The 245,003-nt window shown below is 44.4% G+C and overlaps 3 protein-coding genes and 1 non-coding gene across 7 annotated transcripts; all 4 read right to left on the bottom strand.

Annotated features, from left to right (window-relative positions):
• Positions 1-5,429: 5,429 nt before the first annotated feature.
• On the bottom strand, positions 5,430-151,080 carry FBXW11 (F-box and WD repeat domain containing 11). 4 transcript variants are annotated; one of them, XM_048500028.1, is made up of 15 exons: positions 150,744-151,080; positions 126,525-126,604; positions 98,194-98,295; positions 55,463-55,525; positions 51,650-51,875; positions 36,998-37,184; positions 36,333-36,423; positions 24,666-24,803; positions 21,904-22,022; positions 16,266-16,515; positions 14,139-14,257; positions 12,140-12,250; positions 11,962-12,040; positions 10,743-10,930; positions 5,430-7,929 (listed from the first exon to the last, which is right to left on the bottom strand). In XM_048500028.1, exons 3-14 carry the CDS (start codon positions 98,242-98,244, stop codon positions 10,769-10,771), a joined length of 1,596 nt encoding a protein of 531 aa, XP_048355985.1. In that variant the 5' UTR covers positions 98,245-98,295; positions 126,525-126,604; positions 150,744-151,080; the 3' UTR covers positions 5,430-7,929; positions 10,743-10,768. The 4 variants fall into 4 exon arrangements, with proteins under 4 accessions (XP_048355985.1, XP_048356001.1, XP_048355977.1 ...); XM_048500044.1 differs by lacking the exon at positions 98,194-98,295; XM_048500020.1 differs by lacking the exon at positions 126,525-126,604.
• Positions 151,081-160,833: 9,753 nt separating this feature from the next.
• On the bottom strand, positions 160,834-196,677 carry ETF1 (eukaryotic translation termination factor 1). Its single transcript, XM_048500007.1, has 11 exons — positions 196,494-196,677; positions 196,167-196,294; positions 174,986-175,161; positions 174,762-174,901; positions 171,835-171,973; positions 170,474-170,664; positions 169,160-169,289; positions 167,701-167,856; positions 165,262-165,326; positions 163,614-163,761; positions 160,834-162,843 (listed from the first exon to the last, which is right to left on the bottom strand). Exons 2-11 carry the CDS (start codon positions 196,250-196,252, stop codon positions 162,761-162,763), a joined length of 1,314 nt encoding a protein of 437 aa, XP_048355964.1. The 5' UTR covers positions 196,253-196,294; positions 196,494-196,677; the 3' UTR covers positions 160,834-162,760.
• Positions 196,678-201,654: 4,977 nt separating this feature from the next.
• On the bottom strand, positions 201,655-228,239 carry HSPA9 (heat shock protein family A (Hsp70) member 9). The gene is made up of 17 exons (XM_048499994.1): positions 228,089-228,239; positions 222,553-222,611; positions 220,654-220,741; positions 220,384-220,565; positions 218,550-218,674; positions 216,349-216,422; positions 216,009-216,115; positions 214,929-215,091; positions 213,808-213,900; positions 211,986-212,195; positions 210,834-211,061; positions 209,744-209,848; positions 208,649-208,766; positions 207,480-207,574; positions 205,056-205,148; positions 203,725-203,865; positions 201,655-202,366 (listed from the first exon to the last, which is right to left on the bottom strand). Exons 1-17 carry the CDS (start codon positions 228,134-228,136, stop codon positions 202,298-202,300), a joined length of 1,998 nt encoding a protein of 665 aa, XP_048355951.1. The 5' UTR covers positions 228,137-228,239; the 3' UTR covers positions 201,655-202,297.
• On the bottom strand, positions 208,272-208,338 carry LOC125425651. Its single transcript, XR_007243414.1, has one exon. It is a non-coding gene; the product is annotated as a small nucleolar RNA SNORD63 (small nucleolar RNA).
• Positions 228,240-245,003: the final 16,764 nt, after the last annotated feature.

The raw sequence follows: 245,003 nt of genomic DNA, 5'->3' as shown, positions 1-245,003 counted from the left end.
GTCTCTTGCCTTGAAAACCCAAACCTATGGCACTCCAGATGTTCATGGACTACAATTCCCATCAGCCCCTGCCAGGATGGCCGAATGTTCTTGGAGTAGAATTTCCACCAGCCCCTAATTGGCCATGCTGGCAGGGGCTGATGGGAATTGTAGTCCATGAACATCTGGCCATGCTGGCAGGGGCTGATTGGCCATGCTGGCAGAGGCTGATGGGAATTGTAGTCCATGAAGATCTGGAGTGCCATAGGTTCGCCACCACTGCCCTATAGGGTTGCTATGTCAGATGTGACTTCATGGCACACACACTCACAAAAGTATTCACTATCTTAGCAACAGCTGGCACTCCTCACCCATTACAGGTGTCAACTTCCTTCAGCATAACTAGGGAATGGTCCCTGTATTTTTGTGATATAGACTGGAATTCTATATGGTTGCATGTATGTCCTGCATTTCCCATCCTCTTGACCCAGTCTTGATCATATATAAAATAAGCTAAGAGGTATTAGTTATGGATTCTTTCAATTGTAAAATGTATTTCTATTTTATAATCTGAAATCAGTCGTCAACCCATTAAACGGAACTGTTCCTTATATCAGAGCTGCACTTACTATCTCAAAACTTCTTCAGCCCTTTGGAAAGATCCTGGGGGAAAAAAACAAAACAAATTAAGAAATTAAGTTCCAAATTTATAGAACGAGAAAGGATTTTCAATACAATCCATTTTTCAATTAGTTCTAAAAATCTCCATCACTTCTGGAATTATGTCTTTGTTCATCTTTCTGTGGCGAATGTAAAAGCCTCAACCTAGTTGATGTGCACTTCAATGCATCTGATGAAGTGAGCTCTCACTCACAAAATCTTACGCTTGAATAAATATTGTTAGTCTTTCAAGGTGTTGCTGTATTTCATGTTCATTCTTTTCTACAGCTCTTCTGAGGTATTCCCTAGGCAAAAAACCCAAACACACATGACTGTCTGAAGAGGAGTGTGTTTGAAGCTCAGAATTTTGCATAAGGAGAGAATCTTACATTTTGAGAGAATATTGTTTAAATTGTTCAAAATAAGAAGTTTAAGAAATTGGGCTTATTTTTATTCAGTTCATTTATTCTTGGGCTTTCTCCCCAGTTGGGACCCAAAGTGGCGTACGTCATTCTCCTCTCCTCCATTTTGTCCTCACACCAACCCTGTGAGGTAGGTTAGGCTGAGAGGATGTAACTGACCTCAGGTCATCCAGAGAGCTTCCACAGCTTAAATGGGAATTGAACATGGGTGTTTAACCCTCATAACCACCACACCACACTAACCTTGTATCAGTTTCCTTTTTCTCACAAACTATCCCATTTGGTCACTTGGGTGATTTATTTGCAATTTTAAGGGGCAGAGTGTTGAGTAGTTTTGCATCTCCACAGCTGGTGATATTCAGCATGGCAGCCAGGTAGCCGTTGGTGGTACGTGCTGGGTACATCGGGAGCAGATCGTATCTCATTTTAAATCAGCAATATTATGTACCTTTGTGACCAGGTGCTTGGTAACACTCATCACATTGGAACATGCTCAGACCTTCCTGGATCAAACCATCATCCCCTTGCAGCAATGTGAGACTGTCCAACATAGGCGTGATCCAATTTAGAACACTCCGTTAATACAAACACATCTGGCTTTCGGTAAGCCTGGAAAACTAGAAAGACAAGCCACGCAGCTTTCCTTAACACTGCTATTCTAGCAGGCTCAAGACAATCGCCTCTCACTTGTAAAGTTAACCAGAATGGGTTGAGCAGATGTAGCCAGAGAAATGCAGTGGAAGAAAACTCACGCACAAAACCTGAAATGTCTCTTAGGCTCATTCCGCATATGCAGTATAATGCACTTTGAAACTGCTTTCAGTGCTCTTTGAAGCTGTGCGGAATAGCAAAATCCACTTGCAAACAGTTGTGAAAGTGGTTTGAAAATGCATTATTTTGCATGTGCGGAAGGGGCCTTAGTTGCAGCAAACACAGCAATCCTCAGACATGCTCATAGGACAGCAGTAGAGTTTAATGGAGAGAGAGAAGCCTAGAGACACGAAGTCTCTGAACATAGACAGAGAACAAGGACTACAAAAGAACAACCACCACCAGGCTTAATGAATATCAGGTATGCCAGGGGAACAATCCTATTTAAAGGAACATACATCACATTCCCCTTTTTACACACAGAAATTAAAAAAACAAAACAAATTAAAAACACAAACCCTTCACAATTTGGAACTATTCTAATTGATGGATCAAAAGTGAATACTTTTTCAAATAGTGGAGGGCATTTCTTGCAATTTACAATTAAATTGCAATCTGGAGGTCATTTCCCAACATCTGACCAAATACGCATTGACTTCAGAGTGAGTTCTACAAAGCTTACTCCCTAATAAGGAATAAGATTTCAGATTTCAGAAGTACACAGTGTTTTCATATACAAAATATATGTTCAAACACCATTTGTAAACCATTTGTAAGAGATTTTTTTTCAAGTGTTCATTGCCAAACAAAGATCCTCATGTGCCAGCTAGAACATAATTTCCTCAAGCTTAAAATTAATAAAAATGGAAAGATGTCTTCAAAGGCTAGGGCACAGACAGTTGTATATAAATATATATTTAAATCCTAGAGCTCTAAAGGCAGAGATACTTTGATCATATTTGTACACTAAAAAAAAATTCTTGCTATCCAAATTGTCCCAACCATAGTATGAGACCTAAAGTAGTCTTGCATTTGATAGTTGAAAAGTTCACTGTGGATGACGGACTAAAAGGAACTTCGTTTTGAGGAAACCCTTACACTTTTATGGGTAGCGTGAATCAAGTAGTGCTCAAAAACCTGGGTCTCAAACACTGTTTACATTGGCTTGAATCTTGCTGCCAAGGTCAGACAGATTTCCAACCACATGGCACAGAAATTGTGCCATTATTTTCAAGTTAGACAGCAACCAATGAGATGCCTAACTGGGAAGAAGACTTTAGAGCAGGAGTCCTAAACCCTTTTGTTCCCGGGAGCATCTTTACAATGCTGAGAGGGGTTAGTGACACCACAGAGCAAAGCATAAAATGGCTGCCACAGAAGGGAGAGCCGACTACAGAACCTTCCTCCTCCCTAATGAAAGAATCGCAAGGCAACCACGCTGAACATATTAACTGATTTGGGTAGCCTCTGTATGTTGACTGGAAGCATGACCCAATAACCCCGCGGGGGACAGGACTTCTACTCCTGAATATAACAGCCTTGAGCCCAGCTCCCTAGACAGGTGGAAAACTACTGCCTCTGCTTTGGAAAAGCAGCTCATGACAATATTGTCAGGTCTCAAAAGACACACTATCCCTCTACCTTCTCTGTCACACTTCATTCCACAACAGAGGGCCCTCTAAGACAATTGGTCTACCCAAATCAAAACTGGCTCTTCTTTGGCGCAGAAATGCGCCTGGTGACATTTATGTTATTCAAAGTTTTGACCTCCCACTATTTTTTTCGGGTGGGGGAGAGGGGAGGGTGCAACTGCTAGTTTTTTCAGTGAAGGGGAATAAAAACGAATGAAGGAAAGTCATGGAGGAGGAAAGATGGGCATCTAAAAGGAAGTGAAGGGAAGCTGGGTGGAGGTAGAAAAAGAAGGGGGGGGGATAAGAAAACAAAGGAAAGCTTGGGGGGGGGTGGGGAGAGATGGAAGACTGGAAACACACACTAAGGACACCCCAGGAGCTTTTTGGTTCTCTAGTCCTCTTGTTTCCACAGCTGCAACTGCACCTGTGGAAAATGCTTTCATTGGAACGGGCAGCCAATCACAAACCCTAATTCACAATGGTCTCTCCCACTGGGAGGAGTGGCAGGCACAATGGCAGGTTGGGAAAATGAGGTTGCGCTTGCCTGTTACTATTGTTCATTGAATGGTCATTTGTGTAGTTACCCTTGGGCGACTGCGGATATACTTCCTCGCTGTGGAGAGATTGCCAAACTTCAGTGCTCCAGAGGGCATTTCTTTCCCTTCCCCCCCTTGCTATTTTCCCGCCCTTTTTAGCATGAAGGGAAGGGGGAGGATCACCCATCCCTCAGTTACATGCTGCAGCTGCCAGAGACAGATAAGACTACATAGTGCAGGAAGACCTCCTGGCAAGGAGGGAGGTATATACAACTGCACACATAACTGCTTAAAGATCAATAAAGGTACATACAACCTTGTTTCCAGCTTCATGGTGAGGTGTCCCAAATGAGAGACCTGCAGGCAGACTCATCAAACCTTGGAAGGCAGGCATGAGCTGATGAACACACAACACTCTCCACCTGAAATGGACTCAGTTGAGAGTTTGCCACCCAGTTTCAAACCTCATTGTTTGGTGTACGTAGGAGAGCTATACGGACACTTTTAGGGTTGTAGCAGAGTTTGCTCTTCATCATTTGGCAGATGCAGGAAAGGTTGCAGGTTAATGTCTTGGGTCAAATCTTGGACATGATTGAATACAAAACTCGAGATGGTCTTAGAACTGTTTTGGTGAAAACATTGCTCAGGGGTTCACTGACCGTTCTGGCTAAGTTACAGCAACCAGAAATAGTTTTCCTGGTGAAAAGTTTATGCGGACAGATGGCCAGAGAGCTGGTGTGGTGAGGTGGTTAAGAGCACTTGATTCTAATCTGGAGAACCACAAATAAAAATGCATGTCCTTTTGCTCTCAAGCAGCCAGGATTCAAACTCCCTTGGGGATGCATTTCAGTTACCTTGGATCTAGTTCCTCATTACATTTTCCCTCCATTTCTGTTGACTCCATGGGATCTTCACAAGATGTCAGAGCACACGTCAGCAATTGATTGCTCTCTTCTGAACTTGGGCCTCTTCTGACCCATTCCTGCAGGCTTTATGTCAAGAACAAGGCTCCAAGAGCCAGCGTGGAGTAGTGATTGAAAGCAGGTGGACTCTAATCTGGAGAACAGGGTTTGATTCCCCACTCCTCCACATGAGCTCTGGAGTCTTATCTGGTGAAACAGATGTTTCCCCTCTCCTGCATTTCTGCTGGGTGACCTTGGGCTAGTCACAGTTCTTCAGAACTCTCTCAGCCCCACCTACCTCACAAGGTGTCAGTTGTGTGGAGAAGAAGGGAAAGGAGTTTGTAAGCCCCTTTAAGTCTTCTTACAAGAGAGAAGTGGGGTATGAATCTAAACTCCCTCTCCTCCAATTCTTTGATAAAATAAACATTATTTGGGGGAAAAAAAGAAAAGAACAAGGCTCCACTTTGCTGCAATTCATTTAAAGAACCTGTATGTATTTGAGCTGCTGTGAAAGGGGCGGGAATGTTCAAAACCACACAAGAAACACAAGGAGCATTTTATTCAAGGCATTCATTCAGAATCAGGACCACCCTATTCAGTTTGTACAATTTCATGACTGCTTCTATTCGGTTCGAGGCACTGAACAAATGAAGTTTAGATTTTTTTTATTAAGCACATTCCACAGTACAAAGCCTTATATTGTGAACAATATCTGTACAATTCAACAGTTGTCAAATAAGCTGTTCATACACAAACTTTCCAAACAGGTAACTGGCAAACATAATTACAAGTTAGAATAAGACTATCCCAGTGCTTTGAAACATTAATCTAGCAGGAACATACAGCTGCTCAGTTATGATTAGCGAAACAAATCCAGAGTACAGCCGGGATCACGATCATTAATCCCTGGAGCGAAGGTCCTTGGGTGCCAGTCACAAATTCCACAGCTATGTTACACCAAGCACAATCAAAAGTAGTTTCGGCTGCATCTTCAAATACCATTATTTCCCATGGAAAAACATGAATTTCATTTTACACATGCATTAAAAAGGACAGTTCTCCATAAATACCTTTGTCTTCAGGGCTGCAACAGAAAAATCTTTTCATATCACAGCTTGCATGGGGGGGGGGGGAAGGGAGGGAGGGAGGGGAAGCCATTTCCATAACTGTCCACTGTGTTAACATCTAAGGACGTGGGAAGGTGTCCTCTTGCGGATTCGATGGCGTTCAATCACACCCAGGTCGCTCGTCTTTGTTGTGACGTCCAAAATGGGAAATTTACAAACTCGATTCACAAACACCTAGGAAGGCAAAGAGTGGAATTCCAGAAGCAGCTAAAGTTGCACCTTTTAAACTTCTTGATGTGTGCTTTCATTGTTAAATCTGACTTGGCAAGCTGGCAGGTGTGAACGCGAAGTATCCAGCCACAGCTGTTCCGTTAAATAAGCAAAATTCATTCATTGGTCATTTTAAATTGGTTATCAACATTCCTTGACCCCCTCAACAAAAGGGGAGGTGGAGAGAGAGAGAAAGACAGAAATCAAGAGCGGCAGCAAAGGAAAAAAAATGCAGAACCACATGACTTAGGGAATGACAGCACCCACTCCAATCCCAAATATTGTTCTTACGTCAATCAGTGTCACATTTCATTAATCAGTAATCACCAAACAAGCATTAGAAGAAGCTGAGAAAATGCCGCTGCCCAGCAATAACTTAAAATACACAGAGAGCATTTTATAGAGTGTTTGTTTTGTGTACAGGCAAGCATACCCTTGACTTGCCCTGGTCAGTCCTACTTCCACAAGGGAGACGTCCCAGTCACGTGAGCCTTGCCGACTCAGTTTCTCTGCATCAGTGGCAAGGAACGTGGAACATTTCCCAGGAGATCACAGTGGAACAGCGATTCATCTCAAAAGTCCTTATAAGCACAGCGATCCAAGGGCTTATCTGAATGGACTTTAAAAGATATTGATAGAGGCAACTTTGGCCAAAAGGGTTTCTAACCCACCCACCCCCGATGGTTTGCAACTAGCGCTGTGTGGGAAAACAAAAATGTAATTTGTGATTTATTTATTTTTAGAAAAAATGGTTTTGAGAGATATTTCTTCTTTTTTTAAAAAAAAAGGGGGGAGAGGGGAAATTCTAATAAATACCCCCTTTTGCACAGAGAAATATTTCTAAAGTAATACATCCCAACCCCATACTGTGCCAGTAGCTAGAATGCCTTGATGCGTAAAAAGCGTATGCCTTGGCATTGATGTACAGTATCAGGAGACCCCGACTCCCAGCACTTGGAGGTTACAATGTTATGTACATCATATCTACATGCATATACAGTTATGGTATTGGAAATAATGACGCAAGCACGTAGGAAGGAAGGATCCAACTATACCAAACGTTAGATGGAGGAGGACGGTTGTAGTTCGGAGCACGATTAAAAGGGGTGGGGGTGGGGGGGAGAAAGACAGTGCTGTACACCTAGTTTAGATCATCTCACCCACTTTACAATCTTTTTAACTTAAAGCAAATTACTGGAGCGGACGTCAACTGTCATCCAAAATATTACTGAGCCATTCAGAAGTATTTCTAATCAGTCCAACTGATATTCCTAGGAGGAAAAAAAAACCACGCAGAAGAAAAGGGGGTGGGGGGTCTGAATCAGTTTTGGAGCATAACAGTCTTACAGGAGGACGATGACTTTGAAAGCAAAGCCCTGTACATTCTGGGTATGTGTTTGGCACCCACGTTTCACTGAGAATGTTTTTCTTCTTCAGAGTCAGATCAAAAGTGCAAAGCAAAATATAAATTAGGCCAAGTCCTTCTTTGACATCTGATTCACTCCTGGAAAAACAAGCCATCAGTTCAGTGTATATGGGCAATTTTTTTTTTAAACTCATGAAGCTTTGGATCTTGCGTCGCGGTGAAGGAGAGGCTGGGTTTCTTCTACCTGGACTCAGTGAATTCCTAGCCAGTTCCTCAGAGGAGATCAACTGAGTGACAAGAGACTGGAAAAAGAGACATGTCGAGATACAGAATTGTGCTGCTTCGCATCTACACAGCATCTAGAACCACTTCTGACTTTAGCTGTGGCTAAACGTCTTCAGGTGAGTATGAGCCAAATATCCAGCAGTTCAAAGACTGTGGAATCCTGCAAGAAGAAAACGACTCGCTTGAGTTACATACAGCCTGGCAGATATCAAGGATAATACAGGGTACAAACTCCAATGACTGACACTTGTGAGGCGGCATAAAAGTATAGTTTTGATATCTAGTTCCCCAGATAAGGCTCCACAGCTGCACACCCGGAGCCCCTTGGGGATAGGGCGGTATAGAAATCTAAATAATAAATAAAAAATAAAATAAAGTGTCAGAGTGGGGAATCAAACCGGGTTCTCCAGATCAGAGTGTACCTGCCCTTAACCACTACGACACTGCTGCTCTTAACCACTACTCCATTATTCTCCCCTCCCGCTGAAGAGATCAGGACAGAATACACAGCGTTCCACTCCCACTTTTTATCCTCCAAACAATTCTGTAAGGTAGGTCAGATGGGAGATTCCCAAAGGTGGGCTGAGTTTACAAAAATGACCCCACACATAATCTGTGTATCCCTTTAACTCCCTAACATACAAAATAATGTAGTTGAAATCCCCTCTACAGCTACTGAAATGACTCTGGGAACAGGCAATTTAAAACAAATGAACAAACCTAAAATGTCTCAAAAGCTTCTCCTTGTAGCTCTTTCTTGTTTGAAGCTAAATACCACATGCCACAACCAAGACAACATTTTAGGTTTGCTCAAATAAAAGTATGCTAGATTATCACAGGGTAATAATTTTTGATTGTTGCAATTAAAAAAAAAGAATTCAACAGAAGGCAATAATATTTTCTTATAGCGTAGACTGCCAGGGTTGTCAGAAAATGATAGACAAACTTGCTGGGGATGCTGTACAAAAGGATGCAGGTTTTGGTTAAATGGGAACATTAAATGAGAACACCCACAAAATAATTAGTATTTCAGCATTATGAGGCATGGCATACAGTGTAGCATACATGAAGACCAGCATAGGAATCTACCTTATGCACAGTTATAATGGTGTAGTGGTTAAGAGCAGAAGTGGCGTAATGGTTAAGGGCAGGTACACTCTGATCTGGAGAACCCGGTTTGATTCCCCACTCTGACACTTTATTTTATTTTTTATTTATTATTTAGATTTCTATACCGCCCTATCCCCAAGGGGCTCCGGGTGTGGAGCTGTGGAGCCTTATCTGGGGAACTAGATTAGCTTGTGCACTCCAATACATGCCAGCTGGGTGACTTTGGGCTAGTCACAGCTCTTCGGAGCTCTCTCAGCCCCACCCACTGTATGTGTGGCATGTGGCATGGCATACAGTGTAGCATACATGAAGACCAGCATAGGAATCTACCTTATGCACAGTTATAATGGTGTAGTGGTTAAGAGCAGCAGTGGCGTAGTGGTTAAGGGCAGGTACACTCTGATCTGGAGAACCCGGTTTGATTCCCCACTCTGACACTTTATTTTTTATTTATTATTTAAATTTCTATACCGCCCTGTCCCCAAGGGGCTCCTGGGGTGGAGCTGTGGAGCCTTATCTGGGGAACTAGATTAGCTTGTGCACTCCAATACATGCCAGCTGGGTGACTTTGGGCTAGTCACAGCTCTTCGGAGCTCTCTCAGCCCCACCCACCTCACAGGGTGTTGGGGGGGGGGAAGGAGATTGTAAGCCCCTCTGAGTCTCCTTACAGGAGAGAAAGGAGGGTATAAATCCAAACTCTTCTTCTTCTTCCTGCAAAATACTGCAGGACTGTCTATTCCGATTGGCAGTTCTCGTTAACATCTCAGGAATAACATGCTGCACTAATGGAAACTCCTTAAGGGCAGATGTCAGGGATGGAACCTGATATGTTAGGCGTGCAAGACGTATGCTCTACTACAGACCCAAGTTCCTTCTTTCCTAACCTATATAAGGAGTCACACCATCTAAGTATACCCTCCCAGATATCCCCTGCCCAATTACCCAATATCCTTTCACTAGAGATATCTGGAAGTTAATCTGGTATTTTAAGCTAGCAAAACAGCCATTCTACAACTGTAAGAGCTTGGCAGAGATTCACCTCCCAGATTATTGCTCAGTGACATAAGCAGTTTTCAAGAAATATGCATGTAAGCTGGGCTTGGAAAATGCCTCACTATAGCACCAAAAGACAGGGTCTCCCATTCAAGACCCCCTATTGTTGCAACTCATCCTCTCCTTGCCCTTCTGGGCAACTTCAGCCTTAAAAAGATTCTTGGCACAAAGGGGACCCTCAGAGCCAAACTAAACAGTAGATTCTAAAGAGCTGGGTCTGGGGTTCCCTGATGTAATTAATGCCTGTTCCTCACAGCCACATAGCAGCTGAAGGGAATGGCAACTTTTAAAAGAAAAGACCCAAATGGGCTCAGAATGGCGACATGTGGGGAGGAAGGACTTCTTCCCCCCACAACTATTTTCCCACGTGAAAACTGTGCTAGGTGGGACAGTTATTTTGTACACCTGCAGTAGATACGTTCCATCTGGGTGTGCAGACGTAAGGGGAGGGCTGGGAAGAACTCTGGTTTCACTGCTCCGTGTGGAATATTCGTGCACAGCAGCAAAACTGCGGAAATAGCTCCTACTCAGTTCACTTGCCTTCGGATACTGAATGAGCACCCGACTGCTTCCTTTAAATGGGATAAAATTACAGAGGAAAATCTGGGTGTTACCAACATGCTGATGACAATGCGGCCCAAGCCAGAATGAGAGAGACTGACCATGCTAGAAAACCTCAATAAAAGCCCCCAGGAGAGATACCCTTTTTACTGAACAGGTCAGTTCCCAATAACAGAAATGCCAATAACAGGACTGTTACTGATAACAGCCACTACAAAGAATATTATCTTTACATTAATAAAGGCTTACCTTGGAGAGCAGTAGATTGCAGAGTGTTATCTGGAGATGTAAGTGTATGTTCTGGATGGAGAGCGGGTTTCATTTTGTGCATTGGGGGTCACATTTAAAAAATCCCAAATCAAAATGGTATCGTCGTGGGAACTACTAATGATCTGAAATTCATCAAATTGGAGTCTAAAAACGCGTCCTGAGTGTTCCTGGAAAAAATGGCAAAGACTAGTGGTTACTGGGGCCAGAAGGCTCCTAGTATTAGGCTCCTAGTATTTACATTCACAGATGAAAAGCCAACAAAAGTTGGTGTGGCTTAACTACTACGACAACCACATTTGTTGCAGGCACACTCCCCACCCCTCCACCGCCACAGTTCACACGAAGAGCCGGAATCCCTAAATGTGAAGATGCATCAAGCAAGACCTGTGCTTGGATATAAAGGTCACAGGTCACCCCTTTCATGTTTGTACTTTTGGAAAACAGAATGAGGGATGTATAACTCAAGAGCCCTTCAGGGGTAGGGCGGTATACTTACTTACTTACTAACTAACTTACTAACTAACTAACTAACGTTATTCATCATCATCATCATAATTGAGGACAAGAAAGTGACCATCATCATCACAGCAGTCCCCGGTGACAGAAGGATCATTGAAAAAGAACACGAGAAGGTCACTAGATACCACGATTTGAAAATCGAGTGTCAGTGTCTATGGCACAAACCAGCTGAGGTCGTCCCAGTGGTAATCGGCACTCTGGGCGCCATCCCGAAAACACTAGGGCAGCACTTGAAACATCTTCAAAAGGACAAAATTAACATCTGTCAAATTCAGAAGGCAGCCCTGCTGGGATCCGCACAAATACTACACCGATACATTACAACTTCCTAGGCCTCTGGGTGAGGCTTGAATTGTAATGAAAGGCCAACAGCCAGCTAAATATCTGGCAGCTGTGAAATCTACAATAATAATGTGAGAACACATTTTCTTCTAACTGAAGCAAGCAACAAGATTTAAAGCAATCTACTGCTTTGATAACATTTCCATGCATTCTGAATCTAATCCTGAAGACTGCATGTTCACCCAGAAATCAGTCCACTAAATACTTCGCCTTCACTTTTATATTGAACCAATGGGCAAAGGATGTTGACCTTCCATTCATTTTCTAGGTATCAAAAATAAAGTCAATACCCAAATGTCAGCACATGCAAATTACAAACACGTTGCTGTCTACGTACCACCAATGTGCGTAAGCACAGCGTACTTGCTGGGGCACGAGGGTCAAGAGCAGCTTGCAAGTCCCAAACTTTGATTTTACTGTGAAGAGCAAAGGGTGAAAATTACAAAGAGATACAAATCCTAATGCATCACAGAAAGCGTCAGACACTGGAAAGAGAGACCAATTTCAACACGTACCCATCATATGCTCCGCTTACAATCCTCTTGTTATCGAATCTGATGCATCGAACCAGTTCTTCATGTCCTTCAAGTACTCTTAAACAGGCCCCACATTCTATGTCCCAAAGCCTTAAAGAAACATCACACATGGTTGTTTAAAGCCTTGCATCCAACATGTATCACTCTTGTATATATTTTACTAGAGTTTGGATTTATATTCCCCCTTTCTCTCCTGTAAGGAGACTCAAAGGGGCTTACAATCTCCTTTTCCTTCCCCGCTCACAACAAACACCCTGTGAGGTGGGTGGGGCTTAGAGAGCTCTGAAGAACTGTGACTAGTCCAAAGTCACCCAGCTGGCGCGTGTTGGGAGTGCACAAGCGAATCTGGTTCACCAGATAAGCCTCCACAGTTCAAGTGGCAGAGTGGGGAATCAAACCCGGTTCTCCAGATCAAAGTGTACCTGCTCTTAACCACTACACCATGCAGGCTCTCTTTCACCATTTCTCTTTGGGCATGAAAAAAGAGGCAGCAAAGTTATTTTTTTTTCAGAACTGTGCAGCTGCAGAAACAAAGAAGGAAGAAAACTGCACCTCACTGGTGGGCGTCCTTCTGCCTGCAAAAATGTCAAATCTGGATCCAAACCCGTGTCTATAACTAAACGAAAGAGATTAATACTGCTTCACCTTATGGTCAACCTGAGTCCATCATCACCTGGAAAAATCTGACCACCATCGCCACAAACTCAGAGTTCACTGACTAAATGAATCATTTGTTTGACTTCCGTTTGGAAAGTGCTGTCAAGCTGCAGCCAACTTATGGCGACCCCATGGGGTTTCCAAGGCAAGAGACGTTCAGTGGTGTTGATCGCTGCCTGCCACCACACAGCATCCCTGGACTTCCTTGGCGGTCATCCATCCAAGTACTAACTAGGGCTGATCATGCTGAGCTTCAAAGATCTGATGAGACCAGGCTGGCCCAGTCCACCCAGGTCATTAATTTAGCTCAAAATAATTAGAAAACATCTTTCGAACATTGCTAATTGAAGCCCCATGCAGCCTTGCAGGCAGTCATCTAGCAGGGACCCTTCAGCCCGCTCCCTTGCTTCTCTCTGAGAGCCAGAGTGGTGGAGTGGTTAAGAGAAGGTGGATTCTAATCTGGAGAACAGATCCCCCACTCCTCCGCCTGAGTGGCAGAGGCTTATCTGGTGAACCAGATGTGTTTCCCCACTCCTACATTCCTGCTGGGTGACCTTGGGCTAGTCACAGTTCTCACAGAACTCTCAGCCCCACCTGCTCCACAAGATGTCTGTTGCGGGAAGAGGAGGGGAAAGGAGCTTGTAAGCCACCCTGAGTCTCCTTACAGGAGAGAAAAGTGGAGTAGAAATCCAAACTCTTCTTCTTCTCTCCAACATCCACAGCTGAACCCGGTGCAACAGCATTTCAGCACCCTCATCCTCCCCACAATCACACACACGCACACTACTGAAGAATAGGCAACAGCCCAGCTCCTTCAAGCTGGGCTGACGAGGACTTTGATGCAGAGCTAAAATTCTACAAAAGAAGGCATGACTGTCTGGGATGAGTGCCATGAAAGCGTTCTACAGTTAAGAGGAATCTGGTCAGGGCTCTGCAATGACCAAGGGCAGGAGTCTTCCTTACGCAGAGCAGGAAGTTCGAACCGTCCCCTCCATCCAGGTGGTTTGGTTTATTACTGCCAGTCTTGGGCTTTTCTGGTGGTTGCCTGATCAGGGCGGAACTGTCTGTCAGATGTCAAGCAAATTCCTGCCTTTTGAGCTTTCAGCCAAGCAGAACTTGTGAATAATAGGTTGGGTCACTGACTGACCTTCAATGAGGTCCTTCTCTGCTGGAGGAACACTGAGTGGAATGGAATCACTGGATTGAACCAGCAATATCTTGGGAGGTCAACTCAGAGGACGGAATGACACTGACTGGATTGACAGAGAAATGGTCCTTGCATACACAGCTTTCCCCAATGACAAGTGAATCATCTACCTACCTAATAGTATTGTCTGATGATCCACTCACAACAAGTCGATCCCTGTACTGGAGGCAAGCAATGCCCCGCTTGTGCCCATTAAGAGTGCGAACAAATTCACATGTGCTGGTGCTCCAAACCTATGAGGGATACACACACATAAGAAAGTTCTGAAATTCTGCATAAGCCAGTTTAGAAGCATTAAATTCGGCCTATTTATTTATAGTCATCGATCAGCAATATTGCAAAGAAAGAAAACCAACAAGGAAGTAAATAAGGCAGAGTATTTGTATACTCTATCACGTCAGAGATTTCCACATTCTACTAGCAATGTAGAAGAACTTTGCCATAGTATAAGAGATAGTAGCATCTTCATCTGCAACCAAACATTTTACTAAGGCATCATCATCAAATCTAGAAGACTACACAACAGAGGGAAAATTTATCAGCTCCTTAGTTGCCTGACAGAATTCACAATGAAGCAAAATATGACCAATAATCTAAATCGCACTGGAATTACAAGGGCACAGTTGATCTTCCATAGGAAGGTGTGGAAATTTCTCACTAAGCAAGGTGGGTGGGAGAGTATTAATTTGGGCTCTTGAGAAAGTCCAATTAAATTTAAAGAATGTAATATGAATTAGATATGGAGCAGAGGAAAGTCCCATTCAAGTCAAAATCCCACGCAACTCAATATCTGTGAGTCATTGATGGCCAGATTTCGCATTTCCAGTAAATAATCAGGCACTAGGTCAATAGTGTGAAGTTCATAAATTACTTTTGTGGCTCCCAAGAAGACTGCAAATTGATTGACAGAAAGACAGGGACAAGGCCTGCAGATTGAAGATTGAATTTCGACCAATAATTGATGATAACCAATCAGATTTTTGCTTCTATGTTTGGTAACCCAGCCTGCTGCTGAAGCACCACAATTTGAAGTGATTTAGAAGCACTGCAAACGTATTAAAGTTTTCATGTCAGACATTTACCTCTAATTACATTGCGAACAGCTTAGTCATGTTTTCCAAATGCAATGCTGACATGTCTGGTATAGCCTGAAATACTTCAATGCAAATTAATACTGCCTCATAATATGTTTTTCTAAAGCTGTCATTGCCAGATATTCAATGGGTCAGTTTCCATAACAGAAAGCAGGACGCTGGGAATGCTGGGACACAGCTCTGAAGGAGCACGCCAAGAACAGATCTGCCAGAACTACGTCCCAGCCTTTCCAAAGTTCTGCCTTCCTGTCTTTGAGCAAGGCCATATGTGTGCCATTCTGTACCTGACCCACCTGCCCTCCAGAAAGAGGACCGTTTTGCCAAGCAGTTCTCTTGCTGGGGGACAAAGCTTTTGGACAAAGAAAATGTCTTTAAACGATTAACAACACTGATTTCATGAGCTTTCATGAGTCACCACTCATGCTGTAAGATATATCTGAGGAAGTGAACAATGGCTTACAAAAGCCCACAATGAAATACATTTTTGTCAGTCAAAAACACCACCGGCTTTCTGTTTTATTTTGCTCTAACTTTTAAACAAATACTACAATCAAAAATGAATATTGACATTGCAGATAGATCAATAGACAACTACAGGTTTGCTGCGTATCTACTTCCAACTGAATTGTTAAAGAAATCATTTGGAAAAAAACAAAATATAGAAAGCTGTCTTGTGCAAACCTTTAGCAGGCAACATCCACACACCTGCCCCAAATTGAGGAAATGTTTAGGCCGTTTTGAAAGAACTGCGGAACTTACTGCCACAGTGATGACTGCCAACTTGGACGACTTTAAAAGGGGAGTGGTCAAATTCAGAGAGGATGGGACTATCAATGGCTATTTCTCGTGATGGATACAGACTGCCTCCAGTACTGGAGGCAGCATGCTTCTTTCTATCAGTTGATGGGGAGCAAAGGCGAAAGGACGCTGTTGCAGTTCTGCTGCGTGTGAGCTTCCTAGAGGTAGCTGGTCGGTCACACGGTGAACATAACACTAGACAGGATGGGCCTTGGATCTGATTCACCACGGTTCTTCTTATGTTAGAATGCTAACAGCAAATTTATCATCCGCTCAGAAAATGTGCTTGACAGCTTATCCACCATTCCTTCAGAAACTTACAGTTTTGAGGAACTTATTGCTAACTTACTTTAATGGTCCTGTCACCGGAGGCAGATACAATATATTTGTCATCAAAATCTACAACATTAACGGCCGCCCGATGGCCCACCAACACGCGGCGCAGAGTGATATCAGTCGGCGAGGCCATGTCCCAAACAGCGATCGATCTGTCTTTTGAGCAGGTCACCATCAAACCATTACTGAAGCGCAAGTGAAGCACTGCCTCATTGTGATGGATCAGTGTGTTCAGGACTTCACCGGTATTCACATCCCACACCCTGCCAAAAAACAAACAAAGCAAAAACACATTGGATTCTGCATGAAGTGAAAAAGAAGAGTTGGTTTTTATACCCTGCTTTTATCTACCAGCGTGGTGAGGTGGTTAAGAGGAGGTGGACTCTAATCTGGAGAACTGGGTTTGATTCCCCACTCCTTCGTATGAAGGCTATTGGGCGACCTCGGGCAAGTCACAGTTCTTCAGAGTTCTCTTAGCCCCACCTACATCAAAAGGTGCTTGTTGTAGGGAAAGGAAGGGAAAGAACTGGTTGTGGTAGGTTTTCTGGGCTGTGTGGCCGTGGTCTGGTAGATCTTGTTCCTAACGTTTTGCCTGCATCTGTGGCTGGCATTTTCAGAGAAAAGTCTGTTTCACACTGTGTCTATTGAGAAGGGCAAGTTTAGTGGGGTATATTGTCCATGTCCCAAGGTGGGGAATCAATCAGTAAGTGTTTGGGTGGAACTTGCTATGCATAGGTGTGGTTGAGTGTATTGTATTGCGGGTGGGGTTATCAGTCCATTTTTTAAGTACTGGTAGCCAAGCTATGCTAATTTTCAGAGTCTCTTCTTTCTTGTTAAAAGTTGCAGGCGAAACGTTAGGAACAAGATCTACCAGACCATGGCCACACAGCCCAGAAAACCCACCACAACCAGTTGAATCCGGCCGTGAAAGTCTTCGACAATATGAAGGGAAAGAAGTTTGTAAGCCGCCTGGAATCTCCTTACAAGAGAGAAAAAGGGCTATAAATCCAAACTCCTCCTCCTCCTCCTCCTCTTTCTTTCTTTCTTTCTTTCTTTCTTTCTTTCTTTCTTTCTTTCTTTCTTTCTTTCTTTCTTTCTTTCTTTCTTTCTTTCTTTCTTTCTTTCTTTCTTTGCATTTCTATACCACCTTCCCCTGAAGGGCACAGGGCGGTGTCCAACATTAGCCATAAAACAGATACAATTAAAACAAGTAATAACAATAAAAATCAAATTAATAGAACCATATACAACTTTCAGATGGCTGCAGCTCCCCCCCCCCTCCTTTTCTCATACCCACAGGAGGCCAGATGATAATTACATGGCGAGAAGTCAATGTTACCCCGGCTGGCCAAATGCCTGGCAGAACAGGAGTCTCAAAAGCAGCTTTAAGGAGTCTCAAAGCTGCTTACAATCACCTTCCAATCTCCTTGGCACAAGAGACACCTTGTGAGGTAAGTGGGGCTGAGAGAGTTTTGAGAGAACTGTGACCGGCCCAAGATCAACCAGCAGGCTTCATGTGGAGGACTAGAAAATCAAACCTGATTCTCCAGATTAAGAGTCCACCACTATACCATGGTGAAATGAAACCAAGTGGGGGAAAAGGTTGTCTGCTCTTCAACGTAGCTCTCAATTTCAATGCCATACAACATTTCTAAGAACATATAAAAAAAATACGCCACAAAAAAAAATTAAACCAGCTCAAGGAAGTTCAGCTCATTCAGTCAGGCAAAGAAGCACATACAGTCACGATGACCCAAGCCACCACCTGTCATGGGACTGCAGATAAGGTCTCAAAGGTCTTGTGGCGAGTTTATCTATAACACCAGCCGAGATCGGTGGCGGGGGCGAGAGACTAGTTGATAACTAAAGGAAAAGGCCGACTGATTTTAGCTTCAAAGAGTGCACTCAATATCCTGCAATTGCAACATTCTCCTAACAACTTCTCCTGGAGAATGAGGAACAAGCTGTCCTTGGAAGATGGAATCTGCTGCCTTACCCAGACTCGAATGCTAAGAAATCTGAACACAGCCCATCTATACTGCAGCAACTACATTTGCTGCCCATCTGCCTCTGATCCGAGGTACTAGGGCTCACATTTTAAAAGCCTTCATCTCATCCTTCCTATAGCACAGTCTTCATTTCACAGAGGAGGCCCTGTTACACACGGCTTCGCTTCAGTCACAAGCAGGGCTCACTGCAACGCTGCCCGGAGGGAACGCAACGAGTTTCCACTGAGGTTGGGGCTGCTTTCCTATCCCTGTCTTTTGAAAAGGCTGCACAATTACCATGCAGTTGGTCAGTGCATATTTCAACTGACATTAGGCTATTCATCTGGATAAACTTTTTGATTTTGCTTTTCCTAGCTACAGCTAATACAGCTATTTTACACTGCAATGTTCTTTGTTTTGATTACAAAATATGATTTTAAAGACTTCTTCATCTTCTATGAAGGTAAACTATAAATGCCTGAAAATACTCCGCACTCCCCTCTGATCCCAGACTTGATACTGTTCTTTGCAGTTTGTGCCTACTCAGAGTAGCGCTTGTGAGTAAAGCTCTCCTGGGCTGCTTACTGGAATAGATGCATCAGTGTCTCGCGGACGGATGTGTGAAAAACAGCCCTCTCCCAGCCAGATCTGCACCTCTTCAACAGGAGCAGATCCAATGTCCTTCGCAACGCCCAAAACGCTGTATGGAACATCAGAGGGCAGGGAGTTTCTTTAATGGCAAAATTGCTTTCCTGAGCCAAAACCCACAAGGGTACAGCACAAATCAGCACATCGGCTCAGGATGTGGTAGGAAGAGTACCAGCAGTTCCCAAGAAACAGCCCAAGAACAAAGCTGGTGGATGCACACCGGGGGGAAAAAACACCTAATGAAGAGTTCTTAAAATCAATATGCCCAAGACTAGCCAGTCAGCCAGACGGGTTAGAGAAAATGCCAGCCTAGATCCAGAACTCTTTCTTCCTCCTTCCTCTTTTTTTAAATGAACACTGAAACCAGAAACAGTGGAGGCTGGACCATTAAAGCAATGGGGCAGTGCCCCACCAATTTAGCCCCGCCCCACTGCCACCCCCAGTCTGTGGTGGCCAAGAAAGCCAATGTGATTCTGGGCTTATCAATAGGAGTATAGTGTCTAGATCAAGGGATGTAAGTGTACCTCTCTATTCTGCACTGGTTTGACCTCACCTGGAATATTGTGTTCAGTTCTGGACACCGCAACTCAAGAAGGATATTGACAAGCTGGGTCCAGAGGAGGGCAACCAAACTGGTAAAAGGTCTGAAATCCATGCCCTACAAGATGAGACTTAAGGATCTAGGTATGTTTAGTTTGGGGAAGAGAAGGTTAAGACATGACACTGCAGCCATGTTTAGATATTGGACGGGATGTCATGATGGTGAGGGAGCAAGCTTGTTTTCTGTTGCTCCAGAGACTAGGACCAGGAGTAACGGGTTCAAGGTGAAGGAAAAGAGATTCCACCTAAACATCAAGAAAAACTTCCTGACAGTAAGGGCTGTTCCACAGTGGAGAGCACTACCTCCGAGTGTGGTGGAGTCTCCTTCTTTGGAGGTTTTTAAAGAGAGGCTGGATGGCCATCTGTCAGAGGAGTGCTTTGACTGTGTGTTCCTGCATTGCAGGGGGTTGGACTTGAATGCCCTTGTGGTCTCTTCCAACTCTATGATTCTCACTGTCCTTACCAGACATGGAGGCGGTGGCAAACTCCCAGAAATAGAGCCACTCTGCCTTGTTTAATATCACACCAAAGGCAAGCAAGTCCTGCCCTAGAGAGACAAAGGGCTTCTCCTTCTCTCTTTAACATGGCAGTACATGGAACTGTCCTTTTGGCTTCCTCTGAGCCCCTGATTGGTTACTGACAAGGCTGATCAATCTTTTCTTTCCCCCCATGGAAGAGAGAAGGGAAAAATAGTGACAAATCAGTGACACTCACCAAAGGAGAGATTTTATGGCTACCCAAGTGTAACTGGCCTGGTGCACTGTCGTGTCTGTCTCTTTAAAGCACACCCTCCCCCTTCAGAATCAGGCCTTAACAATAGAATGAATCCACGGCTATTTTTTAGCACATGCCCACTTCATCCTAAAGAACTGCTGCCTGCCCCCCCCCCCCCCCCGCACCCGAACATACTTTTTATTATGTAACACTATTTTGTTGTTCACCACCCAGAGCCCTTAGGGGATGGGGAGGTATATAAATACGATAATAAATAAATAAATAAATAAATAAATAGTTGTTGTTGTTGTTGTTAGAGGAAAGCCTGGAGAACAGGACTGTCACAATGCTCTCCTGATGCTGCAACAGTTCCTTCTCCCTTCAGATCTGGTTTCCTGCCTAAGAGAGCCAGCGTGGCGTAGTGGTTAAGAGCAGGTGCACTCTAATCTGAAGAACTGGGTTCGATTACCCACACCTCCACCTAAGTGGCACAGCCTTATCTGGTGAACTAGATGTGTTTCCGCACTTCTACTGGGTGACCTTGGGCTAGTCACAGTTCTTCAGAATTCTCTCAGCCCCACCTACCTCACAGGGTGTTTGTTGTGGGGGAGGGAAGGAAAGGAGTATGTAAGGCCCTTTGAGTCTCCTTACAGGAGAAAAAGGGGGGATATAAATCCAGCTCTTCGTCTTCTTTAGTATGGAGGGGGGAAATATTCTGCTTTAGCCTCTTCGTGGGCTCTACGAAGTTGAAGAGTAATGGAAAGTAACCCCTTCAGTAATTCAGTTGTTGAACTGAAAGCTGGAAACCTCCCCTCCCTCCCCCAAAAATTGTTTTCTTTGACCTGAGAACATCAAACTTTTTTCAGTCTACAATCATATACAAGTGTTCTTGTATATAAAATCCTGTTGAATATACAAGGACTCAACCTGGGTAGGATTACACCATCAGTGATAAATTAAAAGCATGCAATACAGTAAGTTTGTTACTAGTTTGTTACTAGTAACAATAAGTTTGTTACTAGAGCATCTGAAAATGTTTTAACTACTGAAAGCAAAGAGGATGAGACTCTGGAAAGCCTTATTTCCGAAACAAGAAACGCTTCATCTTGCTGGGGTTGGCTGGATGTACTTAGTTACCCAGTGGGGAGGGAATACCTTTGACTTCTCTGTGAGGCCAAAGACCTCCTTGGTGTATGCTACAACATGGAAATTGTCTTGAACTAGGGCTTTGGGAAGTTCTAGATCAAACTGAGACCTTCAGTGCTCATATTCTCCTTTGTCCTTCAAACTTCTCGGATTAGTGTGTTGAGCAGCAGATTTCAGAAAAAAGGAAGGGATGGCAAGATTTCCCTCCTGCATTGGACAGAGCTTCTGTTGTTGTGAACAGCCACAAGAAGAGAGGAGGCATTAGGCACTTTCACAAAGATCAGTTAAGAAACTGTACTGTGGTGCTTAAACGTTTCTAAGTATAGTTGCACAAAACTATACACAACTGGGCAAAACCAGAACTAGTTGGTTCCACCTGCCATCGTTTCTGGCTCCACTTACCGCCGACTGCCATGTTTTGTCTGTTTTTACACCTTGTAACTTTTGGAAAGAGAGGAAACCATCAGCCCAGTTGGGTCCCGGTTGCCCCTGCCAGGATAACCTTTGGCTGAGCGTCTCCATGATTTCAGTCCCGATCCCTATACGAATGCTTACCTCACAGTGGAATCCGAAGACCCAGTTACAATGACTCTTTCATCGTACTGCAGGCAGAGGACAGAGCCGGTATGTCCCGTTAAGACTTTCAAACACTCCAGTCCTGTTTTATCCCAAACCTGTCAAACACAAGAAGAAGTGACTGAGTTAAATGTGGGGTCAATTTCTTTCTGTCTGCCATAAAGCTATGAACCTCCAGTCCCTTTTCGCCAGGAGAGTTGGTTTGACTAGGTCGGTTCAGATGTGATGAAAGACCATGGCTTTGTTTCAGCTGACTTAACTGAAATCAGGAATTAGTCTGCAGAGGATCACCAAATCCTGGCTAATCTATGCACAGTCTGACTTCAGCACGGTCACTCAACGCCCCACTTCCCTCACCTGGCTGCTATCCCATCCTGCCGTGTGGCACCCAACTTATGGCAAAGCCTTTCATCACCGACTTGTTTATCACTAAAAAAAAAAGGGTGGGGAAGCTCCCACTGGGAAATTTTGGTGGCTCTCAAAAGGGTAGTTGGCTACTAAATGAGGAATCTCCCCTCACGCAGGCTAACAAAAGAATCCCCCCCCCCAAAAGAAATTCCTGCTGCTGAATTCCACGCATCACCTACAGACAAGTGCAACCAAACGCTCCCAACATACGTGTCACCTGCAGCAGGTATTTTGTCTGCCCCCTTCCCCCACCCCTTAAACGCCTTGGTGGGTTTTTCGCTCCGTGCAAAACTACCCACCAACCAAACACTTGACACATATTCGCACACACTGATTCTCAAACCCAGCCCTAAAAGGGTCCACGGGCCCCACCACCAGTTTCCGTTCTTAAAACCAACAGACAAACGAATTGCATTAAATGCACTTTACTGAACAGAAACACTGCCAAGCAGTAACAGAGGAGAATACTGCCAGAGACTGTGTGAACGGGGGGTGCTGTGGGAAATACTAGGGCAAAAACTTTGCTTTCTCCCCCACTCCCAAGTCTAGTCCAATAAATGTGAATTGTTCTTGGGTAGTCCCTGTGAGATGGGGCACAGGGAACTATTTTGTTTAATTTATACCCTGCCTTTCTCCCCATTGGGAACTCAAAGTGGCTTTACACCCTTCTCCTGTAAGGCAGGTCAGGCTGAAAGACTGCGATCGGCCCAAGGACACCCAGCAAGCTTCCATGGCATGAGTGAAGATTCGAACCTGGCCCTTCCAAATGCTAACAGTGAGACCTCTACTGTAGTTATTGTTTTCCTATCAGTGGAAGAAACTGAAACCACAGTTGAGACTAACCCTGTTTAAGAGAGCCAGTGTGGTGTAGTGGTTAAGAGCAGGTGAACTCTAATCTGGAGAACCGGGTTTGATTCCCTGCTCTGCCGTTTGAGCTGTGGAGGCTTATCTGGTGAACCAGATTCGCTTGTGCACTCCAACACATGTTAGCTGAGTGCCCTTGGGCTAGTCACAGTTCCTCGGAGCTCTCTCAGCCCCATCCACCTCACAGGGTGTTTGTTGTGGGTGGGGGGGGAGGAATAGGAGATTGTAAGCCCCTTTGAATCTCCTTACAGGCGGGGGCGGGGGTATAAATCCAAACTCTTCTCCTTCTTTTTCTTAACAAACTAGCACTGGATCACAAGATGAGCCCTCCTGGATCAGACTGTGGTCCACATGGTTCAGCATCCTGTGTTACACTGTGGCCTGCCAGCTGCACTGGGAGACCAACAAACAGGGCAGAAAAGTCAAGACCCTGATGTTCCCTGATATTGCCTCCTAGCCCTGGGTTTCAGAGGTCTCCTCCCTCTTGATAGGATTCTGGCTTCAGAACCTAGCTTGAGGTGCCCAAACCTTTTAGTCCACCCAGATTTCCATCAGTGTGGTGGCATAGGTTAGACTGAACAAACCAGAACATCTGTTGTTTTGTTTGTTTGTTTCTGCACCTTGCATCTTTTGAAAAGAGCAGGAACCATGTGTAGCTGTGGTGATGTGGGAAGAAGACAGCCCCACAACTTGAAATGCAGTGAGACTGGGAAACGGTAAGACTGATATGGGACAAAAAGACTATCTCGTGGCAATACGTGTGACATTTCCGCACTAGTGTCAAAGCTGAAAGAGTTTGTCAGTGACAAAAAGGTGACCCTTCAGGCTGCACAACTGCGTGTGTTTTTCAGCTACCTTTTCCAGACTTTTAAATGTCTAGTACAGGGATCTGCAACCTGCAGCTCTCCAGATGTTAATGGACTACAATTTCCATCAGCCCCTGCCAGAATGGCCAATTGGCAGGGGCTGATGGGATTTGTAGTCCATGAACATCTGGAGAGCTGCAGGTTGCAGACCCCTGGTTTAGTACTTGGTAATGTCTCCTGGGCCCAATCTTCTTCTTTTTCCTTCTTTGACATAGCCCCCCCCCCTTCCCATTAGAGGCGTAGCGATGAAATAAAGGAGGTGGGTTCTAAGCATCAAGTTTCAAACCTCTGGCATAATCTGACAGTTTTTAAATTATAGCAGTTCCTTTATCATCTGCTTTCAAAATTCTGATATAAGCGGAACACAACTGAGATAAGATAGCCAGGATTTTGTATTCCAGGTATCCTACAAGACCCCGAGAGTTTGTCTACTGCAAACAAGCAAATGTTCTGCTGTCACCCAGGAACAGATGAGAAATCTCACCACAGCAAAAACAAGACAGGAAAATCTCTTTGGAAAATGCAGCCAGCCATGCCAGAGTGCCTGAGTTCTGGGGATCTGCCTTCCAGGCAAAATGGAGAGATAAGAAAGCCCTTTGCTACCTTGATGGAGTTGTCTCGAAGGCCACTGATGATCTTCTCATCGTCGTACTGTAAGCAGTAAACCCCTTTACTGTTTTCAGATCGGCACTGGATTCTTTGCAAGTTGTGCCTTCCGCATCGCCAGTTAGACTCTATAGTCTGCAAGAGAACAAACCTGGTAAACGTGACGTAACAAGACAGTCCTTTTTTAAAAAACAGTTTAATGTCGTTTGATAAAACACCAGAAGGCAAATGCGTAACAGTAAAGAAAAAAAATCCAGTGAGGAAAAAATGTTTTACACAATCAACTTCTCAGTCACATAAAAAAGGGGGAGGGAACGAATTATCTTAGCTAAGAATACGTCATGCAATAATCTATGTTATCTATGTTATTCATGATACAAAAACGTTTCAATTTCTTGCCACCAAGAAGTTAAAAATGTTTTTAATCTGTCGTCTTAACGTCCAAGACTGTTCACTTATTACGCAGGAGTTACAAATGTTGCTGAGCATGTGGATACTTCTAAGACACAGGTGTCAAACTCCATATGTTATGGACTACAGTTCCCATCATCCCCTGCCAACATGATGCTGGCAGGGGGTGATGGGAACTGTAGTCCATAACATCTGGAAGGCCGCAAGTTTGACACCTATGTTCTAAGATTTGGAGGACACTGACTGTGCGTGTGTTAAGCGCCACCAGGTCGCTTCTGACTTATGGTCACCGGGTGAATTAACAACCTCCTGTACATCCTCTCTCAGGTCTTGTGAACTGAGGGGTCCAGCTTCCTTGATTTGAGTCTATCCGTCTCACGTTGGCTCTTCCTCTTATACTGCTTTCCTCAACTTTTCCAAGCAATAGTGAGTAGGTATCATGAAGTAGTGCCATGGTGGGGGCAATCACAAAATATTAGGAGGTTCTTACAATGCAGACAGCTTTTTCTGGGAAGGTACTCTGAGTGGACTGCTGTGCCCTTCTGGTGCACTGCCTGCTCCAACGTGATAGAATAAAACCAGGACTGACTTTTTGCTTTGAGGGAGGGATTTCCCTACGAAACAAGTGGGTGCCAGGGAAGACACCGGTTGGTCCCATGGCACCCACAAGCATCACATTGGGAATCACTTTGTGACCTTCTTCCTGAGTACAGCTGCATATCTGCATTATAGAACCTAATACTGTTTTTGAAACAGAACTCTCATTTGACAGAAGGCTGTCTGTTTACAAATGTTCTCATCCCAGCTATGGTTAAAACCACTATTTCCCCAATGAGCCAAGCATTGCCAGGATGAGGTGGGCTCAGGGAGTATCTAGAAGAGAAGAGAGTTTGGATTTATACCCCCCTTTCGCTCCTGTAAGGAGACTCAAAGGAGCTTACAATCTCCTTTCCCATCCCCACCCCCAACAACAAACACCCTGTGAGGTGGGTGGGGCTGAGATCTTTTTTGGGTCCCATAGAATTGAACCCCCTGAAGCAAAGTCCCCCAAACGTGGATGGTGTCATCCAGAGACTCTCCTGAAGATACCCTGAAAGTTTTGTAACTGTACCTTCAGAAATGTGCACCCCACAGCCCTCTACCAGAAATTCCCTATTGACAGCAATGCAGCTAAGTCACTGCAGAACAAAGAATCTTGGGCAAATTTCTGGGGGTGCCTGCATCTCCTTAGCTCCCATTGGAAAGAATGGGGGATAGGGGCACCCCTTTTGGGGGTCCATAACTTTGGCCCCCCTGAACCAAACTGCACCAAACTTGGGGGGTATCATCAGAACAGTCTCCTGATGATACCCTGAAATTTTGGTGGCGATACATCTACAAATGCCCCCCTGCAGGCCAAAATGTGAAAAAACACACAAAAAATAAAAATGTATCCGAATTTCTTGGACGTTCTCACAGATTCAGGGCAGTCCAAATCTGCAAGGTTTGGAATTCGGCCCATTGATCCGAATCTGGTCCGGATCCGAATTGGAACTACTCTGGCTGGTATCGACCAATTCTACTCCTCACTCCTGGAACTCCCTGGCTTCCCATTATATCCACTGTGTTGCACATTAAGGTTACATTCCTTTCTTTTTTAAGACTCCCCCAAAGAGACCTCTCTACACTTCTCCACAAAACAACATTATCAACACAGCATCTATCTTACAAGTAGCTTCTACAACGTTGTTCCTGTGTTAATAGTTACTTGAGTCAGGGAATTATATGCCGCCTCTAGACCCCTTCTCAAGAAGAGGAGTTGGTTTTATACCCTGCTTTTCTCTACCTTTAAAGGAGGCTCAAAGTGGCTTACAAATCACCTTCCCTTCCCACAAAAGACACCTTGTGAGGTAGGTGGGGCTGAGATTTTGGAGAGAACTGTCACTAGCTCAGGGTCATCCAGCAGGAATGTAGGAGTGAGGAAACAAACCCGGTTCATCAAATTAGAGTCTGCCGCTCATGTGGAGGAGTGGGGAATCAAACCTGGTTCTCCAGATTAGAGCCCACTGCTCTTAACCATTACACTAAATCAAGTCAGTTTACAAGGTTAACACAGTAAAATCACAAAAACAAAGTTATCAATATTGAAATCAGCAATAGAACAAGTAAAAAGTCCAAGGAGGGGGAACATAAAAATGGTATAAATCCTGTATGCAGCAGCCTAATATAGCATTCACTGAGCAGGTACTAGGCTAGAACCCCTCTCCCCCCCCAAAAAACAGCTAAAAATGCAGGAAAAGGAATTGTTTTCATCTGGTACCTACAATTCAGCAAAGCAGGGGTCAGAAAAGTCTCCCAAGGGAGGGCTTTCCAAGGATGAGGTGCCACCCCTGAAAAAGCCCCGTCTCTTGTTGTCACCTGCTTTACCACTGACTGCCTTTGCATCTTTACAGTGGGTAGAGAATAAGGGCTTGGGAGCAGGGCCTCGTCAAATGGCGCCACTTCCTCTTGCAGAAAACAAACTTCTTGGCAGAAGAGCATTCTGAAACCTGCTGCTTTCTCCATTCTAACCATAAAGCTTTAGAGCTCCGGCTGGAGTCAGCACAGGCTCATAAACAGATTTCTGTGCTAGCGGCGACCAATTATGCTCTTAGGTAGCATAAAACTTTTATTTAGTTGCCAACGACTACCTTTTAAGTCAATTAGTGCGCATTCCAGGAAAGGAACAGTCGACTAAACAGGAAGCTTTTCTTTTCTTACCTAGCGATGGACATCATCTTACACTTGAACCTCTGTGGGTTAATGGGTTGAAAATAGTCCTGAAAGATTCTGTTGTTCTCAATACATTTACTAATCTTTGTTTATGGGTACTGGGTTACGCTCCCCCTCCAAAGCAGTATTACTTGATTCTGTATACAAGTTTCCGACTGCCGCTAATTCTTGGAAGTACTGTACGCAGCAGCCTGTTTCACCAAATAAAATGCTAATCAAAACAATTCTACCTACACATTTAGGGGAGAAACTTGCTTCCCATTTGGTGCAATTTTCACATTTTAAGCTCCTTCTATAAAGTTACCAGAAGCAAATGTGGGCTCCAAATCAAAGCAAGCAGAGCTATTCATCACTAGGCCAGAGTGCTGCAAACCAGTACTGCCCGTGCAGGTGCGCAGTTTAATTCCGTGGGTAGATGCAATTTCAGAGAGACGTTATGTGGTATTGCTACTGTGGGAAAATATTTAATATTTTGGAGAATTTGTAAAATCCCTTCTTGTACGTCAACTGCCAGTACGCTGGGAAAATAGCCACAGTATACAAAAAAATATACAGCTGCACAGAAATTGGCAGGAATAAAAACAGATGGGAGTACAAAGAAACGAGGTTCTAAAGAACTAAATATAGCTGAGTGGGTAGGCACTTTGGAGGGCCAGCAGAAAAGGGGGTCTGTTGACTGCAGCCTTTGCAAACCCAGTCTAGTTATTTGCCATGTGAAATTTCCCATAATATCTGCAGACCCGATGCAGATATAACGCTGCCCGACTGCCAAACCGTAGGCCCAACTAGCTGGCTTGTTCGCTGTCCTCTAGTGAAGGTTTCTCCCACTGCGTTCAGTCTTGGAGATAACCATGGCGAATGTCACCTTTATACGTCTGCTAATCATGGTTAGCACCAAATCGCAGTTTGCAAACTCACTTCTGATCAAGTGTGGTGTGGCGAGCCAACAGGAAAGGGGGAAAATAAATATTTGAATAAATATTGATTTAAATAAATATTTATTTATAGGCCTCTGAAGATGCCAGCCACAGATGTGAGCAAAAACAGACAGACCATAGGCACACAGCCCAGAAAACCCACAACAGTCATTTGAATAAGTAAGGAAATAAATTATCTATGGCTAATGAACACACTGGCCGGACCTGGACTGCCCAGGTTAACCTGCTCTTGTCAGATCTTGGAAGCTAAGCAAGATTGACCTTGGATGGGAAATCACTGCAGAGGTAGGCAATGTTCTTCTCTTGCCTTGAAAACCTTACAGGGTCACCATAAATTGGCTACAACTCGATGGCACTTTCCATCCCTACCAATGAGTGAATCAGTGCAGACGCAACACTAACCACAGTAATCCGGAAAAAAATGAAGGTGGGTAAGAGACAGCAAAGCACAAATAATGAGGAAGAAGACGTACAACACAGTTTAGTTATTGGGACAAAATGAGTTGCCTTCAGCTCTAATTCTGCTGGGTTTTTTTTAAAGAGATGAGTGCAGATTATGATGCCACAGAGGTCATGTTATGCAAACTGCTTCATTCCACGTAAAGTTTTAAGGGATGGATGAGGGTTTTCAATGGGGTCAATTTGAACCCAGATAAGACAGTTGCTGACATATCACAGTGTGGGTGATCTAGGAGCAAGAGGCTCTCTCCTGGTCTGGTCTTGTGCCTGGTTACATACAGGATACCGCTTGACAGGAAACTTTTGGTTAATGATGTCTGAACCTTGCTACAAAGGGCATTCACACTCTTTCTGGATCCAGAGAATATTAAGAAACTTCTTGCTAAACCACACTGACTACCATGCCACTGATTTCAAATCTCATTTCAAGGTGCTGGTTATGACCCTGAAGATCAAAAATGGCTTGGGGCCTCAGGGCAAGCTTCATCTTCCATTAAGATATGGAGAAAGGTCTTTGGTACCTTACACAAAACTCCTTGCCTCTCTACCAGAATGACAGGCTGTGAGAAGTAAAAATGATAATGTAATGCAAACATGCATAATTTATCCTTGTCAGAGAACTCAGCTTTTCGTGGGACAGAATTTGGATTGCCTTGGTAAATTTTTTAGTGTGGGGTAAACTGTTCTGATTGTAGTGAACCGAAGTTACACTTCTATTTGAATGCTCTTTCCAGAGCTCAAGACAACCTCAGTATGATCATTTATATGTCTACAAAAACTTTACCACTTGGCTGAGACATTTACTCTTGTTCACTAGATATGGCTTTAACAAAGTTTAAAATATACTGTTGCTTTTCAGTTCACAACATAATTGTGAATTATTTCCTAATAATTAGGAAAGGAATTGATAATAAAACTGCAAAGATTGTCATGCCCTTATATAAAGCAGTGGTGCAACCGCACTTGGAGTACCGTGTTCAGTTCTGGTCGCCACATCTCAAAAAGGATATTGAAGAGATAGAAAAAGTGCAGAGAAGGGCAACGAGGATGATTGAGGGATTGGAGCACCTTCCCTATGAGGAGAGGCTGCAGCATTTGGGACTCTTTAGTTTGGAGAGGAGACGTCTGAGGGGGGATACGATTGAAGTCTATAAAATTATGCATGGGGTAGAAAATGTTGACAGAGAGAAATTTTTCTCTCTTTCTCACAATACTAGAACCAGGGGGCATTCATTGAAAATGCTGGGGGGAAGAATTAGGACTAATAAAAGGAAACACTTCTTCACGCAACGTGTGATTGGTGTTTGGAATATGCTGCCACAGGAGGTGGTGATGGCCACTAACCTGGATAGTTTTAAAAGGGGCTTGGACAGATTTATGGAGGAGATGTCAATCTATGGCTACCAATCTTGATCCTCCTTGATCTGAGATTGCAAATGCCTCGGGAGACCAGGTGCTCTGGAGCAACAGCCGCAGAAGGCCATTGCTTTCACATCCTGTATGTGAGATCCCAAAGGCACCTAGTGGGCCACTGCGAGAGAGCTGGACTAGATGGACTCTGGTCTGATCCAGCTGGCTTGTTCTTATGTTCACAGGCTTCGAGGCTGGGTAACGATTTTGCCTGCTATCATTGAGGGCCGTCCTGGAGAAACAGATTGTTTCTGAGGAGGTTCTCAACCCCGAATACAAGATTAGGCCCTTCACATTCAGGCATTCTAGCTACATCAGTCCACCCTCTCCCAAGACTCAGGCTAAATGATTATAGTGCTGCTCATCACCAGAAACAGACCCGCTAAAGGGTCACTTTGTCCTCTTCCTGAGGTACAGGTGATCTAGAGCAGTGGTTCTCAACCTTCCTAATGCCGTGACCCTTTAATACAGTTCCTCATGTTGTGGTGACCCCCACCCATAAAATTATTGATGTCTCGGTCGTCTAAGACCATCGGACACATATTTCCGATGGTCTTAGGCGACCCCTGTGAAAGGGTCATTCGACCCCCAAAGGGGTCGCGACCCACAGGTTGAGAACCGCTGATCTAGAGTTACCAGCTCCGGACTGGGAAATACCTGGATTTTGTGGGGGAGGAGGCTGGGGTAAGACTTCAGCCGAGTACAATGCCACAGTGTTCACCCTCCAAAGCAGCCATTTTCTCCAGGGGAACTGATCTTATATATCTAGGTCCGTGGTGGTGAACCTTTGGCACTCCAGATGTTATGGACTACAATTCCCATCAGCCCCTGCCAGCATGGCCAATTGGCATGCTGGCAGGGGCTGATGGGAATTGTAGTCCATAACATCTGGAGTGCCAAAGGTTCGCCACCATGGATCTAGGTCAGGAATCATGTTTTCCAGATAGCCTAGGGAATTAGCACCTCTATCAGCCTCTGTCAGCATGGCCAATTGGCCATGCTGGTAGGGGCTGATGGGAATTGTAGTTCCTGAACATCTGGAGAGCCGCAGGTTCCCTACCCCTGATCTAGGTGATACATGGAAGCCTGGAACCCTAAGCTGACCTCAACCCTGCATGTCTTCTGAGGCTGAGCTGCATTCTGTCCATCAGCTCTCCTGCTAATGCCAGAACGGCCAGTACTACACAGACACCACACCACACACCCCCCCCTCCCGCCCATTCAGTCAATGCTCTAAAAAGTGATTGGATGTTAGAGCAGCATTCAAATAGGCTCGGGCACTAACAGATGATTGGCTGTTTCATCTTCAGGCACCAAAGGGCCTCCTGTCCATCACAACACCCACTCAGCAATTTATGCACAAGGTGGCAAGTCTACTGTAGCTTCCATTTCTCTCACCATTCCAACAGTTGTACCTGTATGGAAAGTTTCCACTGTTTATCGTGTCTCCTTTCAAGTGAGGAAATCAGGACAAAACCTTTTGAAATCCTTCCTCCTACTTGGGAGTGAAAACACAAGAGTCCACTCGATGGTTCACAGCCTCAGTCCCTCCCGTCCCCGGCCAACAAAAGGAAACTTTTAGGGAGAAAAAAATATTAATTTAAAAGGAAACCAGAAAGCATTTCAATAGAAGGCAGCTTCCGTGGATTTTCAGATATGAAAGCAGAAAATATTCTTCCTAACGGCTCACGAGGAATAAATTACATCTGTACTAATTCGAAACGAATAGCTAAGCAGTTGGCCTGGCATCACAGATGATGTGGAAAAGGCCCAGGGATTTGGAGTTTGGGGTGGGAGGGGGGGATCGGCAGCCCACCTGGCAACCTGCCTGTTCACACAGTCTGCTAATAAGAGTCAAATTGTACTACCAATATTTTGGGACCGTGTCCAAGCACATGATTAACTGAACCAAAAATCAGATTTCCACAAAAACAAGTTTTGCAAACCTAAATAAAATTTCCTGGGACAAACCCAAAACTAGTCTTGCCTTTACGGGACGTTCCTAAGGCAGTTAAATCTGGTAGGACAGTACAATGGATCCAGGTGGTATCTGAAGTTAACTCGACCGCTTTGAGAACTTGTTGAAAAACGATGGATCTCGTTAACAATGCCAGGATTCAACGAAACAGGCCCGAGTCATAATTTATAAACTTCTTTCAGTTTCCTAAAGGAATGAAAAGGGTTGTTCTTGGTTTTTACTTTTGGGTTCTGTGATGGAGGTCCCAACCACATGCAGAGAGTTTTCCATCCTGACCCAGCCAAGGACCCAGATGCTTAAAAATCTAAACAAACACACACACACCCTTCTGCTACCATTTTTTCAGATAAAAAGTGGAAAGTGTCTTCACTACTTTGAGTATTAAAGGCCTCCAAAGACTCAGTGCTCTTATAAAAGAGTTGTGTGCATATGTATACACCCACTATAAAAGGAAAATCAGAAATGTATGTGGTATTTTAAAAGCTGGAAAGCAGAAAATTTGCCTTGCATCATTTTTACAAAACCGCCTTTGCCACATTGGCTTCTTCCAACTTGGAGAAAAAGCAGGATGTCCAGCCATATCGTCTGCATTCTCTAAAGAAAGAGTTGGATTTATATCCCCCCTTTCTCTCCTGTAAGGAGACTCAAAGGGACTTACAAACTCCTTTCTCTTCCCCCCTTACAGCAAACACCCTGTGGGGTGGGTGGGGCTGAGAGAGAGCTCAGAAGAACTGTGACTAGCCCAAGGTCACCCAGCTGGCATGTGGAGTGCACAAACTAATCTTGTTCACCAGATAAGCCTCCACAGCTCAAGTGGCAGAGCAGGGAATCAAACCCGGTTCTCCAGATTAGAGTGCACCTGCTCTTAACCACTATACCATGCTGGCTCCACATAGAAAACACAACAGCGCCCTCAATCTTCTTTCCAGAGCTTTCCAGAGGGCTAACATCTTTCTGGATTGGCCAGCAAGTGAATGAGAGGAAGGGAGTCCATGCCAATCTTAGTGAATAATACAGAGGAAGGTAATCTGATGTGATGACTTGACCCACAAGTGATGAACCACTGAAGGAAATTGGAGATTGACAATTTGCACCTCTCAAGAGCAGGCAGGAAGGATGCTATTTTGTTATTGCCCTAATATTGAACTGGAAGAGTGCCTTCTCAGAAGGTCAATCTTGAGGTTCTCATGGAGGTCCTGAGTGTTGGCATCCCTTGGTCTAAAGGAGTTCCCCAGCAAGAAAAGGCACCATTTCCCCTTTGATGTTTCAGCAGTTTGCAAAACATTTAGCAAAACCAGGCTGTGAGGTACTAGAGTCAGATAAAGAGAAGTTTTCACACTCGTTTGCCAGTGGATTTCTAACAAAGGCAAGAGACTTTGGCCTGGCTTCCAAGTGGATTCTGAAACAGTTTGCCCAAACTTAGAATATCAATTAAAGAAAATACAGTACAAATAATTTCGGTAAGCTGCAGTTCACTGTTTGAAGGGGCTGTAAATGCAGGCTATTGCAAATTGGGGTTTGCTTTAAGGCATGTTTATGCAAATTTGTAAATGTGCTCTGGACAGATATGAGAACTAAGCGTCTCAAGGAAGAAATCAGAGCAGCCAATTATGGCAAAAAGACTTTTGGAACTGCTTCCAGAACAACCAGTAGAAGGAGAGTTTACTGTTCTTCAAATTAACCCAGGGTAGCTGCTATAAAATATATCTTTTCCCCCCAAGTTATGTCATAACTGGGGTTTGACCCCTACATCTTTTTATAACACGAGGACTGAAGGATAAAAAAAAAATCTCACTGAAAGCATTCAAATTATTAGTATTAAATATATCCTCAAATGCATATACCTAAGATAATGAAGACACCTCAAGAATATGATTCACAAGCACATTATTTTAGGAAGGGGTCGCAGAAAAAAAGTTGTAAATATAAATGATAAGAGGTCTTTCAGAAAAGACCTGTGAACACAACATGACAGAATATTACTGGTTGCCGACCCCACCAATCAACATCCCCATGCCTTAAATCTGGCCTCATAGCCTGTGTGATAGTACTTAGTGTTGGACTAGGATTAAGAAGCCACATTAGTGCCCACGCTGCCACAAAATGTTTACTCATTCTTGCTCTCTCAGCCGAGCCTACACTTCACAAGAAGAGAAGTGTTTTAAAGTGTCGTCACATGTTCCCAATTTTTCGCAAAGCAGAACTTTTATTTAATTATCTTAAATGTTATATTCTTCAAGCCTATTGCACGACGCGACGCGACGCGACGCGACGCGACGCGACGACGCGACGCGACGCGACGACGACGCAAGACGACGCATCGCGACGCGACGCGACGACACCCCTATACACATATATAAACACATATACACATAGGTTTCAATTTCAAGTGTTTTAAACTGCTTTAGATCCCCTGGTACAGAGAAAAGCAGGGGACAAATGAAATCAAATAATCAAACATTCAAATGTGGCAAGTAACAGCAATCTCTGGGGCAGCAGCGAAAGACAGATGTTCCCTGAGCTGAGGACAGAAATGCCAAATCTATACCTCTTGCATATTTAATCCCGCCCCTCCTCTAAAGAGCTTACAGGGGGGTGCACATTGTTCTCCCTTCCCCTTTTTAATCATCACATCACTAAGTAGCTGTTCCCCTCAGGGCTTTTTATCACCAGAGAAGCATAGAACTGAACAGAAACACTCGTTTTGAATGATGAGTCCTGTGTACCCAGATCAACAATATATTCGCAATAGCAATATGATGTGAGTTGTTTTAATGATATTCTAATAAAACCCCAAAGAAGAGATCTGATGCTCTGACATCCTAATGTGATTTAAAAACATTTTAAACAGAAATGGCTACTTGGCTCTGGGCAGGTTCAAAGGACTGAACTAGTTCTCCTGTGTTCTACGTAAATAGTCATAACTAAGGAAGGGAGTTGCAAAAAGTCTAAGCTCTGGTTTGTTCTGTTCATAGTAGAGCTAAGTACCTGGAGTCAGAGACCTCTGCCAGATGTGGTCATGCTGGAAGACAAAGCAACAAAATAGACCCAAAGGTCTCAACTGGTTGCTGTGGGTTTTCCGGGCTGTGTGGCCGAGATCTGGTAGATCTTGTTCCTAATGTTTTGCCTGCATCTGTGGCTGGCATCTTCAGAGGTGTATCACTTCTCTCTGTGAAAAACCTCTGAAGATGCCAGCCATAGATGCAAGCAAAACGTTAGGAACAAGATTTACCAGACCACGGCCACACAGCCTGGAAAACCCACAACAACTAGTTGAATCCGGCCTTGAAAGTCTTAGACAATCCACAGGTCTCAGTTCCCTTGCAATAAATGGAACAGGTCCAAAGACAGTCCCATGTACTGACTCTGAACTGCAGCTAGCTTGTTCCCTACAATTTCATTGTGTATCTTGTTTTTTTATGATACAAGCCTTGATCTCTTTCCTATTCTCGCTCCTCTGCATTTTACAATACTGTCCGGTAATTTTACAATTTTACAATACAATCTGGTAATTGTTTGAGACTTAAATTCTGATTCCAAAGCAGATGATTCTCGGAATTCTGTTTAAATAATTCCACAGCAACCTTCCTGAATTGGGTGTCACTTCTTCATTTAAAGGTCAGTAGAAAACTTTACAAATGTACTGAAGTACTAAAATTTCATGAAAATGCAGCTTCAGGCACAACGCAACTTAAAAGGTGGCTGTCAAAAGCATACCTCTATATCTTGAATTATCTTTGGGTACAGTGACCTGTAAAATGAATTGGGAGGGCCATCTGTCGGTCTGTTTTTAAACAGGTACTGATCCCTTAAGAAAGAGAGAGAGAAGCAATTAAAAAGTTACATTTCGCATTCAGAGACACTGTAAACACCAAAGTTAAAACCAAATAGTAGCTGTTAAATTTTTCCTTCCAGTGTAGCCCACTCAGCCCAGTTCTCCTGAGGTAAGGGGACCTCCCATGAACGGTATGGGGCTGAGGGGCCTATAGGGGATGGGATCTGTAGAAATCACCTCCACCCTTCCTTTAGCTCAGCAGTTCTCAACCTGGGGTTCGTGACCCCTTTGGGGGTCGAATGACCCTTTCACAGGGGTCGCCTAAGACTCTTTGCATCAGTATTCTCCATCTGTAAAATGGATAAATGTTAGGGTTGGAGGTCACCACAACATGAGGAACTGTATTAAAGGGTCGCGGCATTAGGAAGGTTGAGAACCACTGCTCTAGCTGAATGGAACTTAGGTTGAAGAACAGCACCATTGGGTACAGTCCTAAGAGTTTAAGCTGCTAACCAGTACTGACAAATCTAAATGTTCCCGGTGTGTTTTTGGTTGACCGCCTAAGTCTTACGAAAGACTGCATGCAGGTTTTTATACAGATACATACCAGCCCCTTCTTTCGGAAAGCCCTTTCCAGAGCGGATCAGTTCGTACCATTCGCTCAATAAGCTTCTTCCATAGCATGCCTTCGGAAATAACTCGTTGCCACTCCTTACAAACCAGTTCTGCTGCACAGAGCGACCTGGCATCAAGGTAGGACAGGATATTTTCTGCTATGTGATCTAAGCCTTGCTCTTTGGAAAAAACAAAGAAAAAAGATAAATTACAAGGGGCTTTTTTTCACAGAAAACAATGCTTTAAGTTTCAAAACTATAAAAAGTTGTACTGCTTCTGAGAGGGGGAAAACCCACAGTCTTATCCTCTCCGGGTGTTTAGATTACTAACATACCATCATAGATAAGCACCACACAACACGGCACATGAAATTAACTGCACAGTACTATCATAGAATACTGATGCAGAGTTAGACATGTAAATTAAGAATTCCTTAGACTCTGAATGGAAAAAAAATCAGCAACCTTTAGATCCAAATGATACTACCTTAAATAAATACATGAGCCTGATCCAGAGAGCTACTTTACTAGTGCTTAGCATAGATAAAATTTGGAAAAGCAGAGACATCAGCATCAAAACCAAGCACAGGCTTGTCCAAGCCATCATCTTCCCCATAACCATGTATGGGTGTGAAAGCTGGACTATAAAGAAAGCTGACAGAAGAAGAACAGACACTTTTGAGTTGTGGTGTTGCCGAAAACTACTGTGCATACCGTGGACAGCTAGGGTGACAAACGCAGAAGTCTTGAGCCTCATAAAACCAGATACATCACAAGAAGGGAAAATAACCAGGCTCAGACTTACATACTTTGGTCATGTGATGTGATCAAATTTGCTAGAAAAATCTATGATGCTCAGACTTGTCAATGGCGGGAGAAGACCTGGATGCCAAAGAACACGATGGCTGGATACCATAAAAGCTGATACAGGCATGAGCATCAACCAGCTGAAGGAAGCAGCACTTAATAGAAAAATGTAGAAAGAGCTTGCATATCGGGTCGCCAAGGGTCGAGAATGACTGAATGGATAACATCAACAAAGGCTTACTTGATCCTTAAACCCGCTCCCTCTCCCGATCTAACAACAGGTCCACCTTCTCACTCAAATGTCATTCCATAAACTACTTTTGAAATCCCACTCCTTCCCAGAAGTGTTTTGTCAAGTATCCTAAGAGTCCGCTGCTTGGATCCAAAGCATTCCAGCGCATTTAGGACCAGCCACCCAATTCTTTAACCTCTGTTCTCGACACAAAATAAATTCATCAATAGGAAGTACTTTAGTAGAGGTTGGATCAGTTCAGGCTGCATATTCAACACCAAGTAAAAGAATGAAACAAACTCCATACTTGCCAGTTTTCTCTTACATGCCTAAGCTTCAGTTGAAACTTCAGCAGATGAATACCTCTAAGGAACTCCCAAGGAATTATCGGAGTTGAATTTCTATGCTCTGCATAGAAAGGTTATGGCCTTAATTTTTAAAATAAATTATCCAGGCTTTTAACTTAGTCTATCATAGCTTTCAGGCATATCTTTTATCTAACAATTGGCTATGGGTTCGAACGAAACAATGACAAACCCTTAGCTAATTACTGTGCAGGACACACACGGACCAAAGCCCTGTGTCCTGCACCCCCATTGGTTATTTGCTGGGCCCCTCAATTCCCCCTCCCCGAGTGCCTGGCTGAGCCTCCCCCCACCCCTGAGTAGCCAGCAGGGTGCCCAAGCACCTGGCAGAGAGTCCCTGCCTCCCCCTTCCAATTCCACCTTCCCCCCATCCACACCTTTCGACCCTCCCTCCATATTATTACTCACTTGCCCACCTGGCCCTTTCCCCAAGCCCATTGCGGGGGGAAATGCTTCCTCTTCGACCCTTTGCTAGGGCCCACTGCATCTCCCCTGCAATGGGCTTTGCTGCTAGCAACTTTATAATCTGTTGGGAGTCCTTAAGGGAAATTTAATTTGGAGTATGTATTTTTACTGCCCTGTCACCTTTAGCTTACTGTGCCTTTACTGTTATTTTGTTGTACTAGTATGTTACTTATTGTTGCTACGGCTATTCATTTTTTATAGTCCATTGCTAGTGTTTTTATTTGATTTGCTAACAACAATTTTGTAAGTTGCTTCAGTGCATCCAGAAGTTGCCTGACAGATAGAATTTGGCTGAATCATGATTTTCTGGACTACTCTGATCTCAAAACCACTAAAAACATTTTAAAAATTAGTCAGATCCATAAATTACTAGCTGAAACAGTATGCCAAAGTTATGAATACACAGATCCAAGTCTTTAAAAAGAGTTCTCAAATATCCTTTGCATTATAACTAGAATGAATCTTAGTGATAGCTCCCCAACATTTTTCCAAAGAGAATTGTCTATTATTACTGATTTACATGTATCCCCTCTTTTCCAATGTAAATGCCTACAAGGCAACATACAAATAACGAAAATTATAAGCACAATAGAGAAAAGGGACAAAAACAGCAGCAAACAGAAAAACATAATAAATTTATTAAAAACTGCACTTGTACATTTAGAAAACTCTTAAATGCCTAGTACAACTACCATAAAGCCAGGAGAAGCTTATTAAAAGAACTATAGGTTAATAGCAGGACAAATGGATAAAAGTTATAACAACACTTCCAAGGGGAAGAAAATCTAAAGGGCCTGGGGGAATACAAACTTCTTCACCTATAGCAGGGGTTCAAATCTTTTTTGAACCTACAGGCATCTTTGGAATCCTGATATGTTAGGGTGGACACAACTTCAAAATAGATTCCACAGTAGACAGAGACATCCACAAAATATCACGCAGCAAGGTATGTTTAATCACAATGCCCTATAAAATGAATATATCGTATTTTCTTGTATATGGAGAGCTCACCTTTAAACATGCAGTGAAGATCCCTATGCTGTGGCACCAACTGCTACTGAAGCAGCTTTTGAAAAATATGCATAGCTAATCATATCTCCAATAGCCAATAACAAGCCCTGCTGAGTAAAAGTTGAGTGAAGGCCCTCCTGGTCCTGCCCTCTTGCGAAAAACATTTGGTGGGCATGATGGTGCCAATGGGCATCACATCGGGGACCCAGGTCTTACAGCCTATAAGCATGTACCTTTGGCACAAGGTGAGCTCCTGTAGGGAGTGAGTTCCAGAGCTTGGGTGCCACTACAGAAAAGCCCTAGAATCTCATGTTCAGAAGCTTAGCCTGTGAAAAAGGGGGGCACAAAGAAAAGAGCTCTGGTGAACTTAGCTGGTGGGTAGGCTCACATATGATGAGATGTTCCATTGGGTACGCTAGTTTGGTTCTGAGAAGACCATCAAGGCCAGTATTTCGAACTGAGCTGGATGTGAACCAACACATAGTATACAGTGTTTAAAGCTGGTGAGATATGGCCCTTATAACTTATACAGGTGTATAGGCTAATAATTTCAGGTAAATACCTGAGGCCAAGAAGGAATTAGGAGGAAGAGACATAGGATCTCTGAAAGGACAGTTTGAATCAGGGGTGTCCCAACTCTGGTGCCCCATATGTTCATGGACTACGATTCCCATCAGTTCCTGCCAATATGAGGTGGTATGTTTAATTGGTGACACCCTAAGTGGCCTTAAGAACAACCTTCATCCCCTACTGACCAAACCACAACTTGATATCCAGGCAAGGGGAGCTTTCTGAAGCAAGTCTGGCTGGGACCCAAGAAAGGGCCTTTTCAGTTTCCACTCTACATTGTAGAAGATCTTCCATGTGCGCTGAGTGGGTCTTCATTTCTGACAGACTTTGTGGACTTGGCTGAAAGGTCCACCTGTTGCAGAATACCTTCCATTTGGACTTGGGCGATGCTATTGGTGCTGCTGGGGGAAAGTGATTCTCTCTTTTATCTATCATGAATTGTTTTAAAGGTGTCTGATTTTGTACTTCCAAACATATATTGTGAACCAACTTGGTGCCCATATATGATCAGAGTGACCAACCCCCTCCCTCCAAATTAAAAAGAAACTGTATTAAAGCAGACATTAGTTTCACAAATAAAAATGGATGGAAAGCCTCTATTGCAGCGGTTCTCAACCTGTGGGTCATGACCCCTTTGGGGGTTGAATGACCCTTTCACAGGGGTCGCCTAAGACTCTCTGCTTCAGTGTTCTCTATCTGTAAAATTGATAAATGTTAGGGTTGGGGGTCACCACAACATGAGGAATTGTATTAAAGGGTCGCGGCATTAGGAAGGTTGAGAACCACTGCTCTATTGAGACTAGGATCAGCCTGGAACGACATTTTCCAGATACAGGAGTGATTTGCTTGAGTGGATCTTGTGACAGGAAACCATAACCTAGGAAGTAGCCTATAGCTAACAGAAGCAAGACCTTGTTTTCTAAGTTCAAGACGTCAAGACATTGTGCAAGAGGACACTATATAGGTCAAAGCACCCCCCTCAACATCCATGGAAGCAGAATGTAAGAGTACCCATCACAAAAGCTATTCATGTCGTGCTGTTCCAGCAGCATATAACAAGTATAAGTTTCCATGGTGACTTTATTAGATGGAAAGACGGAAGTGGCAATAAGATTTTGAGAGATGAAGAAAAATTTTAAAAATGTTAACAGCTTGTGCATTTCAAAAAAACAGACTAATTTCCTTCAGACTTCACAAGCATCCCTTCTCTTGTGGTGAAGCAAAACTGGCACTGAACAGGCCAAAACAGTTCAATAATCCAAAGTTAATAGCTGAAACGAAGACTTTATAATGGAAGCTAGCAGAAGCCTGCTTTCCAACAGCAACACAAAAATGTTTGGACACTTGGTTGCTTACACAGGCTGAAAGTGCGGCTTATGAGTAAGCAGACCACAAATTAAAAACTTAAACATTTTAGTTTCTACGATAAATTATATTCACAGTAATTCAAAGTATCCCAATCCATCGACAACTAAGTTTGGCCAACAGTACTACATGACAAGAAGTTATTTCTCTGGCCAGTGGAAGGCACCCTGGGAGAGAATTTTGATAAACATGAAGTTTTCTTCATCTCCAGTGAATTCTCTGCATCTGGGAACGTAGAAGCGCTAGTGAACTTCCTCCTTGTCACCATTTTATCACGTTGGTGAACTCACTCCATTTGCCTTGCCTGTTTATTTTCATCATTTCCGTGTGCTTTTTTTTAATTTAATGGGGAGAGGGGGGAGTAAATCTTTGAAGCATCAGTTATACGAGCTACAAAGAACTACAACAAACACTGAAGCATCAATTCAACAAATAATATTTAAAAAAGCAAACAACACCTAATGGCAGCCATGAATCCTTTCAAGGGGGCGAGTGTGGACAAACATTGTGGGGGAGGGGGGAGGGGGGAGGGGGGGTTGAAAACATTTTACAAATATTTTGATTTCTGCAGAGGAGATGTGTGTGGGAGAGGAGAGTTGAACTGGAACCCTCTGGGTCAAAAGCCTTTTCTCTCAGCTCCCAATGCTACCTCAGCTTTTAGCCATTATTCCATTTTGTTTTGGATTGCGCTGGTGAAGCTATCACCAGCCGTAAAAATGTACAGAAAAAATGAAGACTGAGTGTTTCACATATCAACAAAACACTTTCATTCAGATTTTTCTTAGTGACTTTTTCTGGTGTCCTCCATGTTTCATTGTAACATGCATATATAACTGACTGATATCCACAGCACTGCAAAACGGATAACATAGACAGCCCTGGGTAGTGGTTAGAGTATCTCACCAGGATCTAGGAGATCCAGATTTATATCCCTGCTCCACCATGGAAGCCTGATGAGTGACCTTGGGCCAGTGGCACTCTCAGCCTAAACTACTTCCTGGGTATGTTTGAGAAAAACAATGTAAGCTGCTTTGGGTCAGTATGGGAGAGAAAGATGGGATGAGTATAAATGAAATAAATAAATGAAAAGGCTAGTAGTGATTAGCTCCCTCTCATATGAAATCTTTCACCATAAAAAATTCCATAGGCTGATCTACTGCAATGAGGAATCTTAGGAAATAGTGCAAAAGACTTTGTCTTACTGTGGCTATTGACTGTGGCTATTGTTCACCCCATGTTTGCATGCCTAATGTATGGCTGCGAAAAGCAACACTGATTTCTGCGGAGGATTTCTACAGACCAGGAGTCCCCAACCTTTCTGAGCCTGCGGGCACACTTGGAAATCGGGCACAGCATGGTGGATGCAGCCACAAAATGGCTGCCACAGCATAATTTCAGAAACACACACAGTTGGACTGTGGGGGCAGCTGCTGCCCAAGCAACATTTTTAAAAATCTGAACAGCCAATCCTATCTCCAATAACCAACCCAAAGTCTTGCTGGACAAACATGTTGGTGACCCCTGCTATAGAATATTGATTGCACTTTAAAGCCCAGCATATTGCAATGAATAGTCAATGCCTAAATGACTGTTACTTTTTAGATAAATCTGAGTTTTGTTTAATAATTCTACGTTTTGCTGTAAATGTTCAGAAGCTCTTGCGCAACCAAACACAGAAAAGTGACCTGGAACATGTTTCTTGATACAATATGAATGACAGATACAGCAGTTGGCAAGACATCAGGTCTCAAGTCAGTTCAGATCCCTTAGCATTGATTGCCCCCCAACCACAAAAAAAATACTGGTTTTCTATTTATAAGGATTTGGTGATGACAGAAGCCTCACATGTAGTTTCAGAAATATGTGAATGAAAAGAACCACTCAGAATTGTTCCACAGTAATAGCTGTACCATCCAGAGCAGGGGTCTGCAACCTGCGGCTTTCCAGATGTTCATGGACTACAATTCCCATAAACCCCTGCCAGCATGGCCAATTGGTCATGCTGGCAGAGGCTGATGGGAATTGTAGTCTGTGAACATCTGGAGAGCCGCAGGTTGCAGACCCCTGGTCCAGAGCAATCTCTAGATCAGGGGTAGGGAACCTTTAACACTCAAAAAGCCATTTGGACCCGTTTTCCACGGGAAAAGAAAACACTTGGAGCAGCAATAATTTTTGACATTTAAAATAAAGATAACACTACATATATTGGGTTTTTTTACCTTTTACTCCACTCATTCTGAGAAGCGCATGGATGCGCCCGCCCTGCTGCCTGTAGGGCGGGCAAGGATGAAGCCGAAGGGAAAGCGCCCACCCCGCTCCAACGGGGTGGGCGAGAGGGGAAGCCCGCGGCACGGCCCAGCCGACCGTGGGCAGTTGGTGCGCCCGCCCTGCTGCCTGCAGGGCGGGCAAGGATGGGGCCGGCGGCTCAGCTCGTGGAGCCACAGTGCAAGGGCTGAAGAGCCGCAGGTTCCCTACCCCTGCTCTAGATCCATGATACCCAACTCAAAAGCAGAAGTACCCCACTGATCCCCCAATAACTGTTTGGTTAATGGGAATAAGATTCAAATGGTCTGGAATGGTAGAGGGGGAAGACACAACAGGTTGCTCCCTGTTCAGCAAAACATCAAGCTCATTCCAAGCAAGCATGTCACAACTATGTATCCTCAGATCGGCTATAGACATAATTTTTATGCCTCTAGACTTAATAACTGCTTCCCATGTGCACACAGGTTGCAAACCCTCCCCAGTCTTTCAAAATGAAACATCTCTTTCATTAAACAATGAACCAATTCTACCTCCCCAAAGCAGCCATGTTGTGATTGACCCCTCCTGTCAAGACACCCATTCTCAAAATCTCAGCAATTCCTGGCTCAACAAGGTTTAAGAACCTCTCAGCTAACTAAACAATCTCTGCGTGGTTGATATCGCTGAATAAAATATTTCAGACTATGAGTGGATGACCCATAAATGACCACTGACAGAGAATTCTGCAGGTGGTAGAGAATGAATGTAAAAAAAAAGGTTTTGCCAAACCCTCCACTTTGTAACACAGTCTTTTTCTGATGTTCAACAACAAAGAACACTGGCATGTGATTTTAAAAAAAAAACTAACACAGCCCTAAATGAATTCAAGGCCATCTTAACCTAACACCTGCAGATCCAGACTCTACTTCAACAATATCTTATTAACATTACACTACATATTGTCTCAAATTCAAAGGCTACACCCTCTTCAGTACATGCTAACCACAAAACTAACTTGACAAGAACAGACTAGGCAGACTAAACATTCTGCTACCATTTTTTAAAAAGTTCCTATCATAATTATCACTTGTTCCACTAAAAGGAAGCCAGGGACCACAAATATTTTCCATTTTCTATGCACGCGGACAGGTGCAAAATTCAGATTATATGGCAGCAACCGGGAGCTGCTTCAGCACAGATACTGCTATCTTTTTCAGAACGTTATGTTTTTGTACAGCATTAACCTATTATGGGATTCATTCTGGGCAGCTGACAGAACAAACCGCCACGGCCACTTACGTGCCATAATCAGACTACACAAACATATCAATTTCTTTCTTGATTTACAAGATTTTAAGAGACTGCACAGGGACATAAATCTTTCTGTGTCAATTAGTACTCACTGTCAGAACTTGTAACCCTATATCCCCTTAAGATTGCAAAACTAACCAACCGTGTCACAGAAAGTGGAAACCGCACTTTTACACATAATGCACAATTTGTACGGCATCCCGAAGGAACAGGCAGCCATTTAATTGCTCGGTGAAAATAAGCCTAACAAAATCTTTGTACATTGCCATGAAAGAAGTCCACTGAGAGGTCTGTAGGACAGAAGTAAGGAAGTTTGATACCCTGTTTTCCCAAATGTAAGACATCCCCTGAAAATAAGATGTAGTAGAGGTTTTGCTGAAGTGCAAAATATAAGGCATCTCCCAAAAGTAAGGCATAGCAAAGTTTTTGTTTGGAACCATGCCCGACGAACAGAACACAGAAAAATAAGACATCCCCTGAAAATAAGACAGCGCATCTTTGGGAGCAAAAGTTAATATAAGACACTGTCTTATTTTCGGGGAAACAGGGTAGTTCTTTCCATCACAAACATGTGGCACAAGAATTTAATTAACCAGGAATATAACTGAAGATTCTAAATATTTTAATCGAGAGTTTAAAGTTTTTTTATGTTAATCAAGGCAGCAAAGGGTTAGAAAACAAAGAGGAAATACTCCTCATACTTACTTGGAAATTGACCATCAGGAGCCTAACAAATCTCTATCACTGTCTAACACTTTCCCCATCAAAAGGCCTTGGACAAGAGAAATGTAGAAAAAACAGAACAGCTCTTTCGGCTTTGGAAAAGGTGTCTGGTTTTAGCACTGCTGGACTGGTGAGGCTCATATATTCAAGCCCCACACAATTAGACTGCAGCCTAATTCCCCCCAAACACCAGTGTGATGCTATTCTAGTGTCTGATCAACTGAGGCCGTTTTTGCACAGCACAATTATACCGGGTTACAATCAGTATCTTACAACCTGAGTCTATTTTATCCTGGTTTCTCCCTTCGCATGACTGCCCGTTTCTGTGAAAGAATCGAGTGAAGACCGGGAGGAAATACTCCAGTTTGTTTCGCAAGAGCCTGCCATTGTATTTACACCGCAAGCGTATCCGTGCGCACGCAAACATCCCCAGTGTCCCGCATTCTGATTGGCTGTTGTTTTGGGGAGGGCAGCTTGAATGAACGTCTCCGCCCTGCCTTTTGAATTCCTGGCACCTGCCATTTCACTTCCTCTGCGGTTTTCAGGTAGGAGCACATTTTGTGAGCCGGGAGATCTGAACCTACTGAGCATGGATTTGGATCAAAAGGTGGCACAGCTGCTGGGTGTGTTTGTGGTGCTGGTGGCGCACCTCCTCAATCTCATGCACAGTGCCCTTTGCGGTGTGTGCCAGCTACCAGGAAGAGTTGGCCTGGGCATCTCTTCAGTCGCTGCACTGAGGAGACATTGCAGGTGGGCATGGTTTGCCCTGGCGACCGTCCCCGAGTGCCCTTGTTACTGGGTTTATCCACACAGGAGCAAGGACTGGTGGCAAAACTGTGTCATGGCTTGTTGGGATGATGAGGAATGGCTGAGAAACAAGACAAGGAAGACCTTCATGAGATAATGAACAGCCTTAACCCCATCTTCAGCGCCAGGACACCAACATGTGGACGGCATTCCCCGTGGAGATGATAGTCGGTTTGGATATCTGGTATCTGGCCAGCCCGAACAGTTTCCGCAAGGTGAAACAGCAGTTTGGTGTCAGCCTGGCAACTGTCGCAGAAACCGTGCATGAATTCTGCCTGGCCATGAGGGTCGTGATCTTCAGGAGGGTGGTCAGTTTCACGGATAATGTGAAACAGGTACGTGGATTCTGGTGTCCAGCTGGAGTGGCCCCTTTGTGCAGAGACTGTGTGTATCGAGCCACTTCTCGCTTTATGTTTTTGGTGTCAGTAAACTCGTGTATGAGTTCATGGCTGCCCCTCCTCAGTGTCCCTGTGCACACATGTCGAGCACTCCTATCCCGCGTGGCACTTTTTGTTCTGTGGAGTGATGCTTTCTAATGCTTTTCTCAACAGGTCATGGCAGGATTTGCCCAGCTGGGCTTCTCCCAGTATGTGGGAGGCATGGATGGATGCTATACTCCCATCAGGAATAGTTTTGATGTGCCGGGGCAGTATGTGAATCAGAAAAACTTTGTCTCCGCTGTCCTGATGGAAGTCTGCGACCACAAGGGATGGTTCTTCGAAGTTGAGGTTGGACACCCAGGCAGGAGCCATGATGCCCACATCTTCAGGGAATGCCACTTCACCCACACCATGGACAGGGGTGTGTTTATTTCAGGGAATCCGACACTAACCGTGGAGGGGGTCACTGTTCCACCGCTAGTTCTAGCTGATGGTGCATTTCCCATGAGGAGGTGGCTTGTGAAGACGTATGCTCCCCTACATGATGTGAGGGAGCATAACTTTAATTACAGACTTTCTCGGGCAAGAAATGTGGTGGAGCGGGCATTTGGGAGACTGAAGGTCAGGTGGCGTTGCCTTCTTATGAGGTTCCAGGTGAGGCCCCACAGTGTCAACCCGGTCGTGGAAGCATATGTTGTGCTGCACAAGATATGTGATAGTGAGGGTCATGATGCTCCAGAGAGCAAGGCCCGGGGTGGAGCACTGATGATGAAGTTGGAAGAACAGCGGGAGATTTTAGTGAGGGCACAGGAAAGGAGGCAATACAACCCCCATGATGAGACCAATCTTATGGAGCGCAGGGCTGTGCGAGACGCTCTGGCCACCTACCTACACATGAGCGAGGGCCAATGACACTTGCTCCTACTGTGGGAAATGGCTGTAAATTGGTGGGGTTGGAAACATGGCCATTGATCGCTTTACCCTAGCTTACTTCTTGCTCCTGCCTCTTAATGTTTTGGTTGTGGTCTCCTATCTGTGCAGGCACTTTTCATTCTCATATCCAGGGTCAGGTCAGTACATGGGGAAAAACTGTTCTTCAAAAAAGGGTTTTGAAACTACACAAATAAAAAATGAAGTGTGTTCTGGAACTATGGAAGCGTTCACTTTTCTTCCCTGAGGGTCCCTAGCTTGGTGGGTAGGGTGGTTCAGGCACGGGGGGGGGGGGGGGGGACTCCTGATTAACCCAGGTGAAATGGCACACAATCGATACCAAGAGCAGAAAACATGCTTGGGGGAATGTTTCGGGGAGGGAGGGCTGCAGTGGTCAGCAGCTCAGCAGTTGAAAACTGTCAAGACATCAGGTGCAGATATCAGAGGGCGGGCAGCTGGGCAGGGAGATCAGACGGCTGGGCGGAAAAAATAAACTGTTTCTGCTCCCATGGTGTTTGCACAGTAGCGGGTTTAATGTGGGATTTTTGCAAAGAATTGCCAAATTGGCAATTTTTGAAAATCCCAGAATGAGGGAAATATCATGGGACAAACCTGCTTTAGGACCGGGAACTGTGCGAACTTCTTGGCCAAACCAAGATATTTCCCTTGCTCAACCCAGGAAACGACCTGTGCAGAAACGACCTGATTGAGCCAACAGATGTTGAATACTGAAGGGGGACAATTATCAGTTGGTTGCTACTTGAGTTGTATATGTGAACATTTAGCAAGGAATGGTTTGTGAGGACAATTTACAACGAGCAGGACTATAAGCATTCTGGTGACAGTTATCACATTGGCAACAAAAATGCTCCCTCCTATCACAGTTGTTGCTACCAGCCCCTATATTTGCAGAACATACTTGGAACAGCTCTAATAGACCAAAACCATTGTATCTGAATCAGTCTGAAGTGTTTTCCTGTGTAAATATACTGTTTGTTTATTTTCCGCATTTCTATCCTACCCAATCCCAAAGGGCTCAGGGCGGGTAACAACAAATAAAACACAATAAAACAATAAATACAGTATTTAGAATTAAAACTATAAACACCTGAGTGTGTTTTATTTCAGTGATTGCGTATGGATTGTATTACTTGTGGGATTTTTTTTATATATGTGGTGGTATGGAAGAATAATGCAGATGGGTTAGATGTAAGAGACAGACATTGTTAAACTCATGAGTAATACAAGAACCCACTGCATCTCCCCATCCTATTCCATCTCAGAATACTTCCAAAATTGCAAGTAAATGATTACACAGTTATAAAAAGCCTATTGAATCCCACTAGGTCAGCAGTTCTCAACCTGTGGGTTGCGACCCCTTTGGGGGTCGAATTACCCTTTCACAGGGGTCGTCTAAGACTCTCTGCATCAGTGTTCTCCATCTGTAAAATGGATAAATGTTAGGGTTGGGGGTCACCACAACATGAGGAACTGTATTAAAGGGTCGCGGCATTAGGAAGGTTGAGAACTACTGTACTAGGCTGTCTTGTTGCAGCTGAACCTTGATGCTGGTAGTGATGAGAAGCCAGCACAAAACTAGCCACTTTACAAGTGGGGTGCCCCCCTAGCGTAGCATATTATCCCATTACTGCTCCCTCAGAATATGTTTTAGGAAGAAACACTTTAAAAAATCTCCGGTTGTTTTTAGAGCACTTTCTGAAAAACCAATGTAATACAAGTATATCTTTTCAAGAGCTTCTCTGAAGGTAGCAAGAGCTCCCATGAGTAACAGAAAGATAAAGCAAATCAACGTGCACAAGAAATAGATGTAATTCTTTACAAACTTAACTAAGGGCTGCCAGCTCACCATCATGTTCTGTTCTCCAAACCTGAGAATCCCTTTTCCTTTGATGTGGATCAAGGCTGTCAATATGTGCTAATGCACCCCAAATTCTGCTTACACATTTCCATGCAGGGATTACCAGCTACTTGGGATTTGTGTGCAAGCATCACAAAAATGCTTGCTCATGTGTCACTTAGATCTGATATCTGGGATGGGAAGAGTTCCTGGGCACTCCAAATATGCCACTCTGGGTCCAGTGGAGAAAAGGCAGGAAATAGGTTAACCACCAGAATGATAAATCCATGCTCTTTTCTGGCAATTACATAGTGGTGGAAAGTGCCAACAGGTCACAACTGATTTTTTGGCAACCCTGGAGGCCATAAAACAACCTCAAAAGTACTCATGGAGGCTAAGAGGTAAACAGCAGTAGTCTATTCTCCTCTCCTCCTACATACTGGTCATTAAGCACTTAAACGCTTCAGTAAGAAGCCCTTATTAGTTTTGAAATATTGAACAAGACACTTTCCTTGCATTTCCTAAGTAATATTTCTAGAATATGAACCCCAAGTGTGCATATATAATCCTAAAACTAAACAGGGGAAATTATACTTGAAATCCCCAACACATGGGGCTGGATCAAATCAAATTTCTAGTGAAAAAGAAAGGAAGGGTCCCTTTAACCACAAAAACGATTGCACGGAGGTTGGTGGGATCTGTGTGGACAAAAGCCAAGCGAGACTGGGTTTGAGGTAAGGAGAGGAACTGGACAAGACTGAGTGAAAAAGTTGGCTGGATCCAACAGCCCCATAAATCTCATGAGGTTTGGTGGTAGGGGAAAGTGCCGTCAACGAGGCACAACTGACTTACAGCAACCCTATAGGATTTTTCAACACACAAGATGTTCAGAGGTGGTTTGCCATTGCCTGCCTGTTTCATGACCCTGGTCATCCTCACTGGTCCTGCTTAGCTTCCAAGATCTGATGAGACTGAGCTGGCCTGGGCTACCAAGGGGCTCACGAGGTTTGCTTCCGGACAATCTGTCTAGAAACGAGGAATCAGCATATCTACAATTTTGTAGTCAAATCTCTTGTGTGTTTTGAAAACTTAGGAAGCGTTTCCTTTAAACAGCAATTCAGTTCTGAAGCAAGAAAGCCAGAAAGTGCCTAGACTAACTTATCATGAACCAAGCATGTGAAAACTGACACACTTCAAATAGCTGAAACAGCAAACAGATCAATTCACTTATGCTCTAGTCTTCAAAGGCAGCCAAGAGGCCAAGAACAGAACCCAGCCCAAAACATCAAATCTTTCAGCCTGGTTTCTATATGGGGACATAGCTAAGACACAACCTTTCTTTTTTTTTTAAGTTTCAATGGAACAATAATGCCATCCAGTGCAATCCAGTCAGACATAACTGACACCACATGGCACAGAAGGGCCAAAATACAAAATGCACTGACTATTAACAGTCAGTTTACAGTCAAGTTTTTTTTAATTTATCTGATTTATATCCCCGCCCTTTCCATGATAAGTTGGGCTGAGGGCGCTAACATGCATGTTGTGTTTACCTTGCTCCATAGGATGTGACATACCTGGTAAAGCAGTGATGAAGTCCCTTTGCAACATGGGCTTCAAGTAAGAATTAATATGTCCATGCTGATAGTGACACATTCGTGAAATAAGGTGTTCCACAAATTCAACCTGATCTGATTCAGACCACTGGTCAAAATATTTAATACATAAGTCTTTTTCCTTCTCGTAATTTCCTTCTGATGGTCGCTTTCTTGAGACTATCACAGATGAAGTTCCATTGCTTATCTGTTGTTGTTTTTTTAAAGAAGAACACAAAAATTAGGTAATATTAGAAATTCAGATTTAACTTGAACTTTCACAACATTTTAGAGAAATTTTAATGATATTATGCTAGGTATTCAACAAAAGGGCTCATTTCTCGGCCAAATTACTACTAAGTAGCCAGTGGTGTATTGTCTTCCATTCAGGACCAAAGTTCTCCTATCCAACATTCCTCTTTACTCCACATTGTACATTCTTTATACAGTTCCGTTCCAGTTGGGGACTCATGTTATTCAAAATGCCACTGCGATGGGAACAGGTGGGAGAGGAGAGCCCCTTACCTGATATCAGAAGGTGCCTCGAGGCCTATCTGGAAGCTAAAAGGCGGGCAAACAGCTCTGACATGCCTGCTCAGGAAAGGCCAGGCAAGCCCCAAGTGGAGGCGGTGAGGGCTAAGGATCATGGAGGCAGGCTGAGCCAACAGCAATTAGCAGCAGTTGGGAGTGGGTCAGTCAAACTAGGGGACCCCTTAGAGTAAGCCTTAAAGGTCTCAGCCAGTCCTGGGCGTGGCTGCTTGAGTGGCAAGGGGATCCTTGGTTGATTATTTTGACAATGAGTATTGTGGTAATTCATGTTCTGTATTTATGAGATTGCAGTAAGCAACATGTGTTTCCTGAAGCACCTTTTGAAAGTAGAACCTTTGGGAAAGATGGCACTTTGGGCCATAACAACGCTGTGCAGCCAAAGACTGAGAAAGGTTTCACTTCCTCATAAAATATTTCACTGTGCTGCTGAGGAAGGGGAAATTTGGTTTCCTCACAAAACAGGAGTAATTTATCTGGAAAACCTGTTCAACAACCAACAACTTATGAACTGGATATTTACTAGTTATGTCTTATCTTCTTATGCTGAATTTTTTCATTGTGGGATTCTTCCACTTTATAACATGATGTGCAGTCTTTCTTAGACACAGTAGTACTGAGGAGCGTGTTGCTATTATTATCATATGTTGATCCAGTTGTTCTCTTGTATTCTGTTACACTTTAAGCACATTGATTAATTTTTTCCTTACCTTGCTTGATGTAGCCTGAGTATAGTGCTTTTTTCTGTATTTGATTGGCTTGAAGGTCTGAATAAGCATCTGACAGAATAGAACCCTTGGTCTCTAGACCCTTATCCAGCTGGCTACAGGCCACAGAGCTACAGGTTGCTGGGGAGGTGCTCAGTCCTGCCACAGCCATAAACTGATTTTTCACCCTCAGTTCTAGAAGAAATGGCTGCCTTTAACATTTAAGATTAGGATTTCCTTTAAAAAGCCCATTGCTATTACATGCACTGTTAATATGTTAAGCAGTAAAATAAGTGGGCAGCGATTGATAATTACCACAAGAGCTAGGGACCCACTTTTTTGCAACCCTGGGTCTGATTTCAAGGGACCAAGCTGCTATGTAAGCTGAAGCTTTTTTACACAGTTCACGTGTTCGTGTAACCGCACCGACCACAAAACAATACCATCTAAACAGAAACTCCGCCAGAAAGATGTGAATTCCAGGCAGATTGTTCTAATACCTCTAAAAGATATCTAGAAAGCAAAATGTGTGATTCAGCCAAGAGCGCAGAGTGGTGAAGGTTAATTTCCCTGCTAAGATGTCAGTGATATTTGTAATCTCTAACAAGGAATTCAATCATTGTGCCCACAGCACCACCTAGTGACTGTACAGAACTGCAAGCGCCTGCCAGTGCGATATTCTCCATGGAGCAAAACAAACACACTGTTTCAAACGTGGGTTTACAGTGTTGAAATTAACCCACTGAAACTCAGCTGCACCATCATGCCTGGATTCGACTCCAGCAGACAGCCCCTTTCTCCTCAATTTCCAATTGGCATTGATGGGTTCATTGGAGGGAGGCAGGGAGCAGCCAGGCACTCTCTTCCCCGTGCCTGAAACTTTGTCATGTTTTCCTTTGAACTCATTTGGATCAAAAGTGTAACAGAAAGTAAATGATACAATAAAAGCACTAGACAGTAGTATCAGTCCATGAAAATCCATATATACTTTTGGTCTCTCCCAAAAGAGCCTCCTGAAACTTAATAAGAAGATTGCAGATTTATTCAATGGTTGGGTAGTAAGGGAAGTCAATGTGGGTGGAAAACAGGTGACACAGCAAGCATGCAAGTCTCACTGCCCTGGGGCGAGCAGCAGTGCCCGTCATCTACAGGTGCCTTACACGAAGGGAAACGAGCAAGCTGTACCCACCCACTTTCCTGTCTTAGCATAGCAGCAATATACTATATTGCCTGCCCAAAGCAATGGAGGCCACCAACCTGCAAACCTGTCTGCTGGCTTTCAGGCGTTAGAGGTGAAGTGCTCAAAGTGCTGCTGCCGTAAGAGTGCACTTTCAGTGCTGACCTGCCTTCCAGTCATGTCAGCTGCCCAGCACAAGGATCCCAAACCTTTGTGAGCCTGCAGGCACATGTGGAATCGGATGCAGCATGGTGGGCAGAGAAATAAAATGGATGCCAAAAATGGCTGCTGCAAGAAGCAGAGTCAGCCACATGACTGCGACAGCTGAAGAACCAGCGTAGTGTAGTGGCTAAGACCAGGTGCACTCTAATCTGGAGCAGCAAGTTTGATTCCCCGCTCTGCCACTTGAACTGTGGAGGCTTTATCTGGTGAATCAGATTAGCTTGTGCACTCCAACGCATACCAGGTGGGTGACCTTGGGCTAGTCGTAGTGGCTAGTTGTAGTTCTTTGGAGCTCTCTCAGCCTCGCCCACTTCACAGGGTGTTTGTTACGGAGAGGTGAAGATAAAGGAGATTGTAAGGCCCTTTGAGTCTCCTTACAGAAGAGAAAGCGGGGAGGGGATATAAATCCAAACTCCTCTTCTTAACTTCAGTAACACAGTGCAGGCCATTGTGCTGCAGTGGCAAGTGTTGTCAAAAGAATGTTTGAAACAAATCTGTACAGTCAATCAATCTCCAATAATCAACCAGAAGACTTTTGCTGGTCAAATGCCTTACCTAGTCCCGCCCACTTCCTCAAAAACACTGGGGAGATGCCAGAAAAGGAGTCAACGGACCCATGGCACCCAGGGGCACCCTGTCGGAGACAGCTGAGATAGCGCTTCACAGTGACAGACCTAGCATGCTGCTTCATCTGCCTACTGAATAATGGGAAATGGCAGCAACACAGTGGGCACACCTTCTCCCACAGGGGCAGAAGCTGCAGCTGGGCAAACACCACTGAAAGCTTGGGAACCAAAAGGGAATTGAAACCGGCATTTTTACCCTTCCCAGTAGTGATGTCTAAATTATCGAAAGCCGGAATCACAAACTCTTAAAAACTTCAGATGAAGATAAAATCACTCAACTGTCTGCTGTTCCCTAACCTCATCCTGTAGACTACTGAGAAAACTCAGCTTGGTTGGGACTCTTGTGCAAACTTTAATGATGCACTATTAAAATGTAGGGATAGTCCTCAATTTTGGGGAAGTTATCTGGGAGCTACTGCTTGGGGCAAATTCCAGAGTATACCAATGGCATCCAAAGACACTCAAGTTGGCCTAAAAGGAGTTTAAAAGAAAAAGAAGGGAAAGAAGAGGGGTTTACCTGCCACAGTGTGTTTTTCTTTGGAGACTCTTCTTCATTCTGATCCTCCATTACTGATGTGTTCTAGGGAAGGAAAAGGAAGTATTAGTTGAATTTTCTCTTGGATCCAGTTTTAAAGTTCAGGTAAACACCAGCTAGAAAAGCAGACCAAAACACTATATTTATGTTAAAGCTTTGGGCGGCATCTAAAAGGTAAAGTGCTTCATTACTGGCCCCTGACATTAATGGTTTCCTGTAACCAGAAAAAGCAAGCAGAAAACAGCCCAGAAATATAATTCTTTGTAACAGCAGAGTCCATTTTGGGCTTGATTTTCATGCAAGAAATACTGGGATTGCAAAATGATGAGAAACTTCTTGAGCAAAACGAAAGGTCTAAATAGTTGTACTGTCGAAGGTTTTCACGGCTGGACTCAACTGGTCTCTGTGGTCTGGTAGATCTTGTTCCTAAAGTTTCGCCTGCATCTGTGGCTGGCATCTACAGAGGTGTATCACAGACTTCTCTCTGTGATACACCTCTGAAGATGCCAGCCACAGATGCAGGTGAAACATTAGGAACAAGATCTACCAGACCACAGCCTGGAAAGCCCACAACAACCGGTCTAAATAGTTGTTTTGAAAGACAAACTTGTAGTAGCAGTTATTTAGTTCTAAACTGGTGTCCACGAAGGACTACCTTTGTTGAAGTCCTTCTCTTACACCACAGTAATCTATTCTGTGGCTGGTAAACTAGTTCAAAAGAATACATTTAAGACAATTAAGAGTTCATACAAACAAACAATAAACAACAACTCATCATAAATCTGGAAAAGGATCGTGCCTGGCTACACTACAGAACAGGAAAAACTGCCCCAGTGGCAAAATCTCTCTCCCTTACTCTTTTCCAGGTGTTACTTTGCCTCAGTGGGGCCTCATTTCAGAGTGGCTACTCAGCAGAAGCAGGCTAGTGTCAAACTATTCGACAATCACAAAAATCTAAAGGGGTTCTTGTGAAAAGGAGAGTCACAAACCCAACAGAAGATTGTCACTAGGGAATTGTTATGGCTAAGGCGTTGTGGGTTTTTTGGGTTGCATGGCCGTGCTCCAGTAGAATTTTATCCTAATGTTTCACCAGCATCTGTGGCTGGCATCTTCAGAGGATCTCAGCCACAGATGCAGGTGAAATGTCAGGGGAAAATGCTACTGGAACACGGCCATGCAACCCGGAAAACCCACAACACCCTAGTGATTCTGGCCGTGAAAGCCTTTGACAATACATTGTTATGGCTAAGCTTCTCTTGTAAATAGTTTGGACGGGTTTTTGGCAAGTTTAGAGACCTGCAGGGAATGAAGAAGTCTGGACTGAACAACTCAGCTTTGCCCAAGGTTATGAATATGCCCACATAAACACATGAAGCTGCCTTTTACTGAATCACACCATTGGTTCACCAAGATCAGAGCTGTCTATTCAGGAGATGCTCTCTAGAACTTTAAGAAGGTGTCTTTCAAACCACCTATTTCTTTTAACTGGAAAAGCCCAGGATTCAACTTGGAACCTTCTGCATGCAAAGCAAATGCTCTAGCACTGAGCCATCATGGCGCCTTCCCATGGCCCTAACATACAGCTTATGTGCAAGGTCATTTGGACTCAGTGATTAAAACAGTATTTAGCACCTAAGGTAAGCAAACCTTGCAACTTGTACAGCCACCAAATTACGCACATTAACTTTTCCTTGCTGTATGGCTCACTGCTCAGTCATCAGAACCCCAACCAAAACCATAGAGCAGGGGTCTGCAACCTGTGGCTCTCCGGATGTTCACGGACTACAAATCCCATCAGCCCCTGCCAATTGGCCATGCTGGCAGGGGCTGATGGGATTTGTAGTCCATGAACATCTGGAGAGCCGCAGGTTGCAGACCCCTGCACCAGACATTGTCCACACAGGTCTAACTTCACAGCGATAACAGATACCAACATGTGCTTCGAAAAGGCATCCCTGGGTAGGTAGGATACTATGATTGGAACACAGTAGCAAAGTCCATTCCTTCTACAGTTAATTAGTCATATACGACCTCTCTGCGTTCATACATCAAAGGGAGTTCACAGCACAGTAATACAATAGATAAAACAGTCCCCAAACCACTCTAAAACCAATTTCCAATGAATTAGCTACTGCAATGAAACAATGAAGTCAGGGGAAAATATATACACACTAGAACTGAGGGGAAGCTACGACACTTGTAAGCCTGCTGAAATAAACAAAGCTGCAGCCTGGCACCAGGTGGCAGCCAAAGCATCAGCTGAAGAAGTATATTCCATAGCCAAAGCTGCATCACAGAAAAAGGCCCTCTCCTTTTGTGGCCACCTACCTTACTGGAGATCAGGGACAGACCATGAAACAAGCCCTGTGAAGACTGGGATCTAGCCAGGTGTGTACAGGAGAAACTTAAAACCAGCATCTTGAACAGGCACTGGAAACAAACATGCAACCAACTAGAGAGAAACAGATAGACATCATCTATGTATTAAGGGCACCCAGTTCCACAACTCTAGATAATCGCTACCTAAAGTTGTAGGAGGAAGTTAAATAGCATACGGGAAGGAATTTGACCTCAAGAAACTCTGTGTCACGATTCCCATGGAGCTGAACAATACTTCCTCCAAACCAGCCTCTTGAATCAGCTGGCACAGTGCCCCTAATACCTATCCTAGCTTGCTGATCAAGGATACCAGAGTCTCCAATTCTTCTGGACTATTCAGCAACCTTAAATCCTAGGACAGAGGTCTGCAACCTGCGGCTCTCCAGATGGCCATGCTGGAAGGGGCTGATGGGAATTGTAGTCCATGAACAGCTGGAGAGCCACAGGTTGCAGACCACTGCTAGGAGGAATTCACTCCTCCTGTCACATTCCCGACAAAGGTCATCCACCAGAGTAACCAAGATTGCGTGTCCAAAACATCTGGCCCGAAACTCGACAGAAAGGTGTTCAGAGAATATCCTTGCAGTGACAAACAATGGTTTATTCTTTCACATGATCCAAGACACTGCTGAATGAAAAGTTGTCAGTGATTTAAGTAAGCCAGTTTCAGCTGTGGTAGTTAAATCTAGAAAGAGAGCAGGTAAAACCAAAACTTGGTTTGGAGAGTGACTTTTGTGCGCATTTTGGACTCTCACGTTTTGTATATTTACTATTCAATTTTGTATCATGTGGGAAGCTTACGGCTAGTTTCCCACTGGATGTCAGCCATTTGCTCTCCGCGATGGGCTAGTAAAAATTCCCTTTAAGCAAGCAGTTTGCTGTATCCTCTACTCAAGCTGCTTTAGAGTACATAAAGAAGATCTTCTTTTTCCTGTGATCATGTATTACCAGATTAATTCTAATGCTTGGATTCCCTCCCTGAACAGCTCATTAATTAAAGACTTTTGCAAGTCATCAGTTAGCCGTTACATCTCTTCCCCATGACCCCATGATGAAACTGGAGCCTGGAATCCTTGTTTGTAGGGAAGAGTACAAGTCATAATTTGTGGTTCAAACATGGCCACAAAACTATGGTTTCCCACGGAAGTTCTTCATTACAAAACTATGCACTGTGGAGAGGGGGGATTACGGGTCCAGGGATTCCCCACTGCATTTTCCTGGAACCATATTTTCTGCTATATATAAACCACACAATGTCATCAAAATAATTACTGGCCTTAAATTTTCAAAGACCAGAACTTTAGGATTACTCTAGAATCATAGTAAACTATTCCGATGCCTCTTCATAAAACAGTTCAAACATAATGATGAAAGGCTCATGGGAGACCACTAAGGTGCACTGTTTGGAAAGCAGTATTGAAGTGGATGAAGGTTTATAAACTGATGTCAATCCCAACAAGATGATAGTGCTACTGGTGAGCAGAAGCTCTGACCCAGAACTTATGGTGTCCACTGTTCTGGGCGTGGTTGCTCTCCCCTTGAAGGAACAGGTCTGCAGTACAGGAGTACTTGGGACACACGCCTACTGATGGATAAGAAGGTAGCAGTTGTGGCCAGAAACACTTTTTATTATACCCCTTAAAGATGACAGTGCAGTTGTCTGTTCTCAGTGCAGTTGCCTGTTCTCTATGCATTTATGGACAAATTATAAAGGTTTACATATACAGAAGCCATAACGCAGGTGTTACAAACATGCACAGCAAGACTTAGTAGATAATTATGATACAGTATAAATCCTGCTGCATTGTTTATTGGAGGTTTTTACTGCCTGGTTGAATTGCTTTTCATATTTTTATTTATTCTTTCAATTTATTAGTCGCCCTCCCCCAAAGGGCTTAGGGCAGTGATGGCGAACCTATGGCACGGGTGCCAGAGGTGGCACTCAGAGCCCTCTCTGTGGGCACTCACGCACAGAGTTCCCCCCCCCACAGAGTTCGCCCCCCCCCACATCTAGGCTGGCCTGGGCCACTGGGCTTGTTTATTAGAATTAAACCTAAGACCTAGTTTTGGGGAAGTAGTGTAGGTAACCCTGTTAAGCGCTGTTAAACCCCACTGATTTTCATGCAAAGAACTGAAGCACGATCCTTTACCTGGGAGTAAGCTCAGTTGCTGGCAATGGGGCTTGCTTCTGAGTAAATCCTCCTAGGGTCGTGACTCACCCGTTGGAAGAGTTGCACGGTTGCTTTAAAGCAAAGCCATCGACTACCATCAAGCTTACTCCTGAATAACGCACGCCTCGGAGCCAACCGTTCTTCTAAACGAAAACCTCTGTATTCAGGTTAAAGTGCCGTGTTGGCACTTTGCGATAAATCAGTGGGTTTTGGGTTGCAATTTGGGCACTCGGTCTCGAAAAGGTTCGCCATCGCTGGCTTAGGGCGACGTCCAACAGAAAATAAATATCACAACCTTAAAAACCTGCTTACGATATTTAAAACAAAGACACAGATGGTGATAAAAATCCTCAAAACCACCCCCCCCCCCCGAGCCCACTGGAGGCCGGGATGATGGAACACATTTTCAGCCCGGCTGGCCAAATGCCTGGCGGAACAGGTCTGTTTTACAGGCCCTGCAAAAACTCGACAAGTCTCGCAGGGCCCTGGTCTCTCTAGGGAGCCTGTTCTACCAGAGTGGGGCCAGGACTATAAAGGCCCTCGCCCTAGTGGAGGCCAGCTGGATGTATTTCGGGCCAGGGATTTCTAATAGGAACCCCTCCAAAGATCAGAGCGTCCTAGCAGGGCAATATGGGGAGATGCGGCATTTTGTATTTCAACGTGTTTCAGTAAAAAAGAAAGGCTACAAATGAAGATGGTAGTACAAACACTAAAGCAGGTCAACTAAGTTATGGTTCCCAACCTTTTCCCCCCCCACACACACACTCTTCAGCAACCCATTTTCCTAAAAATGTATCCCCATATTAGCAAGCCCATTACATAATTTTTATGTACCCCCAAATGCTCTGGCATGTCCCCCTGGGGGTACATGTACCCCAGGTTCGGAACCACTGAACTAGTTGCATCAGAGCTGCTGTCCTGCTCTTATGACCGAAGTCGTCATTGACCTTGATCTTAGTGCCTTGGCTTCTGATAGAAAGATGATGTTGCAGGAAGTGTCTTTTAACACTCCCAGAACTTTTAAGTATTATGATGGTATCAATGAGCTCTGAAGCCATTGCTCTGCAGGGATCTAACAATGTCTAAGTATCGGTGATTTCTCTATGGATGACGATCTTATGAAGAGGTAATCCAGATATGAGTGTATGTGGAGCCCCAGTTCTCAAAGTCTCATCAGGGACAGAAGGATCATGGAAAACACCTATGGCATAACTGAGAGCCAAAATGGGAGTGCTCTGAACTGGAAATGTGACATTTCTACTGAGAAACGAAGGAATCTCCTGTAGGCCACAAAAATGAGGACATGCCGATATGCTTCCATCTGGTTCGCAGAGGTCACGAAGACTCCTGGATGAAAACTGATGATTCTGTTAGGAGCTTGAGGCCTAATAAGTCTCTCCAGTCCCTGATCCTCTGGAGGACTGTAAAGGAAACGGAATAAGCTTTGGTGCTTTTAACCGTGGAAGGGACAAGTTTTAAGACACTATTGACCAAATGATGCTGAATGGTTGATTGTATGCTGAATATCTCCTTTTGATTTCTGCATGAAGGAGAAGAAGTGAACGAAGGCATCCTTACAAATCCCAAGAAATAACCTTTGGTGACAACCTCAAGCAACCATGGATCTGTCTGTTGTTAAAGCCATTTGCCCCCTAGAATGTAAGAGTCATCCTCCACTGCGATGCTGACATAGTAGGAACTTGGGAGCTTTATTGTCTTGACTGGTTTATCGGACTTTGAAGTGAAATGTTTGTAGTTTGGCGGTCATCAAAAGGATACCTAAAGGTATCCAATTGTATTGCCTGCCCAGGAGCTCTACAGAGAGATCCTGACAGGCATTTATCCAAGCAGACGTACCTAGCATTGCTTTTTTAAAAAAGTATCTATGAGGACTTCATCCAGTTTTTCAAACCTCTATATGAGGACTTTGTCTTGAACAGTATGTCCCCCCAAAAGGGGGGCTTTAATGTAATTATAATTTATAATTATAAAGTCACAATGGTTTTATAATGCCTCTTAGCCTGGCATACATGTAACCGGAGAATGCACCTGGCAGCGACGGAGCAGGCCATGGCTCTTGAGAAGAAAATAAAGATAATCTAAAGTTGTATTTGCTGCGCAAGAAGGAGCCTTCAGAATTTTGTTCTTCCCCTGGATTAGCCACCTGTTGACTGTTTTGGAAATGACAGAAGCCATAGCAGTTGTTCTAATGGCCATGGCAGTAGCTCCAAGTACTCTTTTTAGAGCACATTCTGACCTCCTATCTCACAGGTGTCAAACTTGCAGGGGATGATGGGAACTGTAGTCCGTAACACCTGGAGGGCTGCAAGTTTGACACCTATATAACTAGTGCATTCCAGGTAGAACTTTCATCATCCTCAAATAAAAACTGTTGGACTTTAGAGCAGACACTGGGGCATCCTCCAGTAGGGTCTTTGAAATGTAAACTGAGGCAAGGCATGCATTTTCTTAATGTAAGAGGGAAAATGTTTATTTGAGGAACGTTCATCCATTATCTCTTTAACTGTTTCTCAAAAAAATCTGGGGATGGACACAAGCTTTCTATGGAGCCAGTATGAAGGAAAGCTCCCCGTTGCTGATAGCTCAACCCTTAACAGCATCAGTGGGGAGAACTGCCTCCTCCTTGGGAGAAATGTTCAGAGCACCTAAGGCAGCCATTAATTTAAGGAGGAAATACTGGCAATCTGGCAATCCTCAGGATTGAAAAAAAACAACCTTACAGTTTATTTAGGAACCTCAGTCAGGAACTCCTCTACATCGGGTAGAATTCCTTCTCCTCTCTGTCATCATCCTCACTTTGAGGTGAAAAATGACTGCACTGCTGAAGGGAATCTTTGAAAGTTGAAGCGCTTTCTGTCTCCCCTCCCTGCATTTTCCTGGTTGCCTTGACTGATCATACCGCAGCACCCTCTGTACGATAGACACCAGTGTGCCTAGTAAGGGAGAGCTAGAGGAGGAGGGGGGTCTGGATCTAATGTCAGTGCCCCAACCGTGATGGAAGGAAGCAATCTCCTTTATCCATCCCAGTTTCCCCTAAAGAACTGTTATTGGAGGATCAGGCTCTGATTTCTCTACCCAGTTACTACTGGCAAAATTCAATTCCAAGCTTTCGTAGACCATGTTGCTGGGAACTGCACTGCTTGTTCCTAGCAGGAAGGTGGCATCCAGTTCCTCTGGTGTGTGGGAAGAGCACCCTCTCTTTGTTCACTTTGCCTGTGTGCCGCTCCAAGCCTCTGGGGAGACCACGAAATTGGTTCCTGGGTGAGTCTGATCAATAATGGAGGCATTTCACTGCTAGTGTGGCAGTTAAAGGTGCCTCCAACTCGATCCTTGCAGTTGCTTCCTGGCATAGTAGTTGACAATGTCCTTGAACGTCTGGTAGGAAGTTGAGAATCCTTTGTAAAGGCTGGTCGAAGGCACAATTTCTACCTCTTCTAAACCTAACTCTGCCTGAGCTCTGGAGATGGAAGAAAATGAGACAGAAAGGGATAAAGAGAAAGTGATAGTAAGGAAGAAAGTGTAGATTTTTAGAAAAAGAGGAAAGTTAGTGTAGGATTCAGAGCCTATGCCTGACACTGCTCTCCCTGTCTGAGAAAGGAAAAGAACTGGGAAAAGGTGACTCTCATGACAGGGGAGAGGAAATGGAAATAATTTGTTCCTGCTGCCTTGAAGGAAGTGGTGGGAATTGACCAAGTAAGATATCCTGTCTCAGAGAAAGAAGTGTCTACACAACCACATCACTCACTTGGTAAAAGGGCAAGATTTACCCAATGAAAAATATCCTCTAGTATAAGGGATATCTGTAATATTTTTTCATGCAGAACTTTTCATGCTGTCCGCATATTATTTTGGGAACCTGTACTATGTAATTTATTTTATATACAGTCATGTCTAAATGTGACATTCCATATACCGTAAATATTTCCTCCACATAATTCCCCAGGAATTTGGTATTTTGTTAAGATAAAGGATCTGAGGAGGAATGAAAATTCTCAAGTCCAAAGACAAGAGATAAGTAGGCCAAATCTATGTCAGGTTGATGAGTCAGGGAGTAAATACTGTCATATTTTCAGTGTCCACTATATCTACCCACCCGCACTACAAGGTACTTAAGTACCCAACATTGTTACTTCGGCACCAAATGATCACATCTGAGAGGAATACTACCTCATTCTCTCTTTATTTAAAGTATTTATGCTAGGCTCTCCATCTGTGAGGCGGCTTACAATAAGAATTGCAAAAACCATCCATTACAGTTAAAGCAAAGTTGTACATCTTATCAGTGCTACCAAACCTATGAATAATTTAAACAATATAATTCCTGCTTCTTTGAAGAGGCCTGCTGATTATAAACCCTGACTGATCAGCAATTTGCTAAAGCATTGCCTTAGAAACGTAAAGGAAAATAACAATTTATCTCTGATGACCAACAATCATGTGGAAGCTGGGACCCTCAGCCCAATTCTAGGGTAGGCATGAATTTTTAACATAGTGCAAATCAGACTCAAGCTCACAACCTCTATTCCCAACCGTAATGTACAGTCATAGGCACTGTTCAGATGTAATGACCAACCATGGTTTGGTACTAAGAGATAAAGTCCTGTGCTTCCCTGCTCCCTCTTGCTCTCTCCCTCATACACTGTAACTCCTACTCCCCATATTTTGGCTTGCAGAGCAAGCCACAGGTTACCATTACATCCAAACCAGCAAACTGTGATTTGAACTTGCCTTGTAAACCAGAATTACAAACCACGTTTGTGCTCTGCATTCCTAGCTTGGAGAAAAAGCCAGCTGAAGTCGGGGTAGGCCACCGCAGGGGGTTCGGTGCTGCTGTGGGGAGGCATTTTCTCTACGCCACTGTTTGGATGTAAGGAAAACTGGTGTAAATCCAGATCAGTGGTTCTCAACCTTCCTAATGCCACGACCCTTTAATACTGTTCCTCATGTTGTGGTGACCTCCAACCCTAACATTTATCCATTTTACAGATGGAGAGCACTGATGCAGAGAGTCTTAGGTGACCCCTGTGAAAGGGACGTTCGACCCCCAAAGGGGTCCCGACCCCCGGGTTGAGAACCACTGATCCAGACAGTGGCTGATGTACGCCAACCACATTACGAGAGGAAAGAAGGAGGGTGGAAACACCAGACTTGTTGACCATGCAATGGTTTGTTGTTAAGGCTGCCTTTGACCGATTTCCCAAAATTAGTAGACAAAACAGACCCAATTTAGGAAAAGGTCCAACTTCGTATTTATTGCTTTTCAAACACACGGTATGGTACTGAATTGTTATCCCTCACTGAGCTTGCTCTTTTTGTTTGTATTCTGCATTATTAGCCTTAGCTGTTCCACGGACATTCATACAGCTGCTTCTTATCTCTACTCACTTTTAGACTTCCTCTTGAACTAATCAAATACTGCTACCCAAACACTCACACAAGTTTAAATCTACACATTGCTGCATACAGATGTGAAACTGCCAGAATTTTGAAACCATGGGAAACGTCTCCCACTTCTTAAAAAATGGAAATTTTGGAATAAGTTTGCAATATCTCCAATATCTAATTTCCTATCAATACTAAATGTACTGTGGTGTTATACACATGGTGTATAATTTAGAATAAAAACTGTACCATAGCATATTTTATTTACCTCACCCATTTTTATCCATCTGTTCCACCAAGGTGCTCAAGACAGTGTACATTGTTTCCTTCTTCATTTATTGTCACCATAACCCAGTAAGCTTCATGCCAAAGTGAAGCTCTGGCAGATTCGTACATGGCAGATTTGTACATAGGTCTCTAAGACTTAAAAGACTTGCAGCTCCATCCAAAGGGGGGGATGCTGCTGAAACCACTGGTGGAAGTAACGCAGGCTTCTGCTGGCAGAAATGCCCTCCTTGGGGCGCTCACGTCGGCAGGAGGGCAATGCTGCCACCGTGTGGGTGCCCCCACCCTCTCCGGTTCTGGAGTTCTGCCACTCCCCCATATTGCTAGGTTAGTTCCATGCTAGAAACAGAACATGGAGTAATAAGAATACCAAAAATGAAGCTATCAGGCAAAGCAAATAGAGACAAAAATCTTTGCACTATTTTGTTCCTTTCAGTGGATGCACGAGATACTCCACGATAGCTTAGATCAGGGATGGTGAACCTTTTCAAGACCAAGTGCCCAAACTGCAACCCAAAACCCACTGATTTATCGCAAAGTGCCAATACAGTAATTTAACCTGAATACTGAGGTTTTAGTTTAGAAGAAATGGTTGGCTCCAAGGTGCGCATTACTCGGGAGTAAGCCTGGTGGTAGTCGGTGGCTTTGTTTTGAAGCAATCGAGCAATGCTTCGAATGGGTGAATCACGACCCTAGGAAGGTTTAGAACAGGGGTAGGGAACCTGCGGCTCTCCAGATGTTCAGGAACTACAATTCCCATCAGCCCCTGCCAGCATGGCCAATTGGCCATGCTGACAGGGGCTGATGGGAATTGTAGTTCCTGAACATCTGGAGAGCCGCAGGTTCCCTACCCCTGGTTTAGAAGCAAGCCCCATTGCCAGCAACCAAGGTAAAGGATTGCGCTTTAGTTCTTCCCATGAAAATCAGTGGGGTTTAACAGCACTTAACAGGGTTACCTACACGTCGTGCCTTGCGGCCCAGGTCAGCCTAGATGTGTGTGGGGCGATTTTTTTTTTTAAAAAAAACCTTTGACGAACTCTGTGCATGCGTGCTCACAGAGAGGGCTCTGAGTGCCACCTCTGGCACCTGTGCCATAGGTTCGCCACCACTGGCCTAGATGGTGGCTGGACAAAGCTTCAGCGGAACCAAGACCACACCTGGGAACGACACACAGTCTTTAAACAGATTACCTCCACGTTTTCCCTGACTTCCTCCCGAGATCGAGGTGTTGCTCTGTATCTCCTCTCACTTCTGAGCATCTTTACAAAACTAGACTGAGACATTCTAAATATCAGAACAGGAAACCACCAAGCATGAATCAACGGACACTTTGAGACAATGCTGACTAACATGAGTCAGCCTTTAAGAGCGAGATTAAGGGACTACAAGTAGATTGCACAATCACACACTCCCTGTTCTCTCCCCCCTTGCAGCTTTTTCCTGACGCTTGGCGTTTCAACTGCTTTTTAGCCACAGTTAATACACAACAGGATTAGCTCTGGATCCAGGATTTGAAGCTGTGTACAAACCCTAGGTTGGAAGCAATGGCTCCAATCACAAATGGCATCTAAGAATGCTTTAAAATTGCTTCTTGTGGAGAGTTTTAAGGTGCCCCCGTCCGCCCCTTTATAGCATAAGTGCATTCCTGTACTGCAGCTTGGAAACTGCAGGGGAGATGCGGGGGAAGGCAACATGTTTCCCAGGCAACTGTGTGGCACACAATGTGGGGCCTCCCATGTGTATCATGCTTCGCATTCGTCAGCATGGAGCCCCTTGTCGAGAGGCTGATAGCTGCTGTTTTGTAAGGCACACTCCCATGCACAAAAAAGTTCAAATAAATGGGTGCCTTTGGATGTCAGTTCTAAGTGATATTAAGCCAGGATGCACACGAGCCTGGCTAGTTGCTAGATTTGCACTCTCATTCCTCACTTCTTTGATTTCCAGCAGGTGAGGCCATTAGACTACACAGGTGTTGGAAAAGCTGGAAGGAAGGGGCATGCAAGAAAGAGCACCTCCTAGACACAAACCTGTAGCATTCTATAACCTATATTGCTCCTCTTCCCTAATCATTTTTAACGCTTGCCAATGTTACTGTGGCTAAGAATGGCGGGCTCTAATCTGGAGAACCCCATCCCTCCACATAAATCCTGCTGGGTGACCTTGGGCCAGTCACAAGTTTAACCTCAGTGCTTTGAGGAGTTCTTAGAAGATTCATATCTCAACAGATTTCACTCCAGGCTGTCAATTACATGTTCTCCCAGAACGCCCTCAACCCACATGGAGGCAGACAATGGCAAACCATCTCCAAATGTCTCATGTCTTGAAAACCCTATGGGGTTGCCGTAAGTCACATGTGACTTCACAACACACATCTACGCAATGTCATCGTTCTGCAGCCAATCCAATTTTGAAACTTTTCCAATCTGCTTGTCAAATACATTCCTATCTTTTCTCAGAATAACCTTTAGCACGAAAGTTTAACCTCAGTGCTTTGAGTAGTTCTGAGAAGATTCATATCTCAACAGCTTTCACTCCAGGCTATCAATGACACGTGACCTCCTCTACGTAGCCCTGCAGAGCAGCTTTTCTCTTTTCTTCTTCTTCCCTTCCTGCCAAAAGTCACTTGTGGGACTTTCAAGCACCCCTTGTCCTCCAGCATAAAAAGACTGCAGTTCACTGTTCACAATCCAGAACCCTTTTAGGAACTGGCACGGTGTGGTGGTTAATGTTGGACTAGGACCTGAAACATCAGTTTGAATCCTTGCTCTGCCACTGAAGCTCACAAGGTGATTGTGAGTCAATCACAACCTCTCAGGCAAACCTATGTCACATAGTTGTTGCTTATGACAATACCATGGAGGAGGGGAGAACAATGCGATAAGCCACTTTCAGGCCCCCATGAGGGAAAAAAGGAAGGATACAAATAAAAAATAATGTTGGTATGTGCAAGTCAGTAAATAAAGATGCTCCGCAGACAGTGGTTGTGATCCTTTCTAACAAGAACACAGAACAAACAACAAACAAAAACCCTGCCAGGAAGAAATTTCTACAGAAACCCCTCAGATTCCCTGGCGAGGTGGTATCATTCTATTTCCTCCCTCATGGCCTGTCTGAAGAACTCAGTTAGGGCTGAAGGTGGGGCATTAAACCAGATCTGTGTGTTACTTGTGGGTAAATCTGGAGCCGTTGAAGGGCCCACAGATTTTCCGCCTCCTCCTCCTCTTCCCCCTGAACCTCCCTGATCTTGCTGCCCTGGGAAGGCATTTGGCTCCTTTCCTTCTGGACGCGGTGCTTCTTGAGCAGAGCCACTGCGCTGTCTTCTTCTCAAGCTGCTGGGTCATTGCACGGCTGAGAATGCTCCTCCTGCTCGGGAGATGGCTGGGGCCCATTAGAATGGAGAGCTAATTATGAGAAGAGAGCCCTTAGCCCGATCTTGGTCCCTGTTCAGCAGGACTGCATTTGGCAAATGTGCTTGCCGGGGAGGTCTTAACACGCCATCTCTTTGAAGCCTCTCCTAAGAAGAAAAAAGGTGGGAAATAGTCTGCCCTATTTGGGAGGGCACAGAAAATAGCAGCAGATATCCAATTTCCAGCAGCTGAGACATTTAAAGGGACGGGATTTTGAAAGACAGACACAGATAAGACAAAGGACAGAAATAGATGAAGATGAACAGATCCTGTAGGAACTTGTTGAGAAGCCTGATCTCCCTGCTAAGGCAGGAAAAATACTGGAGATAAGATGGCTCCAGGCTCCTGCAGGAAGTGATGCAAAAAGAAGTTTCCTGCCTCCTAGTGAAGGGTAGAGAAACACCCACACAAGATGTCCTCCGCCTGCAGGAGAACTTTTCAAGGCAAATCAGATGAGATTTACTCCCCAAACCGATTTAAGCTAGCAAAAAGTTACAACTAAAAGCTTCAAAGCTACACTTGGAGGAATATTTTCAGTATGAGTCAAAAGCATTTTTATCTTGCCAATTAGGCCTTCTGGTGCATGACTAAGGTGGCTCTGTTCCTCAAGCCACCAAAGGCCTCTTATTGCTCCATGTTAGCGGCCAAGAATCGTCTGTCCTGCTAAAAAGCTGATTACAATTGTTCAAGGGACACACAGCTAGTTGTAATGCCAGAATTTTTTTTAAAGGCAATAATCAAGATTTGCAGCAGCCTGTAGGACTGCAAGCTAAAACGGACCAAGGAAGCTGTGAAAATGCCAGGGAAAACTGGTTACAGAATCAGAGTTCAAAGTTTGTTCCAAGGTTTGAGCACTTAATACTATTATGTATTCCCACATTTACCAAGATCTCACTCTGAAGATGCTTAGCTACAATACAGCACACTGATTAATGAATGAGTTTGAAGATAAATGGAAGTTTAATGAGAAACTTGCTCATATTCTGCTTCATCTGTAATCACTTATGTCATTGCCTGGACTGGTTAAGTACTTATGGACAACCTCCAGGGAACAAGAAAAGTTATATTACAATGAATGACACCGACACAACACTTTCCTTTAGCCGAGACTGATGACAAAATCATCAGGGCTTATTCAGTTATTAAGGCCCACTCTGCTGAACAAAATGAAAACAAACTGGCTTGGTTCAGATTTAACGCCAAATCATGAGTTTGGCATTTATGTGAATGAGCCTAGAAAGAGCAGTGGGCTCACAAGCTCCCTCTTCTACAGCTTGCAACAAACTGTAGGCTGCCATTACATTAGAACTGAACTGGGGACAATGGAACCTCCCTTAAGAGTCCCATCCATGTAGAAGCCAACATCCCTAAGGAAGGAGGACAAAAAGGGTTGGGAAGGCAGACCTGGCTCAAGCCTAAACATCCTTAGCAGTTGGCTATAGCCTGGATATAGAAAGGTCTTTCACTGTGACCTCAAAGGTCTTTCCACTGTGACCCCTAAATAGGTGTGCCGGGGGGGGTGTTGTAGCCTTGACTAGGATGGTCCAGGCTAGCCCAATTTCACTAGAACTCAGAGCTAAGCAGGATCAGTCCTGGTTAATATTTCGATGGGAACCACCGAGGAAGACAAGGGCAGGCAATAGCAAGTCACTTCTGCTCATCCTTTCGTTGAAAATTCTGCAGTTGCAACTTGGCAGCAATTCCCACCACCACCAGAAGGTTGCAACCTGTCATTCTGCTTTAGTCTTGTCTTCAAGTTTCACTTTACAGGCTGTAGTTATTTAACACACAATGAAAAGAACATCAATGTTTTGTGAACATATAGCATGGTATTGGAATTGTAGCAAAAAATAATGTATGGGACTGTGCTGTGACAAAGAAAACAAATTAAACCTAGTTGAACTGATACAGAAAACCACTTTCACCAGAGTAACATCCCACTGTTAACCAAACATATCTGTGGGCTCCAACCCCAGATCTCTAGCAGACTAGTTTGCAGGAAGCAAACACTCTTGTTTACAGCACCATCTTCATCCTCAAATATTTTAGCGGAATCTCCAAGATGGGTTTAAAGGGATGTTGTGTGAATGCAAATTAAGACCAGGTTTAGTTTCCAAGTAAGAAAACAGTGAAGCGGGGGCATATCCTGGACTAAGGCTCCTTTGAGGAACCTGCAGATGTAAGGATGTTTAAGGAGCAACCCAGTCCACTTGACATATGCCTTCCAAGTAGTTATCACAGATGCGGTTAGTAGATTTTCTTCTTGATGCTAGCAAAGTATCAATTACTGATGTACTCAGAAACAGTTCCCTCTAAGCTTCCAAGTGGTTAGCTGCCATCACTCTATTGCCCAATTGTCTGTTTTGGAAGGCATCTAGAACTTCTTGAACAGCTGTAGCCTTCCCCCAATTGAAATTGCTGAAGGCCACCTTTACTGCCCAACTGCCTGTTTTGGATGCTATCCAGAACATCTTGAATAGCTGTAACCTACCCCTTGCCAGAGCCTGAAGTGAATTAAGCCTTGGGGGCTTGCTTTCCTGGTCTGGTGTGTCAGACCTGAAACTGAAGTGATGATTGAAGGTGTCCCTCCTATTAGAAGTTCTGTACTGATTCCAGGAGCTTCTATGGGTTCTCTTGCCGAAACCTGAGCGTTGGGAGGAAAAGGCCCAATTTCCAGTTCACTTCCAGTCTGACCTGCATAGACTTCTAGGCATAGCCTTGGACTTGTCTGTTGCTTCCATGAGGATCTTGTCTAAGGAGTTGCTGAATAATTTGTCTCCTAGAAAAGGGTAGAAGGACACGATGGTCTTTGAATGAAAACCAGTGGGCCAAGCCAAGCTCCCACATGGTCCCGGCCGAGAAGGTTAACATGTTTAGAGTGGTGTCAGCTGTTAAAGAAGCCACCTTGAGAAACCAATTGATTCCTTCCTGCATCTGCTTGTTATTCTCTGGAACTAACTGCAACAGCTTACAGGACCAAACTCTGGTTGCCCTGGACGTGACTGAAGCTGTAGCTGATGCTTTGATAGCCATGGCCATTGCCTCATGAGCCCTTTTTGTGGCCTGATCAGCTCTTTGGTCAGTGTTGTCCTGCGATTGGCCCTCTCAGTCCCATTAAAGCAGTCCAGTTGACTGCAGTGCAGTTAGTGGAGCGCCTACGAGGGGAATATGCAGTAGCTCATTTGTATATGAAGGAATTTCATAAACTTTTAAATGAAATCTGGGACCTGCCTGTTGGCCACTCTGCCCTTAGGTGACATTTAAAGAATTGAGGGAGGGGAAAGATCTTACTCATGGAGATGAGGGGGAAAATCTTGTTTTCAGCATGCATAGATTTAGTTTCAGGCTTTGCTTGCTCATCTGCTTGCTGGCAATCTTTTAAATCCAGCACAGCTGAGGTCTTGGACAAAAGGAACAAAGCCTTAAAGCCTTAAAGAAGTGAGGAGCTGTTCTGGGACCTGGAACTCCTCCTTGGCTGACAGAAATTCTCCCTCCTCTCTGGGCTCAGTATCGCTGTCAGATAACTTGGGAGACTTCTCTGCATGAATTGCTTTGCCTTTTCTGAACAGCCTTGGAGGGCCGTTTCAAATCTGACCCCCATGGGGCCTTTCTCTGATGCTGGTGTCCCTGTAGTAGGCACGGGAGGAAGGGTAGTTGACATCCTGTACTGGGGAGGCGCTGACTTATTGTTGAAGCCAGAATCTTATGGGTTGCTACTGTTAGGCTGATGAGCCTCATCAGGTTTTCCAGGTTGTCTAGTTAACAGATGGGCTGAAGAAGATTCATCTTCGAAAACAAACTGCTATGAACTCTTGTTCCCGCTTTCATCTGACTCCTGGGTTTCTTTAAGACGCAGCTATTTGAAAAAGCTGGATTACTTTAAGCTCAAATTTTGGGACTAATCTTGCATAGGTAGAACTATTTCTGAGCCCCACTTGAGTCCTAATTTTATTTAGCTGCTTACACATTGTTAAACCTTACCGGTAAGAGTTTATGCTCTGAGATTAATTCTTTTGAGTAAACCCACACAACGTTTTGGACAAGAGTTTTTTACTCTGCTTTTTAAGTGAGTTGTAAAAGAAGGTGTCCCTTCAAAATACACACGACTGCTTGTTTTGTAACCTTGCATTTCTGATAATTTGTAGCATGAAGGTGTAAAATATAATCAAAGCGTTTCACGGCTGAGACGCTGTGTGAGCTCGGCTTTTTTGAGTTTAAAAAGACAGCAACACCATCACGTAGTACACACATCAATATCTTTGTTTAGACCGTAATAATTTGCACATACCTTACATATTACAGCAGCCATATTATTTGCATTACCCACTTAGCTGATTTGCGGTTTTGATTTATATGTGTATTTACACCATGAGGTGGGGTGTGTGTGTTTGTGTGTGTTCTGAAATGCCAAAATCTTGACATATCCTGTCTAAGAAGGGTGAGGAATTCTGGGGAGAGTGATAGGACTGGGCCGAAGGAGAGTTACCCAGCGGCTGGTCTGCTGCTGCCACTCCTATTACAAGCAGATCCTCAGTTCTGATGCTAACAGTTCCCTGATTTGCTTCCTTGTGAGTAAGGGCTTGCATATTGCAGCCACCATCAGCTGCGGGCGTGGGAAGAGGGGGCTGAATGGTGGTGGGCAATTTTATTTTGGGCCTCTTTTTGGCAAGTTTTTGAGAGTAGCAAGATGGCTGTGGCAATGAGGACGTTTTCAAGGCAGAGGCAGCTCGCACAGGGTCCAAGTCCACTTGGTCTGAGGCTTCTTCAGCTCCCATTGTGATTGAAGACTCCAGGTCATCTGTGGACAAGAAGCTTTCTTGCATAGCCCGACTGTCTTCCTTTTAGGTGTCCTAGGGAAGCGCCTGCAAAGCTCTCCTTCGGGGATCTGAGCTGGAGCTGGAGCGCAATCTTCTTTAAACAACCCTTCTCTCAACCCCAAATGTGAACAACAGAAATGGAGGAAGCCAGAGGGAGAGAGAAGAGGGAAAAGACCAGACTGTAGAAGAGGGAAGAAAGGTGTAGGAAGAGTGAGCAACTAGCACAGGCAACTGAACTAGCTGCAACTCCTGTGAGGTAAAAAAAGAACTAAGAGGAAAGGGAATGATCCCAAGCCAAACAGGAAGAATTTGGTTTCCTGCCTCTCTGACTGGTCCGTGAAAATCACACAGAAGATCCTCTTGAGCTTAGAGGGAGAACTGATCTCTCTCTAACTAGGAACCACAGAAGGAAGAAAGCATTTAGCAGAACCCAAACAAATGAGGGAAGCACAGTTCAAGGTTTCAGCCTTCCCTGTAAGCATTACATTTGTCAAGATTCAGTTTCAATTTGTTCACTCTTAGCCATTTAGACACATCCATCTGACAATGGCTCAGGCCCACAAGATATAAGCAAAATGGGGGGTGGGGGTTGTCCCTCAACTAGATATTGGTGTAGCAAATTTTTTATACATTCTATAGTCAATCAGTCTTCAAAGCCAATTTTTTAATCAGCAATACAGTGCAGGATCCAAACCATACTGAGAGGCTTTCTGCAGATGGATCCTTCAAGGGCTTTCATTCTCCTGTAACATTCATCACTACAGACACATACTAACTCAAACTCCCACATTTACATTCTCTTTTTCCAGTAATTTTTAATCATGTATCGATAAAGAGAAATGTGCCTAAAGTCATAATGAGAGGAAATTCCATGTCAATTAGGATGCAAAATTCTTCAGGAAAAAGTGTTTCCACCAAATGAAGGGACCCACACAGTGGTGGGATTCAGCAGGTTCGCACCACTTTGGCAGAACCAGTTGTTAAAATGGTGGTTGTAAACAACCAGTGTTAAATTATTTTAATCCCACCACCGGAACCGGTTGCTAAATTATTTGAATCCCACTACTGGACCCACACATTAAATCACATTTGATATACACTTATCTGACTTACAGAGAAAGGAGACTGAAGGGGAACCTCGCACCCTGCAAGGGAAGAAGTGAAAATACTTTCTTCTGTTCCTACAGAACTCAACTCAAAAGCTTCCCCACCCAGACTGAAGGATGCTGGCTCTGTAGACAGTTTTGAACCACGGGAGAAAACATAGGTGCTGTGGCGCAGGAAAAAAAGGCAGATTATTGTAAGAATACAAAATGCATCATATACAACTTAGTTAGGATGTCACACCACTCGATGTATCTATGAATTCTACAAGCATGAATACAAGGCTACTGCTATTCAAACAGTAGTTACAAAAGACTCAACATACGAAATAGAGCACTAAGTTGCCACACCCTAAAAAAAATAAAAAATAGATGCCATCAAGACCAAACAAAGGGAAGCTTTTTAGGACCCTTTCCGCACACGCAGAATAATGCGTTTTTCAAACCACTTTCACAACTGTTTGCAAGTGGATTTTGCTATTCCGCACATCTTCAAAGAGCATTGAAAGCAGTTTGAAAGTGCATTATTCTGCATGTGCGGAAGGAGCCTAGGTTTAGAACAGTCTCTTGCATACAGCCAGCACTATTCAGAAACAAAATAAAAACATGTAACATCTGTGCACTAGAGGCAGAAGCAGCATCAAAGTGAGAACCAGAAGCAATCCTGCCTCTTTCAGACTGTTTTCAACAAGCGTTTCCTTCTTCTCCTCTCCAATGAGGGGTAAAGATGGTATTGGATCCCTCTATAATCGATACATTATCTCAGACTAGCAAAATAATATAAACCTTCATATCTACAATGTGAAGCTTAAAAAACTAGAGGTTCTCTGGAAAACCAAGGGCTAGTTTTGGAAAGGGCTTCTGTCATTTTGTCGCCAGTTATGTTGCAACATCTTCATGCACTGTTCCCAGTAACCCTGTTGTAGGAGGTTGCGGAAATGTATGCCCATGGGATTTTTTAAAAAGAAGTCTTTGACTGTGGTGTTCATGGACAGCCAGAAAATGCAGAGAACCGGTCCCTTTTTAATCTTTTGAGTTCTGCTCCTTGAAATTCTGTCAGCTTTGATGGAAGTATATTGGGAAAACCCTGCTGTGTTCAAGATGGAACAAATCGCAATCCAGCCACATGTTCGCATTGATTAAAATGTTGGAAAACTTCCCAAGAACAAAACAGATTTCCAAACACATGAGAATAAAGTGCTTTAAGGCAACAGCTCCCATGCCAAGGCATTGTGTATTTTGCAAACTTCTAAATCTATTGGCATTCAATCTTCCCAGACCTGAGATTCACATCACATAAGCAGCATAGGACCCACTGAGCTGCAAGGAGGTGACAGGAAGAAGAGCAGCTGGAATTACTGTTAATAAATATACACAGAACAGAAAAAAAATAGAAGCATAACACACTGGGATCACTCACTCTCAACAATTAGACAACACAAGACACTACACAGGTTCCTGACTTATCAAATACAAGGAGCGGCTGGAGTTCCTTGCTCTCTCTTTTGAGGCAGGAAAAATACTGGCTCAAAATGGAGTCCAAGGACAAGACAGGAAGTTTAAAAAGTTCAGTTCCTGCCTCCTGGAGAAATCACCCACCAAGATGGCCTCCGCCTTCAGGAGAATGGTGCGTTCAATTCCAATTACATTTAAAAAATGGGGGGAAGTATACATATAATAAATGATGATACAATAAATAGTAAACAGTAAATTATAATTATGACAATTCTGGACAATAAATAGTGATATAACAATGAGCCCCAAATGGTGATCATCACAGTAATACATCTTAGTATAAATTTCCTACACAACACCTGATGAACATGGTAATAATGTTGGACCGTATTATAAGACGAATTGTAATGACACAGAATAGACAGAAAAAACTTAGTGGTAATTACCACTATAAATTTCTAAAACTATTTCTTGAGTATTAAAAATTACTTCACATATTATCATCTATCCATTATATATAGATGTTTTCCCCCTTTTAACACCTTTGTGACGAAAATGTTACAAGAGGATTATTAATAATTCATACATGTCAGTTTCAGCAACCTTATTCTATACTCCTGATTTTTGTAAAGAATAATATTAACAGTAGTTTCCATTTGTCTTGAAATTCTTTGGTTTATTGCACATGGGCAGCCCAATCCACAAAACTCAGGCTGCTGGGGACGGGCTGCTACTGCTCTGGCTCCAGAGGGCTTTCAGGCAGCACAGGGAGGCAGCAAAACCAACCAACCAACCAACCAACCCACCCACCCACGGCCTCCTGGAAAGCCCTCCATAGAGCTGAATGGAGTTAAGAAGAAGAAGAACAAGAAGAACAAGAAGAAGAAGAACAAGAAGAGGAGGAGGAGTAGGAGTTTGGATTTATATCACCCCTTTCTCTCCTGCAGGAGACTCAAAGGGGCTTACAATCTCCTTGCCCTTCCCCCCTCACAACAAACACCCTGTGAGGTAGGTGGGGCTGAGAGAGCTCCGAGAAGCTGTGACTAGCCCAAGGTCACCCAGCTGGCGTGTGTGGGAGTGTATAGGCTAATCTGAATTCCCCAGATAAGCCTCCACAGCTCAGGCAGCAGAGCTGGGAATCAAACCCGGTTCCTCCAGATTAGATACACAAGTTCTTAACCTTCTACGCCACTGCTGCTCGTTATGCCATCCTTTTGGGCGGTGTAGGTCCCAGGCCCTGCCTTGAAAGCCTGGGTGGAAGCTGCCTACAATCAGATCTGTCCCCGGAAATACCCTGACCCACCGCCCACCGCCATGTCAGCATCAGCTTGGAAGTCAGTACAGCTCTGCAGCAGTGCCCACTTCCGGGGTTTGCCATCGCAGAGCTGCGGGGCACCTGGACTCTGCTGTTTTTGTTCTCTCTACTGGTGGGGGGACCCCTGAAACTAGCAGAAGAGGCAAATGCGACATCACAGCCTTGCGCCACCTCCATTGGTCCATTCATACACACATCCATAGGATTGGGCTGATAGTTTGTTAATTTTGCCTTTACTGCGTATTCAGCTAGTTCAGTTTCCCAATCCTCCCAGCATGGACACTCTTCTGACTTTCATTTTGTTGCAAATGTAACTCTGACCACTGTTACTACATATATAAACCATTCTTCTGCATTTTTTGTATTTTTTGACAGAATGTCAAATAGCATACTCTTGCCCTTCATAACAGATTTAATTTTAAAACTTTTCTGGATTTCACAAGTATTTCTTTCCAATTTTTGTTTGTCTTTTTGCATGCTTTCCTTTACAGTTTTTGTCCATCTATGATATTCTTAGAAGTAACACACTACTAATTAAAAAAACCCTAATATCAATTTTTTTCTCAACATTTGCCTAGCTATAAACTTTATATCTTTGGTCCATAAGGTGTCTTACTGTTGGCAAGATATTTCTTCCTCAACATTTTGCATATATTTTAACAAGTTTTAACTAGTTCTGTTTCTTTATCTAATGGATGTAATATCTCATAAATCAGCGTAATAATTGTTCTTTTCCCTGCCTTATCACTCTTACAAATTCAGTCAGCTCCCTTATTATGCTGTGTGAATGTCCTCTTTAAATGTTGAAACTAGTTAACACTGTGGTAGCCATTGTATCTTTTTGCCATGATTCCTTCAACTTTTGTCAAAACTTGATTTCTTTTTGTGAGTTCAATATATTTCAATATATTATAAAATGATTTTTAAATAACATTCTTACAATTAAGAATGACATCATGCCTCTGTAAAGGACATTAATAGGGATATTGGAGGGCTAGCTTCTTTTGGTGGATTCTCGAATTCTGAGGAGTTCATCTCTAATTACATGGCTTCTATTTTGCATTGTATTTTTTTCCTGATTGTTATAGTTCATAGTCAACTATGTAAACCTTCTTCCAAATCTGTCATTTCTAATAAGACCCTTTGGTTTTTAATCTAATCCACATTTTTTAAAGAAAAAAAACACCACACCAGTTGCTTGATAATATAATTTAATATTGTGTACTGCTAGTCCTCTTCTCTTTTTTTAATCTTGGAAAACTTTTAATCTGATTCTTGGCTTTTTGCCATTCCATATGAACTTATTTATCTGCTTCTGCCATTCACTCAAGGTATTTTTGTGAATATTGACTGGTAACATTTGAAATAAAAAGCTTAATTTTGGCAAAACATTCATTTTTTATTGTAGAAGTTCTTCTTAACCATGAACTTTTTTGTTTAGGCCATATCTACAGATCCTCTTGCATCTTCACCCACACTGTTTTCTGATTGCGTTTATTAGTGTGTCATTTTGTCCAACCATGTTCATTCCAAAACTGGATTTGACATTACTGCACATCCAGAAGACCTTCTGATATCTTCTGGCATTGTTAATTTTTTTTTTTAGAGTTTTTGTCTTTTTCCAATTGATTTTATATCCTGGAAAAGATTCAATTTTTCAATATGTGGTGTTATACATTTCATCAACAGGTGGGGGTTTGAGATTGTCACAAACACATCATTAGCAGAACTTTTCATTTTAAACTCTTCTTCACCAACTTTCAATCCTTTAATTCTAGAGTGTTGTCAGATCGTGGCAGCCAACATTTCTACCTGTGGCAATAATGGATATCCTTGACTTGCTTTTAAAATTTTTTTGAAATCCATCAGTTAACCCTCCAGTTAATAAAATCTTTGCAAGCTGTTTTGTATAACTACTATGTCCAGTTTATGAATCCTAAACTACAATGTAAGCTTTCAAACATTTTCAATTTTTAAAAAAGGCCAAGATATATTGTCAAATGCTTTTTCAGCATCTAAGAACATAACTGCTGCTTTCTTCTGTTTTTTCATGAATTCTACAAAGAATACAATTGTCTTCCACAAATCTCTGGTACAAAGTCAGAATAATCAGCATTAATTAATTTTATTATGTATTTCCTTAGTCTCTCTGACATTGTTAAGGTAAAGACTTTATAGTCCACATACAATACCGAGATAGGTCTGTAAGACTGTGGTACTGTTGAATCACTGCCTTCTTTATGTATCAATCTTATCGGAGCTTCTTGCCATGATAAGGGCAATATTTTATCTTTATTTATTTCATTCATAACGTTAATGCAGTGGTGGTATGAAACATTCTTCCATACATTTACAATACATTGTCGTAAGACCATCTGGGCCTAGTACTTTTCAGTTTCTTTATAGCATGTGATATTTCTTGAATCAAAATAGTTTGATTCGGTATATGTGTTCCAAAGTGTACTTTTCAATATGTATTTCTTTTATATACTTCTCCATTCTTCCTTCTGTTGCTGAATCCTTTTAGGACAGTTCACTTGAGCGTTCCAACCCAGGAGTTGGACCACTGTTTTAATTGATTCTGGATATGCTGACATTGGGAGGGAGATAAGAACAGGCTAATATTCACTTTCCTGAATTTCATAAGGCTGTTTGGCTTCGGTTCTAAAAGCATTCATATGAATAAAATCCATTTATGCCATACAAGTCATACTGAAAGAGATGCTGCTGCCATAATTTAAGGAGTGTAAGTTTCAAGAATGAAAGAGGGGGTCTTTCGATGGAAAAAAACCCAGTACCAAGCTATTCTTTAAATGTTTCCAATATGCAAGGTAGGATGTGACAGGCTTTTCAAATCCAACTTTCCTGCTTTGTTAAAGTGATGTAAGAGCAGAATAATGTTACTTGCAAGCCTGCTGTTGTAAGGCTAAGAATGATGAGAAAACAGCTTACCTTGCAAGTTTCACACACAAACTACAAACAGCAAAGCCCTTTGCAGTAGTCATGAAAAAAAGGTCTCCTGAGAGTTATGACTATGGCCTCATTAAAAGCAACAAAAACCCCAAAAGCAGCAGTAACAATTTTGGGCTTCTGAGTTAAACAAAACAGATTCAGCTCAGAGCTCTAACACATATGAATGTCTGAACAAGTCTGAAATGCACAGAAGAATGCAACAACTCCAGGCCTGTAGTATTTACTAAGCACTATTTTCTTGCACAGAAAAGGGGGCTAATATATCAGGTTTCCAATCCAAGCTACACTGGAGTTTGAGCTTTCTGTAGGCAATGCATTTTTGGGGGGTAAACTTTCAGTAAAATCCTGCATTATCCCTCTTTCTCAACTACAAAGGCCAAGATCCTACTAAAATGCACAGCTACAAAGACTGAAAACTTCTTCAAAAGTTTAATGAACTGTTTTCAGCAAGGCGTTCTCTATCGCATTTAAATCACTCCCATTGCACCTTTCCTTCAAGGAGCCCAGAAGAGCTGGCCAGGGGCTCATTTCATTTTGTCCTAAGGTGGAAAAGGAATCTCCACCCCAACATTTCAGTCCACATTTCCCAGCCTACATCCTGTCAAGTACAGCACATTCTGGTTCAACTACAAGAAGGAAGTCAAAATGGTGTGACGATTAGAGAGCTTGACTTTTCTGGGAGGCCCAGGTTTGAATTTTTACTTTTTCATAGAAGCTTGTTGGGAATATCTGTATCCTTTTCACTTTTTCTTTTTCCTATTTATTTCTCTGTCTTTATTTGTAGGATGCCACCAGGAATAAAATTCCAAAAAAAACCACCCCACCTCTTTTATTTCCCTCTTGTCTTGGTAGTGTGTATGAAATGTAAGGCAAATGGGTGGCATGTGTGGTACTAAGGAAAATCAGGTGGGAGTTCTAATATTTCAATGAACTAGAATAAGATTTGATTTGTAACTGGTAGATAACTTCTAGGTGCAAATGAACTTATTTACAAAAATAAATTCTGAGGCACCACATACTTTAAATAACTTCCAATCAACCTAAAGTCATTCTGACCCTTTTCACATTTTCTCTCTCAATCCTTTATACTGTTCTCTTAGTTTGGAATTTCCTTCTCACTCTTACAAGGAAACTATGTCACCCTTCGTCACACCCATACAACTTCTGCCCTTTTCTGACATACTCTAATTCTTCCTCAGAGAGTTCTGACATTTTGGGTCTCTGTTTGGTAGAAAAGAAGAATAAATGAAGTAAATAAATAAATGCTTCAGTGTAAAAACCTCTCTTACCCCTAAATGAATTTGTTCAGATTTTCTAATCAGAAACTGTGTAGTTAAATTCGACAATTCTGCTTGCATTACCTGCTTCTTGAATTTATGCTGGAAGACAAGAGCCAAGGCAATACAAAAACTATCTTATACATAAAAGCATCCAGCTGTGGAAAGCCCCTCAGCCTTGACAACATTACCTTGCAAGTACAAATCACAGCAGGTCAGTTTTGCTCAGCATCAGAACCTTCCTTACCACCGTCTCTGCCGTATAGTTATCCAGGCTGTCAGCTAGGACATCTTCCCTATAATTTAAAGTGGGAGACTCCCCCCACCCCTGCCAGAAAACAACATGCCAGTCTAGCCCCTTTAAAAAGGAATCAATTTTATGATTTTAATTTCTGCAGGGTGCCATAAAAGGCACGGTTCCGTGTACATTCAATTAGAGCAAACGCCTGGCCTCAATCTCTGTGTGGAACACCCAACATCTGATCAGCAAAGGAATGTCATGTTTTCTGCTGGCAGTAACTGTATGGACTTAAATTACTCCACACACATAATGAAAACACAAACAAAAGAAAACTTTATCCTGGTTTATACAACCCTGCCCCTTGTTCACGCTATCGAACAAAACACAGTTAAGAACTGAAACAGCGACTGGCCTAGTTTTGTCATGCAATGGTAAATATAGGTCAGTAGAACACCAAACAACCCGATGTTCTACCTTACTGCTCACCACCACCACCTGTCACATATTTCAAAACCAAGGATAAGAGCAACTCCCTTCTCTGGATTAAGAGCTTTAACTTTCAAGGCACAGCTGCTTGCCATTTACAAGTTTGCTCTTTAAGGCACTCATTCAGAATTAAGGTGCACAAACAGTCGAACAAAAACTAACACGCACCCACAGAGAGAGACAAAATACCAGTACGGCTCCTGTTTCAAGGACCTACAATCTGAACAAGCAAGAGAGCGAAAGCGAAAATGAACACAGATTGATCAGAATATGGAGGGAGTGTGGGCTAAAGAAAAGAAAAGAAGAATGAAACTATGGCAAGCTAGGGGAAGGCTTTACAGCAAGAGAAGATTTCTAAGGCTGGAAGCTCACACATACATTAAAAGGCTACACTTCTCATATAACATATTTTTTTCAATATTTTTCTCTAAAAGGAGCTTACCACAGTAAAAATAAAATAAACACCCAACACAATAGAAGTAGTCATACAATTTCACTAAAACAACATTAAAAGTGACCAACTATATACTGAAACTTTTCCACTGCTTTGCAAATGCATATAACTACTGACCAGAAGCTGCATTTTGCCTGCTTTTGTATGTCACCACCATTCCTCCAGCCAGTGCAGGGTAGCAGACACTCCCAAATTGCCGAGCCCAAACTGCCGTGTGACTATGCTCTGACGAAATCAGACAGGAAACTTTCTGCTGTGCCCCGCCAACATTTCATTTGCTGCCCTCATTTCTGCTCTCTAGTGAAACCAACAAGATGAAAGGGCAAAACTGGTGTTGATTTCCCCCCCAAATACCGAGTGAATCATTGCTAGTGAACATACATACCCTTCTGAAAAGAAAAAGCTCTCTGTTCCTGGTGTTAGCCATGAAAGGAGTCGGATAGTGCTCTTCCCAGAATCAGTGAAACTGGCATAGCTTTATTAGTTTCACAAGAGAGAGTAAACGAAACTGGCTCTGGTAGAACTGACAAGGCTTTCCAGCCAAACCAACCTATGGTACCATGGGGTTACGAATGAGAAAAAGGAGTTGCAGAACCATATTCATCCATGGGGAAAAATGGAGGATAGAGGACTCAAGCTGGGCTGAAGGTTAAAATGCAACGGTAAATACTTCTTCCTGCATGCCACCAATCAATTAAAAACCCTTCCAAGCTCTATATAACCTGCATATCTCCTGGAGGCGGGGGACATCTCGCTTGGGTTTGTTCTCTTCCTTTATTCAGGAGGCAGGAACTTCAAAACTTCTGTCATTTCCCCTTTAAGGCTAGGACCTCCCCTCTCTTGCCAGTATTGTTCCTGCCTCTTTTAGGAGAGCTCGGCTTTTTTCCTCGCTCTTGGTGTTTTTTTCAGTCAGAATGAGTGTGTTCGTTCTGTCTTCATTTTCCCTCTCCCCTCAGCCTCCATTGTTCGTTTTCCTCTTGTTCCTCATCTGTGTGTGTGTGTGTGTGTGTGTGTGTGTGTGTGTGTGTGTGTGTGTGTGTGTGTGTGTGTGAAAGAGAGAGAGAGAGAGAGAGAGAGAGAGAGAGAGAGAGAGAGAGAGAGAGAGAGAGAGAGAGAGAGAGGTGTACCTTTTTAGCGGGAAACTCTCTAATAGCCTCAAAATGGCTGACGGCTCTTTTTTCTCCTGCCTGGGAGACTTTTGCCTGCTCCTCTGCAGAGGCAACCAGGACTTTCTCGGCAAGGGCTTCCTCCCCACACGCAGGGATGGGACTGGAAGGGGACAAGCAACTGCCCAACCCACCCAGGATCCATGAGCGCTGCCAGGAGCACCAAGGGTTTCAAGAAGACTACTAAGAGTGGGGCAAAGCGAGCCCAGTCCCCCAACCACGCTCGGCAAGCCAAAACAAGCCGGAGGACAAGCTATGGATGACCTGCCTGCCCAAACTCCTGATTCCTCTGCAAGAGCCAGGCAAGATCTTTCCAACGCCTGCAGGATGTGCAGGGGTAAGGGAGGTTCTCAGGCAATATGATGCTTTCCAACAATTTCAATGCTTAGAACAGCTTTTCCTCCATGGAATTTGTCAGGTTCGTGTCCCATTCAATCAGACAGGAATTTCCCAGTCCCAGCAGGACAGTCTCTCACAGCATAGACCATTCTGCAGCTGCCCAGGGTCCTCCTATAGGGAAAACTACAACCCCTCTCATAATTACTCAGGTGAACAGGACATTAGCAAGGGGGACTGCATGGAGGAAGGGACCCAGTTTTCTGATAGTGAGGATATAGTGACTGATGACTCTGACCAGACCCCCAAATTTTTTTAAGTGGAGGATATGTCTTTTCTTATAGCAAAAACTACTTCTGCTCTAGATCTCCATGATTCCACTGATGCTGAGGACCCTGTAGGGCAGTCCCAGCACAAGCCAATTAAAGGATGTCCCAAAGGCAGTTCGAAATGCTTCCCACAAGAGGACGATCCTAAAAAGTTTTTTCCTCTGCCTGAGTCTTTTGAAAAAAAAGATTAAGAGAGAGTGGTTATATCCAACTGCCAGTAAGGCTGCTTCCCCAATAAACAGAAAATTTTACTTGGTACCTGAATATGTTAATCACCTCCTGCAGATAGGAATGGTTGATGCCCCGTAGCTAACCTTCAATCAGGGAATCTGATCTCCAAAGAGGGGAGCAAAGCATTCAAGACCCCTTAGATCAGTGGTGGCGAACCTTTGGCACTCCAGATGTTATGGACTACAATTCCCATCAGCCCCTGCTAGCATGGCCAATTGACCATGCTGGAAGGGGCTGATGGAAATTGTTGCCCACATTCTTTCCCAGGCCCAAAGGGGACAGAGAAAGGTTGTGGCACAAGCTTGATGTGTGTAGGTCCTGTAAGATCTTCATTCTACGCACAGACCAAATCAGACGAACTGATAGCCTGTTTATCAATGTTTCCCACCCTAAATTGGGACAGTAACTGTCCTGTGTTGAGCAACAGAGCAGAAAGCTGCCCTTCCTATTAACAGAGCTATCCAACACATGGCCAGCCCAAATCACTGATCCCTCCAGCCCCGGACTGGCAATGGCTGTTCCCAAACTCAGGCAGAATTCTCAGAGACAATATCCTTACCTCTGCTACCTAAATTCCTCACCCTAAATACACAAGGGATAAAAATAAGATCACCTTCTGGTTCCCAGCACGGGGAAATGTGGCATTTGATCCCAAAGTCCCAAATGGCAAAAACATAGGAAATCAGTGCAGCTAAATCACTGCACTAAAAATAGCTGTTCATACTGAAGCCAGGTAAAGCCGGAACAGTTTTTTTAGTGCTGACCCTAAGTGGCCACATGCAGCAGTGGCACAACATATCAATCTGGCTCACTGTCAGCCTTTCCCGACTAAATCCAAATAGCAGCAAAGGCAGCACAATAGCAGCCATACTCATGCTGTTCCACAGAGTGCAATAATATAGCAATAGTCTGCCCAGGCTGGCTCAGTCTTGGCAGAAGGAAATAAGAGTTCCATTTGCCAGGATATACAATGCTTCCCAGGGAATCATCTACAGCAGTAAATGGTAGGAAAACGCAAAGAAGGGGGATAGCCTTCTTTGGTAAAGGAGAAAGGTCCATTGGATACCCACTGTGAAGAGTCTTTCTCATGGACGGCTAGGGTGACATCTTGTCTGGGTTGTTCCCGCCCACTTTCCGAGAGGCAGGAAACCAATTCCAGTCACTTCCTGTGCCCTGACTGATTGCCACCTTCCCCAGTATGTTGACTTCCGAGCTTCACACCATACCACTGTATCACTGAGAAAATAAGCGGCTTATACAGAACAAACCAGTCAGAGGGAAAAACAGATAACCAACGAGAACCAGAAACAAGGAAAAACACATTCAGGAAGGACTGATCTAGGCTCAAGAACACCTACAAAACTATTTTAAAACAAGTAACTATTGCTAAACCCCTGAGAAGAACTAAAACTATACACATACCAAAGGACTCCGGAACACTATGTTGGGAAAGAATGTCGGCAAGGGAGGGCCAAGATGTCACCCTAGCCGTCCATAAGAAAGACCCTTCACGGAGAGTATCCAATGGACCTTTCTCATGGAGGCTGGTGACATCTTGTCTGGGTCCTCCTACAGCAGTGTCCCAAAAATAGGGAGGGACGACATTAATCCCCGACAACATGCTCCAAAATCCTCCGGCCAAAGGAGGCTTGGACTGCAGTTGATGTACACAACTTATAGTGCCGTACAAACGAAGAAGGGGTAGACCAGGTGGCTGCCCTGCAAATGTCCTCTAAGGGAACATGCTTGTAGAGCTCAGCATTTGCTGCCACGCTTCTAGTGGAATGGGCCGGGATTCCCTGCAGAATGGGTATGTCCAAGGCCTTATGGGCCTCCACTATACAGGCTCTAATGGCTGAGCTAATTGCTGCCTTGGACATCGGATTTCCTAAATTTGGAGGAGTGACATTAATGAATAAGGACTCCGACTTCCGAATCTCCTCAGTTCGAATGGTGAAGGCCTTCAATGCCCGTCGCACATCCAGATGATACCACAGTCGTTCAGTAGGATGCTCCGGCATAGAACAAAAATTGGGAAGCACGATGACTTGGTTAAGATGGAAATTCGAGGCCACCTTCGGACGAAACGCTGGATCAAGCCGTAGAGTGATGCTATCCTTCGAGAAAGAGCAAAGATTTGGATTAACCAAAAGCGCCTGGAGCTCAGAGACTCTACGCGCCGAAGTGATGGCCACCAGAAACAGCACCTTCATCCGCAGCCATTTAAGGTGTATAGACTGTATTGGCTCGAAAGGAGATCTCGTTAGGGCAGAAAGAACAGCATGAAGGCGCCAGGATGGAAACCGGTGCACAGTGGGGGGGTGAGACTGTTGAAACCCCTTAAGGAATCTCGCTACATCAGGATGCCTGGTGATGGAAATTACTGAAACTCAATGAAGCTGTAAGCTAGAGTATGTAACTGCCTCTGAAGGGGTGGAAGGCAGCGTAGTCCCTGACTTCGAAGCTTAGATCCTGGAGGAAGTCCATCACTACCGACAAGGAAGGAGGATCTAAGGAAATCCGTTTTCTGCAACTCCAAAGCACAAACATTTTCCAAGAGTTATTATAAATACTGATGGTAGACCTGCGCCTAGCAGCTAGGATGGTAGAAGCCACTCTAGGAGAATAGCCCTTATTGGTCAGCCTGCGCCTTTCAAACTCCACGTGGTCAAGGCGAGCCAAGCCGGGTCCAGATGTCAAACTGGCCCCTGTGACAGCAAGTCGGGAGTCACTGGAAGACGAAAGGGCTGTGCCATGCTCATCTCCAGGATGGATGATAGCCGGGGTCTTGTGGGCCAATAGGGGGCCACTAAGATGACCTCCGCTCTGGTTTGGGCGATCTTCCTGAGGAGCCTGGGAATGACTGTGGTTGGTGGAAAGGCGTAGAGAAGACCCCTCGGCCATTGAGCGGATAGGGCGTCGATTGCCACTGCCCCACTGTGAGAGAACCTTGTGATATAGAGTGGAAGCTGATGATTTTCTGGAGCTGCAAACAGGTCCATGATAGGTTGACCCAGCCTGCGAACAATCTGTTGGAAGACCTCCTGCTTGAGCATCCACTCCGAGTTCTGAACCCTGCTCTTGCTGATCCAATCCGCCAAAGCGTTGAGAGATCCCTTGACATGCTCCACAATCAGGGAGAGAAGGTGCCTTTCGGCCCACACCAGGATCCGGGAAGCCTCATGGTGAAGAGCTGATGACCTGGATCCCCTCTGGTGATTCAAATAACATTTTGCAGATACACTGTCCGTGTGAATGACCACATGCGACTCTCTGATCTGTGGCAGAAAACACTTCAGAGCCAACAGAATTGTCCTTGTTTCCAGTATGTTGATGGGCAACTTGGATTCGGCCTGAGTCCAAACTCCCTGGGCAAAGCGATTCTGAAGAATTGCCCCCCAACCCGAGAGGCTGGCATCAGTAAAGATGTGATGTACCTGGTAAGGATCCAGAAGGAATACCTTTCCCTGAGACAGATTCTGATGATGGGACCACCACAGCAGACTCATCTTGACGGAAGTGGTGACCTTCAAGAGACGATGCTGTTTCCTGGTGATCTGCAAGGCATAGGGCCGAAGAAGGAACTGTAGTGCTCTGGTGTGAGCCCTGCCCCACTGCACCATGTCTCACACCAATAGCAAGGTGCCGAACAGACTGCAGAGCTGAAGCATCAGAAGAGCCTTGGCCTGAATGGTCTTTTGGACTGCTTCCCGAATCCTCTTGATCTTGTCCTCTGGAACAAACAAAGCACATCGAGTGGTATCTATCACTGCCCCCAGATGCTCCAGAGATCTCGTTGGAGTCAAGACACTCTTTTCCAGATTGACCACGAAGCCATGCTGTTCCAGAGTCTGAATGACTATCCGCGTGTCTTCCAAAGCTTGCTGGAGGGATCGGGTCCGGATCAGAATGTCGTCTAAGTAGGGGTAGATGTGCACCCCCCCGTTACCTCAACAGAGCTATGGGAGCCAGTAACACTTTTGAGAATACTTGCGGAGCTGTGGCCAGCCCAAACGGGAGAGCTGCATACTGGTAGTGGTCCTCTCCGATCGCAAACTTCAAGAACTTGCGATGGGCCACATTGATGGGAACATGGAGATAAGCTTCCGATAAGCCCAGGGAAGTCAGAAAATCGTACCTCTGGATCGCAGCCATGATGGAACGCATTCTGAACCTGAAAATGCGCAAGTGACTGTTGAGATGTTTTAAATTGAGAATGACACGCCTCTCCCCTTTTTCTTGGGTACCGAGAATAGATGGGAATACACTCCGGAATAACGTTGCTGTGGGGGTACTGACTCTATGGCTCGAATGTCCAGAAGATGGTGAATGGCATTGTGCATGAGCATCTGTGTTGTTGCATTGTCTGACAGCGGGGTCGGAATGAACACTGGCTTTGGCCAGGAAGCAAATTCAAGACAGTAACAGGAAGAAACAATTTCCATTTGTCGACACGAGGGGATTGCCACTGTGTGGCGAAGGCTGAAAGTCGTCCCCCTATTGGAAGAGGCCCAACGTCACGCTGATTTTCCCTGCTGGAGATGGAAGGACCGATTTGTAGAGTTGCCAGCAGGTCGAAACTGTTGACGTCCACGACTGGATCCAGATGGTCGCCAGTTGGACCGTCTAGCCTCCTCAGATGCCATGGGAAAGGACCAAAAGGGACGAAAAGGTCAAGCAGCAGAGCGAAAAGGATGAGGCCTGTCACTGCGGACAGACTTGGGAAGAATCTTACGCTTGTCCTTGGATTCCGTCAAGACACTGTCCAGGTCTTTTCCAAACAGCTTGCCACCATGAAAGTCAAATCCAGCTACCACCATCTTCGAATGCGCGTCAGCCTGCCAAGACTTGAGCCAAAGAAGACGCCTGGCCACTGCTGCCGCCAAGAATCTGGAAGATACTAGAAGCCCACCAGAAGCCGCATCAGGCAGGAAGGAGACTGCAGAGATCGGTCCATTGGTATACTTACCCTGAAGGGGCCTTCTCCTGGTGGGCGACGAGGGCACCCTGATTGGGTGATTCCCAACTCATTCTCAGGGAGGAAGGACTTAATTTGTTGTCACTTCCTGTAGAAGGCTTGGGCGCCCATCTTGATCCAGTATTTTGACTAACATAGTAGTATGGAAACAAGACTCCACAACACATAAACACAATAGGAAGTAACAACTTTAATGAGAAACAGTAAGGATAACCTGGCAATATTATCAACCTGCAGGACAACCTAAAACTGAACTGTCCCTGTGTAGCCTGGCTGGCATGTCATGTGTGTGTGTTAGATTTCTTAGGGAGGGCCAGGATGCCCTCGTCGCCCACCAGGAGAAGGCCCTTTAGGGTAAGTATACCAATGGACCATTCTCCTGGAGGCGACCTCGGGCATCCTGATTGGGACCTCCCAGAGCAGTGTCCCTAGTTGAGCCGGATTATTCACCAAATATGTGTTCTAGGACTCTATGCCCAAAGGCTGTGTCATTATCTGCCATGGATTGTAGCCTATAGTGTTTGATAAATGACGTACTGGAGGACCAAGTAGCATATGTCCTCCACTAGAATCGAACGTCTAAACGCTGCATTGGTTGCAGCGCTTCTGGTGGAATGAGCTGTAATCCCAAAAGGAGTGGGTATGTGTGTATGCCTCTATGATACAGGACCTGACAGTGGAGCTGATAGCGGCACATGACATTTGTGTCCCTAGGTTCGGTGTGGAAACATTAATGAACAAGGCCTCAGTTTTTCTAATGTCTTCCGTACGGATGATATAAGCCTTTAGAGATCTGCTAACATCTAGGGTGTGCCACAGGATTTCCTTCGGATGCTTCGGAGAAGGGAAGAAAGTGGGAAGAACAATATTGTGCTTGAGATGGAAGGTAGATCCCACTTTTGGCAAAAAGGTGGGGTCCAGGCGCATCACTACTTTATGTTTATGGAACACACACAGCTGAGAGTTTATTGAGAGGGCACGCAGTTCAGAAACTCTTCTTGCTGACGTGATTGCTACTAGGAATAAAAGCTTCATCCAAAGCCACTTTAGAGGTGTAGTTTGGATCGGTTCAAAGGGAGGTTTGGTGAGAGCGTTAAGAACCGCATTCAGTCTCCATGAGGGAAATCTGTGAATAACCGGAGGTTGAATTTGAAGTACACCTTTAAGGAATCGAATGATGTCTGGATGCTTGGAAAAGGTCACACCCTGCAACCGGGGCCAGACCGTGGACAGGGCGGTAATTTGTCTCCTGAGGGTGGCACTCCTGAGTCCCTTTTCTGAGCCTTCTTGTAGAAAGGCTAATACCTGTGATGCCCTGGGGCGAAGTGGATCTGTGTCATGTTTGATTGCCCAGGTCACAAAAGATTTCCACGAGGAATCATAAATGTGAAGAGTGGACGGACGACCGGAAGCTACGACGGTGTCTATAACCCGTTTGGAGTAACCCTTATTTTCTACTGCTGAAAATGTAGAAGAGCTAGACGAATGGCCATCATCTCCAGGAGGTTGATGGAAAGCCGCTTCTGGGTGGGAGTCCAAACTCCCTGAGCGATGTCGTCCTGGAAGGAGGCTCCCCAGCCCCAAAGGCTGGCATCCGTGAAAATTTGTAGTCTGTTGTCGTGTAAATACACCTTTCCAGTTGACAGGTTCTAGAGGTGCGACCACCAGTGTAGACTCTGTCTGACGTTCATGGGGATCTCCTCTGTTCTGTCCTTTTTTCTGAATGATCTGCCACTGGTAAGGTCTCAGGAATCTTTGGAGAGTCCTTGCATGCAGACAAGCCCATTGCAGCATGTCTATAATCGATATGAGGATGCCCGTTAATTTGGCTAGTTGCAGCAGCTCTCCTGGCTGGGATAAGGGATGTCACCAGTCTCTGTATTTTGATGGCGTGAGGTATGAAGAGTGCATTGGCCTGGGTGTCTATCACCGCCCCTAGATGTTCCATCGTGTTGCCGGTACAAGTGAACTTTTTTGCAAATTCACCAAGAAACTACGAGAGGCAAGGGATGTCATGACCCGTTTTACGTCTGATAGTGCTTGTTCCTTGGAGTCCGATCTGACAAGAATATCGTCCAGATATGGGTGGACGTGGACTCCCTGTTCTCTTACTGCTGTAATGGGTGCTAACAGAACCTTTGTGAACACTCGCGGAGCTGTGGCGAGTCCGAAGGGTAAGGCCTGGTACTGGAAATGCTCTTTTCCGACAGCAAACCTCAGAAAGCATCTGTGAAGTGGGTTGATTGGTATATGCAGATAGGCCTAGGTGAGGTCTAATGAAGTCAAGTGGTCTCCTGGGCGCAGGTTCTCCACGATGGACCGGAGAGTCTCCATCTTGAACCGGCGAAGACAGATTGACCTGTTCACATAGCGGAGATTTAGGATTGCTCGCTATTCTAGGTGTGCTTGAACGAGGCTTCTTCCCTTGGATTCTTTTTTTTTTGTTCTGCCTGTTTTCAGTTTTAACTACACTACTACACAGATGGATGACATATGGCTTCACAATGACAGGAAATCCATTCATTTTTATAAGATGGCTGGCCTCTTTTGATACAATCATGCCACATTCTGTTGAGGCACCTGAGCAGAAGAGGCAACCTCTATTGGTTTCAGTCTTCTGAAATGGTTGGCTGAGAGTTTTCACCAGAAAGGATAGTTCAGCACTGAAGGAACTGAAAAAATCAATAGGGGAGACCATTTCTTTTGCCACTGTTTCCATTGTCTCATAGGCCTGTAAAATGGCCCTACGGCATCTTCAGTGTGACTCAGCTAGGGCCTTCCATCAATGACATACCAGCTGTCTTTCAACCTGCTCCCTATTTTATTCTAAGTTCATTTTATCCTAAGTTTATCCTAAGTCCTAAGACAGCATACACTTTCTTTCAGCACTTTGAGAGACCCCGCTGCATCGGTTTCACGTTGTTTCCTATCAGGTTATTAATAAGAAAAAGGCTAATGCAGTAAAGTATTTCATTGCATATTTATGTATTAAGAGGCTCTTCCATCTGCAAATAAAACTCCATCTTCACTCCCACATGGCAAAGCCAGTTAACTATAGTGACTGTAAGAAGGGAGGGAGTTCAGGGTTTTTTTTCCTGCTGCGTCTTTGTGGTTGAAGGACTGAGGGGATGGAATGAAGTGAACTAGAACAAAGTGCGTATTGAAACAGTAAAAAAGAATGGATGGAAATAAATGATGTTTGCTTTGCCCTCCTTTGTTTCTTCAAGGCAGCCAAACCTAATACTTAGACCCAGCTCCTTGAAGACAGATACACCAAGCGATAAAATGGCCCTCTGCCCTTGACGCAGGTTCTGAAATATTATAGCCTAAAATATATATACAAATGCAGGGTTACCAGTTTTTATGTTCTTAAATAGACCTCTATAAATTTGTTCCAGGGTGCAACTTTGTTTGCATGAGTATTAGATCTCAGAAACTATAGTTAACTTCAAAGGTCCAGAAACTCTGGGTGGGCTTGGTAACCACTATTTTCTATTAATTAGAAATGAGTTGGTTTTTATACCCCACTTTTTTCCTACCATAAGGAATTTCAAAGCCACTTACAATCTCAATCCCTTCCTCTCCCCACTAAAGGCACCTTGTTGGGCAGGTGGGGCTGGGAGAGTTCTGAAAGAACTATGACGTGCCCAAGGTTGCCCAGTAGGCTTTATATGGAGCTGGGCTGGCCTTCCCTTGCAGCGGCACCGCTACACGGGGGGTGGGGGGGTGGGGGGGGAGCGGAAGGCCCTGATGGAGGCTGTCATATTTTCTGCAGCCGATCTGCAGAATCCCTCCCTGGCTGGAGAGAAGCGCGTTGTAGCCATAATTCTGAGGTAATTTTTTCTTTTGACTGGAAGGAGAGAGACGATGGGGGGGGGGGGGACGGGGACCACACAATCCCAACGCACAACGGGGGAAGGATTCACAAAAAAACCCCAACCACACAACTCACAGCAAACACAAGGGAAAAATGCGAAGCAAATGCCACTCTGGCCTAAAAGCAAGGAGCCTGTCGAAATGCTGCACTCCCTGAACGAGGCAGGAAAGATACTGGGGGAAAAGGGCGCCAACCGACCAACAGGAAGTAGCCAAGTATCTTTTCTGCTCTCTGATGAATGGTGGAGAACAACCCACAAGAAGGACTCCACCATCCAGGAGAAGTGGGGAATCAAACCCAAATTAGAGTCTGCCACTCTTTAACCACCACACAATACTGGGAATGGTAAGCAAATGGAAAATAAAAATAGTCAAGTTGTTCTAAATCATGGTTTTTATGTCTTAAAAGTTCCATCATAAGGCTTTTGCCTTACAGTAAGCGCAAACCACAATTTGTTTGGTATGATGTCTGAACTGAGTCACTTCTGGTACAAAAAAAAATGAAAAATTGTCATCTAGGATTGAAAATTATTTCTAAAAACTGGGTCCAAGAACTCTGAATCAGATGCCTGGACCGAACACACATATAAAACAAATCTGATCATACATAACAATATTTTTAAAAACCATACCATATTTTTAAAAAACCATACAGATAAAACCAAATCAGATGTTTGGGAGAATCTTATTCAAAATCAACCCCATGTCCATTATGCGACCTTCACTCAAAAGTCTAGCCTGTTAAAAATAAAATTCAGTTATGGCTTTCTTTGTCAAAAGCGCTGTACAGAAGTGTGCTATACTTCAAACTTCATTTCCTTTCAAACTTCATTTCATCAGTTGTGTATCCTAAGTCAGAAAGAACATGACTAATTTGAAAGTACCGAGAAAAAATGTCTAATACTGGTAATGGTCTGAATTGGATAGTGTATTCCTTGTGAACGGGTGGTTAATGTCTTGCATATTCTGAAAGTTACAATTTAAAATATGATCTGGAATTGGTGGTAGCCCAATGTGCAGCTCCTAAGTAGTGTATTGCAGCTCACTGGAAATAAAAAAAATATTCCATCTATTTTAGAATTATTTTTATTGCTATTTGGAAAATAATTTGTCTGAACAACCCTCAAATTCCTGAATATATAATTTAGATAAATATTATTTAAGGATCCTAGGAGTCTCCCTGGTAAATCTGAAGAATTTTTTTCATCCTTTATGGAACGATAAATATTGTGGTGGAATTTGATATCTTTGTTCCTACACTGTACTTTTGTACAACTCTAATTTTCTAATGTTCTATAGAAATGGATCCTCAATAAATATTTCTCAGGCACAAAGACCTCTGCTCAGAGAAGGTGGTCTCCCCTACCATGACAGTCTGAAATGTCCCCATGAAATCTTGGAGAAGTGTGGACTTGTGGGACATTTCATGGGATTTGGGGAGTGGAAGAAGAGGAGAACATTATGCTCTGTAAGTGAAAATCCTTGTGCCCGTGGAAATGTTAATCTGGATCCAGCCCTTTGATTGCTGACGTTTTTAAAAACACCCTTGCATCTACCAAACAATTCCACTGACAGATGCTTAACGCTACAGGCAAAAAGATTCATGTCAAGAATACAATGCAAATTTCTGACTTTTAAGTTGTTCGATGCACATTTCCTCTAATACGTGCTTTTCAGCAAAGCTATGAATTGTCAGCATAGGGAACTGTTTTTCCCCATTTGAAAAAATTGGAGTGCTGATACGTATAATGTAGCGAACGTTTGACAAAAAGCCAAAGCTGAAATTCTGGCAGTTCTTTATGGAAGGCAATTTCAGAGCTGGACAGCAGCCAACAAGAAATACCAACATGAGGCAGAGGTGGTAGCAAAATTTTCAACACGCTCGCTGTTACTATACAACATAAAAATTAAATGCTGGTGAAGAATCATCATTATATATATAAAAATATTCACCTTCCTTTATGATGCTGTGATATGATTTTGTAAAAGATGGACACTTCTGTTACAATTACAACATGATCACACATAGTTTACACGGAGCTCTTGTTTGTTTACCACACTAAAAGAGCATTACAAATAACGAGCACTACAGCAATATCATTGTATTACTGCCATGACTAGTTGTTTCAAAATTGCTTAAAGCTCACTTTAGAAGAGTAAGATGAATCTGAAGCAGAAATCCCATGAAAGGAAATGTACTGTATTATTAAACGACATCAAAAATAATCAGCATAGTTGACAAACCACGGGTGCCAAATGACATTTTTAAAGACGTTTTCTGTTCCACCAACATATAGGCAAGTCATGTAACAGACCCTCTTTCAGGCCCAAAGACATCAATGCCAAGCAAGACAAGGCGGTGTCCATTCTGTCACAGGGGAGGGAATCTGCATTTCTTTCCATTTTAAAAAAAGAATTAGGTCCAAACAGTATGAGGGACAACTCTACTACAGAACCCGAATAAATATTACCATCATACACTCTTTTATTTTATTATAGTTTAGGCTGGCAACTGACCTCTTCGTATTTTGCGACAAATGTAATGAATAAGGTGTTCAGTGACCCACCCTTGCTTCTAAAAAAGTGTGACCTTGCTAAATCTAGCATGTCCTTCAAATTCTGCTGCAAATGTTTACATTGTCGGTCACATTCTACAGTTCTCTACAAATGCTGATGGTTTAGGTTTTAGGGGACTGGAAACAATCAGTGTTGGGACTGAGAGGCAATGAAGCCTTAGAACACAGGTGTCAAACTCGTGGCCCTCCAGATGTCATGGACTACAGTTCCCATCATCCCCTGCCAGCATGATGATGGAACTGTAGTCCATAACATCTGGAGGGGCGCGAGATTGACACCTGTGCCTTAGAAGGTCTACTCTTTTGCAAGAGGAGGAAGCGTAGCCATAAGCCCCAGAGCAGAAACTTTACCCACAGTTCTTTAGCTAAAGCCCCACAGAGCAAGCCAGCAACCAACAAGTTCCTCAACAGATAACACAGGGAGAAATTTACACATTACACAACATGCGGTAGAAATAATTTTGCTAGCTGTCATTCTTATACACACCATGGCCACATCCATTCACTTAACAGAACTAAACAAAAGTGAAGAAAATATACTTGGCCTGGCCACTGAAGGCAGTCACAGATGGCCCAATGCCTGAAAGAAGTTATCAACCACTGAGCACAACTATTGAGGATATATTGTGAGCTGCCTTTTGTTCCATTCATAACATCAGTTATACATGTGGAAGTTGACGCATAAAAACCTAGGGCTTCGCAAATTAACACTGCAACAGTGTTTACACAATTAGGGACTTAGATGGAGCACTCTGGCATATGAAGAAAGAATTATGTCAGTCTGTAGTTCTTTGCCAAGCAACAGTTCAGATTCTAAAGTCTTCCTACCAAGAATGTACAGTTCACCATGTTCAGTTCTACTATTTTGTCAAATCTGGCCCCCAGAAGTTAAGAAAATAACTGCCACCATGCACTGCCTACACAAAGCTTAACTTACAATTGTCAGAAGACTGAGAGCTTATAATCTTGCTATTTACACCATGTTCTCGCCATTCTCAAGTAAAGTTATTTCACGTTAAAAGAAAACGCAAGTCAATAGGGTTCTAAGCTACCCCACTGTAATAATATAACACTGGCAAGAGAAGTTTTCCCTTCCCCTCTAAAGACTATATTCTTGGGCCCACGGGGGAAGATGCTAAGCATTCACATTGTTAAAAAAAACTGGGGGGAAAAATAAAGCGATTGAGAAATTTATAAAAATTAAAATGGAAACAGGCAACATGCAACCGCTACATGCGCTAAAACTTCAAGTAACAGGCGAAGCATAATGATTACCCCTTCCCCAAAGAATGTGTCACCTGAAGCCCTCTTAAGGAGGACTCCGACATAAACTAGAGAGGGGCAATGCGGAAAACATTCAGGAGACTTTACCATTTCAATTGAACCCAGAGAGATTTTAAAACAATGACCACAGAATACGTAAAACACATTTACAACAAGAAAGAAGAAAGGCACCTGGAGACATCTGACACTGGGCATGCTCTGCAGGCATCTCAGTGCGCACATGCTCTCTACCAGGTTGGAGCAGCCTAGCCACAAAGACCTTGGCACAGAACACTGCAGGATGACAAAAAGGAAGGAAGAGAAGAAGCAGTTAGAGGCCACAAGTTACTGAACGCAGGTAACTTATTAGTATGTTAAAAGTGGATATGTACTTAGCAACTGGTGGAAAGCAACCAATAGCATCTAATCCCATTCTTAACTGCTCAGCAAGGTCATCAATCAAGGTCCCAGTCCACCAAGTACCACCACGGGAGAAGAAGTGGTGTAGTGGTTAAGAGCAGGTGCACTCTAATCTGGAGAACCGGGTTTGATTCCCTGCTCTGCCACTTTGAGCTGCAGAGGCTTATCTGACGAACCAGATTAGCTGGTGCACTCCAACACATGCCAGCTGGGTGACCAGCTGGATGGGCTAGTCACAGGTCTTCTGAGCTCTCTCAGCCCAACCCACCTCACCTCACAGGGTGTTTGTGAAGGGGAAGGAGACTGTAACCCCCTTTGAGTCTCCTTACAGGAGAGAAAGGGAAGGGTATAAATCCAAACTCTTCTTCCTCTTCTATTGTTCACATTTTAAAGCCTACACCAGGGCTCCCTTTAAAAAAAACCCAAGGAAATGATTCTGCCGAAGCAGTTCTTGATGGATTACTCCCCAACTTTCCTCCTCACTTTCATTGGTCTAACCATCTCAGTATTTATGAGTTCAGTGAGGAAATGAGCCCTCGAAACTGCAGCTCATAATGAAGGCTAATTAGGCTGGCGTATAAAAACTGCTCCTCCCCCACAGCACACCCACAAAAGTTATGTCTTGTTTCAGAACAGAATTTCTGGACTTGAACCTTGCATTTCTTACTGCCCTTTACATGCAGTAAAACAGCAAATTGTTTTTTATGGTCGCTCATGATAAAACCAATTAGTTTCTCTGCAGCTAATTCTGACGGCACATCCCAAGATTCATTGGCTTCCCCAGAAATGAAACCAGGCTCCATAGTGCAAGTATTTATGAACAGCCTGTCGCATTACATTTACACCGTTTAAACAACTCTGCTGGGAGTCAGACACATGCTTAATTTAGAGGAAATGCTATTAATAGGGGTTAGTCTACAATAGGCAGTGAGGACTGGAAAACCCAGATGAGTTAAATTTGTAAGGCAAACAGCTTAATGAAATTTAGAAGATATATCTGACTGGCCATATAAACTGTAACAGGCCACATCCTTGTTATGGATACATACATGAAACACAGGGCAACTGTCCCATCCCTCACCTTGCCCAAACAAGACAAGTTCAGGATCTATTAATAACTCATCCAAATCAGGCACTAAAACTTCAGAATGGTTCGCTGGCTTACACATTCATTTCATCAACTTAGAAACTCATCTCACAGTTTATTCAGCCATTTGCCGACAAGCAGCAGGCAAACCTCAACTGCAGTTTGACCCATGCCTCCCATCTACGTGTTGCTGACTTTCACTCGTGCTACACTTTAACCATCCTGCTGAAATCGAAACACACACAAAAGTCAAAAGGGCCACAGCTCAGAGAGTTACTTGAAGCGCATCCCAAAAACAACTGCACGTGCCCAGCGGAGCTTTAATTGTTTTCTCTGGCAAATGCTGCCCATGCCCGAGAAGCTGCTTTTGGAACTCCCCCAAGTTTCAAAAGCAGTCTGCTAGGCTGGAAGGGGCAGGAGAAGAGTGGAAGAGGTTACGACGACAAACACAAGTCTCTGGTATTTTGCAGTCTGTGGTGCCCACAGGTCAGATGGCTGAATGCAAACTTTTCCTGACAGTTTCCTTTTTGGCAACGTCTCCCTGCTGCCCCACACTGCTATACCAAATTTTGGAACATTCCAACTTTAAAAGGCAGGCTGAAGGTGCAACAAGGCGTCCCCGGGGGAAGTCTTACAGGACTATTGGATGTCAGGGCTGATATTTCTGTACTAAAGCAAAAGTGGAGATATGGCAGAGGTGGTGAGCTCAAGTCGCTTCTTTGGAGATTCCAGGATAATGCTCAGGAGAGAAAACGGGAGCTATCATGTTACTCAGACTACGTGCGTGTACACATATGCACACAGAGTTGGAAGGTTCTCAGATGCTTAATTATGTGGGCTTCTGAAAACAGAGATTCTTAGAAATCATTTTCCAGGCACATTTATCAAGCTCACTGAAATGCTTACATTTGCTCACTGAAATGCTTACATTTAAAAATTCAGTTTAATAGATTATTGCTCACCAGCCCACAGCTCAGTGGGTAGAGCATCTGTTTTGACTGCAGAAGGACCTTGCTTCAGATCCCTGGCATTTTTAGTTAATGATCCAAGCCAGCAGGTAACAGGAAAAAGGTGTGTGCACTGTGAAGAGTCACCAGCTGCCAGCATAGACAACACTGGGCTAAAGAGACCAAGAGTCTGAACCACTCTGAGCCAAAGAGGTGCAGGGCCCTAGACTAGCTTTTGGGGGACCCCGGTTGACGCCTACACTCAGCCATGGAAGCTTGCTGAGTGACTTTGGGCCAGCTGCACACTCTCATCCTTAACACAGGGTTGCTGTGAGGATAAAAATGTAGGAAAGGAGTGTCATCTAATACCGCTTTGAATCTTCATAAATGATGCTACATACATATTTATACTTCTGCTTTCTATAAAAGCTTCCAAAGTGCCTGCAGCGTTTTCATATTTAAAATACCCTTTCCTGAAAGTATAATTCTCTCTGCTACTGAATACTATATCGATAGGAATGCTTATGTTGTTTAAAAGGCAAATCCCTGAATTAACTATTTGTGCAGGTGTAGGGGTGCTTTCAAGTCACAGCTGAGTTATGGCGACCTTGTACGGTTTTCAAGGCTTGTCTTAAGCAGGGCAAGAGCAAAGTCGCTTAAGGATCAAAACCCAGTTTGCTTTCCAAACAAACAAATAAAACAAGATAATTCCCACGAAACACTGTAGCCTAACATGTTACTAATAGAACAGGTCTAGTTTAGTGAGCGTTATTTATTTTAAATAAGTTTCAAAAGAACTGATTTTGAAAGAGTTCAAAAGCTAGATAAAAAGGGTAACAAGGACCACTTTGTTAACCAGTTTCTACTCCCTTCGACACCATTAATCCAGTTTACTGTGAGCCACAAAAAGGTGACTGCACAATGCCCCAAGGCAATAAAAGCCAACACTGGAAAGGAAAGAAACACACACACACACACACACACACTGCGCCAGTGGTCATCTGACCTGGGAGAAAATTCCTTCTCAGACCAAAACATGCCAGCCAGTTAGTCCCTGGGTATAAAGAAACTGCTCCCAATCACTCCCTGGCAAACAAATATTTATTTATTTAAGCTACTGATAGAACACAATTCACTATATTGTGCCCCATATGGTGCTTCACAGTGTCACCATAAACATCTTCAAAGACCTTCATTATAATGGCTTCATTCCTTTCTGCAGGAAAAACAGACCAGACCAACATTGCGTGAAATCATATATGAAGAGAATGAATCAGGATACTAAAGGGGACTAGCCTTGATCAACACGAAGAGAAACAAACTGAGCTCTGAAAAGTGAAATATTGTTTAGTCACAAGACTAGAAAGTGTGAACTTTCTGAACAGCAACATAAAAGGTCTGGTTATAAGACTCAAAGAATTCACAGTGCAATTCTATGGCTGATTACTCACAAGGTCTCCGCCGCACACCCAGTTAAGCGTAGCTATCCACTTGCAGGACAGAGAGAGTGCTGTCGCACTGTGGACGTACACCCGGGGAGAGGGTGTCCCAGCAAATGTATTTTGATATTTTTTAGTGGTTTTTTTTACTTTTATTCGGCCGGCAGGGGGCGCAGTTTTTAGAATAGTGGCACCAAAATTTCAGGAAATTGTCCGGCGACACTCCTGCTGATACCAGCCAAGTTTGGTGTAAGTTTGGTTCAGGGGGTTCAAAGTTATGGACCCCCAAAGAAGGTGCCCATCCCCCACTGTTTCCAATGGAAGCTAACAGTAGATGGGTCTACCTTTTGAGGGTCCATAACTTTGGACCCCTTGAACCAAACTTCACTAAACTTAGGTGGTATCATCAGGATAGTCTCCTGCTGATACCAGCCAGGTTTGGTGAAGTTTGGTTTGGGGGGTTGGATCCCCTCGCTCTCTCACCAGCCTGCCCCACTGCAAAGATGACAAAAAAACGGAACAGTGAATAATAACCAACATGTCCCAAAACAAAAGACTCCATGGTGAATTATCCGTAGGACCACAGTAAGATCACCAAGCATAATGGGCCAATGAGAAGTTACTCCACTCTAAACCCATTGTTTTTAATGGACTCAGACTGAAGTAACTGCCTGGGGCTTCACTGAGTCCAAACGAACTGATGAGTTTACATTTTCTAACACATTAAATTAACAAGGATGTTGTGCTATCCTGTACTTTAATTAGAGGTTGTTCCTTAAATAATCTCAATTCCCTATTTCCAGCTGGATCTTTTTAGATTGCAAATTTTCCCGAACGATAACTCAGCTTTGTTTTGAGTAATCTGCAAGTGCATGAAGACAATCATACCAAATCTTGCATCAAGCTTCACAGAACATTTTCATATTTAAACTTGGCATGTTCTACAAGTGACTAAACTGCCATAAACAAATCAGGTCATTAGACTGACTCAGTAGCATCTACTCCAGTGGTTCTCAACCTTCCTAATGCCGCGACCCTTTAATACAGTTCCTCATGTTGTGGTGACCCCCAACCGTAACATTTATCCATTTTACAGATAGAGAACACTGATGCAGAGAGTCTTAGGTGACCCCTGTGAAAGGGTCATTGGACTCCCAAAGGGGTCCCGACCGCCAGGTTGAGAACCACTGATCTACTCAATAGCAATAGCTCTTCAAGGTCACAAATGGGGTCCTTTGCTACCCAGAAACTCTCAGGGACTGAACAAGCATAAACTTTTGCAAGAACTTTACAGAAGAGGAGGGGAGGCATAGAAACCTAATAAATAATAATAAACTTCCATCAGATCCTCTGAAGATGCCAACCACAGATGCAGGTGGAACATTAGGAGAAAATGCTACTGGAACATGGCCACACAGTCCAGAAACCCCACCAACACCCCAGTGATTCTGGCTGTGAAAGCCTTCAACAATACAATAATAATAAAAACACCTGCTGCACCACAGACATGTGGATTCCTTGCAGAAGAAATCACAAAGCCTGCAATTAATTTGAGTCTAGTGACACCATCAAGACCAACAAAGTTTTATTCTCAGTATAAGCTTTTGTGCGCAGGCTTATACCAAGAATAAAACTCTGTTGGCCTTAAAGGTGCCACAGAACTCAAACGTCTTTCTGCTGCTTCAGCAAAACACAGCTACCCACCTGCATCTATCTACAAATTATGTTGTTTCTTGACACTGTTTTTCTATTGGATTTTCAATATTTATACATCACTTTTTAATGAAAAATTAAAAATTTCCAAGGCAGGTAACAAATGAGAAAACATAACTTCAGAGGATGAGAATTGTATTTCTGCGTAAGCTAAAACCCTATTCTTGCCCTCATTGTTACCCCCTGTTGCTGTAGATCTTCTGAATGCACTGAACCAGAGATCCTCAACTCCCCAAGACCAGCATTTAAGGGACTAAGCAGGGCTGTAGCAGAAGGGGGCGGGGGGAGGCGCCTGTTCCACAAGCAGAACTCCACTCACAGTCCTCAGGATCCAACACAGTGTCTTATTTGAAGCTGTGAAGAAATATATTTCACTGAATCCTTCACAGAACAAGTTTCTTGAATAATGGATGACATTTCAAGGCTTGATGAAATGCACAGATGGAAGTTAAATCCAAACCTTTGGCACAAGCCACGTTAAAAATATCCTATCAATTGTGATTCACTGCACCATCATTTATATGGCACCAGTAAACATGGTGCTTGACAGACCCACTTAAGTTAAAAAGTCACAGTTTTATGTTGAGAGTAAATTACAATCTACATTTTGGCACTGGGAAGGAGAGAGATATATGAGCAATCATAAATGCCCATGCAGTTTCTGTGGGTGGGTAAAGACTAAGCCAAAGGATCGGGAGAGGGGAAACTAAGGTGGCATCACTTAGAGGAGTTTTGCAGGGAAGGATCCAGGCAGGTATGTGGGGGACACAGAAATGGAGATTGAGCCAGCTAACAAATAGGAAAACTTGATAACTGTGTGTGAAACTGTGTCAGGCATATATATATAATACTAACCAGGTGGAAGTGTGAAAGCCTCTCCAGAACATTTACCAGCATCCCAGTCAAATTATGTTTTGACTGGTAATGGAAAGATTGCCTCCATCTCAAACAACCCCAGGGGGGGAAATCACCTTGAGCACAGGACAAAAATTTTCCAAAGAGGATGGATTGCTCTCTGCAATGCAGCTATTTCCCTGGTAAATCTGTCAAGGTACTTTACAGAAATGTTAAGTCTCACAGTAGGAAAAATGGTTTCTGCAGCTTTAAACTTCAGACGGTGCTTAAGGATTGTCCCTGGTCCTCACCATTTTTAATCCCACAGGCAACTTTTGAGTTCTGGAGTGCAACCACAAAATGGCTGCCACAAGAGACAGAGCCAACCACAGAATGTCAAGAAGGGAGGTCATGCGTCACTTCAACAGTAACTCTTCAACATTTTACGCAAAAATTCTGTTAAGAGAGTGCTTTTCAAATAAATATATTGTTTTCTGGCACACACACAGCTTAATTTCGCATAGTAAAGATCATTGAGCTGTGGTGGCAGCTACTGCGGAAGTAGCTTTTCAAACATCTGCACAGCCAATCAGATCGTCAGTGAGTAAGTTCTGCCAGCCCCACAATGTTCTGAAAATACTCAGTGGGTTCCAGGAAAGGTGATGGCAGCCATTGTGGCAGCTATTGGTGCCACCATGTTGGGGACTCCTGAGCTAGAGGATAACTGACTGCCGTATAAAGTCAACCAAGCAACCAATGTTTTAAAAAGACACCAACAGTAACTTATTTACTTCTAAAGCACGTACTAATTTTAAAGGTTAATAACAGACTTAAACAATATCCAAGAACATATCTATTTGAACAGTTGCACCAGGAGCCTCAACTGTGGGCAGTTTGTCCAATCACTCAGCTGCAACTGCGACATTTCCCCTGAGATTAACCCATGAAGGGAGCACAGCCATTGGCCAGAGCCCAATTACAATCACACAAAAGGCTTGTGCTAATCCAGGGAAATTTTGGGTTCTGCCCCCACCCCCACCCCACCACACAATTTGCACAGCTTGACTCTTCCCCTATGCCACATCACACAGTGCTTTTGCATGCAACCCCTTCTATTGCCACCACTTCAGTTTGGCCACAGTTTGCAATGCAGAAAACAAGGCTGGGGTTCTACATGAGATTCCTTCCACTTGTGTTCTTTTTATTTTGCACAGCAGAAGATTGCATCCAATTGGCCAAGCTGGCAGGGACTGATGAGAATTGTAGTCCATGATCATCCGGAGTGCCATAGGTTGGCCACCCCTGGTAGAAGATAGCAAGAAACAATGTACTGGAAGCCAAGCATTTCCAGCAGTGCCAAAACAGCTGGTTAGCTATGATAAGCGCATTTTCTTTTGTCCAAGGCAGCCAAGGGGGCCTTTATTTTTGAAGAGTTACATTTTCATCTACTGAAATGTCACAGCAGAGCCGAAGGTTGTTATGGCACTCGCGCACATCGTTTTCCAACCATGAAAAACAGATTTGTTCTTCAAAGCAAGGCTGGCATTTTATGTGAGATGAGGGTGTCTACGGCATTCCAGAGGATGAGCAGCTGTAGCAATGAAGTAGGCGCGAGGGTGCGGCAATCTCAGCTTCTCTCATTTGTCTCCGGCCCTTCTTCACCCACTGCGCAGAGTAGGATAAGCCTTCACTTCTAGGATATTTTAGTATTTCATTATTCGTTGTTTTAAATTTTAGACTATAAAGCTGGATCCCACCAGCTTTCCACCAAAAGGAGGAGATCAATTGCCTTCCACTTTACCCAGCAGCACCCCAAGACTTCTGAGAACTTAATGTTGGTGTTGCAGAAGTCTCAAATGAAGACATGGGAAATTGGGGTGGGGGGAGAGGGAATAAACAGGAAAATTGTTCATATTCACCCCACTCTTCTCTCTCAGATGAACATCAGCTGGGTACATCCCAGCATATATATTCCTTAGTCTTTTCTTGTACCTATGAATTCACTGACCTGCTTGTAGTAAGAAAAACAGCAGCACATGATTCACCTCATTCACTTGAGTTCCAGACCCATCTTTTGTACGGACAAAACGCAAATCTTCGTTCTACTGCAGTTTTATGCAATGTGATTGGTTTACCATTTGGGCTGGAGCTTACTATCAAGGGTGAGCAAACCCCACTGCATCTCAAACCATAACAGAAGTGCCAACCACCAACATGAAGCACTAAGCAAACATGTCTCAGACTCCCGAAGTTCCAAATGAAGTCACAATACAAAAGATTCTGCACTGCTAAGAATGGAATACTGGTCCCTCCTAGTTGAAAATGGAGGAGACAAATAATTTTACTCCCTTCCATCATCCCTTCAACAGATATTTTTGCATGTGCTGTTTAGTTCTTTCCCTCATTCTACAGCCGCAGCCCAATTGCATTATTTTCTTACTTAAGAACCTTTGCTGTTAGACTGAAATGTATATTTTGTAATCCACTAACTGACTGACTGAAAAGTTTATCATGCTTGTAATCCGCCTTGGTTCCCAGTAAGAAAGGGGCACTATAAATGAAAATAATAATGATCAATACCACCGTAACCTTCCCTGCAGGCAGAAAACAAGTTGCTTGTCGCATCACTGATGGGGTACTCCTTCTCAGTTGGAAGACTTCTGTATTTGTCAGATAACCCTGCTACGTATACCAACAGAACAAACCAGCTCTATTTAATAAATCCAAGGGAGTGAGTGGACAGCTTTCATTGTAACTCCACAATTAAAGTAAAGGCTTTAGTAACAAACAACATTGTTCTTTGGATGTCCTCCTTATCCTCAAATGGAAGCAATGTTTGTGGTAAATGCAACGTTTCATCATTACCCAAGACAAGGACATCCCGTTTCAATTAAAATGTTACTACAGGATGTAAGCTGCCAACCACCTGGGAAAATGCAACTGTAGGTCCTCCGCCCTAATGCTGAATCAGCTATGATAATAGAGTTCAGTTTGAAATGACTGATGAACGCAGTTATTGAGGCACAGGGTCTGCCTCACAAAAGCTTCCACAAACGGACTGGTGTTAAAAAGCTGAATTAGCAGTGATCCTTACAGAGGCGTGAGACCTTGAGAAACACAGAGGGAAAAAACAACAGAGAAATATATTATTTGCACCACTTTCTGAGAGTTGCTTTGAGAACCTTCTTGCCCTTAACCACTTGATAACAGGATATAAAGAAAGCATCTAATTATATTTAGTCCACCCTACACAGATCTAGGGAGCACCAATGCCTTTGCCGACAATTAAATAAGTGATACATGTATGCATGTATGAAATATGCCCTGATGATAAAATAATAACTGTTGTCCAATGGATAGATAGACATCAACCACCAAGAGGAGAATTTTGAAACATGCCCCCCCAAAAAACTCGGAAAGGAGGCTCACACAGTGCCTGTAGAACATGTGATTTCCAATGGGAACCGGTGAACCACCAGGTATGTATTGAAGAAGAAGAAGAGGAGTAGGAGGAGGAGTTTGGATTTATATCCCCCCTTTCTCTCCTGCAGGAGACTCAAAAGGGCTTACAATCTCCTTGCCCTTCCCCCCTGTGAGGTAGGTGGGGCTGAGAGAGCTCTGAAGAACTGTGACTAGCTCAAGGTCACCCAGCTGGCGTGTGTGGGAGTGTACAGGCTAATCTGAATTCCTCAGATAAGCCTCCACAGGTCAAGCAGCAGAGCTGGGAATCAAACCTGGTTCCTCCAGATTAGATACACGAACTCTTAACCTCCTACGCCACTGCTGCTCTTAACCTCCTAAGCCACTGGGAAGCATATCCTATCGAAAAACAGAAAAATCTGATATATAATAAAATGGATGCCAATGCTACTGCTCCTCTACAGAGTGTAGTCGGTTTCAAATCTTGAGACCAGCCATACTAAAGATAAAGCAGTATTTGAGCAAGACGGAGCATGAGAGTGAAGATGCTTTCTTCATATATGAATTGTAGGTACAATCATAAAATCTAGGTGTTGAAGACATGCAAGCTAGCAGCATGTTCAGAGAAACCTTCCTCTACTAGCCTTGCCACTCAATCTCCATGCAGTTAACAGTTCAGATGAGATATTACTCAGTGATGGATGAAGGATTTCTTACATGGTTTGGGCAGACTGGAGGGAGCTTCCATAGAGAAAGAACAGCTCCAGTAGGCCAGAAAACCATGGCTTCTTGGACCATCATGGGCCACTGTATATCAGTCCCACCTTCTTCTGTTTGAACTTTTCATTTTTGGTAAAAGTAGGATTGGGGGGAGAGCATAGAGAATTCCTGTCAACCACCACTGAGACACAAAGAAGTCTATCTGATGCTATCTGATGCTTTGAGACACAAAGAAGTCTATCTGATGCTGGCTAAAACATAACAATAGTTCACTCCTGTTCAATATGCCGAGTAACCATTCATGTAGCTCCTGCTGCATCAGTCTACCTGAATGTTCAAAGAGTCATGGATGTGTTCCACTCTCAGAGAGAAGTATTTCTCTGCCCACCTCAAAGAATTGCAGTCTCCTGGATTAGCGCTGTCTCCCTTTCCCTAATTCACACGACTTTTTGCTAACAGACATTCAGCTGATTAATCTTGTTTCGAAAGCGATGTAAGGTCAAAGAACACTTCTGAGCTCTAGAGTTAAAACTCCAGGTGACCTTCATCTGAATCCAGCAACTCTGGACAAGGTCTAATGGGCTACCCATCCAGAGACATTGGCATCTATTGTGATCTGCAGGTGGGTCATCACCCGCATAGTTTTAATTTTCAACAGGTGATACTTGACAGTTCATCATTTGAATTCCTGGTAAGAGGTGCTGATCCATCTTCACTCATATCTCAAGCACAATAGGTTTCTGATGAGTGTGTGGCTTTGATGCTCCATCTTTCTGCAGAATATTTTCTGCCCTATAATAATAAATATAGTCTCTAGCTATAGTTGTCAAGGTTGTTGTTCTACAAATCAATCATGTTAGATGGGCTAATAATGGAATATGGACAAAAACCTCAGCGCTTGAAGATCATCCTTATTTGTGCATGGTTATTTGTTGTCTTTTTAAAACGTTTATTTAAATCTGAATTGGTCAGAATCACATCTGCTGCCCTGGATGAACAGATGAGTTTCACTGCTTCAATTAGTTTCTGTGTTTTGTTTGGAGAAAGAAAAAGCTTGCTCTGGATAAAATCTGTGATGACTCCCAGATAGTGAACCACCTGAGATGCAATAAGCTCTTTGGATCGTTTATGAGAAAGTCATGAAGTGTATGATGTCTTCCACATATTTGAGGGCCTTGTGCTTCTTGGAAGTCCTGATTAAGAAGTCATGAAGAGGGCAGATGGTTGCCCCAACTCCTTAGGCTTAACATTACAGAGGCTATCAGCTTGGAAAAGAAAGGTGATTGGTTTTGATCAAAATAAAAGTATTCTCACATAGCTTGCTTCAAAGGAAAGGTCAGGACGCAAGACTTGGATAGTTCTTTGGTCATAGGTAACCATAGGTATGGTTGAGGTCACCGCAGATAATTTCATGGAGTACAGGCAGGCATCTGATGTGACAGCTGCAATTGTTTCGAATCTCTGACGGTATTCTGCCAAGCTCTTGCTCAGGTGGCAATAATCCTTCAAAGGTTTCCCAAGCCACGTAAGAAATCCTTCATCCATCAGAGAAGCACAACTTCTTGGGATTTTCCAAGTACTGCATCAAGCGCATCTTCACTGTCTTTGGGGAAGCCATTCCAGGCTCCCAACTAAGACATCAAGCAATGAAACTGAGTGGGAATTAGAAACTAGGGTGGAGGGAAAATATAATCACTCGGGTGTTGTGGTTTTTCCGGGTTGTATGACCGTGTTCCAGTAGCATTTTCTCCTGATGTTTTGCCTGCATCTGTGGCTGGCATCTTCAGAGGAACACGGCCATACAACCCAGAAAACCCACAACACCCTAGTGATTTCAGCCGTGAAAGCCTTCGACAATACATTGGAAAACACCATATAATCATTTAACACATCCCTCATGAAAGCACAGTGAAGTAGGAACCACCCATACTTTTTTTCCCAGTAAAGATAGCTGGGAAGGGAAACAAAGCAGCCGACTCCTTATTCTCAGAAACCAACTTTAGGTGCTCCTTTCTCATTCTTGTGGGATTCTGGAGAATGATCTCCTTCAGGGGCAGAAATCTACAGAATTTTTAAAGTTTGTAGAGGCCTGCTGGGCCTTCTTGCTGTTTTTAATCCATTTTACAGAGAATACCTCTCCTTCTTATGTTCATGTATCTTCTCCAATGAAACAGATTAGAACAGGCTCTGGGAGTTGACAAATTGCCCCTCCTCCCCCGAAATATTTGGCTGCTAGGATCTCCTCCTTTGTGCCTGTGCCTATTCTCTGTTTGTCCTCTGGGTTGTTTCTTTGCGTGTGGGGTGGGGTGGAGGTGGAGATTGAAAAGTTTCTTTGCCCCTTGTTCTGCCTTGCTGCTTGTATGTTTTTTTCTTGCCCACCTGCGCCATTTGTGGCAATATCTAATGCAAGATCAGTGGAAGGAGGCTCTTATGGTACAACACCTTCCAAAGGGGAGCTGGGAGCAACTGTTTGCCAGCCACAAAACAGGAGGGCCCTGCTTAAATGCACACCCAACCAAGAAGAAGCATGAGATAGATTTTGGTGCCATATTTTCAGCAGACACAAGCATACTTTTAGAGCAGCTTCTCATGGCAAACTAATGGGATCCATGTCCAAAGTGAGCTACAATGAAGTAGTGGCTCCCATTGATTGTTCTTTGTTGAGGGAAGAGAATTTATTCCTGTTTTTTGAAACCCCCAGGTTTTTTAATCCAGCTAGACAGGGGGCGTATCTGCCAGAGGGACATGGGGTATCATATGTCTCCGGGCGGACGTCATCTAATCTCGTGGGGGGGGGGGGCACTGGGCCTGGGCCGTGCTCACCGGCTCCAGACGGTAGACCTGGCCGCCTTGCCGGCTCCGGGCGGTAGACCAGGGTGGGGGGGCAGGGGGCGGAAAAAATTCAGATTTCGCACCCAGGCTCCATTTTGCCTAGACATGCCTCTGCAGCTACAACATTTTGTTCTCTTGGTACTGCAGCCTGAAAGGGCCATTGGTGAGAAGAGAGTCTCAGGTGTCCTCCTCTCTTCAAGTGAAAAAGTGCAGTTGAGTCACGTCCATTTTTGGCCCACTGATCATGATTGTTCTGTGAAGCAGCTGCAAAGTAATGTTAAAATTCCACAAAACAACAGACAAACCCTGGGATTCTTTGCAGTCTTGAAGGGAAGAGCAATTCCTTAATTAACTCTTTGGCTTCTAGAAAATTTCTCAGGAACCATTAGTTTATGCCCAGGCTTTGCACTTAATCCCTAGTTATTCCCTGCAGTCCTATTTTCTCGTTCTTTTGTTGTTACAGTAAAGAAAAATAATTTTAAAAAATAAAACTAGCTCTGAAAATCTTCTATGAGAAGCATTTCTGCATAATGCAAATAGTTTACATGGAAGCTTTCAGAAGGTTTTTTATATATATAAACAAAAAGAATTGCTCCCAGGAGCCTCAGGGTGGCATACATTTTCATTATGTAAATGCCTTTCACACGAAGACTTTTGGGACCAATATTTCTTGGCTCACCATACCCAGGAGGAGAAGGAAAACAGAGGGGCTTTTAATGGGAAGGGAGCAATTAGGATATATGCAAAACCTTGACATAAGATTACAGTTGAGGGTTGAGGCTTTCCCTGATTCTGACACTCCATAGCTGCTGCCTTCATTTTCTACGAGGCTCTGGATTACCATGGGCTTCATGCGCCTTAAAAATCGCAGTGGGTTAGGCTCTTCGCATACCACTAGCTCTATTAACCTGTTGTAAATATTCTTCCGAGTAAGAACAACAGAGCTAACAGCATATCCAACGCACGGCTTAAGCCTCATTTTAGGACAGAACTAAAATGTAGGCTGGGACGAGAAGGAAGGTAAACAGAAATTCCTCACATGCAGGCACTGAAAGCAGACTCCACAGACTTTATTTATAAGTGAACACAATTGCAAATATTAGGCATTCTAACAGCCCCATGGAAAGGAGGAGTCGAATCTGCTCTGGGAGTGGTGCATCAGCTGTGCTGGCAAGATTTGCCCACCCCGGGGCACTTACCCGTGCAGAGGGGCAATCCTGCCAGTGAGCAGCTGCTGCCACCCCACCACCAGAACTGGAACGCAGCACTGGATGTTGCATCAGTATCCCAGTCCCGCTGCCAGAGCGGGAAGGGAGAAGCTGTCATAAGTCAGCTCCCTCCTAGCCTTTGCTTGCGTTATGCCAGCAAGCCACTGGCCATACTTAAGCCAGCCTTTTGGCTGGCATAAATCCAATGAGGACCACTGAGGCTTCTCGGAGGCAAGGAGGCTTTTTGACTTCCCCTTGCCACCAGGAAGCCTCTTTGGGGGCTGCAGCCGGGCACCCGGCTTGTGGATGGGGCTGCCAATGAGCTACATGAACACCTTTGTTCAGTGATAAGGCAAGCTATATCAGCGCTTATGCTTTATGAGGCCTAAACAGAACCAAAGTGCAGTGGAAACATGCAATGTGAAAAAATGTTTCACCAACAATCGTGATTAACTGGACAGATACGGATTATTTCTAGTTTAATATGGTCACAAGTCTAAGGGCACCTGAAGTCTAATAATCAATTACATGTTAAACCAATAGTTTTTTACAGTCTTTCTAACGTGTCCACACTCAGTGTCAGTGAGTTACATACATTCTACAGATCAGTTTAGTTCTGCTGTGCCAAAACCTGCCTAATCATTTTACTGTATGCTCCAAGAAGCCTGCGTGTATTATTTCCAAGTGACTTGGAACAAAATAGTCTTACACAGTAAATGAGATAACAGCCGTCAAAATCTTTGCAAAGGTATTACTTGCTTTAGCTATTTTGGAGCTCGAGAGAAACCTCTCAGAAATTAGTCAGCACTTTATGCAACAAAGAGGTTATTATAAAAGGTTCTAGACTATTTCTTCAACAGACTATTTTAAGTAGCACATTATCAGGATTTGTCTTTAAAGCTGAATTTAAGCAGCAGTAATCCAGCAAACCCAAAATATAGCTGATGTTCACTGTCATTAAGTTTGAGTGTCGACTTTTGGAATATTCAATCACAGCTTGATTTAGAAAATGTGTCATTTTTAAGTGAACAGATTAACAAAAACTTTCAATTACTGAGGTAAGATATACAACACTTCAATTCCATTCTGTTTTCTATAAAAACTGGGGGTGGCTGAGGCTAATGAAGACCAAAAAAATAAGAGGCTGAATCCTACAATCTGTCTCTAGTGATTGAAGACCACTGCCATTGTGATGAGATGATGAAGAAGAGGAGTTTGGATTTATATCCCACCTTTCTCTCCTGTAAGGAGACTTGAGGTGGCTAACAAGCTCCTTTCCCTTCCTCTCCCCACAACAGACACATTGTGAGGTAGGTGGGGCTGAGAGAGTTCCGAAGAACTGTGACTAGCCCAAGGTCACCCAGCAGAAATGTAGGAGTGCGGAAACACATCTGGTTCACTAGATAAGCCTCTGACACTCAGGTGAAGGAGTGGGGAAACAAACCCGGTTCTCCAGATTAGAATCCACCAGCTCTTAACCACTACATCATGCTGGTAGAGACTGCCATTGATAACCTCCCATAGCATATTCCCTGCTTTGTCCCTCCAGACGACCAGGAACAGAAGTTTGGGCCACTGCAGGAAGCAGAAGTCTGCTTCGCTCCACCAGCAATTCTCGCAGGTTACAAGCTCAGAAGTTAAACAGCAAGGCGTTTCTATTCCACTGTTTGTTTATCAAGACTCAAGAGACAAATGTGGGTTCAAGAGAATAAATAAGGGGTTAGATCCCATGAACAGAGTCATATTACTGTCTTCACTCAGAGTCTCTTGGCCTCCAAAATTCTGCTACAGGGAGGGGGGGAGGGCTTCTGGAACAATAGCCCATGAAGCACATGCCGGGGGGGGGGGGGAGTGTCAGCCAAAATCACTCTCCCTCACTCTTTTCTAAGCTTTTGCTGTGTTAGCGAAAGTTATTTTTACCTTGTAGAACAATAGGCCTTGCAGGATTAAGACCTTAGCTGCAAGGTATATTGTTCTACAGAGTAAAAAACAAACAAAAACTTTTGCTAACACAGAGAATTCATAGGAACTTAGATCTATCCATTATCTATAAGCACACAAAGTATTACCCTGTTTCCCTGAATATAAGACATCCCCTGAAAATAAGACGTAGTAGAGGTTTTGCTGAAGTGCGAAATATAAGGCATCCCCCGAAAGTAAGACGTGGCAAAGTTTTTGTTTGGAAGCATGCCCGACGAACAGAACACAGAAAAATTAAGACATCCCCTGAAAATAAGACATAGTGCATCTTTGGGAGCAAAAATTAATATAAGACACTGTCTTATTTTCGGGGAAACATGGTACATACACCTCTCCCCATGAAGAGGATTGGAAACTGAAAGAATTATTAATTTATTTAAAATATTTATTAGCCCCCTTTCTTCCTTGTGAAGCTCAAGTCAGCTTATGATATTAATAAAATACAAAAACAAAATTACATAAAAACCCAAATTTTAAAATCACAGTTTAGGACCACTTCAATCAAATCCAGCCTCAAATAAAACCGTCATCAGCTGCCTCTTGAAAATGGAAAATGCTGTACAGAGATGTGCTGCCATCCATAAAACAGGTCCATTAAATCTTCTCAAAATACTTAACACCCAGTGCAGTGATATTACAAAGGCAATAATACCCACCCACAAAGGGTCAGGCAGTCACTTGAAAAAGGATCCTCTAACACAGTACGGAAAAACGCTTATGCTGTCAGACAACAGCAAGAGAACAGTGCTGCTAAAACCCAGGAAGAGTTGAAGCTGCAAGAAAAGCCCTTTTTACCCAAGCATAATTCCCTGAAACATGGAAAAGCCAAGCTACAGTAAGCAATCCTGAACTACAGGTTCATCAATCCTGAACTACAATTTACCAGTAACCTCAGATGGCTTCCTTTACAGATTTAAAAAATCTGAGTTTTTAAAATCTAAATCAAATTTTTAAAAAAATAAAATGCTTTCTGAGGAAAAAATCTTTCTAAAGATAGTTTAAATGGGTTTCCGTTTAAGATGCATTGTAGTCCAAAGGCTATTCATCATGAGATAAGGATTAGTTTTTAATTATGTCGTGTGAGTGTGTATATTCATGCAATGTTTATTTTTATTTTTTTGGTAAATAAATTCCGTTAATCCTTTCAGTACGTCATGCTCTTCCAGAGGTTTCTGTAAGATTATTTGGGGCAGTTTTTTTCATCTAGAACAGGGGTAGGGAACCTGCGGCTCAAGAGCCGCATGCGGCTCTTCTGCCCTTGCACTGTGGTTCCACAAGCCGAGCTGCCAGCCCCATCCTTGCCCACCCTGCAGGCAGCAGGGCAAGCGCACTAATTGCCCGCGGCCAGCTGGGCCGCGCTGGGCGGGTGCTTTCCCGGCGGCCGGTGAGGCCGAGCCACCGGCTACATCCTTGCCCTACCGCCCACTACGAGCAGCAGAATGCGCACCAATTAGCCACGCCAGCCGGCTGGGCTGCGCCCGGAGCTCCCTCGCCCGCCCGTTGGCCCAGGCGGCGGGCACTCGCCCTAGCCGGTTGGCGAGGCTGTGCCGCGTGCTTCACCCTCTCGCCCGCCCTGTTTGAGCAGGGCGGGTGCTTTCCCGGAGGCCGGCAAGGCCAAGCCGCTGGCTTCATAATTGCCCGCCCTGCAGGCAGCACGGCGGGCACACCAATTGCCCGGCTTCCCCTCTCGCCCGCCCCGTTGGAGCGGCAAGGCCGAGCCACTGGCCCCATCCTTGCCCGCCCTGCAGGCAGCAGGGCGCACGCATCCATGCGCTTCTCAGAATGAGCGGAGCAAAAGGTAAGAAAACCCAATATATACAGTGTTATCTTTATTTTAAATGTCAAAAATTATTTGCGGCTCCAAGTGTTTTCTTTTCCCGTGGAAAACGGGTCCAAATGGCTCTTTGAGTGTTAAAGGTTCCCTACCCCTGATCTAGAAGACATCATCACAGATGCTTGCTTTGGCAGTTCTCAAAACTGTGCATTTGTGTCTGCAGAGGTAACGTGCCTCTTCTTCACAGCAAAAATGTTATAAAATAAACATACAAAATTGAGAAAAAGACCCATTGAGCCTTTGCAAATCAATGCATACAAAATCAACCTGTTGCCTCTTGTGCTAAGTTTCAAGAAGCTGAATGAATAGAAGATTGTTGGAGTGTAACAGTTCTGCACAAGGAATTCAGTGTGAGGTAGGAGGGTCAAGCGGTAACAATGGAAGTGAAACCTACTGAGTAGACACTCCACAAGTCTTGGGATCTTTTTGTGTATAGCCTCACATTTATCGTATTATTCTCTCCCTGAAGTAGAAAACCTATAATGGAAGTAGGCCATAAAAGAGATCCAGTTTGGGAATGTTTAAATGACATTCCTCTACCTATGGGTAAAGCAGGCATACATGCAAAATGCAAATACTGCGACAAAGAAATGCAAGGTCTGGTGGCCTGAATAATACTGGAGATGGTTCCCCTTGCAATTATTTCATATATGTACTTCTAATAGTATAACCAAATCAGCATTTGACATAACTGTAAAACTAATCCAAAAAGTTATTATTCTAAAAATGAAACCATCTGGTTGCAAATATGAAGATTAGACGAGAAAGAATGTCTTTAGTTATAAAACTACCGTGTTTCCCTGAAAATAAGACAGTGTCTTATATTAATATTTGCTCCCAAAGATGTGCTATGTCTTATTTTCAGGGGATGTCTTATTTGTCTGTGTTCTGTTCATCGGGCATGCTTCCAAACAAAAACTTTGCTATGTCTTACTTTCGGGGGATGCCTTATATTTCGCACTTCAGCAAAACCTCTACTATGTCTTATTTTCAGGGGATGTCTTATATTCGGGGAAACAGGGTATGATTGAAATCAAGTCTTTCTGACTAGTCATTTAAATCAATTTGATTTAAATCAAACCCGCCCTGCATTTTAAGCATACATATGTCCCTGAAATAACTACATGGCTTGTTTTATTTGCGTTGGACACCTTTTACTGCTGTTCCTCCAGATGTTTATAATTAAGGGGTTGATTTTTTAAACACCATTTTAAGTCTGGAAACTTATTTTAATCTGTTAATAGATTTTTATGTTAGGTTTTATGTTTTTATGCTGATTTTAATAAACATATCCTAATATTTTGTTTTTATTATTTTTATTTTGTAAGCCACCTCGAGCAGGTTCCTGGAGAGCGGGCAAACAACATTCCCTATATAAACAGAAATAAACAATGCTAGAGGAGGTATTTATTCCATTTATATTATGAGGTCCTGATTTTGAAAGCAAAGGGGGCCCAGGGATGAGAGTTACAAAACGCCTTGCTCCTGCTTCCCCACAGTGTCTACCCCAAGTACCTTCTTCCCATATGAGCTCATTTCCACTACTTAAGTTCGCCTGTTAGCCACGGGCAGGCAAAGTTTTTAACACCTCTTTCCCATGTACCTTTTCTGTTGTAGCTATCAGAGCCACTCCCTGTTTCATGTAGAGTTTGGACAGATCCAGGTTTTAACAAAGAGACCTTGGTCTTGCCCCCATATTTACCAGCATATTCTACTCTAGCTCGTAGACATTATTGGGGGGAGGGGGAAAGATGGATTATTTGTTGCCAGATGAGGGCCTGGAGTCCCAATGCTCCCCTCCTCCCCCAGATTTCACTGGGACCAACAAAAGAGCAGCTGGGAACACTGACAGCTCTTTGTTGCAAAATGTGATTGTAAAGGCAAACAACAAGGGTGCAAAACAATAAAAGTTTGTTCATGCAGTTACATTTATACTTTGCCATTGTCAAGGGTTGCAATAAACTTAGTCAAGGAATGCACTGTCGAAGGCTTTCATAGCTGGAATCAGCAGGGCACTGTGGGTTCTCCGGGCTGTGAGGCTGTGGTCTGGTAGTTTTTGCTCCTAAAGTTTCACCTGCATCTATGGCTGGCATGTTCAGAGGCATGTCACAGTGCCACAGACAGAAACACATCTCCCCGTGACATGCCTCCGAAGATGCCAGCCTCAGAAAAAAGTTAAACATTAGAAGCAAAAGCTACCAGACCACAACCACGCAGCCTGGGAACCCCACAACACCCAGAATGTGCATTACTTAAGAGATCTGTTTCACTTCATGTAGGATATTGTCCTGTAATGCTTTATTCTAAAAAGCATTAGATCTGTGGGTGCAGATTAACCAAGGTTTGATTCCCACAAAAACATTAGTAGTGGCAGATATCAATGCACCTAACTGCATGCACAAGTTCAAGCACAAGTGATTGAAACAAGGATCTAGACAGTTGGTCATCTGGACGAATAGGAATTAACCCCAGCTCCTAATAATAACACCACATCATAATGAAGCCTTATTTATTGCTTTCTGAACCCTCAAGCCCTTCACATAATTGTTTCCCTCCTTCCCACGTTGAAAACTGATGGGAGAAGGCAGCTTGGTTAAGGGTCCAACTGAGTTCATGGCAGAAGCAAGATTCAGACCAGGGACTTCCCAAGTTGCAACTCAAGAAATCAACTCTAGCCCTCTAAGAAGCAAAAAAAAAAAAAAAATCTTCTGCAGAGGCTGAGCACAGCAATGTGTGCATTTTCCCAAACAATCAAGTCTGAACATTTGATTCCTTCTTTTAAACCAATTCATAAATATTCCGTCTATGTGAAGATCAACTTTCCATATGACACCCACAAACGCTTAAGTCCGTTCGCCTAATAGTGACTTCAAAATGAGAACAGTTGTCTTGTTTGTTTTTCTAAAAAGCCCCCAAAAGTAATGCCTTTGCCAAAGAAGGGTTAGCTTCCACAGGAGCAGGGAAAATATCTGCTTTTGTTGAAAAAGTTGGCAAGTGATAAAAGACAGTAGACACTCAGGCAAAGCATGTTTAAAGGAACAGTAGAAGATGTGCATGAGTAGGTTTCCCCCCCTTCAGCAAACATGGGTATGCTTTCTGCAAAGTCCAGCCCTCCTCCTAGGCAAGGCCATTCTAAAGGGATACATTTGATGCTGCGCCACTGCCACGACATTGATATACATTCAAACTGTTTGCTCTGATCTCTTATGCCATCCATCACTATATTACCAACTTCCACTTCTTTCAATCGAAAAAAAGTTACTATTAACTCCTACCCAGCTCACTGTATTGGATTCCCAGAAATGCAAATAAATTACAAGTTTGGATATTAAGCACAAGATCAGAAATGTGTATAGAGTTGTCCAGGTGCAAGAATTCCAAGCCAAAAGGATAATAGCGGGACTTGTTGCAAACACTGGTCATTCAAGACAAGGGCTTCTTTGTGACAGATGGGCTCCCACTTCAAGTGACTGAAATCACTGGTCAGAAACAGGGTTTCAAAGGCTATGGCAGTGGTTCTCAACCTGGGGGTCAGGACCCCTTTGGGGGTCGAACGACCCTTTCACAGGGGTCGCCTAAGACTCTCTGCATCAGTGTTCTCCATCTGTAAAATGGATAAATGTTAGGGTTGGGGGTCACCACAACATGAGGAGTTGTATTAAAGGGTTGTGGCATTAGGAAGGTTGAGAACCACTGGCCTATGGAGACCTGGCCAATAAGTGACAAGTTATAGGGTACAGCAGGGCCCCCAGCGTGGTGCCTGAAAGTGCCAAGACGCCCACCAAGTGTTTTAAGAAGGATCTTTACTATGTGTCTGACAGTAAGCTGTATATATGCACAAAAAAAACCCCATCCCAAACCCCCTAAACAATATATTCAGTTTAAAAAGTATCCTGTTGAATAGAGTTTCTGCTGGAAATGTTGAAGAGTTACTATTAAAGTTTTGTATAACCTGACCCCCTGACATTTTGTGGTTGGCTCCTCTTCCAGGGGAAGCTATTTTGTGGTTTCACCACCACCCTATGTCAGAATGACCATTGGACACTTTAAGTGAAGGGTCCTTCTCCTCTGAGCCAAGGAGGACACCTCTTCAAAATGGGTGTTTTTCACCAGCTTGCTGGAGAGGCAGGAAGTAGAACTTCAGCTTCCTGTTCCTTCTCTCTCAGATTTGGGAGTCTTCCGAAAAGCAGAGAAGGTAAGGGCAGGACCACAGGAGAACCAAATAGGAACCATACAGAAAGAAGAATGAGTAGCTGGAAGGGGAGAGAAATGAAACCCGCCAGCTAAGAACTTAACTATCTAGCTAACAGGTAACTGAATGAACGTGGTAACTGTCCCAAGCCCCAACGTAACTTCCCCCTGAGAGAGTTTTCTCCTCTGTGCTTGTGTGTAACATCATGCAGGCGAGATGTCCTCCTTGGCTCAGAGAAAGTCCCTTCAAGGTAAGTCTCCAATAATCGTTCACCCCTGAACAGGTGGACATCTCTTCAAAGTGGGTTAGATTAGGAAAGTAGCACGGTATGCAGAACCACGCGGCCATAGGCCATGTCCACTGCACTGTACTTGTTGACCTTGTAGTGCTTGGTGAAGGTAGACACAGAGGACCAAGTGGCCACCCTACAAATCTCCAACACTGAGGTCTCACTGGCAAGGGCAGAACTGGTTCCTGCTGTCCTTAATGAGTATGCTGTAATGCCCTCAGGCGGGATAAACCTCAAGGCCCCATAGGCCTCCATGATGCATTCCCTCAGGCACCTGCCAATGGCACGGCTAGAGATCACTTCCCCCTTGTTGGGAGGGGTCAACGAGATTAACATAGCATCTGTTCGCCTGATTGCCTCTGTGCGTATGAGATAGGCCTTAAGGGCTCTCCTCATGTACAATGTGTGACAAACCCTTTCCTTTGGAAGAAGGTGACCAAATAAATCTCCTGTTGCCTGGGGAACCTGGAATCCACCTTGGGGCAGAAGAGGGGGTTCGTGCGGAGGACCACCTTATCCTTGTGAAAGACACAGAGGGAATTGTCTACTGAGAGGGTCCCCAGCTCTGAAATGTGGTGGACCAAGGTGACCGCCACTAGGAAGATGGTCTTGAGTCTAAGATGTAGCCTCCAATTGGCTAAAAGGGTGGTCTGGTTAGAGCACCAAGTTTAGTTTTTAGGTGGGAAATCTGTGGTACACTGGCTTGTCCTTGGCAGTCACCCCCTTGAGGAATCACACTATATGTGGATGCTTAGAAGTAACCCCCCTGTATTGGATTAGATGGCTGCTACCTGGTGCAGCAGGGTGTAGGCCTGTAGGACCCACTTGATACTGTCCTGAAGGAACCGCAAGATGGTGCCTAGCCCCAGGTTGCAAGGGTCCACTGACTTCCTGCGGTACCAGCGAGCAAAAGCCTTCCACATGGCGTCATAGATTCTATTGGTTGAGCTGCAGCAAGAACCCATGATAGTGTCAGTGACATCCTTGGGGTAGCCCTGCTCCTGTGGAAGCTAACCCTCAAAGGTCTCTGCTCAACCTCCAGGCAGTTAGCTGCCAGAAAGCTGGGTCGGGATGGTTGATCGGGTCCTGTTAGAGAATGACCTCTTGGAGGGGCAGAGTCAGAGGCTGAACAATCAACAGCTCCTTCAGGGAGAAGAACCAGGGTCTTCTTGACCAACGGGCAGTCACTACGATGACCTGTCCTTTCAGCAACCTCACCTTGCCTAACAACTCGGGCAAGACCAGAACCGGTGGGACTGCGTACAGGAGAGCCGAGAGTTATGAGGCTGTGTCCTGTGCTGATGGATGGAAGAACCAGGGGAAGAACCGGGGGAGTTGGTGATTGTTAGGGGAAGTAAAGAGGTCCACCTCCGGAGGCCCCAAGGTGTTGCAGATCAGCTGGAAGGTCTTCCTGTTCAGCTTCAACTCCCCTTCTTGTAGGGCCTGTTGACTGGGCCAGTCAGCCTGATCGTTTGAGGTCCCCTGGATGTGTTCTGCCCTGATGGAAGCAATGTTCTTCTCTGCCAAGGGAATGAGAACGTACCCTCCTTTTTGTAGTGAGCTTGATTTTGAGCCCCCCTGCCAGTTTATGTACGACTTGGCTGCAATGTTGTTGGTCCTTATGAGGATGTTGGGAGCCCTGTATGTGATTGCTAAAGGCGAGGAGGGTCAGACAGATTGCTCGTAGCTCGAGGCAGTTGACTGGGAGTTTGGACTCCTGCACTGACGAATGGCCCTGGACTGGGATCTCTTCTAGTATGGCCCCCCAGCCTGAGAGGCTCATGTCTATGAACATCTGATAGACATGACTCACCCAATAGGTTTTGCCCTGCATGATATTGCTGTGCTTGGTCCACCAAACTAAGGGCCCATTGACCATGCTGGGAACTACCAGCTGCAGGTTGATCTTGAGTGCAATGTGCAATTGGAATGGGTGTAGAAATTGGTGGAGCTTCCTGGAGTGGAACCTGCCCCATTGGTGGCCTCGGCAATGTGGCATTTAGTGGAACAGCAGTGGCATAGTCGAGCCCTTCGGGGGTGAGGCGGCTTATATATATGAATAAATACATACATATATAAATACATACATACATATATATATATATACATACACACATACATACATACACACACACATACACACATACATATATATATATATACACACACACACACACACACACACACATACATACATATATACACACACATACATACACACACATACATACACTCATATATATATATATACACACACACACACACACACACACACACACATACATACATACATACATACATACATACATACATACATACATACATACATACATACATACATAGTGCCTAAGAGCATGTGTAGTCTAATCTGGAGGAACTGGCTTTGATTCCCCACTCTGCCACTTGAGCTGTGGAGGCTTTTCTGGGGAATTCAGATTAGCCTGTGCACTCCCACACATGCCAGCTGGGTGACCTTGGGCTAGTCACAGCTTTTCGGAGCTCTCTCAGCCCCACCCACCTCACAGGGTGTTTGTTGTGAGGGGGGAAGGGAAAGGAGTGTGTAAGCCCCTTTGAATCTCCTTACAGGAAAGAAAGGGGGGATATAAATCCAATTCTTCTTCTTCTACTCTTTTTTGGGGTTGGACAACCAGGAACTTCCATTAAGCTCGCCAAGGTCATGAAGGGAGGTCCTAGCCTGAAGTACCAGAGTGATTAGTGACTTGGTTTTTGCTGCCTTCTTCTCTGTGATGAAGAACTTGTGTTGGGATGAGAATCACCTCTCTCAAGTGCTCTATGATCTGTGAGGGGTGAAGAGAGCTTTTGGCATAATTGACTAAGAATCTGTGCTCCTGCAAGCAAGCTTGAGTGTCTTTTTGGGTCTGAGAAAGGGAAGGAGCCCAGAGCAGTAGGTTGTCTAAGTACATTGAGCCCAGGAGGCTAAAAAAGTCATGGGTAAATGCCCCCCCCCCCCTTGTGGGGTGCTGGCTAACTAACTAGAGAGAAGAGGAAGTGGGGGGAGATAGTAAGGAGAATAAAAGACTAAGGCAGGACAGTAGCTACAAGACTGCTTCTCCCTCAGAAGCAGGAAAGAAATTAGGAGGAGGAGGGAACAGGAAGTTGAAGTTTTATACCCTGCCTCTCCAACAAGCTGGTAGGAAATACCTACTTTGAAGAGATGTCCTCCTGCTCAGGGGAGAATTCCAAAGGTGCTCATAGGCTTAAAAATATTATCTGGACAACAAGGAGTTGATTGAAACAGAAATTTCAAAGGAAGAGCTCCAGAAAAGCATATTAGTATGTGATCCAACAACTATTAGCGGTCTGCACACACTATAAAGCAATTCAAAAACTCCCTTAGGTGTCAAAGCGCACTGGACAGTTTTCAAACACTCTGAACTGACACCAGTATCAAACCTCCAGAAGTGTCTGGGAGAACAATTTTTCCCTTAGGCAAAAGAATGACCTGAACTTAAAATACACTGACGTTCCCAAGTCTCACATGAAGACTGTTGTAAAATGCACAGATTTTAGGGAGCAAGAGAAAGGAAATACTGTCAACTGAAAGGCTTCTCAATTGCTGTAAAGATTAAAAACCAGTCACATTTATTATGGAACTGTCCCTCGTGTACAAAAAGAAAGATTTGTCTTGAAGACAGGAGGAATGCAGGCTTTGTAGTGTACGCCTGATTTACTGCAGAGCAAATTAATAACGGCACCTAAATTCCAAGTTCTGCAGATCTAACTGCAAGCATCTCACAGAACAGAAGAGCACATCTCAAACAGCAGGGTTGAAAAAAGTTTCAAGGAAGATGAGTGTATAGACAGGACAGGAACATTTTTGCAGGCTAGGAAATGTGTGGACTTATTTTGCAAGGCTGGATTAAAGGAAACATGTATGTTAGTTAACAGTTTTAATGACTTCTATTCAACAGACAAACATTTTCTGACTTTCTTCAGCCCTTTCTAGATAATGAATTATACGGCATTCATGTCTCGATTTTTTTTTTAAGTTACACAGAACAGAAAGGAATCACAAGTGGTTAAACATCTTCCCCAACACTGTTAGAACTGCTCTTTACAACTGATTTAGCTACTACTCCAAGTATGTTCTCACAGTCCTTAGTTGAGTGTCTCCATGAAGTGCAGTAATGCCAAACTATGGCTTGGCACCAAATGAATGAGCCATGTGCTCCCGTCTCCCCTCCTGGGCCAGGATTCAATCAGTTCCTTCTGCTTTCACATACCTATAGCTTGAAGTTACATCGAAACCACTCAGTAATGGTTTATGCACATTCCCTTCCAAGCCAAGAGAGCAAGCCACAGTTTGAAGCAGATTTGCAATCCTGGCTTAAAAAGGACCATCACAATTCCCAGTTTTCTAGATAAAATGGCGAACTGTGGATTGCAAAAAACTAACAAAATGAAACACAGTGCAGGAAGGGATGAGGGGTGTGTGTGCACATGGCTCATTTCTACTGTGTTAAGCTATGATCTGGCATTATACAGAGAGCCAGTGTGGTGTACTGGTTAAGAGCAGGTGCATTTTAATCTGGAGACCCAGGTTTGATTCCCCGCTCTGCCACTTGAGCTGTGGAGGCTTATCTGGTGAACCAGATTCGCTTGTGTGCTCCAACACACGCCAGCTGGGTGACCTTGGGCAAGTCACAGTTCTTCGGAGCTCTCTCAGCCCCACCTACCTCACAGGGTGTTTGTTGTGAGGGGAGGAGAAGGGAAAGGAGACTGTAAGCCCCTTTGAGTCTCCTTGCAGGAGGGAAAGAGGGAATATAAATCCAAACTCTTTTTCTCTTCTATATGTGAATCAAGCTCAAGTGTTGCATTTGCTGTATGTTAAAATCAAGCTACTTTAGATGGCCAGAAGCTGTTCCTAAAAACCAAGAACTGCCCATTTGTTTATGAGCTATTCCAACGATTTTCTATCAACCTGAGCAAATTTACAATGGTGGTAGAAACCTGGTCCCCACACTTCAGAGCCACACACCTATTTTTCTTTCTCAATCTAAGAAACTGATACACATAGAGCTACTGTCCCTGAGACCCACAACTTATTTTTCATTCCATCAGGACTGAAGACTTCTAAATTGTTTAAACATGAGTGAAGTATCACCAGTGAATGAATCACAGAATCATAGCATTGGAAGAGACCACAAGGGCCATCAAGTCCAACCCCCTGCCATGCAGGAACACACAATCAAAGCACTCCTGACATATGTTCATCCAGCCTCTGTTTAAAAACCTCCAAAGAAGGAGACTCCACAACTCTCCGAGGCGATGAATTCCACTGCCAAACAGCCCTGACGGTCAGGAAGTTCTTCCTAATATTTAGGTGGAATCTCTTCTCCTGCACCTTGAAACCATTACTCCGTGTCCTAGTCTTTAAGGCTGCTGCAAGAAAACAAGCTTGCTCCCTCTTCAACATGGCATCCCTTCAAAGGATGCTCATGAGATACACCAAAGAGTCCCTTGCATGACCACAGATTATTTTTGCAAACTTTCTACTTTTAATGTTTTTGGGAACATTATGCAGCAAAACATTTTAGTGAACTGAGCTATACATTAGTAACACTACTTAGTACAGGGAATTTCTTACCTGAAACTCTGTTTCTGTGCTTCAGATCCACCAATCCAGAGTGAATAGGGATTCGAATGGGGTTTCCTTTTCAGACTTGTCTGTCAAAAGAGAGCAGCCAATCATCTTCAGCTTGGTGTATCTCTACTTCTTTCCTGAACGAAATTCCAATATGCACTCCTAATGTTGTTAGAAAGACAAGGAAACCTATACAGCTAGAAGGGTCCCAGTAGCCATTAAATCAGATGAGTCACCGGATTGGTGGATCTAAGACAAGAAACTAAATTAAAGACAAGAAATTGCACTTTCTCAAATGTTAGTCAACCAATCCAGAGCAAATTATTTCACAATCGCCATAAACATGAACTTAAAGACAGGAAATGGTCCATTGGGTCACTTACCATGAAGGGGCCTTCTCTTGGACGGCAGAAAGGCATCTGGATGGGTGCTCTCCACCCCAGCTCAGGGAGGCAGGAAAAGGAATTTCGTCACTTCTTGTCGAGGCTTGGACCCCGCCTTTTGCCAGTATTCAACTGACCAAGCCGTTCGAAAAGTAACTTAGGAACCACATCTCACAAAAGGAGAAAGAACATATACACAAGAACAAGTGTGACACAGGCCTTTACAGTAGAACAGACAGAGAGGCCTAAACAAACAGCCTGTAAACTCTAGTAAGTAGCTAACTGCAACACATATACAACGACCATTAAAAAAGGTTCGGGCGGAATTTGTTAGAGGAGGAACACATAGTATAGCGAATGACGCACAGGGAGGACCTAGATGCCTTTCTGCCGTCCAAGAGAAGGCCCGTTCATGGTAAGTGACCCAATGGACTGTTCTCTTGGAGGCGAAAGGCATCTTGATGGGACCTCCCCAAGCAGTGTCCCAAATTAGGGTGGGATGTTGTTACGCTTCTATGATGTGTTCCAAGACTCTCTGACCAAACACGATGTCGGCAGCCCCTTACGATTGTAGCCTATAATGCTTAACAAAGGTCGAGGGGGTTGACCAGATAGCTGCCCTACAAATCTCTTCTACAGATGTGTTATGTCGGAAGGCAATGTTGGTAGAAGCTGATCTGGTGGAGTGAGCATAATGCCTTCTGGCACCGGTAAGCTTGAGGCTCTATAAGCCTCCACAATACAGGTCCTAAGGTTGGAACTGATGGAGGCTGTCGACATAGGGAGGCCTAGATTAGGATTGGAAGTGTTAATGAATAGGGTCTGTGACTTCCTGATTGATTCCGTTCTAATAATAAATGCTTTAATTGCCCTCCTAACGTCTACGGCGTGCCAAGAACGTTCTTTAGGATGGGAGGGACGGGGACAAAAGGAAGGTAATACGATCTCCTGTTGCAAATGAAAGGCGGATGTCATCATGGAACACACACAGATTAGGATCGATGGAGAGGGCTCTGAGTTCCAATACCCTTCTTGCTGAGGTGATAGCTGTCAGGAACAGGGTTTTCATCCTGAGCCACCGTAGGTTGATAGTCTGCATTAGGTCAAAAGGAGACTCAGTGAGGGCCGAGAGCACAGTGTGTAGTCTCCAGGATGGGAAACGATGGCAAACTGGAGGTTGAGATTGTTGAACCCCTTTAAGGAACCTCAGTACGTCCGGATGTTCTGTAGCCGGGAAACATTGAAAATGATGCCATATGGTAGAAAGGGCAGCAACTTGTCTCCTCAGTGTGTTACTACAGAGTCCAGATTCGAATCCTTCTTGGAGGAATTCTAAAAACAGATGATAGAAGAGGATTCTCCGGATCGATGCGTCTGGCCCTGGCCCAGCTAACAAATTTCTTCCATGTGTAGTTGTAGATTGTGGGAGTGGAGGAGCATCTGGAAGCCATAAGGGTGGGGCAGTCACCTTCTTCAAGTAGCCCTTTGTGGTCATTTTCTCCACTCAACAGCCAGACGGTCAGCTTGAGCCACTCTGGATTGGGATGGAGTAGAGGGCCCTGAAAAGGGCGTAGTTGTTGTAAGGGGGGCGTGGAAGCGTCCCCATTGGACTAGATCTATGGCTGCAATCAACATTCCTAAGAACTTGACCAGGAACAAAAGAGAAGCTGATCTGGGCTGCATGATGGATCTGGTCATCATCTGGATCTTGGAAATCTTTTCCTCTGGGAGAAAGAAGGCATTCCTGTTGGTGTCTATGACAGCACCCAGATGAAGGATCCGTTGTGTTGGGAGGAGAATGCTCTTTCCTGTTGATGAGGAACCCATGATGTTGAAGTGTTTGGACGACTAGTTCTAGGTCCTGGAAGTGCTGACTCTCAAGAAGATCGGCCCAAATAGGGATGTATGTGAATACCTCGTTGGCACAGCAGAGTGACTGGGGCCAGGAGAATTTTGGAAAAAACGCGGGGAGCCGAGGCAAGGCCGAAGGGAAGAGCCCTGAATTGATAATGCTTGCCTTCTATTGCAAACCTCAAGAATTTCCTGTGTGATGGTCTGATGGGAATATGAAGGTAAGCTTTGGCTAAGTCTAGAGAGGTCAAGTAGTCCCCCAGTCTGAGGGCCTCCGAGATGGTACAAAGGGATTCCATTTTGAACCTGCGAAGTTTTAGGAACTTGTTGACTGTTCTAAGATTGAGGATTGCCCTCCAGTCCTCACTCTTTTTGGGGACTGTGAAGAAATGAGAGTAGTGACTGGAGAAGGCTTCTTCTGTTGGGACTACTTCTATAGGATAGACAACAGATGCTCGACCACCCTTAAGGTTCTCGACGCTTTGTCCTTTTGTTTGCTGAGAGGTGATGATAAGAACTTGGTAGGGGGAAGAGATAGAAATTCTATTGCGTAGCCGTAAGATATCGTCTCCTTCGTCCACGTGTCTGCATGGTCATGGTGCCACACCTGCTGAAAAAGAAGGAGATGGCCTCCCACCGGGGGGCAGTCAGGGCTTGGGTGCTCCCTCTGTTCTGACATTCTTGTCAAATCTAGACCTGAAGTTCCCTCTGCCACGAAAAGGAACCAGATCCCTTGTTCGACCAGTAGTTATTCTTGGAGTACCTGGGGGTCCAGGAAGAAGATTTTCCATCTCTAGAGGCCCTGGGGAGAACCCTGTGTGAGCGAAAGGAAGAGGGAGAGGACCTCGGCCAAGACTTATTGCTGTCTGAATGGAGAAATTTGGGGAGGGCCTTCTTTTTATCCTTGGTGACAATCAGGATGTGTTGCAGATCTTCCCCAAACAAGGATTTTCCCTGAAAGGAATAGCTGGTAAGGAGAGTTTTGGAATGAGTGTCTGCTTGCCAAGATCTGACCCATGCATTGCGACGGGTCACCAGTGATGAGGACATGGCATGTGATGAAAGGATCACGGCGTCCAGTGTGGCGTCAGCAATGAAGGCAGCACCCGTTGTTAATAATGGCGGATCTGGGGCTCCCTCTCTGACTGCAACTTGCTCAGGTGGCAAGAGCTCTAGGGCGCGGTTGGCCCATACAAGGAGGGCTCTTGCAACAGTAGATGCAGAAGCCAAGGCCTTGATGGAGTTGGAAATGGATTTGTGAGTTCTCTTCAGCATTGCATCTGACCTTTTATCCAGGGGATCTCTGATGTTCTCCTCTCCTTCCTTGACCAATAGGCCCGCTGATGTGGAGTGGCCACTATAGGCGCATCGGCTGCAGGAACCTGGAGGATAGAATCCATGTATTCCGGAACCAGATAACGTTTTTTGACAGAGGTCAAGGAATGTTTGTTGGCAGCTGGAGGTTCCCACTCCTTCTTGATCTTTTTAATAAAATATTCTGGGATTGGGAACACCAGTCGGGGGTCCTCATCCTGGGGAAAATAATGCTTACTGCCCTTGGGGCAGCCTTTGATGGGAGGGAGGGGAGGCTCCTGGGACCTGGGCATCCTCTGGGTCCTGGAGATCCAGAGCAGATATAGTTTTAGTGATGAGGAAAGCTAATTCCTCGTCCTTGAAACACTTGTGGGAGTTATCGGGTAGAGAAGGAATTTCTTCAGAGTCGGAAAAACGTTCCCCTGAAGGGTCATCCTCATCGGCACTCTCTTCATCATCCCTGGGAAAATGCAAGGGATTTGTGGATGAGTTCCTAGTATGTTCCCTGGAGAAATCAGGTGCTGGCGAGGGAGATCTAGAGCAGACTCTCACGTTCCCGTGAGGAGGGGGAGGGTCCCGTTGGGAAGATCTATGATGTTCCCTGTTAGATCTTTGAGATGATTCTGCTGGACCCAGCGATGGGGAGCAAGGGTAACCCCTAGACCCATACGCAGATGCTTGTGTTGCCCCTATAGCAATTTGGGTGGAAGAGGAAGACTCCCCAGCCCGGTGGAACTGCCGCAATTAAATCTCAATTGCCTTGTTTAGAAAGCTGGCAAAATCAGAGGGAGTGAGAGATTACCAGTCAAATGGGGCTTCAGCATCAACCAAGTTGACCCCCTCCTCTAAATCCACGTCTGCCCTTCCTTCACTATCCTCATGCTGTCTGCTAGGAGAAGGGACTGTAGGGGGACCAATGCTGCTGCTTAGAGAGGCTCCGCTCCCATCTAGTGAGTGTAGAAGCGATCGGTCAGGCTGAGGGGAGGGGGGAGCTTCATCCATCTGTCCCCTGGAGGGGGTGTCTGGCAGCGCACTTGTCTGCTTGTTTTCCCCTGTTGTTCCTTCTTGGAGCAGCAGCGCCGCCAAAGAGGCAGAAGGACGGGGCGCTTCTTGGAAGTCAGCTTCGCTGGCCCACGATCCCCCTCAGGACGGAAGTGGGTCAAAACGGCCGCTTTCGATGTTGAGCCAAGAGGTTCTTCTGTAAAAGCAGGGGCTGGGCGTTTTCAGGAGGATCGGGTTGCCTCCGCAGCCGATCGATGGAAGTAGCCCCTGGGGGGTGAAAAACACTGATCGGCCATTGCGGATGGCACGTAGTTTTGGCGGGAAGGAGTGTGAGGGAAGGTGGAGGGGGGAATGACAGGGCCTAAGCCTGAGGCCTACACTAGTTCTAACCAATCCACCCAAATCCACCATAGGAAACCCTCTACTCACTCATCCACCAACAGAAGACAAACACCAGACAAAAGTTACAGACAGGAGGACAGGTAGTTAGAAGAAAAGACACTCAAGCAGGATTCTGGTGGAGAGGCCAAGAATTTCGTGCACTCCCTGGCAAGGAAGGAAAGAATACTGGCAAAAGGCGGGGTCCAAGCCTCGACAGGAAGTGACGAAATTCCTTTTCCTGCCTCCCTGAGCTGGGGTGGAAAGCACCCATCAAGATGCCTTTCGCCTCCAAGAGAAGAAACAGTCCAGATGCCTCAAATGCCCATTCAGGCCTGAAGAATGAGAGGCTGCTGCTCACGAAACACAAACACAAAGCCCCTTTAGATCTGCAGAACTAGTTGTCCTGTGCCTCAGATGAAAGCCTATGAACAAGCTCATCCTCCGTTCTAGATGCAACATCTAGTACATTTCTGATATGTCAGTAAACTGGGAAAGTTTAGGCCTTCAAATAAAGTGACAGCCCCACCACTATTACCTTATGGACAATATAACTATAACGACAAGGTAAGAAGCTCTTAGTCATGGTGACCAACGACAGCTTCAACAGTGAACACGATGATTCTTGCTGCCAGATGCTCATGCCCTAGCTTGAAGAAAGCCAAATCCATTTCAGAAAACAAAATGAGCACATCCTGATATATCCGCTTACATATAAGTTAACATGTTAAATGAAACTATTTAAAAAGTTTATAAACCCAACTTCCTCCTGACAACTAGGACAGTCTTGTATCTTAATAAAATCTTCTCGTATCTTAATAAAATGTTTCACACATCTTTTCTTATTGCCAGACTTAACATTGGAATGGGGGAGAGATCAGGAGCAATAACGCCATATTCTGATACAGCCACATAAACAGTCCACTATTAGGGTACTAGGTCAGTGGTTTTCAGCCAGTGGTATGCAAGATTTGCATAACAATTACTATCTGCTGTTCCTCAATCCCTGTGCTTACCTGCAAGGTGTGACATGCCATCTTCTGTCTACGCTACTTGCTGCAAATCACCTATCTATGCCCTTTTGACATGCCAGCAGTAATGTGGCAGCAATAGATACTAACAGCAATAACAGAATGCCTGTAAACATATATATGTCCTTCTTGGAGAGGAAATGGGTTTCTTGTTGTAATCATGATGGGACCCAGGTGCTTTGATACAGTGACTGGTAAGAGGTAAGATATGAACAGTTGAGAACCGCTGAAGGCTGCATCATATCTAGATTTATGGATTTTGCTATGAGGTTCGCTAACTGCACAATACAGATTCAGGTGGGGGGATGGTGCTGCTGTCACCTCATGCTCCAGTCTCCAGAGGGCTTTCAGGAAGCAGGGGAGGCAGAAGAAACAAAAGGTCTCTCCAGCTGCCTGAAAGCCCTTCATAGAGGAAAACAGAGCCACCCAAAAAGGTGGTGTATGTGTCCTCACTGCTGTCGGCATTTCTTGGGTGAAAAGCCAATCCGAGCTGACAAATGTTGGCTCCACCTCTGGGAACACCCCTGGGATGCCCCCAGTTGCACCAGTCTACAAGTTAGGCTGACGTAACTCTGGAAGTGGCAGCTAGAGATAGGTCGGGTGCCACAGAGCTCCCCTGCACTCCCTCACCTCCTTGTTTGCCCTCCCAACCGGCATAAATGGCACTTATGCTGGTTGAGAGGGCAAACATAGTGGCTGTTCAGCCCCCCTCCACATCTGGATTGGACTGTAAGTGGTCACTACGCTGCTGTCTGATTGGTCTACAAAGCACACCTTCAGATGGCATAAAGCTTATTGAATCGATTATATACATTAGATCAGGAAAGAAAAAAGACACAACTAACATATAAGATACTGGATCATTAGAGGGAGCATTTAAACAAATGATACCTTGATTATAAAGCATTAACCTTTATTATAAAATCAGTAAGCTTTTATCATTAAAAAGGCAAATTGTATTTAAATTCAAAACAAGAGAGAAAAAACATAACAGAGAATATGCAACTTAATACTGCTGGTAACTGACATGCTGATTAATAATTCATAACGTTTCTGAGGTCACATTAGTTTTTGGGGTCCTTTACTAGAAAGCAGAACACACAATGATTTACAATGAGAAATAAATGAACATGCGAGGACTCTGCACAATTAGAACACTAGCATAAATCTGTGCATGGTTTATACTCAGATTACTCTGTATAATTTTCCCTTCTGTAAGAAATCTTGAAGAAGCCCTTTAGTTCCAATACAACTCTTTCTGTGCATTTCCTTCACATGCTAGTTATTCTAGCAAATCACCTACCCCTCCAATATACCTTAACATTAAAAAATTATTTTTCTGTTTCAAGGAAAATCAAATTTGGCCCTGTACTTAGCCACACTTGGCTCTAGAACCATAGGCTGGAGACCTCTATTTTAAATAATAATTATAGTTAGATATTAAGTATGCTTTCCTTCTTACTGGCTCTTCTCCATTAAGTTGTAACAGGCCAAAAAGGAACAACTCTATTCAGAAGGGGGGAAAGTACACAAGCATAAACTACATAAAAGAAATAGTTCCCTACAAATTTGTGGTAGTGAAGAATAAGTGTTGGCACTTTTCATTTCCCACTTGCACACAAATAGAACAAAAATTAACCTGTACAGTGATCCAATTACCTTACACGACTGAAGTCTTTCCATTTTACAATGTTATTTTAAGTGAGTTTTGTGTGCTAGATTGATGCCTTCTGACAAAGCAAGTGACAATAGTAAGAGAATAAAAGAAAAGGTGATGCACCCAGCCCCCCTGCAGGCTGTCTTCAAACTTCATCAGCAAATCTGAAGAGCTTTCCTCCAAAAGAGACATAAAGATGCCACAAAGTGACAATAGCCTAACTTCTATTTATTTAGATTTCTAATCCAACCTATTACTTTGACTGACATCAGGCAGCAATAGCCCAAGATTACCAGAGGCCTGCTTCAAGAAGTTTGGCTGGCCAATACAAAACAAGGCGTGATTTCCTATTTGAGCCTTGTGAAACTCTTCCCCCCCTGCAGTCTTCTCCTGTTCCCATCTCATATTTCTCTGGGCTATACTCCCTTCCAAGACTTGTCTCCTAAAAAATGCCTTCCCTCTACCCTTCCACTAAAATCAAAGCAGCTTAATGAATTGCAGCCAGAACTTCACCACCTCAAAATTCCTCACTGCATTTAAATATAAATCATTGAAAGACAAGGGAATTGGAAATAAAGAATAAAATATTATTTGACAGTATTGCTTTAATTTAATCTGTATGTAACAGGACGTAAGTAACCATTTCAGTTAACAGGTGATTACAAAAACATGCATAAACGGAGCCAATTTATAAGTTTCTCATTCCTCAGCATTTTTAAAATTCCTGCTGAAATAAAAAAGGCAGAGGGTGCATTTGCATCCCAATCCTAAACACACATTTCACTGATTTCACTGAAATTAGTTTTCTCACTAGCAGAAAGGCTAGTTGGATCCAAACTTATAATTACAGCAGCTAATTGTAACAAGGAAGCATGTACAGCCAAAAACCCGACGACACAAAGTGGTTCTGTGCCAATCTTACTTAAAGGATACTGATGAAACCAATATTGTGGTCTGTTTATCTTGAGGGGAAAAGAAAGTATATAAGCACAGAGGTACAATGCCTTTGAATACCAGAGGCTGGGACAACAGGATTGTTTTCTTTGTGCACTGTAGACTTCTCCAAGGATCTGGCTAGCCACTGGTGAACTCTGGATTACATAGATCAGAGGTGTCCAACTGGCCCTCCAGATGTCAATGGGTTATGATTCCCATCAGCCTCTGTCAGCATGGAATTGTAGTCCATGAACATCTGGAGGGCCAGAGATGGACACCCCTGACATAGACCTTGGTGCAATTTAGTAAGGTTCCTCTTAAATTTGAGATGCAACACATAAAATCTAGTATGCCGTTCACAAAATACAGCAAAACTTTTCCATTCACCGAACCTGGAACAAAAACCATAAAATTCAAACCAGATGAAGTGAGTCACACCACCAAAGCTTGCTTCACAGTGCAGCTTTGGCAAGCGATCGAGTCATAAGAATCTCAAAATGAACTACTTCCTCATTTCATTTAATACATTGCTATTATTTGTCAAAGTAATTATTAGCAAATCACCTTTCCTCTAAATAGTCCACTCACAATATTCTGAATTTTCGTATCAAACTGCTCTGTTCATTCCAGTAGCCTTATATTACCTCCTTTTCAAAAATCCCTGAAGTTTGTTGTCACATTAACTATAACTGAAGTTATTCTGAAGTTATTAAAATGGATTCTTAAATTTTCACATAGAATAATTTGTTATATCATTAAATATCTACCATGCAAGTAATTAACTTTTTTCATAATATACAATTTGAATTCAGACCATGCTAGGATACCATGTCTCAAAACAAATTCAAATTTTAACTTTTATTTGATCCAATAAAAAGATCCACTTCACCACTGACACTTAACACAACATTATTTTCGGTATTGTAATTATCTGCTTCTGAAGTTCCAAGTTACAGTGATTTGTAACACACATGAAATTCAGACATTAGGGAGGGAAAAAAACCTTTTTTCTCTTTCAGCTCACTTATCATGCTGTTTAACACTGAATTTCAGCCACCCCCTATTTATCTAATATTGTATCTGCAAAATGTCGCTGGGCCTTTTCTAGGGCCTGTTCTGTTGCTTTTCCATCAGTCAATTTAGTGGGAAGATTTCAAAAAGTTCCACGGTCCAGGACAGCATGTGTTTGCAATTCAGGAGAAGTGGACTCTATGTCACACATCCTACTGCATTGTGAGCTCTATAAAGGGGAAGGGAAGTCGTTAATTCAATCATTGTTAATTCATTATATTAATCCAATTGCAGTTGACTCTGATTTTGCTCTTACCAGAATTCTACTGAGTTTCTTTTATATCTCTGCAGGCAGCCAAATGTTGTATGTTAGCATACAATAAGCGCAGATCTATGTAAAGACAGGGAGTAGTACCAGTTGATGGTGGCTGTAAGATGATGTCGTAAGTTGATGCTTCTTTTGGGCGTGGATTTTTGTATATATATGCATAAATTGAATCTGTTTTTGTTTTCTTCTTGCTGGCCTTGTGGCCGTAATAAAATCATTCATTCATCATGCTTAACAGTCAATTATTTTGATAGCTGGCTATCTGTTAATTCCAAGATGAGATCAGACATTACAGCCAGCCATTAAGAATCTGAAATAAGAGTGCAGTAGCCATCTATTTACCAGAAGCATAGCACTAGTCACTAGTTTGAGAAACCCACAAAATGGCAGACTGGCTGCAGAGTTCCCGTGAAAATAAAAATAACCAACAATGAGCCAGTTACCAGCTACCTCTGGTTGTGTTCAATGGGCAGTGGCTATCCCTTGGCATACAATATACAGGAACGTGTTCTTTAGAGTATCTGGCTTTTTAACAGTTCTGTCTACTTGGAACATGAATTACTTCACTGCATATGGAAAAGTGTTTCAACAGACTCCAGATAGACAGTTGGAGGATAACAATCCATATGCAGGTAATGACATTTCAGTTCTAAAATTCCTTCCTGAAACCATGCAGGATCAGTGGTTTCAAAGGCCTGTGCTGTTGGTTGCACTTGCTCCTGAAGTATAAATTAACACAAACCATGAGATTCCTAGAAATGTTCTGCTAGGATTTGACAGTCTTTGTGTTGAACAAGCTACAAACCACAGAGTAATAGTCAGTGTTGTATCTAAGGGAAAACAGAGGGGGGCAATGCCCCAGGCACCACTTCAGAGTGTTACAAGTGGAGGGCACTTTCAGTGGCCATTTCCCCCCCATGAGAGCTGCTTTGCACTGCCTGCCACCGCTGCCGCCTCCTCGTGTGCCCCCACCCACCAACCTCCACTCGAGAGGTAAGCAAGAGGTTGAGGGCACCCTTTCCCTCCGTCCTTCTCTGAGGGCACAATTGGAGGGGGGCAATTTCAGTACTTGCCCTGGGCACCATTCTCTGCAGGGATGCCACTGGCAATAGAGAAAACAAGGAAAATGTGCAGGTTGACATGAATAACGAGAAGCCAATGGCACAACAGGGACAAGAGACTCTACAGATTTTGCAAAGTAACTACAAAATTGGATTAAATCACTGCCTTAACTCAAAATTTGAAATCTAGATATTTACCAAGAGGCATCTCCTCCATCCTGTCTCAAATATGCTGCTCAAATACTAATGTCTCTTTTTGAACCAGGCTTAACATTTGACACTCCGTATGTGGACAAAATAAGCTGTTAGTTTAATTCCAATCCACATCACAAGCCCTAACTGATTTTCACAAACAGTTCCAAAAATTCAGTTTTAAGGGCAGAGCAGAAGGCAAAGCCAAGAGCTCTCCACAGCCTTGGGACAGAAAAGAAATGATGCTTGTCTAACCAACTGTGGGAAGCTCCTCAAACTAACAACTTGGGGTTTACAGAAAGGCAATATTTTCTGATTTGCTTTTTCTTGCTTGCCCCTATTCCTGGATCTTTAGACAAATGAGCAAGAGGGGTTTTTTAAACTGTTGGACGCTGTATATTGTACGCTGTATTTTAAATGGGTTAGCTATTTTAATGTTATAGAGCCATATTTATATTTGAGATTATGGTTGTCTGATTACGATTGTGCTCTTCCTGTTATGTTATGTCATTTTATGTTGTACACCGCCCAGAGCCCTCCAGGGGTGGGCAGCATATTAAATAAATAAATAAATAAAATGATGATGATGATGATGATGATGATGATGATGATGATACATGCCACTAGGCCACCTAGATCAGTGCTGACAGTGGCTTCCCCTGGTCTCAGGCAGAACAAGATCTTTCCAAACGCCTACTACCTGAATCCCTTAAGTCAGTGGTTCTCAACCTGTGGGCTCCCACTTCAAGTGACTGAAATCACTGGTCAGAAACAGGGTTTCAAAGGCTATGGCGGTGGTTCTCAACCTGGGAGTCGGGACCCCTTTTGGGGCCAAACTACCCTTTCACAGGGGTCGCCTAATACTCTCTGCATCAGTGTTCTCCATCTGTAAAACAGATAAATGTTAGGGTTGGGGGTCACCACAACATGAGGAACTGTATTAAAGGGTCGCAGCATTAGGAAGGTTGAGAACCACTGCCTTAAGTGGACAAGCAAGGCACTTAACTTGGGTCCTTCTGCAGGCAAATCAACTGCCCTGCCACTAAGCCATGACCTGCTGTTTATGAAAATGGCTACTCAGAACCTAAATGTGTGATACATCAAGCCAAAGACACTGATCGTCATCAATCTTTTTCAACCGCTCCAGTCATTTCCAGCCTCAGGAGGATGGAGTTGATTCACAGCACCTGCAAACAGCAACAGTCATGTGGGTCCATGGGGGCGGGGGTTGAAAAAGTTTCTCGTGCCTCTTCCATTGGTGCAGCTCACTTTTCCTTCAGGAGAGTGCCACTGGAAGTCAGCTTTCCTAAGGTCAGTAATTGCTTTTGAGGGAAGGGGACAGAAGGAAGGAGCACAATCCTAGAACAAGATCCTTGCATCAGCAAATTACTAGATCCAACCCATTCAGAAGCAGTGCAATTTCATTTCATGCCGGGATTCTTCCTCCTCTAAGCCAAACAACCACCAACAGGAAAACTGACACTTACCATAAGGGTTCCTTCTACTCTGAGGAAGGGAGGGCATCTTAGCATGGGTGATTTCCACCAATCAGTTAATGAGGCAGGTCTTTTCCATATTGTTCCAAAGTAGGGGTCACCCTGCTCCTCAGTTCAGGGGCTCCCCAAGCCATATAATAACTTATCCTAGAACTCAGAGAGAAAACTATAAAAAGGAAAACACGCCAAATCAATACTACATAGCTCCAAACTAAACAGTCAGTAAACAAGAAAACAAGACAATCATTAGCAATGTAATGGAAATACATATCCAGAGAAAAACAGGTCTTTGGTCAGTCAAAACTTTCTGCTCCATTACTTAGGGTGGGATAAGATGCCCTCCCTTCTTCGAGGACAAGGAACCCTCATAGTAAGCACCAGCGTTCCTTTCTCACTTATGGGGGGAGAATCTTAATATGGTATGTTCAAAACCAGTAACTCCCTATGTTCGGTGGGAACGGCTCACCTGTCTTGTTTGAACAAGTACAGTAGTAGCCATCTATCAAAGCTATAATCTGTTGATGCAGTCAATGTAGTTGATGGAAAATTCTCAAGTGGAAATTATACCAGTAATCTCAATTTCAACAGTTACCTCTCTACCAGTGTGATCTTTGCAACACTAGGGTTGATTTGGATGGACAAGGGGACAAGTTACCTAAGCCATGTAGTCTGTGCTGGACTGGAGACCTTCTATCCACCTGGGTAAGTGGAAGGAGCTGGGAAGAAATCATCTTACCTAATGAAACTTTCCCTCCAAGAGAAAACAGAGTTACACCTGAAAGCAAAGTGCATCCTTCCTTCAGTTGGTGTGCAGATTAATACAAGGGAGTAGAAGCAAAACCCTAAAGTCAAGAAATGAGAATTACCCTTACAGTTGGAATGTAGGATCTATTCCAAGGGTATCCTGTTGCATGGGAGAGAAAAGGCTACTGATAACAAGGTTCTGAGCTCCAAAATCCCACCTGCTGAATTTAAAGATCAGCAGAGAAAACTTAGAAAGAACTATAGCAGTGGTGGCGAACCTTTGGCACTCCAGATGTTATGGACTACAATTCCCATCAGCCCCTGCCAGCATGGCCAATTACTATAGTTTTTAGAGGGATCCCATTAGAGAGATGAAGTGCAAGATCACAGGGGCCAACAATATCATATGCAGGCACCAAGAAACACAATGAGTATTAGAGAATTGAGCCATACTACTCCTCAGTGAGGAAAAATGTGTAGAACCAGGAATCTTATTTATTGGGTAGAAGAATGGGCGACCATTCACAGTCTCTCTGAATAGGGCACCATCTTTCTTCTTGGGACTTAATCAGATTCCCCCAACCAGAAATGGAGGACTCGTGGTATGTACGAGGCACAGAGCCTCCTAACAGGCATATCTGAAGCCATCAGAATACTGGAGGCAAGATAGCGGACTAAAAAGGACCGTTACTTTAGATTATGTCCAGCAACCAATAGTAAATGTTGGGACACATCAGATATATCAACATGATCAGAAGGACTGGGTCTTGCACTTTTCTAACACTGACCCCTTGAACAAGCTGGGACATGATAGTCCAAACAGCCATGAAAGATCCTGCCTAGAAGTGATTTTCCAAGGCCTGAGGGAGGAGTCTATGGAAGGCAAAGTTTTGGGTTGCACCATCCCATGAGGGAGAAGGGATAGGAGGCAATGGAGGTGCAAGGTCTGACTGAACCTCCAAAATAACTGCTCTTGAGACCCTCTTCAGCAGGAGTCTCCAACCTGTGACCATCCAGATGTTCAAGGACCAATATTTCCATCAGCCCCTACCAGAGCTGATGAGAATTGTAGTCTATGAACATCTGGAGGGCTGCAGGTTGGAGACCCCTTCAATACAGAGTCCCTCACTGACTTATGGGTTTTGCTCAGCCAGCCAGTTTATAATGCCTCATAATGAGTTGGCACTTTTCCTTACACTTTTCCTTACTCCATCTTTTAACAGCAGATAACAGGCATTATTCCAAGAGGCCTACCACATGCCACAGGCTGTTCTACCAGTAAGCCATCACCCATTCCCTACACTGGCAGTATATCAAATATGCACATGAGCAGAAGGCACATCCTGACCCTGAAGTCAGAGGCTCTGTTTTGGAGTAACAGGGACTTGGCACTTTCTTGCTAACATTCCAATTATATCAACTATCTAGATGAGCCCGTGGCAAATGTTCAGGCAGAGCTAATGAACAGAGGCCTGGTGTGACATATACAGACACTTAGGCTTCTTCAAACAGTAGAATGTTGACAGCTCAAAGGGTTTATATGGAATTCCACGTGATTGGGTAGAGAGAACTGCAGAACTTTCTTAGCCAGAGCACTGCGAGTTTTGAGGGAAGAACTGAATTGAACACAAGCGGGAATGGGTATTGTTAGAGCTCTGTTCTGTGGTGGCGAAGAGTCAGTTCTAAGTGAGCTGAGCTACTCTAATTAAGTGCCAGGAAGGACAGATTTACATAGGGAATCTGTGCCAAGGTCCTGGAGTCAACCACAACACCATGATACTCATTAATCATACCAGTGGCTTGGTTAATTTCTCCTGAGGGTGGTTGAGTTTTTGAAGAGAGAAAGGAAAAGTCTCCTGGAGAAAAGCTGCAAGTCCTTCTCTGAGAAGCACTGTGTGAGGGAGACACCCTAGAGGAGAGACTGTCTTCGAGTTAGTGTTTGAGGAACTGTGTAGGTTATATTTACCTGTAGGCAGAATTAAAAGTTAGCATATAAACTAGAAAGTCAAACAGAAAACTATACACCTATACTGACCTCATAATCCCATAATCTCCATCAATGAACCTGAGGCAGCATCCACAGAGTTTCCCCATCCAGGCACCAACCAGGTCATGATTATGTCAGCTTCAGGAAGACAACTGCATCATGGACCCAGAATATGGTAGGTCATTGTTTTAAGGAGGGTTCCAATGTAGGTCCAAGATTGTATGCCCTGACAGACAGGAATGGCGGTTTCAGGCCCTGGTATCAAAAACTGCACAGCTGCGAGACTCCCTGAGGGATGCTGATGCAAGGTTGATAGAACTGTCTCTCACCGTTCAAGGTCTTAAAAGGCTCTTGAAGGAAAGGCTACAATAAGTGTAACCTTCAGCAGAACCAGTAAGGGATCTACAGCATTGTTAGGTAAAGGGCCCGCTGTGCCACATCAATTTATAGAGGTGGGGAGTTGTTTTGGAGGGGTGGGTATGTTCAGGGAGGGAAGGCAAAGGCATTGTGCCTTATGTTATTCATTTTGAAATTGGGAGCGGAATTCCTTTGGACTTGGCAGTGGGAATTGCACTCCATGGTCAGATTATAGTGCTCGACTGCACAAGGACAAGAAAGATCTTGGCCCATAGCCGCTGCCTCTGTGCCCAAACCAGGTTAGAAAGAACCAGGGTTCCCTGCTTAACAACTGCATTCTTGCTGAGATAATTATTGCCTAAGCTTGCACAGAAGAACAGATTCACCCTGTGAGACAGGCCTGCAACCTCGCCTCATGCTTCACTTGGGCCTGCATTTTCAGGGAGGTGCAAGGGAAGAAAGTGAAATTTATGCCACTGGTGTCCTCTAGTTCTCTGTGCTACACTAGCTTTCGTGGAGTCTGCCAGTCCTGTTCCACAGGGGTACAACCCTTACCTCCCTGTTGCACAGGGGTACAGCCCTTAAGAAAGGCCATTTCCATTCTTCATGGGAATGAGACCACCCTTGGCTTCCTTGACATCTATTGTCTTTCTGCCATCTCAACTTTACTGCTTTTTGGAAGGGAGCATGAAGGAAGGTAGAATAGGGGAAAAAACAATGTAGAAAAAGAAAAGGCAAAGCTGTAAGTGTCCAGATCAGGAGCTCCCATCAAAAACCTGTGCTCCTTGGCAAGGCAGGAAATGAACTGAGGAGTCAGGTGACCCCCACCATTGGAAACAGGAAGTTTGAAACTAAGGGAAGCACCTTAACTGATTGGCGGGAATCATGCATGCCAAAGTGCCCTCCCCCTGAGAGAGGCCTTTGCTTCCCCAAGCCTCAATATGAAAGACATTTCCATTATGCAACTAAATTTCACAAGAGGTCAGGGGCAGCAACCTGCCTTTATGGCTTAAGGTGAAAGAAATACAGATGAGAGAGCAGCAAAAAATAAATACATCAATAAAACCTTATATAACCTACAGCCTGTGAGCATGATAAGCTTGACAAAATTATACCACAGAGTTGTTAAATGTAGTCTCATAACATAATTTAGGCAATTTGATTAACCCTCTATCAACCCCAGGTCACTTTATATCTCAGTAGTTTTGTTAATGTCACTCAAAACTTACAAGGGTCATCTGCATAAAAGCAGGCTGCCATGGAGAGCCTGACATCTATGGCAGATGCCACAGATGCAAAAAGAAAGGGGGGGGGGTTGGTTTATGGTATAAAAATTAATTTAATATCCCGGGCCTCTTACACTTGTAACTGACACATGGACTCCACATCCGTACCCCCAAAGCGGAGCACCAGCTTTGCAACATAAGCCCATTGGGGAGAGCAAGAAAACTGTATCCAGACCTTTCCCTGGCGGATCAGCACAGTCCAAGCCAATTGCTCATTTGACTGAGGTCAGAGTGATCTGTGGGCTCTGCAAGCTGGCACAATACTTGCAATCAAAACGTGACACTCATTAAATTACTCAAACATCAAGACATTAAAGGTCCCAGCTATCTTGTCAGAACAATTTTGTCAACTTTTTGTACACTGTGTTGCAGTCCACCAATCTATTACACAGATTTCGTTATTTTGAGGGTGAACTTGTACAAGGATAAACCACTGAAAGATACTGCATAGGATACTTATTCTTATCTGGTATACTAATGAGAGAAGCAACTCTGCACTCTAAGAGAACACAACTCAAAGTCCCATCTCTGTGGGTACAACTCAGGTGCCGTTATGTTCAACGGCCTACCCATTTATTTTAATGCACACAGACTACAGTAGCGAACACCAAGCAGTAGACACTGACAAAACAAATTGTCTTTATGGGATTCTTTAAATGCCTGTACGTTGTGGATTTAAGTCACCTGTAAAGATTCCACATTTGCAGCTGGAATTTTAAAAACAGGTATATACCCTGAGATGAAAGCAATGCAGATCAGACACAGTTTTGGAATACGTTTTCGACTCTACGCAATAGGCTGATGTTGCTAGGGTAAAAAATTTTGCAAACATTTTGATCATACACGGACTACAGGGAGACACTACAAGGATGCTGAACTGGAGAGAGTGACGGCTTCAACCAGCACTTGATTCAGTACACTTTGGGGCGTGCAGAAGCCTATGCCACTTCCTGTTACATCCTCAAAGGACCCCTCCCACAAAACTTGTGGTTGAGCAGGTCACAACACCTTCTAGAAGAAACTGCGAGAACATATATTCATTGATCCCAGGAGAAAGACAGAGTACAAAAGTGCACTGAACATCTGTTGCTGTGCCTAATGAGGAAGCCTGGAGAAACTTGGGTTCAGAAGTCAGGCTTGCCCTGTTTCATGCGCAAGCCCCCAAGCCTCTTAGAAGAAGGGCAGGGATTTGTTCTTAAAGTGAGAGAAACAAAACCTGAAATGGTCTGCAAATTACACCTTGATTAGCAATGGTAAAAATATACAGGAGGTGGCTCAATTAATCACACAAGGTTACTATGCCTATTTCATAGCAAAGATTTCCACAGAGTGCCATTAAGTCTGGCATTTTGTAAAGCATACTAATACACTGAAAATTGTCATTTGCAGTGCTCAATGTTTGTACAGATTATGCTGACGCAGTGTCATATTCCAAAGTCTTTCACAGATTCCTGTTCGTATTTATCAGCTACTTAAAGCAATAATTTCACCTACTAGACCGCATTCATTGCATTCACTGTGAGTACTAAGGGTCAAAATGTCGAGATCCAGCATCACATGCATATTATGAAAAGAGGTTTGCAATCTAAGACAATCAGTTTAAGGACATGATTAATGGTAATAATTTAATTAATAAGAGCACCGTAACAAAAAATTACCTAAACAAACACAGCACAAGCGATCTCTCTAGCATGAAGAAAGTGATTTTTTTAAAAAAGGAAGACGTCTATTCCAAGAAACCGCAAAAACGCCACTATTCTTTCCGCAACTCATCTACCTGGTTTAATTTCCTTGAAAGACCACTAAGCCAGGGGTCCCCAACCACTTTAAGTCGGCAGGCATCTCTGGAATTCTGACACAGTGTGGTGAGCAAAGCCATAAAATGGCTGCCACAGGAGACAGCATCAGCTGTACAATGGTCTATCACACTCCAGCAACATTTGAAAAATCTGCACAGCCACCCACATCTCCAATGGCCAATCAGAAGCCCGACATGACCACACACCCCTTTCCAAGAACACTTTATGGGCACCAGGAAGGGTATCAGTGGGCCTCATGGCATCATGTCGAGGACTACAGCACTGAGAAGCACTAGGGTGCATAGAAAGTGCGTGTTAAATTAACTGAAATTCAGTCCACTTATTCTCAATACTTAATGCTATCAGCATAATCTTTTTCTGAGTTCTTAATGTGCTGAATGCAACATTCAGGAAGCCTATTAGAGAGACAAGAGTCCCACAGAAACTTCATCTTCCCCGTTCCAGTTTCATGAACTGCTTACTGTGTCTTCCCCATTCTCAGAACATTTACAACACACCTGAGATTTTGCCAGGATAGAACCACATGGGACTGAAGCAAAGCCATTATCAAGATATGAAACCTAATTCATACTGTCACCGGGGAGAGTGGGGAACCTTCTTTCCTGTCAAGACAGCAGGCTTGTAGAAAGAAGTGACAAGGGAACTCACAAGATTCCACCACTACAGGAGTTGTTCCACCACCACGGGAGTTGTTCATTTTGCTCCTGAAAGGAAACAAAATGCCCAAACACGAACTAGTGCCCACACGATTTGGCAGACTAAAGGGGAAGAGAACCTCACAGACCAACTCTCCTTCCACATCTATGTTATAACTGTAGCAGCAGTTCTCACTGTCCAATACTGCCACACACCCAAATAAGCAAACCCTCAGAACAGCCTTCTGGAAGGAAAAGAGTGTAATGCTACTCCTTAAGTCGCTCTCACCACTCAACTACAGCAGTTGACTGGCAGACTTTATTCAGGGCATCAGGCAACAGACTTTCCAAGTTCTACTTCACAACACAACAACCTTTATTAGGCATTTAAAATAGGCTCTAGAGCCGTGGTGGCAAACCTATGGCACTCCAGATGTTCATGGACTACAATTCTCATCAGCCCCTGCCAGGGTGGCCAATTGGCAGGGGCTGATGGGAATTGTAGTTCATGAACATCTGGAGTGCCATAGGTTCGCCACCATCACTCTAGAGCGTTACCAGACATTTATGAAGTACAAATCAAGAGTACATTCAAAACGCAGACAGAAAGACTGTATATAGAAGTATACATTATTTAGAAAGTTCTGTCACTTGTAAAAGAAATTTTGCTACTTTTCCCAAGAGCACGACATCTGTATTGTTTAACAGAAGCTCCACAGCAGAATTGTCAGAGTCTCTTTCAGATTTGTCCAGGGCCAGCCGGGGAGAAAAATTCCTAATGCCCACATATCTTGGACAGTCGAGTATAATGTGAGCAAGAGTCTCCACTTGGTTTTTACAGTGTGGACAAACCTGATCCTAGAGAGGGATGGATAAGTAATGACCCTTTGTAATGACCAATGGAAAAGTATTGGATCTGGCCTTTGTGATAATCCATCTCTGTTGGGGTTCAAGTTCTACTTTCAAAGATCCCTCAGCTGAAGAATGAAGAGATTTTATGGACGCCAAGCCTGTGCTACAACAATGGAGTTCCCAACTTTTTTCAAATATGAGGATACATTTTTAACATCAAAAAATTTCACAACCCCGTATGTTAGCAGTTGTACAATATCTGTTAATTGATAAAATACATGGTAACAAAAAGATTAAAATGTTCAGTGAACATACGGGTTCACACGCCTCCTGCAGTAAATCCACACATACCCAGGTTGAGAACCACTGCTATATTAGTACAGAAATAACCAGTACTGTGAAACCTGGAGCATGGAGTCACCAACAAACCTCACAAGGGAACATTGGCAACAGATGAAAAAAATGCAGGTAAATTCTGATTTTTATACAGAGTTGCAATGCTGAGCCACAACAAGAATTCTAACTCTGGCATTAAAATTCAGGGTTGTTGGGTTTTTTTTAACATAGAAGGCTACATAAAACACAGTACATGTTCCTTCCCACCTTTGGACCATTACCAGCAGTGACATCTTATGCAAAGTTATTCCAATCTAAGACAATTAAAATCACATGAACATACTGAGCCGCACCATTAGTCTATCAAGGTCACTCTTTTTTACTTGATTGGCAGCGGTTGTCTAGAGTCTCAGTCAGAGATTGTTTGCATCACCTACGATCTGGTCCTCTTAAACTGGAAATGCCAGGGATGAATCTGGAACCTTCCACATGCAAAGCAGGTATTTTGCCACTGAGCAACAGCCACACCTCTATGAATCAATGGGTTTAGCTGGAGAAACTTGGCACAAGATTACAGTCAGGCTCTTAGTCCCAATATTTTTTTTAAAAATCTCTTTAGTGTCAATTCACTACTGTTACTAAATTAATTTACTTCTTATTTGCTGTAACACTGTCTTCATTTGCCCTGTGGCCATTTTGTCTACTGTGATTTCTCAACAATGCAGAGTTCAGCAGTGTTAGACGTGGATATCATTAACTATACAAAGTATGAAAAAATGGATTCCTTAAATTACAGCCACGTATGTAAACAAAGCCATGCTGTTTTAACATCCTACCTTAATTCTGCACAATTCTGAAGTACAAAAAAGGGATGATGCTTAAGCAATTAGCATCATTACTTACAAAGAAAACAAAATTATGGAACAAGCCTAACCAAAATAAATATTTTCATTTTGCAGCACTGACAGTATACAAGACATTCGCACGCAGAACAACTGCTTCGGAAACAAAAGACCACCCCAAGTCAAAACTGTAGTACAAACACAAACGGGATGTCCCCCACCACACATGCACAACTCCCTGCAATAAGCCACTGAACGTAGGCACTATCCATCCTTTAGAACAAAATACCCATGATGCTGAAGCTCAAGATGGTCTTCCCAACTAAGGAAAAAACTTTCAGGTGAGAGATTTGTTGTGCTAAAGTTCAATGATTAAAATAAATGTGAGATGGACTAATCAGTTTGGGGACAATTCACTGGGCATCAAAATATTACATGGTATTAGCTTCATATTGCTTTTTTGCACCATAGTACATGCTCAGATAAAATACATCACATTTAAACCATCATATATCTATAACACACATACATTGGAGGTTCACAACAGCTATGAAAACAGTTTTTCCCCGTAGCTAATTGACCTTAGGAATATGACTGGTCAAATCAGTGTAAGAAAACAGTGAGGCAAAAATGGAGACAACCAGTCAATATTGTTTCTCAGAAGTTCAGGCAGGATGCAATCGATGCCAGAAGCTTTTCCTCTTATAAACTGTCCAATGTGCGATTTCGGCCCCTGTAGCTAATTTAATTGTTGCTTGCTGGTCTTAGTTTTATGCACACATGGATGTTCTAGATTTTTCCCAAAAAAAACCCTAGTTCGCTATCTTTCCATAACTTTCCAAAACAAATCTCTCAGATTATTCTAACAAGTTGAATAATCCATTCAATATCTCCAGCTTTGGTGTTCAGATTATGATTTTAAATGCAATTTCATTTGACAGTGCTTAAATATTCCAACACTCAACAGAAGTTCTAACAAGAGAAGGAACCAGTTTCTCTGGAAAGTGGTCATTTTTTACTATGATCTCTTAAATGTAAAAAGAGATCTACCTTACAAGAAGGAAATGGCATTTGCGCAAGCAAACATGCACAATAAGGTGGACCATTAACCAGAGGGTCCCTGAAATCCAAAAGCCTCAGTTTGCTGTCCACTCCAAAGAAGAATGGAGAAAGGGAGAATTTTAAACAGTTAAGTTAAACTTCTGCTGCTGAATCACCTTGATTGATCAAAATATACAGTTGCTAAGAGACCATCATAGACACACACACACCCCACCATCCCTGGGTAATAAGGAGGCAGAAAAATGAACTAAGATCTTAACTCCAAAAGGCCATGTGTATGACTGTTGCTAGAACAATGAAGAGGAGTCAGATGATACTTTTTCATAAGGATTTTATTCTAGCATAAACTTTTGTGGACAACTGGGCATTAAAAGAAATAGTCTCATTCACAAAAGGTTAAGACTAGATTAAAATCCTAGCACCTTACAAAACCAACCATATTCCAGCTTCCATAGATATCAGAGCATCTGGAAAAAAAACTGGTCTCCAAAAACTCAAACTAGACATCCCAAAATCACACCTAGGGCTCAAGAGCATCCTCCAAGCAAGTTCGGAAACGAGGGCAAAAGTCACCTTTGGGGGGGGGAAGCAAAAAGAGATGGACGAAGGTGTGGGGGGGGGGGAGAAAAGAGATGGAAGAAGGTGGGAGAAGAAAGAGCAAAAAGAGACGGAGGGCGGTTAAGCTTGAAGGAAGAGGGAAAAGAGATGGAAGAAGGTGGGGGAGAGAGAAAAGAGATGGAAGGATGTGGGGGGAGGAAGAGAGAAAAGAGATGGAAGAATGTGGGGGAGGAAGAGAGAAAAGAGATAGAACAAGGGAGGAGAGAAAAGAGATGGAAGGATGTGGGGGGAGGAAGAGAGAAAAGATGGAAAAAGATTTTGGGGAAGGGAATAGAGAAAAGAGATGGAAGATGATGGGGAGAGAGAAAAGAGATGGAAGGATGTGGGGGGAGGAAGAGAGAAAAAATGGAAAAAGATTTGGGGGAAGGGAAGAGAGAAAAGAGATGGAAGAAGATGGGGAGAGAGAAAAGAGATGGAAGGATGTGGGGGGAGGAAGAGAGAAAAGATGGAAAAAGATTTGGGGAAGGGAAGAGAGAAAAAGAAAAGAGAGATGGAAAGAAGATGGGGAGAGAAAAGAGATGGGAAAGGATGTGGGGAGGAGAAGAGAGAGAGAGAAAAAAAAAAAAAAAGATGGGAAAGATTTAAGAGATAGAGAGGGGGGGGGGAGGGAAGCAAGGCTCGCACTTGCGCTGGCTGCCCACAACACCTGCCAGGCTTTGTCCTGGTGGCTTTGGGCTGCGGCGAGGCAAAGCGGGGAAGGGGGGGAGGTTGAGAAAAGCTGACATAAAGGAGAGGCAGACCCTCTCCCTCCCCTCAAGATTTTATACTGGAGGTGGGGGGGGGGGCGCACCCTAAAGGTGGCTGTCCTAGTTAGAAAAGGGCCTCGCCTTGAGGATGCTCCTGTACGAAGGCAGGGGAAGGGAGGGGGGGTGCCTGGAAGTCCAAGACCCGCCCCCTCGCCCCTCACTGCGGGGAAAAGGAGCGCGGGCGAGGAGAGGCCCTTCCCTTCGTCCCCCTCAGTTGTGGCGTCTCCGCTCCACTCTTCGGGGCTGGGGAAAGGAGTTGAGGCGCCGCTCGGGCTCCGGCGAGCCTCTCCCACTCACCATGAGCTCGATGGTCTTGTCCTCGATCACCGACTCCGGCTCCATCGCGGCTGAGGCGGCTCCTCCTTCCCGGCGGGGGAGAAAAACCCCCGTCTTGATTCTCTTCTGTTCCCCCCCTCCCCGGCCCTGTGAGGAGAAGGAGGAGGAGGCCGCCGCCGCCGCCGCCGGCACCGACAGACCGACAGACCGACCGACTCGCCCCCGCCTCCCTCGCGGCCGCGCGCCCGGAAGAGGAAGTGAGGCAGAAGGCGGCGGGGCGGCGGCGGCGGCACCAACGGCGACGTCGTCTCCCCTCAGCGGCAGCGGAACGGCAGGCTACCACAGAGGGGGAGGGGGAACTACCGTTCCCGAAAGGCCGCGCGGTCCAACGACTACCACGACCGGCATGCACTGCGTCCGGGAAAGCGGGCTTCGCTACCCCTCATTCTTGGCGGCGGGTTTTTTTTTTAATGAGTCCGTCTCCCGGCATGCAACGCGGTGCTTTCCCTTTTAGAAGCCTGACGAGTGACAGCCAGCGTGGTGTCGTGGTTAAGAGCTGGCTGAGTCTAATCTGGAGGTCTGGGTTCGATCCCCCGTTTCTCCATATGAATCCTGCTGAGCGACCTTAGTCTAGTCACAGTTCTCTCAGAATTCTCTCAGCCCCCCCCCCCCCCCCCCGGTGCCTGTTACGGGGAGAGTAACAAAATTCTCCAGGGTACTTTGAGGTACTACTGGACACTTTTTTTGTTCAACTATTGCGGGCCTTTGTTTCACAGCTCCCCACCTGAAACTATCTCCAATACCTTAAAATCCCATCACCAAATTACCGTAAGGAGTGATTTTTTAAAAAAATGTCCTGATTAAATTTGAAGTTTATATCCCTAGCATCTGGTGGAGTGAGCTCTGCTTCACTGAAGTTTATGTTGGAGTAAATTTTGTTAGAGCCACTGAAGTCTTGTACTTTTAAGAACAGTCTTTTTTCCCTTTGGGAAAAAAAAGATTACAGGAAAAGAAAACAAAGTTACCAGTAAGAACAGTAAGAATACATTTTTAATAATTAAAATGGATCTGCATTAATTATCTCATTAAAAAATTAACATTAGGTAGTATATTAAATAGAATAACCTTGATCATAAGTCATTAAGCAGTCTACTTATTTCTTACTACATTCTCATTGATTACATTTAAAAAGGAACCAGTGGACAGATACATATCGTTTTTGTACATATAAAAACAGTGTTAAAATGATTCAAGTTCTTACTCTAATCAGATTATTAAACTGATGTTTGTAATTAATTTAGTTACTTATTAATACATGTATAAATAAAAAAGAGTATGCATGAATCTTGTCCGTTAACCATAACATCGTATATCATGCATATGCCTAAATAGATCTTTCCATTATATAAAACTTAAAGTAGAAGTCCAATTTGTCTTTGAAATTTTAAGAATAGTGTTGAGGATTGCAAGATAGCTTCCTTTTCAGTCTTCTTCACCCGTCGCTGAGTCAGACTATGAGTCATAGAATCATAGAGATGGAAGAGACACCAAGGGCCATCAAGTCCAACCCCCTGCAATGTAGGAATACATAATTAAAGCACTCCTGACAGATGGCCATCCAGCCTCTGTTTAAAAACCTCCAATGAAGAAGACTCCACCTCTCTCCAAGTTAGCGCATTCCACCTAATAGTGTCTGTTATAACTGGCACCAGCTTTTCCAGATCTCTGCTCTTTCGCAGCTCTATTCCTTGAGATCAATCAAGCCAGAGATTTATAGCATCTGATGGTGCTCATTTCTAAAAGTCCCTGCATTTAGAAAGCAAGCACCTCACCAGGAAGGGCAGTTGATTAGCTTTCTGCTTCAGATGCTGATACAATGATTGGGTGACCAGTGAGATGACCCCTCCCTGCCTTAGTTGAAAGTAGTAAAAACTGAATGTTTTACTCTTTGCTTATTTTAAAAAACAAGATCTGCATTGCAAGATTTGGTAAAGAAAGTGAAGTGGTGTAACCCTGTGATTGTGTTCTTTAGTCCTAAAACATTTCTGAGATAAGAGAAAATGTTTTGGGTTTTTTTTGTAAAATCTGTAGTAGGTTGCTAGCACCAAGAGAGATCTCAGAGAACATCTTGCTCCAGGCCAAGGTGTTTGGGGGTGGACCAGGAAAATCACAGGGGTCAGAATGAGTTGGCTGCCAGCTCCTGAGGAAAGGTATATAAACACAATATAAACTTGCATCAGATTGCACAAGATTTCTCTTGTGTCTGTTTTCCATCTGTGCAGATAATAAAACAATAACTTGGCTTGGTGTGACTATTGGCTGAATTTCACACAGACAAAATGGATCCTTAGGCCTGTGAAGCATCAATGAATGCTATTTTTATGAATGAGGCAGGGGTCTGCAACCTGCGGCTCTCCAGATGTTCATGGACTACAATTCCCATCAGCCCCTGCCAGCACAATGCACATGAACATCTGGAGAGCCACAGGTTGCAGACCCCTGGGAGGGATTTGGGGTTGGGGGAGGGGAGTATGGCTTCAATCTCATGAGCAGTCTGAAGGGGTAACTGCCTAAGGTAAGAGCCAGGCCTATGAATAGGTTGGTTGATGTGGCTGGTGCAGGAATGGTGTTTCTGAGAAACATTTCACTTTACACATAGCAGGCTATGTTGCAGACAGGGTTGCCAGAGCACAGAGTATAAAACCTGAAGATTCAGAACTCGGAATTAGGGTGAAGGACAAGACTGAATCACCAGACAGCAAGCAAACCCTAATTCCTGCATGTAGCTTTCTCAACATTCCAACCATTCTGGGGCAGAGCCATGACTCCCATGAAGAAATTCATTAAAGACACTCACCCCGCTGCACTCAAATAAAATATATATTGCCTTTTGTACATTTGTTTCTCTACTGAGATATAAATAAATTAATTCAAATAAATGCATACATATCTAAACAGAGGCTCATTCTGCACATGCAGAATAATGCACTTTGAAACTGCTTTCAGTGCTCTTTGAAGCTGTGCGGAATGGCAAAATCCACTTGCAAACAGTTGTGAAAGTGGTTTGAAAACGCATTATTTTGCGTGTGCGGAAGGGGCCATAGATTCACCAAGGTACATGGGCTATAAATAAAGGTGGTCCCAATTCATAATTCAGTTAGACAAGCAGAGTATAAATACAGTTGGCCAGCTCATTAAAATGTTATGATACATCTTGATTAGCTTGCCCATGTAGTTGCTCAAGTTCACTATCTTATTAACATGGTTCTATCATCATAAAACAAACTGCTATTTTAATAAGTTAAATAAAATCAGTAGCAAATGATGGAAATGTGTTAATGTTTGACATGTTGTGGAACGTGAATTGGGTCGAAAGGCAACACAAAAATGTTCTAAATAGATAAAGAGATTACTGTTTTTCATTGTTATACTGTTTAACTTGATACCCAAATATGCTGGTATGCTGGTAGTCTTACCTATTGTTAGAGCATGTGAAAGTTTCTGTCCAAATAATACTTTCTTCATTTATTGCAGAATTTGTTTTCTGTATCAAACTTTTCTCCACCTATCTGATAGTAAAAAATTGATACACATGTATCAATTGATACTTACATTGATACACACGTACAGGAGGTAGAATGTAATAATTTTGCAACTCAAGTATTGGGTACAATATCAATTTTTCTTACAGAAAAACAAAACATTGCTATTTACATAGTGCAACTTTATCGATAAACAATACAACTTTATACGTGAAGCTACAAGTAATGCTTTTTACCGTGTTTCCCTGAAAATAAGACAGGGTCTTATATTAATTTTTGCTCCAAAAGATGCATTAGGGCTTATTTTCAGGGGATGTTTTATTTTTTCCCATGATTTTGTGCCCCCCAAGTGACCAGATCAGCTGCGCTGGGGAATCTGTAACCAGGGCTTATTTTTCGAGTAGGGCTTATATTTCAAGCATTCTCCACAAATCCTGAAAAATCATGATAGCGCTTATTTTTGGGATAGGTCTTATTTTCAGGGAAACAGGGTATGTTGTTAAATCAATGAAATTTAGTTTTCACAGTAAAGTACCCATATTGCATATATTTTAATTTCCTCCAAATTTGCTTTTAAAACACCCATTTTTTTCCCCTGTGGCTTCAAAATGTTCAAAAATGTTACATTTCCATGTAAGAGTGAAGGAGAGGGACTTGGTGTCATACACTCTCAGATGTTGACCCTACCTCCAACAAGAGTGTGATGTTATGACACGAAAGGAGTCTACATTAGAATACTCCCATTTACCTCGACAGACAGAAATATCACTGCTTCCTTCCGCTTGTTTCAGCAGAAACAACAGAAAATAAGACTCTAATTCTGCAACCAATTGAAGCTTGTTTTTAAAAAAGGAACCTTATAGTGAGTCACCCTCTAGTCTCAGTGAGAGAGAGAGGATCTGCCTCTCACAGACACAAGCATCTGCCTGTGGCCAGAAGGAAATTTTCCCCTTTAAAATCTCTGACAAAACAGCTTTGACTGAGCAACTTTTGTCATAACAAAAAGTTTAGTAATATGGAGAGGATGTTTAAGAGGATATGGAGAGGATGTTTAAGATATTTCTCTTTCAGTTTTCCCACATTTATTTTTCTAAGAAGCCATCTAAATATTGAATTTAGTAGATCCCTGGCAAGTCAAAAATCTGAATACAAGACAGAGGTGGGATCCAACCAGTTCTCACCACTTCTCTAGAAGTGGTTACTAATTTTTTCTGAGTGCCGAGAAGGGGTTACTAAAGCAACCTCCCTGCCCACTAGGGACTGGAGGTGCGTGTGTGCAGCAGCGCCACTGTTTGAATCCCACCACCATCGGAACCTGTTATTAAAATATTTGGATCCCACCACTGATACAAGATGCTACTTTTTTCAGATAAACACCAAACATATTCAAGAATAGATGGGTGCTGGATTTCTAAAATTTTACTCACAAATCTAGAGAAAATCGATGCATTACGAAAGCCTTTATGCTTTGCTTCAAAACAGTAGCTTCAAATAGCAACAGAAGAATAGGGCAAACAAACAACATTTTAGAAAGAATGAAAACACTGGAAGAACACAAAAATGGATAAGAAATATTTGAAGGAAATCAAGCACAAAATACAGTTAGACTTGTTGGAAACTGAAGAAATACAGGAGAAACTTAATTTTAAAAAAACAAAGAAATTTTGAGCATGCAACTAAAACAGGAAGATTTAAAGCTCATTGTTTAAGGAAGGAAATGGGGAAAAAGACAACTACTGGAGTGAAGAAAGGAAACAAAACTACTTTTAGGGAGAAAGAAATATAAGAACAATTTGTTCATTTTTTTTACAAATGTGTACATAAAAAGGCAATGCAGAGGAACCTACTTTAAAAGATTATAACATGAAAATATCTGTTGAAAAATTCAAAATGGAACACAGACAGACTTTGAACCAGAATTATTACAATTCAAGAATTATCACAAGCTATAAAGGGACAGAATAAATGAAAAGTACCAGGACCAGATGTTCTAACTGCAGAATAGTACAAAGGTTTAAAAGAGAAGTGAATTTTACCTTCTTTTAAAGTGATGAATGAAATAAGTCAAGTGAAAAAGTTATCTCCAACATGGCAAGAAGTACATACCACATTGATTCACAAATAAGGGAACGATTTAGAACTACTGCTGTCATATAGGTCTATTTTGTTGTTGAATGTGGACTATAAATTGTTTGTGACAATCATGGTGGCAAGACTGACAGCTCACTCCAGGGAGGGGAGCTGAAGTGACTACTAGAGGTGGCATAATATGCCCTCCCCGGGGCACTTAACCCAGCAGAGGGGTAGATATGCCAGCTGGCGGCTGCTTGGTTTGACTGAAAATCAAGGCTCTCTCAAACTGAGTATAGCCAGTGTGAAGATCCACCCAATATTCAAATGTCAATTTGTTGTGTTTGTCTGTAAAAGCGTTTCCTTTTAATTAACAAATTGCCTGAACAAATCAAGATATGTCAGCATTTAATTTTGTTTAATTGTTCAATTAGAAAATAAATTTGTGTATTTGGTGAAAAATTGTTATATTAAAAACCAAGAGGCATTCTCGTAAAAATACAGTTTCAAATAATGTAGGAACTGTTGATATTTTAGAGTGCAGTGGGAATCTTGGAAGTAGCATTGTCTCCTGATGTTTCGCCTGCATCTGTGGCTGGCGTCTTCAGAGGATGCAGCCACAGATGGAGGCGAAACATCAGGAAAAAATTGAACACGGCCATACAACCCGGAAACCAAAAACAACCCAGTGATTCCGGCCGTGAAAGCCTTCAACAAGAGCATTTATGCCAATTTTTTTTTTTACTTTCAAACGGATGGAGGGAGGAGGACTAGAAAGGCACTAGGCCCCAGACCAGTGATGGCGAACCTTTTTGAGACCAAGTGCCCAAATGGCAACCCAAAACCCACTTATTTATCACAAAGTGCCAACACGGCAATTTAACCTGAATACTGAGGTTTTAGTTTAGAAAAAATGGTTGGCTCCGAGGCACATGTTACTCGGGAGTAAGCTTGGTGGAGCAACCGTGCAACACTTCGAATGGGTGAATCACGACCCTAGGAGGACCCTAGGAATCACGACCCTACTCAGAAGCAAGCCCCATTGCCAGCAACCGAGCTTACTCCCAGGTAAAGGATCGTGCCCAGACTACCCTAGATGTGTGTGTGGTGGGGTGATTTTCTGCCCCCCCCCCCCACGATGAACTCTGTGCACGTGTGCCCACAGAAAGGGCTCTGAGTGCCACCTCTGGCACCCGTGCCATAGGTTCGCCATCACTGACCCAGACGGAGCATTCTACAACAAAGAAGGTCCGGCATGCTTTGCTCTGTGGTGGGGGAATATACAACCCTACTAACATATTTCTGTGGAACAGTGTATAGTCATTTGTAAAAGCTGGTCTTTTTAAATTCTAATATTCAATGATTGATTACAAAAAGGGTTCAGGGCTCCCCATGGAAACGAAGCCTCAGGCTACCCAGTCTCTGTTACCTGATACAATGAGGCCAGGGCAAACCCCCCCCCCTCCTAATGCTGCATAACCCGCCTATGTCATTACAGCCCCACATAAAAAAGGCCAGGATTTCTGTCTCTCTTCTTAGAAAGCAAAGCTCTCTAGGAGAGAGATCTTCCTGCAGCCTCCCACCAGACAGTCTGCATTCTCATGCAACCTTCCTTCCTGGGAAGACAGCATCTTCTCCTTGTGAGAAGAAGAAGAGTTTGGATTTATATCCCCCCTTTCTCTCCTGCAGGAGACTCAAAGGGGCTTATAATCTCCTTGCCCTTCCCCCCTCACAACAAACACCCTGTGAGGTAGGTGGGGCTGAGAGAGCTCCAAAAAGCTGTGACTCGCCCAAGGTCACCCAGCTGGCCTGTGTGTGGGAGTGCACAGGCTAATCTGAATTCCCCAGATAAGCCTCCACAACTCAAGCGGCAGAGCGGGGAATCAAACCCGGTTCCTCCAGATTAGATACACGAGCTCTTAACCTCCTACGCCACTGCTGCTCCATGAGAGGCAAAATCCTACACCTCTTCCCTAAATCTCTCCTCTGCCTCCTTTCTTTACTTTTCTCCCCCGTCTGCCCCCTACATCCTCCCCCCCACCCATATCTCCTCTCTCTCCATGCCCATCTTTTTCTCTTATCAACCCAAGAAGTCTGTCTGCCATTGCAGACTTCAAGGGACTTTGAGAAGCCAGATCCCTTCCGGCCAGGGCCAGCTTCAAGAGGCAAAAGAGCCTCCTCCCACCCTGCTAAGTAGATAGTGCAGGCTTATAGATGGTTTCCTGAAATAAAGCTGAGGATAGTTTCTCTGTGATAAATTGGCCCTGGTGGGCGTTCTTTGTTCTGCCTTCTCTATGCTGCCTTAATTAGAAGCAACTCACAGCTTACCTACAGAAGACAGTTTCCGGATTCCCCAGGCGCTCAGGCCAAGCAGGACCCAAAGTGGACCTGGAAACGAGGCCAGGTGTCATTAGGCCCGTATGAGAAGATGCGGGTGTTTTACAGCTGCCTTGATAAATGCTAAGGACAGAGAAACACCTGCAGCAGGCACAATGGATGATCCCTCCAGGCAGGAAGGGGCACATTCAAGACCCTGGCTGGTAGGCAAGACAAAAGGTGACCTAGCATGTGTGACAGGTAGGGGCAGCAGATAGACAAGGGGACTGAGGGAGAGTGAATTCTCTGTCATTGTTAAGAAATTCCATCATCCCGACTTCTGCATTCCTCCAGTGGAACAAAGGTTTTCTGGGCATTACCGCCTCACCTATGTCCCAAAGTGGAAGGGATGTTTCCGTATCGAGAGGAAAGGGGGTTGTGTGTCATCATCTTGACTGCAGCTACTATGTAAACTAACACATCCATGTTCCAACAGCCAGAACGATGTACTTTCAAGTTCCTTCGATTTCCAACAGATGTAGGAATGGCTTATACCTCCCAAATGGAAAATTGGATCTAGTGAGCAGTGAATGGAGTAAGAAACAGGACCCTCCCGCTATTGTGGCCACAGAAAGAACATTTTTTCATACAAGCTTAAGAGCACCTGACGTCCTAATAATAGAATTATACCCCCCCCTTTAAGATGGCTTACTTTCCCTTCCTCTCCCCACAACAGACACCTTGTGAGGTAGGTGGGGCTGAGAGTTCCAAAGAACTGTGACTAGGCCAACATCACCCACCAGGAATTTAGGAGTGCAGAAACACATCTGGTTCACCAGATAAGCCTCCGCCACTCAGGTGGAGCAGTGGGAAGTCAAACCTGGTTCTCTAGATTAGAATCCACCTGCTCTTACCCACACCACCACGTTGGCTCTCAATGCTACTATGGTTATGTGTTGCTTGAAACCTAGAATTAGGATGTCATGCTTATTTTTTTGGTTGCTCGAATTGGGATTTGTTTCATTGAATTAATTGCTGAGGCTCCCAAGACTAATGCACTAAATGAATGAAGACCCTTGTCTATCAGCTACATACAGCATCTTGTCCCAGGACCCCAAGAAAGCATGGCCAGAAAAAAAATCTTACAAAGTGCCCAACTAAGTGCATCTGGGGTTTTCTAGCTCTGAGTAATTGATCTCAAGAGTAGGTGGTATGGTGTCTATTACTAATCAAGGACCCAGGTTTAACTATCTATGGATGTTTCTGGCACAGAGACTTGAGGAGTCAGCAATTAAAACCCCGTGTAGGACGAGCTGTACTTGTGTCTTTCCAGTCCAATTTATCTATTTTACTTTTCGTGCTCTTGGGCCAGCGCTGCCAGCAGCTCTCATCCAAACAGCTATCAGACGAAGCATCTGAAAAGAATGTGTCAACATGACCTAGAAACACAAAAGCGACGGCTAAAAAGAATTAGCGAAAAATGCTGCAGGCAAGCCAGCAGCCCCGTGCTTGAGAACTGCCGAGAGACAGCCCGGTTAGCGTGCTTGCAATGCCACAAAGTCTCGATTCTTTAGCAGACCAACCAACTTATTACAGGATAAGATTTCATGGGCACAATTCATGGGCCAGAGTCAATTCATCCCTTCCATGCGTGGAATTACGATTCCTTTAGGAAAACTAAGGAAACCACATACTACTTTGGACGTTCCCAAGATAAAATCTGGTCTTCAGTGGACCACCGTGGTACTGGGCTATTCATCAGACCAGCCACGCACGTTTTCTCTTCCTGGGGAGACATGTGGAAATCCCTGCAACAACAGCTGCCTTTTCCAGTGCAGCCACCGAGATAAGATTCTGGATTTTGAAAGAACTCTGTTAAAACATGCACGACGACGAGATTTTGTTTTCCCACCGAAGGGTCTGTTGACCGCATAATGTACTTTGATAGTAGGAAGTCTCCAAGGGTGTGAGCCTCAGTCAGGGCTAAGCACTACACTGGGGTTTTCAGGTACCACGGACGTTCAAGGACCAGCACCACTGAAAACTTTGGATCAGATACTGCTTGACGACACAAAGGCGTTCGAATTCTATTAAGAACAATCTGAAGTAATCAGACAAGCAACAAGTCAATGCTGCAAACCCTCCCACTTCCCCCCGGTCCAAATAAAATCAGGAATCCAGGCTATATTCTTAAATATGGTTTAATACTCTTCTCCATTTTCTGTACATCACAACACCAAGATATCACTGCTGGGAGCTCTCTGAAGAGGCTACGTAGTATGCAAAAAGGCTAGGATTTCCACCCTCATAATGTGTTTGTGTAAGTGTAATACATATCAGTATATATTGATATACACATCAATATATAATGCAATATATATCACCAGAGATAACACATTGATTAAAGAGATACAAAAATTTGGCATCATTTCCAAACTTAAATAGTAAAAATAAAACTACAAAAAAAAGAGAGAGGAGCTGCATACCCTAAATGTGAAACAAGCAGTATATTGTTTAAAAAATGTAAATTTACACCCAATTTTTCTGCTCTTGTCATGTCACAGCAGACCCATTTACCATGGCAAAATAAAAAAATGTACTGCTTCGAAGAGCACACGAATGCTTGTGAACAGGTGTTCTGCAAACCCCACTGCACACCCAAGACCCACGAGGGGCCTCTGAGAGACTCTGCCCAATGAGAACACTCCTTGTGGACGACAGCAAACATGACCTGCTTGCTGAGTTATAAAAAGATACAAATTCTATTGCTCGCACTGACAGAACGTCATTTTGGACCTCTTTGAAGAATACACTGTGATGGGAAGGTGTAGGTTTTTTTTAAGACAAACTTCTCCCTTCTTCGATTCAAGTGAGACAGGATTATTGGAACGACGCACGGCATTTGCAAAGTTTGGGGAGCTTCTGACCAAAATGACAGAGACAGCAGTCAAAGGTGAACAAAGCTAGGCACTAAAAATATCAGAGTATCCTTTAGAAAACCAGCCAGTCCCAGGGGAATAAAAGAAGGCCAGCTACTTGCCTTCCGTGTGCTATGCTATGCCACAGTGTTGAAAGTGAACCTTTAGCGCCAAGCTTCTTAAAAAAAAAACTTACCAGCTTTTTTTAAAAAGATGCTTCACAGCCACCTGTGCCAAGAATCAAGTCAGTCATACTTTGCTAGCTACTTGCATTGAACGGAGTTTTTGTTAAAAGAAAACTTGTTGATCCATCAAGACATCTTATGCAGTCCCCAGAGCAAAAAAATAAAAAAACACAAAAAGTTCCCAAAACCCTAATAAAGAATAGAACCAAGCATAAGAAGCATTAGGCTTGCTTGTGGAAACTTGTTTATTGACTGACAGGAGGGAAGAGTAAAGGCCGCACAACTCATATTCCCAATCAAAGCCTGCTCAGACCCTGGCATTTCGATCGCTGTGAATGGAAACATACTTTCTGATTGATAACAAGCAGTGCCGTCGCAACCTTAAGAGTAAAAATAAAAATGGGTGGACTTCCTCGACCGTCTGACTTTGCAAGTCACACCTGTCAAGCTGGCATGCCACTGTGTTCAAACCCTCGGACCCTCCACCACCTGAGAGCAAGAACAACGGGAACAAATCGTGCTCTCTCTGCAGGATTCTTCTGCTGCAGTCTAAGCCAAGAACGCCATGGAAATGGGTCATGTCACTGCAAAATGCAGCAATAAATTGTCTCCAATCAAAATAAGAAACAAACCAATATAATCTTCCTATTAATCCCCCCCCCCAAATGAAGGTTTACAGCAGTTAATGTAGCATGAAGGTTAAAAAAAATCATTTTCATAAAATACAAGAGCAACCAATTTCACCATTAAGTCAAAGTAAAAATTGGGATTCTTTTGTTTTAAATTAGTCCAAAATGGCATTATAGAAACTTAGTAGATTGCTGCTGTACTGACACTATGACAAATCAGTAGGGTTTCGTTCTGTTTTCAACCCGGTGTTTCTGGATAAAGTTCTGGAAATACTCCAATTCTAAGGCAGGGATCTGTTTTGTTTTCCATCGCGAGTTTGCTCCTTGGGTTGGATGCTGGAGGGGTGAGGCACATTTTGCCAGACCCAGGTCGACTACCTAGTAGTCATCGAGGTCAAAAAATTCGTCATCTCCTCCTTGGTATTCCATGCCCTGGAAGTCCACTCGGTACCGCAAGATACCTGAAGAGAGATATGCCGTAAGGGAGATATTAGCACTTACTGAAAGGACTTGGCAAAAAGAGCCCTTCCCAATTGTCTCATGATGGACCTAAGAATTTCCCTTCTATTGAGTTTTAAAATTATTTTTAACTAGAAATGTATGTTAAGGTGCTGTGTGGTTTCCGGGCTGTATGGCCGGGTTCTAGCAGCATTCTCTTCTGATGTTTCACCTGCATCTGTGGCTGGCATCTTCAGAGAATCTGATGATCCTCTGAAGATGCCAGCCAGAGATGCAGGCGAAACGTCAGGAGAGAATGCTGCTAGAACACGGTCATACAGCCCAGAAACCACACAGCACCTCAGTGATTCCGGCCGTGAAAGCCTTCAACAATACAATGTATGTTAAGCTGCAGGTAGAAATCATTGTATGCAACCAGTGGCAATTGGTAGTTGAGATAACTAGCTGGCAAGAAACTTATCCAATGCAACTGAAATGGCACTTGCAGGTTTCAAATGAAGGAGAGGATACACATATTCCGCAAAAGAGAATGTTTCCCAGTTCAAGTGATCTACTCTGCAAAAAGATGCATGGTTGCATACAGGGGGGAACAACTTTCATAAAATGATAAAATGCACAATGGGTAGGTGACTGGGAAATGAGCGAGTGCAAATGGAAAGCATAGATTATTCCAGATTGAGGCCACGGCCACATAATTAGCGCCCCTTTGGTTCATACCATAAAGCGTAACCCCCCCTCCCCAATTCGTACATGCCGCTTTCTCCTTGTTTACCTCCAATTCCACCAAATCCTTTCACAAACTGGGACCCTTCCTGTGACTTGTCTGTCACGATTTCCAACGTGGCTCCAAATTTCTTGTAGTTGTTTGCAAACCACTCGAGGAGGGGCATGCTTTCTATCAGCTCGTGTTCTTGTCCAGTCTGCACAAGACAAAAATTTTTTGAAGGCAAACACGTGAGCAATGCGGTTTCCTGCAACTCAGACTGCTAGTTGCTATGCCAACTCTTTGCCAAGTACAGAAGGACATGCTGCCAATAAAAAAAAATACAGCTACATGCCTGGGAAGTAGTCACAATGACCCTTTTTTTACGCGTACGCCTCAGTACTGATGGTTACAAACACACAAAAGCTGGCAGGTCATCAAGATGATGGTACAGGCGCATCCCGGAAAGCCCATCGTGTGCTTACATCATTGGCCTTTTATTATGCTTCTCTTTCATGTCATTCAAGACTATTAAGTATTCAAATAGGTGGCAGAATCTCATCTTTAAGAAAGAAAGCCTACTTTCCGTTCTCTGACATGCTTTTTCCCTGCTACGCAGACATGATTCTAAGTGCTCCTTTATGGTTTTGCCAACTGCTCCCCTCCAATACAGAACAGAGTTTAGAGAGCTCTCCCTCTTTCCCCTAGCACACAGGTGACAAACTCGCGGCCCTCCAGATGTTATGGACTAAAGTTCCCATCATTCCCTGCCAGCATGATGCTAGCAGGGGATGATGGGAACTGTAGTCCATAACATCTGGAGAAGCGTGATTTTGACACCTAGGCCCTAGCAGCTTGCCAACCTGTCGTGTCAAAAATTATTTGGTTCACACCCACTAAGAAGAGAAGATTTTATACCCCGCCTTTCTCTCCTGGGAAGAGACTCAAGGCAGCTTTCCCTTCCTCTCCCCACAACAGACACCTTGTGAGGTAGGTGGGGCTGACAAGAGTTCTGAGAGAACTGCGAACAGCCCAAAGTCCCCCAGCAGGAATGCAGGAGTGGAAAAACAAATCTGGTTCACCAGATTAGAGTCTTATGCTTGTGTGGAAGGAGTGGGGAATCAAACCCGGTTCTCCAGATTAAGAGTCCACCTGTGCTCTCACTAGTACAAGATGTGTCAACATCAAGAACTCTCAAAACCACAGGTGGGCCTATGCCAGTGAACTTCATGGGGGGATAAGATCAGCGATGAAAGGAGCACCACAGAAGCTGGTCTGGTCTTCTCTCTGCAGGACATTTCTCGGCCTAGCAGCTCTTCCTAAACCATTCCTTTCACTTCTCTGCCAGAAAGTAATCAGACATAAGGGCTTCCATTCCCTTGCTGCCAGCTGAACGGGTCTTATGGCTGCATGTGCTTTTGGAAGTCAGCAGAGAAAGGAAGCTACAATCCCCGACTCCTGCTGCATTAAGAGGAACAGAAATGAAACATCCCTGCAAGAAACATTTGGCAGATACAGGAATCATTAGAAGACGCAGGAGAATAATAAGGGCTGGGCTGCCAGTTGAGCTTATTATCACAGCCATTTTCTCATATGTGTATCACAACCATTGTCTAATCACAATGAACCTGTGAGGTACATTAAGCAAAGACTCTGAACCCTCAGCTGCCAGCACTCTCTACATCTAGCATAAGAGATGTAGCGTTTGAAAAAATACCTCTTTATCTGTGAAGTGGGATTTATCTTTTTCTTGTTCTGGTGTCAAATAGAGTATCTTCTCCTCTGGTAGGGAAAAAGATAAAGAGATTCAGCAAAACTTTGCAAAGCAGATTAAACTGTACAAAATTCCTAACGAGTGCAAAAGCCAAGCACGACTGACACGGGACCAGAAACTTGTTTTGTGAGAAGGCGTGCATCGTATCTCAAGGTTGGGCAACTCGGGAAAAGGGCAGGCCTGTCAGAAGCTAGGCTGCGTCACGACTCTTGACCTATTTTGGATCTTAAGAGAGAGGAGGTTCTTTCCCACTAATAGCTAGTGTAGCCAATGGCCAGAGAGGTTTTCAGAATGGGTCACTGGCGTCTATGCTCTGCCCTCCCTTCAAGGAGCTCAGAGAAACATACACGGGGGTGCTATTCCAGTTTTTTCTGTGAAGCAGGTTAGGTCAAGAGAGGGCCATCCAAGGCCCCAAGGTTAACAGCCAGTGAGTTCATGCTCCGTGCACCCAAAGGGCAAGACTCTATGACAGCCTTGCCTATCCAGATCTGCCTCGGGCAGCAGCCGCTCTCTCTTGAGCTGACAACAGAGAAGAGCGATTGACCCATCCCTGACTTTAAAAAGAGGGGAGTGCTGCTACTCCAGACAAGTCTTATGCTGGCAGCAGCTCATCTTTTCTGCTGCCTACTCTGAACACCTGCAGCTACAGGTGACATCTCTGTATGAGGCAGACTTGCCTCTTCTGCCTGGAATTGTGGGGGGAGTCCTGCTACAGTCATTGTAATGGCTGATAATGAAAGAAAGGAGAGTCAGACTCGTTCCAGATTTCAGCATAGGTTGAAGGAGACAAGATTTCCATCCCGTTTTCTACCTGTACGACACAGATGGATGTGGCTGAAAGTTACATCTTTCAAGGCTACTCAGCCAGGAGCTCTTCATGACAGTAAGGACAGGGACACAACTGCCTGCACAGCTAGATTAAAACTCATGGGTTTTGGGGAAGCCGGGGACAAGATGCACCCCAGAGGACCACCTCTTCTCTGCTCACCGCTGGTCAAACATTCTTCCAAGTAGGAAGTACCAGACAGCAGGGTTTTTTTTCCAAGCACTGCCAGCCCCAACGGGGCTTAAAAGTGCAAATAAGCTACACTCCATTGGTGTCAGGTGCCATTCCCAGATGTCAGAGGTAGAAAAGCGTCCATGCTCCACTGCCCCCCCCCCCCAATGCCCTCCTCAAAGGAAATGGGACAATGCCCCTGTAACGGTGCTGAAGGAAGGGGAACACAACTAATCCATAGTCCCGTTCCCCCCCACCCCCGAGAGTTGTTGATGCCCACCAAGGCTACAGTAAGTGCAAAGGAGTTATTTTGAACTGCCTCCAGCTGTCCCCTTGCTCTCAGAAAACCTATCGGCACCAGGGAGCAAAACTGCTCTACAGTCCACTCCCAGCAGCAGATGAAGGATTGCCCCATTTCCTGCTGGGAAAGGAAGGGCCCGTCAAAAGTCAGGTAGTGGACCCTGGCAGCTGTCCAAAACTAGGCTAACCATTGGTGTAAGCCCTAAAAACTGAAGTCAGGGCTATTTGCATGCATCACACTGCATTTGCATGCATGAAATCAGCATACATTCAAATGTCACTTAACGGCTGAACACTCATTTTTGTGCAGTTTTCTGAATATGAATCGAGAGTAGAGACCCATATAACTAAATGCGATGTGTACTCAAGACACAGGTCTTGAGATCCATGTTTGCAAGGGTGGTCAAAGGTGTCTCAGGGATGGCGTAAAAGGAGTAAATTTAAAAGGAGTAATATCAGGCACAAGAGGACACCCAACCTCACAAAGTGCTTTCGTATTGGACTGTCAGTGGATTCACTTTGCCCCTTGTCCTATTCAGAAGCTTATAGGAATTTAAAAGGTCAACTATTGGATAGAGAGTTCTCTACCCTAATGACCGCAGCCAAGAAAACGTGCTCCCCCCTGTATTTTTCTCTCCCATTTGAACGGGGCAACTTGGCACACTACCTGTATTGCTTAATAAACCCTGTTCAAAGGAGAGCCATAATGCTCGCCAGGTTTAATGTTATGCCTTCTGCCTTGTTACATGGCAGATTTAATAAGCAAGAAAAGGCTAAAGGATTGTGCCCATGTAACGATGGCTCAGTTGAATCTCTGGCCCACCAATCACTTCACCGTCTCAGATTCAAGGAAATCAGATCCAAGTATGTGAATCTTACTCCTTTACATTTACCCGATCTCCCCGATTTAATTAGATTACACTACTTGTTGGACAACCCTGATCCTTCTCTCTGTATGATAGTGGCAGACTTTCTCCTGGAAATTACTAAACGCCAGTAGATTTCCTTGGATCTAACATGTATTTTTTTTTAAAAAGTGCTTTCGTATCACTCTAAGCAGAGATACAAAGGGTCACATCCCATACCTTCTGTGCCTTGGCAATGGAGAACATATCTCATTATATCCAGGTTCTCATAAACTATCAGGATCTCTACAGCTCCCATTTCTAAGGCTTTTAGAGTGTCTTCAACACCAAAACAGTACTTTCCCGTGTCCTGGCTGATTTCATCAAAATACCGGCCTAGCGCAAACCAAAAAAAAAGAAGGAGAAGGAGAAGGAGAAGAAGAAGAAGGGAGAATTAATTTTCCATGTGTGTTATAAATCAAAATAGTTTTGAATATGGGTGCAATCTAATTTAGACAACAGGATTAAGTCATTATGAGACATAGGGCTGATTATATCACATAAATATAATGGGACGGACCGTGACTCATCCCTATCCCTTCACTGAGCAAAGTTTGAAGCCTTCGTCCAACAGAAGACCAGCTTAAATCAGAGGATGGGTTCAAACTCTGTTCTTCAGAACAGCAGGACCCATCAAGTTGAGGACCTGGTTCACTGGCAGTAACGCAGCTATCAGATTCGCAAGTGCTGTACACGAGAGGGGAATGCTTTCCACACCTCATAACCATGTTATTGTCTCCAATAGGTCTGCTTAATGGGGAAAAAATGGAGTTTCCCTTTATTAGTGCACAATCAGATTCTATTTTGAACACAGAAGGTGGCCATGAGTGAAGTTTTGACTGGTACCTTCCAAGAATCAGATCAAACAGCAGCCCATCAAAAAATAAACTCTATCCTTATTCACTTGGCATTTTTGGAAGACTCTCATCATATCCTAGAATTATTTCCAGAATTACTCAGGTCCCTAATCTAAGCCCAAACGCTCACTAAAAAATAATGCAGTTTTTCCTGTTCAAAACATGCGCCGTGACTAGCAAGTTTATATACAAGCTTGAACGTGCAGCAAAAATGGACCTTAAGAGTTGTTTAAGACTTTTATTACAACACTGGAGAGATAAATGGCCACCTCCCTTAACTCAATGGATTGAGGACTTTACAACATTATCAGCATTTGAACATATGACATACAGATAACAGCTGCACACTGATGTATTTTTAGATATTTGAAAACTTTTGTAGAGGCTTATCGGTAGACTTGCCATCATTGTTGTATTTTCCATTTCCTTTCTGCTTTGGGATTGCAACAGAATATACATTCCAATTCAATAGAAAACTGAACTACTGCAAAGTTTCATTTGAACAGCAAGTCTCCCAAGAACAGCATTCAAAAGTGTCTGTCCACTGCAACAATAATAGCGATGCACTTCCTTTAAAAGCAAGGCCCTAATCAGTGTATCAAGCAACACTGTATGTTTATCCACAAGGAAACTGATCAATAGTAAGGACACAATACCCTTCATGGTACTATTTCTCACTACTCTACAGCAGAAGAGTCCCATACCTTAACTAACTACTACTACAGAATATCTGGGGTTCATTTATGCTGAATGAAAATGTCATAAGGCCAATTTATTCATACCTATTAGTTTCTTTTCTTGAATGAATTTCACATTAGACAGGACCTCAGTGGACAATTCAATGGCTTGATTGAATCCATTTTCACCACCGTATGAGATGTCAACTAGTTTTAGTACTTTGGACTGCAATCGCTACAAAAAAAAAGAGAATGCAAAACCAAACGTCAGAAGGGCTGCTCTAAAAGATGAAGAACGTTTCAAGACTGACTAAATCTGAACCTCCAGAGTCAAGTGCAAGCATTTCATACAGGTCACCCAACCACTTCCTATACCAAATTCATAGGAATGAAAAACATAACAACGTCTCTGAATAAAACCTCTAAAAAACTCCATCTTGGGCTCAGATCCTTGAGAACTGAGCATTCCTCTGGCAAGAGGTGCTTTCTGTTCAGGAAAGAGTCCAGTTGCGCATCAGAAGAACATTATCTGCAACCAAGGATAGCTGTGATGGTGGAAGGTATAAGGTCCAAGCCATAGTTTCTAAATGAACTCAATCTAGAAAATGGAGCTAAAGCTAACAAACGGAATGGGTGGAATAATTTCCACCAATGATCTCTTCCTTCCACAGCCCCCCGCCCCCCCAATCTGACCCTCATACTGGTCCCGAAAGTCCTCTTGGGGGAGATCAGCAGGCTGCAGTGAGGGAACGCTAAAAACATACAATTCTACTGAGAGGAATGCATCATTTTAGCAGAAAGCCTGCATTCACCTCAGAAGTTTTAAGCTCTCAATGCTTGCTTAAATACAAACATCATCATCAGAGGTGTATCGGGGGGGGGGATGGTGCTCGGGGGCGCCGAGGCAACCCCCCACCCCCACCCCAGCTGGCCGGCTCCTGCCATCCCCAGGGCCTGGGGAGGGCAAAAGCCAGTCTGCACAGAGGTCGGGGCTGCCCGCTGCCAAGCCCCACCCCCTGCCTCCCTGCAGGCCAGCTCCTGCTGTCCCCACGCCCTGGGGATGGCAGGAGTCGGCCTGAAAAAAGGAAGTGGGGCAGGGCTCGGCAGCATGCAGCTGGGGCGCATGCAGTTTCGTCATACGGGGGAGCACCCGGTGCGTCTGGGGATATGGGTGACCCCATGACCCTATTGGCAGTACGCCTCTGATCAACAGTATCTGATGAACGCTGGAATCCAGAGGACGTTTTCACATTGTTTCTGATGGTCAATGTCAGCAGACGTCCCTTCTGTATTCAACGCCCACAATTATCCTTCCTGCAAAATTTAACCCCGAACTACCCGAACTGGAGCCTACAAAGGAATCAGGCACACAGGCGTCAACACAGCCAAACGCGGTCGACAAAAGACATTTCCCCTTACCTGATCAAACATGTCTGACTGACTCAGCTCAGTTTTGAAGTCAGCCGACCCTGCTAACACGAGCCCGGCCACGTTCACTTTATCGCCAGAAATGAACAGCTGCACTGCCGTCTCTGCTACTTTCCTCACATAGTTGTGCCGCTTCTCCATTCTCAAGCGGGCGAAACGCAAGGCAGACTGGCCTCCTCTTCCTTTGAGAGAGCAGAGGTTAAAAGTGTAGCGAAAATGAAACGTCCCCTTTTCCTTCAGGTGCCTGGAGCAGATTCATATTGGCCAACTCGCAACAGAGCCCCATGTTAAAACCCTTAACCAGCTGTTTCTAGGCAGATTCATGTAATTTATAATTCACCTGCATGACCACGCTGCTATGTGAATGTGTCTCCACTTATGAAGGTAGGCTTATTTGTCACCTCGTATTAATTTGGCCCCAGTGATTTCTGTCACAACCTATCTTGGAACAGAATTTCACTGGCGCAATGGGAGCATCCTTCTATTCTGGCTGGCAGCTCTAAGTTAAACGTGGCTGTACAATTTCAGTTGGCCTACCAGAGGTCTGCAACCTGGGGCTCTCCAGATGTTCATGGACTACAATTCCCATCAGCCCCTGCCACCATGGCCAATTAGCCATGGTGGCAGGGCCTGATGGGAATTGTAGTCCATGATCTGGAGAGCCACAGGTTGCAGACCCCTGGACCGAACAACACCTAAGTTGGGAATCGATTGTGGCCAAAGACACCCAGGAGTTGATAAATATTATTTGCAATAAAATTAACTTCTACAGGCCACTTCATACATATGTTGTCACAAGAACTACTAAAACAAGCGGATTGCTGCCCAACATACAATACAAAAAAATAAAGCATTCAGAAAATGGAAGTCCCTGAATTGTTTGGCCTCTCATTTTTACCTATCTTGCTACTAGAACCTGTTCACAGTACAAAGCCACAGATTCTCACAGAACTATTCACCAATGGGTTTGATTCTATGAAGCTTCACTTCTGGCAGAAAAACCCTTGTTAGTAGAGGAAACAGGAGGTTGGGCAAAGTTACTCACTTTCTCCTCTGCAGTCCCCACCTCCCCGCCAATCAGGCACTGTTTTTGACCCCAAGGTTCCCCATCGTCACCACTTTGGTACTCAGGGGGGGGGGGGGGGTGTAACTAGGAAAAGGAATAGGCAGGGAAAATCCACCTCTCCCTTCCACTGGCAGTTCACAGGATCCATCACAATGCTTCCACCAGAATTCAAACACACTAATATTTGCAGGCAATAAAACATGGTTCTCCACCCACTCAAAAATACACCTTTCATTAAGCTTCTCAGAGGCACTGCAGTTGGATGCCATTTCATTTTATTTCTTACCATGCTTCTTTGGAAGATCCACTGTGAATTTATGCAGCACTTCTCGGGTGTTTCCTTGAAGGGTGCCAAAGAGTGCACCGCTACCATCTATTACAATGAAGCCAAACTTGCTGTCATCTGACAGTAGCGCTGTAAGGGCCTGCAGGTTAAAGCAGAAGGGGGAAAAACACAAAAAGAGGCAGTGAAATGAAACATCCAGCACCTTACAAGAATTCTGTATGCCGAAGCTATCAGGGTGCAGGATTCTGTTTATTTTATTCATTTATACCCCACAATGAAGACCCCAAGTAGTTTACACCATTCTCCTCTTGCCTGCATTTTATCCTCACAGCAACCCTGTAAGGTAGGTTAGGCTGAAAGTGTGTGACTGGCCCAGGTCATCTAGCAGAGCAGGGATTTAAACCTGGGTCTCTCCGATATTAGTCTGATGTGCTAACCACTACACCACACTGGATCTCTCCTGTTGAAGGGATACTTGCATCCATTTAGACTTCAAGCCAGGTGAGCCTATTACTGTCTCAGTTGATTTAAAGCCTATTATCGCTGCCTTCTGACAGCGGCAATGGCACAGTGGTTAAGAGCAGGTGCACTCTAACCTAGAGAACCGGGTTTGATTCCCCTCTCAGCCACTTGAGCTGTGGAGGCTTATCTGGTGAACTAGATTAGCTGGTGCACTCCAACCCACGCCAGCTGGATGACCTTGGGCTAGTCACAGCTCTTTGGAGCTCTTTCAGCCCCACCCACTTCACAGGGTGTTTGTTGGGGGTGGGAGAGGAAGGGAAAGGAGATTGTAAGCCTCTTTGAGTCTTCTTGCAGGAGAGAAAGGGGGAGTACAAATCCAAACTCTTCTTCTTCTCTGAATTAATTTGCCTTCTACCCAAAGTATCCTTTTAAGCTCACTAGCAAAAGTCGCTGCTGCAATGGTTTGCAGTGATGTACCAAGTAGATAAAGGGAACAGAGACTTGATTGTAAGTGAAAGGACAAGCTCACGAGGAGTAAAAAAAGCTTTATGCCCAAAGCTCAGTCAAGCTTAATTTTTTTTTAAAAGAAAGAGTCACATACCACTGAGAAAAGGAAAGGAAGGAAGCAACAGAAGTGATCAGAGAAGCAAGGGAGGCAAAGCCACAAACTGATGCCTAATGAACTGATGAATGGTTAGTAAATACACTGCAAGTCCAGGCTTTATGTCTTGTGTGATTCCTGCAATTAAGCAACTGACCTGGAATGAGAATGAATTGCCTTTGAGCAAACAAGGTGAGTAGCAAAAAGAGGCGCAACATGCTCCTAGCCAGCCCAGGGCTCCAATTAGAGACGTCAAGCTGGAAATACACGGCCAGGAATTTGCAGCAATCTAAGCAGTTACGCGCTTTTTCGCACCACTACTTTGTCAACCGATTCAGAATCACAAGGGGCTGCATGTTGCTTAAGAGCGTGCTTGTTAAACCTCATGTAACGGGGGGGGGGGGATACATATGAGGAACTAGAGGCAAGCACCATGGTGTGGGGGAGCACGCAGCCAATCTGGTGATGCACAAATATCTAGAGATGCAGGTTCAACTCCCCAGAGGCCTGGTTAACTGCTGCCCTGGCCTAAAATTATTAGTTAAGCCAGCCAGCCAGTAGTTATAAACAACAATGCCACTGTTTTTCTAAAAATATATATTCAGAAACAACAATCACAAAATCTTGATCAACTGGTATGTTACACTGGCTGGTGGTTTATCGAATTTCATTTAAACTACATTGTGCTTCAAAAACAAAAGATCAGATATCTTAAAGAGATTTTAAAAAACAATCCCTGCCTGGGGGCTTACAATGTAATAGAGGAACGTAAGAGCAGGCTAGGGCTGGAAACAGAAAACTGGGAAAAGCTTGAACAAAGAGATGTGTCTTCAAATACTTCTTGAGGACGATGATGGATGGAATGAGGCAGGTGTCAGGAGGAGAACATTTCAATGGCAAAGGGCAGCTAAGGAAAATGCAGGCACGGGGTAGAAAGAGCTCAAAAGAACGAGTGACAGCAAGCGGAAAATGGAATGCAAAGACACGGACCCAGGACACAAATGTTTTATTCTCATAATCCAGGGGTCTGCAACCTGTGGCTCTCCAGATGTCATGGACTACAATTCCCATCAGCCCCTGCCAGCATGGCCAATTGTTAAACCTCATGTAATTGGCCATGCTGGCAGGGGCTGATGGGAATTGTAGTCCATGAACATCTGGAGAGTCACTGGTTGCAGACCCCTGTCATAATCTTACGAATAATTTTTATAGCAGGGAAATTATAATCTTGCAGGGTCCGTATTACAGGAGTTGGTTTGCCTGAATGCCGAAGCCAATTTGCACTAAGAATTACATTTCATTGTGGATTTCCCCAGAAATCCACCAGACCACGGCCCCCAGCCCGGAAAACCCACCAGAACCAGTTTCCACAGAAAATTTCTTGTCTTTCAAGATCATGCTTCAAAGACATGACACTACAAATCACACGTCCTTGTCTGTAAGAATGGGCTGGATATTGGAGGGCAGACAATGAATTCCATTTCCAGTGTTGCTTTACACTATTAAAATCCATCAGCACAGTTTGGGTCTTCTTGTTTATGCGCTCAGACACATAGAGGGGCAATGGAAATTATCTAAGACCAGAAATTATCTAAGATACGAGTCAGATAAGGAAAACAGCAGAAGGGCATTTGCATCATGAGAAGTGGTGTCGTTAGATCCAGTCCTTGGATTGCAAAGTAAACGATGTGGCTCAATACCGTTGGCATGCAAGTACCAATGAAAGACAGCATATAATGTTGTGAGCACGCTAATTATATTGTGATTAAAAATCGTAAGCAAAACAACAAGTCATCAGTTCAATGAGCATCATTATTATGTCATAAAAGCTACAGTACGGACAGAAGTACAGAATGCCTCTTACCTCTGTATGGAATTTATTATCGCACAAATACAAGGATGTATTTATTGGTTTGAAAGGTTCAAAGTCAATGTTCACTTTCTTCTCTTTTCCTTCTTCTGTCACAATTGTTCCACAGTAAACAACCAGACCATTTGGAGGTACTGTAAAGAACATAGAGGGCAACCTTAGATGATGTCGAAGGAGGTGTCAAATTACACCAAGTGGAACCGGCAGAACTTTTTTACCTTTGTTATAAAGTTTTAGCCGTTGCTGTACAGACGTAATGGCGCCAAGGACTGAAAGGCGATTCACTCGAGACTTAATGTTGGATGCGGTGCCAAACTCATCGGCTAACATTTTCGCCACTCGTGAAATCTGGTCTTTGGGGGGAATGATCAGTGATATCATGCTGGTGCCATTGCTAAATGGAAAGAAAAAGAAACTAGGTTAGGAAAGCACAGCTTGTAGAGCCTCGAGCACACAAGGGAACTTGAATCCCAAACCTATTGCACAATGTTTGGAGCTCCCTTTCATCCTAACCCCATTCCCATGGCAGCCAAGAAAGTCAATGCAATTCTGGGATGCATCAATAAGAGTACAGTGTCTAGATCGAGGGAAGTAATTGTACCACTCTACATTGTATTAGTCAGACCACACCTAGAGTTCTGTGTTCAGTTCTGGGCACTGCAATTTAAGAAGGATACTGACAGAGGAAGGCAACCAAAATGGTAAAAGGTCTGGAATCCATGCCCTACAAAGAGGGAAGCTTTAGGGAGCTGGGGATGTTTAGTCTGGAGAAGGAAAGGTTAAGGGGGGACCTGATAGCTATGGCCCTTGTGGTCTCTTCCAACTCTATGATTCTATGTGTCCCTTTTGACACACGTCTCAGGCCAAAGAGTTATGTGCCAGAATATACCCAAACTAGTTACCCTTTATGTGTGTTCGGATACTACATAATGTTCTCCACTATTCGACACTAACTGCTGTGCAATATATTAGTAGTTACTGCTTTGTCACTGCAGCGTTAAAACAGAACCAGTTCTTAAAAGAAGAGTGGAACGATTTTAAACCGGAGTCACTCCTTCCACACGGTCCTCCTTGAACATCCCCTGAAGGGTAGGACCCAAGGAGCAACTGTTGGATCTAAACTTAAATGGCAAACTTCAGAAATTTTGGAGCCGTAGGAGAGGGAAAACATTTTTTCCTCTGGAATAAACAGAAATTTGGAGAGGAAGGTGAAAGAGACGCCACACTATCAAAATTAAGCTTATTGTACCGAATAAGATAAAAACTCTTTCTTTATAATTGCGCACAAAAATTACTCTCGGGCATCTCCATGAAATTTGGAAGAAAGCCTTAGTTTTCTACAAGAAAAACTGCAAATATACTGAACATGAGCAGCAGCTGCAAGGTGCTGTGCCCTAAGCACACATCTGAAGGGCCTGAGGAAGAAGGCCCATGGAAGGACTGGGCCTCCAGGTTCAATCTTCAGAATCTCCAGTTAGAACAAGGGTCTGCAAGCCTCGCGGCTAAATCAGATGTTCATGGACCTGAATTTATCAGCCCCTGCCAGCATGGCCAATTGGCCATGGTGGCAGGGGCTGATGGGAATTGTAGTCCACGAACATCTGGAGAGCTGCAGGTTGCAGACCCCTGAGTTAGAAGGATCTGGCAGTAGGTGATGTGCAAGACCAAGGCCCCTTCCGCACATACAGAATAATGTACTTTCGATCCACTTTCACAATTGTTTGCAAGTGGACTTTGCTATTCCGCACAGTAAAATCCAGCTGCAAAGTGGCATTGAAAATGGACTGAAAGTGACCATCATCGACATGATCGGAAGGGGCCCTAGTAAATAACACTGTCCCTGACTGTCTAATTTAATATAAGGCACCTTCATGCACGTTCAGCGTGGGGTAGTGGTTAAAAGCAGGTGGATTCTAATCTGGAGAGCCGGGTCTGATTCCCCTCTCCTCCACCTGAGTGGCAGAAGCTTATCTGGTGAACCGCACTCCTAAGTTCCTGCTGGGTGATCGTGGGCTAGTCACAGTTCTTTGGAACTCTCTCAGCCCCACTTGTTGGGGGGAGAGGAAGGGAAAGGAGCTCGTAAACCACCTTGAGTCTCCTTACAGGAGAGAAAGGTGGGGTATAAATCCAAACTCCTCTTTTTCTTCTTCTTAAAGCAGCAATCCACAAGCAAAAAAAAGGCCCAATCCCTGCCTCTTATCAAGTTGGGAGCACCCTCTAGGTGCAGAAATGCATCTTCAATTTGAGCATTCTACCGGTATGTCTACAGAATACAAAGGAATTATTTTCACTCAAGTTTTCGTAGGATTTTTTTTTCACTACTAAAAAAACTGGTAGACAACCTTGGAAAACAGAGAAAACATTTTCCTGCAGTCCTCTCATCCACAGTAGTTTCACAGAGCTTTAACCCTAGACCTTTATATCTCTAATCACGCAGTATAACAGTTGCTATGCATTCCTCGAATCAGAGGAGCCAAAACAATGCTTTACAATACAGACACCCAAAATAAATCACTCAAACTCCCTGAATATTTCCTTGCTTGCAAATTATGCTGCTATTCACATTTTAACATAATGCACAGACTTCCAAACACCCTAAATGCTCCTAAATGACTCTCCTTCGTGCTTCTCGGTGTCATGAGTCAGCCCCTGGGTACTTACCAGGATACAGAGGGCTCTGAGGCAGAACCTGAGGACATAGTGGAGCCAGAGTTGGCTGCTCCTGAGGAAGACCAGGCAGCAGAGCCAAAGCCCAGAGCCAACGCCCAGCCCTTCCCTGCCTGATGACATACAAGCGGAGGAGCCTGCAGGTCCTCCTAGGGAACCCAGTGATGAGCCAGTTGTGCATAGGAGGCAGAAGCAGAGGCTGCTACTGCAGAAACAAAGGGGCTCGTATTCCAGCAAGATATAGGAAGAATGGAAGTGTCTGCATCTGATGAGGATTAACTCCTTGCACAATCTCAACCCCTTGGACAAGGCTCTTTATATAAGCCTTGGTGTGAGCTTGCTTCTGCCTGAGTGCAACAAGTGTGTTTCCTGTTGCCTCTTTGTGCCTGGTCTACAGCTGATCTCCAGCCTGTTTACCTGATCTCCTGTGTCGAGACCCGTTGGACTGACCTGTGACTATGCCTTCGCCTGCCTTGACCCACTGGACTTTCTTCTGACTATGCTCTTGTCTGCCGCCTGTTCTGTCCTGCGAGACTGGACCTGATCACACCCTGCCTGCCTGCAGCACACTCACTTTGGTAGAAGATATGTCACTTGTTACCAAGTTCTTAATTTTCTTGAAGCATACTGATACTTTCAGTACACTGAAATCATAGACTGCAGACTGGCAGAAAAGAGAGTTGTGATTTCCGATTTCCTCTCCTCCCACAGCAGAGCCCCGCTTTGTCCCCGATTTTACTCCTGTGGGTCTGCCCTCTGACTCTCAGGAGGCAATCTTCAAGGGCTCTGTAGCTTCAGCAGGAAGGGGAAAAGGAACATTCTGCTTTGTCATACCCAAAGATCAACCAAATCTATATAGCACACATCACAAGATGCGGAAATGTATTTTGCAGTACAGACAATGCACACAAGGCATTAAACATCAAACGGTAATGAGCCATTAGTATCAATCAATCCCCAATGAGATTCTCCTGAGGTTGGCAGTATATCAGCATGTAGTTCCTCAGAAATCCCACACCCACAGTTTACCTGAGATAATGCTACACGCACTATCTTTTAGATACAATACATCTTAGTATCACACATGATCCTTCGGACAAAAGCCAATCACATCAAGTTGGATCTCACACAAAAACATTTGCTGACTGAAGAGATTTCCTTTCAGCAGAGTTTTTTGTTTGTTTGTTTGTTTCCCCTTCAAGATCAGAATGAGGGGGAGGATCCAGAGGTCTGGTGCAGGAATGGGGAGCTGCAAAACTCACACGCCTACACACTTTCTTTCTGTCAAAGGAAATCCTACATCAGAACCAAGCCAGTGTTATGGATTCATTAACTGCTAGAGACAGCCTGCTCGGTTGCTCAAATGAAGTTTATAGAGATACTCATGGGGCGCACACTGCTGCCACCTGCTGGCTAAAGAAGGAGACAGTGCGGTCAAGAGAAAATGAAGTCTACCGGACAGCTATCAGACCTGCACTGGATTAATCAAGATTCAGATTAAGTTCCAGTGTTCTGTAGTTTCACTACTCTAGCAACTGATCTCTGGATACTATCAATTATTCAGAAGATTCTGAGTCTTCAACTGGCTTGAGTAACTGGACCTTATGAGCAGAAAACAAGAACTCAGGGAACGTGGATGCAACCATGCTTTAAAAAATACGTGAAGGTATAACCAGTTCTGTTAGGTAGGATCCAAGCAGAGCATTCTAAAACAAAAATGGTCCAGCTTGTGATGGATGAAGTTATTCTGCTTAGTTTTTGTTTTGTTTTTTTGGTGGAAAAGGGTATAGCACAGGTTGACGGCAAAATATCTTGGGAAGCGACTGCAGACAGACTTTAGTTTATAAGATTTACACCCAACCCTCACTCAGCAAAGCCAGGCTCAGGCCTAGGACCAAACCAAATCTGTACAGCTCAGGCTTTGAAAGAAGGACAGTTGGCTCTCATACGCTGCTTTTCTCAACCATAAGGAGTCTCAAAGCAGCTTCCTCTCCCCACAACAGACACCTTTTGTGAGGTAGGTGGGAGTTCTGAGAGAACTGGGACTAGCCCAAGGTCAACCAGCAGGCTTCATGTGGAGGAGTGGAAAAACACACTCAGTTCTCCAGATCAGAATATGCTGCTCATGGGAAGAGCGGGGAAACAAGCTCAGTTCTCCAAATTAGAGTCCAGAACTGTTAATGTCTACACCAGGGGTCTGCAATCTGTGGCTCCGGAGCCGCATGCGGCTCTTTCAGACTTATACTGCGGCTCCGCGTGGCCTGGAGTCAGAGGGTAGCGTAGGCGTGTCCCTCCAGAGCAGTGCTGGAAGGAAAGGCGTGTGGAGGGGATGAACCGGAGGCAGCTCCGTGTGTGAGGGCGCCACGTTTCGCATCCCCTCCACTCACCTCTCCTTCCAGTGCTGCTCTGGAGGGGTGGAGGGACATGCCCACTCTGCCCTCCGACCCCTGGAGGTCAGAGGGTGCCGTGGACAGAGCAGCCGCCATCCCCCCTCTGCCCCACAGAGCAGGCGACTGCCTGCTCCATTGGGCAGAGGGGATTTCCCTGCCCAGCACCTCCACCTCCCAGCGCTGGAAGGAAAGGTGAGTGGAACCGCCTCTCCGGGTCGGTAGATCTTCAGGCCTGTGGAACACAGGTCCAAATGGCTCTTTGGGTGGTAAAGGTTGCTGACCCCTGGTCTACACCATGCTGGCACAGGTCTGTGATTTACAATAATTTCCTTAGAACTTCTTCAAAAACGTACAAAGTACTTTATGTTTTCTGGTGTAATATAACAAAACAATCACTGGACACTTACCGAGAAGGGTCCTTCTCCTCTGAGCGAAGGAGGACATCTTCTTGTGGGCATTTCCCACCGGTTTGCTGGTGGGAAACTTGCTGGTGGGAAACTTCAGCTTCCTGTTTCCCATGGGAGACCCCTCCTCCTTCCTCAGCTTTGCATACTTCCGATGAGTAGTGCAGATAAGATAGTACCCCCTCAGAGACCCAACAGGAACTAGGTAGTAAAGAGCGTAAGGGGATGAGGGGAGAGGAATGGAAACCCCACCAGGCTGCAATCTGACTAACAGGAAACTGAACAAACAAGGCAACTGTCCCTAGTCCCAACAAGAAATCCTGCAAAGAACTAACAACTGAACTTCTTTCTCCTTTTTGGGGGTCTGTTCGTTGGAAGTGCAAGATGCCCTCCTTTGCTCAGAGGAGAAGGACCCTTCATGGTAAGTGTCCAATGGTTGTTCTCCCCTGAGCAGGCCATCTCCATATTGTGGGACCTTCTAAAGCACCGTCCCTTAAACGGGTGGGTCAAGACGTAGGCCCATCTTAATGCTGTCCTGGAGGAAAAGCAGGAGGTTGCGAACTCCTGGACTATGTGGGTCCTTCCTGCGGCACTACCAGATGGCCTTCCACAGGGCATCGTAAATTTTATTGGTTGACCTGACAGGAAGCCAAGAGGATATCTGTAGATAGCCTAATTCTGCGAAGAGGTTCCGCTCAATCTCCATGTGGCTAAATGCCACCAAGCTTGGTGGGGGTGGTTGATCGGACCCTGCTGGAGACGGTCCTCCCGGATGGGCAGTGACAAACTCTGAATGACTGACAGTTCCTTCAGAGTGGAAAACCAAGGTCTCCTGGGCCAGTAGGAGGCTACTATGATGACCTCTGCTTCCAGCAGGTTCGCTCTGCATAGCAGCTAGGGTAGCACCAGTACCGGCGGGAATGCATACAGAAGTGTCTAGGGCCAAGGGGCTGTTAATGTATCTGGGCCCTCCACTGCTGGGTACGAGAAGAATCATGTAAGTTGATGGTTGCTGGAGAAGGCAAACAGGTCCACCTTTGGGGATCCAAGAGTGCTGCAGATAAACTGGAAGACCTCCCTATTCATCATCTGCTCCACGTCCTGTATTGTCTGTCAGCAGAATCAGTCAGCCTGACAATCTGAGCTCCAATGCAGGTTCTCGGCCCTGATGGAGGTGATGTTCTTCTCTGCCCAAGAGAGGATGGACTGTGCCTCTCTGTGTAGGGTGCTGGATTAGGAATCCCCCTGTCAATTTATGTAGGACTTGGCTGCAATGTTGTCTGTCCTTATAAGGACGTGAGAGCCCTGCATCTGGCAGCTGAATGCTAGCGCTAGCTGGAGGATTGTAGCTCGAGGCGGTTGATTGGGAGCTTGGACTCCTGAGCTGGCTAGAGCCCCTGGGTCGGGGTTCCCTCTAGGGTTTCCCCCCAGCCAGAGAGGCTCACATCCATGAAGATTTGGCATGTGTGACTCACCCCATAGGTTTTTCCCTGCATGATGTTGTCACGCTTGGTCCACCAGATCAAGGAGGCCTTGACTGGACTTGGAACCGCCTTGAGTGTAATGATAGAAAAGAGAATACCAAAACAAAGGCAGGACAGGATCTAGAGGACTGCTTCTCCCTCAGAGGCAGGAAAGAAACTGAGGATGGAGGAGAGGTCTCTCACAGGAAGTGGAAGTTTACTTCCAGCCTCTCCAGCAAGCTGGTGGGAAACACCCACAATAAGGAGATGTCCTCCTGCTCAGGGGAGAATAACAGGACAAACCATATCAGGCCTCTCCTACACAACGGTTATTTTTACTACTTTGCAAATCACCCAAGGAGCTTCTTGATGGCTATTTGGAACTATGTTCTGCATTGTTAAGTCCAACACTCTTCCACTACGGCCCAGAAGCTTGTTTTGACCAGGATGTACATGAGAGTTTAGGGAAAATTCTCATGCACAATAACAGTACGGTCATTATGCCAGTTTAACAAGTCTCAGTCTATGCCAACTACGTAACGGATTATTATACTCTCAAAGTACCAGTTCCTTGTCAAAACAGGAAGCCTGCCTACAGAGCAGATGTCGTACACTTGGGTTACCAGGCCACACTTGGCCATAGCTGCAGAAACCAGTCATTCAGATATTCCACACTCCACCCCTAATGAAATGTGATGCCAATCAGGCCTTATCAGAGGATAATTTAAATCAGGGATGACCACCTTCTATGTTGGTCGGAAGGGTCAACTCTGCTGTCCACATCGTCATGTTGACTGGAACCCCCCCCCCCCCACTGATCACCTGCCAAAAGAGAACACCTAGCAATAAAGGCTTTGATGCAGACTGAGCATGTTCAAGGACAGCACGATTTAACAAATACATATATTAACATCCTGCGTCTCTCTAGAATTGTATATATAATATGCAAACACTAAAGTCGTTTTTTCTTTTGAGAAAAACCTGGGCAACTTTTACACTGTTGCTGAATTAAAATTTGGCTCGGATTCTAGGACCGCATCACCCCCCATATACTTACACGGCCTCTTCGCTCAGAGGCCAATCTGCTGGTGGTTCCCGGCCCCTCGATGATGCGGGTTGGCTCCACATCGGCTAGGGCTCACAGTTTTGCCCTGCCCAGGGAACGCTCTTCCACCAGTTATCCGGGTCTCCAAGGGACCTTGGTGAGTTCCTGCGAGAGGGCCTGCAGAGCTGTCTGGCCTGGGTCTGAGAGACTCAGCCTGTATTGTGCCCCTCCTTTGGCCCTATACCTGGGCCTTAACACATCTACTAAGATCTGCCTCTGAAGTATCTAATATTAGGTATCGGGTTTCACCTATACCTATACTTGTGCTTACCATCTCATTATTTTGTAAATAAGTTAATGTGTAGTTAGTTTCAATTGCTTATAAGTTTTAGTTTATTTATGATATTTTATGATTGTATCCATTATATATACAAATACCTAGACTTCAAGGGCTGGATAGAAATTTACAGCCAAATAAATAAATAAATATGATCTGAGACACAAAATATACACGCAGTATATTTTGTCTTCCGCACTGAGCGCTCTCTTGAACTTGGTCCAAAAAATTTACTGGGACAAAATCCTAAATATTCTTCACTTTTAAAAGATCAACTCTTGCAATGGGGAAAAAAATTCAGATTACATGGGTTCTGCAAGCTCCGCAAAGCTGAATTATTCCAGAGGGCTTTTGTGCACCGGAAATAGGGCTGCAGTGAAACAAGAGTGTTTACAGCAAAGCTTGGGGTAAAGGATTAGCAACTGGAGACTACAGCAGAGAGTACAGTTCGTACTACCTGTTGCTATATGTAGCTATGTGTTAGGTCTCGAGCCTTAAGCCAACAAACGCTCTATGTTGTTGATCAGTAGCGTTTATTGATAAGCGTCAGAGCACCAAAGCTTGTTCTGCCAGACCTGGCCTCTGCCATCCCCTTTATCCCTACAACTTCCCCTCCCCAGATTCTCAAGAAAAAACAGTCTCCAGAGCTAAGGCACCCCAAGTTCAGTGGTGATAGACAGAGAAAGTCACTTGGCTTCCTGCCCCCAAGAGACAACAGAGATGCTCCATTTCTCATGACAGCAGGGTGTCAGAGGAAGCCTAGTTATCTACAAAGCATGTGAAGCCATAAAATAAAGATCAATAAAAGAATGCACCAGATGGCAGTGGTAACATATAGAAAGCTGGTTACATATATCTTTTAGAAGCATTGATATGTAGTGTTAAGCAGTTACAATGAGGTAGGAATGCATCTCAATCACCCAGATACAATTCCCTTGACATTATGTAATTTCTGCTTTTGTTTAAAAAGTCATGTTACGTTAATACTTATGCTGTACCTCACCTCTGGTCTGTCAACTGAATTGTAATCTATGTATTCTGCTTAGAATTCCAGTGAAAAAATGGGACTTTATATAATGTAGATAAAATGCAGCAAAGGAGACCACAGACAAAAAGGTGCAGTTCTACAAGTTTCTTTAAGACAAGGAATATGCCTGAAGGGAGATAAACACAAGTACATAAAAACTAAATGCAACTATGAACTGCGTGTGTGAGCATGAGTCATCAAGTCACAGCTGACTTATGGTGACCCATAGGGCATCTAAGACAAAGGACGTTCAGAGGTGGTTTGCTATCGCTTGCCTTCGCTTGGGCAGAGAGTTCCAAGAGACCTGTGTCTGCCCAAGGTCACTCAGCAGGCTTCATGTGGAGGAGTGGGAAACTGAACCCATTTCTCCAGGTCAGAGCCCACCACTCTTAACCACTGTACCTTGCTGGCTCTTGAATGCTGGCTCTTGAATGAATAGGTAAAATCACCAGTCCTTTTTTTGGGAGGGGGGAAGGTAATGAGGAGAACAGTGCCCCCAAGTAAGACAGGAAATGCTTAGACCAGGGGTCTGCAACCTGCGGCTCTCCAGATGTTCATGGACAACAATTGGCCCTGATGGCAGGGGCTGATGGGAATTGTAGTCCATGGACATCAGGAGAGTCGTAGGTTGCAGACCCCTGGCTTAGACCTATAGGTCAACAGAACATCTTCTCACCCCTTATTTATAGGACACTTTCTGAACAGTGACATCAAGTTCCCCTTTCTCAATTTGCACCAGGGTCAAACACTGCGATTAAGGCACGGACCAGCCCTGTCAACACACTCACGCATCCTGGCTCTGAGTACTTGTTGGTTTGTTTACCCGCACTGCATGCTTCAACTCCCAACAGCTGACTGCTAAGACGTCAGAGACAGCTTCCCTGCCAAGGTCTCGTATCCTCCACTCGCCATCACCAAGGGAATAGTTTGGGTTGCATAAATCACTCAAAACAGCCAACCATTGATATGTCCCCGCCTCAACCAAGGTCCCAGGTCTGTTCCCAGGCAGAGGCCCCTCCAAAGGCCCTGTAGGTGCAGCCTCACATCCAGGGCTAGGGCAACAGTCCCTTTAATTACTCCCCACCACTGGACGGAGGTTCCCTACCAGTGAGTGGAACTGAGCCGGCTGGGAGAGCTCCCTCTGCTGGGTGGCTGCCCTATCTGTACAGCACCAGTAGGGTGACTGCACAGCCACGCGGCTTACAGGAAACGTTGCTACGGGGTGAAGCTGAGGTAGCTGGGCGATCCAGCCCGCCCCATGCTGCCCACCTTGTCCCACAGAATATCTGGTTCCTCCAGACTGTTCCCCCCCGACTAGCTTTCTGAGCTCCCCACCTACACCAGCCAGCCATTCTCAGAACCACCTCCTTCTAGCCACGTCAAGTTCCTCATCCGGAGCAAAATTCCCACAGCAACTTTAACACCAGAGATGTCCAGTGTGGGCAGTCCTTCCTGCCAGCCCTTTAGCTACCCTTGGGACCTGGACCTGCCTTTGCCATATCTCAGCCGCTGCTTCTGTTTTTTTATGGGCTACCCTTTGGCTCACTAACTTCACCCCCTTCCCCAGATCTGCGGTGCCGTGGGATGCAACACGGATGGTTTTTGTAGCCTAGCGCATGCCCAGACTTCACTACTGGCTATAAACTCATCAGAAGGTGGCACGGAGTGAGGAAACGACAGTAGAGTGGCAGCAAATTATGGTGTGGGTTCGTATTCAGCCATGGTTCTAGGTCACTCCTGCCCCACCTATTTTCTGGGTATAATGTCCAGGCTGCTCAGCATCCCTATTCCCACTCATGAGGGCTGACTGGCCAGACAACGTCTGCTGACAGCTATGATTTACCCTTGGGCAAGGAGCCTTCCCCCGATACAGGCAGCTCTTCCGCTCACAGCTCTGCAGACCTGTGCCTCAAGAAGCTTTCAAAACAGTACACCTTCTAGGCCAGGGTTTGTAACCTGCGGCTCTCCAGATGTTCATGGACTACAAATCCCATTGGCCCCTGCCACCATGGCCAATTGGCCATGCTGGCAGGGGCTGATGGGAATTGTAGTCTATGAACATCTGGAGAGCCAAAGGTTGCAAACCCCTGTTCTAGGCCTTCCGTACCTGAACAACAACTTCTTGGACCTCATCAAGTCAGCTAATCAACAATCCCACACATGACCCCTCAATAAAAGAATGCAATTATGCATCAAAGCAGAATGCAGCAAGCTACTTGCCAAAAATCAGGTTGAAATCTAAAACTGGTCATGTCATGCTGTGCCAGGAACCCTGAGCTGTATGGGTTCATAAAACAAATGCTATGTCACTTCTCTCTGGGCTGTCCACATGTCAGGCACAGTATCTTGGCATTATGACATGGGTAGCTCTTGGCGTCAGAAATATTTAAACAGATTGTTGTTCGTGCTTCCTCTCTAAACAAGGTATGATCTGCAGCAGCATTCCAAAAAGATCCGTTTACTGAAGAATGAAATGCAATTGGGTTCGTTGTGGGGGGGTGAGAAATGAGTATTCCCAGTCGATCCAAGAAGCAAGGACTTTGGTTTTGGCTTTCGGTCCCATAATGTTCTAGGTTATTGTATAGAATCCAGATAGATGCAATACTGAAATATTCAGCACACACATTAAATATGTTTTTAATGCCAAGATACTGTGCCTGACATGTGGACAGCCCAGAGAGAAGTGACAGAGCATTTGTTTTATGAACCCATACAGCTCAGGGTTCCTGGCACAGCATGACATGACAAGAAGCCCAAGATCATAGAGAAGCAGCTTCTGCCAGTCAGGAGATCATAGAGAGGTAGCTTCTGCCAGTCAGGAGATCATAGAGAGGTAGTTTCAGCTAGTCAGGAGATCATAGACAGGTAGCTTCTGCCAGTCAGGAGATCATAGAGAAGTAGCTTCTGACAGTCAGGAGATCATAGAGCGGTAACTTCTGCTAGTCAGGAGAGATAACGCAAGACTCCATGGACCAAATATTTTAGAATAGCTGTCATAAATGATAGTTAAAAACCTTCCCCGTACACTCTGCTTTTCATAAACTACTGCTTTACAGATTTTTTTTCTCCCTGTAAAATATTGTAAAGCTTCAAATCAGCATATCTCACGGATCCAGACACAAAATATAAACAAGAACCCTACAAATGGTTTACTTCAGATCTTCAGATTTAGGAATTGTTTATGATACCGAAGTTGCATTATGGTTTTAAAAGCTAGGACTAGCAGCAAAGCACGGTTCATGGCTAAGACTGAACTTGTTCAGTATTCCAGAAACTAGTGATCAAAAACAGTCAGATATTGGAAGATCATGCTCTCAAATTTAATTACAACCCGGGTTGTTAATCAACCTGTCTACTAACACTATCTCCTCCCCCTTCGGGCCCCTTGACCCTGCTGCTTCGCTCCCCCACCAAAACACCTACAGATGATAAATGAAAAGCGGGGATCAACTAAACAGCGTGTGAAGAAATGTCGCCACAAGATTCCTGTTCGGTTTGTTTTCTGCAGAAGACTAAAAAGGCCACATCTCTGGAATCATCCAAATTAATTCTTCTCAAACTTTTAGAAGTGGATCCTACTTAAAGTACAGTTTCCCCTTCAGTCATGTCCGACCTGGGGTACCACTGCAAGCAGTGATTTCATAGGCAAGTCATTTTTGTGGGGTAGTTTGCCATTGCTTTCCCTGGCTATTATTTTTCTTAGCCCTCATTTACCCACCAAGGAATGGATGGATGGGTCGAAGCTGACCATGAGCCAGATGCCAGGATATCTGACCCACAGGGGCCTCAAACTCCTGACCATGTAAGTGGCAGTGCAAGCACTTGACCACTATGCCACGCGGCTCCTGATCCTACTTAGAATCTCACTATAAGGATGCACTCCTAAATTTACTAAACGGGGGTGGGGTGCGGGTGCTGTTTCCCAGCACAGGAATCTCAATTCAGTTAGCACTTATTAACCTGTTATTTTACTTTCCATTGTCCCCACATTTGTCCTCAACCAATCTATGAGGTAGATTAGGCTGAGCGTGTGACCAGGCCAGTCACCAAACAAGTTTCCATGTCAGAGTGGGCGTTTGAGCCTAAGTCTCCCAGCTTGACAGCAACCGCTACAATGGCTCTCCCCGGAGTCAGTCCTTTAAAATACACTTAACAGCAACAAATCCCAACTGCCTCAAATCCCAACTGCCTCAAATTCTCATAAACGTGTTTAAATAGGAGCAGTTATCTCTTCACAGGATCCATGCTCCTGTAACATTTATTCAGTGGCAGAAATTCTGACCAACCCTGAAATTTCTGTTTGCATCGTGACAAAATCCAAACATGAAAAATGAGGTTCTCAACGTGTGTATACTGTTTAGGATGTTGTGGGTTTTCCGGGTTATAATCTTAATAATTTCAATAAACTAATTATTCAGAGCTGCAAGTGTCCAAATGCATGATCATTAGAGGATCACATAAAATACAGCCACTAATAGGTTGGTAATGGTAATTACAATCTTCAATTACAGATACCATTTTTCTTTTTTTGCTGTCTGTTGCAGTACATTTTGAAACTGAGAAACCACTAAATAGGTTTTAGTCATATTAATTTAAAAGCACATATAGCAGCTGAAGAACTATGTATTGTTCTCTTGGAGTTCTATTAACACATTTTAAAAAGATTGGGTTAGAATCAGGAGCTTCAGACCTGTGGCTCTCCCAGATGGACGTTAGTTCTACTCCCATCAGCCCCTGCCAGCATGGTCAATTGGCCGTGGTGGCAGGGGCTGATGGGATTTGTAGTCCATGAACATCTGGAGAGCCACAGGTTGCAGACCTCTGGGCTAGTACATTAGAGTGTTTATGCAAATGAATCTATTGGCTACTTCTTTACTCATGAACACCTGTGTGAGGAGAATATACTTTGTGGGTAATTGCTAAAAAAACCCCTCATGTTTGAAACTGCCCAAATTGAACAGTATTGTACAAATGCATATCACCACTTTTATAAAACAGCATTTTTACAAACTGATACTTCTCTGTGAAAGCACAAGAGGAAAATTTTCCATTATGGATCTTTTTTTTTGTCTGCAGCACCTATTCAAAATGTAACAGAGGTAATTTTCCAAGAAGTTAAAAATGTGTAAGTTTGTATGGGAAAAGGAAGCGAAAACTCGAAACTTCAAACAGTTTTGAAGAGGCAAGTTAAGAAGTTTCACAGAGGACAACAGAATTCTTAGGGAATGCGTGAATCAGCTACTGTGAAGAGTGATGCAGATTACTTAACTGCCAAAAGCAGGTATAAGAAACCAGAGATTAAGTCATTAGAGAAGCATCATGGAAGGATATGGGTGACTTGATATATTTTTTTTAAAAAAAATTATGCAGGAGGCAGGACAGAGGCTGATCCTGTCATTAAGAGATTAAAATTCCACACGAGAGCTACTGGATTGGAAGGATCAACCTGGAACAATGGTCACTTATTCTGACCCCTGGAATGGAATACAGGAGCAAGAAACTTTCCTATGGACAACTTTGAACTTCCTTAAGACAAACAGAGCATCTAGCTCACTGGCAACTATAGTTAACAACAGATTTTGTGTTTAGACGCTTAATTATAGATCAGGGAAGCTGTACAAGATCCACTGTTTATGAGTCTGGGTTTGATTTTGCACGTGAAACTGCAGAAAGTTTCAGCTTTCCCCTTGGAAAATGTCTCTAGATTTTAAGTCTCCAAATCCTGTAGGAAACCTCAAAACATATCAGGAAAACCCAGCATTTCCAAGAAGGTTGGGAGAAATTTTTACGCCAGGTCTGGTGAAGGTCATGTGCTTGCCATACTAGAATGGAACCAATTTTGCACAGTGAACTATGTTACGCGATAAGACCAGGAAGCATTTGTCAGTACAGGAACAGCTTCTGTAAAGGAAGGCGGCACCACCATGCCATACATGCCGTAAATGTTGTGCCTTAAAAAAATGCAGGTCGCCAATTTTTTTTTGTTTCAGCCATGATCATTATACAGCAACACACACACACACACACACACACACACACACACACACACACACACACACACACACACACACAGTAGTGAGACCAACGGCTGGCGAACAACCCAGACTAAGGAAGGAAGGTTGAGTGCACCTTCCAAAGCTCCCATTTTAAATTAAAAGGCTAAAGCAGGGATCCTCAAACTACGGCCCGGGGGCCAAATGTGGCCCCCTGAAGGCGATTTCTATCCGACCCGCCAGAAGCGATGGCCCGGCGGATGTGGCTCCATTCATGTGCAGTGAGGGCTCGAGGGAGAGGAGGAACCGGCCCCAACGGCTGTTGATTGCAATTACATGATGGCACCCCCAAATCTCCATGAATTTTCTGACCCAGAGTTGGAAACGCCCTTGCATGTGGCAACGCCTGCTCCATGCCCTTCCCTCCTCAGCTACTCCATGTGTTGCTCTCAGGCTTTCTGTTCCGCCTCACTCCCATTGGCATCAGCCAGGCTGGCTGCACGCCCGCTGGCTGCTAGGCAGGAAAGAACCCAGGAAGATACCTGATCCTGGGTTAGATGGAATGCTTCATTGGGAAGGTTCTGCTTTTTTTTTTTTTACTGGGGAAGGTATTCCACAGCCTCCCCAACAATATTTGGAGCCCACCCTGTACTTGACATACTTTGGTCACTGTTCTAAAAATAGACCATGACAGAAAGGCTGAAAGGTAAAATCAAACATTTTACAATCATTTGTGCATAGGAATTTGTTCATAGGTTTTTTTTTTAGTGCGGCCCTCTAACAGTCTGAGGGACAGTGAACTGGCCCCCTGTTTAAAAAGTTTGGGGACCCCTGGGCTAAAGCAACAGTACCATCGCTTCCAGTCAGGTTCATGATAACACGGTTGCAACATGGTTAACCTTGGACACAAGGAAGGTAACCAGGTTTAGACCCCCTAACTGCTCCTGAATGGGGAAGGTAGCTTAGTCAACAAATGGAGCCCTACAACTAACAACGTATACAATCAGGTTAGTTGCCGGCATTCATCTCTGGTGGTATAGTGGTTAAGAGCAGGTGGATTCTAATCTGGAGAACCGGGTTTGATTCCCCACTCGTCCACCTGAGTGGCGGAGGCTTATCTGGTGAACCAGATATGTTTCCGCACTCCTACATTCCTGCTGGGTGACCTTGGGCTAGACACAGTTCTTTGGAGCTCTCTCAGCCCCACCTACCTCACAAGATGTCTGTTGTAAGGAGAGGAAAGGAGCTTGTAAGCCACCTTGAGTCTCCTTACAGGAGAGAAAAGTGGGGTATAAATCCAAACTCCTCCTCTTTTTCGTTCATCAGATTCAAAGCACATTTTTGAAAAATCCAACATTAAAGTACAAAAATAGGGCAAGATTGTATCAAGACATAGGGGTCTGTATTCTAATAATCCACTAAGAAAAGTATGAATCCTTCTTCCAACTTGTGATTTTTCCATTGAAGGAAGGTTTTTTAGGCTGTAGGAACCCCCTCTTGTCGAAGGTAGGATACCTGCCAGTACATCAACACCACAAGGAAAATAAGAAACATGGGCTTCTAAAGATCAGAAAATGTATACCCCCTACAAGTGCCTGGACGCCACGCTGTCTGAGCATCCTATAAGCAGTAACTTCAACTTTTCTGCCTCCACCTGCAGTAGTTTATGATCATGAGGTAGTATCTCCATAGATCACCATGGGGATCACTGCATGGGTTGCAGTGAAAAGCGGGTATCAATGAAAACTGTCTCCCCCCCCACAGTTTAGGATCCATGTCAAAATAGTTAACAGATCACAGAAGCAAGTTTCACCAAACTCCTCCTACCTATCTCATCAATGTAAAAGATGTGTTGCCAGACCGGCAGCTAAAACGAGCTTAGGACATCATTTTAACAGTTAAAATAATGAAACGACACTAGCCCGTTCATGTAATTTCCCACAGCTTATGCTTAACTTTGCCTTTGGGGTAACATTGATTTTTTTTTCCTGAAAAGGGCAGGGGAATATAGGGAAAAGGATTTTGTAAACTTTTTTTTCTTCTGAACATTTATTCATCTAGTTTCCTGTTTGCCCAGAACTCCCTTATTTCAAAGAAACCCTCCATACCCTGGAGCTCCGGCAAGTTAAGTCAACAGAGACACAAATACCCACACAGCGTGGTTACTACCTGATGCTTCACATACAGGGCAACACTTAGCGTTGCTGTGAGTTGCCTGGAATGGAGTGGCAGGATTCTCTACTCACCAGCAACGTGAACAGTTCCCTGTTCAGTCCAAAATTCTGCACCTTCACACACATTACTCTGCACTCACCTCACAGGGTGTTTGTTTGGGAGGGGGGGGGAGAGAGAGAAGGGAAAGGAGATTGTAAGGCCTTTGAGTCTCCTTACAGGAGAAAAAGGGGGGTATAAATCCAAACTTTTCTTCGCTATAAAATTCCACAGGTAAGGAAACAGATTAAGGCCTTCATTTGTGCTCTGTGTGGTTCCTTTTTTCCCCAGGAGGCATTCAACAGTATCCTTTCTTGGCTAAAAATGAAATACTCCGGTCTACTATATATTCACCTTTACCCTCACTTTTTTTCTAGCATTCTTTGGGTGGCTGATTTAAATGTGTATATTCTAAAAACTGTATTGCCCTGGACAAAAAGGCTGCTGCTCATAAGCTAGTTTAAGCTTGAAACAAAGAGTTCAACCACAGTTTTAGGACAAAGAGGAGGGCAAAGCTATAAAGGTTATGCAACCAGACCATTTGCTGTGATGAAACAATCATGCATAGCATTTGCAAGCAGACAGGGCAGGGTTCAGCCTTAAAAACTTTTCTTTTGCCCTCTGCACTAACAGTACAACCTGTTGTTGAATATTGCTGGAATGCAACATTTGCTGGAAAGTGAGCCATGGGAAGTTAGTACCCCTACAGCCAGAATCATGCATTGACAAATGTAATTCCTCAGGACATTTTGGAAACTGGACTCATTTCAAATATGCCATAATCGTTCTGAATTCCCAGTTGTTGTGGAATACTCTACCCACTAAAAAAAACCCAGTCACCTCTGATTGCTAACTTTGACTGCTACTTTCCAGTTGTTTGTATTTCAAACACGCAAACACTAAATTCCATTGCTCATGTTAACACCGTAGTTCAGAACCTCCAACCTGAAACCAAAGCAACTCAAAAGAAACTATATGGAAACCATCCCTAATAATAAGACTTATTTAGTTGCCTTCTGACTGGTATCAAAGATTACCACACAGTAACCCACAGAAACCCCTGAATTCTCATATCAACAATTAAAGACAATATCTGGGATCCAGACAGCTTGAATTAGTTATAGATGAAATGGGGTGGGGAATCCGTTTTTGCCCTCAAGCAGCGACATCTTTCTTTATTGGATTTATATCCCACCCTATCTCCGCAGGGCTCAGTTCAAAGGAAATACTTCTATGCAGAAGAATCCTTGCCGCTTTTTCACTAACAGGACATGCATTTTAACACTCGGAGAACTGCATTCACCTGAACTTCTAAACAATTCAGATTTTCTAACTTCTCCATTAGAAGCAGACTGCAACCAATGGAAAACCAGGTATTTATGGTGTGGGGCTCAAGGATCACAAATACAGTACTGTAGGGCGGGGAGAGTTGCTTCCACATTCCCTTTTCTCATTCCCTGAAAGACGGACAAATGCTAGTACACAGAAAACAGCCGCAACAAGTTGCTAGTGAATCATACCATTACCTCATCATTACCACTGGGATTTAACTACAGACTTTAAAGAAGTCACAGGAAACCCCTGATGAACAGGTATAGAATTACCAGCTTCTTTGGCAAACATTCAGCTGACCTGTCTCAAAAATTATGACAGTGGACATGCACTAAACAGGATACCAGGGAAGAGTACAACTAAGACTGCTTAATTATGCTCAGATATAGCTTTTAGCAGGGTTCCACAAGAATTAGTCAACCCCAGTGTTGAATGTCTGCCTCATCTAACACTAACTGCAGATGAGGAAATTTCAACCAAACATAGCACTCAGGAATGGATGTTTCAGCTGCCTTTTTAAAAAAATGCAGGGTTGCCAGGTAGGTCAAATGCTTTCTGAGTACAAATCTACAAAAGAAAGGAAAATGGCCAAGGCAACATTTCCACAAAGTGTTCAGTCACCAGCTTCGCCATGCACCTAAATATGTCCTCCTTAAGGTTCCAGAAAACCTGGCAGGCCTTGGCAACTAATCATTTCTAATGGCTACTGACCGCAAAATGCCCATCCCTTCCCAAGTAGCATATAACCAGGATTTAGGGAGAAGTAAATCTTCAGTTTAAAGGTCAGTTGTGGGGACTGTCTAAAGCAAATCTCACTTTTTTCTAAGGGTATTCAGGGCCCAGACAAACCTGAGAAGTCTCTTTTCTCAACTCTTCTGAACATGTAAAGAGAGAGAAGAAGATAAAGTCTGCCTTTAATTATAAAGTGGAAGATCCCTCCTGCTAAGCAAAGTTGAGGAAGTCTGCTGGGAAAGCACAGGGAAATGGTCACAACAAAGGTTTGTGGCTGGGTTTAGCTACCACATAAGTAGATTTATCTCCAATTACTGTTCTTTAAGAACTTAACAGGTCACACCCGTCTTTCTTAAAAGGCAAATTAAAATAGTCCAAGGCAGATAAACTTTGTGGGTGGAAAAGTCCCACTTTTTGGGCACAAGGGGAGTACATAATTCTAATCAAAAAGCCTGACCATGATCTACAGGTAAGCAAGGGAAACAGCTGTTGCCAAGCAAGCGTTATCACATGACACAATAAAGGCATGATAACTCAGTCACTGGCATTTACAAAGCTGCCCCACCAAAGCAACTTGCATTGAAGCTCTTAACACTGGGCTCCGAAGAAAGGAATTTTCTTTGTGGGGAGTGGAAAATGTCAGCTTCTTATGGAAAAATACCAAGAGAAAAAAAAGAGAAGACTACGCATTAAAGGGTGACAGAGATTGTACAGCCTTTTATAGATTTTAAACCCACTCCTGCTACAAACACTACTATTATATTTCTGTTCACATGACTTTTGGTAATTCACTCATGAGAATGAATAGAACTGGGCTCACATTGTGAGTCTGTATCACAAGAGCGAGTCTCAGGCAGCAGTTCCCAACAAGGGATTCTCAACTTCAGGATGTAAACAGAGGGTGGTGATGTGGCCCTACACATTAGATATACACAGAAGGGGGAGAAAGAAAGAACTGCAGATTCTTCCCCCATGACGGGGCTCCTACGCTCCTGGCTCCATAAAGACACTGCAATCTCAGCAACATTACAGTGCACCTCTGTGCAAAGTTGCAGCCTGCATTTTACAGCCCATTGGCTTCAATGGTCTTAGACTGAAGCAGCTGGACATAGGAATGCAATCACAAGTTGCCATCTGGAGACTCGTGTCTTTAGGGAGGACAGTAGTGCCAGCCTCATCTTTGAACTGCTTCCACTTCAGGCTACAAAAGTCACATGAATTCTCCAACCTAAGGGAAAAAAATTACAGAAGTGGCAACACCACTTGGGGTGGGCGGCGGAAACTTCGGCCGAGAAAATCCGGGCCTCCCCTCTGTCCTGTTCCATATGGGCATCATATATAATTTCTCCTCAACTGAAGACAGCCAGTGTGTGCCCTCAGTGGAGTTGTCGAGCTGCTTCCAGTGAGGAGGAGACACTTTAATTAACTGGGTTTATGAAAGAAAAGAATAGTGGGCCACACAGGCATCCTATATATTCTCCCACACCCCAAGACAGCCAGTGTGAGCCCTCAGTGGAGTTGTCGAGCTGCTTCGAGTAAGAAGGAGACACTTTAAATAACTGGGTCTATGAAAGAAAAGAATAGTGGGCCACACGGGCATCCTATATATTCTCCCACACCCCAAGACAGCCAGTGTGTGCCCTAAGTGGAGTTGTCGAGCTGCTTCCAGTGAGAAGGAGACACTTTAATTAATTAGGGTTTTTAAATAAGAGTAGGGGAGGAAGGGGGGGAGTAATAGCGGGCCTCCCCCTCCCCCTCCCCCTCCCCCCGCAGCCCCGAGGCCGCCCCCTCCGCTTACCCGCGCGCCGCCTCGAGGCTCTTGATGAGCTTCTTGATCTTCCAGATCTCCACGTTCCTGTCGGCAGCACTGGGATCGTCCGCCATCTTCTCCCTCCTCCTCCTCCTCCTCCACCGCCCCTCCTGCGGCTGCAGCGAGCCAGCAGGGCCGCCGCACGGGGAAAGAACAGCCCGTCAACGCGAGGAAAAGCTTCTCCCCGGTCCCTACTTCCCTCGCGCGGGGCAGCAGCGCCGCCGCCGCCGCCTTCCCCACCCCCGGTCGCCAGCCGACGGGCACCCGGTGAGGCCGGCCCGCGCCGTCCCCTTCCCGGTCCCCTTCGCCGCTCACCTCAGGCCCGGCGGCGGCCTCCGCCTCCCGCTCCGCGGCTCCCCTTCCCGGGACGGCAGCGCAGGGGCTCCTGGCGACGGCGCCTGTGACGTCGCTCACCGGCTTCCTCCTTCCTTCCCCCTCCCTCCGGCGCGCTCCCTCGCCTCTCCTCCGCGCTGCATGTGTTGCAATCACCTCACATGGGGCTTCTGATATCACTTCCGGTACCTTTTTTTTTTAATAAGAGCAGCCGCGTCGGCGTGCGTGAGGCGCAGGCGTCGCCTTCCGGCCACTTATCCGTCTCTCATTGGCTCGCTCCGTCGGACGGCTTTCCCTCTTCCGCGTTCTCCGGAAACCCGGCGCGTCAGGCGCGGCGGGAGTTGTAGTTTTCTGCCTCCCGGGGTCGCCCAGGGCGGATGTGCGGGCTCTCGCGTGGTCCGGAGCGGCGCGAATTGCGTCAGATTGCGTCGGGTTTAAAAGGGACAGGCGCACCTTTTTTGGGAATGCGTGCGGATCCCATGAGGCGAAGAGAGTTTCGTAGGGCGGGGTGACGCCAATGCAAGCTCGGAGCGCGCCCTGCGTTGGAGACGCATTTTGCAGATGCTAAAATTATGTGTCAGGTTACGCAGGCAGCTAGAGTGGAGGGTGGGTCCTAACCGCCTAGAAGTAAATCCCCTTGAGTTCAATGGGGCCATATCCCTAGTCAGCGTAGTTAGAATGGTGCATTTGACAATTTCCACAAATTATATAACCGGAACAAATTATATGTCGTGTATGTATGTATATACATACACACACACACGACATATAATTTGTTCCGGTTATATAATTTGTGGAAATTGTCAAATGTATGTATATACATACACACACACACTATATGATACACTGTATGAATTATATACATGAATGACGCCAATTATATATATTGGTGTCATTCATGTAGTGTATCATGTATATTATGTAGTGTATATATCGATATATAGATATATCAAGTAGTGTATATACCAATATATCATTGGTGCCATTCAGAGGGATCTCCAGACGACGTAGATCTGTTCCCCTTGATAAAATGGCAGCTTTGAGGGGTGGACGCTGTGGTTGAGATCTCTTATCTATTCAAACCCTATCCTCTCTAAACTCCACCCTCAAATCTCTCAACAATTTCCCAATCCCAACACTATGTCATCGCAACCTACATCGCAGAGTTGTTGTGAAAATAAGAACTGCTTTGGGTCACTCCTGTTGAAAGAAAAGGACGATATATTCTCCTGTTTGATACTGTGTAGGCTCATTGCTCTCCAGAGAAAGGCTTTAACACCTGCTTCCTTTTAGAAATATCCCTGCTGAATGCTGAACCTTCTGTGCACTCCAATTGAGCCATAGCCAAAGGGTGTGACTAACAGCCTTTCTAATTAAGCATCCTGTTTTCAATGAGAGTCACATGCTTATAGTATCTAGTTAAATTCACAAAAGGCACATAAAAAGCAACTCCCCCCCCCATTCAGAACTATGGTACGTTGCACATGGAGGATGTATTCAGCCATTATGACTACTATGTACATATGTTGTGATGCAAGCTTCCTATTGTGTACCTACAAAATTGGGACCCCATTCTGCATCATGCCTGGCGCTTTTTATGTAAAGCACAATATGAGCATTCATCCCATTGTGCAGTAAAATATTAATTATTACCTGTAGTCTTATCAATATCACCTACATGTTTTTAAGTTTTCTGAGGGCCAAAAGGCACATGGGAACATTTAAATACATAACAACCCCACTAGTCACAGTTAAAAGTTGTCTATCACATACACTGACTCCAGTGCATGTATTGTCACAGCAACTTCATGAACCACACATCTACACATTATTAATATTTAATCCAAAACATCACAGAAGTGCCATGGAATGAATGCATATTCTTCCTTGGTTGCTTTAATAGGTTGCCAGTCTTCAAGCACTGGTACAACATACCAAAATTCACTGCTGACTTACTTTCTACCTCCCCGTTCATAGACCAAGATCTTGAACAATAAAACCACAAAACTTAAAAAAGCCATATGTAAAAGCACTTCCCTTCGACTCTTCTCTGTAGCCTCTAAGAAACAATCAACCAAATAAGTCCAATGAGGATCAGAGGCCTCTAAGAGGAGCATAACTTTTAAAGTTGTTTGAGAAAACCTGGACCATTTATTAAAACATGGTACAATCCATTCAGTCTCAGTTGGAGCTCATAAAGGCATTGCAAAAGGATAGGTACCAAGCAGTCTACTGACTAAAGGGGGTGGGGACACAGCGTATCTGAAAAAGGGATCTTTAGTAGACAACCCAGCAACATTTTTAAAAAGGGCAATTAAATCTTGCGTGCATAGAGGTTCTACAGAACTCATAGGTGTCAAACTCGCGTCCCTCCGGATGGTATGGACTACAGTTCCCATCATTACCTGCCAGCATGATGCTGGCAGGGGATGATGGGAACTGTAGTCCATAACATCTGGAGGGCCACGAGTTTGACACCTGTGAACTAGAGAGTCCAAATAGGGATTACACTTAAACAGAAGGCCAGGGCAAGTGGAGAACATGTCCTCCAAGCATCAAAATGAATGTAACTCTCATCTCAAGCCAGATCAGTTTGGCCACTTTTTTACACTGATCTGGGGTACAAGTGATGTACAAGTGATAATTTGTGTTTAAAAAGCTGGAGCCAGGGAGCCTTATAAGAGTCCCTGAGGGTTACTTACCCAGCTTCCCCCTTAGGGCCTCAGAGTACAGCTGGAACTATGTACCAACTTTGAGCACAATTGCTTCTATCTGAGTCTCTGGTCCAAACTCATCACTGGCGAATGGCGCCGATGGTGAAACGACCCTTGCCTGCTGACTTCCTATCTCCTATTGCGTACACTGGCAATTGCTGGACTTACCAAAGTAGTACTAGAGCAGCAATTCTTTTTTTAAAAAAGTTGCAGTGGTTTGTAGCAGAAGCTTAATAGGGCTCTTTAGGAGCAGCAGTGGCATACTGGTTAAGAGCTGGTACACTCTAGCCTGGAGTACCAAGTTTGATTCCCCATTCTACCACTTGAGCTGTGGAGGCTTATCTGGGGAACTGGATTAGCCTGTGCACTCCCAATGCACACCAGCTGGGTGACCTTGGGCGAGTCACAGCTCTTCATAGCGCTCTCAGCCCCACCCATTTCACAGGGTGTTTGTGGAGGGGCGAGGAGACTGTAAATCCCTTTGAGTCTCCTCACAGGAGAGAAAGGGGGGGGGGTATGAATCCAAACTCTTCTTCTCTTTAAAAATGAAGTCTTTGAGCCATATGGGAGGAGCAGGTTGATGCTAGAACCAGTGTGTGATTAAGAGCCCAGTAGCTCCTTAGTGACGAAGCTTTTGGGGGTCAAATCTCTTGTGTGTGAATGGAATGACAGTCAAATATTTTAGTGGACTAAAGGGCTTCTTAGAGAGGCTTTACAGGGAAGAAAATAATAAGAGGATAACACCTGCCAACAATCCTTCCCTTCCTCCACTATGCCCTGTTCTCTCCCTTTCCTCCCCACTGCTGCTGAATTCCCACGCTATTGTTTTGTATCTGTTTTAAAATGTCAGTTTTATACTATTTATATATTTTTTTGTTTTATCAGAAGTTGAACACTGCCCTGAGCATGAACAGGAAAGGGTGGTTTACAAATCTAAGCAATAACAACTTTCCCTTGAGGTCTCTCCAAACTTTATAGGATGTGCAGTTGCCTGGGGCTCATGTGTGATGGGCTGTGAGAACCTTAAAAAATGAGTTGTCGGATCAGACTGAGGTTAATCGAGTCGAGCTTCTTGCCGCCAACCTCTGCTTCCTCCAAGCTTGCAAACAGGTAACCTTTCCTGACCTGGTCCTGGCATCACATAGTGCAGTGGTGGCGAACCTTTGGCACTCCAGATGTTATGGACTACAATTCCCATCAGCCCCTGGCCCAATTGGCCATGCTGGAAGGGGCTGATGGGAATTGTAGTCCATAACATCTGGAGTGCCAAAGGGGAGCCACCAAGCAGGATTCCATCACACAGCATGATCTGACAAAACGCCTGCCATGAAGCGAGGACACTTTAATGAGAAAGCAGGTGCGTGTGCATTCCGACTCCAACGCAAAAGAAGACACTGCTTGATCCATTTCACAGATTCCATTCACCAGTCATCTTCCAGCCAGATAGACCTCTAAAAACTGCTCCCCTCTCCCAGCACGGTCTCCTTCCTATTCCCTAGCACAGTGATGGCAAACCTTTTAGAGACCGAGTGCCCAAATTGCAACCCAAACCCCACTTATTTATTGCAAAGTGCCAACCCGGCAATTTAACCTGAATGCTGAGGTTTTAGTTTAGAAAAAAACAGTTGGCTCTCTCTTCCTCTGCCCCACCTGCTTGAGCAGGGGCCAGCCTGCTCTAGCCTCCAGGAAGTCCCGCGCGCACCGCTCTGTGCCTCTCTAGCATCCCTGCCTCCTCTGCGCCGCCACCCCCCGGGCAGCAGCCACTCAGAGCACAGGCACCAGGCCCGCCAGCCGAGTCCTCCCTGGTTACCGCGGTGTGCACACATCGTGCTTAGTGGCCCAGGCCAGCCTAGATGGGTGTGTTTATGTGTGTGTGTGTGGGGGGGTGATTTTCCACCCCCACATGATGAACTCTATGTGTGCGTGCCCACAGAGAGGGCTCCGAGTGCCACCTTTGGCACCCGTGCCATAGGTTCGCCACCACTGCCCTAGTAAATCTGATTCCATTGCTTTTTCTTGAACCTTTTATTTTTAAAATGGAGGTCCCTTCTTAACTATCAACAGCAATCTCTTCTACAGAATCACTGTTCAGCTTAATGAACACACTTGGGCTGTCGCGACTTACAAATTATATAGGAGCAGATCTGCAGGGGCAGAGGCTTCTATTAACAACGTTTCAGATGATTTTTTGAATCACAGCCGGGAAAGGCATCAAGAATTTGACACTTTTAAGAACTGGGACGGGAAGCCCTTAGCTTGCTCTGGGGCTGTCTGCGTTAACTGATGTCCCGAGCAGCGGGAAAGCATGTTAAGAATGCTGCTGTAAAGAGATCCTCCAACCAACGACCTCAAGCTGAGGTCTCCAGTTCTGCGCGATCACAGTTACTCTATGGGGGTGGGATCAAAACGTACATAAAAGAACACACAGATCCAGTAAGAATTATTTTTTATTAATTGGGAAGCTGTTTTCCTGTAAGAAGAGATGAGACAGCCGCTAGAACAGAAAGCTTAGACAAGCAGTAAGTGGCGCTTCAGCGTGGCCTCGTTTACAAACCTCGGCGGCTTTAAAGCGACCCACCTCCTTGGGTGCAAGGATACTAAGCTAGACCTGAGCACTGTGTACATCCACTTCCCACAGCTGAATCCAGACCCTACTGCAATCCCTTCCCACGGAAAACAGAAATACGTTCCCAAAACAGAGGATCCATCGCTCAGGGTGGAACTTGAAACAGTCAGGAATCCAAAGCCCCGCCCCTGAACTCAGGACACCGTTTCTCAAGCCTTCTGAAGTCACGGCTTTACTCCATACCGAGTAAAGAGCTTGTTGAATCCTGTGGATGTACCTGAAAAAGGGCACTGGCCCTCGGGGATGGGCTGCGCTGCATTAACTTCCTCTTTCAAATCAGGTGATGATTTCACTAATAGACACATCACTAATGTATACATTTATGAAAGTATTATAGGATACTGCAAAAACACAGTAAAGACGTAAATCTGCCCAGGAAGGTCCTCTGGCTCCCAAGCTTCAAAACACCCGCCTCCTCTTTCTGTTCCAGTCTGCACTAGACTGAATTATTGTTTTTCTTCCTTTTCTTCTTTCTGATCCCCAGAGCTTCCGGAACTTTCCCGCTCTGATGCCATCTGCGGGGAGGAAAAAACACACACACATAAGCATATGAGTTTGCGAGCTAAGGACAGAAGCTCCATAAAATCCCGTCTTATATAAGCAAGTTGTTTTCAATCAGGGAAGCTTTTATTCCTGTATTCCAGGGGTCCCCAAAGTAGTACCCATGAGCAACAGCTGGTCCCTTTTCTGATGCCTGCCAAGTATTAGGAAGTGGGTGGAACCAATACAACTAATACAATACAACACCATACTACAGTTATCCCTTCCACATTAATGATGTTGAGGAGTGTGCCCCCCCCGCCCCCGCCCGAGATCTGGAAATCAACATGAAAGTTTTGTACCAGAGAATATTGTATTTTTACTTTCAGTCTTTCAAACGGAGTGGCGGGGAGCAGGGCTAGGAAGACACTAGGACTTGGGGGGAGCATCCTAACAAAGAAGGTCTGGCATGTTGAGTTGTGTGGCAGAGCAATTCACAACCTTACTTTTCTTCTGTAACAGATTATAGCTGTCTGCTCTGAACGGTAACAGCACAGAAATCCCTATTCCCTAAGCACAGGGTGCAATCAGCATGTCAGGTGTGACTGAGAGAAGACACTCCACAGTCACCTTGGAATCCAGTAACACGCCCACTCCAGACATACACAGAGACTGAACGCGCTGGTAGGGAGAATGAAACTATCCCACTTAATGGGCAAATCTGCTCTCTATATGCCTAGCAAGCAGTCATCTATCATGCCTTGTCTGAACTGAGTTTGTTCGTGTTATGAACGCATTAGCACCACTATCGCCCAGGCATTTTCCAAGAGAGGTATCAGGGCAACTGAGTTTGCTGCTCCAAATCCAATCTCACGTCAATGAAGTTAAAGAAAACCCAAGTAGCAAAATCTCCGCTGGGTGGTACTACAGAGGAGTGGGGAAAGGGGAAACATTTCGTGGTCATCCCACTCAACACAGCTTGGCAATCCCCCCACTAGCTCCCCAGAAAGCAAGGGGTATGTATTTTTTAAAAGCCATAGCCCAGAGCACGAGAAAATAGGGTAAAACTATACAAAAATTAAAATGTGTGTAGCAAATATTGATGAAATTAAGTGCCCGGCAATCTGAAATTGAGGACCTGGGAGCTTTCAACTGCAACAATCCCCCTCAAAGATTAACTGCAATCCTTTTGAAACACATCTAAGACATTAGCAGTGCCCTCCGTACGACCTGCTACCATGTTCATGGCTTGAATCATTCCATTTGCTTTGCTGGGTTGGCCATTTCCTCTTGAAATCAGAAACACACTTATGGCGGGGGATGGGGGTGGGGTCCAACACCAGGTCCATCCCTTCCTGGCCACCTGAGCTTGCGAGGCTCACCCCCTTCTCACCTTTTTGTAGGCCATTTCAAAAAGCTTCAGGGACGCTTGCTGCAGGGTGGTCGCCGCCTGCCGAATGTTCTCGCCCGTTTCGCTATCTTTACGAGCCAGCAGCTCCCGCATTTTTGCGATTTCTTCCCGCAGCTTGTTGCACTGTGAAAGCAATCACAGACACACACGCACACACCCATGACCATTTTTGAAGGGATGTCATGTTGGTGAGGGAGCAAGCTTGTTTTCTGCTGCTCCAGAGACTAGGAGTGATGGGTTCCAGATGAAGGAAAAGAGATCCCATCTAAACGTCAAGAAAAACTTCCTGACCGTCCGGGCTGTTCGACAGTGGAATTCACTGCCTCGGAGAGTGGTGGAGTCTCCTTTGGAGGTTTTTAAACAGAGACTGGATGGCCATCAGTCAGGAGTGCTTTGATTGTGTCTTCCTGTATGGCAGGGGGTTGGACTTGATGGTCCTTGGGGGTCTCTTCCATTCTTATGATTCTATGATTTTTGGCTTCTTGCCAAGGGCCGACATATCCTGCAATGGTTTAGCAAGGGTGGCTAAGCTCTGATGGCATGGATGGAAACACTGGGAGCCCACCAGCCTAATACCCCAGGCAGTACCAGATTTAGACAACCAGATTTAGACGAAAAGAGATCACAGGCTATTCCACTTGTGAGGCCCCTCTCAATTCCACACCCTCACAACTGGAGGAAGAGGGTTTTTAACAAAATTGAGTAAAGCTGAGGATGATGACGGGTGTTTAGAATCCCACAATTCCTCCTCTAAAGGACATAGATGTCATTGTTAAACTGGTGGGAAAAAAATGCATAAATGGTAAAATTAACGCTGTAAAAAACTTTTACCGCAACCAAACTTTGTAAACATTTTGTGAAATAAGCAGGAATTTGTCAAACGTATTATATACCTCTGCCGGAGGCGCCCTAGATTTTGAAGCCCTGAGCTTCGACCTGCCGAGCCTATCGGTAAATCTGGCACTGACTCCAGAACGAGACCTTTCCGCACCATTCCCCAGGTCTGATTCCGCACAGAGAGATCCACAAACCTCTACAGTTAATTTTCCTAGTCAGTTCCACGGGAGAAATTTACCAAAGGCTTTGTAGGGACAAGATGACAAGTTATTTTTTTTTAAAGTCCCTCATCTATACAAGAGGCGTAAAATTTTGGTGGATAAGAACAAATCAATATGAAGGGTTCTGTAATTTAGAAACATTTTACATGCACTTTTAAAAAAAAATCAAGAAATTATGCAAATGAGCACACATGTGCATTAAGTCACAATGCAAAGATGCAGTGCCTTTGTAACAGGACACCTCAGAATACGCACCTCATCAGCAGGGAGCTGATCTTTGAATTCTTCCATCTTGGATTCTGTATCATGGATTATTCCTTCTGCCATATTCACAGCTTCAACACGTTCCTAAGTAAAGCAACAACTGGGGGTAAGGAAACACGCTGTACCGGGTTTGAACTCGCAGCTCCCCACATAGAAGAGAAGAATAATTTGGATTTATACCTGACCTTTCTCTCCTGTAAGGAGACTCAAGGTGGCTTACAAGCTCCTTTCCCTTCCTCTCCCCACAACAGACACCTTGTGAGGCAGGTGGGGCTGAGAGAGTGCTAAAGAACTATGACTACCTAAGGTCACCAAGCAGGAACGTAGGAGTGCAGAAACATATCTGGTTCACCAGATAAGCCTCTGTCACTCAGGTGGAGGAGTGGGGAATCAAACCCAGTTCTCCAGATTAGAATCCACCTGCTCGTAACCACTACACCACGCTGGCTCTCTCATATCTCAACAGAGATTACTAGCCCACCCAGAACAGAAACAGGAAGTCTCCAGTTGCCTTAACGGTCTAAGAAACAGAAAGTTCCCACCTTCAGGACACTCACATAGTACAAATGTTGTATGCTTAAGAGACGTCCCAGCTCTGGTTTGCATCCCCTCCATACAACCCAATAATCACAGAGCTGAAGAGGTACGTGCACACACACACATGTGCAGTGCATGAATTATTGAGAGGCCAGTACATACCATTTCTACATGGTAGAAATGTTTGTGCCACCTACTGAGATATTCACAAGCTACTTCAAGTGCAAGAAATAAAAAAGGGCTTGCTACTTCATTCCCAGTATCAGGAAATTCATTATAAGGCACTCCAATTGCACGTTAGGAACACAAGGGCTCAGTTCAGATGTAAAGTGAAAAGCTAGTTCACTTTAACTATGGTTAGTTTATGAAAGCAACATTCATCCTGCAGACCGTCGTTCAACTCCCAGCTTGCCTTAACAAATGATGGCTTCATCACCACTGGCCAGGTGTTGTATCTGGGGAGAGAACGGCTTAGGGAAGGAGCCAGTCATCTATGCTCTCACATCACACTACAGCACAGGTGTCAAACTTGTGGCCCTCCAGATGTTATGGACTACAGTTCCCATCATCCCCTGCCACCATGATGCTGCGAGTTTGATACCTATGAACTATAGTTAAGACTAGCCAATTGTTTCCAATCCTGGTTTCATGGGCCTTAGCAAGCCATAATTAATAGAATGGCCTGCATTCAGACAATTACACAAACCACAGTTGGTTTAACTATGCCATAGTTTCACACTGGCCTGTGCTAAAACAAGCGGTAGACATTGTGAAGTCTTTTAGGGGTGGAAAAAAAACATTCCTGTTTGCAGTAAATGTACTCTTTATGCACCGTATCTTGTTACTTTTTACAGCTCAACCCAGATTAGGTAAGCGGGTGGAGACAGAACCATTTCGATGCAAAAGGGCATGCCTGTGGTGTGGGAAGCCCAAACAGGAAACAAAAGCCCAGCCACCAAAAATCCCCCACAGAGGATAACGGAGATATGCCACTAAAAATGCGGTGCATCTCTAATGCTGGCTTTAACAGCACACGGGGGCAGGGTAGGCAGTGGAAACCGATTTAAGGTCAGTTCTGCAACAGCGGGTCTAGGGACGGATGGCAGCTTCCAAGTCGAGTGCTGCACAGTCTTGCAGAGTGTGCCTGCACAGGTTAAGTTGCTCCTCCGCTGGAACATTTGCCCCTTCTGCTGGAAGGGTGGGCACCCATACCCGCTCCAGAAATGAATCTGCCACCCCCCAGCAACTGGGCTGCCAGTGAGCTAGACTTTCTGGCAGATGAAGGAATGATGAGACTGAAGATCAGTCACACCCTTTTGCCTAATTTCTTCAAATCAGTGATAAAGGACCCAATGACAACTCTGGCCTGAATGACACCTGTAGCAAAACAGACATCCTAGCTGCCAAGGCACCAGTTCAGTGCTCCAGCAATTCAGTCTGTGTGTCAAATTAGTTCTCGAGAAACTCAGAATTTCAAGATCGGGTATTTTCCCACAGCATCACAAAAAGGGTAGGAAGGAGAGCTCTTGCCAACATTCTGATATTATGTAGATGCTAGAATTTCACTTATGCCAGCGTCAAGGGTCTGCAACATTTGGAATTTTACCTTACTACCAGCTAAGAACTGAAAAGCAAGAACATGCTTCCTAGTTCTTCTATAGAGATGCAGACACAAAGACAGAATAATGAATGAAAGCAGTGGAGGCCCCAGTAGTGGAGAAAATTTTTCAATTTATGGATGACTGTATAATATTTATGCATGGAATTCCCAACAGGGTAACTTCAGTTTGATACCTAGATGTCCACTCAAATATTCTGAACGTGTTAGGAATGAAGTGTTTAGACAAGACAAACCAGAAACGCCAAGTGTAAAGTTACCTTTCTTCGCCTGTCTTCTTCAGCGTACTTCTCAGCGTTTTTCACCATATTTTCAATGTCATCTTTGCTGAGGCCACCAGAAGACTGGATCACAACTATGCAAAATGTGAAAAAGCAAATTTTAGAGGGACACTTAGCAGAATTACATTCAACACTGTTTAGTGGTACAGACACGTTCACCTGTGAAAGAATCTACGTATTTTATCAGCACAGGTAATCCTTAACGCTAAAGGTTCACCATCCCTGGCAGTATCTTTCTTCCTCAAGAATTTTATTTAGATAGTTAACTTTGGCATTTTTTTTTGCTGCTTCTGACATTTTGTAATCATAAGAACATAAGAACAAGCCAGCTGGATCAGACCAGAGTCCATCTACTCGCAGTGGCCCACCAGGTGCCTTTGGGAGCTCACATGCAGGATGTGAAAGCAAGGGCCTTCTGCGGCTGTTGCTCCCGAGCACCTGGTCTGTTAAGGCATTTGCAATCTCAGATCAAAGACGATCAAGATTGGTAGCCATAGATCGACTTCTCCTTCATAAATCTGTCCAAGCCCCTTTTAAAGCTATCCAGGTTAGTGGCCATCACCACTGTGGCAGCATATTCCAAACACCAATCACACGTTGCGTGAAGAAGTGTTTCCTTTTATTAGTCCTAATTCTTCCCCCCAGCATTTTCAATGAATGCCCCCTGGTTCTAGTATTGTGAGAAAGGAAGAACAATTTGTGAAAGTGAGCGTTTTCATCTGTGAAAGTGAGCGTTTCTCAAAGCAGCTGAGACCAGCTCCCCAGCCACGGGATGCTCAGTCAGAAATTTTCCGCACATCTTCTCGGAATGATGTGTTGATAGTGAACATCACGGCATGGCCACACTGGCTGGGTTCTGGTCAAAATCAAGAACTCACGACATCTTATGGAACGCTTTCACAAGGTTCCCCGAGAATTAAACCTAGAACTGGAAATGCGACCTAAAACAACAGCTAATTTTTTAACCAGGTAGGCATCATGCCCTTTCCTTCTACACTCACATTTCTGCTTTTTTAAAGATTGCATTTCCCAGAATCTCCACAGTACCCCCCAAAGGCCACAAACTCCAGTCTTGTTCAAGTACTTGCGGCCAGTCATCCCAACTTCCCCCACCCTTAATTCAAGGAAACGGCCATTCGCACACTCACTTTGCTGTTCACGCCCTGTGCCTTTATCTTTTGCAGAAACGTGAACGATTCCATTGGCGTCGATGTCGAAAGTCACCTCGATCTGAGGAACGCCCCGGGGAGCTGGGGGGATCCCAACCTGGAATCACAAAGTACGCTTATGATCATTCGTGGAAGAGGACCACTTACTGGAAATTCCAGTGTTGTGAAACATTATAGATATCAAGGGCTGGTTCAACGAATCATTCATAGAATCGCTATCATGCAGAAGCAGTTACATGTGTTATTTAATATTTTACAAGATTAAGAGATGGGGACAATTGTATCCATGGGCACAATTTCCACCAATTCCCCATGGCAGACCCTCAACTCCCTCCCCCAACCCCTGATATTTAACCCACATGAAGGTGCCTTACACAGAACTACACTATTGAAGTCAATAGTATAATATCAATAAAGTACTTTGAGCCATCAAAGCCAATAGTGTATGTTGAGGTAAAGTGGAAAGGCAGCAGTATGACTGGCACAGCACCGTTTTGTCATGAACACGGATGGAGACAAGACTACGCTAGGATGGAATTAAGGAAAAGCTTTTCAGGAGTAATTTTAGCCAAGAGACTTTCCTTGGAAGGGATGGTTCTTCCCCACTTCTCTCTAGAACCGTGGTGGCGAACCTTTGGCACTCCAGATGCTATGGACTACAATTCCCATCAGCCCCTGCCAGCATGGCCAATGTCAGGGGCTGATGGGAATTGTAGTCTATAACATCTGGAGTGCCAAAGGTTTGCCACCACTGCTCTAGAACATTCTATGTCAGGCACTCCAATACCTCTTGAAAACCCTTACAGTGATACTATTATTTAAGGAACAGAACAATGTAAACCTGCCAGCGTAGTATGAAATACTTGCATTCCTTGGCATAGTGAACACTTCCAGCAATTCCCCACCCCTCACTTTGCCCTTCTCAAAGTTCCCTTCTTAAAAAAAAAAGGAAATGCAATTGTGAACAATGATGTCTCTGTGACGAAACCCCTCTCAAAGTGAACAGATGACTCTACTTTCAGGAGTATTACTGTATGTCAACAAATAGGCCCAAGTTGCAGAAAACCAACATACCAGAGTGAACTGGCCCAACAGCTTGTTGTCCCCGGCCATCTCTCTCTCACCCTGGTGGACTTTAATCTCAACTTGAGTCTGTCCGTCAGCAGCCGTAGAAAATACCTGTGCAAATGAACACCCAGCTGATATGAGCAGAGGTACGTGAAGTGGTCAGCAAGTAAATAGGAACAAGACAGGTGACCCAAGAGCGAATGGAGATGAGTCTTGTGCATGCATACACCACCCCCGTCGATCAGCCTCTGCTCTATCTGGCTCTTGGAAAGTACACCTGAGGCTACTTTGGACCATGGCTCCGCCAAGGTCACTACTGCCAACTCAGACAGACAGCAGCTCTGCAGGCAGTGGTGGCGAACCTATTGCACAGGTGCCAGAGGTGGCACTCGGAGCCCTCTTTGTGGGCACGCAAGCTGTCGCCCCAGTTTGGGCACTCGGCAGTGGCATAGCACCATGGGGGTGAGGGGTGCGCAACGCACTAGGCACACGCCCCTGCGGGGGTGTGGTGAAGGTGTTCCGGGGCAGGGCAGGGGTGTTTCTGGATATTCCAGGGGCATTCCAGGGCAGGGTGGGGGCGTGGCAGGGGCACAGGGCGCACGCGTGCCCCAGGTGCAGTTTCCCCTTGCACTCAGTCTCAAAAAGGTTCGCCATCACTGGTCTAAGGCACAGGTCTTTTCAATCACCCTGGACATCGTGGCTTGGTTTTGAAGCCTGCCTGCACAGATATTAAGGGGACCGGGGGCGGGCGGGGGGAGAGGAGAAAAAGAGCAAGGAGACTAAAAGTGGCTTACAAGCTCCTTTCCCTTCCCCTACCCACAACAGAAACCTTGTGAGGTAGGTGGGGCTGAGAGAGTTCCAAAGAACTGTGACTAGCTTAAGGTCACCCAGCAGGAACATAGGAGTGCAGAAACACATCTGGTTCACCAGATAAGCCTCTGCCACTCAGATGGAGGAGTGGGGAATCGAATCCGGTTCTCCAGATTAGAATCCACCTCCTCTTAACCACCACAACATGCTGGCTCTCATGGCTATCCCCCCGAGATGGCCTACCAGGGTGAAAGAACAGAAAGAACATCCAAAAAAATCCTCTTGCCTGGCTCTTCTTGGTGGGAATAGTGGTATTCCTGTTGATAAGTTTAGTGAAGACTCCTCCCAGGGTCTCAATTCCCAGGGAAAGAGGCGTCACATCCAGCAACAGCACGTCAGTCACGTCTCCCGCAAGCACGCCTCCTTGGATGGCGGCCCCAATCGCGACGGCTTCATCCGGGTTCACGGCTTTGCTAGGGGCCCGCCCGAACATGTCCTGCACGGTCTGCTGCACCTGAAGGCATGCAAGGCGCATGGGCTTGTGTTAATGTCACAGGCGCAACTCGTTCCAGGGTTGGACAGGTACCTGCCAGCATTTCCCAACCATAACCACCGGACACAACCCAAATTATTTTCTCCAGCAAGAACAAGGAGTTTCATATACCTAAGCGTAAGAATGTGCAAAACAAGCTTTGCATTGAGGAGGGGAAAATGCATTTGACTCCAAGGTCCAGAGGAAGAAAACCTATGGGATTCTGCAGCAGTGGGGCTGAAGTGTAGCCCCTCAACCTCAAGATCCTCACAGCATCAGACAAAGGGACAACCTAGAGCAGGGGTGTCAAACTCATTTGTTATGAGGGATGAATACAACGTAACTGTGATTTGGTCAGGCTGGGCCTGGGGAGGGGGGAATGTGGCAGCCTCAGCTGGTGAGCCCCTAGCAGGCTGCCAAGCCCAGACTGGCATTGGAGGATGGTTACCCCTGCCTGACACCCACGAGCCAGCTGAGGCAAGCCCCCCACCTTCCTGATCTGGCTAGCGAGGGGGTGGGTTTACCTCAGCTGGCTTGCAGGCCTGATAAGCCCTCTCAAGTGGTTGAATTCAACCCCCGGGGCCGCATGACATCCCTAGAGAATTTAGCCATGAGGTAGAAGATTCTTGGGTGTCCCCCACAGTACGGAGAGCGTTAAGACCAAAGACAAGCTAGATCAACTTTCCAAATTTAATTCAGGCAGAAGAGCTACAGAGACCGCAGAACAATCAAGCTGCACCCATCGCCTTAGCAGTAACATGCTTGAGACCCAGTCCCTCTTTCCTGTGCCCAATTATCACAGCCCACAATAGGCTACGTCTAAAGAGCTCAACAAAAGCAACAAAAAGCCCGCTCGACAGGTCCCAAGATGACGAAACGTTCCAGTTACAGAGAATCCGCGAGTACCTTGGGCATTCTGGTCATGCCGCCAACCAAGATGACTTCCCCGATGTCGCTCTTGCTGACTTCCGCATCTTGCATGGCTTTTTGGCAAGGGGCGATCGTCCTCTTAATCAGGTCGGCCACGATCCCCTCAAACTGAGAGCGGGTCAGCTTCATGTTCAAGTGCTTTGGCCCAGAAGCGTCCATGGTGAGGTAAGGCAAGTTGATGTCTGTCTGAAATACCGCAGAGTTAAACATACTGAGGGTTAGACTATAGGGCAGTGGGGGCGAACCTTTGGCACTCCAGATGTTATGGACTACAATTCCCATCAGCCCCTGTCAGCATGGCCAATTGGTCCATAACATCTGGAGTGCCAAAGGCTATAGAGAGTGGAACTCAGAAACCAGGCAAGAATGGACTGCAGGCAAAGTTTCTGCTGAACATCAAACAGCACAAGGAGAAGAGCGCTTCGCTTTTGCCTCCAATCAGTTTGCTCAGCACACTGGGCCAGTTCTCTGACCAACCAAGCAACACGAGCCCCTGAGATGTTAGAATTGGTGTTGGTGGGAATGGAGAAGGCAACAGGCGCAGGTTAGATCACAAACCTGCATAGCCACAAGTCAGGTGTCATGAGCCAGCCCCTGGGTACTCACCAGGACACAGAGGACTCTGAGGCAGAACCTGAGGATGCAGTGCAGCCAGAGTTTGCTCCTGAGGAAGACCAGGCAGCAGAGCCAACTCCCAGCCCTTCCCTGCCCGATGACATACACGTAGAGGAGACTGCAGATCCTGCTAGGGAACCCAGTGATGGGTCAGCTGTGCATAGGAGGCAGGAGCAGAGGCAGCTGCTGCAGAAGCAAAGGAGGAGTGCTCCTTTTGGCAGCAAGATAGAGAATATAGAAGTGTCTGCGTCTGATGAGGATTAACTCCTTGCAGAATCCCAGCCCCTTGAACAAGGCTCTCTATATAAGCCGCGCTGTGAGCTGCTCCTGCCAGGGTGCAACACGTGTGTTACCTGTCGCCGCTGTGCGCATGATATTTTGTTGATTCCCAGCCTGCTTCTCGGTTCTCCCGTGCCTTGACCTATTGAACTGTGACCTGACTACACCTTGCCTGCCTTGACCTATTGGATTGTGATTTGACCACGCTTGTGCTTGCCGCCCGTTTGGCCCTGTAGGGTCAGACCCGGCCACGTCCCTCCCTGTGGGCAGCACATCAGGGGTTAGGGGGGCAAAGGTAGCAGTCCCAGGCAGCACAGCACCCCCATTTAGATTGCTGCCTGGGAACGTCTTCATTTTAAGAGCTTTCAGGGCATACATCCATCAAATCAATAAAATACTGCTCTGGGTATACAACATCTACAGAAGTATCGTAATGCAAGCCTAATCATCCAGTATCAGAACCAAGGACAGGTTTTGCTACTTTGCAGGAAAAGATGGCAATGACATTTATGAGCAAGTAAATAGATGCTCTCAGACACTACTTGGGAAAGGAGGCATCAACCTACACCTTGAGGCCAGTGACCCCAGTGACCCCCAACTGCAGAGAATCAAGCCTGCACACATTATGCAAAGATCTGCATTTGGATTATTATTTCTTAATCAGAAAAGACCTCTCGGCCGTCACTGTAAGCGTCAAACTAATTGTGCGACAGTAAGCCAGCAGATTTAACTAGCGGAGAGAACTTAATCGTCGACATCCCTTGTCAAATGAAGAGGACCACTGGTTGTATTTGGAGTTTGTTTTTTTGTGACACTGGAACCGAAACTGGAATGTTAAAAAAAATCAAGAAGCACCCCACACAGGCCAGGACTGCGAAAGGTGCGATGCGATTCAAAGTCTCACCTGGACTGAAGAAGACAGTTCACATTTTGCCTTTTCTGCTGCTTCCCTCACTCTCTGGAGAGCCATGTTGTCTTTGGTCAAGTCGACGCCTGTCTGAAAGAAGAGGTCAAAAACCCACTTTCAGAGTCTTCCATTTTGGGGGCTAAAACACTTCAAAGGCGCAAACTCCACAAACCCATTGAACATTCAGGCAGTGATGCAGGATCAAACTCCTCCTGGCCCTGAAAGTATTAAATAGGGGTTCCAAATCGTATCCCCACTTTACACAGTGCTCCCAAAATTCCACTGGCTTGACCACGATGCCTTTTATAAGACTACAGCCTGCCAGTCAGGTTTTGTGGCCTGTAATAGGCTGAGGAGTGCTATTTCAGAACAGACTACTTAAATTAAATAGGTGTGTGCCTCTTCCCAGTATTGAAGCCCAAGGTACAGTTCCATCCTGGCCTACCTGTAAGCACCAAGGGACCATTTTAGTCGCACCCCAGTCTCCTGTAACAGATCACATGCAGTTCCTACATTGTGACCAGAACTATTTTGCCTGGACAAAGAAAAGCAAGCATTCTCCTATTGCACAGATTAACTGATTTCACCTGCATGTTCTCACTGAACAGTAACACTTTCCATGAAGGAACAGCCAGTTCCAACGTGAACCAGCTCTCCAATCATTAATTGCACTGAAGATGCACAATGCTGTGTTTATCTTACTAATGCTGCCTTTTTTGCTACATGCACTAGATGGAGATAAACTTCGTGGAACAGTTAACGGAAGGCCAGAAGTAGAGGGGCAGAAGGAACATCCCATTACTTCCAGAAATAACTCAGAAGTTCTGTTAAACCAATAAAGTCAAAAACACAGATATGACAAATTAGTGAAAGAGTCTAAACCAGACATGTCCAACTCTGGGACTTCAGATGTTCATAACTACAATTCCCATCAGCCCCTGCTGGCATGGACAATTGGGTTGATTGAAATTGTAGTCCATGAACATTGGGGTAATGGGAATTGTCATTCATGAACATCCGAAGCCCAAGTTGGACACGTCTGGTCTAAACACTATTTGGAAAATGCTCCCTGGAAGCCTCTGAACCCACATAACTACACGATACAAACAACTCCTCACCTCTCTTTTGAACTCTTTGACAATATGCTGCAACAAGGCCTGATCGAAATCTTCGCCGCCCAAGAAAGTGTCGCCATTGGTGGATTTGACCTCAAAGACTCCCTTCTGAATTTCCAAGATAGAAATATCAAATGTGCCACCACCCAAGTCATAGACTGCAATGCTACAGGAGATTAGAAAGCAAAGAAACCAGAAGGCATCAGTATTTTCTGAACCCAGATCACCCAGGGGGATAGCACAGAGGCCCCCACTTCTCATGTTAATCAAAGGCTATCACTGTCAAAGAAATCAGGTTATGTTAACTTGCTTGTCATTCTCCAGTTTCTCCGCTCTTCTTTCCAAGAGCAACGAAGCTTCAAAGATTTCAAAGCACGTCTCCTATGATTACTGTTAATGTTGAGTTGATCTTATTTTGATAAAAGGACCGGTTGAAACTGGAAGCGACTTCTTCTAAGGGCAGGTAAAAGACATGGCCCGTTCGCTAGGGATGGGCAATTTCTTTTAACACTAGGGCACAAGGACATGGAAGAGGTCTGATCTTCCCCCTACATCTCAAACAGCCAGGCTGAAATTTGCTCCCTTAAGCAGACAGTTCACATGGGAACGTGCTTGAAAATCTTTCAGTTCCACCCCTTGCCCCCAAGCTGTAAAAAACAGCCCGGCTGTAAAAGGATCGCAACAGTGGCGTAGTGGTTAAGAGCAGGTGTTCTCTGATCTGGAGGAACCGGGTTTGATTCCCCGCTCTGCTGCCTGAGCTGTGGAGGCTTATCTTGGGAATTCACTCCAACACACTCCAGCTGGGTGACCTTGGGTTAGTCACATTCTTCTGAGCTCTCTCAGCCCCACCCAACTCACAGGGTGTTTGTTGTGACGGGGGAAGCAAGAGGAGTTTGTAAGCCCCTTTGAGTCTCCTGCAGGAGAGAAAGGGGGGATATAAATCCAACTCTTCTTCTTCTACATTCCTCTCAGAGAAGCCAACACATCTACCTAGTCAACCAGCATAACCGATGGGAGGGCAGTTTCCAAAAAACAGGATTCAGATTTCCAAAATTACACTAGCTTTTTGGACTGAGTACTTACATTTTGTCTTCGGCCTTGTCTAAACCGTAGGCTAGCGCTGCAGCGGTGGGCTCATTTATAACTCTCAAGACGTTCAAACCGGCAATCTGTCCGGCGTCTTTAGTGGCCTTGAAGGAAGACGTCAGCATTTTAATAATCACCTCCAAAGACACAAAGCAACATCTCTCTCCCTGCCCCCAACCCCGCAGCCAAGATGAAGCAACATGTATGTATCACTCTTGAGTAACACTCTCGGGGAAGGCATGGGTGCAAAATTATTCCAAATGCACTCCTGGCTAAAGATCATGCTACACTGGGAAAAGTCACAAGCCAAGGGAAAACCAGGGTTCTACAACCCTACCTGTCTCTGAGAATCATTGAAATATGCAGGGACTGTGATGACTGCGTTTTTTGCTGGATGCCCCAGGTAGTTTTCTAGAGGAAGTGAAAACAACATACATCTATTTTAAACACAAGACTGACATTACATCAACTACAAGGCAGAGATTATGATTTGAATGGGATATTGCCATTTAAAGTTACGTCACGAGACTTTGGACTGAGCAGATATTGTCAGTAAAATTTGACAAATGCTGTCACCTCTTCTTCTACTAGGGAATTTGCGTTTTTTCCAGATAGCCTGAATCCATAATTCCTATCAAGTTTGGGTCAGCATGGCCAATTGGCCATGCTGGTAGGGGCTGATGGGAATTGTAGTTCCTGAACATCTGGAGAGCCGCAGGTTCCCTACCTCTGTTCTAGACCTTCAAGCAGGTAAACGCCGGTCATCTCAAAACAATCTTGTCAAGATAACTAGAAAGCTCTAGCCTGAAGCAGCAATACTGAACAGCCAGTGTGGTGTAGTGGTTAAGAGCAGGTACACTCTAATCTGGAGAACTGGGCTTGATTCCCTGCTCTGCCACTTGAGATGTGGAAGCTTATCTGGTGCACCAGATTAGCTTGTGCACTCCCAACACACGGCAGCTGGGTGACCTTGGGCTAGTCACAGTTCTTCAGTGCTCTCTAAGACCCACCCACCTCACAGGGTGTTTGTGGGGGGGTGGGGGGAGGGAAAGGAGATTGTAAGCCACCTTGAATCTCCTTACAGTAAAGGGGGGATATAAATCCAAACTCTTCTTCTAATATATCGTGGCTTACCTAGCACTCGAGATAAGCTCCCATCTCTTTTAGAACATGCTATAATCTGTTTTCCCATTTGTGTTCTCACACACTTCTATGTCGTTCTATTAGCCACCATTTGAATTAAGTGGGGATCAGTGCACACGTCAGTAAAAGCAATTTTTTTAAAAAAACATGATGCCCATGACAATGTTTCCTTCACGGGCATATTAAAGGCTGCAGACTGGAAACCCCTTGATGCATCATTCAATTTGAAGCACTTCCAAGCGACAGCCGTTCTGCATAATCAACGGCTCATACGTGCATAATGTGGGGATGTTGCAGCTGTAAAAAGGAGGACAGAACAAGACTGAAAAAATTAGGTAAATTAAGCAGTCTGAGTGTTCTGAGGAAATGTAGCATTCAGCACACTACTGCTGTGTAGATTTCGCAGGCGTCAATGCCCTGAGCACTCACCTGACATTTAAAACTTTAAAAATTAAAAATGACATTTAAAAATTAAAAAAAAATTTTTTTTAAGCCAACAGAGAATTACAGAGCGGGAAGGGGCCATAGAGGTCATCCAGCCCAACTCCCTGCTCAGTGCAGGACAACAGGCCTCACTTCACCTCGCTGTGTGTGGAGATCAGTGATTCTGCAGGAGTATTGGAACTATTGAGTTCAGTGATTATGCAGGAGCATTGGAACTACTGACTACGGCAGCTGCTCTTAAACAACTGAGTTGCTCTTTAAGCAATTGAGTTGATTGCTGGGTTTCTGTGGAAGGTTATAGAGTTAGGTTAGTTGGTTGGTCTCCTTGTAGGGGCAATAAGAATTATACTGCTCACAGTTTTCTGGTAGTTTGAATAGGGTTTTGTAGAGCTAGGCCATCCCAGTTATGGAACCTAGGGAAGTCGCCATCTTTTGTTGTCTTGGCTATCAGGTTAATTAATTCTGAGGCTAGTTGTAATGGTTAGGTTTTCATGTACTATGGATTGATGTTTTTGGTAGTTAGCATGTTGTGTTATTATCATGCTGTTAAATGTAAGATGCTATTATACTGTGACAAATTGTTACGATGCTGTTATGCTGATATGTGCTACTTGTTAACCTGAGATGTTGGACCAGTGTTAGGATTTGTTTAATTGATGTTGCTTTATGCCTACTGTATTGATATGCTGTTGTTATTTACTTCATAGTTGTATTAATCCGCCTGTGCTCTTCTCGTGGAGGGTATGCATATAAATTAAAAGTCAAATCAAATAAAAAAAATTATAGCCCCAGATCGTACAAGTCCACAATTAAACCTGCCCCTATTATTAAAGCTGCTAAAACATACTGTCGCTAACTGCTAACAATGAGAACTACAAAACATGCCACTCATCTCAAACTCAGTATCGTCTTCAGCCCTTCTTTCAACTCCAAACCAAACACTGTACAAACCTGCTGTTTCCTTCATCTTCATCAATATGAAGGCACCAATCTGGCTCGGGGAATACAGCTTTCCATGAGATTCCACCCAGGCATCGCCATTTGAAGCACGGACGATTTTGAAAGGAACGTTCTTGCTGAAGGCGTAAGTGTTTTTTCAAAGGTTAGGACGATAAATTCCTAATACATTGTGAGATCATTTCCAGGCTCCGTGAACCTGTGAGTTTCTCTCCAGATGTTCATGGACTACAATTCCTAACTGGCCATGCTGGCAGGGGCTGATGGGAGCTGTAGTCCATGAACATCTGGAGAGCCACAGGTTGCAGACCCCTGTTCTAACGTTTCTGTTGCTGCTGCTGGGCTTCAATCAAAGTTGGGAGTGATAAGGAGAAATCTTATTCCAAAGTTACCCTTAAAGACTTTGTATATTAAGGTTTAATGTACTGTCGAAGGCTTTAGGTTCAGTCAGTAAGTCTTTTATGTATTTCTTACATTTATACCCCACCATATCTCTACGAGTCAAGGCAGCTTACAATAAAACATCATACCCTGAATTATAGAGGGGTATGAAAAGTTCCATGGAACTAGGTGGCGTAGTGATTAAGAGCGCCAGATTGTAATCTGGAGAACCAGGTTCAATTCCCCACCCCTCCACATGAATCCCTTTTGACCAGTCACAGTTCTCTCGGGACTGTCTGAGCCCACCCGGAGGCAGGCAATGGCAAACCACCTCTGAATATCTCTTGCCTTAAAAACCAGAAAAGGGATCACGATAAGTCAGTTGTAACTTGACAGCAATATATATATACATGCATAAATAATAAAAATGAAAGGGTCCCTTAGTATTCTTACAGGATGCCTCAAAAAGTTCCCTACTCATCAAGGCAACAGGCAACTTAAACTCTGAGATAACATACAACAAGAGATTCATGAAGGGATCTCTCACTTTTTTTTTTAAGTTGCAAACAGCAACTCCAAGCTATAACCGAGATCCTGGAGAGCTGCTGCAGTTCAGAGGAGGAAATTCTGAGTCGGAGGGACCAAAGTTACAACTTGGCAGACTATCCCTGTAACTGGTTCTGGTGGGTTTTTTGGGCTGTGTGGCCGTGGTCTGGTGGATCTTGTTCTTAACGTTTTGCCTGCATCTGTGGCTGGCATCTTCAGAGGTGTGACACAGAGGGAAGTCTGTTACACACTGTGTCCAGACTTCCCTCTGTGATAAGCCTCTGAAGATGCCAGCCAAAGATGTAGGTAAAACGTTAAGAACAAGATCCACCAGACCATGGCCACACAGCCCAGAAAACCCACAACAACCAGTTGAATCCAGCTGTGAAAGCCTTTGACAATACACTGTCCCTTTAACTATTTTTCTAATGAAGACTGCTAAACAAGGTGTTCAACAGAGGGCAGACATGTCTTCATGCATCAATGTACCCTGCCAGGGATATGTTGAAATAAGGATAAACTGACATCATTGCAGCCTAACAGGTCAGGTGGTTAGAAGTGGTTGGAAAAGAAGTCAAAGAATGAAGCCATGTTGAGCAGGTTTTGCTGTAAATGCAGTGCAACGGGGTTGTTTTGCTCTCCCACCGCTTACGCTTATGAAAGCAACATGCACATTTCCATGATTTGTAATTTTTCAAAATTACTTGGGACCATATGGCTACTCCTAAACCAGTTGTAATTTAACCAGTCACCATTAGCAAAACCTGCACTGCTAATTACATTTTTACAGTTTGCTCACAAATTACAGACAGCCCCAGAACGAAATTAACTCCAGAAGGGCTGACATGTTCATGCTCTGGTGATATTATTCTTCAATACAAAACAAAACATTTTTCCTTACATATCTTTCTGCACTTCTGAATCATCGTATCGGCGCCCAATCAACCGCTTGGTGGCATAGAGTGTGTTCTGAGGGTTAGTGACGGCCTGCCGCTTAGCCGGCATTCCAACCAATCGCTCGTTGTCATTACTGAACGCTACAACGGAAGGGGTAGTCCTGGCGCCTTCAGCGTTTTCCAGCACCTGTGCAAGGAAGACAAAAAGAACTGAAAGGCATCTGTAATCGAGGAGTTAGGTTTTCTAAGCCAGACCAACCATTTTCCCAACTCACTTTAGCTTGCTTCCCTTCCATGACAGCCACACAGGAGTTGGTTGTGCCAAGATCGATACCGATGACTGCACCTTTGATTGCTTCTGAGCTGAAAGGCAAAAATTAAGACACGTCACAAACCAACAAGCTCTTGAAATGAAAGAATCGCTGATAAATAATTACTTGCTTCCCTGAGAAGTGTATCAAATAGCTTAAGCAACCTAGAGTGGCTTTTACAACATGTTTGAAGATGGAAGAATGCCCTAGTTTAGAAAACTGGGAAAATTAAAAGAGGTAATACTCAACAATGGCAAAATGAATGAGCCTGGTCAGTAAAATACATAATCAGAAACGTCAAGACAAATGGAAAATGTACTTCTCATATTATTCATCAGTATAAAGGGGGAAAATGAAATGAAATGGGAAATCTAGTATTAATTTATAGGAAATCTAGTATTAATTTATAGGAAATCTAGTATTAATTTATAGAATCACTAGCAGGTGCTAACATTGCAATACCTGTGCTAGAGCATAAAAAAAAGTTATAATTCAACCAAATGTATACATTTAAGAAAAAATTGAATATAATATTAATTGGGTTTGAATACTAGATTATCAATCTGTGTTGTTATTATAGAATATTTGTTATAGAATAATTGGTACAATTCTGTTGACTCTCGTTACACATTTAGAACTGTGATCAAACTATGTTTCATTCTCATTTTTTATTCTTTTGTTGTTTCTATATTGCCGTTGTGAAAAATAAATACGTACATTTTAAAAAGTAGCTTAAGCATCCTGCTTCCAAAGTAAACTACTAACATAATGGCATACAAGAGCAAAGAAATGTGTTTTGCACCACCAGTAATATGCTTGCTTTTGGCAAATGTGACATTCCAAAAAAATTCCCTGGACATGTGTAACTTCAAAACATCTTTCATACAAAGACTTGCTATGGGTCAAGAAAGCAAAATGGCTGGGCTGGATCATAAAGAGTAAAAGTGCATCTCAAACAACTTCAAATACGTTTGACGACTCCGGTGAAAATTTCTAACATATATGTATAGGTTAAAGTGAGTTGATGGATGTTAAGAAGGGGCTGCTAACCGAATTTTCCCAAATGCAATATGGAAGTTCATTAACCAAATGTATCAAGCTTCAGTCCTCTTCAGCAGCTAGAAGTTAATATGTGGTATTGCTACTCCTGATTTGCCATTCACATTCTCAGTAAGTCAAGGAGAATGCTTTCCTTGGCAAGGAAAAATTATGCCATAAAAATTCCACTACTAGGATTTCCAACAAAGACAAAATCAAAAAGTTTAGTATTCTACAGGTGTATTTTGTGCGTAATTGCAAGGTATTCTCTGCTTTCAAAGATATGGAGTTGTTACTTGGGGCTTCTTAACAGACTCATTTTGAACTGTCTTGCGGTTCAAAAAAATTGCACTTTGTACAGAGATGTGTATTTGCTGTCTACTGGACTATAAATACAACAGAAAAGTAAAACATTTGCTCCCACTGAATATGCGTTCCAGCACAAATGTAAAAATGTTATATCTAACCAAGATACATTTGCAGATTCAAAAAGAGATTAAAGGAGATGCAAAATAGGTAAGCCATATCAAGACCACTGGCAGGAGTAGAAGAATGAAATAAATAATAAAAACTAGGTAAGTTCTGAACTCTTCTGAAACTGTGGGTTTCAGCATCCGTACGGCTCTGAATAGGGCAATGGTTTTAAACCCCAAACAGAAACTAAACTCTTTTTCTAAAAAGCCACGCTATCCTCAAATTGCGTATCAGAAACAGGCTATCTTCACAACGATTCTTCTAGCAGCAGCTATCTCCAAACTTTCAGATACACACCATTTCAACAACCACCATAAGTTACTTGCCAACCTGTTCTTTGAGGATACTTACGCATATTTCCTGCTTGTTACACCTCTAAGGATATCTTGACATAAACCATTCCAGATAACCTGCAAAATAAGATAATTCAATTAAAACATACACTTGGAAAGGTCTTCTCCCATCAGGATGAGCACCAGTGTTCCCTAGAAGCTGTGTGGGTGAGCGGCCACGCACTCGTCATTTCCGTGCTGCATCGATAAAAAGTTCGCCACTCAACAGGGTGAGCTCTCCCAGGAGGCTGGTGATCTTTCTCAATCTCAGGCAAGCTGTAGAAGGCGATGCCACCAACCTGGGGGGGAGGAATGCGAGGGCCAGCACAAAGGTGCAAGATACAGCCCCACACAGTGGGGGGGGGGGGGGAGGTACAGCCTACCCTGGAGGTGAGAGCAAGGACTCCAGGAAGTGATGTAGGTGGGCTGGAGCTGCACCTGCTGCTTCCACTTGTGGAGTCGACTTCCTGGTCTGGGTAGGAGCAGCAGCACTGGTGAGTGGGGGGGGGGGGGAGGCTCTAGTTCTCCTCCGTGTAGGGCTAGGGGAAGGGCAAGGTAGGTCTCTGCGGGGCTTTCCTTCTCTGTTTTTCTCTCTCTCTCTCCCTCCCTCTTTATTTCTTTGCTATGATGAAGAGGCAGATTGCCCACAAACCACCTCTAAATGTTCCTGAAAACCAGCTATGACTTGAGGGCACTTCCCCTCCCACCCCCAGCCAAATGGAGAGATCTCCCTTAAAAGCTCAATTATTTATATGTCTGATCCATATTTATGTCATGCAGTAACAACTCTACAGAAAAATGCTTTTTCAATTGTGAATTCATCCTGGATAAGATGCATGAAAGGCTGAATGGCGCACAGTAGATTTTAATTTAAACTATTTTTCCTCAAACCGTCAAAAGTTCTGCTCAATGGTTGGGAAGTTCCACTCAGTGGTGGGGGAAAATTAGGGGGGAAACTGACGAGTACCGTTCTTAGATGGTGTTAAACCTCAAAGGAATGCTCTCCAAAAACAAAAGAGTTTCATGAGGTAATACTTAAATAAAATTACTTTTTGCTGTTAAACAAAGATCCTTTCCTGTGCAAACAACACAGCGTTACCTTGACTATGGGGATGATTTCCCTAAGCATACACATAGAATTACAACTTTAGGCTGGGATCAGACATAACAGCAAATCCTGGGTCACCACTGGCAGCCTGGAGAGCCAGCGTGGTGTAGTGGTTAGGAGCAGGTGCACTCTAATCTGGAGAACCAGGTTTGATTCCCCGCTCTGTGGAGGTTTATCTGGTGAACCAGATTAGCGTGTGCACTTCAACACATGCCAGCTGGGTGACCTTGGGCTAGTCACAGTTCTTCGGAGCTCTCTCAGCCCCACCTACCTCACAGGGTGTTTGTTGTGAGGGGGAAAGGAGATAGTAAGCCCCTTTGAGTCTCCTTATAAGAGAGAAAGGGGGGTTATAAATCCAATTGTTTTTCCTCTTCTAGATTATGGGTTGAAAAACAAGCAGTCTACTTATTTGGACAAAATATGTATATTATTATTGAACTGCTTTTCTTTCTGGACAGTGTTAAACAAATACAGATTCTCTCTTCCCACTACCTCACACACATATCAAAATAATGGTTGACACACTTGAAAGCTTGGACTTTAGAACTGGCAAATGCACAGTCTATCCCACTCAACGCTTCATTGCCTTTGCCATCACAAGACAGAACTGGCAAAATGAGTCTAACTCTGTAAATTACACAAAGGATAAATCAATTACCAAAAAACCCACCCTTCAGTGCCACTGTTTCTGTGTAGCGAACACAGCATCAGGACTAAGATCTGAGAGACCCAGGTTTGAATTCCCACTCAGCCTCAGAAATTTGCTGAGTCACCTTGGGCCAGTCACTCTCTCTTAGACTGTAGGAGGAGCAGTGGCGTAGGAGGTTAAGAGCTCGTGTATCTAATCTGGAGGACCGGGTTTGATTCCCCGCTCTTCCACCTGAGCTGTGGAGGCTTATCTGGGGAATTCAGATTAGCCTGTGCCCTTCCACCCATGCCAGCTGGGTGACCTTGGGCTAGTCACAGCTTCTCGGAGCTCTCTCAGCCCCACCCACCTCACAGGGTGTTTGTTGTGAGGGGGAAAGGGCAAGAGGATTGTAAGCCCCTTTGAGTCTCCTGCAGGAGAGAAAGGGGGGGGGATATAAATCCAAACTCTTCTTCTAACATACTTCACAGGATTGTTCTCAGGATAAAGTGGAGGATGTTGCAAGCCACTCTGTGTTCCCATTGGAGAGTATAAGCAAAGCACAACATTTGTAGGTATTATATTAATACAGCCACCATAAGATCAATCTTTATTTTGACACTGGAATACTCTATTTCACTCACACCAGGCTTTAAAAGGGAAAATTAAGAAAATGCACGCAGGATGCAACTCTCAATAGCAATCAGCCATGACAACTGAATGGAATCACCTCTGAATTCTACCTCTTAAAAGACGGTAGGGCAAAACGGTTGTTTGCATTGCCCTGATTGTGACTTTCCCAAAAGGAGTGTTGGAAACAGAATGCTGGCTTAGATGCACTTGGCATCTAAGCTATCACATTGTGCTTGTTTCATGATGGACACCATCCAGAATTGCGCAGGGAGTCTACATAGCTCAGGGGTCTGCAGCATGCGGCTCTTTCAGCCTTACACTGCGGCTCCACATGGCCTGGAGGTCGGAGGATAGTGTGGGCGTGTCCTTCCAGAGCAGCATTGGAAGGAAAGGTGAGTGGAGGGCCGAACTGGAGGCGACTCTGTGCGTGAGAGTGCTGCTTTTTGCATCCCCTCCACTCACCTCTCGTTTCAGTGTTGCTCTGGAGGGCTGGAGGGACATGCCCACGCTGCCCTCTGACCCCTGGAGGTCGGAGGGTAGTGTGGGCATGTCCCTCCAGAGCAGCCGCCATCCCTGCAGCCACCATCCCCACTCTGCCCCACAGAGCAGGCAGCTGCCTGCTCCATCGGGCAGAGGGGGTTTCCCTGCCCGGTACCGCTGCCTCCTGCAGCGCGAGAGGCGGCAGCACCAGGCAGGCCGCAGCCGCCATCCCCCCTCTGCCCTATGGAGCAGACAGCTGCCTGTGGCAGAGGGGGTTTCCTGGCCTGGCGCCGCTGCCTCCCGCAGTGCAAGATGTGGCGGAACCAGGCAGGCCACAGCCACCATCCCCACTCTGCCCCACAGAGCAGGTAGCTGCCTGCTCCATCGGGCAGAGGGGTTTTCCCTGCCTGGCGCCTCCGCCTCCCAGGGCTGGAAGGTGAGTGGAGGGGGCGAACCAGAGCGGAGCCGCCTCTCCGGCTCAGTAGATCTTCGGGGCCATGGAAAACGGGTCCAAATGGCTCTTCGGGTGGTAAAGGTTGCTGACCCCTGACATAGCTGTAAGCATCATAAATAATATCACGGATATGCAAAAAACTACATGGTCAGTTAAATTTGCTATAAAAGATCTCATCTCTCTGGAATTAGAGGAAAAACGTGGGAACTGACCCACTTTTGCTCCAACCCCCACTGAAAATGTATATATATTTTTAAAAAGAAAGAAAAAGGTACAAAATAATTTCTCTGTTTCAAGTATTTTTGTTTAGACAAATTTGCAATTGGGGGGTAGTTTTTTTTCTCTTTCCAGCATTTGAAGTCATACATGTTTTAGCACAGCAAGATGGATGCAGGTTCAGTTTCCAGCATCATCTGTCTAAAAAGCCTCTCTTCAGCAGATCTGGGAAATTCTTCTCAGTTGATAGATGAAAACTGGGCTAGAAAGTGGGATGGTAGTTAAGTGTGTCAGACTTCAATCTGGAATCAAATTCCCTCTCAAAGGCTTCTTGTGAAAATAAAATGGGGAAAGGGAGAAGCCAAAGCCCTTGGAAGCAAAGGTAAGATGTACTAGACCAGTGGTGGCGAACCTATGGCACAGGTGCCAGAGGTGCACTCAGAGCCCTCTCTGTGGGCACGCGTGCACAGAGTTCGTCATGTGAGGGGGAAATTGCGCGCCCCCCACAACACATCTAGGCTGGCCTGGGCTGCTGGACTTGATATGCATGCACCTCAGCGAGCAGGGAGGACTCGGCTGGCGGGCCTGGTGCCTGTGCTCCGGGTGGCTGCTGCTGAGGGGGGGAGGGGGAGGCAGAGGCAACAGAGATGCTAGAGAGGTACAGAGCAGCACATGTGGGACTTGCTGGAGGCTACAGCAGGCTGGCCCCTGCTCGAGGGGGTTATTCAGGTTAAATTGCCGCATTGGCACTTTGCGATAAATAAGTGGGTTTTGGGTTGCAATTTGGGCACTCGGTCTTGAAAAGGTTCGCCATCACTGCCCTAGACAGGCAGATGAGTCAACAGCCTGAGGAAGTTCAATGGAGCTTCACAGATGATGCAATGAAAGGCAAGAGTTTAAAAGGCTGGCAGAGGAGACCACGCTGATTTGTGGAAAAGGACCTGCAAATCCACAGCTATTAAACCTCACTGTTATAAAGGACTTTCATGTTCAAAGCAGTACGAAGCCGTGAATCTGAGAAAAAGGTAGGTGAATCGGGAAGAAAAAGAGTTTGGATTTATACCGCATTTAACAGCTTTCTCAAACAGCTTACAAACTCCTTCCCTTCCCCTCCCCACAACAGATACATTGTGAAGTAGGTGGGGCTGAGGGAGAACTGAAACTGGCCCAAGGTCACCCAGTCAGCTTCATGTGGAGAAGCAGGGAAACAAATCCAGTTCACCAGATAAGAGTCCAATGCTCAGGCTGAGGAATCAAATCTGGTTCTCCAGATTAGCGTCCACTGCTTTTAACCACTACACTGCACTGGGTCTCAAAACAGCTACAGGGGTGGGGATACAAAGGTAGGCCTTCATGTCTCACTAGTGTAATCCTCAAAACATTATTGTACAAGACAGATCCATCTGATCTAGAGAAACTTTTTTTTTTGGCCTTACTTATGCTAAACCAGGAAGCAGCACTTTCTTAAAGAAGCATTGCAAGTGACCACACCAGAAGCCACGTGGGTGGGCAGCCCTATTAGATAGGGATACCTTTAGGGGCCTCAACTGGCTGGCGGAGGAGAAAGGCTCTGAGAGTCAAAGTCCTGTTCTCCAAACATTGTTAGAAGGGGCCACTGACAACGGTCCCCTTCTCCACTGTGAAAACGGTCCGTAAAACTCGAACTCAAAGGCTGGAATTCGTTTATAACGGCGTTGAAACAGAGAATCACCTTATAACGGCATTGAACAAAAGACTTAAGCAGTCCATGAACAACCACCTACAGTGGCTGAGCAAAAGTACTAGGAGCCTCATGGGAACAGCCGCGGCCGTTTGCCCAGCCATCAATATTACCGCTTAAGGTAGACTGCCTCTGAACATGGAAGCTCCCTTTAGTTATTAAAGGAGAACCCTCATGATCAAAGATAAGAACAATAGCTACTGAAAGGCGGGTGAAAATGAAAGGGGCCGTCCGGGGCTCTGCACGCCCTTGGCTTTCCCGGCCCGGGCAGGCACCAACCCGGTCTTCTAATTCGCAGCCTCTTTCCGGCGTGTCTCACCTGTGCTGGCCCGGGAAGGAGCAGGCGGAGCCGCGCGGCGCTCAACATGGCAGCGGCGTTGGCAACGAGACTGAGGCCGCGGCAAGGAACAGGCACGGAAAGAGACACGCGCGGCCGCCGCTGCGCCTTCTGGAAGCCTCCAACTCACGTGGGTAGGGGCCCTGAACCTTCTATAGCCGCCCAAACAATTCGCCTGATCCAAAAGAGAAAGCCAAGAACGGTTGAGCGGAAATAGCTTTCCAGTTGACGATTTAAACGCACAAAGAAATTACAAGACTTCTCCTAGACTAAATTTTTTAATCACACAGGGAAAAGTGTCACAAATTTCTTTCTCTCAAAACAGGCATTTGCTAAGGGCAGGCTTGGGCGGTCCTTGGGAGAGAAGCGCACGCCCCAAGGTCAAAGAACAGAGTGTGATTGATTGCTGGCGTCACGAGAAGGCGGGCGCGTCATCGCGTGTGCGTACTTGGCTGTAAAAAAGTAACGGAACCCAGTTTTGCGCAGGCGCAATAAGAGTCTTGGGCTGTATTTGCGTGCTGGGGATGTTGCTAGAGGCGGGGCAGCTTTGGAAATGGTAGAACTGGAAGGCAGAAGAAATGTACTAATAGATCTTAACAGACCGGCCTCAGAATAAGTAGGATAGCTTGAAATGGCTTAATCGGGCTAAACTAAGGTTAAAAGCAAGAGTAAGGAAATACAAATTATGTATTAAGGAAAAGTACTTGTAGGAATTACAGGGATTTGCTTCAATTCCTGAAAGATATGGGGTCTGCAACCTGCGGCTCTCCAGATGTCCATGGACTACAAATCCCATCAGCCCCTGCCAGCATGGCCAATTGGGAATTGTAGTCCATGGACATCTGGAGAGCTGCAGGTTGCAGACCCCATAAACTGCACCAGAACCCAGTGGCGTAGAATAGACTAACATGTATTTTAGCATAAACTTTTGTGAGTCAGTTCGCTTCTTCAGGTGCAATTTTTTTCATCTGACTCATCATTTTTGTTTAAAATCAAAGCTCTTTAGTAGGGTTGCCAATCATACTACTGGGGATCTACTGGAATTATTACTGATCTCCAGACAAGGAGATTGGTTCCCCTGGAGAAAGTAGCTGCATTGGAGGGTGGTGTTATTCTCTGCTGATGCCCCTTCCTGGACTGCACTTCAAAGACATTGGAGTCCCTAGGAATTTCCCAGCCTCTGTTGGCAACCTTAGCCATTGCTAGGTTACATAAGTTACATAATGTAATACAGGCTTCCTGTAATAGAAAACTTCTTTATGGATTTATTGGTAGACAGGAAAATTGGATTTGTTACTTAATCATGCAGCCCACAAGCAGTCTGTGCAGACAACAGCCCTCACCCACTGACTGTTTCACAGTATTTGACAAGCAGAGCAATTGTGCCGTGGAATCCAGAGGTTCTGTTCTGCCATCATGGAGAAAGGCCTCTCTCTTTTTGTGTGTGTGTGTGTAAATCTGTCCATTTTGAAACCATGTAAGAGCATAAGAGAGTCATACCAATGTGTCTACAGATCTCCCAGAGTTCATTTTTTGGTCAGAGATCTGTATTAATTTATGGAATGTATGGTTTTCAAAGATCCTGGTTGTTGTTGTTTTAAGTTGATACAGATAGTTTTCACAAAATCATATTGTGATGAAGTTGTTCTGTTACTGTTTCAGAAGCCACACCTGACTGTGAAAAGGATCTTTGATCTCCTGGATGGAGAACAGGGAAGCCTACGCAAATTTACCAGGGTAAAACTTCAAAGGCCTAAATTACCTCATGGCCAGAACAGAGTTTTCCTGGCCCATGACAGACAAAGGCTGGGAGATTCCACCTTGGGCCAGGCTAAGGGAAACAGCTCCCTGCCATGGGCTCCCGAGATAAGAACAAAGGAATCCTATGAGAATGTACTATTCTGAGGAAACTCTGTGAAAGCAATCTTTTTTATTTTATCGTTTGAAATAAAGACGTTAAAAACTCAGCAGTTGGAGTGCCTGGTTGGAAAAGAACCCGGATTTCTAGAGGCAAGGCTGGAGCTCTCAGTCTTGAGCTCGTGACACATATGCATATTGTTTGGTTGGGGTTTTCTCAGTTGACACAAATAATTTTCATATAATCCATGACTGAGAAATGAGACCCACCGTGTTCATTGATACTTACATCCTGGTGAGCGTGTATAGGATTTCTGCCTTTGCTACACTCTGTTCTACAGAAAGATAATAGTGGAGCTGTATATCCCTCCGACACAGAACAAAGCATGCTGGACCTTCTTTGTTGTAAAATGCACCACCTGGACCCTAGTGCCTACCTAGCCCCACTCTCCCCAATCATTTGATAATCATTTGATGAACTATAAACATTCTTGTATCAAAGTACCATATTCAATATGCACAAAATAACGATTTTGACAAAGACAGCATGTAGAAATGAATGTTAATTCTCATATTCGTTCAGAATTATATTCTAAAGCAGAAGCATACTATTTTCTCGACTGCTGCACCTCAACTGACCACACTATTATCTTTCTGTGGAACACAGTATTGTTGCAGTATAATGCTGGTTATGGCCGTTGCAGAAACAATGACAGGAAGCCTTCACTGAAGACATCACTTCCTGCTCTGGAGTGATTAGTGGTGACGATGCTGCCTCATAGAAGGACAAAATAGCTAGTGTTGGTTTAGGGGCCGCAAAGACAATATGCCAAGATTTTCCCAACAGTAATGTTACATTAATAGTTCATTATTCGAAAGGATTTGTGAACGACAATCGAACATGCTAAAAGGATCTGTGAACAACATCTCAACGAGGGACTGAATCGCTAAGAATGGGCTTTACAAGCAAATGGTTTCTCCATGACTGAAATCAAAAGGGCCATAAGACAAGGAAGAAAATAGATTATACACTGGAGGAAAAACAACTTCACCTGGGAAAAGAAAAGTATACTTGCCCTATATAAAAGGGATCACTGACATCATAGGAAACATGAAAAAAATGCATATCCACCAAAATACAACTAATAGTACAATCAGTGAAAGACAAAAACCCACTCACTTGTGTAGGTGTTTTCTATATTTCATGCAGCTGTGGACAGGTGTATACAACAGAACTACAAAAGGCAGCGTTATCACAAGAATTAAGGAACATGAACGACATTGCCGACTTTACCAGCCTGAGAAATCTGCAGTGGCTGAACATACGCTAACTCAAATCGGACACAAAATCTTTTTTGAAGAAAAAGAAGTGGTTGGCAGGTCCAACAATTACTTTGTCAGATTAGACAGGGAAGCCGTTGAAATACATAAGCATCAGCATAGTTGTAATAAAAACGAAGAAAGTGTGAAAATAAGCAAAATCAAGCCAACTGCGCTAAAAGACATCAAACCCAAACTTCAAAAACTTCAAAAGACTCGTCAAAACCACCCCTCCTCTCCCTGAACAGTTGACAGTTAACATCATTTCCCATTCCATACTCACCAGTTTGAGACAAGACGAAAGCTCTGAAGATGTTAGCCGCAGGTGCTGGCGAAACATCAGGAATAAAGACATTATAGACCACAGCTACATAACTGTAGGCGCAGAAGGCATATAAAGGATATACTTTGTTATATGCAAAGGTTTTCTTCTTGCCCCCCATTACTTTCTTTCTGTAATGGGGAGCTGGCAACCATAATGCAGCTGAGCAAAGAAAAGATGCAGGCCTGAAAGTCTATTCTCTTTCTGTTACTAGGCAAGCTTGATAGTTTAAGCAGAGTGTCCTTTGTCCAGAGTTATACAAATGTGCAGATTCAACTGTTTTAAGGTCTTAGATGCCTTGAATTTGGCCTTCTTCTGGAGACAGAAGAAAGAAACATGAAAATGTTTAGGCTCTTTTCCTAGGAAGAAGGACAACAAAAGGCAATAGAGATAGGAAAGAAACAGGTCCTAGTTCATCTTGCATCAAAGGATCAGATGCTCCCATCTTCCAATAAGGGTCTTAGAATACTCAAATGTTTTAGGGAAAGGGAAAATCTCCACCTTTCTTTATGACTGATTGATGATGATGAACTTTGGGGTGTATTCTTTTTACTGCTATTCTGATGTAACCTATAAAAGTAAGAACACACTGTCATCTTGTGTGGTTCTCCTGATACTGTTTGCCCGGTTGTTGGCGTGAATAAAATATTCCTTTGTCGGCTTAAGCTTTTTGGCTTAAATATTTTGAACCCGTAACCCTGCTGTAACATAACCCAAAAACTTCACAACAAATATTTAGCTCCCTAGCATTTGCAGTAGACCAAGACTTCTTCAAGGACCAGTTGTTTCACATTATTCCTGTATCCAAGTAACTCTAACTGCACATTTTGCGTAGTTTTTCTCTGTGCTTGGCTCATAATGGTAAATTTGACCTATGGATACCCATACCTCTGGCACATCTAGCACAATGCTGTCTGCTCCGACTGGCAGTATTTTCCTGATGTCTCAGGTGGAGGACTTTCCTAGTTGCGCTACCTTTTAAAACTAAAAATGCTGGAAATTAAACTTGGGACCTGCTTCATAACCATATGAGCTCAACCACTGATGAAAACAAAGGGCTTTATTCAGCCAGTTTTTTCACCCAGCCTCAATTACTCTCATTACATGGCTTTTGTTCACGTAGATCAGTGGTTCTCAACCTGTGGGTTGGGACCACTTTGGGGGTCGAACGACCCTTTCACAGGGGTCGCCTAAGATTCTCTGCATCAGTGTTCTCCATCTGTAAAATGGATAAATGTTAGGGTTGGGGGTCACCACAACATGAGGAACTGTATTAAAGGGTTGTGGCATTAGGAAGGTTGAGAACCACTGGCATAGATCCTGTGATCCTCAGCTTAGCCTTGTTGATGGTTGAATTCAGGGATCTCCCTGCTCCCTTTTTCACCAGTGAAAAGGAAGGAAGGAAGGAAGGAAGGAAGGAAGGAAGGAAGGAAGGAAGGAAGGAAGGAAGGAAGGAAGGAAGGAAGGAAGGAAGGAAGGAAGGAAGGAAGGAAGGAAGGAAGGAAGGAAGGAAGGAAGGAAGGAAGGAAGGAAGGAAGGAAGGAAGGAAGTAAGTAAGTGTGGGAATGGATCAGAATGTGTATAAAAATGGTATTTAATCAAGAAACATGAAAGTCATAGAACCAAGGAATTGCAAAGAATCAAAATGGGAGCTTCTGTGTAAGTGACCAAAAGCCTGCAGTTTTGCAACAGGTCAAAGGAATGTTACCAGCAGCTTGCTAGTGAAGATGCTGGCAAGCAAGATAACATCTTTGACATCTTGGCACTGAGGGCCTACGTGACAGCAGACAGATGCATATTATAACTTTGGTTTTTGGGTTAGAACTAGCTAAATGAATGTGATTAGTTAAATCAACAAAGTGTTTTTCTATATAGTTAAATGAACACAGAAATGATAAATAAGTGATTCACATGTATTTGTATTTTACTATAATTCTATTGTTAGAATCAGTGTATGCATAACTCTTGTAAACCATGTTTTAACATTTCAAACTGGGGAATTGTTAGAAACATTTCATGCTGGGAAAAGTAAGTTTTATGAGCCAAAGGAATCCTGCAATGCCCTGGAGGTATAGCTCTCTCTGGGAGAAACCTAGCAAAACGGGTTTTTCTTGAAGACAACAAGCTACCTTTATTACTGTCCTTTGCATATGCGTAGAGGGCATAAGCTAACAGCAAGCAGCGTTTGAAATACAGAAGGAATGTGAAAATACGTAGAGTAAGGGGCTGCCTTCATGTGACCTGACCAATTAGATTCTTAAGGTATATGAATCATAATACGTGGAACAAAAGGGGAGGACTGTGTGACGTCTGTACTCTTTGCATCTACAAAAACTAAGGCTCTTCCTCTACTGGGCGTGACTCTTTCGAGAGCCACCCAGGAGAGGTCAACCTCCTGTAACGTTCTAAAATCCGTGTCTCTCAATTGAGAGCACTGGGGCGTGTCTCTTCCTCGGGAGAGTTCACATTCTGTAAACTGATCTAAATTCTGCAAAGTAAAAACTGTCTGTTTGTTTTCTAATGTCAGATGTCTTTTGCTCTTATTTCTAACTTAGTTTTTCTTAAAACTAACTCAGCTGTGTAGGACCAGAGAGCGGCCCTGGCCCCATAGAAAGAAAGAAGGAAGGAAGGAAGGAAGGAAGGAAGGAAGGAAGGAAGGAAGGAAGGAGGGTGGTTGGTTGGTTGGTTGGTTGGCTGGCTGGCTGGCTGGCTGGCTGGCTGGCTGGCTGGCTGGCTGGCTGGCTATTGGCTATTGGCTATTGGCTATTGGCTATTACACATACATACATACATACATAATATTGGCTGGCTGGCTGGTCATTGGCTGGCTGGCTGGCTGGCTGGCTGGCTGGTCATCATCGGTCATTGGCTGGCTCAATATCATCATTGGTCATTGGCTCATCATTGGTCATTGGTCATCATTGGTCATGGCTGGTCATTGGTCATTGGTCATTGGTCATCGGTCATCATTGGCTGGCTGGCCATTGGCTCATTGGCTGGCTGGCTGGTCATCATTGATTACTGGCCATTGGCTGGCTGGCTGGCTGGTCATTGGTCATTGGCTGGCTGGCCGGCCATCATTGGTCATCTGGCTGGCCATCATTGGCTGGCCATTGGCTGGTCATTATTAATATTGGCTGGCTGGCTGGCTGGCTGGCTGGCTGGCTGGCTGGCTGGCTGGCTGGCTGGCTGGCTGGCTGGCTGGCTGGCTGGCTGGCTGGCTGGCTGGCTGGCTGGCTGGCTGGCTGGCTGGCTGGCTGGCTGGCTGGCTGGCTGGCTGGCTGGCTGGCTGGCTGGCTGGCTGGCTGGCTGGCTGGCTGGCTGGCTGGCTGGCTGGCTGGCTGGCTGGCTGGCTGGCTGGCTGGCTGGCTGGCTGGCTGGCTGGCTGGCTGGCTAGAGTAGGTAGAGTAGGTAGCTGGCTGGCTGGCTGAGTACAGGTAGGTAGCTGGCTGGCTGGCTGGCTGGCTGGCTAATAATTTGATTTCTTCTGGCTTGCTGGCTGGCTGGCCGGTACTGGCTGGCTGGCTGGCTGGCTGGCTGGCTGGCTGGCTGGCTGGCTGGCTGGCTGGCTGGCTGGCTGGCTGGCTGGCTGGCTGGCTGGCTGGCTGGCTGGCTGGCTGGCTGGCTGGCTGGCTGGCTGGCTGGCTGGCTCAGGGGAGCTTCCAGCAATAAATCAACTATTAAACAACAGTGCACTGCCCCAAGAGGGTTCAGTAATTTTAGTTATAGCAATATGTATGCATTAGCAAAAGACATAGGTAAGGAGATTCTGTCCCTTCAAGATAGTGCATGATGGGATATGTAGTTCAGCCCTGTAATGAAAGATTAGCCTGCTTCCTGAGCTCAACTTCATAACACACAAAAGTTTTATGATCCTTTGTTCTACTTAGCATCATTCTGTGCTACTTAGCATCAAGTAGATGGATGTGTCAAGACACTCTCTTTTCACAGCAGTAATAGTTAGGATTTCCAAGAGCTTGAAGATCAGGGAATCAGCGTACAGACAGAATGTAAGTCTTGCATGCATATCCATCAGCTTCTGCAATAAAACTCAGATCTGGAGCTATGCCTGAAATTCTTGTGGACATTACCCAAAACGAATGGCAAAATCGTCTGAAACTAGCATAAACAGTACAACCTATACAACAGCACAACAAAGAATGTTCTTTCTGCGCCAACTCAGGAAGCTCAAACTGCCCAAGGAGCTGCTGATACAGTTCTACAGAGGAATCATTGAGTCTGTCATCTGCACCTCTATAACTGTGTGGTTTGGTTCTGCAACCCAACAAGATCGACACAGACTTCAGAGAATAATCAGAACTGCAGAAAAAACAATTGCTGCTAACCTGCCTTCCATTGAGGACCTGTATACTGCACGGGTCAAAAAAAAAAAGGGCTGTGAAAATATTTACTGACCCCTCGCATCCTGGTCATAAACTGTTTCAACTCTTACCCTCTAAACGTCGCTACAGAGCACTGCACACCAAGACAACTAGACATAAGAACAGTTTTTTCCCAAATGCCATCACTCTGTTAAACAAATAATTCCCTCGATAATGTTAAACTATTTATTATATACTTATTATATAATTACTGCACTACTTTTTTCATCATTCCTATTACCCATCTCCTCCCACTTATGACTGTATGACTATAGCCTGTGCTGGCATTTCATTTTATTTTATTTTATTTTATGATTTTACATTTTATGTTTTCGTTACTACTGATTGTTTCCTGATTGCTTACTAGACCTATATGACAATCATTAAGTGCTGTACCTTATGATTAAGTGTTGTACCTTATGATTCTTGACAAATGTATTTTTCTTTTATGTACACTGAGAGCATATGCACCGGAGACAAATTCCTTGTGTGTCCAATCACACTTGGCCAATAAAGATTCTATTCTATTCTATTCTATTCTATTCTATTCTATTCTATTCTATTCTATTCTATTCTATTCTATTCTATTCTATTCTATATCATCAAGCAGCAGGACTTGTGTGTGTTGGGATTTCGCAAGTGCCTGTCACAACTCAGTTATAAAAGGGTTAACTGTTTGTATGTACACAAGTTGCTGAAGTTGCTGTTTATGACCTGATCTATTGATTAGCTATTGGTCAGTCAGATAGCCATTGCTTACGTGTTAGTGAGCACGTCGGACACCACCACAACCATGAGTATGAGACAGCAGATAAGTACCAAGATGTGACCAAACATACAGTAATGTAGGTGTGTAACAGGAAAGAAAAGAATTCTTATTTTATCTCCATGTAACTCTCCCTTTATAGTTAATAAACTCATATATAAAAAAGCAACTGAGAGTATGTCTCCTCTGTTCTATTCTGCTAATATGTATATGTGATGAATTGGTTTGGGCTTCAGGAAGAAGTCTAGGAAATCACACCAGCCTGTTAAAAAACCTTTGATCCTCAGAGAAACCAAACTGGCCAGCCAAATGGTTTGGAACAAAGGATTAGTTTAGAAGCACAGGTCAATGACCAGAAGTTACCTGAGAGGCTCAAGGAGACAAAGAAGGGATTCGACCATGGACCGAGCCTCTCGGGGATAGGGTGGGGTACAAATATAATTGAAATGAAAAATGAAATGAAAAGAAGCATCTCTTGGCTTGAAGTCTGAACAGAAACACAATGGGAACACGCTTGGCTGAGAAATCTCTGTAATAGTAGTTTATTTCTTTTTTAAAAATTTTACAATGAAACCTTTAAGAACTCAGCGGTCTGGAGTATCTGGAGAAAAGAACCCTGGACAGAAACGCAGGATTGAATCTCTCCAGTCCTGATTATTTGTGACAGAAGATATATATCCATCAATGTGGATATCTGATTGGATATTAAATCTGTTTCACAGACTTGTAAAATTAGAAACTGCAGATTTAACAACAGGTATCCATAGTCACTTATGGCGGGAAAAAACTGATCAAAAGACAGAGTCAATAAGAAAAGACTCTCATGTAATAAGAAAATAACTTTTTGAAATCTGGAAAAAAACCTTATTTATGATTTAACCCTCCAACTTCACCTCCTGTAGAAGTCAATTATTATATAGAAACACAGAAGAAGAATGATAACATACTTTATAAGGGAATGATTAACAAGCAAGGAAAAATGAAATCATGGCAAGAGATAAAAGTGGATGGAAGAGAATACAATGGCTGACATACTTTCAGATAACATCCAGACTCAAAAGAGAATTAAAACCACAGGGAAAAATATTGTGTGAAATGTCAAATTTTGAAACAGAGATTACCTCACAGAAGCAGCATCTGATGGGAAGAATGTACAAGATTCTTCTGAAATTTGAAACCGAAATGGAACAGGTGAAGATATGCATGGTGAAATGGATGCAAAACCTCAAAGAAAAGATAACTTTTCAACAATGGAAAACATTATGGACCAAAAACATCAAACTTACCGCATCCCAAATGTTAAAAAAGAATTGGTATAAACTGTTCCATAGATGGCATATAACTCCCGAAATGAGCAAGAGGATGACTAAACAAAGTGACCGTCTGTGCTGGAGATGTCAAGAAGAGTCCGGGTCTTTCTTTCACATGTGGCATAGTGGTTAAGAACAGGTGCATTCTAATCTGGAACCGGCCGCCTCCTGAGCTGTGGAGGTTTATCTGTGGAATTCAGATTAGCCTGTGCACTCCCACACACTCTTGTCACAGCTTTTTGGAGCTCTCTCAGACCCACTTACCTCACAGGGTGTTTGTTGTGAGGGGGGAAGGGCAAGGAGATTGTAAGCCCCTTTGAGTCTCCTACAGGAGAGAAAGGGGGATATAAATCCAAATTCTTCTTCTTCTTCTTCTTCTTCTTCTTCTTCTTCTTCTTCTTCTTCTTCTTCTTCTTCTTCTTCTTCTTCTTCTTCTTCTTCTTCTTCTTCTTCTTCTTCTTCTTCTTCTTCTTCTTCTTCTTCTTCTTCTTCTTCTTCTTGTAATCATGAGATCCAGTGTATCAGAATTAATACCCATACAGTTTTTGGCTAGCTGTATTGCTTCCCCCCCCCCTTTTTTTTCTTTCCTTTTCTCCGCTTTATATGTTTTTTCTCTTTCAATTATGAGAAAATAAAAATATTACTAAAAGAAAAAGTATAACCAATAAAATAATCTCTAAATTCATGGCATCAAATGAACTCTTAGAGGTGGACATTATATTAATAACAAGTGGAAAGGAACATAAAAACACAATACAGTACATGGAAGGGGAAAGAAAAAGGGTGGGGGGGGAGGAAACCAGATGTTTTCATGCTGGTTGCTGTTCTCAACCAAAGGCCTAAAGGAACAGCTCTGTCTTAAAAGCGCTGCGGAGCTTAGTTAAATCTTACACAGCACAGATCTCAGGTGACAGAGCGTTCCAACAGCTGGAGTCAGAGCTGAAAAGGCCCTGACCTGGTCAAGGGCAGCCTGATATCTTTTGGGCCAGGGACCACTAACAAGTTGTTCTTTGCAGAACTTTATTCTAAGTTCCCACAGATAGGCAGGCCTCAGACCCCTTATTTTATTTTATTTATTCTTTGGATCAGCCATTCTCAACCAGGGTTCCGTGGTACCCTGGGGTGCCATGAGCATGTCCCAGGGGTACCGTGGCAACACTACCGCCCCCCCTCATTTTTTGTGGTGTCTCCCACCGGCGCCAGCAAGGACATGGAGCTGGCCCATGGGGCAGGACCTGCCACAAGGTCAGCAGCCACCCCCCCCCCATGCTTCCCTTCACCCTGGGAGGGGAAGGTGGGGTGTGTGGCAAGCAGGGGCAATGGGAGGGGAAGGTGGAGGGTGGCGGCAGGGGTACCGTGAGATATGAAGAGTGAGGTCAAGGGTACCCTGACCTCGAAAAGGTTGGGAAACACTGTTTTGGATTTATTAGCCGCCCTCCCCCGAAGGACTCAGGGCAGCGTACAAGATAATATAAAACTATAATGTAACAGTATTAAAAACCTATAACAATACAGTATGTTCAAAATAAAACCAGAAAACCTCAGATGGCAATTAAAACCCTCCCACCCACCCCCTTAGCCCGTTGGAGGCCAAGACGATAGAACCACACTCAGCCCTGCAAGCGGTCAGGGGTGCCATTAAAATGTACTTTCAGTGGTCTGCGGGGCATCGGGGCTGCTGCTACTATAGGCTGCACCGGAGCAGGTGGGACGGGGGGGGGACTCCTCCAGGAGCCCCTGGAAGTCCAGGCCCATGGATTGAGATGAAGGGCGCTGTGGTACGGGTGGAGAGGGTGCTGCCCCCTTTGTCTGAGTACTGAAATGAAAGGTAGCAGGGCCGATGGGGTTGCTCCCCGCATTCTGGGTTCAGGCTGATTCCACTGCTTCTGCTCGGACCTGAAGTAATTCAATTTCACTATATAAATGGCGAATCTTAGTCAGGTATTCACTCCTCTCTTGTCTCCACCCATCAGCCTCCTGCCGCCAGGCGTATGGTGGTTTCAAGGGTTCAGAGCCTGACTCCGAGTCGTAGTCGCAAGTTAATCCTACTGGTTTCCATGTCTTTCCTGCATTCAGAGCGTGTTTCCAACAGGACCCAGGGGCATGCCCCTCCCAGCAGGAAAGTCCCTGTAGGATATTCCAAGGGCTCCCTATCAGAGTTTTAAGAGTCCTCTGAATGCATGCCCAGGTGAGTCCCTGGATCCGAGTCATATCTGTCCTTCATCTAAGGTCCAGCAGTAAGGTCAGTGGTGGCTGTCGACCCAGCCTCGGATCCACAACTGTCTTTGCTGCTAGTCTGACCCAGAGCTTCACCAAGGCGCAACTGTTTGACACCTGAGGTGACAGCTTCCACATTGGGTTCCTCCCACACTAGCTCCGCTATATAATCCAAAAGAGTTGGGGTTGTCCCATCCTCAACAGAGGAATGCCCGAGGCCCCCTGGCCAAAAGCCATGGTCGCAGATAAGGTGTTCAAAACTTCAGCTGGCGATTGAAACATGCAGCTGGAAACAATGCAGAACTATCTTAATGTCAATCCCCCAATCAGATAATAAATCGCTTGTGAGTTTTCAAGGATTTTATTGAAGACATGTAAGGAACAGAAGAAGACAGTTCTGGCGAAAAAGGTGCCAAGCAGTTGATAATATGGGTAGCATCAGAGGTGGAATCCAGCAGGTTCTCACAGGTTCCCGAGAGTAGGTTACTAATTATTTGTGTGTGCCGAGAGGGGGTTACTAATGGGTGATTTTGCCACGTGATTTTTGCCTTAGTTACACCCCTCCTCTGCTCCTCAGCAGTAGCGCGCAAAACTTGAAGCAGTCTAGCAGGAGGTGCACCGGCGTGCGTGGCAGCCTGCGCCTGCGTGCATTCGTTTCCTGCCCAAGGACCAGCACAGCGGCTGCGTCCTTGCCACAGCCCCGTCCAGCAATGCCCCGCCCTGGAATGCCTGGCCATGCCCTCGTCAATCCCCGCCCAGCCCCATTGGAACTACGCCACAGTTTGAATCCCACCACCATGGGAACCTAAAATTTTTGGATCCCACCACTGGGTAGCATAATCCCCAAACCCCCATGGGAACAGAGGGAGACAGAAGTGTCCAGCCTGGAGGCCCTTACCAGCCACAGAACTCCAAGGCCAGAGCAAGTGGATAGTGATGCAGCTGCAAAAGAGAAAGCACTCCCTGCCAATCCCCCTCCCAACAATATCTTCCTGACGGTTTTTTTCCACTAGGTGGAGCTGCCACATTGCTAGTTAAAAAGGGAAATGAGTGATTTCCCTGTAATCGATAGGTAACATCTGTTGTCCCCAACACTTGATGCCGTGTAATAGCATTTTAACTATCCAAAATATCAGGAGCTCTTTTATTCTCACTTGTGCTTTAACTTGTTAGTGTCACAGAGCCAACCTGTGTATTCTGCAATGTATGAATAAGCAGCCACAAAATACCCCTATTCTCACTCCAAAAATCACTCTGCAAACCTTCTGCTGTCAATGGGGGTTGCTTATAGTACAGGTTTATTTTCTGGAATGGTTGAAGCACATCCCAGCTTACTAAAGGAATAGGTTGGCAATTTTACTGTGATAGATAGATAAACCTTTATTAGGCATAGAATCCATATAACAGCCAACATTGTCCAAACAAGTATCCCATACATGAGAACCATCGCAGGTAATCATTTCAAAGTTTCTACAAGGAACCTAGCTACAAAAGTTAAAATCTCGGAGGCGGAATTGTTTAGTAGAAACGTAATCTTCCACACAGCAGAGTATTCATTAAAGATTACAGGACAACGAGCAAAAAGTCTGGTCCCAGATCCCTTGTATTTGGGGCAGTCGAGCAATATATGTTCCATGGTTTGAATCGCTGTGATACAATGAGGACATTTCCGCTCTTGCAGGTCGATTTTTCGGAACCTTCCTTGTAACATAGAGCAAGGGAAGGAGTTACAACGAGCCCTAGTGATTATCCATCTATGCTTGGGCTCTTGATTTTACTGTGGTGTGTGACCTGGGAAAAACCAGGTCAGAGGCAATGGAACACCTGTTACTTGTTTCCGTGTCTTTGACGGAAAATTCTGCGTTTGCTTCTGTTTGGCCATGTGCCAAAATTGCCCCCAGCATTAATTGGGGGCAATTGGGGGTGGGAATGTGAGGCAGGCAAGCTTCTGAGTTATAACTGAGAATTCTATTGGTGAATGGCAGAGGCGCAGTGAGGGGAAATGGTGCCCAGAGCAACACCTACTCCAGGCGCTCCTGCCCTCCGTGCCCCCTGTGCCCCATTTACCTTAGCTGGCAGTGGCAGTCCCAGGCAGCCTGGTGGGACTGGGTCAAGGAACGCCCTACAACAACCCCGCCAGGCCACTCCCTCAGCCGGTGGAGGCTTTGCAGGACCAGAGACAGGCTGTCCCGCTGCCATGCACTCCTACACACTCACTTGCCAGTGGGGCAAGGCAGCCATAGCGCCCAGCTGCCATTGTCCCCAGCCACTCCCCACCAGAGAAGGCAGAAAATATGAGTGTGCTGGGAAGTGAGGCAGCACCTCCGCTGGTCCTAAGGAGGAAAAACCAGGCTTGACAACAGGGCAGGGGGGTGCAGAAGAGGCAGCCAGGGCGCCCCCAGGTATGTAACACCCAGGGTAAGTGTCCTGGCTCACCCCACCTTAGATACGCCCCTGGCAGAGTTTAATTCTAGGTAACATTTTATGTTTGTTGTCTCTAGTGAAACCTGATAAATTTCTTGTCTGTTGCAAACTATCTCCTAACTGTCTGTGCTTAGGTAGAGGTTTAGTGGAGTAAAGTTCTTCCAGAAATCCAAAGCAACTGATCCTTAGAGGAGAGGGGTCCTTCAGACAGAAGACTCCTACACACTATGTTCCAGAGGCCACTTATGCTACTGAAATAAAAACTCAAGTCCTGATAGGTCAAAAAAAACCCTGTGAAGGGTAAGCGCTACATTCTCCCTCTTACATATGCAGGCCAGAGATCATGTTTTCCAGGTAGAGTTTTCCCATGAATCCTGTCTTTTCAGTTACTTGGCTCAAGCACTGAGCCCGGAGATGGCAGGCAAAAGTAATGAACACAGTGCTTGGTAAATATGGACTGCTACTCCTTCCACTTCTCTTATTATACATTGCTGACATCTCCTTTCTGTCTGCTAAATGTATTGACTGACTGGCCCTTTCCGCACAGCGGAAATGGCGCCTTTCTAGAAATTATGCTGGTGGAGGGAAGGGGGCTGTTCACACGGGAGCGTGCGAGTGTCCCCCGCAGAGGCCAGCACAGAAGAGGCGGCTCTGCACGGAGCCACCTCTTCTGCATCCCCCCCCACTCACCTCGTCCTCGGGAAGGGAGGTGGAAAGCGGCACCTTCATGCCGCTCAGGGCTGCACAGGACGGCACTGCTGTGCAAGCAGCTCCCCAGGTACCGGTGTTTGTCCGTCCCTGGGCCGCTGTTTTTGGCCCCGTGCAGAAAGGGCCACTGATAGACTGACTGTGATATTTATACCCTGCCTCATACTACCATCTCTAGCAGCTAACAAAGGTCAAAAAACAATAAAAACCACATTAAAACATCCTGAATAAAATATAACAATTAAAACAGCAATAAAAATCACATTAAAATAACCCCATCCCCACTTCCAGCCACCCCTAGACCAGCAGCTGCCCAGTGTTTATGTAAAAGCAAAAAGATATCTGTCGATCCGATTAAGGATATATTAGAAAAATACATTATTAAAATATATCGTTACCAGCCGTGGCAGGCTGTGCTATATATATAGTACCTTAATATTCACATTTGAGGCATTTACATGCATATGCCTTAGAGACAAGATGACCTCTTTACTTTGCAATTAGAACTTTAAAGTGTTTTTAAAGGTTGCGTCTTCTCTCATTTAAAATGCTAATAGCAGTGCTGGAGCCGCTTTCCAATAGCAAAGCAGAGCAGACATTAAAAGATTAAAGCCTCTCTTCCTTCTCAGCAAGGCCCCAAAGCAAGTTGAGTGCGCCTGTAGATTGACCAAGACGTATGACCTTTGTCTCGTTTGTTTGAGCCCTCAGAGACTTAACTTCTGTAGAATTTCAGAATGGACCTGAATCCTATAAAAGGACATCTGCAGGAACCAGAAACATTTTAATGAGGCATCCTCCAATGAAATAAGTTACAGTGAACGCACATACCATTCAAATCGTGTTTACGAGTAGAGCGCACATACCATTCATATGTTACAGAATCCATTACAACATTCATGTTACGAGTGAGCGCATTATCCCATTCATGTTACAGTGAGCGAGCATCCCATTCAATATTTACAGTGAGAGCGCAAACATTATCCATCTTCATGTTACAGTGAACGCACATCCCATTCATGTTACAGTGAACACACATACCATTCATGTACAGTGTACACTTGATTTGTCTCTATATATGTGTTGAGTATTTCTTATATTACAGTCTTTGTATGTATAAGCTGAATATATGATACAGACACCACATTTACGTAGGTTGTGGTCTTGGTTTCATTTGCAAAGTGAACACATTTGGCTCTTCCTTATAAACACATTTCTTATATACACATGTTGACTTTGTAAAGGAAGCTGCAGCCTGCAGTTTGCAAGACCTGAGCAAGGCTATTAATAATAGAATTTTTTGGAGGACATTAATTCATAGGGTTGCCATGGGTCGGAAGCCGCTTGATGGCACTTAGCACGCAAACATACATTCAAAGTGGATGTTTATTCACTCTTAACATGTGAATGTTAGAGTGAAACGGACAGAAGAGAGGTGGTGATTTACTAAAGACAGGGACAGAAGAGAGATGGTGATTTACTAGGGACAGTACCTGAAAATCAGTCTCTCAGCCTTGATCTAAAACAAATAAAAAGTCAGGTGATGTTGGGGCATGTCCACAAATTTCCAGTTACTCAAAATCATTAAGTAAAT

Source organism: Sphaerodactylus townsendi, linkage group LG01, assembly GCF_021028975.2.
Source record: "Sphaerodactylus townsendi isolate TG3544 linkage group LG01, MPM_Stown_v2.3, whole genome shotgun sequence".
In the NCBI taxonomy this organism is placed as follows: domain Eukaryota; kingdom Metazoa; phylum Chordata; class Lepidosauria; order Squamata; family Sphaerodactylidae; genus Sphaerodactylus; species Sphaerodactylus townsendi.
This window is presented reverse-complemented; position numbering and strand designations above follow the sequence as displayed.

Coding starts and splice junctions, on each gene's coding strand:
- FBXW11 (XM_048500020.1), bottom strand. CDS start 150,788: ATGGAGCCGGAGTCGGTGATCGAGGACAAGACCATCGAGCTCATG. Junction 16,516..21,903: donor TCTTCGGATTCCACTGTGAG/GTAAGCATTCGT, acceptor GTTTTTTGGCAG/GGTGTGGGATGTGAATACCG. Junction 12,251..14,138: donor TCATCAGACAATACTATTAG/GTAGGTAGATGA, acceptor TGTTTCTTTAAG/GCTTTGGGACATAGAATGTG.
- ETF1 (XM_048500007.1), bottom strand. CDS start 196,252: ATGGCGGACGATCCCAGTGCTGCCGACAGGAACGTGGAGATCTGGAAG. Junction 170,665..171,834: donor GGATCTTCCAAAGAAGCATG/GTAAGAAATAAA, acceptor GCTCTCTCAAAG/GAAGAGGAGGCCAGTCTGCC. Junction 167,857..169,159: donor TCAAGAAAAGAAACTAATAG/GTATGAATAAAT, acceptor GGTTTGCGCTAG/GCCGGTATTTTGATGAAATC.
- HSPA9 (XM_048499994.1), bottom strand. CDS start 228,136: ATGTTGAGCGCCGCGCGGCTCCGCCTGCTCCTTCCCGGGCCAGCACAG. Junction 218,675..220,383: donor TCAGAAGTGCAGAAAGATAT/GTAAGGAAAAAT, acceptor TTACGCCTTCAG/CAAGAACGTTCCTTTCAAAA. Junction 215,092..216,008: donor GACAAGGCCGAAGACAAAAT/GTAAGTACTCAG, acceptor AATCTCCTGTAG/CATTGCAGTCTATGACTTGG.